Here is a 217581-nt window from a genome sequence, read left to right as displayed (position 1 = left end):
ATGCTTTTCTTGGAACTTCATATTACCTTTCGTTTACCTTGTTAACTAAGAAATATCCTAGTCATTTTATTTTTAGATTATCATGCTCTTTAATTGTGCTACTTAATACAGGAAACTGACTGTCTTCCTACAGCCTATCACTGGTAGCTCTGTAACTTGCTTTTCTAATTTGAATTTATTGCCTTTTATGTCCGCTGCTGAGCTGTGATTCTGGAATTTAACTTCATTGCTCTATTTGTCAAGTTCACAATTTTTTGCAAGCCAAGTATACCTCTTTCAATAAGAAAGATGTTTTATTGGATTATATTCTCTAGCAATTTGAAGGGGGAAAAAACACATGCAAGAGATAAACTTTCTGAATCTTCACTTGTTTAAAAGATGGATTTATTTCCCCTTTACACTGGACTAGTGCATTTTAATTTAATAAGAAACATCAGATTTCCATAGAGACCATGTATGTTATAAATGCACATCAATATACTTCTGCCCTTTGGAAGTCCACAATACAAGTGAATCGGTTACACAATTAAGAGATAAAAATGAATCCTTGGACGTCTCCCCATTAGAGGATTTGTGGTGAGGCAATCATCCATCCTTGACCTGCTTTGTACTAGTTGGGTAATCAAAAGTTTCCCATGCTCGCATAGATACTTGGAAGAATTATGACAAACTTTAACACATTTAGAAATATCTTTTTTTCCTGCTCACATTTCTCAAAAGCTTGCTTGCATACTGGGTGCCTTTTGGAATTTTAAAACATATTCTATAAATGAGGAGAAGCACAGACATGTTGGCAAAACTTATCATTTTTGTTGTGGATCTCATTCTTGCTTTGGCCATTGTTGTCACCTTATATGCTGTTTTCTTAATGGCAGCCATAGGTGTTTTTGTCTCAGTCATTTTCTATATGGTCAAAGGAGAGATGGAAGAAAACTATGACTTCAACAAGGGCAGAAACAGGGTGTTGGATTCTAGTAATGCTACTGGGAAGCCACTTGTAGGCAACACAGAAAGTCAGCCCCAGGACGCTTCCTGTCCACTTTCCAGCTGTGAGTGAAGGGGACCTGCTGCCCAAGGACAGCAATTCTGTCTTCTAAAGATGAAGGTACTCTGTACAGTGGAACAGCTACTTGAGAAAGCTTGCCAGAACACTGTCCACACCAAAGAAGCATTTTTTAAGGTGAGCTTGTCAGGTGTTCAGTTAAATTCTCCTTTCTTTTCTCTTTTCTCTCTCTCTCTCTCGTTCTCTCTCTCTCTTGTGGCAATACTAGAGCTTGAACTCTGGGCCTTATACTTGCTGGCAGAGCTCTACCATTTGAGCCCTTTTTGCTTTTAGTTATTTCTCAGAAAGGGTTAGCCTCAAATCATGATCTTCCATCCCTATCTCTACCACCTGAGTGGCTGGGATTACAGGTCTGACCTAGCCCACTCAGACCCTAAATTTTCCTTTTATGAGTGAGATTATATAAGTGAATGCATTCTTGAGGTAAGAGAAGAAAAACCTACCGTCCATTTTCCAAAAACAGAATGGGCAGGTTCTATTTTATCTGCCTTCCACTTTCAAAACATGGAGTGGGCAAGTTCTATAGGTACTACTCACAGTTTCTGTTTCCAGCTGGGAGTTTCATTTATCTAGGAAACTAGAGCCTACCCATGTTATTTTCTCCCCCAAGTATTGATCGAAAGAGTAAAAGATGGGAACTTTCATTTCAATCTTTTCTAGCAGTTTGGCTAAAAAGGTTTGATAGAAGAGAAAGTTTGAGAAAATGAATGCTTTGGCCATCTATGGGTTTTTTTTCCTTGACTCCACATGGCAAAGGTAATCAATATTTGTCCTCAAACAGCCAGTGTATTTTCAGAATTATCCTTGGGGCAAAGATAAGGTTTGAGCACATGAACATGAGGAAAGGAGCCCTACTATTTTAGGTTTGGTGTCTGAAAACACAGGACATTGTAAAGAGAACATTTTAGTATGATCTAATGACACCTTAAACACTGAAACTGGACTTATCTGGAATTACCTGATTCCTTGTTCTTGTGTCACAACTTTGGTGCAGTGGAAGCAAATAGATGTTGTTTTGGTTTGGTTTTTTATTTTTTATTTTTGTCAGATATAGGGCTACCCTAGATGCCTTGGATTTGGGTTTTTGTGATATAAATTCATAGATTTTTATGACATATACATATGCTTCTGTTACAAATGACTCTGGTTAATTGATTCAGTTTTATCAGTGTCGTTACAACTTCTTAAATTCAATCTGTGGTCCTCATATGTCAGCTCCATTGGCATATTTGGGACTTTTTGACATCTTAACCTTTTCAGGTGTTTCTTCTCAACAAACTGAAAAATCATTTAGGATCTATGCAAATTACCACTTAAATAAACTTCTTACAAAAATAGTAAAATCATTCTTGGTACGGAAAAATAATAGTTTAGTCTCGCAGACAACAACTGTTTAAACTTTTAGAATACAATGAGTTAGGGTTAATACAATGTTATCTATGTTTTGGTCAGGATGTTTACTGAAAAATGTAATAGCCCCTCCACAGAAAAAAGCTGGTTAAATTTTGTTAAATGAGTACAGATTGTAGTAATGGACTTAAAATCATTTGAATATGTAGTTTCCAAGTTTATGTACAGATCTAGAAGTCAATGACCTATTTGGTGGATATGAGGGACACAACCAGACCATTAAGCTATTGCTCTTAATTGCTGATCACTTGCATGGAATGTACAATTATAGAAGTATTATTTTATGAAATGGTTTTCCAATTCTAAGAAAATTTGACTGCATGAAAATATCATGAAAGAGATATTTAGTTTTTATTTGTCTTTAAATCTTGCCATTAATTCACTCCACAAGCTCACAGGGATGACAGACAGATCAGGTTGATTCAGAGGTGACAGAGAAACAAGTCCTGAATATGAGGGACTGTCTAAGGTCAGGTTACCCTAGAGAAGAACTAGGGGCAGGGATAAGGAAGAGGAACATGGCAAAGGGGAGTAGGGATGTGATGTGTGAGCAATGAGTACAAAAAAACAAAAGGGTATCAAGACAAACATTCAAATTGGTCTTGTATGAGCTTTTTGGATACCTAAGAAATGTCTACAGTCAACTGTGCTAATATTTAATGGTCCATGGGTGTAACTTAACAAATGAGTTTTGGGTGGTCTTTACTATTTTATCTGAGTTCTCTCATATACATTCTTAATATAAATGATTAATGATGACAATAATCTGATAAGAAGGGATATTTTACATTATGAATAGCTCTTGAAGTTAGTCTTCAAGATGTATCCATCTTTAGTGTGCCTGGTGTGCTACTCAGGGCATCTGAGTCTGTATAACCTTCTGGGTTTCTCTAGCTCCTTTTTGCATCCAAATCTGTTACTATCTCTCTTTACAGGTTCTAGAAACATAGCTTTATTTCTGCTAAATTACAAATTCAGTTAGGTGAGGATGCATTTCTAAAACATTGTTTATCAATGATTCAACTAGGGATACTTCTGGTTCTATTTTACAGACTACAGCAGCACAGTCCTAAGATTCAAAAGAACCTTGGAAGTCATTCAGTAAACTTTTCATCCAATTAAGAATTATACTCTACAATATTTCTGAAAGATAGCCATCTAATTTCTGTCCAAGCATTTGCATGGGACACAGTTCTTACCTCACAAGACAACCCACTGTTAGGAAGTTCTTTACAATATCCAATAGAAATGAGTCCCCACAACTCTACTTTTGCTCTGTTAAGCAATCCAGAAACCAATCGTATAAGTACAATGACTTCACTGTAATAACAAAATATAAGAAGAAAGAAAAACTTCTCTTCTTATGAATTTTCTACTTGCTACTCTAAGAATTGAACAATATTGGCTTTTTCAGTATGAATAGGGCACATTATAATCATAATAGTAAAATAAATCTTAAGTTTATTGTATATTAATAGAAGATTCTTGGGTTTTTTTTCTGACATCTTGTACATATATGTTAATTAGAAATTTTGAAATTCATCTCTTCAAAGTTTCCTAACACTGCCATTTCCACTAAAGAACAACATTTTATTAGTACAATCATAACTACTAAAAAGTAATTCTAATGCACTGACCCAATTTCATAACACATGAAAAGTTTAGTCCAACCCCAAATGACTTCACAGATGTCCAATAACTTTCCAGTGAATGCTGTTACATGGAAGACCATATGAATCTGAACATTTTGGAAAATCATCAATCTTGTCAGTAGAATTTTTGTGAACACAGTAGCAATACTTGGAATAGCAAGATATGCTACCAGTACAGAAGGGAGCACCTTTCGTCAAAGGTAGTTGAGAGTGGAGAAAATTTGGATCCAGCCATTCCATTTCTGTTGGCTGATATGGTTAGACCAGCTAAAGGGGAGCTAGGCCTGAAGAGGGCAGTTCCCATGGCCAGTATCAGCATGGCTTTGCTACTAGGTTTGGGGAAGTTAGTGCTAAAAGCCAAATATTTTCTGGCTTTGGGAATGGCTGACAGAGAGAAAGCTCCAGAAGACAAGGGAAAGACCTGCAATGAATACCTACAATACTTGTTTGTTTGTTTCTGCTTCCGATGACATTATCAACAATATATAAGCTTTTAAAACGGGAGTCCCATAGGTACTTTGACCATATCACTTACTGGCAGCTTATTTGTGTGCCAATTTATTGCCTTCCTAGGCCTTCATTTCCCCAGCTGAAAAGAAGGGCATAAGAAGCTAGTGACTTGCATCTCCTGAAGGTCTAAAATGCTGTACATTTTAGAAAATAAAATGAGTTTTAAAATGTAAAGTTGGGTCAGCCAACATGGCAATTTCCAGAGGGTCTCTTAGCATCCCCCAACACACTTTGCTAATTCCTAGGGGATTCATGAGATGTGGGAGCACCACATTTATTTCTATGTTCCCCTTGCACCACCTGCTCACAAATAAAGTGTGACATAGCCACACTAGCATCCCAAAGGTGGCCATTGTCCTATTAGTTCAGACAGGCTTTCCAAACTTCAAGCCCATGCATTTTTGTTGTATGCACAACTAAGGCATCATTTTGTATTCCATATTGATCACTTAAATTACTTTGCCTTTAGGTTCTCAATTCGCTCATTCATAATATGAATACACAGTGTAAATAATGTCATTAACCACTCCTAAGCTACTATTTTATTATTTTAAAGGTATATTGAGATATTCTTTGCTACTCCCTGAACTAGGCAGTCTGACAAAACAAAGACAAATTAGACTTTATCTTCAAAAAGTTCCCCATTATATTTCAATTTGAAAGGATCCATATATGAATTAGAAACCTAGTTAAACAAATAAAATGCAATACTTTTTCAAAAATTACAATTTCAATAAAACCCCAGAACTTGCCAGTTTTAATTTTATTCATTATTAATATCCTGGGTTTTGAACGAGAAAACTAATCCATGCTATTCAATTGATTTGCATTGCAAATCATCATTTGTGCCTTAGAAGACAGATTTTGCTAAAAGCAACTGGATGATTTGGCAATGATTTCCTAGATATGACACCAAATGCATAGGCAAAAAAAAGATAAATTTGACTATCTCAAATTAAAAACTTCTGTGCATCAAAAGACATAATCAATAGAGTGAGAAGACAATCCATAAATGGGAGAAAATATCTGCAAATCGTGTATCTGGCACTCAAAATATGTAAAGAACTCTTAAACTCAACAACAACAAAAACAAAAAACCTGACTAAAGAATGAGCAAAGATCTTGAATAGGCATTCCTCCAAATATATATATATATATATATATATATATATATATATATATATAGCCAGTATGAGCATAAAAAGATGTTCAATATTATTAATCATTAGGGAAATGTGAATCAAACCCATAATGAACTATCACCTAATAGCCATTAAAGTGGCTAAATTGTTTTTAAAAGACAGAAAATAACAAGTATTGGCAAGGATGTGGAGAAACCCAATGGTTTGAGTGGGAATTCAAAATGATGCCACCTCTGTGGAAAACAGTATAATGGTTCTTAAAAAATTAAACATAGAATGATATGATCCAGAAATTCTGGGTATACACCCAAAATAATTTAAAGCAAGTTTTTGAATAGCTATTTGTTTACCCATGTTCATAGCAGCATTAGTCACAAAAGTCAAAGGGTGGAAGAAACTGAATAGATGTATGGATAAACAAAATGTGGTATTTACATTCAATGGATTATTATCCAGCTTCTAAAATGAATCTCACTCATAGTAAAGCATGGATGAACCTCAAGGACATTATAAAAATCTTGTTACATGAACTGGGCTTGAAAAGAAAACTACTTTCATGTGATTCCAATTATATGAGATGCCTAAGCATTGTCAAGTTCATAGAGACCAAAAATAGAATGATGAGTCCCTGGAGTTAGGGAAAAGGGGGAATGAAGAATTGTTGTTTAATGAGTATAGGGTTTCAAATTTATGTTATGTACAATTGAATACAATTAAAAATATCAAAAAGTAAGTGAGAAAAAAGAAAGTAACAAAATTTGATTTAGTTCTTTAATCAATATGCAGACTAATGTACAAATTAAAGTAGAACATTTTTTGCCTGACTATATTAAAACTAAGCTGTAGAGAATTATGCTTTTCATCTATTTTGTATAGAAAAAGTTCCTGGATTATTTGACTTAAAAATTGCATAAAATGTATATGCCCAAACTCAACCTTGCCTACATCAGTAGGGAGCTTTTAAGAAGCAAGTACTCTTTTGTTTGGGGTAAAACCCTGACAGACAGATTTTTTAAAACATCTCCAGGTGGTTGTAATGTGCAAGCAGAACTGAAAACCACTATCTTAGGTTTTTCACTTGTTTTTGTTAAGTCATTTGGCTTGTTCTTGGTACTAATAACCCTGAGGTATTGGTTATATTATATTGGTAGGTGCCTCCAGGAAAATCCTATAAATTAGTGCTATAAATTCTTAAGGAGATCGAAAACATTTGTAATAGGACTCAAAAGTTCATTTGTTAGATTTGCTTTCAGTATTGGAAAAAAATGAGTCAATAATTCACTTGATGTTCCAATACAATTAATTCTTAAGAACGTCATTAAGTACTTTTAAGAAAACATAGTAAAATGAAGGTATTAACAGAAAACTCTTATTAAGGGAGACCAAAGTAAAGAAAACAGAAAACAACTGCAGACTATTGTGGAGAGCAGAGTAGGAGAAGCCTATGAGGACATAAGGTGAGAAGCAGCTCAGGGGCTTTTCCTAAGTTGTTTACATTCAGAGAAGCAGGAATGCTGGTTCGTCTTGTGATGTCACGCCCTTCCCTGAGAAATGTTGCTCCACGTCCTTGTTTACCACTGGGTATAAAACACTTGCTGAAGGAGGACATGAGGCTTTTTGATAGAGGGAGCTTTTTGGCTGAGGGAGAATTGCTGAAGGGAGGATTGCTGAAGAGAGGTTTGCTGAAGGGAAATAAATTGCTGAAGGGGAATTGCTAAAGAGGGATTGATAGAATTGGTTGGCAGCTTGCAAGGACAGTGCACGTCTGCACTGAGAACTTTATACATAGGCTTTAGAAAAGCTAAGCTAAAGAAAAGCTAAAGAGAACATGGGACAGTGCAAGTGTGAGGGCAAAGACTTTCAGAGAGAGTATGCTAAAGAAAGGCTAAGAGAAAACATGGGAGAGAGCAAGTCTAAGGAAAGTTTTAAAGAATAGTGAAGCAAGGTTTTAAAGAAGACTTTAGAAGCAAGGTTTTAAAGAACTGTAAAGGAGTAAGTCCTTAAAGAATAAAAATAGAGAAAAGAAGCAGAGTAAAGAGAAGAGATTGAGATAAAAGCAATGAGGCTGTTTTGTGTGTCTCCACCTGAGCACCCAACACACCTGGCCCTAACTTTCTGTGTGTTTATCCTGTGTCGTTTCTGCTTCTCCTGTCGCTCTCAGTTAGGCCCAGTTAGGTTCAGTAGTAACAAGAGAGTGGGAGAAAGCTCACTCCAGAATATTACTGCGTGATTGTTCTGAGAGATTCTCCAACTAGGTGACAACCATATTCCCTGGAGGTTTGGGTTCATTATTTCCTTTGAGCATTAAGCCATCGTGCTCTAAATTTCCAACCCTGATTTCTTCACACAGTCTTATTTATTCCTCATGCATGTTCAAAGTCTTAGTGCCAAACTGAAATGGTTTTCCTCTTCTGTGAGAGCTATGGAAATAGATTCTACTTGGAGTCTTTGGCCTCTGCTCTATATATTGTTGCCTGAATGATCTTCAGGCAACAGGCATAATGTGTATGCCTGTTTTTATGTTCAGAAACTTGTAGCTCAGTTTCCACTGAAAAATAATGAATACCTTAATCTGGTATTCGTAGCCTTTTACACACTGTCCTGCCTGCTTTATCACCAGTAATTCCACTATTGGTTGCTGAGATTCAGCTGTTTAAGGCTAGGCATGGTAAGTCTGGGGTCTAAGCTGCAGGTTGGATCCATGTCTGGCTCACAGATCCATCATCTTTCTTGGACCAGGGAGTACTTATCATGGTGATATGACTGGGGAAGGACAGAGGGATATTCATGTTGACTTTTAAAGTGTAGGCTTGGAGGTGGCACTTTATCACTTTGGGTCACGTTCCATTTGGCCAAAGAAAGTCACATGACTGAATCTAACATCAGCGGGGCAAAGACGTACACTTTTCCCATGGGGTCCTGAAGTGTGTGGTATTGCAAAATAATAATATAAGATATAATGAGAGAATAAATTGTTGCAATCATTAGCATTGCCAGTATTATTCATTATTCCTTATTTGACATGAAATAAAATGTAGGTTAAATGTTGCTAGGATAATTTTAATACAGGATTTGAAATCTACATGCTTTGGTTTTTGAGATTTTCCATGACTCCAATTAAAGAGATTAGGTTCATTGTCTAAAAAGAAGTGTTTTTAAGCTAAGTGACCTTTCTGCAGCCATTTTTCAAGACTAGAAATTGTTCCATCACGTTCTTTGAATTTCTTCCTCTACCTTCATCATCCCTAGTAGTAGCTAAGCACTTCCAGAAGGGTATACATATAGGGCCAAATGTTAGTGCTATCTTGTGAGGGAACAAGGTCTTTGAGGCAGGTAACATGCTGTACACACTACAGACAGGCTCTGAACTTAAGTTCAGAGCAAGTTGTATAAACTCACAAGTGTACAATTGATTTAGTAGAACTTGCCTGAATGACTAATACGTTGTATTGATCAAATGTGATAATATATGAAAACATAAAATATTGATCAAAAAGTAGGTGGCCTTATTTATAGTTTATCTATACTACATCCTCTATAGTTTCTAGTTCTCTTCCACTTGTTTACTTTCTTTAATTTGTCTCTAGTTACTAGACTGGCCCCATTAAGAGTAGAGCAAAGTTTTCGTCTATGGACAAATTGCTAATAGTATTCCTATATTAGTTAATTGTCCTTAGAGACCACCAACTGAAATAATATAAGTATGATCAATTAGCTAGTTATTTAAATTCAGTTTCAGTAATTTGGGATACTGTAACTGTTCCGAATTTTCTATTTGATAACATCACTTAATACATATCAACTACAGAGGATATAATTTATGGAACATGTAATTTTACCTCACTTTTATTATAATGTGGTGATATTCTCAATAAATATCTCAAGGCTTACTAATTTGCAGTCAAATAGCACTGTCAAAATAAGAATTACTTAAGTTCTCCATTTCATTTTTTATGTGTGTGAATGGTTTTACTCAATAAGAAAAAAGACTTATGTATATATCCTAGATTTTTTTCATTTTAAGTTTTGATCCCTGGTAATTTTACTTAATAACATCTTTATGAAACACTATGATTTCATGTCACTGTTTGTCTTGACAATTTCAAAAGGAGAAAACCACAGATTCCTTCTCAAGTGAGATTCATGTTTCTGAAATTGGCCTGCCAAATTTAGACAAATATACTGAAAAACACTTTATTCCTTGAGGTTGTGTGCTTTACAGCTAGATTTATTTTACTGGAGAGTGCTTATAGTATGATTGAGAAAGATAATGTAAACATAACTCTTGTGAAATGATGGGACTGTGTTTCTATGCTCACAAATCTAAGATATGTGAATTAATCATTCAGAAAAATGAACAATTCCTGAAAATGGACATGACAATAATAAAACCTATCAGCAGCTGTATAAATTCTATCTTTCTTAAATTATACTAGTGTTTTATACATACAAATATAAAATGCAAGTATGAATATGTATGAATTTTCTCCAAAAATTTTTGCTTAAGCCTGAAAAATATAGTCTCTTGCAAAGTTTATAAATTGCTGTGTAAATATTTTCAATAATTCCAGAATATAAAAGAAACCAAAATTTCAGCATCAGGTCATAGAACAATACATTATAAAAGCCCCAAATGAACTGCTGCACAATAGACTTCATTCTGTATTTTTAAAGTGATGAGGTATATGGTTTTTCTTTTAAAGAAAAATGCTGGAGTTTAAAAACTCCTTAAAGTGCATGAAACTAAAGATCTGTTGACTAAAAAAAAAATGTGCAAGGCAAAGGACCTGAATACAAAGGACTGAAATTAAATGCTTGAGACTGAAGTGTTTTGGTATTCAGTTTTTTTTTTTGGGGGGGGTTCCAAAAAATTTTATTTACTAAAACAAAAAGTGAGCAGGATTTGGCTCATGGGCTCTAGTTTTTCGGTGTTTTGTTTTTGATTTTGTAATATTTGCACATACATAGTGATATATATATATATATATATATATATATATATATATATACACACACACACACATATATATATAGAGAGAGAGACCCAAGTCTAAGTAAGAAATTTATTTGTGTTTTCTATACACATTATACATATAGCATAAAGGTAATTTTATACAAACAACTTTAGTTTTATGCATTAAGTAAAGTTTCATGGTACAGAATTTTCCACTTTGCTGTCATGTTTGTGCTCCCAAATTTTTGGACTTGGGAACATTTATGATTTCAAATTTTCAGATTAGGGATGTTCAATCTATAGTAACAAATGGAATACCCATTGCCAAAGTGTTTCAGATTTTCTGCTGTCCATGGTTTTGCAATGTGACTCAGGTGTTTCCTCATCTCTTACATTTCAACTAGACTTTGGACTTGGCTGGGCCAATAAAACATATCAGAAGTGAGGGTAAAAGTTGGTTCCCAGGCTGAGTCTGAGTCTTGGGGTTCCTTGTATTTCCACTTTGTTTTTAGATTCCTGTCAGAACCTTGGAAATGTGCCCCAGCCAGTCTGCTAGAGGATGAGAACACATGTAGAACAGCTAAGACAAGTCTATAGTCATCTGCCTCCCAAACATGTTGAGAACACCCACCAAGGTTATGAGAGCTGCTCACTTGACCCATGGATGACCACAAGCACATGAAGGAGCCCAGCTGAGACCAGAAGAACCATCTAGGTGAACCCATAAACTTATCAGCAGTATTACCTACTTATTATTCTTAGCCACTGCTTTTGGGTTGTGCCTACTCATGTTGGCAATGCTGACTTTTAAACAACCTCAATATTTTATTGCATCTTAATTTACTTTTTCCCACAGAATTGCTATTTTCATGCTAGGTTTGCTCAAATTTACATTGATCTTATTGTTTCAAGGAGAACTAATTGATAGAAACTCCTGTGGAATTAAGCAAGCAAATTGATTTCTAGTCTTTTCGTTCTGTTCCTTAGTCTAGATAGCTAGTAAAAAAGTAAACAATAAAAAGAAAAGAGAAAAATGGCAAAAGTCAAAAATGTAAATAAAAAATAAAAGTAGTCAAATAATTTATCCAAATAGTACTAACAGTACCAGAAACTAAAGAGTCCAAATCTGAAAAACTTGAATAAGATAAATAGCTTGAAGATTTAAAAAAGCTGGTTCAATTGAACTCAGAATGTTGAAAGATACCAAGATGACAGATATGGCCACATGCAAGTGGCTCTTGCCTGTAATCCTAGCTACACAGGAAGTAAAGATCAGAAGGATCACAGTTCAAAGCAAGCCTGGGGGTATAGTTCATGAGACCCTTCTCAAAAATAACCAACATGAAAAAGGGCTGGAGGCATGGTTCAAGTGGTAGAGTGCATGCCTAACAAGTATGAAGCCAGGAGTTCAAACCTCAGAACCAGCAAAAAAAAAAAAAAAAGGAGTAAGTCCAAATGAAACTATCAAAAATATCAATTTATTTTGAGCATATGTTTGGATCTATCATCCATGTATGAGAGAAAACATGTGGCCTTTGTTTTTCTGAGTTTGGCTTACTTCACTTAACTGATGTTCTCCAATTGCATCCATTTATCTTCAAACCACATGTCATTATTCCTTATGGCTGAGTAAAACTCCATTGTATATACATACATCTATCTATCTATATCTATCTATCTATCTATATATATCTATATATCACATTTCCTTGAACCATTCATCAGTTGTAGGGCACCTGGGTTGTTTCCAAAGCTTGGTTATTGTGATTAGTGTTGCAATGAACCTTGTTGTACAGATATCTCTATTGTATCCTGATTTACATTCCTTTGGGTAGATACCCAGGAGTGGTATCACTGGATCATATAATAGTTCTATCTTTAGCTTTTTGAGGAATCTCCATACTGCTTTCTACAGTGGTTGTACTAATTTGCTTTCCCACCAACAGTGCATAAGGATCCCTGTTTTACCACATCCTCGCCAGCATTTGTTGTTGTTATTACCCTTGATTATGGCCATTCTAACTGGGGTGAGATGAAATCTAAGTGTTTTGATTTGCCTCTCTTTTATAACCAGGGAAGTTGAACACTTCTTCATGTATTTACTGGCCATTTGTACTTTTTGCTTTGAGTATTCCCTGTTTAATTCATGTGCCCATTTTTTTTCATTAAGATGTTGATGCTTTGGGGGTTGAGTTTTTTGAGTTCCCTGTAGATTCTGGATATTAGTCCCTTACTGGATGAGTTTCTGGCAAAGATTTTCTTCCATTCTGTGAGCTGTCTCTTGAATCTAGTGACTGTTTTTTTTGTTGTTGTTGTGCAAGCAAAAATAAGCATAATCATATACAAACTTATATGTAGAACATGTTTGCAATAGTGGAACTACTCTATGGAACTCAGGGGGAAAAGGAAAAAGGAAAGAAAATGATACAGCATCAGTAATATCACAAAGCATAATATGTGATGGTAGAGAATATGAGGACATGTATCAAAAGCTGCTGAAAAATGGAGGGTGGAAGGTAAAGGGGTAAGGGAAAGTAATGGAAGAGGTTTAATGGACCAAAGTAAAAGTACACCCACAGTGGGCATACATTGAGAAAACCCTCTGAACATCAACTCAAACATTAACAATGAAAAACAGGACTGTAAAATAGGTACAGTGTGTGGGGGATACAAATGGGAGGGGAAGGGTGAATGAAGGAGATTGGGGTGAGGGTATATGGTTGATAGACTTCATATACTTTTAGGAAATAGAATAAAGAAGACTCTTGCAATGTTTTAAGTGGGACAGAGAGAGGGTTGAGGGGACAGAAGTTGGGGCAATATAACTAATGTACAACATAAGCCTAATCATAACTGTCATTATGAATCCCCTTCTGTATAATGAATATATCATAGTAAAAATTTTTAAACATATAAATTAAAATGAATAAAACATTATCACAGGTTTTGTAAAACAGCAACAAATGCATGTTATATAAAACAAATAATATAAAGGAATTCTGAAAGGGTAAGCTTTTAAAGCATGAACAATCCAGATCAGAGAAATATGAATAAAATTTGGAGTGATATTAATGTCAGAGAAGCTTGAATTCAAGGAAATGATGCTTAAAAAAGACAAAACACATGAAGATGACAAATTTAATGTACAACAAAAATTTACCTTAATTGCAAGAAATGCTAGGGAAAATTAAATGTGGATATGCAAGAATTTGAAGTTCTGAATCAAATAAGAAGCTAAAATAATAAAAATATATTAAACACCATGTTCCCATAAGAAAGATACACTTTTTTTCTTTTTCTTCTTTCTTCTTCTGATGGTACTGGAGTTTGAACTTAGGGCCCTGTACTTACCCGACAGGCACTCTACCATTTGAGCCATGCCTCCAGCCATTTTGCTTTAGCTATTTTTTCAATAGGGACTTGTATTTATGCCTGATTAACCTGGACAGTGATTTTCCTATTTATGCTTCCCATGTAGTTTGGATGTCAGGTACATACAACAAAGCCCAGCTTTTTATTGATTCAGATAGGGTCTTGTGAACATTTTTTGACAGAGTGGTCCTCCCAGTCTCCATCTCCCAAGTAGCTAGGGTTATAGGCATGAGTCACGGAACCTGACTTGCCCCAAGTTTTGAGATAGGGTCTCAGTAACTTTTTCCACAGGGTTGGCCTCAAACCTCAATCCTCCTATCTCTGCTTCCTGAGTACATGGGATAAACATGAACCTCCATAACTGGTGCCAGAATATGCTTAATTTTGATCACTCATATTTACAAAGAAATTGGTCATGTATTAGAACAAGTCATGAATAGCAGAGATTATAGTCTCGATGTACACACCTGTACATGCATAACTCAAAAGGCAATAACCAAAATCGGGGAGAAAAACTGCGTCCACCTAAATAATTTAAATTTTCTATAAAAATACCCAGGATCAAAGTAATAAATAGTAATTACAGATTATTATATTTAAAACTATAAAGATTAAGACTTACAAATAGTATAAAATACATATCTTTGCATATCTATATAACAAGCATGAAAGAATGAAAACGAAAGTGTTTACTCAAGATCAGAAGTGAGAAAATAATAACAAAATAAGTCTAGGGAAAGGAAGAAAGCAACAAAGCTAAAACCAAAACCACTGGAGCAGGGAATGGAAAAATAAATCTAAACACAAATAACTAGGGGCAAGTAGTAATTTCAACAGGTAATTTACTGTGAACCTAATTAACAACAGGAGAAGACAAAACATCAAAGTCTGAAAGTGAAGAATGACCTGAAACAGAGAAGAACCCAAAATGACTCAAAAAGAAGCAGTTTTCAAACTGCAAGCTATTTTGAACGTTTTGGTAATATTAACAATGTCTTGAAAAATACAATTCACAAGATTGAGCCCAGAGAATGTAGCATATTTACCCATGAGTCTTCCTGGAAACTCATCACAAGAAATTAATAACACTTGAAGTTGAAAACAAGAATGTCACTTTTAATTTCATCCCTTTCTGAACCATTTGAGTTTTCTAGTCATACATGCTATTATATTTTATTTTTTAATGTTACAGTTCTGAAGGGAAATGAGATGGTGTATTGCTTTGTGTTTTACGTTGGATGTGGTTTGAGTGCACTTCTCAAGGGTTCTTGTGCTGGCAGCTTAGTCCCCAATGTGGTAAAGTTGAGAGGCAGTGGAACCCTTAACAGTTGGGGCCTATCATTGAGTACTGTATTTTTACCAAAATTATAGTGAAATCAGATATAAAATTGATGAGTTTTTTTTTTAAGATTTGGCATTATGACATGCATGTGTTCTTATTAAGGGCACAGGATTTGGAGTCAAACTGTTCAACCTGCCTTCAAACCCCTAGCTCCACCTTTCCTAGCTGTGTGACCTGGAGTTAATTGTATAAATTCCCTACAGTCTAGGTTTCCTCAAGTTAAAGAAGGGATGATAAACAGACCTGCATCCAAGCACTGTCATGGAGAGTAAAGAAGATGGTGCATATTAAATGTACAGAACACAGTAGGTACTCAAAATAGGATATTTCTTAGCCAGATGATTTTAAGACTATGATAGGCCCATTCCATGCTTGCTTTTGAAGTCTCAAACTGTGACAGGGACCCAACATCCAATGTTAGAATCATACTTGGCAAACAACTAAATTATTTTAAAACTTTGTTTTTGAAATTATTAGCAGTTCTTCTCAACAGAGGTTACATATAATCAGGAATTCTTAAAATCTCATATAATTCAACCAACAATTTTTTCAATGTATTCAAGCTTTCTGAATTTAAAATGTAATAATCTATAAAACTGATGTATCAAATTTTTGACATTTATTTGGCATTTATTGGCTTTGATTTTTACAGTTATCTTCGTATCTTGAAGCCAGTACCTTTAGTCAATCTTCAAACCCTTTATGGATCCTTGAAAAAGTTCACAGGCCTTAGTCATTGTGCCTATGGTCCTTAATGGCTTAAAATAAAAGCCTCTGGCTAACATTATTATCATTTCTCTTATATTTTTTTGGTGATACTGGAGCTTGAACTCAAGGCCTTATACTTGCTAGGCAGGCACTCTACCACTCAACCACTCCACCAGCCCTCTCTTATACATTATTTTTATGGCTGTTGGCTGTTTATTTTTGTGTGTGTGTTTCAAAATGTACTTAACCATTTGTCTAATAATATATATTTAGATTGTGTCCATTTTCCCCTATTATAAATGATGCCACAGTATAATATCTTTATAGTATATTAGGATTATGACTTAGGATACATTCCCTGAATGGAATTCAGTGGGACAGTGGGAGTGGAGTTACTGAAATGGGGTTACTGACATGTGATTGCTGCATCAGAATGTATGAATATCAGTAATGGTTCTTAACATATGTGGTGTAATTATTTTCCAAGATATTTGGACCAATTATGCTTTCACTAATAGTGAACGAAATAAAAGTGTCCATTTTACTTCCTTATCACTGAAAAAAAAAAGAGATGGAGCCTATGTAAGGTAACTAGACCATTGAGGATACCACCCTTGGAAGGGATCAATGCTGTTATCCTGATTTAGTTCCTGTGAGAATGGGTGATTATAAAGTAAGAACAAACCACACACATGGCCCCTTATGCACACGGTTCCCTTTTCATTTCTTCACCATGTTGTTACCCACAAAAGGGGCTCTTACCAGAGGCAGAGGAGATATTAACTTTGAATCTTAGACTTTCAATTTCCAAAACTGTAAGCTCAATAAACCACTTTTCTTTATAAGTATCGAGCTTTAGGTATTTTGTTTTGCCAACAAACAATGGACTCATACTCTTTGTATTAAAGCAAATGACAATAAAGAACGAAGATATAACCTTAGGTAGCGTGCTCGGGGTGGAGATCAAGGAGTCAGCTCTGTGGTAGGTAGAGATTGGAAGAAAAGGAACTAGAGATCAGGTCTGGATAACGTTGATCTGGAAGCAAGCAATGGGCCAATAGGTCCAGTCTAAAGGAAAAAGTGACTAGAAAAGGGTCAGTAGTCAAATGGATTAAGAAAATGTGGTATTTATACACAATGGAATTTTATGCAGCCATGAAGAAGAATGAAATGTTATCATTCGCAAGTAAATGGATGGAATTGGAGAATATCATTCTGAGTGAGGTTAGCCAGGCCCAAAAGACCAAAAATTGTATGTTCTCCCTCATATGCGGACATTAGATTAAGGGCAAACACAAGGGGATTGGACTTTGATCACATGATAAAGCGAGAGCACACAAGGGAGGTATGAGGATAGGTAAGACACCCAAAAAACTAGATAGCATGTGTTGCCCTCAACAAATGCAAACTAATGCAGATACTTTAAAGCAACTGAGGCCAATAGGAGAAGGGGACCAGGAACTAGAGAAAAGGTTAGATCGAGAAGAATTAACCTAGAAGGTAACACACACGCACAGGAAATCAATGTGAGTCAATGCCCTGTATAGCTATCCTTATCTCAACTAGCAAAAACCCTTGTTCCTTCCTATTATTGTTTATACTCTCTCTTCAACAAAATTAGAGATGAGGGCAAAATAGTTTCTGCCTGGTAGGGAGGGGGTGGGGAGGAGAGGGAGGGATTGAGGGGGGAATGGGGGAGAAATGACCCAAACATTGTATGCACATATGAATAAAATAAAAAAAAATTTTAAAAAGGGTCAGTAGTAAGGCTGAGGTAAGTAAAGGACTGATCTCTCAGGAAAATGTACCTGCATAAAAATGAGAACACCTTCAAGCTTGCAAGCTGAACCACATCAGGGTTATCGTTCCAGCCTTATCCTTGTTATACCGCCCTGGGTACCCCATTATATCACTACTCTCTTGCAATTCTAAAAGTGTACCATGTTTGGTTTTGAATATATAAGTAAATATTATTGAAATAAAATGAATGTAATATATAGTCAATAAATAGCCAAATAAGACCTTTTAAACCTAATCAAGGATTAGCGTTACTTGATTTGGTACTTACCATTTTGGGACATGCTATTTCCCCAACAGAACAGTTACTGATGTAAACCTGATTTCTCCCTCTGCAACAAGGGGTTTGAAAGGGCAGGTTACTCATCCAGAAAAAACCAAGTCAATTAAAATACAATTTTCTCTGCTCTTCTATTTGAAAACACATTTTATTGGACCTCTTTTTTTTTTTTTTGGTGGTATTGGGTTTTGAACTCAGGACCTCATGCTTGGTAGGCAGGCACTTTACCACTTGAGCCACTTTACCAGCCAAGAGATACTTTGTTTTTGGTGGGACTGGGGTTTGAAGTCAAGGCTTTGCACTTGCAAAGTAGGTGCTTAACTGCTTGAGCCACACCTTCAGTTCACTGAAAACAGATTTCAAACAAGCCAAATCAATACCATATGGCTTGCCAGTAATTTCACATTGAGGAAAAATACATGATTTGTATTTTATTTCCAACTATCTTGTGTTCTTCCTCACCTTTGCCCTTGCTATTTCTCATGGGTGAAAAAATCATTTAGTCATTTCCTCTCTTCTTAATAAACCCCCCAAAAAGAAAAATATGAAGTCTAACCTAAAATATCTCCTTTTTCTTTTTGGCTATATTGGGTTTGAACTCAAGATCTCACACTTGGTAGGCAGGTGTTCCACCAGTGAGCCACAACCTAACTGTGTTAGATTTTTTAGTTATTTCAGATAGAGTCTCATGTTTTTGCTTCAGGCTGGCCTTGGTCAGCAAACCTCCTGTCCATCCTTCCATGGCTAGGATTATAGACGTTAACAACTACACCCAGTCCCTTCTTAGTGAAGGTCTTCCCAATTACCCCAAACAAAATGAATCCCCTCACAAGTTCATATTGCTTTGTTCTTATCCCTGAGCATAGGTACTAGTTTTGTACTGTGATTGTGTACAAACCCTGTCTCCTCCCATTAAAGCCCAGGCTCCTCAAGGGTCAGACCCACATTCATTGTGTTTGGAATCTGCAGCACCTAGATTTTTTTTTAATGTTAAAAAAAATACATTAGAAATTAAGCACTTAACTACTTTAGATGGAAATGGGATGAATTCATGATACATTACAGAGTTTGATTCATAGATTTCACTTTAGATTGCAAAAATGATGATCATAACACCTAAGTTTTGTTAGATGTAACCCAAATTTTAATTGATTGGAATTCTTTTACTACCTCAAGATTGGTATCTTTGATATCAAGGGAGTAATTTTGCATGTTAATCTAGGTCTTCCCATTGATGAAAGAGAGCCACAGCTTCAAAATGCCACAGTTCACCCCTCATTTTATTCAGTGTGTGCATATATATATGACCAAATTTGGGTTCTAGGTAAGTAATGAGAAAAATAGAAGAGTTTTAAGTTGAAAAAGATGGAATCCTACCAGCCTCCTACTGACCTGTTTGTTTACCATGCTAACTAAAGCAGCGCTTTCCTTGATATCCAACAGAAACAAGACATCCCCACAAGTAAGTTACTGTATTTAAAATATCACCTCAGACACCTGCTCCAACATTAATTTTCACTCCTCTTGGATACACAATCAAATGACATTTTCATGTCCAAATTTCACCACATATTCACTCACTTATCCTTTTAATCAGTGGCCATTTATTAGGTGCATGTCAGCTTAATAGGCACTATGGTAGACACACATAAAGAACATAGCCAAGTGTTTTTAAAAGTGCTGTATTTAGTGATGCGTCACTTCTTCATCACCCTGCCTTAACCTGCCCTTGACCCCAAGAAGGCTTATCTGTGAAAGAGAAGTAGGTTCTCTCTACTTCATATCATCTCTTAATTTATTAATACTTCTGGAAAGGAAGCTGAAATTTCCCAGCCCTGGATATTTCCTAAGTGTGAACATGCGTGGTGTACTGAGCTCACAGCTTCCACTTGGGCTAACGTTTCTTAGGGGTGGGTGTAATGAGGTCCATCCATCAGGGGCTTAGTTACTACAGACCTCATATTCAGATTTCTGATGTGACCTCAATAGAAGTTACATGTACAGTCATGGCAGGAAACTGAAAGGTTGAAGGATAACACCACTTCAATCCTTGAATGTGAACACTGAAAGGATACCAGATGTTTAACCCAGGCTGGTCATTTCTTCATTCGCTTTTTAATATACTAGGAGACTTGAAAGGTAAAAATGGCCTAGGCCTCTTGCAATCTTTAAGATAACCTACTCTCTAATTAAATCATTTGAATCATGACCCTGGCTTAGCATTCTTGTCTCCCCATTTTTTGTGGTTCCTGATCTAAGTACTTTGTTTCTTAAAATTTTCTGAAAATTCAATGATCAGAGAGAGAGAGAGAGAGAGAGAGAGAGAGACAGACAGACAGACAGAACCAATCTGAGAGAAAGAACCAATCTATAGAATTTTCAAATCTGTTTCAAAAAAGTGTGATAAAAAACTTCTATACCTCTCAAATCAAAGAAAATTCGGTATTATATCCTTTCCTTCAATAGTTGTTAATCCCTCTTCCAAATGGCATTAATTTGAAATGAGAACACAAGATAGAATACCATCCCTCATTTATTCCCAACTTGGTAAGCAGCCTACATATATGCCCCTCCCTTACAGAGTCACTTCTTATGTTATGTCACAAGCCTAATAATAAGGCAAAATTTTCGGATTTGTTTTTGTTATTCTGTTCTAGAAAGTAGACTGAAAGGAGTTATAAGAATAATTTACAAGTTGTGAAGTATGTTTTCAGCTAAATGAATTTCACCAGTTCTCTTCAAACTTTTTTTAAAAATTGAAAATAGTAAAAAATATAAAAATAAAAAAAAACCCTTGAAAAATATTCTACAAAGGGAAGAGTCAAAAATTTGCTTTCCAACCTCCTACTTTGAGGTTAGTATGGCTAAGAGCTTGATATCTGTTCTTCTCAATCACTTCTTATACTTGTCCTAGAATATGCATATGTTTTTTAAAAAAAGGACCGGCATTAGTAGCTGTATGCTAACTGGCCCTGGGGAGATTAGGGCAGGTGGATAGTGGCCTGGAGTATAAGATTTCTAGGACAGAAGTGGGGATGAAGAATCTTGGTGAGTTGGATAGCATTTGAAAGGGGCACTAACAAGAGAGATGTTTCTATATCTCTAGGAATGAGTTAACTGTGTTGGACTGGGTCAGTCCCTCTGGAGTCAGAAAGGCCCCAGATATCAAAGCATGAGATTTCAGGTGATATACCCCTCTGATTTCAGCACTCAGAAGGTAGAAACTGAAGGATATGAGTTTAAGTTCAAGGCCATCCTGGTCTACATAGAGAGATGCTATCTCAAAACACAAAATCAAAACCAAAAAAAGCAAAGCAAAACAAAAAAGAATGCAGAAAAACAGACACTCAGTTAATATACCCTGATCCTGGCTTTTTTAATTTAAAGAAACACAGGATTTGTTCTAAGTGTTTCAAACTAACAAACATCCTATTTGCATGACACAAATAATATGTGAGCAGGCTGTTAGGAGTAATAGAACATCTGTAGCTTTTAGAAAAATAAAATACAGTTTAATTAGAGATGGCATAGATTATGTAATCATTATTTTTTTGTTTAGCTCTTTCTAGGTCATTCAAATTGCCATCCACACATGAATAACAATGGAATTCTCATAAACAGAAACACCCAGCAGACATAAAGAGTCATAATGCTTAAAAATGCATATTTTAGGACATTGCAACCACAGGAAAAATAGATCTCATAAGTCTAAAAGCTCAGCCTTGAGAGAATAAACATCTTATCCAATGCCATAGTACCAAAACTTGTTGAAACATCTTTGGCATTTGAAATATCTGGAGTCATCAAAATGTTCCCAAGAATTAAATGGAAAAATAAGTCTTCAAAATGACTTAACAAACCCAACACAAGCATCTTTGCTATTGTGGCAAAAATTGGCCATGGCCTTTGCTGCTCTCAGCAAAGGTACATCCTTCACTTTTCAACTGAAGAACAATGTGAAATATGTGCTTCTGACTAGATGTGATTTCTCTGTCCACCATAACACCTTGCAAAGTATTTTACTTGTCACATTTCTCACATTCTGTATTTCACTTGCTTTGGCTATTTGTAAAGCTTTTCATATATCCTCATTACACTATCCTTAAATTTTAAGAATTGCATTTTAATCACCCTGGATTCTTAATGGCACCAACCTACATGCTGTGAATATTAAGAAGCATTTTCCAGACTCAATAAATTTTCACAAAAATATATAGCTACAGGTGTAAAGACTGTACATTTCAAAGCAAAGTGGAAAATAATGAGTTGAGACCTGGGAAAGGTCATTAGAATTCTCAAAAATTCAACAAGAATAAGAAGTTAGATTTACAAACATGTGTTTATAACTTTACTAACAGTTAACAATTTAAGAGCAGTTAGTTGACAGCAAATTTTCATTTTTAAGCTTTCACCCCTTTGTTTACTTTAAGCCAAGATGTTGGCATCAGAGCAACTGGTCTTGGGGGGGGTATATGAGGAGTCACTGGAAAAAGGGAAACTAGGGAAATGTGGACGAGCTTCCCAGAAAATCAAGCTGGACACAAGGAAGTTTACTTTGAACAGTTTCATCCCCAGGACCCACAATGGGGATCTAGAAAGAACAAAACAAAGGTGTGTGATTGAGCTCAATAACACCATGGGCAAGTGGCACTCAATCCTCCTGGGGGCACTCTGAGAAGCTACACAGAACACACCTCAAGTGTCCACCAGAAGGGCATGAAAAGAGAAATGGCCCTCCAACTTCCTTATTACAGGGGTGTTCATGACCTTGCACTTTGAGGATTGCCCACACTTCAGAATGGCTGCGTGGTCTGTGGAAAGTAACTTAAAAGATGGTAACAGAGAAGTCTCAGGAAAAAGAGAGGTAGCTGCTGCAGGTGCTATTTGTGACACCTTCACAAAACTGGTTGTTGTAAAATGGTATTCAAGAACACACCAGCTGGGGTAGAAGAGGGGCTGACAGCAATTTTTATGAGAATGTGAGTCCGATGTAAGTCTGTGTGCTCTGGAAATCATAAGCACAGAACTACTCATACCCCTCGAGACAACAGTCATAGAAAGAGTCCCCTAGATCAGGGAAGAGCCATGAAGAAAAAGGGTCAGGTGAAACTAGCTGGAGAGTAGAAGCCAGAGCATCAGGACATTGTCCTTGCCCAGGATGAAACTCCATTTCTCTGTGCTTCAAATCCAGACCAACATGGGGGGGGGGAGGGAAAGGTGTTTTTTCTATGTATGTGTATGGTATTCAGCTGCTGCTTATTTTAACTTGTGAGTTCTTACAGAGTCATACCATCTGCCAGCCATTTTATCAATACATAAATTACTTTATTGCCTTAGGAGCTCAGAGTTCTGTGCACTTTAGGAAGAGCTGTGTTTTTTCTGCTTACCACCTGCCTTATTTTGGGTTCCTCTAAAAGCCAGCCTTAAGACAAGGATGTGGGTACAGGTAGTTTATTTGAGATATGATCCCAGGACCTACTACAAGGAAGTGAGGAGTAGGAGTGGGGAGAAGGCATCAATCACAGGTGTGTGCATAAGCAGGTTGCTGCAGCCTCAGTCTTTCTAAGAGTGTGCCCCACTAAGCAACAAGGAGGCTGAGCTGTTTATGGACTGGATCCAGTTTCTCACTGGTTGAAGGTTGCTACTGGGGGGGGGGGCATTAAACTCATTGCACTTCTAAGCAGTAATTCTCCTAGTGCCAACAAAGTCCCCAAGTAGAAACACAAGCAGAGAGATGTGAATAGTTGAGGTGAAGGGATGGGTGTACCCCTTCTAGCTGCAGTGAATCCAATAATTGGCATCAATGAAGGAACCATTAGGGCATCAATAGATTCTACTATACACTCTGAGATAGTTCTGCAAAGGTCAAAGTCTTCCAACATGAACAAAACAGCAGCAACTTTCTTCTGTTATTTAAAAGGAAGGGAGAGAAGTTAATTACTAAAGGGGTAGAGGCAATTAAAATTAACTATGAAACAGATTGTTTCTTAATCTTTATGGACAAAAACTTCATATTAGCATTAGATCTTCCTAATGAAAATTCTCTTTACTGTTGCTGGAGAACAAATATAGATAAAAGCCAACATGTTCTTTCCTCTGGCAATTGAACTATGCTAAATAACTGTTAGTTCTGATTCTACAATGAACATATGGGATCCACTGGGAAAAATTTATTTTCCTATACTAAGTGTCGCTGTGGTCCATTAGCAAAATGAAGACACTCAATGACAAGTGCTTTCTGATGGAAAAGCCAGATGGCAAGGTATGAAAACTTGGCTTGAATGCAGTGGATTTGACCAAGGATAGAAACCTGGACAGAGCACAGAAAGACTACAAAGGACATAATCTCAATGGTATCACAGATTTTACCACAATTCTTCATTTCCTTTCAATAAAATTATAAACATCTCTTCCATGCCTCACAAGACTGAGTGAACTGTCTCACCCCATGATACCAAGTACCTTGCTTTGAACAGATGACAATAATCTGCCTGCCTGTTGGGTTTAGCCTTGGCAGTTGTGATCATCCATGGGAACATGTGCCAGGTGGTTGCTGCTCCTTCTTCTTCAGCATAAGCTCTGGGTGAAATAAGGAAGAGACTTCCTCCTCACAGCATTGGAGGTCAATTTGTAATTATTTTCCCAAGTTTAACTATTAGCCTACAAAAATACAAAAGATGTAAAAATGCTTGCCATTTTCTAAAAGTGACCCATAAAAATAATGTCAACCAATAACATGGAATAGTATGTAGCCACAAAATTAAATAAATATTGACCTGGAAAGACATTAGTTTCAGTTTATTAATTTTTTAAAAGAATGTGGAAGAAAAATACTTACCTTCTTTTTGTATTTTATGTGTGTGGGTGCACAGTATACACTTCTAAATATACTGTAGGAGTTCTTAATAAATAACAAAGTATCACTATACCACCCATTAATTTTTATTTATATATACAAAGTGTTTAATATAACAAAGTATTTCTTGTCCAGAGGAGAGAGATTGAAAAGTATAAGGGTGGATAATGAAGATGAACTTTCACCTTACTTCATACATTTCTATAATTATTGAATTTTTATAATTATTTATTGCTACTGGAGTTTATAAAAGGAAAATAAATCTAATTAAAACTGTTTCCAAAAGCAAGAAAACTTCATGAAATAAAAATATTGTATTTGGTCAGCATTTATCTCCTAAATTGACATTTATATTTTCTGGCAACTACTTTATAATGAATTAAAGTTTTGCTACTCAAAGTGAGGTTATTGGACCAACAGAAAAGGCATAGTCTGGGAACTAATTAGAAATGCAAAATATCAGGCCCCAATCTCACACCAGCAGAATTTATTCTGTAATTTAACAAGATCCCCAGGTGATTCTTAGGCATACTACTATTTCAGAAATATTCCTCTGAAAAATGAAGCATTTTGTTTTCTGCTTCAATCACTAATAAAATCAAGATTTTATTTAAATTTTTTCCTAATACATGAAAAATACTTGAGAATTTCTTCAGATACCAAACGTAATATGTAAAGATAAGCTTTTCAAAATATTTTTCTTTTTTGGTGGTAGTGGTGGTTACTAGAGCTTGAACTCAGGGTCTCATGCTTGCTAGACAGGTATTCTACCACTTGAGCAACTTCGCCTGCCTTAAATTTTTTAATGTTAACACAAAACTATAGTTTTTTGTGGTACATAAGGAATCAGAACAACCGAGTAAAAAAGAAAATGGCATTTACATATTTTAAGAAGGGCAGAGCTATCTTTATAAATTGCAGTGTTTTCTTCCTGCACCTAAAGTTAGTTTCCACTTCCTGAGTGGAGAACCCACCAAGCACTAGCTGTCTGTGTCCTCATTCCCTGGTGAACTTAATCTGTGCATCAAGAAACCACATGAAGAAGTAGTCACATAACCTATTACCACTCTACAGAAGGCTCAACTTCCTGCGTTTCACATCCTCTTCATACCTTCACAACCTCTCAGAAATCTCACCTAAGTTCCTACCTAACATTCCTTAAAGGAAGCTCTCTAGAATAGGTGTGACTCCACCTCTTAATTATTCTTTACTGCATGAGTATAGCATGTGGTTTATCTCGTTATACTATCATTAGCATAAGGAAAGAGCTCCTGTTGCCTGGGCAACCACAAGTTGCACATTGGCTCTGCCTATTGATTGCAATCCTGCTTCTTGTTTTTCTCTTATGCTCTGAATCCTCTCACTTTTATGGTCAAGAGAATACAATCCTTCCCCTCCTGCCTCTTGTTTTGTGCTAATTTGGCTAATTTCTCTTGAATGTATTACCTTAACTTCTTTTATTTCCATAAGCAAACAGGGATACTATCCCTTCCTCTGATCAGACTCTTCCTTTAAATTGCCCCTTCTGCTCAACACTGCCAGCTCAATATTCTACTCATCTTTTAGATGTCTTTCCAAATATTATATTCACCACAAAAAATGATCCTGTTTGTGAAGTTTCCCTATTCCCTTCCTTTCTTTTGCTCCAAGACTAATAAAAAAATAATGCCCTCTATAATTCTAATAGTAAACTACATAAAGTATTACCTGCCCAACCCCTTTCCCTAATGTAGTGATTTGGTTTTTTTTTTTTTTTTTTCTTGACTGCATGCTGTAGTCTTCTGGGTAGTTCTAACGAATACCAATGCTCGGGTGCCACCCCCAGAGACCCTGATGTGATTAACTTGGGGTGCATTTGGGCAGGGGATTTTTAAAAACTACATGGTGATTCCAAAATGCAGCCAAAGTTGGAAAGCATGCAGGGTAACAGCTTCTCAACTAGGCCTTCCCATTTTTCCTCCTCGCATTTATGATATAAATTGCAAGTTTACCATCTTATCCCTTAAGTATCTTATGCCAGTCTTGCCCAGTTGACTTCCTAATTCCTTACTCTCCTTCCCCTTCTCTGGGCTGTGCATTTCAGAGGCACGTATCTTATCATTCTGTATCTCAGATTATGAGACAACTGGTTTCCAAAAAGATTCAACTAATGGGACAAAAAAGATACAACCAATGGGACACCTTTCCAGGTACCTGGAGGATAGGAGAAAGGGAGAAGACCTGGTGTATCTACCCCTCTACTTTTGACTGCATAGTGCCTCCGGTTGTGTACCTCTGTGTCCCAAGTTTCTGCCACACAGACTCACTATGCTTTCAGTTTCCTAGGTATGACTTGAACCTTTATTAATATGTTCTCTTCCCTTTGACTATCCAGTCGAGGATAGTTAGTAGTTTGCTACTGTAACAACTCTGTTCTGTCTCATCACCTTGCTTAGCATCTCAGTTCATTTGCCTCTGTGTGAGCAATTTCCAGTATAATTTCCTTTGTGTTAAGTAACTTCTGTGTCTCTGGTAAGGGTGTACTTGATGCAGTTCTTAACAAACATACATACCATAGCATAATTTTCCAGGTGCAGATTCCTTCCCCTGGAGCCTACTGTGACTGACCTTCAGGAAGAAGGGGAGGCACTAAGATATGAGGCATATGTCAACCTAAAGAAGTTCATGTCCTGTTGTGAGATATGTACATCACACGTTGACCCAAGATCAATTGACTCAAGATCTGTTGTTTGGAGTTACCACTTTAACAGTAGAGACAGAGGAGGGACTTCCCCTTTTCAACAATATACAAGTACACACCAGTTAGATGTTCAGAAGTGGAAAGCTGTATGCCCCACCCAGACCTTGGGATGAGTTTCTAAACCCTTGTTTTCTCAAGCATAGTTTGTAGACAAGAAGGATCATAGCACCTGAAAACTTGCATTAAATAAGAATTCTGGGCCACAGTCCAGAAATTTTTAAAAAATCAAGGTATGTCATATTCCATAAAATCCATTCAAAGTATGCAACTCAGTGGGGTTTTCACATATTCACAACATTGTACAAATATGGAATATCACTCCAAAAAAGAAATCCAGGATCCAAAGGAGTTACTCCTTCCTTTCTCCCTTCCCTAACCCCTAGATAATCACCAACCTACTGTCAGTATGATTTGCCTATTCTGGACATTTAAAATAAATTCATACAAATGAAATTATATTTGACTTTTAGGTCTGATTTTTTTTAATTTAAAGTATTTTCAGTGTTTTATCTATGTGATGGCATGTTATCAGTACTTTATTCTTTTTTGTAGCTGAATAATATTCTATTTTGTGAATATACTACATTTTATTTATATACTTCTCAGTTAATGAGGATTGAATAATTATACAGTGTTGTATCATTTTAATTTTGATTTACATTTCTCAACTAATGATATTGAGCTTCTTCTCATGTATTTACTGCTTATTTTTATATCTTCTTTGAAAAAATGTCTAAAATCCTTTGTCCATTTTTAAATTGAGGACCTTGTCTTTTAATTGTTGGGGCTGTGAGTTCTTTAAATATTCTGAGTACTATAACCTTACCAGATATATGATTTGCAAATGTTTTCTACCATGTTTGGGTTGTCTTTTATTTTCTTGATAGTACTTTTTGTAGCATAAAATTTTCATTTTTATAATGTCCTGTTTCTTTTTTCTTTGGTTGTTTATACATTAACTGTCATATCTACAAAACCATTAAGGCCACAAAAATTTACTTCTGGTCTTTTGCTAAGAGTTTCATAATTTTATCTCATATTTAGATCTTTGTTACACTTTGAGTCTTATTTTAATAAGGTGTGAGGTAGATGTTCAACTCCATTCTTAGGCTTCTGGAATCTCATTTCAACTAAATTCAAGGAATTCTGCATTTGTTTGTTTCATTAACTATTGTTTCCTAAAACTACAAATGAGGAGACTATATTGTTATATATATATTTATAGATCTTGCTTAGTGGCTTACTGAGGGAGTGGCCTCAAAGGAAACCTGTAAGTAGTCTAGGAAAGCAGGAGAAGACAGGAGAAGAGAACCAAAGAGTGATGGGGATGCAACTGAAGTCTAATCACAGGAGGCGCTTGTGTGTGTGTGTGTGTGTGTGTGTGTGTGTGTGTGGAACACAGAGTTGTTCCACCTTGAGGCAAGGAGCTAGCCATTTGTTCATTTGATGGGTGAGTAAGTGGGTTGTCACCTCCTGGTGACAGTGTCCCACTGCTGTGAGAGTGCTAAAGACAGTAGGCAGTCAAAAAAAATCAAATACCTAGGTGTAAACTTAACAAAGGATGTGAACGACCTCTACAAGGAAAACTATACACTTCTGAAGAAAGAGATTCAGGAAGACTATAGAAAGTGGAGAGATCTCCCATGCTCATGGATTGGTAGACTCAACATAGTAAAAATGTCTATACTCCCAAAAGCAATCTACATGTTTAATGCAATTCCCATCAAAATTCCAATGACATTCATCAAAGAGATTGAAAAATCTACCGTGAAATTTATATGGAAACACAAGAGATCACAAATAGCCAAGGCAATACTCAGTAAAAAGATCAATGCTGGAGGTATCACGATACCTGACTTCAAACTATATTACAAAGCAATAACAATAAAAACAGCATGGTACTGGCACAAAAACAGACATGAAGACACAGTGGAACAGAATAGAGGACCCAGATATGAAGCAATACAACTATAACCAACTTATCTTTGGCAAAGGCGCTAAAAATACACGATGGAGAAAAGACAGCTTCTTCAACAAAAACTGCTGGGAAAACTGGTTAGCAGTCTGCAAAAAACTGAAACTAGATCCATGTATATCACCCTACATCAAGGTTAACTCAAAATGGATCAAGGATCTTAATATCAGACCCCAAACTCCAAAGTTGGTACAGGAAAGAGTAGGAAATACTTTGGAACTAATAGGTATAGGCAAGGACTTTCTCAATGGAACCCCAGCATCTCAGCAACTAAGAGATAGCATAGATAAATGGGACTTCATAAAACTAAAAAGCTTCTGCTCAACAAAAGAAATGGTCTCTAAACTGAAGAGACCACTCACAGAGTGGGAGAAAATATTTGCCAGCTACACATCAGACAAAGGACTGATAACCAGAATATACAGGGAACTCAAAAAACTAAATTCTCCCAAAATTAATGAACCAATAAAGAAATGGGCAAGTGAACTAAACAGAACTTTCTCAAAGGAAGAAATTCAAATGGCCAAAAAACACATGAAAAAATGCTCACCATCTCTAGCAATAAAGGAAATGCAAATTAAACCCACGCTAAGATTCCACCTCACCCCTGTTAGAATAGCCATCATTAGCAACACCACTAACAAGTGTTGGCAAGAATGTGGGGGGAAAAGGAACCCTCTTACACTGCTGGTAGGAATGCAAACTAGTATAACCACTCTGGAAAAAAATTTGGAGGCTACTTAAAAATCTAAACATTGATCCAGCAATAACACTCTTGGGGATATACCCAAAAGAATGTGACACAGATTACTCCAGAGGCACCTGCATACCAAGCAGCACTATTCACAATAGCCAAGATATGAAAACAGCCTAGATGCCCCACTACTGATGAATGGATTAAGAAAATGTGGTATTTATACACAATGGAATTTTATGCAGCCATGAAGAAGAATGAGATGTTTCATTCACACATGAATGGATAGAACTGGAGAACATCATTCTGAGTGAGGTTAGCCTGGCCCAAAAGACCAAAAATCGTATGTTCTCCCTCATATGTGGACATTAGATCAAGGGCAAACACAACAAGGAGATTGGACTTCAATCACATGATAAAGCAAGAGCACACTTGGGAGGTATGAGGATAGGTAAGACACCCAAAAACCTAGATAGCATTTGTTGCCCTCAATGCAGAGAAACTAATGCAGATACTTTAAAGTGACAGAGGCCAATAGGAGAAGGGAACCAGGAACTAGAGAAAAGTTTAGTTTGAGAAGAATTAATTTAGAAGGTAACACACATGCACAGGAAAGCAATGCAAGTCAACTCCCTGTATAGCTATCCTTATCTCAACTAGCAAAAACCCTTGGTCCTTCTTATTATTGCTTATACTCTCTCTTCAACAAAATTAGAGATAAGGGCAAAATAGTTTCTGCCTGGTAGTGAGGGGATGGGCGGGGGGAGGGAGGAGGTGGGGGGGTGTAAGGGAGGGGGAAAGGGGGAAGAAATGACACATTGTATGCACATATAAATAAAATAAAAAAAGACAGTAGGTAGCTGTGAGCCATTTGCAATAGCACTTGCAGCAGTTGGGAAAAATGCGCTGGTCAGATAAAGCACCAGCATCTCCTAGAGCCCAGGGCCACAGCTGATAGGGAAACATGTAATGAAATTAAGAAAGTATTGAACTGCCAGGTACATGGTGATACTCACCCATAATCTTGGTTACTCAGGAGGCTGAGACAAGAGGATCATTTGAACCCAGGAGTTCATGGCTAGTCTGGTCACTATAAAGAGAACTGTGTCTCAAAATTAATAATAATAATAATAATAATAATAATAGTTGAGCTGTATGATTTTGATGCATTTCCCCTAGCAGAGCGGTAAAGAGAAGATGGTTTTTAACGTAGTTTTTGCTGTTCAGGTCTATAGCAAAAGCATTGCTGATGCTTGATTTTTCCTTCATAAAGAGAGCTACTTTATAAAACTGTATACATTTGGAGAAAAATCTTTACTTAATGATTTTCATTTGAGTGAGCCACTAAAGATAGGCTAAAGATTCATTTTAGATTCAAAACTCATCTTTATCATCCATATTCATTCTTCTATTTGCTGACTCTTCCCCATTTTCATGATTGCTATCTTTATCATTCAATATGATACTTACAATGTGTACAATTAAAAAGTAATTCTAAGCCAGGTGCAATGGTTCATCTCTGTTATCCCAGCTACTTGGAAGGTAGAGAGAGATCAGGAGAATTGGGGTTCAAGGCCATCTCAGGCAAAAAGTTAGCAAGACCCCATCTGAAGCAATAAAGGTGGGCATGGTGGCATGAGCCTTTTACCCCAGCTACATGGGTAGCTTAAGAAGGAGGACCACAGTACAGACCAGCCCAGGCAGAAATGTAAAACCCCACTCCAAAAATAACTAAAGCAAAAAGGGCTGAGGGCTTGGCTCAAGGGGTAGCGTGCTAGGCAAGCATAAGGCCCTGAGTTCAAAACCCCATACTGCAAAAAATAATAATTCTGTGTTACAACTACCCCTAAACTAAAGTTAATGGACTGAGGTTCTACTGCTCTTGGCTGAGTTCAGCTGGTCAGCTTTTCTAGTCTTTGCTAGGGTTCAATCACCTGTTGACCAGAAGCTCCTTGGCTGATCTAGGTCAGCCTCAGCTGAGATACCAAACTCTGTTTCACATGGTCTCTTATCTGGAGGCCATTAATTTGAGCTCATCAAACAAATTCAATCTGCCACATCAAACATTAGCCCTCACCTCATTTGCAGCTAAGTAATTACTTTCCACCTTTGCTGGTTTACAAATCCAATTTCCATAGATTTGTCAGAGTGAACCTTTTAAATCCTAAGTAAACTATTATCCTCCTTCTGCTCAGATGCCTCCAGTGATGTCCCATCTCAAAGGAGAGGCCAGAGTCTTTTCAAGTTTTGGATCTTTGAGACCCTTCTCTTCCCACCTAACTTCCTATCACTGTCCCAGTCTGCACACTGAGTTCTAGACACTGAACCCCCTTCTATTTTATTGACCTCACAATAAGGGCAGGAATACCACAGAATCTTGGATTTACTCATCTCTGATAAACCACTGTGCCTCTTCCTCAATTCCTTTCAAATGTCACCTCCTCAGAGAGGTACTCTCTGGCCAACCAACAATACAAACTGATAACTACATCCAGTATCTCTGTAATCCTCACCATGCTTTGTTTTTCTTCATATATCATATCAATTCCTGAACTGTCATATACATTTTGTTTGTATGTACCACTTTCCTCCCACTGGCTTATGAATTCCATAGGATAGAGAATTAGGGCTTTTTTTGTTCACTGCTATAAACCTAATGTCTAGAACAGGGCCTACCACATAGTAGGTAGTTAATAATGATTTGTTAAACTACTGTGTCAACGGACAATGTTTTGTCCAGGAGATGGTGTTCAAAACTATGCAGCTATTCAAACCTCCCTTAAAAGAATGAATCACTGTGATGACAGTGAAAATTAAATGATGAAAAAATAAAGACAAAGATCTCATCAATGTGCACCATGCCCTTATTTGTTGTCTTGGCTTTGTGTCATTGTTGGCTCCTTTCTATATATCATTCAAAATTAACAGGAACTAGGGGGAGGGGGCAGAGGGAGAATAATGGAGGGAATGAACCAAACTCTGATATTGTATGCATACATGGGAATGCCACGATGAAACGCCCTGTACATGATTATGTGCTAGTAAGAACATAAGAAAAACTAATGGGAACTAGAGCACAAATTCATACAATCATTTAAAAAATAATTTAAGTGAAAAAATGTTCACTAGTGTGGTGGTACATGTCTGTAATCCCAGCACTCAGAAGGTTAGTCTAGGCTACTTAGCAAGACCCTGTCTCAAAAAAAAGTTCACAGTTTAACACACTAAAAATTTATTGTCCTTTTCCTAAATGATTGTCCTAAACTATCTGACAGACAACTCAAAATAATTAAAATATGTGAGAATAGCAGGATTTTTCTTTTTTTTTTTTTTAAAGTAATAGTTACCTTTCCAAAGAATCCTGCCTTGGCTTGAACATGAATTATTTTCAACTTGGCACAGAAAAATAAATTCCCAGTGCAATAATCATTTTATTGCTTCATCATATGAAATGGAAACAATGTCATGGGTCTTACTGGCAAAGTTGGACAGGGTAGTGGGAAAAATGACTAAAAGTATGTGAAACTAATCAACTGTATCTCTAAAGTATCTCCCATCTTGAGCTTATTTACTTGTTAATTTGACAACATTTGGCATATTTTTACTTTTGAGAAAAGAAACAAGCGTAAATTCCCAATCCATGGTTATAAGCCAGATGCAGCCTCTATCCCAAATGTATTTCCTGAAATAGCATAAATTATAATCTTGCTATAATATAAGAAATGGCAGTCATTAAGGTGGGGCAAGTGTCATGGAGTATGAAAGTATGGTGCTTGAATTTTATTTATTCAAGTCTTCACTAAGCTGAGCATGTTGGTTTAACAAATACAATTACTGATTTAAATATTTATTATATTTTAATTATTGTAGCCACAAGAAGTAACAATGGTGCTAAAGATGCATTTAATAAAAACAGCTAATCAGTTTGAAGTTAGTCAACCATTTAATTTGTCTTTTTATGAAGACCTAAGTTTTTAACAATTTTGTTCATAATTTTTATATATATATTCCTATATTCTGGTCTATGTAGTATACAAATCGGTTTAGAATTACACCAGTTTGTCTCAATTGCTTTTCCAGAGAATTCTAAGTAAGAGAGAACAGTTTTGGCTTTCCTATAATTGCAATAAATGTATAATGACCATTAACTTCCAGGTTTCACAGACCAGTCTTATCTAATTAACATGATATATATTTATTCTGCATATATATTTAATATGTAGATGTTATTAAATATATAATTATATGTTTTATAAATATACTTATATTAAAAGAAGGTAGGGAAGGAATAGCTGTCACTTAACATTGTTCTTTTGTAATTATATATTGCAGTACAATATAATATCTGGATGGATATTCAGACCATATTTACATTATATGGAAGAGATAGACATCAAAAGATTTACTTAAGTAAATATGCTAAATGTTGATGAATATTCAGTAGGTACCAAAAGGATATTGTAACAGGATGCTTTTGACTGTAATAGACTCATCTCAAAATGTCTTAAAATATTTAAGTCAATTCAAGTTCACTAAAGCCCAAATTCTTGGAATTTGATCTGCTAGTCTTAGCTGGTTGTCTTTTGTCCCAATACTTGTCCTCTCTTGGCCAGAAAATAGTTGCATACTTTCTGATTATGTAGCCCAAATATAAGATGTAAACTAGGTTATCCCGGTCACACCATTGACTCATGATCAACTTTCCCATAACCAATCTTAGCATTCTTTGCAGTTCCCCATTATTCTTTGGGATGTGATGAAATGTTTCTCTATTCAGTAATCTAATCCAATCTAGGATTTTCTCTCTAATCCTATTATTAAAATAGCAGTTATACAAAATTAGTCAATGGAATTCAAGTATTACCAGTATTAGCATGTTATCCATCACTTGGTAAATGTCTTCCCTAGGAGAAAGCAAGGAAGAAAAGGAGAAAAAGAAATTCTGCATAGATGAGGGGTAAGGAATGGGTCCTTGATGGAACAGCTGGACCATGCTGGCTTCTCTAGATAGTCAATAGTTCATGGTACCTAGGTGCTAGGCAGGTAGGAAAAGCCAAATATTTTAATAATTACTGATTGCTGGTTTCAACATAGCTGGTACACATGCTCTTCTAGACTGTTTAACCTTAGCAGCTACAAATCATAGACTTTTTTTTTAGGGAATCCCATTGTTCCATTACTCATTGCCAAAACAGCTCACAGCTTCTACCCACTCAGCTAATTCTGAATTTCCCCTCTTGGAGTCCTGTTTGTTTCTCTCTGAGAGCTTAGGAAATGAAGAGGGGTGGGTAACTCTGATTATCTACCACGCATTGCTGGTTCAGATCTTGCATGGGAGCATCTTATTGTCAGAAATCTCCAGATGAGAAAACACCTTCTATGTGGTCTAGAATAGACACCAACTTCAAAAGTTTTATGTGTAGCATCACTTGGATTTTAGGAAGAGTTCAGAAGCCAAACTCTAACTTCCTTAAACCCTACCTTGTCTAGAATATGATTCTCTCCCCAGCATCCCATGTTTATACTTGCTGTGTCATGATTGGGGTAGAATAGGGACAAATCAAGCATTGTATGGCAAAGTCTCTACTGAGCTTACCACATGGCTCATCTAGGTTGGGGGATTATCATGACAGAGATCCACAGTATCATAAGTAATTATGCACATATATTTTATTATTAACTTATCTTGTTGCAACAGGATTCCCTTCTCTGCTAGGGCTCCAGCTATACCCTGTTGATAGGTTCTTGCCTTCCAGGTTCTTGGAATCAGACTGCATTTTAAGCATAGTTTGGAAGTAATTTCCATACACTTTAAAGTTTTAAAATCACCTCCTTACCAGCTTTTCAGGATTCAGTGCCCAGAGAAACAAATTAAAATTTAAATCCTAAACAAATGATAAAACCAAATGTATTCTGAGCTGAAAATCAAGTCTGTAAATTGAAAGAGGTTCCTGGCCTAGAGACAGAATTGATAAAATACCTAACACATCTTGCTTATATTTCAAAATTGAAAGAATGAAGGGGAAAATGTCACAAGCTTTCAGGAAGGAACAACAACTTCCATACAAGGCAGGAAAGAAAAACTATCGGTGACAGACTTACCATGTGCTAGATAAAGCAGAGTACCCACACACTGAAGGAAAGCGGGAGAAGCTAGAAGGAAACATTCACAGCACTAAAGAAAAGGAACTGACTGCAGAAATTCAATGCACAAGTGAGATACCATTTACTTATCAGGGTGAAATAAAAGTATTTACAGATTTTCAAGGATTCAAAGAATCTAGCCTTTAGAGAATCTAGCTGTACACAGCTGAGCCAAATCTTGGAAAAAATTCTAGCCAAAACAAATGATCCAGGTAGAAATGTCAAGGTAGGGAGATGACAGCATGATGGCACAAAACCTGGAATCCCTGATACTCAGGAGACTAAGACTTGAGTGCAGGAATTTAAGAACCTGGCAGCATCACGAGACATCATGAGGTCCTCATGATATGGCAGCGACTTCTACCAGAGTAAAGATTTCAAGAGATTTAGAATCCACAGTGTCTTTTATGACCTCATCTCAGATGTCACACACTGTCCTTTCCCCTGTGTTCTGTTTATTAGAAACAAGAGAGTAAATCCAGAGTACATGAAAGGGGAGGGGAATTAACTGCAGGGTTTTTTTGAAGTGAGAGTCAAGGGATATGTAGACATTTTTAATCATCACAATATTGTTATTCTTTTCATATAGGCACAAAAATGTTACTTAATTTATTCAAGTTTAGATGATCAGCAGGCAATAAGACAAAAGCCCAGGGACCTGGCTTGAACACCCAAGCACATAACCATGGATTCCTTAAGAAGAGAAGAGATATTATATAACAATAACGAGTAAAGGTCAGGACTCAAGTGTGTCATAAATCCACATATAAACAGCAAGGCAGTTAAGAAAGTACAAATTACTAGAAATACAAGAAGAGCTTGGCAAAAAAATATACTTATTATAAAAGATATGTTATACTCTATGAGTTAGCCTGATGTAATAAATTTAAACAATAAAGTACATAGAAAAATGGAACAATACAATAAAGTTGATGGGATACAACAATTTCCCAGTGACAATGCTTCTTATGTTCATCAACTAATATTACTAATTCTCTAGGAAGAAATTCAAAAAAACACTCAAAAGCAAATTTATGAGACATAGTTGAAACTGGTTGATAGAGTGAAAAATTTATACCCTTCAAGGACTACTTTAATAAAGTAGGTCACAGAAAAAAAGAAACCTACTTTTTGTCCTAAGAAATTACAAAAAGAGCAAATGAAATGCTGCTGAGATAATTAGTAAGGGAAAAATGGCTGAATTTAATGAAATAACAAAATATGTTCGAAAGGATACAATAACAGCTGCTTCTTTGAAAGGATCTATAAAACAGAAAATCCTTCATTGTTCAGATAAAAGAAAAAAGAATCTGAGTGTCTCTGTGTTTATACAATTCGGAAAAAGAAAGGAGATAGAGCTTCACCACCTGAGAAGTTTCAAAGATTTATAAGTAAACTACATGAAGTTTATAATAAATTTGAAAACTTAGAGGAAACAGAAGTTCACATAACAAAAAATGATCAAAATCAATCTTTTTCTAAAGTAGAAATCGTGAATAGATCAATACCTATGCAAGAGTTGGGAATTGTGATCAAAAGTGTATCACTAAAAACGAAGACCAGGAAATTTCATAGTTAGTATATTCTGTCCATCCTTAAAGAATAAATGATCTCACTCTTGCTCTACATATTCCAGAACACAGAAAAAAAGGAGAAAAATTCTTAGGAATAAATAAAAATTCAGAAAGAACTAGACTTTAAGTGTGAAAATATGCACAGCAACAAAAGAACTGAGGTATTTATTTCAGATTCACAAAAATCCATCTCAGAGCTTTAAGATAGACAGAAGAGCAGATCCTGAGCTGAATATAATTATCTACAAATTGCTCACATTCTAAAGAAATAGCTATTCAACATTCACTCATTCAAGAAGTATTTTTGTAATTGCTGCAATATAAGAGTCTATGTAAGTTCCCAGTGGAAGTATTAGTAGTGTTCTTTGTTGTCAAATTAGTTCCCATTTTGAAATTATTGGACTTGTCTTCATTTCTCTTTTAAGAAACAATAAAATATCTGTTATCAACTTACCATTTACTTATACAATAAATAAAGTTTTAAATCACTCTTCAAAGTAAAACAATAAACAGCTTTCCCCATAACATAAAGGCACCCTTATATATTTCATTTGGGGAAGGAAAATATTAATATATAGATGGGCTTTATAAGAGATTGATTTTATAAATGGTTGTGAAAGGAAAACAACAGTAACACACTTTACTAACCTCACCTCAGTCTTAAGAAAATACTCATTAAAAACTCAACATGTCTTATTTCCATTTAAATACGCCATCACCCACTGGCATACCATACCACTTACTAATTCACGGTATAATTTTCTTTTAATTTAAATTAATTTATATACTTCTTGTTATGGAACAGTTTGTATTCCAGTCCACTAAATAAGAATTTAAAAGCTTCTAATAGCTAATGCTGTTTATTTCTGAATTTTAATGACAATTTTTATACAGATGTGTGAGGAAATTCAATAGAACCATTTTTATCTACAGAATCACTTTTATTTTGAAGAATGTCTGGGCCTATGTAAGAAGTATTAAATTTACAACTCTAATTTAAAGATGAAATCTTTATTTAATAGCTGATAAAGACAGAAGGACGAGTCAGTTCAGTAATAGAAAATTTAGCAAATGCATCACTTGGTATCATGCTTTATGTTAGTAGGTATTGTGTATACTTCTCTGCCACCTCCCAGTTAGATTTGTTTTGAACAGGAGGAATATTTAATATCCTTTTCTCCCACTTTTCCTTTGTGCTGTCCTAGTTCTGACAGCTCTATTGTCAAAAGGCTTAGGGAAAACAGTAAATTTCAAGTTAAGAAGGCTTTCTCTTTCAGTGAAAAAATTTCTCTCAAACCAAGTTAAGAGAGTGAATCAGACTACTTTGTTTATCACAAAGGCCCACTGACCACCGAGTTTACCCATCTTCCATTCAAAATATTTGCACCAGTAGTTTTGATATAACCCAAGTATATTTGTTACTAATCTATTCCCTTTAGTCTTCTAAATATGCTTCCTCTAAAATCTACCAGATTCTCAAGTAGCTTTAGGAACTTTCTCTAGAATTAAACAAGGCTAATTGTGACAACAACCTTGTCCCAAAAATGAAGAACAATTACACTGGAAAATTATCAGTGTAAAAATTAATTGATGACCTGTAATGCAGAGTTGGAATTTTTCATTCTTAGAAGAATTTCTCAAGAATCAACCATATTTGTCCACCAGAGCCAAGATGGAGCTCATTCCGTTGTTATGCCTACTTTCCTTATGGTTTTTAAGGGGAGGTAATATTCTTTTGATTTACAAACTGAGACCCAAGAAACTGAGTAATTTGTTCATCATTGGTGAACCCCACTAGGTCAATAAACCAAACTCAAATGTGAGATCCTGTCTAACCTGAGAAGAAATGTTGTGCCCTGGTTCTCTTAAAATAATTAGACTTACTTGTAATCCCTGGAGAGTGAATAGTATAGCTTGACAATAAATTTACACTCGAATATCTCCAATGAACCAAGCTTTAAGAATAGTAATTAGTAAACAGAGCGTGCAAAGTAAAATCGTGTAGTGGGTTAGACCCACTACATTGGCAAAAAGTTTAATGCATCACAAAAATGAATTTTAATTAAGACACACACTGTTAATGGGAGTCTAAATTGTTTCACATACTTGCAAAACAACTTATTATTATCTTGTTATTGTAAATAACCTATGCACCAGAAGTTTTTCCCTAGGGAAGCTTATGAACCTATGCTCCTGAAGAAAATGTACAAACATGATCCTAGCAGCATTGCTTTTAATAGCAAATGCTGAAACTAAACTAAACATCCATCAGTAGCAGAACTGATTTAAAATGGATATGGAATGGTAATATAATGGAATAGCATATAGCTGTTAAGATAATTAGACATCAACAGAGTTATACTCCAAAAATAAAATGTTGAAAGGAATAAAGCCACAAAAAACAACACACATTTTTATAAATTCTCAAACCACCCAATACTAAATACACATTCTTTTAGGGAAAAATTCCTATGAAGTCACATATTTTTGAAATCCCCTGGGATGTGTATTTGTATTTGTTAAATACAAAATTCAGAATAGAGGGTACCTCTGGAGAGAGGAAGGGAGGATACAATATTGGGAAGAAATGCACAGGGGTCAAGCAGTTTTAAACAGTTTTCTCTCTCCTTCTTCTTCTTCTTCTTCTTCTTCTTCTTCTTCTTCTTCTTCTTCTTCTTCTTCTTCTTCTTCTTCTTCTTCTTCTTCATTTTCAGCCTTCTTTTTCTTCAGCCATAGTATGCTATGTGTTCTTTTGTACTTTTCATACAGTATATAGTATTTTTTGTGTGATATATAATCCTTAAAATATTTTTAAACAACCTCTGAGTGGCAGACAAGAGAGGTGGGTTTGAGGAGCTATTGCTTTTAATTAGAAGTTCTTCCATACTATTTTTAAATTGTATGTGTTTTTATATTCACATAAGTAAACAAAAGTTTCAGAATTTGCCTCCAAAAAAGAGTATAGAGGAAGAAGGAGGGGCGTTATGGTGAATTTGTAGATTCTTTAATTATATCCGTGATATATGCTCCTATTTGTGGATCCAATCTCTCTGTGTGGTTCCCCCAGGGAGCATGCTGGCTGCTGGCGGGGCCTGGTCACCCGGGCAACGGGCGGTGGGCGGGGCCTAGGCGAGTCCCGCCGGGCGCGCTCGGGGGAGGTTGCCCTGGAGCCAAGACTTACGTGACTGCCGCTCACAATCCTCCAGGTCTGCTGTCCCACTCCGCCCCCTGAGCTCATCTGGCCTGGCGCTTGCCCTCCGCGGGCCCGGGGCCCATGGACACACACACCCTTCCCTGCTGCCTGCGTGCCAGCTCGCCTGCTCTGCCTAAAGGGACCCCATTCAATTCTGGGCGCCCAAACTGGGCTCCCAAAGCCCAAGGTCGCAGCTGGGGCCCGTGCTGGGTGACCGGGGACAAGAGCCCGGGCTTCCCCGGGCGTCCTCGAGGGCCCAGGGGCGTCTGTGATTGGAGATCCGCGACTCCTGATCGCCCCAACGACTAAGAGGTGAGGTTGGCACCTTGGACCTTGCCGCCCAACCTTTCCTATGAAATAAATCTTTACCTACCCTTATCTCTTCCGGATTTTTCTGAGAATTAAAATGAAAGACAGGGCTAGAGAACCCCCAAAATGTAAACTGTGGCTTATGGGTGGAACTGAAACTCACAGACGTTTTCTTTATTCATGTCTTTTGTACTGAGGGATATTGCTGAATATTATTTCCTTTCCTTTGCATCTGGCCCCATGAAGTGGGTTCATAGATGAAAAAAAAGGAAGTACAGACTAGGTAAGTCCAGGTTATGCAACCAGTTGGGGTAAATGATTCAAGGGAGGGAGAAACACAACCGATTTCCACCTCTGATCCTACACTGAACAAGTTCGTCTTCCTCCATTTCTCTTTCTAATGAATCGCCTCTGTCTTACACACCCTTTTCAGAATTTGAGGAGCCCTATGAGTCCTCATAGAGGAAAAATACACACTTAGCCACAGGATTTCATGTAATTTCAGAGTGTTCAGAACCCAAACATTCAAAGACATTCTATTCTATTCCATTGTCTTTTGAGACTGGCAATGTAGATGGTTAGTTGGGATATGCCAAGGTGAACCTTGAACGTGTGTATATATCTGGGAACCCTCCTGAGACTCATATATACTATATCATTTACAGGAACTCAGGCTAGAGGGCAGGACTTGTGTATTTCCTTCAGGAGGAGTGAGCTTTTGGTCAAGTCCTAGCAGCTGATATGAAGGACACTGGAGAGGGCCCCGCTCTCTCTCCAGTGGGGCTTTAGCTGGTTGGGATACAATCCATAAGTACCGCTGGATTCAGCATTGTAGCTTGCCTGGACAGTGCAACATGCTGTCAACTTTTGGTTTGGAATAAATGGTATCAGAGAAAATATTGAAGAGTCTGATTCGCACAAATGAGATGGCATTGATTCAGTACCGTCAGTAAGCTAATTAGGAGCATTGTATCCCACATATGATATACGTAGTTTGTAGTATGCCACTGCACCTAAAATACCATAAATAACAGCTGAGATAAATGTCACACTACCATGCAACAAAGGCCAAGTGAATGACTCTGAGGCAGCCCCAGGGCTTTACTTGGAGCCTGTTTATACAAAGGTGCTAAGGTGCTATATTCTCTACTTTCCTAGTCCACCGCACATTATAAAGTGACAAGAAGGGGAGAAAGGGTGGACGGCAAGCAGGACACTGAAGTCACAGCCATGTGATGACTAATGTTCCTGCAGCAAAGGGAGAAGAACAAAGAAAAAGCAGGCAGAAGAGTGAGGTGAAAAGAGAAAAACGACAGCATGTGTTTGACATGGGTGGTTGTTCTCCTTGACTTCTCCATCTCTGCTGCCTTGCAACCACTAAAGATCTCATAATTCCCAACAGACCAGGCTCAGATTGCTCTCCTGACTTCCCAGGTTATATATTGCCTTGCGAATTTTAACCCAGTATGGCCAAAGATTAGTTATCTACACTATCTGACCAATCTGGAACCCATCATGAGCATCCCATTTCAGATGAGTTGCTCAAACCAGAAACCTTGGAGTTTTCTTTGATTCCTTCTTTTCAATTCATTTAACTTTCATTATATATTGAGAAAGCATTTATTGAATGCTTTATTTGAGTCAGGTTCTAGGTGATGGAGAAGTTTGGTAATTATAATATAAAGCTTGTGTTCTCTGAAGACTATATTCTCATGTGAGAGACACAATGGACAAAGTAAATAAGTGTTTCCAGACAATAAATGCATTGGAAAAAATAACACGGTAGCTGTGATTCGAATGGTGAGAAGCAAAATACAATGGCTAAGGAGCATGCCCATGAAAAAGCAGCAAGAAGTTCTAACTTCCAGGGGCAGGAACCAACTTTTGTTCATAAATGGAAAGAAAGCCAATGTGGCCAAAGGTCATTAAGTCAGGGGAGGCTGGAGTAAAGTGAGGTCAGGAGAGTAGGGAAAGTGTTTTAGGAAACCATAGTGATCAGTTTGATTTATTCTAACTGCAATGGAAAACTATTGAAGTGCTTTTAGAGAACTTTCTGGATTAAAAGTAATGTTCCATATCTTGATAGGAGTTTGGATTACACACGTGTATCCATTTATCAAAACAAAAAGTGAGTATGCATTTATCCATCTAGAGATGGACAGATATGTGATAAAGCAAGTAAAGAATTTTGGTAGGAATTTTATTTATGTTCTTAGATTACTTACATCTATGCTATCTGTATGATGAAAATGACTCCCCTTGTCAGGTCACTGTTAAATTGGACCCATAGGTTGAGTATGGAGATAAGCATTCAGCAAAAACTCAATAAAAGCATATATATATGGTAGTTGTCTAAAGAGTGGGCTACAGGACGTTGTTGTGGAAGCAGTGAGACAAATTGGAATACTGTGGTGATTTGACCTCAGACAGTAGCATTGGGGTTTATGTTAGGACACATACTAGAGGCAGAGCTGATAGGATTTACTGGTGAATTTTAAGAGTGAGGTGTTTATGAAGGAAAGAAAGAATGAAGGATAACTCCAGTGTGTTCATCTCAGTAGGTGGATGGATGGTGATGCCATTATCAGAAATGGGGAGAAATGGAGAAAGTCAAGGTGATTTAAGAAATCTGATCTGGTGATTGTTTCCTTTGTTCTACAAAAGCTTTTTGATTTGAAACAACTCCACTTGTCAACACTTGCTCTTATTTGCTGGGAAATTGAAGTTCTATTCAGAAAGCTGTTGCTTATACCCATATCTTCAAGTGTTTTCCCTATGTTTTCTTTTTTGGTGATACTGAGTTTTGAACTCAGGCCCTTGGCACTTGCTAGACAAGTGTTCTCCCACTTGAGTCATACTCCCAGCCTTTCACAATCCCACCTACTCAGGAGGAGTCAGATCCGAGGCTGGTTGGCCTTGGGCAAAAACTCAAACTCAGAACCCTATCTGAAAAATAAAATAAAGAGGACTTTAGGCATAGTTCAAGGGGCAGAATGCTTACCTACCAAGTTTGAGTTCCTGAATTCAAACCCTAATACCACCAAGAAGGAAAAATAAAAAAGTCCTGAACAGGAGACTGAGGAAGAGTGGGTAGTTGGGTAGAGGTAGTGCTGTAGAATAGAAAAGGCCACAGGGAAATTTTGGTTTACTAGAGAGATACATTTGAAGGAGCAAGTTGGTCAACAGTGCACCTCATTGCCATAGAGAATGCAGGCAAGGGAACCAGTTTATGGTGGTTAAAGGTGTGGCAAGGAGAAGAGGCTAAATGAAATAACAAGAAAATCATCTCACAAACTAGTGTCCGTTATGATGGGAGATTTTTTAGAAATACTTTAACTTTCTGCAACCATAATATTTTTTAAATTCACATGTAACTCTTATTTTCTGAAGTCAATTATATTACATAAAAACATTTCATTAAAAATAGCCTCTCTTCTTAGATGTTTAAAATTTTGTTATTTAATAAAAAAGTAACGATGATAAAATTAACCTTGTGTTGTTTTCCTTTTTGTAGTTTTCATTTCAGTCCAGAAAACATTTTTAAGAATCTGGTCAAACATGGCTTTAGCAAACAGGAGACTTGAGAACTTACAGATCTACAAAGTTCTTCAATGTGTTCGCAACAAAGACAAGAAGCAGATAGAGAAGCTGACCAAACTTGGCTACCCAGAACTAATCAACTTCACAGAACCCGTGGATGGACTTACTGCTCTGCACTTAGCCTCAGTTTCCAATGACATTGACATGGTCAGCTTTCTCCTTGCGCTTGGTGCTCACCCTGATGTGCAAGACCAAATGGGCTGTACTCCAACAATGAGGGCTGCGGAACTGGGCCATGAATTGTCAATGGAAATACTAGCCAAAGCAAAGGCTGATATGACCATAGTTGACAATGAAGGAAAAGGTAAAAATCCCGACACTCTGTCCAGCAGAATGCAATTTACTCTGTAGCCAGAAATCAATAAAAAGCACTTTTCTTTTAATTTTAGTAGAGAATTACTCACGGTTTTATGTAAAAGCTGGATGCTGCCTCATAATTTGAAAATAGTTTAGGTATATTTTAGGGAAACCAGTTCTAAAAGTTCATTCATTTAAAAAGAAAATTAGAATTAGATTCATTTGTGTTTGGTGGTTCCATTTAAATTCGGAGAATTTTTCAACACAACACACATTGATATCACTATAGTCATCCATTATAAAATATAAACTCTTGTTTAGAACAGGAGATTCTGTGCATTTTAGAACCTTGAGTAATATCAGACTTAGGAATCCAGATGGATTTTGTACCTTGTCAGTAGCAGGCTGATGTAGAAAGACTTGAGTTTGGGAACTTGAGAGAACTAAGGTGGATTCTGGTGTTAACTCCAAATTTCTAAAGTCAATTTTTAACACGTTTGGACATACAACTTGTAACATTTAGAGATGGGGTTTCCGGGATTATTTCAAGTGAAATAGTTATGCTCCCATGTCCTCTGGCCCTCCCTAATTCCATCTCAAGATCATGGTCTGGGGGCATTTTGTCTAAATAACTTGAAGTTCAGGCAGGGGTTGACCCAGTCTCGTGAAAATCACCAAAATATTTACTACCAGGCTGACTATAAATTGATAGATGTAGTCAGTTGTCCAGAGAACTGCTACAAGTGCAAAGCCATTAACACCATCCCATCCTGGAGAAATGAATCCCATTTTACAGTGTTAATGTTTTCTGGCACGAGTGAAATCTACTTTTGTAACTCTCTCCAGAGTTGATATTTGATTGATGACTTGCTTAAAACAAGAGTAGAGGGCAAAAAATAAAGATATTTAATAGAGCCATATAACAATGTAAACTTCAGATGTGTAAACTTTGACTGGGTTTTACAATGTTAAATCCTGAAAAAAACAGAAGGCTCTTAAAGCTTTGTAGAATGCCATTTCTCCAAGTATATTCCATGGACCATGGAATCACTGGGATCTTAAGAAGTGCTACATGCAAAATTGGTTCTATTGTTGAATTCATTAGGTAACCATCAAATAACTTTAGACATGTTCCTTTCACATTGTTAGACCAAAGACAGTAACATTTTTATACTTATTTGCCCATAAAAGTTTTTTCATATGGCATCAAATATACTTGGAATTTTGAAGAATCAACTTTGAGAAGTACTGTAACGGAGAAAAGTTTTCTTCCTTGAATTTGAAGCAGAGATATGTCATATACATGCACACATAGAAAGTGGAATTTTACAGCATACATAACTAAGACTGTAAAAGTTTTTAAAAATCAAGGTAAAATTGGAAAGATGAAGTAAACATTTGTAGAAATGCAACAGCTATATAGTTAATATTTATGCTCATTCAAATTAATATTAAAACTTTCAAGATGCTAGAAAATGAATGTATGAGAAAACCATCAGACAAATCACATGGAAAGAAACTGAAAGTATAAAGTAAAACTTGAAACAAATGTAAACTTGTTTCACACATAACCTTGTTAGTTGATTGAGCATAACCCATGACTTGCCTATGACACCTGGTCTCTTCCTCTCATCAGTTGGGCTGCCTCTTGCCAGAGTGCTTTGCTTACTGTCATTAGCATCCTATTTCTTGGTGACTGATGTGACTCACTTAATGTTGTTTCTAAAGGATAAGCCAACATTTAAATAATTACCTGGATCTTTAGAATAACCACTTCATTAGTGCCTTAGGACCTTTGTAATTAAATTTAGCTTTATCTATTTTTTTTTATTACTGTCATATTGTTTGGGTCAGCTCTTGCTTTCTATGTCTTGCCATTTAATTTTTTTTCAACTCCATCCTTCATCTTTTTTCTTCTCTCTCCCTCTCTTTCTCTTTCTCTCTCATATCTTTCTGGATATTGAACTCACAGCCTTGTACGTGCTAGACAAGCACTCTATCAACAGTGCTACCTCCCCAGCCCTATCTTTCCTTTTTTAAGTGTTCTGAGTAACCTTATTTTATGTGTATCTTTTTATATGAAATGTATTTAGGCTTTTATTTTGATATAAATTGTGCTTTTATTTTAACTATAGAATAGAATTTATCCACAGTGTATTTATCTAGACGTGCAATAGGTTTGGCTTCAGAACTGTCGTTTATTTTATATTATGAAGATACAATAATATCTAATATATGTAATTATGTATAAAAGTATTTTCCTACATGTTCTGTATATTCTTTGTTTTATTTTGCTTGATCTGTGTATTTTCCTTCTAGTTGTAGTTTCTAAAATTAATAGCTTGTTTTTACTTGTCTTAATGGTTAACTTCATAGCTTTCTATACTCTTAAGCCTGTTGAGTTAGCACCTTCAGCTGTATTTGTTGATTCTTTACTATGAAATATAGGATTAGTACAGTAACCCTCCTCTTACCTTATGTATCTCCCTTTTACCATGTGATTTTATGCTCATTTATAACCATTTAGTTCTTTCAATGACTCTTTTTATACTTTTAAATAATAAATAAGTATCCCTTGATTTATCTCCTCATATTCTTTAAATACTCCAGTCTCCAAATGTAAAAGGTGAAAAAAAATCAGGTACTTACATTATCTATTCTTCCCTTGCTTCCCTCCAAATTTTGGTTAAGTTATGCTGTTCCTACATTTTAATGAACGCCAGTGTTCTGTATCTAGAACTCCTAAGGTGATTTAGCTTTAGTTCTGTTTAGCTTTAGATTCTGTTAATCCACATCCTCTATTGATTTCTTAGTAGATTCATTTTTGCCATCCAATATTTTAGCTCACTCCTTTGGGCAAAATGATTTGCCATAATGGCAGTGCTACTTGCCCTCTCATTTGTCTCATTTGCTGTTACACCAAGAGTTTGCTCCAGACATGTATATGTGTTTAGAGGGAACCCAGGGACCCACCAGAAACCCTCCAGCACACACATCCCTGCAGATTCCAAGAAGGAACACTTGGGGTATAAACTGTAAACCCCATGGTTGACAAGAACTCACATATCAGCACTCCAATTCTTCCCTACACCAACTCAGATAACATTTAGTTGTAACTTTGATATGTTAGCAGAGAAATTAAATACTAACATATAGGTAGTTTCTAGCTCTATCAAAGATTTTTTTTTTCTTTTTCCTTACTTTTCTGTCTTGGTGTTTTAGTTTATTTCAGAAGGGACACGAAGGCAGATGTGCCTTTGCTCTGCCATTGTTAGTTAAAATGGATTTTTAAAATTACCTTTTTTTCCTTCTCATCAGATTCAAATATGCGTAGGCTACAAATGAAATACTTTATGAGAATTCTATTTTTCTGCAGGTGTTTTGTTTTACTGCATTTTACCCACTAAGCGGCATTATCGTTGTGCTCTGATTGCCTTGGAACATGGTGCAGATGTCAACAATTCTTCCTATGAAGGAAAACCAGTATTCCTTAGAGCTTGTGAAGAAGCACATGATATCAAAGATATGTGCCTGACATTTTTGGAAAAAGGAGCCAATCCAAATGCTATCAACTCAGTATGACTATTCCTGTGATTATAAATATTTCTTTATTCTATTACCATCATATTAGTATAACTTTTGCATTTAAATATGGTAAAATTATCCTGTTAGCTCATAGACCGCTCATTTCATTTTTATTCAAAATGACTGAAAATAAGACTTTCATTATATTGTCACGATTCTTCAGTCTATTTCCAAATTGTGTTTAGAAAACTGGTATTAGGCATAATACCAAAATATCATTATAGGAAATAGTAGAAAAGGTATCACTGATGCCTAATAAAATTTTATCTTCTTGGAAAGAAAATACATAGTTCTGCTATCTCTTATATACATAAGAAAATGGAATTGGAGAACATCATTCTGAGTGAGGTTAGCCTGGTCCAAAAGACCAAAAATCGTATGTTCTCCCTCATATGTGGACATTAGATCAAGGGCAAACACAACAAGGGGATTGGACTATGAGCACATGATAAAAGCGAGAGCACACAGGAAGGGGTGAGGATAGGTAAGACACCTAAAAACTAGCTAGCATTTGTTGCCCTTAACGCAGAGAAACTAAAGCAGATACCTTAAAAGCAACTGAGGCCAATAGGAAAAGGGGAACAGGTACTAGAGAAAAGGTTAGATCAAAAAGAATTAACCTAGAAGGTAACACACACACACAGGAAATCAATGTGAGTCAATGCCCTGTATAGCTATCCTTATCTCAACCAGCAAAAACCCTTGTCCCTTTCTGTTATTGCTTATACTCTCTCTACAACAAAATTAGGAATAAGGGCAAAATAGTTTCTGCTGGGTATTGGTGGGGGGGAGAAAGAGGGGGTGGAGTGGGTGGTAAGGAAGGGGGTGGGGACAGGGGGGAGAAATCAACCAAGCCTTGTATGCACATATGAATAATAAAAGAAAAAAAAAGAAAATACATAGTTCTGCTATCTCTTATATACATTTTGTCCCCTCTCCTCAACTGTTTTTTTTTCTTTTCTTGTCATAGATTTTCTTCTCATTAGAAAAAAAAAGACCTAATTTTAGCATATATTATGCCTCTGTTTTTCCCTTTTTGCTCTGCTTTTTTTTTTGCAAGAAATATACTTGTTTAGAACAATGTTCCCACAGGAGCATACAGAGTGATCTTGACTCTGATTTTAAAATTCTACATTTTAGACATTGACTCATATACTTACTTAATGTTTCCTCTTTGTTATATGAAACTAATGAAAATGAAGAACTAAACTTGTAAAGTTAACGTCGACGGATTCAAACCATAATTATACTGAATACATTATTTGACATGGCAAGTGTAAACAGTGTTGAATTTCTTTGATGTCCAGTCCACAGGTCGCACTGCCTTAATGGAGGCAGCAAGAGAAGGAGTGCTGGAAATAGTTCGGGGAATATTGGAAAGAGGAGGCAAAGTGAATGTATTTGACAATGACAGACACCATGCTGCCCATTTTGCTGCCAAAGGAGGCTTTTTCGATGTAATTATTTGCTCTTTGCTTTAAATTTTGTTGCTACACTTTCTCCATTTTCTCAAAAATTTTATGTATCATGTAGACAGGTGATTTTTCTGATTTACTCATGTTGTTTTCATCTTAATTTCCACAAATAATTCTAAAAGCTTAACAACATATTCCAACTCTTTATTCGGTTTTATCTATTTACTAATTTATTTGCTGACTATTGCTAATACTGGTTTCCCTATTTTTTTTGCCTCCATTATATATTGGAATCTTGAGTGTGATATAATCCAACTGTGGGGAGAACAATGTCATCACACTCTTCCCTCACCGATGTTTGTGTGCCCTTTATGATACACCTGAATTTTAAATTATTCTGAAATTTTAGCAACTCATAAATTCAGTGATATTGCAGAAATAAGAATTAATGCTATCTTATTTTTTTGATTCTGAATTTCATCTAAAATTTCAATTTTCTTTGAGTTTTAACATAGTTATCTGTGTTTTTGTCATGGAGTCTCTTCACTATAGTAAAAAATACATCTAACAATTGGAGTTGAATTGGGTAAAGAATTTGTTCCCTGATATTGTTTGCCATACTCTGATGCTTTCTTAAATTGCCTACACTTAGCAAAATGACAGTGCCCCAGCTGAGTGTAGAATTTTCTACACTGTAGGTCAATTCTGTTTAATAGAACTTTTGGTGGTGATAGAACTATTCAGTGTCTGAGCTGCGATTACACAGTAACCATGGGACTTTTGAGCACTTTAAATGTGGCTAGTAAAACTAAGGGATCAAAGTTTTATTTATAAAATTTAATTACATTTCCTTTTGAAGCTTAGTAGTTATATGTGGCTGATAGCATACTGGCTAGCACAGGTCCAGGTGTCAATTTTCCTCCAGTAAACATGCATACCTATTCCTCTACAGTATCTACTATTTATTTTGCAGATATTGAAGCTTCTTTTTGCCTATGATGGAGACATGGGACTGATTGCAATGAATGGGAACACACCACTTCATTATGCTGCCATGGGTGGTTTTGCAGATTGCTGTAAATATATAGCTCAGCGAGGTAAAATTGTAGGCAGTTTTGTGCTTAAAATGTTCATGGCTTACCTATGTCATGCATGAGCAGAGAATTTGGGTCTGTCACTTCTCAGTTGCTTATCTTTTTCGATAGCAAAACCTCACTTATATGTAGAAGGAAAACTGAAATGATTTCCTTATACTATCTTCCATTGAATCATAATCTAGTCACTAAAATAATGAAAAACCACCTTATTCATTTTTAAGGTTATTAGTAAAAATCTAAGAGGAACTGCTCATCAATTGACCAACTATGGAAATGTTTATGCTTGATTAAAATCCTTACTTTAAAAGTATACTTCAATCTAAAGGGAGACAAACATTGAAAATCATTTCTTTTAGTCTGAATTTTTAATTATTTTACTTAAAAATATTCTATTGTGCCAAACACAAAGAAAACCTTTCTGGGTATCTTGAAGTTATAGGGGAAAATAATTTGGGGGAAACATGAAATAAAATGAAAGTTATGGGAAATTTGAAATGTAAGTAATATTTATTGTTGTAGATTTTCCTGTAGCTCTTAAGTAATTATTAACTTAGAAATATGTTAATAATTATATTATGAATAGTATGCTTAATGAGTTCCTTTAAATGAAAATATTAACTAGTTAAGTTTAAAAATAGATTTATTTGACTTTGGTTATCTTCTAATTTGATGTACATCAAAAGTCTATCTCTTTATTAGAGATGGAGTTGCATTTTACTAACTTTTATGTTTTGTTCCAGTTCATGAGAAATAGGCAAAATGTTAAAGCCCAAGAACCCTATAATAGAGCACAGCGTTTGCTTTTCTGTCCTCCACACAGGCAGACAAATTTAGAAGTCACTAGGACCTAAATATGCTCTACTGTAACCATTAATATAAATAAGACTAACAGATTCATGTAACTAAGAGTATAATAATTGATCCGTTTTTACTTTTATAAACCCATATCCCCCTCACTAAGAAACTCTTTAACAAAAGTATATCAAATGCAATATTTTGCCCTCTCAAACTATCTTATTGGTCTTGTTTTTAAATCTATCACTATGGGCAATTTATTTTGACATTTTACTTTTAACATTGTCTCTTTCTAAAAAAAAAATCTTCCCAGGTTGAGTCAAGCTTCAACTTTAACATGTTGACTTATTTCTTATTGGGAGAAATACTACCACACATACACTCCCATTATTTATGTATTCCAAGGATAACTCATAGAAAGCACATTGAGAAGCAAAGGGCCCCACAAAAAGGCCTTGCCTAGTGAGGCAGAAAAAAATCCATCTTTCTAGAAGAATCGTAAGACTGTATGTATTGTAAGCAAATCTCTGAAAACATTCCAAGTTTTGTAGCATGTTTGGAAGTATAAACATGTCACCAGATCCTACATGGGTGACCCAATTCCACAGCAGAAGTATTATAAGCTACATTTTCATCTTTAGAATCTCAGATCTAAGGAGATCAGAGCATCCAGAAGTCACTAGCAATGAAATACTCACCTTTGAATAAATTCCTTGGGTTTAATCTCCTCATAAAAGAGGAGACAAATGTAGAGCATTTGTATTGGATGGATTCTTTTCCCACATTGAAGTATCTCCAATTCGTTCCTCTTTCAGTTCCTGGTTTTGCTGCTGGAGCAATTTATAACCTCCTTTAAGCAGTGGGAGTCACATCTAAATGCAGAGAAGGGGGTTGGGAGAGTCTCTTGGGATGTCTCATGAGAGTTATCCTTTTCCAGGGCTTTTGGTTCCCTGTGTTCTACAGCATCATCCAGCAGAAAGTTGAGCATCTTTATCATTGAAGAACATAAACCACAAAGGGAATGAGTGGAATTGTATTTACTACCATCATCCCTTAGTTTGGGGGGTCAGGGAACTGTCTCTAGGACCCTGGAAAATATGAAAATCTGAGTATGCTGAAGTTCCTTCAGGAACACATCCTTTCATATACTTTAAGTCATCTCTAGATTACTTATAGTACCTGATACAATGCTCATGATGTGGAAATAGTTGTTACTCTCTATCATCTAGAGAATAATGAATGACAAGGGAAAAATGTATAGTTCAGAACAGATGTCATTTTTTTTCAACTATTTTCTGTCCTTGATTGATTGGATCCATGAATGTAGAACCTTCAGGTAAGGAGGTTAACTGTTATCATACAGGAGGAGACAAAAACTCCCAAGCCAAAAAGAGAGAAAAGTAGATGTCTTCAGATCTTACAGATCAGCTGGGATGTTGGAGTCTTTTATCCATGAAAAGGTTTCTAACTGGGGGAATTGGCAGCAGAAAAGGGCAAGATAAAGGAAGTCTGAATCTTTTGACTCTTACTGCTGGGTGAACATAAAAGTAGTGGCTTGAGAGGATGTAGATTTAAAACCTCAGACATCTGGAATAAGCAAAATAGTTAAGTAAAACCAGTAAACTTGGAATTATTACACAGTTATGCTATGGCATTACTCTGCTGTGGAATTCTACTATTGAGACCATTGTCAGAGTCCCTTTCCCAATAAGTCACTGTTCTTAAAACTTATCCAGTATAGAGCTTTTAGAATCATTATTGTCACAATGCATTTCTTAAGTTTTTCTACCACTAGTACAAGTATCAGCCTTTGAACATAGATGTAATCTTTGACAATACCAAATACCAATAAAATATTAATATTGAAAAACATTGTTATTCTTCTACACAAGTAGAATAATATCATGAATTCTACTGTTACATCAAGGCAATCATGTTTTTGACAAGGAATAAAATATTGGAGGGACATATTTATTTTTGCATATACCTACGCCTTGATTGCTAAAGATACAGATTGAGTACCAATTATTTTTGATCATGTGATGTTGGCAAAACAACAATAAAGGTTTCTTCAAGATTGACAACACCAAAAAGCATCATCATGGTGTGACTTCTTTATATCCATAATGGATTTTTAATGTTTCAAGACACACTATAGTTAACACAGCCTCCTTTGGTAGAATGAAATATTCTCTGATGAATTCAGAAAATTTTAGATCTTTGAAGAATATTTACAAATAAGTTGGTCTAAGGAAGAGGCCAAAAGGAAAATTAATTTAAATGTCTAACTTACACACAAATATAAGGCTGAAATCCTAGGATTTAATTAACAAATTCATTTTTCCTCTGCTAAGGTTGTTCACATGACCTTGCTACAAAACAGCAGATTAGTATGAATTAACTTAATTTAGTGGAGAAAACAAACAAAATATATTTAAGATTGTGCACAGACTTCCAGTCTAAATCATTTAAAAAGAAGCAGGCATCCATTCTGAGCTGATGAGGTCCTATGAAGCTATTTGAATCCAGATTCTTTTTCCAAATTCCACTGTGCCCTCATTATTTTTCCTGTTGGCAAAAAATTTCCTCACCACATATTCCACTTGATATTTGTTTGAAATATCTATATTTTATCGAAAATATCTGTTTACCCACCTGTGGGGATAAATGTGAGCAGATATAAATTGATTTATCAAAGTAAATCCCACAGGAAAAACTTACAGTCTAACTTTCTATTTATGATAGCTAAATGTGCTCTTTGCTATATACAAATAATTTTAAGACAAACTTGAAAAATTACTTAAAATTTAAAAAGCAACCAGATAAGTGTCAATTTCAGGGCAATGAAGATGCCATGGCACCATTCCTAATGCCAATTCTTCTTGTCTTAGGATGTGACCTGAAATGGAAAAATTTAGAACATAAAACACCCAGAGCTGTGGCAAAAGAAGGCGGCTTCAAAGCAGCAAGCAAAGAAATCCGACGAGCAGAGCGAATTGCTAATAAACTGGCCAAGCCAGGAGCCAAAAATCCTAACCCACCCTGGGCCCTCAGACTACATGACTGGTCCATAGAAAATGAGGCTTTCCTTCGGGAAGCCTTTTCATTTGTGGACAGGGGTGATGGCTCGGTCACCAAGGATGACTTCGTGATGACTCTGGAGGAGAGGCAAAGTTTTGCAAACTCAGACCAGCTGGCTTACATAGCTCAACTTCATGAGAGACTCCGGGGAAGCGGGGTCAACATTAATGATTTCTTTAAAGGAACCAAATACTTAAGCAAGTCTTTTGTCTTGGGATCCTATGGGCCTAAGAAAAAGAAAAGAGGGATGGGCAAAAAGGGAAAGAAAGTCAAGTTTGTTTTACCCATGCCAATCTGTGTTATTCCAGAGCATGTGTTTCCACGCAGGCCGGATGGTGGGCCACCCTATTACATGATTGAAACCTATCAGAATGTGACGGATTGCAGCAGGTTTAGTCGGGACCACCCTCCAGAACATCCCCTTCAGGATGACTCTGCTTGGTACATTGATGATCCAGGGAAGGCATTTTCAAATATTAATTTTATCACTAAGGCTGGAGACCTGGCATCTCTGAAAAAGGCTTTTGAGTCAGGAATACCTGTGGATATAAAGGATAATTATTATAAGACACCACTGATGACAGCATGTACAAGTGGAAACATAGACGTGGTCAAGTTTCTTCTTGAAAAAGGGTACGTGTTTTGGTTGAGTGAAGTTTAAATTTTTACTAGTCTTCACATTTTAGGGAAGTGAACGAAGGCCATAAGAAACGTTCAGCTCCAGAATTTTAGTGGTATAGGACAGTGCTTCATCACGAAGTCTGCAATAAATTATCTTATATGAGAATCCAGGCTAATGGGAACACAGGCATGTGTGCTCAAAGAGACAGTGATGCAAAATGAAGGCCAAGTTTTCACTCTGGGGCAGAGGAAAGTCTTCTGATTGGGTATTGATGGCTTCCTGTCAGGGACAGGAGGACTCAGTTTGGCCTAGAGTCTTGTCTGGATGGTATAGAATCACTTTTAAATCTGCCTTTTGTTTTGGGGGAATCCTAACAAATCCAAACAAGTGTGATTCTGGCCTTAATGACTAAGGACATGCTTCAGTCCCTCTGTGGCCCACTGTTCTCCTCTAGAAAGGGCAGTCTTTGCCTTGGTTCACTTGTAAATGTCTTTAAAATATCAAAACATGACATTTTAATTTAGCTTTTAAAACTAAAATATTTGGTCAGGTTTAATTCCTTCTTCTGTTATGGTTGTTTAACCTGGGATAAGTATCTTAATAGTTCTTGTGTGTGTAATGGGCTCTAGTGGGACTCAGCACTGAATTTACTAGAGATTCAATGAGCTAAAATATATAAAGTACTTACTGGCCCAGGCATTGCATACTTGACAAGAGATATGTTTAATGTCAAAAACTCAGATTCATATATTATCAAAGAAATATGAAGTGATGAAAGAGAATTTGAATTTTTAGATAGTGAAATTCTAATACAGACTAAAATTTTAAATATCATAATGCTTAGATTTGTAATAATGAAGTTTTTTTAAGAAAAGAATATGCAGAGAAAGACACAAAGTAGAATAACTTTTTTTTTCTCAGCTTCTATCTTCATTGGATTCAGTTTTATAATTTTCTTTGATTTTTACCTTTGCAAAAATTGTGATCTCACATGAATGTGGCCAACATGGGCTGGAATGGCCCCACTCTCACCTGAAGGTTGCACTGGATTGACTGGCCAGCATGGTCCTGCCCCAGGCACTTCCACATGCAGTGTTCTGTGCTGGTCCACCCCCCAGGTCCTCCACCCTCCTGATCAGGAGAAATAAATGGGTTAGCAACAAAAAAAAAAAAAAAGAAAGAAAGAAAATGTGATTGCTAGGATCAAAGCACCTTTTAAAGCTAAACAAAATGGATATATCCACAGAGAAAGTTAAATCTCAAAGAGATTATAAGAAAAAGCATGGTCAGAGATTATTTTAGCGCTCTTCTGGGTTACAGTTTGACAGCTTCATTAAAGTATATGAAATTGTACCTTGCCTTTTTAGCTTCCTGTGCTTGAAACAACTGAAATTTTTAGTTTGTGTGTCTTTCTTATTTTACAGGGCAAATGCTAATGCAACAGATAATCTTCTGTGGACTCCGCTTCATTTTGCTTGCCATGCAGGCCAGCAAGACATTGTGGAGCTTCTTGTTAAATCTGGAGCTGTAATAGATGCACTTTCAATCAACAACTCAACTCCTTTAAGTAGAGCCATTGAAAGTTGCAGGCTAGATACTGTAAAATACCTACTTGATAATGGTGCTAAATTCCAGCTGGAAAATAGAAAAGGTGTGTGTTCATATCATTGATAGTTGGGGTTCGAAAGGATGAATTCATGTTAAATTCCGAACTCCTTTAACTCTGTTCTTATAGGACCACGTTTTCCCCTGAGTTACTGGTGAAACACAAGCCTTAGTTAAATGTTATGGAAGTTTGTCTTATATCCAGTGCTTCTCAAATCATTGGTGTTAAAGGACCAGTTCTTTATTTGCAATCTCACATAGGCTGGTGGTTTTATAGAATATAATGAAAGTGTTTTATTGAGAAGATGAAATGGAAAGAAACATAAAATACAAACTCAGACTTCTTTTTATTAGATTCAAATGACAGAAAATTCTATTAAATTGTTATAAAAATGTCTAAATGCCTAGTAACTATAGTTATTCCAAGGTGGATCAGTACTTACAGTTATTTGGTTTGGTCTCCCACCAATTTGTAGATGACACCTCAAGTTATCACTGTTATAACTTTTGTAATTCTTACTAATTGTCTGTCTAGAGACTCTTTAGACTTTAGGATCTTCTTAAAGATGGACAAAGCAATTCCTGAATTGAGACTTCCCTTGCCTCTAGGAAGTAAATATTCTGCACTGTCATAAGTACCATACCAGAATAAAAATCGTTAGAATAAATATTTGAACGATTTATTTGGAGGTGTCATTTTCTTAATTGGAAGCTATTGCTTCCTTTGGTTCTGAGGCAACATTCATACCTCTGGCTGCCTCCAGGTGCCCCTGAGTCACTAGTAGCATTATACCAGACCTGCCTGATGATATTACAGGTAACATAATACCCAATCACCCGCTTAGATTACTTGTGGGCACAGGCTTCCAGAGGCCTTTTGGAATTTACTTCCTTACCTCACAGAAAGGGGAACATAAGGTGCACAAGGTGGGTAGAGAACCATCAGCTGGATATTCAAAATGTAATCTAGTATATTCCATTTTTTAAGAAATGTGACTAAAACAATTTTTGAAAGAATTTTTATGGCAATAAATGGCACTTTAAATTATAGAGTTAGGCCCACCATTGAAAAATCTGATCTAGCTCTATGAACTTACACATTATCATTGGCTTTAATAATCACCTTGCTTATAGATAATCATTAAGTTTATTTATTATAACTCTGAGCTTGTGTTTATATTTTTACATAGGGCATAGTGCCATGGATGTTGCAAAGGCATATGCTGACTATAGAATAATTGATATGATTAAAGAAAAGCTAGATAACATGCCAAAACCAGCAGACAGCCAAAAAATGAAAAGCAAGCCTACTAAAACGAAGACTGAAGGCCCTGAAATTAAGAAAGAAGAGGTAACAAAAAATAATGAGGTTGACTACCCATTAGTAACTGTGACTCCTTAAAAATGGGGGGGGGGGCAGGAGCATTATTTCATCTCATTATATAATGTTGGCAAAATAACATACAATGTATACTTTATTCTGCACTTTTAAAGAAATACCTAGCAAGAAAGTTCCTATTACTGAAGATGCTAAAAAGTGCTCATTGAAAATAGAATTCACACAGAACCCAGGTTGGTTCAGCTAAATAACATTAGAATGTTGAAAAAAAAGAACTGGTATTGGACATGTATATATTTGCTCTTAAATTACATAGATTTAATGAGATGGCCAAAACAGGAAGGAGAGGACAATCCAATGAGGACATAAAGCATGATTTCCCTTTATTTTGGTCCCATATTCTTTCATTGCCCATCTTGTTTCCTTCAACACCAAGGGAATTTTAATGAATTACACTGAACTCTTGTAACTTTGATATTCTACAAAATGACTCTAGAAGGTTTTAAATGTACCAAGTTGACTGTTCTTGATAATCTAGAGTGGTTTAGATACCTCTGAACCACCAGCAGAAAGTTGAGGTTGTTGCCCGTGGGAATTTGAGACATCAAGATATTGGCATTAGCAGGTAGCCCCTAAGAGCATTTCTAGGCTGGAAGTTTCTTTCAGGGAAGCAGAAGGTTTACTGGAAATCCTTGCAAGACAGAGAACAAGGGGTAAAAGTCAAAAAGGAAAAGCTCAAATGTCATCCAATTGGTAAGAGTTGGGGAAATGTAGGTGGTAGGAAGTAGTTTGATAAAGGGATTGTAAGCAAATAGAGAGTTATAAGCATGGGAGGGGTGATAGTCAGAACAGCAAGAGGTAAAGAAGGAAAAAATCATCTGAAGCTTATACTAGAGGCACCATAGGAGTCCATCCTCTGGCTAATGAATTGCCACGGGTCAACAACGGATATTTGAAGGCTTACATGATCTGTCACTGCTACCACTAACTAGAGTTAAACAAGGCAAACTACCTTTCCACACCCAAAGTTATAATAATACTATGTTTTATTTCAAAGTAAAGCTTTCATAATGACATTTTTTTTTTCTGGTTTCAGAGTAAGATGCAGAACAAATAATATTAGAAAGTGAATGCTGGCTTTAGCAACTTTTTTTTTATCTTGTTTCCAGGAACTACTTTCATCAATTTATGCTGTACCACCTATATCAGAAGAAAAGGAAGTACACAAGGATAATGTGGTTTATCTCAATTCATTGATTACCAGTGGTTACACCAAGAAAGTGGATATCACATTTGTACCACGAAGGGTAAGTATTTTGGGAAGATCTGCATAGCATGGAAGAGCTCATAATGTCATTTTTCAAATGTCTTCTAGGCAGATCATCCAAATGCATGTCCAAAGGTAATCTTTCATAGTTACTACTTGTGCGAGTACTTTTGCCAGTTCTGCCACTCTGATTCCCTTTATACCAATATTTAACTTTTCCTTAAAAGACTGAAGTCTTCTTTGATCAATTACTTCCCTTATAGCCATTTAGTTATCAATTTCTATAGATACTTTATTTTGATAGTTCTCAGAGCCAACCCTTCTTCCTCCTGCTTATTACTACCACCTCACTTTGCAATTTCATACTAATCAAGATTGTATATATAAATTCAATAGTCATCTAAAAATCTACAGCTAAAGAAGTGGAGACACTTTGGAAAGAAAAGAGTTTCTTTACAATGTTCATCAACCCATTCTGAATAAGCTCCTCCTGCCTTATGTTATGAAAATAATTTTGACTTCCACATTAAGACAAAGGTAACAGTTACAGACAATCTTCCAAATCCTTTGCTTCCCTGTTTTAATACCCTAAAAATGAATAGCAGCTGACCTGAGGGTCACTGGCTGGAAAAGCAACTAAAGAACATTTCTGAGCTCAGGTCCCAGATAGCCGCGTCAGAAGTAGTGATGCTCACATAACCACTGATGTAGACAAAGGAAAAAACAGTAAAATACATTTAGAAGTAAGTTGGATTATTGCAAGTTTAAGTTTCTTAGGCCAGAGGTATAAGTCAGTGGTAGAATGCTTGCCTAGCATTACTTAATTAAAATTATATATTGAAAATTGTCCTGATACCAGAATATTCACTGGTAATCATACTCAACATTGCTCCCTGTTTGGCTGTTTATTTAAGAGTTGGAGTCCTGAAGCCACAACAGCAGAGCTCATCAGGAAGAGAGAATTGCGACGGGAGAGGTTTACTTATGAGGTGGACTTTGAGGATTTCATGATGCCATTTCAGAAGAACATCATGGAGAAGGCTCAAGCATTGGAGGCTTCCTTCAAGAGCTAAATCACAGCAGTTGCTTTTTAGGGTAAATGCCTTGAGGCCCAGGTTCCAAACTTTGCATAAAGAAGATATCTCCATCCAAGAAATTTGTTACCAAATATCTGTTTTTGCCTTAACAATTATAAATATTCTGATCTGTAGAGTAAAGATATATTTCATTTTGCAATGAATGACACATGAGTAGGGATAAAAACTCCATCCCTTATTAAGAATGTGGTAGAATACCTGGCATTTGGGTATAAGCATTGTCAAAAAATTTACTAGATATAAAACAAATAATATTAGAAAGTCAATGTCAGTTTTAGCAATTCATAGTATAGAAGGTTTGTTTGGTTTTGCTGGTTCAATCCCTAGCACCACCAAAAATTAATTAAAAATATTAAAAAAGAACAAAAACATCAGTTGTCATGATGCATGCCTATAATAGCACTGGGAGGCTGAGGCAAGAGGATCAGAAGTTTGAGACCAACATGAACTACATAGTGAGTTCAAGGCCAGCTTGAGATACATAGCAAGAGATCTTGTCTCAAAAAACCAAGCTCAGTGCTAGAGTGTTTCCCTACCATGCACAAAGCCTTGGGTTCAATCCCAGACAATAAAACAATTTGAGTGGAAACTGATGAAAAACCAATTTAATATTAGGAAAAAGAATTGGTATGTAGTGTTTTAAGGAAGTCATTTGTCTCTCATGGGCCATTATAAATGTGTCTAAGATACCTTGGATCAAGTAAACTGGAGAGATTGAGTGCATGCTAGCCATTTTATCTCTACCCTAGGATTATAGGTACAACTTCCAGGTGCCAGAGGACTCAAACTTGCACAGCAGGAAGCATCCCTTGGAAGCAATTCTCAGTCAGTAGCTGAAGAGACCCAGCTCCCTGTGAAGTGTACATTCTTACTGGTCCCTAGAGCTCTCCTGTGAAGTGAAGGTTAAAGTGTGCCCACCATAGCAAAATGTGTTTGATAACACACCCTTCATTGCATCTTTCCTTACCCTGTCTCACTTCTCCTTTCTCTTTACGGTCTTTATTGAGATTAGCTCCCAAATACACCTAAATCCTCGTCTCCAGGTTGCTTTTGGAAGGGCTGAAATTGCTGTAGGACAAAAACCTATGGTAATACCATCCGCTATGATTCCCAGTCCTCTAGAAATAATTCCCTCTAGCTAGTAAATTCCTTTATCTTCTGTTTACTACAAAGTAAATATTTTCTTGTCTGGAGAATTTATTTTCCCTCACAGTCTTTGAAATTGAGAGGCAGTTCAAATGGTATTCACATAAAGCTGATAATTTTGATGAAATTTTCAGATGTCAAAAAAACCAACCAAACAAACATGAGAATGACTAGAGATAATCTATGTGACTTTTCCTTAAAGCAAGTGTGGCATTGGGCAAGGGAGAAAGGAGAATTTAAGAAAGCCAACTTCATCATTTTTAAAGTGGGAATAAAAATTATATACCCCTAATACACCTGTAAGAATCTAATGAATCAGCATCTCTAGGGCAACTAGTTCTGTGTCTCTGCATATTCAAGAAGTGGTTTGTTTGAAACTATCTTTCAGTCTCAAGCAAAAGGCAAAAGGGTAAGGACTCAGACCTGGAAAATCAGAACAATAAAGGTTTGCTGAAACAGATTCACTTCTAGAGTGTTAGTTTAAGTGATTTAAGGATATAGACATTTTATCTATATATTTATCTGATTTGTTAATCCAAGAAAGATGAACAAAACCTATTTGCTATGAGAAATAGTTTTTAATTGTAATAGTGGTAATTCTGGTGGATAGTGGTCCAAAAGTTTATTTATGTGTTTGGTCTCTAGAACCTAACTTCCTCTAGAGTCTAAATAGGTAATTAAAATAGTTCCCTGAAAATAGAGACTGAGACAGGGTCTCTAGTGCAAGTAACTTATGGAGAGAAGGTTCCCAGGAGAAATTTGTGTGTGAGTGTGGAAAACAGGATCAAGCAGGGGAAAAAATTAAGGGAAAGTGTGATCTCAAGAAAGTGTTAGCTTTGGTCTTGTTGCATGGGGTGCTTTGGAGGCTAAATTGTACCAAGAGCTTGTCCTGTCCAGAGGGAAGGAGGCTGGGCTATTGCCTCCTGCATTGGTCACTAGCGAGCTCCTGATACTGAAAGAAACCTCACAAGTTTCACCTGGCTAAGAGGCAAGATGGCTCTAAGAAAGGGAAGGGTAGCCTGTGAACCACTGACCACAGAGCTGAGCAGGGGAGGGCTAGCTGGCAAAGGGAATCTGAGTAAGGCACCAAGAGCACCTGATGCAAATGACACACTTTTGGGTGCAAAGTTTGAGTGAAAATTTTAGGTGATACTTTATCATTTTGCATAGCATGCTTTCTCTTTAAAAACAAAATGACTTTTTCAAACTTCCAGACTAAAGATGAAGAACAAGAAAGAAGAGCAATGAGAACTGATTCGGCAGCCATTTAGATGGAGAAAGCAATTCACAAATCTCACTGGCCCTTTCTGTTCCTTCAAACTTGACTTGAGCATTCATTACTAATCATTGAAAATTTTAAGCATGAGAGACAGAAAAAGGCATTCTGCCCCATGCTCAGGATTAGATCATGTCTAATTGGTACAAATGAATCAACCCAACAAAGTTAGTTTAGCAACTTTTACTGAATTTTCAATTTAGAAATTCACTATGTAGCCTTGAAGGCGCCCAAGGTAACTACTCAGCCTGTCGTGTGTGCTTAAGGAGAGTGGAATAAAAAGAGGGAAAGAAAAAAATTCAGATGCCTTTTATGCAAAGACATAAATCTGAAATAAACAGCCATCTGAACTGTGTTATTATTTTTTAACTATTTGAACAGAATATATATTTTTATGGATTTATTTCTTTTAACAACAGATTCTGGGAAAACTTACAAATGAAGGGAGATGGGAGATAAGGGGTCCTTGTGCGGATCAAATAGCTCCTGCTAACATTCTTGGACCCTTAGGGCAGTTATTACTGCATCATGACTTTTATCTGGGTAACAAGGAAGGGCTGACTGTCCTGTTCACATTCTGTAACTCACTGGAGATTTCTTTCATCCTAGATAAATAGTTGAGTTTTGGGTGATGTGTGATGTGTGTGTATGTGAGTGTTTATTCAGAATTAGTAATGATATTTCCTTTTGATCTTTAGTAAGTAAGGCTTTGAAGAGAAAGAAATACACAAAAGCTGTTTTGTTTTCCATAGGGTTGGTGATCTTTTATAAGATGATTTGAAATATCCATGTTTCTCTAAACCTGGAAGAACAGTATGGTCTTTGTTATTGAGGCTCCACTAAGGGAGTGGGAAGTAAGAGAAACAACTATTCTCTCTTAAAAATTAAATAATGAAATCAACATAGAAAGAATAAAATGAGCAGGAGACAAAGTACTATTGATATGTTTGAATGGATCCCAAGCTAAAGCAACACTTTATTTTTTTTTTTTGGTTTTATTTAATTTTTGGTGGTATAGGGATTTTGATCTCAGGACCTCAAGATTGCTGGGCAGGTGCTCTTATCACTTGAGCCATACTCCCAGCACATTTTGCCTTGGTTATGTTTTTGGCAGGGTCTTACACTTTTTGTCCAGGGCCAGTCTCAGATTGCTCTCCTCCTACTTTCCTCCTGCATGACTGAGATTACAGATATGTAGCACCCTGTTCCACTTGTTTGTTGAGATATGGAGGGTCTTGCAAGCTTTTTGCTTAGGCTGAGCTTGAACTGATCCTGCAGATCTCTGCCACCTAAGTTTCTGGGATTATAGGCATGAATCACCATGCCCAGCTAAAGTCACACTTTGCATAACTAAAGAAAGAAAGCTTCAGCCAGAAGGGGGACTAATCAAGCAACAGAGCCATTATAAAAGGCTGATGGTATATGTTTAGATTCTGTCCCAGGTAGGGACCTTTCTTCTATGTGATTTCTGGTATAGATCTAGACCTAGAATGCTGAATCAATCATCAGCCTGTATTATTTCTGCACACAGGTTGGTTTTACTCAGAGTTTTCAGCACTGGTAGTGAAAGTCTCAGTCTTCTCCTTGCTCTTTTCACCACAGGGCAGTGATAGATCCAGGTTATACTTGCCAGATTTCTCGTCATCTGGCTTCCAGCTGGGTCCAGAACGCAGAGGCACTGTGAGAAACAGAAAAGTAGAGGAAGGAGAGGAGAAGCCAGGCTAGTTCTCCTGTTTCCTTTTTCCCTTCATCAGCATCCTGGGCAATAGCTGTGTCTGTCTTCCTGTCCCACTCTCTGCTCCCACCTGACAGTCCTGCCAGGGTTTCAGCTTCTAGCTGGGGCCCAGGTCTCTGAGTTCTGTTAGCACCACCCATTCTCTCATCTATCCTTCCTGTGGATGATACCAGCATCCTTTGTTCTTAGTATCTGGGTTTCTTCACAATGCTCTGGTTGCCTCTTAGCCCCTTCTATCACCTGTGTAACCAACTCCCCTTCTGGAAGAACTCATAGTAATTTCTCTTTCTCTGGTGATCCCAATTTACCATGTATCAAATACTGGAGCATCAGGAGAAAATGGAATACAAAACAAGGCTTGGCTCTTGCCCCTGTAATTGAAGATTATCATGAGCCCTAAGAGATTCCACAGTGTGTATTTGTATAAGGTTTAAAATAGGAAAAGGATTTGATACAGCAGGACAGAGAGCACAGATAACCATAGAGGGGTCTGAGATTTCCAGACATAGCCCCCTACAGTCTATCCTTAGTCACTTGGGACAGGGTACATTATCAAGGTAACTCTGAGTCCAGGTAAAAATTCACTGAGGGGTCTTTTATGCCTACTAGCCATATAGCTAAACCCAGGCTGTATAACCTGTATATTAGCCCATTTTTTTATTACTATAAGGAAATACCTGAGGCAGGCTAACTCTATAAAGAGAGGTTGGCATGCTGAAAGTCCAAATAGCAAGATGCAGGCTCTGGTGAAAGACATCCTGGCCTGTGTCGCCTCATGGCAGATGACAGTAATGTGAGCATGTGTGAGAGGAACCAGGCTCAGACTTTTATAACAATGTTCTCACGAGAACTAACCAGAGTGACCATGAGAAATACCTTAATTCCTTCAAAGGCATGCCCAATAACATAAGCACCTCCTGCTTGGCTCAACTTCTTAAAGGGTCTACCTCCTCTCAACACCACTACCCAGGGAACCAAGCTTCCAAAACATGAACCTTTGGAAGACATACTCAAACCGTAGCAACCTGTTAAACCAGGTGCAAGCTATTAATCTACACATTCCTAAACAATGTAAATGTGCTAATGCTGGGGTCTTGCAGTGCAGTTTTGAGTTTTCAACAACACAAAGTGCTAGCTGATAGATTTCATTCTTACATAGAGTAGACATCAGACATCCCAGGGGACAAGCCTAGTGCTGCCCAGTATAGCCGGAAGGTAAACTTTCCTTATGCAACATATAAACTTTCAATGTTTGCTACAGAATGGGGGAATTCACACTGAAGAAATATCGCATTAGCTGAGATTTAAAGGGTAAGTGGAGAGTTAAGTCGGCCCTGATGAAAAAGAATCATGTGGAAGAAAGAGCACTCTGCAGGGCAGATTCATTCCAAAAAGAGAAATAACAGAAAAAAAAAATTGTACCAAGGAAGAGACCAAAACCAGATTCCAAAGAGATTTATAAGGCAACCCTATGGATTTGGAGAGTCTGACTTTTCCATTTGATTCTGCTGATTTCTCCCTCTCCTTAAAAATTTCCTTCATATTAGCAGAACTACAGTTTCTTGGCACTGCGTTTTTTATTTTGTAGGTCATCCTTTTTATTTTTGTATTAGGACACTTAACAATAAACCAATTTAACAAAAAGAATTTTTTTTTTTTTTTTTTTTTGCGGTACTGGGGCTTAAACTCAGGGCTTTCACCTTGAGCCACTCCACGAGCCCTATTTTTGTAAAGCATATTTTGAGATAGGGGCTCACAGAACTATTTCCCCAGGCTGCTTCAAACTGCTATCCTCCTGATCTCTGCCTCCTGAGTAACGGGCCCCTGGCAAAAAGAGAATTCTTAAAACTTAGAATTTCAAGGGGTTTATTGAACAAGACTGGGTCCTAAGTGCCTTCACGAGAACAGTGCTTCTCTCCTGGGCTTACCACTCTCCAGCTCCCTGACTCTATTTGTTCTGCTTTCCATTGTGTGAGCTCCAATCTCAGCCAGAATATCCCCCACAGGGTGTTAAAGATGTCCACCAGAAGTTCCAGGAGTATTGGCAGAAATTCGTGTATCCTGAGTACAGCAGACATATCCTGAGTGTGTAATAGGAATGAATATGATCTGAACTCATTGATGAAATGGGATGTCAGCATTTGAAAACTAGGCAGGTCCATCTACTCTAAAAATGACTGAACAATAAATTGCTTCAGGAAATTAAATCCCACAGATCCTCAGATGGGGAATTTTGAAGTTACCATCAATAATTCCAATCTGCAATTCAAGTGGCCCATGTTAAAAAAAGAAGCCCAAATTTTGTGGACAACTGGATTAAGCATCTTTTAAAGAGGGCTATCTTGGAAGAAAAATCAACTTTAAAGGTGACCTTGATGTGCAGTAAACCAATCAAAACATAGCAAATTGTTGGTAAAATTATTAAATAATTTATTGACATTAAATAATTTTGCCTAAGAACACTGTTCAAAAAAAAAAGAAGAAGAAGAAGCAGCTCCAGTATTGCATCCTGTTGGAATCTCAAGAAAGAGGTATTGTTTCCCAATCGGTCCAGTACATACCCTTGTTAGATTCTCAAGATCAGACTTGAGACAAGGCTCTATTTCCATGCCAGTCACTGTTCCCTAAGAATATAGCATTCCAATTGGCCAGACCTAGAGGATGGAGCAGTTTTGTTTTTACAGTACTGAGGATTGAACTCAGGGTCTCATGCTTGCTAGGCAAGCATCCTATCACTTGAGCTACACCCTCAATCCTTTAATGCTTTTTAGTTTGATTTTTGGATAGGGTTTTGTGCTTTTACCCAGGTCAGTCTTAGACCATGATCCTTCTATTTCTGCTTTCTGAATATTGGGATTACAGGCATATCTACCACAGCTGTCTAGGGATAAGACAGTTCTCCCCAAACCATTCAAACTGCTCTTTGAATAGATGTGGTCTCCAAATACAAATAGAGATCTCCCCATCCCCAACAAAGAAGATATACAGATGCTGAAAGGCAGAAAGAATACTTGCCTACTACAAACTCCACCTGACCATTAAACGTCAGAGTTTCTCAAAACTCTGTTGCAAGCCTTCATCTTACTCTTCCTAGTAAGCTCATTTAAACCCTGTGTTTGGAATGTCTTGCCTGTTTATGTCTTAGGCTCAGCTATTGGCCAAGCTCCAGAAACATAGCTCATTACACTTGACATTCATCTTTACAAAGTCACCTCAAACTTAAGAGTTCCCAAATCAGGCTCTTGACCTAACCTAACAGTATTCCCTTGTAACCAAGTAACTGAGTCTCAGCCAATCACAGAAGTTGAATTTCCAGACAATTTAAAAGGTAAAAGTTGCCAAAACTTGAACATATAAGGTGAATGCTAACTGTAGTCCATCAGGTTGTTTCTGTATATCACTTCCTTTTCTGTGCTATTTAGAAAATACAAAAACAAAAACAGAAAAACCCTGCTTATTGGTGGGATTGAGCATCTGAGCCATCTTTGGTCTGTAATGTTATTCAGTTCTTCAAGCTTTGTTAATCTTAACTGGTCTATTTTTTTTCTTTTAATAGATTTAATCCCATATACATATTCTTAGATAACAGTATACTTTACTTTGCAGCATACCACAGTTACTCTTTACCTGTAATATTTACTTAACACAATAACTATCATAACTGAGCATACCAAGATATAGCACATATTTTCTGCCATGTTTATACATCGCATAGTCTGAGCAAATTATTTTAAAAGTAATCATGTGCATAACGATAAGTCACACATGAACTTTCTCCGTTCCTAGTTAGAGAGAAGTTTGCTCTTACATGAATTCATCCTTTGCTCTTGTAATATGGCTTTTGAGAATGGTCCTTGTTTTTTCTGCTGAACTCTTTTAGCTTTTTCTTTTGTTGATAATGATGTAGCTATTTGTAAAAATCCCAAGCCTTTTTCTAAAGAGCCACTCCTCATCATTGCCCCTGAGACAGCGTCTCCCTTATTCCACTGATCTCCTACTTGAATCTCAGCTACACTCAGGCTTCACAAAAATTACAATCATTCAAAGACATGAAGGGATTGCAAATAGGCAAGGGAAAAGTAGTTCTAAACATCCTTTGCAAATGACTTTGTAAGGGTTTTTCAGTCTGGAGAGAGTAATGGAGGCAGAACGGGGTGGGGGAGAATCTCTTATTTCTAAACCATATTATCAGCAGATATCTGGGTTTTACAGCATTAAAATTACCCTTGTGTGCTTATTCCTAAATGTGCTTTGCATTTTGTGATATGCAACACTTACATTTTCCTCTGTATCATGCACCCACAGAACTGCAATACAATAAACTGGCTGACAATTAAATTCTTTCCTGTGCTTCATAAAGCCCTTGGTTTTTCTTCATTTGAGATGTGTGAATAGGAATGTTTAAAAGACAACAAACAATAACATGATATTGTCCAACCCATTTGGTAAGAAATGACTGACAAAAAAAAGAAAGAAAATGCACTTATTGATTCCAGTGCAGAAATTGATTTGGTGGTTTTCTATAGCAACTTTCCTTTAGAGAAAAAAAAAAACATTTGGAATGGAGCAAAATGTACTTCAATCTCTTATACCTCGTTCTAAAACTAATAGATCAAAAAGGTTAATCCTTTTTCAGGCTTTTGAATTAAAAAAAATACCAGAATAGTTGGTAATTTCAGCTAAGCATTTCTTGTTTTTCTGGTCTTTCCATTTCTTACTTTTCAACCCTAGTATTGGAACTATTCTGCAAACTTAAAAGAAGAGAAACATAAATTGAAATTCCAGAAGTTCACCTGAAATCCTCACCTGAAAACTAAACGTCATTCATTCAGTCAGTCATGCCATGCAATAAGTATTAAGGACCTACCATTTTCTAGTCAGCATTCTAGACCTTTAATATAGAATACTGATCATGGTTCTTGCCACCATGATGGGGAGAGAGTAATTAAATAAGCACAAACTTATTGTTATAAATTGTGATAAATGTTATCATGGAAAAGTACTGTGGGGACTTTTATACTGAGAATTAAGGAAGGCCTTTCTAAGGAAATATCTAATATGATACTAAAGAATGAATAGAAACTGCCAGATTGTGGAGAGAGTGGGACAAACAATTCATACAAGATGGAGCAGCACCTACAATGACTCTGAGGTAGGAAAGAGCCTGGGTTGGTGAGGCACAGGAAGAATACCAGAGTGGCTTCAACAAAGATGGTGGCAAGGGGAAGAGAGCAGATGATAAGGTTGGTATGGAGAGGAACAGTGAAGACCTTGCAGACAAGAGTATCAATTTCTAAGTTCAATGTAATGGCATAAAAAAATTTAAACTGACCAATAATAAAATCAAATTTACATTATTAAAACATATTTCTGGTTGCTTTGAGGAAAAGTCTGGAATGAAGACAGAGAACTGAAGCTGTCAGTAAGGGTAGTGTTCCAGGTAAGAAATGATTGTGGCATAGTTTAGGGTGTTGGCTCTTGTGCCAGCCAATCTCCACATTAGTCCCAATTATCCTCTCCTGGGTAGCCAATACAATCGCACAAAATGATGGTGTGTAACTTCCATAGGTAAGCCATTACAGCCTCCTGTTTGCTCTGTCATGGATCACTTACTAGCTGCCATGTTGGGAGAACACTCAGCAGCCCTTTGGAAGTTCCATGTGGAGAAGAACTGAGGCCTCCCACCAACAACCAGCACAAACTCCCCAGCCCTGTGTGAGCCATATTGGAAGTACATCAAGCTTTCAGATGACCACAGCCCTGGCTGGCATCTTGACTCATGAGAGGCCCAAAGCCAGAATCATCCAGCTATGCCATGCCCATACTCTTGATCCATGGAAACTGTTTTCCACACTTGTTTTAAGACACTAAGGCTTAGGGCAAATTATGATGCTGCAAGAAATGGCTAATTTATTTGTGGAAGCACAGAGAAGATAGTACTTGAAGGATGCTTTAAGAGGATGGCTAGATGGTATATGATGAGAGTTGGGTTTGTGGGTAACATCTGAGGAAGGCAATACTGAGAACACCTCCCCAGTTTCTGGCTTGTGTAACAACAGACATTGCACCATGCAATAAGTGGAAAGAAGGCATCAAGAAGGAGCACACCTGAGTTCAAAAGTCAGTTGGAGACATGTTTAGTTAAAGATGCCTGAAGAAACCAAGTGGATATACAAACGAAGAAGGAAACTTTGGGCTAGTGATATAAATAAGAGCTTTTGGCTTAATGATGGTATTTAGCATCATAGGAATATATTATATCAATGAGACCAAGATGATGATTCTGGCTTAGGAGCTGAAGACTGACTATTTCCATAATGCAGAAATCAAAACAAGATACTGGCACATGAGAATAAGAGAAAAATGATTAGAGGAGTTGGGAAGAAAGAGATGGGAAGCCAATAGCAACGTGAAGCCAAATAGCCCTCAAGAAGAGGTCATAATATGCATCCAACCTGCAGCACAAGTATGCATTTTCCACTCAGATGAATTATTAAAAAAAAAAAGGTTGTTGTACTGAAGATATTCAAGGGGCATGCTTCATGTAGTATTCTATGTTAACAGGACCTCCTACAAATGTACAATGTGTTGTTTAAAAAAAAAACAAAAACACTTTTCTCAGCAGGGGCAAATGTCAGTGAGTTTCCATCGCCTCCTCAAAAGTATTTCACTTATGAATAGGTGTTCAGAGGGAACATATTATCAATAAAGTATTGAGGCATGTAGAATCTTTGCAGTTCCATTTAGAATTTCAGACAATGGGAGTTCCTCTCATCATTTCTCTTTTAACACTGGGCACCTTGTTACTTTAGCACTTGCCCATAAGTACTAAAGAATCTCCACTTTTCTTGATACTTCAGCACCAAGTAAACAAGTTAACCCCACTTCTACATAGTATCCAGCAGCTGTTCTGCACTTTGGCTGCCCGTGATGCTTTTTTTTAAATCCCCGTACACTGTCTTCATTCTCTGATACAATTGACCTGGTGTAGAAGGAACAGGCCATAAACATTTTTACAAAGCTCCCCAGAATGGTTCTGGTAGTAACAGCCTGGGTTGAGAACTAGCCCTATGCCTAGAATAAAGCTTCTGAAGACAAAATTATTAACAAGTAGTTCTGTTCAGTAGGTAAGGCATATGGGAGTGCCTTAACATTGTTCTATCACAGATAACAAGGAAGTCATAATATATTGAACAATTTAACCTACCAAATTTAATTTCTGTCTCCAAATAGCTCTTTCCAAGATTTACATATATTCCTCCATTTTCCAAGGTCCACAAGTACTTCCACATCACAAAATCCATTAGATTACTGATTCTCAACTTTGTACATGAGAATCCCATGAAAAGTATGCAAACTCCAGATACCAGGCTATACTCCATTAAGTCAGAATCTGTATGGGGACAGCCCAGATATCTTTGTTTTTAATGTTCTCCAGGCACCAGGTGATGGGCTAGCCCTGACGGGTGAATTGCAAGTGGAAGTGATGTTCATCATTCCCAAGCTAGAGCTTTTAATTGCAGGAGTGAGACACACTGCACTTTCCTCTCTGCTATGAGCTACTCTGTCAGCCTAGCAGATGCAGAGCAGGTTTCAGAGCTGTCCCCAGGGAAATGGACATGGCAGGTTATGAGCAGCTGAGATTTCAGATTGCTGACTACCTTCTCTAATAGACTTACCTCATAGGCTTGTGGTAAGGACATAACGGGATAATATAAGTTGGGAAATTTCTATATTATGTCATACTGTAAAGTGCTAAATAAATAGCATTTTCATATTTCAGGTAATTATCATTGGCCTTCAGTATCCAAATCTTAGCATTTATGTAGCTTTTGAGATTTAATTTTCAAGCCTAGAATTGAGTGATACAAGTTACCTTCAGAAATATCTCCTCTGGCATTTAATTATACATTAAAATTATTGGTCATCAAGTTTGTAAATCACATTTTCAGTTCATAATAATCAATGATATATAAGAACCTATGAAATTACCATACTCACAAAGTTAATTCATAATGGGTAAAAACATACCCAATTTTTCCAACAAATAAGTATATGCAAGTGATCAACTCACTTCTTACCAAATGCAGTTAAGGGAAATCTTAACTGTTTGTAAATATTGAAGAAGTGTTTAGTTTAGCCTTAATTGTAATAAATCCAAAGCATATGTGTTTAAAAGAGAAAATTAAAAAATGATATTCTAAAATAATCCTGGTTTCTTCCTTTCTCTCATTGTCATTTTTTCAAACATGCTTAAACTATAAATATATACCTGTATACATTATGAGTAAATCTATTTTTACTTCTTCACAGAAATTATTTTGCTGAATTTGTGGGATCTTAATCTCCGGTATATTATGTACTAAAGGATAATAGATTTGGCAGCAAAAATAGTTAAGTTCCATTAAAAACCAACTCCATAATTCACAACTGGCCTTAAGTTCTGCTCCCAGATCAATGGTATGCTTAGCTTCCACAAGGTCTGAAACACGCTTTCTAATTTTATAATTCTCAGGGTCATCTTTCTCCATTTTAAAAGATACATTAATATTTGTATTATTTCCATGTGTTCTCAAAATAACAGCTTAAATGGCTTGACAGTAAATGAGATTTGATGAAACTCACTAATCTCTTAATAGGAGTGTTTGGTTATCCCATTCTACAAAGTATTACTCATCATGTTGGGTCTGGGGGCTCAGAAGACAAACAGAGCCGGCCGGTGCCTCCATACCCCACGAGAGCTCTGTGAGCCCTACATCTTGTAAAGGGACGTGCAGCTTCACAAGTCACGGCCCCCTGGGGACACCTCAAAAATGCCACAGGGCTGACAGACAGGAGGCTTTCATGGGACTGTGTACATGTTCCTGCAGAGATTTGTTAAGAGACCACTCCACCCTGACTCCTGATCCCCGCCCCAACAGAAAGGACCAAATCAAACACCGTTCTATGTAAACACAGGGAGCTAGCGATTTTCTGGGCTCCCTGTCTGTCTCTGGGGCAGCTTTTCCTTTCTCTCTAATAAATCCTACTTTGAGTGCCAACCTTGTCGTCCCACGAGCCAATTCTTTGGCCCGTGAAGGAAAGAACTCTTGACACTGGCCTGCAATAATGTTATTGATCTAATTTTTAAATACTTAAATAAAAAATTTCTCATAAAAGGACAATATCATATAGGAAAAATCCTGAAAATTAAAAGGAAGAAGAAAAAAAAATCACCCATGATTCAAATTCTAGAGAAGACCATTACTAACCACTTGAGGACTTTACCCCATTCCTTTGGCTTCATATACATTTTCCATACAGGCATGACACAAATACAAAATAGTTTATACTGATATTTTAACCTTTGTTTCTGATTATAAATGCAATCTACATGGTTCCCTATAGGGAATTTTGAAAACATAAAAAAGTTAAGACATAAAAAACATAACCTAGGGGGAAAACCATCAGAGATTCATATTTTAGTCCTTCCACTAAATGCAACCACTTTTTTGCTGTTTTAGAGTTCACTGAAACGGTACAGTTGGTAGAACTGCCTCTAACTGCACAATTAACATTTTCCAGAGTGCCAAATATTTATTCACTTCTGAATTGGAGCACTTGCATTCGTCATGCATTTGTAATATGGAGCAAACACAATGTGTTACAGCCTGGTTATAAAATACTCAGCCTGTCATCTGCAGGAGGTCTAAGCATGGGAAGGCTATGGACTAGAAAACCATCACAATAAAGAGTCCACTAATCCTAGGGTTTGAGATAAACTCAGGATGCAACTAAACAGCATGTCACAAACCCATCCTGGTGAGGGAAACAGATTCAGGGAGATCAAAAGCTTCCTGGAGGCTATGAAATAGGGTTTAGCCCTCAGGGAGGGGTACAGCTAAAACAGGGGGAGAGCCACCAAGGAGAAAATACAGACCAGAGTCCACATGGATGGAGGATTAAAAAAATAATGACCAGAGGTGAAGTGGGAGATGTTGGGGCAGGCTTTGTATTATTACATAGTAAGTAGCCTGAATTTTATGCAAAAGTCAATGAGGCAATTAAATAGCAGAGCAACATAATCAGATATGCACCCTCACTAGGTTTACGCCTGTAATACCAGTATCAGGAGGCTCTTGAGTTCAAGACAAGCCTGGGCTACATTGTGAGACCGTGTCTCAAAGAAAAGAAAAAAGAAAAAGGAAGAAAGAGCACTGGCTGCAGGAGGAAATGGATGAAACATGTGATAAGGCTGAAGGTAGAGAACAGAGTAAATTACATCCTTATTGAGATTAGAAATGGAAAAGGCCTGAATGAAGGCAGTGGTAAAATGATGAGGATATCAAAGAGATGTTAGAAAACTCTTTATTCCCCCACACGCCATTTGGGGAGTAATCTTGGATGGTGATAACACTTGCAAAATTATTACTAAAACAATATCTTTAAGACTTGTCTTGATATCTCCTCCCAGTTTTTCAATATGAGGTCAAACAAGGCAAGTAAGAAAATATTTTGAGCTGGGAGCCTGTGACTCACATCTGTAATTCTAACTACTTGTGAGAATGAGATTGGTAGTGTCATGGTTTTAGGCCAGCCTAGGCAAATAGTTCACAAGATCCCATCTCTAACATAGAATTGGAGGCATGGTTCAAGTGGTACAGCACCTGCTTTGCAAGCACAAAACCCTGAATTCAAACCACAGTCCCACCAACACGCATACGCACACACACACACACACACACACACACACATGCGCACACACATTTTGGATCCTGTTCCAAAGGGATCACTGGAAGAGACTCAGATAAGATTCTTACACTATAATTGAAGTCAGGGGTGGGGACTCATGTTAGGTCAATAAAGAGAGCAGATGGTGCTGGGTGGTCACTGCTAAGCCATCTCCTTGGACAACTAGAATGTTGCAAATTAGGAAAATATTACTCAAGGCCATGATTATCAGAGCTATAAATTGAAGGCAGAATAAAGAACAATTGAGTCACTAAATCATATTCATAGTGCATCCATGAGAGTTACCCAAATGGATAACTAAGTAGGCAAACTTTTGCAAAGTAAGTGAATGTGTTGGATAGAGATAGGGTTTTACAAATGCCAGGGACCCTGAGGCTCAGTGTTAATGCTTTCATTTGGGTTGCTAACTGTGGTTTATCTGCAGAGGTCCCTTAATCTAGATGACCTGTACAAGACACTACCCAAATTTCAAACTATCCTTAATCCATAATTTAGCTCCTGGTTCTATCTTTTTAAAACAATTAATACTTTCTGAAGCTGATTTGATTGCCTCATGAGGGAATAGTGAGTCTGCTGACACTAGAAATATTCCCAAAAAATGGTTGTAAAATCACAAAATAAAGACTTTCAGCAAGAATCATATCTAGACTAACACACTGGTTTATAACTCTTGAGAGTTTTTCCTTTCCTTTTTTATTTTTGGTATACCGATATGAAGACATGCTTATGTATTATTATTTCTCTAACAACCAGAACAATATAAATAAACTCAACTAAGTTGATAGAAGATTTCAGAGACAAGTTGAGAAATTCCTTTAACACATTTCAAGATTCCTATGGCTTCGCTAGTTAGAGCTTCTTAAAAATTAATGATTTTTTAAGCAAGACAAGCCAAGCTCAGAAAGAAATATCACATTTTTATTCATATGAAGAATCTAGACCTTAAAAAAATAATATGGCATGATTGTAAAAGGGAGACTGTTAGGGGAGGGGAGCCACAAGGTAGGTGAAGAGGTAAAAGGAGAGGGTGATGGAGGTGAATATTATAGAAGTATATTATATATACATTAGGAAAGTAACATAATGAAGTCCACCAAAAAAAAACTGTTAAAAAAGGAGGTAGAAGAGGGAGGGTAGCTAAAAAAGAGTAATATAGATTGGGTTGAGTTTGATCAAAATACATTATATGCATGTTGTAAATATCACAATTCTTTTTGTGCAATTTATGCTAATAAAAAATTTTTAAAAGTATTGTTAAAAAAAAGTAATTATTTAAATATTTTATTCATTCAATCCCTATTAAGAGTCAACATCATGTTACTGTCTATATAAAAATAAATCATATATAAAGGGCTATTGAAACTTATACTGCAAACTGAGTACAGGTGCTTCCATTGTAAAACCTTGGCAAGGAAAAGAAAGTTTATGAAAACAGTACATAACAGTACATAAAAAAAAAGTTTCCATCAGAGGAACAGAAATTGTGAATATATCTGAGACATAGAAAACAATCATGAGCAAAGAACATAACTTAAAACACATGCAAGAGAAAATTATTCTTTCAACAAGTCAGAAATAGCTGGAAAACAAATGAGGGTGGGAGAGGCTATTGAGGGGAATATGGTGGAGGGGACACAAAAATCATACAACAGTAAGAGATACGGCTTCCACCTCTATCATTTCAGGAAATTTTAGAAAAAGGGAGATCTGAGCTAGCTTCATAATTCTTTAGTTTTTAGCATTCTCTCTGCTTTCTGAATTTTCTCATAGTTTAAGCCACATGTCCCTTGAGAATGTGGAAAGGAAAAAATGAGTGAGTCTGGTAATTATGGCAGTGACACCATAGCAAGAAAAAAAATTCTGTGATTTGGGGTCTTTGGGAAAGATATACTTTCAAAAATTCACCTAATTTCTTTTTGGTGCCATGTACTTTCTCAGAGAACATTAAGATTGCAGGAAACTTCAGGATCTGAGAGAATTGCATTTCACCAGAGAGGCTAGAGAAAGTGGAAGAAATTTGTAACTAAGTGGATTTGAATAAGTCCAGTCCCAAGGATTCAAATGGTCTTCTTCATATTTGGAGAGGGACCTAAGAATTTCTAGGCCCTGGAGGAAGTTTCTTTTTTTCTGTGGAACTATAGTTTCCACGTAACTTGGAAGGGGATTTGAGAAACCTAGCATGGAAGATTGGGAGTGCCAAACAATATTTGGTGACAATGGGCTTGGGAAATCTGACTAATGGGTGGGCACAAATAAACTGACTAAAGAGAAGCATGAACATTAAATTCATACCAAATGGAAAATTTGAAAGTTTATCCTGCTAAAGTAATTTTATTCTGAATGAGAATGTGATTACCAAGAATCAGTCTTCAAGCAGTCCAAGATTTAAATTTCCTGGTTTTGACTCAGAATTTAAATGGGTAAAATTATACAGAAGGCATTAAGACCATTCTCCCCTCACTCATATGGCTGCCTTCTTCTCATCATCCAAGTTTCAACTTTAAGATCACATCCTTAAACAAGGTTTTTTTCTAACTCTTAGAAATATGGTCTTATGTAATGTGCTAAAATTCAACACATGGTTTCAATGTCAAGTTATTAGAAAACTAATGGTCCTAAATACTGGTCATAGAAATATGTATCCATACCACATGCTGTCAGAGCATCAGTGTTGTTGCTCAATTGCTGAGAGCTCTCTCTTCTGATTCTTCACCATAACCATCTCTAGCACCAGGGTTTCCCTGGCAGCAAGAGCATTCTCCAATGTACAGCACAAACTGGAAGTGTCTGGGAATTGATGCCTCTAGAAGCAGTGATCAATCAACATCAGAAGAACAATGCTAAATAAATACCCAAACTCCTCATCTGTTATCTGGTGGGATAACTGGAGGCACATTCTGCTCAGTTTCCTCAGAGTTCCCAAAGGCTTGCATTCCAGTTGCCTACAGCAGTAATTTTGCTTTATTGATTTTTCTTCCTTCCTTGTCTTTCATCCCTACTCCCTTCCTATGTTTTGTGGAATCAACTCCCAAATAACTCACACTCCCATCCTTATAAGGGAGACCCAAACTCAAACAGCATTTTTCCACAAGGGAAAACAAATCAAACATAAAAGAAAGTAGATTAAGATGAATATGAACTAACAATGACTAATGATTACAGCAAGAAGAATAGCTGCAATAGAAAACAGCACTAGGGTGGCACTGATGAAACAAAATCTTCCCAAGCCGTGTGGGAATTCATATAGCTGGCCTGTGTGCAGACAGCAGGACTGTGAGCAGCAGCAGTACATGTTTTGTAATGATATGAAATATTTAGTGGAAGGCAGCTTTCATCATCAGACTCCTAACTTACTGTTTTCCATAAATTCTAGTAGTATATCAATTGTATAAATACCAAATTTTACTAGGAGTTAGTTCTTAATATGAGTACTTACTAGAATGTAGCACCTGGTTAGATAATTAAAAATGAAATATACAGCATATCATTTTTCCATGAGAAAGAAAAAGTTCTCATTATTTTATCAATTTGTGCCCATGAGACTCCTAAAAACCTCAAGAAAGTCAGACTACATTCTACTTCTGAACTAAGGAGAGGTTGCAGACATTGGGTAAAAATTCAACTGCCACAGCAAATGCCCACTATTTTCTTGGCGGCATAGTCCTTGAACCAAAAACACTTTAAACAATAAGATCCCAGTGGTTAAAAGAACAAACATGCCTTTAGGGGCAAGAGAAAAAGGAAAATACACATCGGTCTCACCAAATTTGCTCTTCTCTTTCTTGGGCCAAAACTGCTGTGTATAAACTGGGCTCTTGCCAGCTTCTTATCACATTCCTTTAACAGTCATTTCTCAGGAAGTTCTGAGTTCTGGAAAAGATAAGAAAATACTACCTGAGAAGAAATCAGCCATGTTTGTGTTGCTAAATGATTCTGGTAGGAAAGGAGCACATAGATGTTAAATCATTCACTGTTGGTAGCAAATTTCCTTTAGGTAGAAGCCTTATTTCCTCCACTCAGAAGCCTATTTCCAAGTCGCTTAACAGTATTTGCAAGTTTTTCTTCCTCAACTGGACTATAAAAGCATTGAGGAGCAAGAATTTTGCCTAATTTGCCTCCAAATTCCTAGAACATAGCATGTCAATATGCAAGCGTATGAATACTCGGTTCCCTTGCCAGGGGTAAGGAGAAATCAAACCTGAGGCAGGACTCCCATGCAGTGCCCTCTACTTGGCTTCCTTCACTTCCCTGTCCTGCTTCTTCCATTTCTTTAATGTCTTCCTGGGGTCCTTCCTTAATAACCACTTTCACATGATGCTTATCTCATGGTTGGCTTATAAAGATTGCCAGCTTTGACATCAACGCAGAGGACTAAAAATCAGAGCATCGGAAAGAAACTAGGCAACTGCCATGTTGTCTTAGTGAAGGATCCTTGTTTTCCACTCCAGGTAGCTTGAGTGGAAAATTTGCAGAAGACTTTAAATTTTGAGAAGTACATTGTGGCCTTGGGGGAACTTGAAAAACACCTCTCTGATTCTCTCGGTACTTGTACTCACCATTTTTGCTCCAGTTTAACATTCCCTATGATGCTTTATACTAATATGTTTGGATACGACTATTGATTACTAAGGAAAGAAACTCTTTCCCTGGCCTTATAATGAGTCAACTTAATCAATCTCTTAGTACCCTAGGGCCAAATGTTAGAACACAAAACAAAATAAAATCCAATGAATATACGTAAGTTCTGGTGTCTGCCTCATCCCAATCAGATATCCCTGCTTCCAGGACCATCTGCCATGGGATACTCACCTTCTCAGCAGTACTGTGGGCACAAGTGGACTTTTTCAAAATGAATTATAGATTCAAGGTGATGACAGATATCTCTAGGACAATAACAAGCTAAGACTATGTGTTTTGTCTTTGGGTTTCTCAATGTTGATACTGGCCTGCAAGCCACTATGTAAATTCCTGTTCTTGCTTAAGTCCCATCATCTCCATTCTTATGAGTCCTGTCTACCAACCTGCTAGACTAGTCTCTATGACTTCTCTCTTCTGCTTCCTTAAACTATACAGATAGTGGCTTTGATTCTGCTAATGTGATCATTTCCCACATCTACCATAAAACCTTCCCCAAGAATTCCAATCCTCCACTCACAACTGGTTTACCCTTATATTTTGTCTACTTCCCCACTGTTGCATGGTAGAAAGAGGGTTCATTATCTTAGAAAGCTCCTCAAAATCAAGGAGATATCATATCTTCTACTTCAACTGCTTCCCCTATAGCATTAATACTCAGCACATAGCAAAATGTAGCTGCTTTTACCTAATATACTGATTAAAGCATATTAAAAAATTTTTACAACACCTGTTCTAGTACCTTACACATAGGTTGGAATAAGAAACATTTGTATAACTGTCCCTCAAACTTTACCACTGCAGTGTGAGCTTGCTCTGTTTCCAACTGCTCTGAATCTCTTTGCCAGAAGACTTTCTCCCAAGTTTTTCTGACCTCAGACACAGTAGATTGGGCCATCTGGGAAATTAACTACTGGCAGCACTCAACTGGTCCTTAGTTGCTGGTGGATATAATACAGCTCCATCACCACTCCAAGATCAACTCTTAAGTGTTCCCCCATGATCTCCCAGAGCTTCCCAGCAGGACTAAGCTCTGGTTGCACACAGAATAACACAGGCCTCATGGCTACCACTTTTCTTATCTCACTTCCACTCTTCCCTACCTTTGCTTCCTGGAATGATCTCTCAGGTAGATTGCTTACATTTGAATTTTTGTCTTGCAGTCCAATTTTAAGGGAAATGGAAATAAAAAAAGAGTCAATAAAATGCTTATGGAATTAATAAAGGAGATTTTTGCCCTCCCCCTCACAAAGGAGCCAGGCAAGAGACAGAGTTTAAATTCTCAAGACTAGGAGGATAGAAGGCTCCCATGCTGTACCTCCAACATGGAAGCACACATAAATGGGAGGCTGGTGGGAACCAGTTTAAAATATAGACCACTACATCCTTGGGGATAGCTGTGAAGTTCACTGCACCAAAGTAGGCCTGGACAAGGAAGTTGATAAAACAGCTACCCATAATTCCCTGGTTCAATTTGGGATGGGCCATACATATCTTGGCAGCCCAGGACCCACCCCTATTTGTTTCCATTAATCCAAAAAAGAAGAAGAAATGAGGGAAAATAAAGACAACTATAGACTTTTTGCTAAGTTTGCTGAGCAACATTTGACTCGCTATGAAATGAGAAAATTTTCCCTTTTTTACTTCTTAAATTTTGAAATAAATTTTACCTGTTAAAGGAGTTTTTCAAGAATGAAGAAGTAATACAAATATTTGGATAATCATGGGAAAAGAACAGTTATCCTCTGACCAACTGGAAGGGCAGCTTGAGTATTTCTGGTGGTTGGTTGCATAATTCCAGTTTTGAACATTTAATGCACTATGCCTTTAGTTTCTAGAGGAATGCAATTGCTCAATGAAATGTGAAGAGATTTGACATGATTGTTTTTGTGGTTTTGTGCCAAGATCTTGCTTTAACTTGTTTGCTTAATCACATATCTTCTTGTGATCTTTTGGGGAGTTTCTGAACTTCATTAGCTCTTTGCTTAAAGAAAAGTTAATCTACTTGAGAAGGAAGGTTTATTCATCATGGGTCACTAAACATTAGCGCTTTCTAATTAGTAGTTCCAAGGCCCAGTTTCTAGACTACTACCCAGTTCAGCAAAATCGTGGTTCACAAGAAATTGGCCTATTTCAGCAAAAGCACTGGAATCAGTGCAAAAGTAATATCTCTTAGGAAAGCATTCATGTGTGCTTATAGCTAAAATGATTCACTCTAGCAAAGCAATTTAGGGCAAATGATACCTGTCTCTTCGTTGGGGAAATCCAGAAGAAAGCTTTGTCATAACCTTAATTTGAGGTCTGCTTGGTATTCTCATGAAAACCATCTTGATAAGCACGTAAATTTCTCACTGTCTTCTATTATAAAAAATGTATGGCAAATTTCCTGCTCAGCTATGCATAATCAGAAGACGAATTCTCACTGCTATGAACTTGAACTTGAGTAGAAGCTTTGTCTTCTCAGCAAGCTAGCAGGCTAGATGGAGGAGGAGCTTACAAGTTTTTAGTTTATAGATAAAGTATGTCTTCCTACTGTAAACTGTTGTGGTAGGCAGAATAATGGCCCCTCCCCCAAAGAGGTCTAGCTCCTAATCCCTGAAAACTATGGATATGTTATCTTACCTGGCAAAGGGTCTTTGCAGTTGTGATTAAGTTAAAGATATTAATATGGAGATTATCCTGGATTATCTGTCAGCCTAAACTAATCCATGAGTGTACTTAAAACTGAAGGACCTTTCTTAACTATGTTCCTAGGGAAGTATCACTATGGAAAAATGGTCAGAAACATGCAATCTGGCAGGTTTTTAAAAGGGAGAAAAGGTCACAAACCAAGAAATAAGGGTAACTTCTAGAAGCTAGAAAAAGCAAGGACATAGATGTTCTCTAGAGCACCAGAAAAGATGGCTACCTAACTGACATCTTGATATTAGTCCAGTGAAGTGCGTATCCAGACTCCAACTTCCATAACTGATAGATAATAAAATCATGTCATTTTAAGCCACTAAGTCTGTGGTAACTTGTTACAGAAGCAATAGATAACAAATACAGTCATGATGTTTAAATATATCCAGAAAAGATTTTTGTAATAAGAAGTAAAAAGTACTAGGACAATGCTAATTTCTTCTCCCCCAAAATTTCTAGGATTATATTTTTCTTTTTTCTTCTCTTCCCTTCTTCTCCATCATCTAATTTAGCAGCTATTAACACTTTGCCTTAGGGAGAGTAATGGAAAGGCTTGGACAGACCAAAGTAACATATACTCATAGCAGGGATGCCTTGAGGAACCCTTTGAATATTGACTTAAATATTAATAATGAAAGACAGGACTATAAAATAGGTACAGTTTGGGGGAATACTTGTGAGATGGGGGAGGGTAAATGAAGGAGATTAAAGTGAGGGAATATTGTTGATGGACTTCATATACTTATATGAAATAGAACAAAGAAAGCTCTTGCAATTGCTTTAAGCGGGGCAGGGAGGGGATAAAGGGGGAGAGATGTTGGGGATGATCTAACCAATGTACACCATAAGCCTATTTGGAGCTGTCACAATGAATGCCTCCTTACAACAAATATATACTAACTTTAAAAAAAACAGTTTGCCTTATGACTTCTAATCTGTTTTGGAAAAAAATAAAATATTCACTACATATGAGTCTCAAGTCCCCTTTAGGCATAAATCCCCAGTTGCAATCACTAACTCATTCCATCAACCATAATATTTTAGCATGTATTCTCACAATCCATTTAAAATGATGGATTGAATTAAAATAATGAATGATATGCAAATGCACAATGATTTATATATTCTGAAATTTCTATAATTTTTAAATCTAACATCATAGAATCAAGGTTGTTTGACATGAACTGGAAAATAGGACACAAGGCCACCACCGATGAAGATACATTCTAAGAAAGAAACAGGGACAATACCCCCCGCCCCACCCCAGCTGTTTCCTGTCATTGCTTTGTTCTCCTTTCATCTGCCCTTGCTTCCCATAGGTTGAATCCAGCTAGAAGCTAAATGGCTGAGGAGTATGAGAAATGTACATTGAAAGACTGCCCTCTACAACACAGAAGACAGCAGGAAAGAGAAGTGTGGAGACTAGATCCAACAGTAAACAGACAAATGACTGGCACATGCTTCACAGAGTATATTCTGGATTTAGGATGAAGTCATTTTAAAAACCTTCAAACTTTCAACTTTCCAGTGTGATTATATCTTTTTATTTTGTTTTGTTGTTTGGTTGTATCAAAGGACCTTAAATGCTTAAAAGAAAGTTTTAAAGGTGATCCCTAGTATGAGGAAGGGGCCCAGTGGGACTAGACTCCCCCCAGCTTAGCAGGTCCCTTTATACTTGAGTACAAGGGTAGACTCTAGAACTTTACTGCCATGCTGCTGCAACTGTATCTTCAGGCTTCTGAGTGGATAGAAGGATTCTAGTGGATGGACAAATCATGACCTCAGCAAAGTAGGAAACAAAAATGAAGGATTTCTAGGGTTGCCAGATTATTTCAATAAAAATATCAGACATGTATAAATTTAAAAGAAAACTTGACAAAATAGCAGTTAAATTCAAAATAGAAAGATTTCTGGCAACATCTTCTATTTCACATTAAATAAAATGACATTTTCTCATTTATTCTTTAGAAACACATGTTTTGTACCCTTGAGTAAGAAGACCATCATATAGAACAAGATAGCAAGCAAAAGTCTGTGCAAATATAAAATTATGGCTGAAATATAATGAAACTGTTCAATTAGATTGTTTTAGACTTTAATAAGGAAAACTAACAGAAGAAGGCTGCTGCCATTTCTTCAATGCATTTCAAGAACAAAAGTCAAACCTGAATGCTTTCGAAACAAGAGACTATGATCTTAAGGTGGGGTGGACTTCACCCTCCAGAGCATAGGATGGTCTTCAAACCACAGGGTAGACAGAAATTATAGACCAGCATCATTCAACAGGTTTATCACATGAGTCAGTTTCAAAAAGTAAAAAGGAAACAAATGAAATTAATTTTAAAGATATAAGATGAGCATTCCCTAGTCTGAAAATCCAAAATCCAAACTGCTCCAAAATTCAAATATTTTTGAGCATCAACATACCATAAATGGAAAATTCCACACTTTACCTCATGTGAAGGGTCACAGTCAAAATACAGGTATACTAAAAGTGTTGCATAAAATTATCTTATTTATAAATAAGGTATGCATGGAACAAAAATAAATTCATGTTTATATTTGGGTTTCATTTCTAAGATACATTTTATATATGTACAAATATTCCAAAATCTGAACTATGAAGCACTTATGGTCCCAGATATTTTGGGTAACTGATACTTAACCTGTATATTTTATTTAATTCAAAACATCAAAAATAATATGACTTCAATATTTAATCAATATAAAAGTTTAAAAAAATACTTTGCTTTTTTTCAAAGCTAGTCTGTGAAATTTGATGCATATTTTTATGCTGATGTCTCAGTTCAGATACTGAGATTAATTCAAAATATTTTATCTATATATAGATTTCATAAAATTTATAGTTGATAAGATCCATGTGCCTAAGTTCCAAGTAGGTGTAAGAGTTTGCCATAGAATCAAGTATTAGTTTTTTAAATCTGATTTTTAGTTAAATTAAAAATTCAGTTTCTCAACCACAGAAGCCACATTTTATGTGCTCAGTAAATAAATCTACCACATTGAAGACATTACATTCAATCAGAGACCACAAATGTAAGAACATATGAGAATTTTTTTCACCTTTATAAATTTTTCATGCTAATTTTCAATGTGACCTATTTTCTTTTCATGAACACTACTCAGAAGTCTTTAAATGAAAAGTTCTTGTCATTGGTATCCATACATGGAAGTAAAAAGTGTCAGAGAAGGAGAGAGGCTTCATGAAGAAAATGGAGGACATCAGTGGGAATTTCTGAGAAAGAAAATTGTCCTAACATTCCATGATGTATTGAATAGAAAAAATTGAGCGCCCCGCCACCATCCCTGCCACCGGCCAGCAGAATGGGCCTGTTCTCACTCACCTTCAGACAGGACTCTGCTACAAATGACTGAAACTTGATTCAAACTGGCTTTGACAATGAATGTCCTCTACTGGGTCGAGTAACTAACTAGTCTACATGCTCTGTAATGAGAAGCTAAGTCATGGCTAAATACAGGGGCTCAGATAATGTTATTAAGGATTTTTCTTAATCTGTCAACAACAACATTCCCTGTGTTGCATTAAATCTCAGTCAGCATTTCTCCAACAGAGGAAAAATGGCCACCAACTAACCCACCCTTTTACTGTGTCCTTAACATCTCCATAGGAAACAGTATATTTCTTTCTTAAAGGCCCCAGACAAAGTCCTAGGACTGATGGTCACTGACCTCTACTTGAGTCATGCCTTAGTCTGTTTTCCATTACTATAATGAAATACTTGAGGCAGGCTACTTTATAAAGAAAATAGATTCATTTTGATTCCTGACTGTGGGAGTCCACAGTCAAGGAGCCCAATCTAGTCTCTTTCCCGTTAGAGTCCCAAGGCAGTGCAGGGCATTGCAAGGCAAGAGACAAGGAACATGAATGTGTATACAGTCTCTCTTTTCCTTTTAAAGCCAGTAGAATTCAATCATGGAACCTCTATCCTGATGACCTTCAATCCTAATCACTTCTCAAAGACCCCAGCTCTAAACACCATAGTCAGATTAAGTCTTCACTCTCTTAATATCCCACAATGAAAATTAAATTGCAGTTAAATCCCTCGAAGGACACATTAAACTATATCCAAACCATAGTGGGTCACATGTCCATTCCTCAACTGATCCCCAAGCCTAATGGATTTCCCAGTCTCAGAGATAGAGGATTAGGTCTATCCACTCAAATCCCATGAGCAAGAAGCAGTACAGTTATTATTCCTAGGGAAAATGTTACCACAGCTAGGAGGACAACATTGGATGGTGGGCAGCAGAAATCCCTGCATGTCAAATGGAGACACTTGACAATGGGGAGGCTAGTTGGCTCCCCAAAAATGATTATGTTAATTCAGAGTTTATGCATTTCACAAGGAAAATTGTATCGCTTGCCAAGTGTTCCATCTCCTTTCCCCGCTAGTCATGTGGAAAACCATACCACTTTTCAGAAAACTAAACTTCAAAGAAGTTGAAAAACCTCACTGGGCTTCTGATTTTAATCTATAAAATGAGATTAATAGTAGGACCTGCCTCATACATTTACAATAAAGATTAAATAAGCTAATAGTTGTGAAGTGCTAGCAATCAAGTCTGGCAGATGACAAGTGCTTTAAAAAACCTACTAAGTAACTATGCAAAAATGTAGTATTATACATTTTCCTCAATAAAGAAGATTCATTGAATTCTCAAATGATTTCACATAAGTTTCTTCCTGTCAGGTGGCCTCTGAAGAAATGAGAAACTACTGAAAATGTTTATTGAATGAATAAATCTCATTTTAAAAGTAAAGGATACATATACTTTTTTCAGAGACACACTTATGTCCTTAAATATGGCTTTCCTATATTGTAATGTCTCTCTGTGAGTGTGTGCCAGGCTGTAATTAAATTAACATCAATGTAGCCTCCTGTCAAAGAAGGAACAATCTGAGCATTATGACTATCATGAGGAATTATCTCCATCTCCATTCTATTCTTATTGCCACAATATTTGGTCTAATTAAGTTAGCTGAGATAGTAATTATAGCCAATGGGTTTTACCTGGGGAAAGACTCCTTGAGAAATGAAGGTCACATCTCCCAGTGCCTTTGCTGGGAAAGGCAGAAAGCAGGGTACAGAGACTCTCAGACATAGAGAAACTGACTATAAGCATCACCTGCTCCTGGAATTGCCAAATTGATACACTGTGGGAAGCTGAGTCTCAGAATCCCTTTTTTTCTTAAATAGATTCAACCAATAAAAGGAAAGACTTCAGAAAGGAGATTCAAGGTACAATATGCCCTGCTTTCCCAAAAGGACAAGTCTAAAATTACAGCTTTACAGTTCACTTCAGTGCTTAGGCACTGACTCAAGTAGACCCTTGCCTGTTACAGAGACAATTGTTACCTAGAGGGTTAAAAACTAACTTCCTGCCGAGCCCCACCACCAGGTTCACACAGGTAGTGAGCATATTAGTTTACTCTGCTGGGATCTGGAATTCTCCCCATCCTTTACCTCTTCCTATACCTACATTCTGGCTGAGCAATTTTGTCATTTCTTCCTCTAGAAAGCTTGCTTTGGCCCCACATGACTTGCTTTGGCTAGTGGCAGATAAAATGGGCCACTAGCCAAAGCTCTTCACACTGAAGACCCTACTCTGCAGAGACCTCAAGTCCTTTTGCTTGCTCCTCTTGCATTCCTGTTGCTTTATTCTTTTGTTCTACAAGAATGAAGGACATCTTACTTTTGAGTTTAAAAAAGTCAATTTGTGCCCCTTCAAATCAATATGTAATTTGTGATTTTTTTAAAATAATTCTAATATTTTCTGGTACCCTACACATACCTGAATAATATATTAATTAAAAAACTGTAACATTAAAAAAAAAAAAAAAAAGAATGACGGACATCTTGAACCGAGCCACCCTGGCCAGTCGACAAACCTGTGTCGGTAACAATAAATGACATGCCACTGAGATTTGGAGTGGATGTATCATTGTAGTGATGCTGATCAAGATACCAGCCATCAGATAAAAGGGAGAAGACTCAGAGCAGCTTGACCACAGCAGGTGTAGTTTCCTATAAGAGAAAGTGGCATTTGTGATGGAATGGGGCGCCCTTAAAATTAAAATTTATTTTTAAATTGTCTTTTTCAATTCCAGCTCTCTTTAGGAAAGAGGGTGAGCCTCCCCCTCACCCCATACCACTCCACAATGCTGAAGTTCTGGCCCCTTGCTCTAAGAGAAAGACTTAGGTAGTAACCCTACGCACTGTGGCCCACAACAAAACCTACACGTGTGTATTTCCTAGCTTTTGTTCTATCACTTCTATAAATAACACTGCTTTGGGGAGGATAGTAGACAGTTTGAGAATGACTCTCTCTCTGGTTTTGACCAAAACTGTAAATAAATCCATTTTTTCCATTTTGTATATTTTATGTCATTTTTCTCTTGATGCAGGTGAGCGACCAGACCCAGATCCAAGCCTTTTTGGGTGGGGACTCTGATAGCTGTAGGAACTTCACTGCTCCCCATCCCTTCTTCCTTTCTTTCTGTAATTACAGAATTTAAAAAGTGAAATGCTCAAATTCCTAGAATTTTTTACAGTGAGGGGTGGCCCTATGGTTCAGCTCTAGCTAAGGATACATAAAAAGTATAGTCTTGGAGGAGGCTTTGGAAAAAAATTTGGTTGTCTTGATAAGAAAAAAAAGGGATGTCTATCACTGCTCTTCTCCCTTCTTCTTGCCTTGAAGGCAGTTCTGATGCCTAAACCAAAGAAGGTGAGCACCTAGAAGGTAAGCAGTGTGAGGCTGAATAGCCATAGTGTAAGGAGAGCAGAGGAGGAAGACGGAGAAGGCCTGGGTCTTTGATGATGTGGCTGAGAGGCCAAACCAGCAGCCACAAATGCCTACCTCCAGCCTCCTTCCCATTTGCAATACGATGAGTGCATGTTTTGTTTAAGTAAGATGATTGTTCTGATATTGAAAATTAAATAAACCTACCTGGTATGCCTACTTTATAATTTGACTTGGCTGTAGCCCAGGCTGTTTGCATCAGAAAGATGGTATAATTTTTCCATCAGATATTGGAAGAACTGGAATAAAAGGAAACCAAAGGTTTCATAGCCTGCTGGGGCTTGGGAGTGAGGAAGGGGTCATGGAAGCAGCAGTCTTGTCATTTAGCATCAAAAGGAATCTCTCTAGGAACTGAGATGGGGGAGCACATATCACCTCTCCTCTCTGTGCCTTGACCTATTTGACCTATTAAAATCCATTCACCATTCTTAGCTTCTTCCATCAAATTTTTTCAAAATCCAGCCAGAATGAACAAGATGTTCTCTGAGTTCCTAGAATGATGGTTTGTTTTGGTCTATGTGTGCCCCTGAATGAATACATCATCTGTGTCTCTGCATGAGTCCCTGTGTAAGGTGCCTTATCCTCCCTGCAAGGACACTGTGTTAATGGTTCCTGCAAAATGTCCTGCACAAGCTGGTAAGTGCTCTGCATGCATTGGGCCTTCAGTAACTGGTAGTGACAATGAAATGAATGTGAACATGGTTGATACCTGCCTAGCATCTTACCCATGCCTATGGGGGTGTCTGGAAACCTACCCTTACCCAAGGGGTGGCAACAAAAAAATAGCTCTGTTGAGGATGACTTCTACTGCAGAGGAAGGAAATTAAGAGAGAAATGGGAGAGACAACAGAGAGGAGACAGAAAAAAACATTTCAAAGTCACCTCCAAAATCACCAGAGTCTCTGTATAGTGTATTTCCTCTTGGGAGCATTTGTATCAGGAGTTCTGATGAAAAAGCAGTCAGCAATCTGCCATGGTTTTGCATTTTTACCCTTTCTATTCCTTAAAATATATGTTGGATCATTTAGAATTTTCAGTTTCCAATTTAGTTAAAAAAAAAAAAAGGAGGGCAAAGCTAAAGCTAGAGAAGGCTAAAGCTCATAATTAAGAAGGGAAAGTGGAGCAGCATGTATTGACTCACTTCTGTAATCCTACCTATTTGGGAGGTGGAGATTGGAAGGCTTGTGGTTTGAGGCCAGTGAGGAGTGGGTGGGGAAGTTATCAAGAGCCCATCCCAACAAACAAGCTATGCATGGTGGATCACCTCTGTAATCTCAGTTATGCAGGAGACATAGGTAGGAAGATTGCAGTTCAGGCAGACCCATGCAAAAAGCATGAGACTTTATCTGAAAAATAAAGTAACAAATAGATAAACACAGGGCTGGGGGCATGGCTCAAGTGGCAGAGCACCTGACTAGCAAGTGTGAGACCCTAAGTACTGCTAAGCCAAGAGGAAGAGGGAGGAGAAGGAGGAGAGAAAGAGGAGGAAGGAAGGTGGGTTGTGATGTCCTAGAATGATTCCCTGGAAACAGAATCTGAAGCAAGGATTTGGACCCAAATGGCTAATTTGGGAAACAGTGGGAGTGTGTGGAAATGAGATTGTAAGGAAAGAAAGCAGGTGCCGGCTTATGAATGAGTAGGGCATGCCTGTGGTCACTGGAATTCAGTCCCCTGGGGAGCTCTATGTAGAACACACCTCCACTTAGAAGGTGAATAGGAGCTGGGACATTCCCCACCCAACTCCTACTTATCAGTAGTTGAAAGCTGTTCCCAGGGGCTTCTATATTTTAACACCCCCAGACTGCTCCATTCAGAACTGAACATGCTCCTGCAGCCAGAGTCCTCAGGCAGGAAGCCAAGGTGCTTGCACAAGAAGCCGTTGGCACACACGGGAATGCTGAGCACTGAGTGAAAATGGGTAGGGCACCAAAAGTGTCTCCTACACGGGGACAGATAGAGAATAGAGGAACTAAGGGCTGGGGGTGAGGCAGCAAGGAATGAGGAACCCCCCTTGGGTAGGGCTGACATCTGGGTAGCCTGGATGTATATCAGTGAACAGAGGTAGGCCTCCCACTGAAACAGCTGGGAAAATATATAATGTACCCCCTATTCACCTATATTTTCTTTAGATTCTAGAATGTGTTCAAAATCAAGGGTCAGCCAGGAATGGTGGGGCACACTTGTATCCCAGCATTTAGGAGGCTGAGGAAGGAGGATCATGAGTTTGAGCCCAGCCTAAGCTACATAGTGAGATGTATATATATATATATATATATATATATATATATATATATATATATACATGTATGTAACTCTCCTGTTTAGCATTGGTTTTATATATATAACTATGTATAATCATATATGTAGTTATATATAAATATTATATATTGTATATAATTACACATATGTAATTATATAATATATAAATATAAAATTGTATATATATAATCATAAAGGTTAAAACTCATATTTATTAATCTTGTCCTGTGTTGGGAGAATAACAGAGTACACCCAAGCAGGGAAATACTCTGAATATGTTTAATATTATGATTCATAAAGGAATAAAGGGTAAGGAAAAGTAATAGAGGGGGTTAGACTGATTAAAATATAATACATCCATAGGTGAAACACCATGGTAAAACCCTTTCAAACAATGAATATATACATAAACAATGAAAGACAGGAATGTAAAGCAGATCCTGTTAGGGGGAGTACTAGTGGGAGGGCAATGGAGGGTGAATATAGACAATGTACTTTATATACTTGCATGAAAATAGAACATTGAAACCTGTTGAAATTATTTTAAGTAGAGGGAGAAGGATGAGGGAGAATGATAGTGAGAGTGAGCCTAACCAAGGTATATTGTAAGCACATATAGAAATGTCACAATGAAACCCCTATACAATTAATATATGATAATACAATTTTTTAAGTTTTTAAAAAATAAAAGCCAAAATAAAATAATGATTCATAAAGACTTTAGTAAAAGAAAAAAAAAGTTATGCTTTTCATTTAATGTTTAGTGGCTTTATAAAAGAAAAGATCCAGAACTAAATATCCAACAGGATTTTCACATGATAAAAAAATGAATTAAACCAATACTAGAAGAAAATATTAATATTTAAAAGTTTTTGAGTGGTGAGTTTGTAGTTACTTTGTCTGCTTCCTTATACTTTTCTAAAATTTATATATTCTTCAGAATGAACATGTATTACTTTTATAACTTGCTCATAGTATCTTTGAGAAAAAAAAAATATGTCACTCATTGCCACCATCGGCCCTAAAATGACTTTGCTAATTTGGCCCCTCTGAGCCTCTGTTGTTAGATTCTGTTTAGTTCTGTATTCAAGGATACCAGCTTCCCAGGAGAGTAGTATCTTCAACACTTTTGCTTTTATTCTCTAAGAAGCCCATCTTACATTCAAGTTCAACCAATCAACATGTGTTCATTAACTTAACATTTATAGAGTGACCCCTGTGTACTAGTCACTGCTCTAGGTCCTAGCCAAAACTCATAGTTCCAGCCCTCATGGAGGGAACTAATCAATAAAATAAACAAAAATATCTTTCTTTCAGTAGCACTATGCAGGTGAGAGACATGGTTCTGTTAGAATCTACAGTATGAGATTTGGATCTAATGGGGTTGGCTGCCCCCAGGAAGTGAGGTTCAACTTCAGATCCAAAGGATAAATAGGAGTTACCAGGCAAATGTTAATTGGGCTTCTAATGTGTGCATAGGGTTGCCATGCTGGGATCCTGGAACGCAAACCTCTGTCCTAAAGGCTCTCTCCACCTGATTGTCCAGTCATAATTAAGTTTTCTAAAATAAAAGAGAGAAAACAGTACTGGATTAAGGTTCTTAATGTCTGCAGAAAGTTGGAAGAGTTCAAAGGAACAGGCAGTCAATAGGAGCTAAAGTAGTCAGGAAAGACTTCTTAGAGGAAATGCAGTTTGAGTCCACTTTTATACCAGCAAGAAGGAACAGGATGACAAATAAGGTGAATCACATGAGCAAAATCCCAGAGAGATTGATGTCAGTGCTGCTTTTAGGAGACAGAGATGACAGTAGGAAGAAAGCACAGGATGGGTTTTAGGTGAAGGGGGTGGGCTGTCATTAGAAACCAGGTGAGGATGGTTGAATTTGACATGATTAGAACAAAGAGAGACAAGACAAAGGTGGCATCTTATGGCTGACTGTACAACCTGGAAGGAGAGAAGGAAAAGGGACAGGCCACAGTAATCCAGACAGCAACAGGGGTCTTACAAAGAAGACGTGCCTCCTTTTCATCCTTGCAAAACTGGGCTATAGCAGGTTAACTGGGTTTTTGGTCTCTAAAAACTATTCTTATAAGAAAGGGTAGCATCATTGGATTGCTCGACATAACCCATTTTATCTTCAGTATCCTGACGTCTCCAACACCCAAGGAACTACGCTGAAAACCAACCAGTTTCTTTCCTTTTCTAGAAATTCTGCCCACAGAGATCATTATTTCAAGTCAAGTGGGACTCAGCTCTCTAGAACAACTCTTAGACTGGAAGAGCCTTCCTGCTTCAGGGAGTCCCTCTTTCCTACCCAACCTTCCTGACTCAGCAAAAGTTGCTATATGATGTGGGTGTGGGTGTGAGAGTGGGAAGTGTAGGTCACCTTGGGAAGGGGCCTCTGTTTGCTACAATGTCTTGCTGGAAAGAGGCAGAGGTTTGAGAGCATGGAAAGAAATTGCTCCCCAGCAGATTCAGACGGAGGGAATGGAGTACTTCTTGCTCCATGCTCTGTCCTCATGGTTACATGACCAGCACTTCCTCAGGTGGAACATACCTTGGTAGGTCACTCTCTAGCTCATGCCCCTAACGAGATAGCCCCTCCTGTTTTACAGATTACCCTGGAAAGGTAAATTTCCAAACTCTGTCTCATTCTAAACCTTATTAAAATGCCTCTGAGCAACAATAGAGAAGCCAGCATCATCCTAGATTCAATACTCACTGCAAATCTCAAATCCAGACAGCTCTAGAATTTCTATAGACGAGGGATTAAAGTGTGGTAGTCTAGTTATCCAATGAGACTTCACCTGAAGCAGTATTCACATAGCAGACATGTTTTTATTTAAGTATTTATGTCGGTTTAATTTTGTTTATGGGACAGCATAAACAATTAATGAAGCACTAAAGCCCACACCTCCCAAGCCTTGATACCACTCTTGAGCCCTAAAATTAGGTTTCTGTTCAGCTAGAGATGCTCTCATAATTATCCACACCTTCATCTTAACTTTTACCTCCAGGATAGAACAGTACCCTGCAGGCAGAAACAGGTTACCAATGGAAAAACTGGCCAATCAATTATCTGACTCTGCTAGCATACCTGGCTCCTTTGTTCTCATGTGAAGGTAAGCATCTGCTGAGAAGGTTCTCAGGAGTTAGATCCCCCTAAATACCCAACTCAGACCAAACCTGCAAGCTCTTGGGGCCTCTTCCTACAAACACCGTGCTGTTTCCTGGGTCACTGAGGCCCTCTAGTGGCCATCTTGGGCTGAACTCCCTCCTGTACTCAGGGCCCTTCCGTCTCTTTCTAAAAATTCAACCAGCCCCTGGACTTAAATAGCAAAAATAAGTAAATAATACTTTGTTTTGCTTCTTCTGAAATACAAAAAGCAAATTTATGGATACCCAGTTGCAAGTTAAGTTCCAAGAGAGCAAGTTAAGTTTGGTCTCTTAACCTTCTCTTGGTTGGCTTATGTTTTAATGAGCTTTTGAAAGCATCCTGTTTGCCTACATGTACCTTGACGGGTTGCTTTTCACCCCAAATACATCTTTAGACTTGTTTTAGAGTTTCCCTTTTTCTCATAGAAACACACAAAGGGCCTAACTGGGTCCTTTCTGCGCAGGAGGGCAGATTTCCAGGTCTGTGCGCCAAGTTACCTTTCCTCATAAAGCCTTTGCATGATTCCAGTCTCCAGGGGCATCACAGAGAGCCTTAGCTGGACCAGAAACTTTTAGTTTTTTTTTTTAACTTTGGTAAGTGGGTGAGCTCAGGGTGCAGTTTGAAACTGGCTATATTGGTCATTTCTATGAATTGATTTGTACAACCCCAGGGGAAGCTTTCCTAATTTAAGCAGTCTGCATCATGACTGTATCACCTTCATCTGACCCTTGGGGGCTCTAAAGAGAAGCCCATCATATTCATCTGGCTTTTGGCCCAACCAAACATTAGGTCACTGACTAGGAGGATGCTGAAGGAGGGAAGGGAGACTATATCTACACATCTGAGGGCATCAACTATTCCCTTGACTGAAAGGAAGAGCCAGAGAGAACAGCTATTTGCTGGGCGTACCACTGAGTAATAATAGGGAAGGTGTGATCTTTTCCATTGCACACGTCAGGAAATTGAGACTCAGAGTTAAATGTATTTCCCAAGATCACACAACCAAGTAAGCAACAGGATTAGGATTCAAACCCAATTATAACTCTCCCTAAATCTCACTCTTTAACCAGCCTTTGCCTCTTATCTTATTTAGCTTTGAGTTTCAATCTCTTTACTCATAGACGATGTGAATGGTGACTCTTGGAACTGGGCAGTGTGTACCCTGCATATCCATACAGAGAGGCTCAGATCAGTATCTGACTTGAAACCCTCACATGTCCAAGGTCCTCAGTCTAGCCTGAAATCTAGAGACTTTCTACTCAAAGTTTGGTCCCTGAACCTGCAGCTCAAGCAGGACCTGGGAGCTTTTCATATGTAAGTTATTTCCTCACCCCTCACCCCCCCCCATCTAGTAAATCACAGTCTCCAAGGATGCAGCCAATACCCATTAGTTCTCACCCTCATTGTGCACTCAGATCACCTGGGGATCTCATTCCAGGCAGATTGAGACTCAAGAAGTCACAGGAAGGAGTGCTGGCCTCAGGCTTCTCTAGCTGGCTCCCAGATGGTGTGGGTGCCATGAACCACACTTGCAATAACATTGCTTGAGATCAGTAATTCTCAAACTTGAGAAGATCTTTAAATCACCTGGAGGTCTCATTAATCTAGATTGCTGGGCTCTACCCCAAGACATTATGAGTCAGAGGGTTTGGGGTAGGCTGGAAAAATGTGTGCCTCTATCAAGCTCCAGGTGATGCTGATGCAGCAAACAGGGGGCCCTACTCTGAGAATCACTATTTTAGCCCAGCAGAACTTCCTTTAACTAGACAATTAACCCTCCTGTTAATGGAGCTGTTCTTTTGTTTGCAGCCCTACTTGGTCCTTAAATCTTGGCATTTTAGAGCTAAAGGGATGTCTAAGACTAACTGGTCTTAGATAAGGACCTAAAGGTCAAGGGTCTCACCCAAAGCCAGGCAATTAGCCAAGAGGCAAAGCAAGTATTACGCATCCCCAGGATGCTGTGTTGTTTACTCTGCATCCTGCTGGCTGTGAGGCTCCATAAATTTGCTGGCATCAAGCAACTGCAGTATTTTTGGTGAGCTCTCCATCTCAGGCCAGCTTTGCAGGCGCTAGAATTCCTATCAGACACATATGTCATCAGTGCAATCCATGAAAATGCAGCTGCCTCCTAAAGATCCGTGAAAAGAAAGCTTTGGAAAAAACCAGCAGCCATGCTGGCCACTGTGGTAGAGAGGAAATGCAGCAGCCAGCAATCAAACCCAGACCAGTGATTCAGCAGAGAGGCTCTGGAGCTCAGGAATAAGCCAGGACACTGCCAACAACTGGTACCCAGATTCTCCTGGCAATTCTGAGAAGGTCATTTAACCTTTCTATGCCTAAAAAGATGTTTTTGTCTAAGGAAAACAATATTCACATACAGAGGAATAAACACAAAAGGCTTCCAAAATGAATTTGAGGTAAGGATTGTGTCAGTTTCTGTTGCATGACAAATAACTCTGCTTAGAGCCTTAAAAGACAATTATTTATTACTGCTCACAGTCTCTGAGAAGAAGGAGAATTGTGCAATTTCCCTCCCTAGGCTTGGAACTGGTATGCCATCACTTCTACCATATTCTATTTGCCTAATAGAGACACAGAGCCAGCCCACTTCTCAGTGGGAACTGCTGTAACTTCACTATATAAAGATACTCAGAGAGTGATGATATGGGGACATTTCTGTAATCTGCCACAGAAGAGTTTCCTTAGTTTGAGAGACCCTGAGACAAAGATGTGAGAACAAATGGTTTACATAGTTACTCAGGAATTGAAGGAAATATTGATAGGGAAGTGAGAGATTGAGATACTGAGAGGAAGCAGCCAGTAGAGGGAACACAACCAAGTCAGCTTAATGCCATTGGGGAACTCCAGAGCTAGTGTAATACACAGGCCTTATTGTTGTCCTACTGAGGGAGAAAGCTGGGATGTTTCCACATTGATTCATATCAGCCATTTATTGAGGGCTGCTCCCAGAGGACACTAATTCCCCATCATTACAGCTTCCCACAGTAAGCAAAGTGTCTGGAGAGATAGGAACCAGACCTTGGCAAAGAAGTGGCAGGTGCTGGCAACTGGTAGCCAGACCATGGTGCAGGTAAGGGGATGTGAAGAAAGTGCCTTACAGCTGCTCCTGCAGCTGTAGTATAATGATATTAACAATTAAAAAAAAAGAAAAGAAAAGAAAAACTCAAGCTTTGTGTTTTAAGTTTCTTTAGTCTGTTTTTTGTTGTTGTTGTTTTGTTTTTTAAGTCTGCTTTATTTTGGTCAGTGCCTCCATTGTCTTGCTGGTAAATGTTGGGACACCAAATGTCATTATAATGAATTATCCCATGGTTTAGGAAACAAAACGCCAAGTGATGTTCCTAACTGTCCTTGGAACACAGCAATTACCAGCATGAGTTGAGAGCAAACAACTGTCACTGCCATAGTGAGACAGGATCACTTCAGCTCTCCAAGGCCACCTCTCCCTTAAGCAGCCTTGGCAACAACATCACAGACCACAGAGGTGGGGGTGAAGAAGGCACAAAGGCACAGGCAGGGGTAGCTGATGACTTCTAAGGATTAGAATTCATGAAACCCTGGGAGGACAAACAGTTAGGAGAATGGACCCTTCTAGGCTCAGAAAGGTTTTTTAAATGTATTTTTAAAAAATGCACAGAAAGGAAAAACACTGAAGTTATAAAACAGTTATAGTGGGAGTGGAAATGAGATAGATAAGGTTAAAAATGAGGGTCAAAGTAATTTTATTTAAAATATTTTAAACAAATGAGCCAAAATGCCAACAATGATCAATTCTTCACAAGCATATCAGGCAGTTGTCATATTCTTGCCAAATTTCAGCAAAGGAAGGGAGGAAATGATCTCCTGTAATTATCCAGGCGTAATAGGGTGTGAGAGGTGACAACTCTTATCCAGAAAAAGGCCTGGTGCCTGACATGCATAGAAGCCTATACTGGGATTTTGCAAAATGAAAAGGCTTTATTATGCAGCATATGGACAAGAAGGTTAAGAGCTATAAGCTCAAATCTGCCTTCTGACCAGTTGGTAGTGGGGGTCCTTATAGGAAGGGAGGGGAGAAAGCTGCTTATTGATTGGATGAGAAGAAGAGCTATATGTTTCTTTGTGGGGGTTTCTTTGTTGGTGGGTGAGAAGATTTGAGCTTATGATATGATTGATTGGAAGACCTGGCTTCTGCTCATGTCCACTCTTAAAAAGCTAGATTCAAACTGGTAAGAATCCTTAATGAAAGGCCTGGAGGCTTTTTTCTAGAAGAAAACTTAAGCCCTGATGTGTCCAGGTCTCAGCCAATTTCAATACTGATATGAATCTGGAGTAACTTTTGAAATACTTCCTCCCACTGAGATTCCATTTCATTGTTAATAAGATGCCAGGAGATTGTCCTAAGCCTCAAACGAGATGATGCACCTTAATGCCTAACACAGTGCCTGAAGCAAGGTGATCCTTCAATGATGATGATAATGATTATGATGCATTCCTTGCTGCTCTCCCTAATCTCTCACACTGAGTGAAGTCATGGGATGACTGACTGGTGGTCTGGATATGACTAGTAAGGAAGTCTTAATTCTACTCTTTCCCTGTGAAGTTTGGATAATTTTAGTCCGTGAAATAAACTGACAGTAGACAGATGATTGAAAAAGAGCACACAACTAAAAGGGTTGACCCTTATAGCCACTTAAAGGGAGAGGGACTTGGGCTCCTGGGTGGAAAGGAAATGGCACAGGCTATGGAAGGAGGAGAATGTATGATGTACACAATGAGCAAGGGTGGTCTTAGTTTTTGGTTTTTTGTTTGTTTGTTAAATGGGACTGGGATTTGAACTCAGGTTTTTCTGCTTGTAAAGTACCCACTCTACTACTTGAGCCACCCCTCCAGTCCATTTTGCTCTGGTTATTTTAGAGATGGAGGTCTTGTTAACTATTTTCCCAGGCTGGCCTTGAACCTCCATTCACCAGTTATCAGCCTCCCAGGTAGCTAGGATTTCAGGCATGAGTCTCAGGCGCCAGGCACAAGAGTTGTCTTGTAATGCATATGAAGTATCCCAGGTAATAGCCACCTTAGTCATCTCTTGGTTAGCCAGGTGTCAGACCCCAGTGTCTTCTACTTATGGAAAGATCCCTCCAAAACAGAAAGAAAGATAGCAGATAGAAAGATCTCTGCCTGTATTTGGTATTTACCTTACTAAGGCAAGTAGATGTAAACTTCTTTTTACAAACAGACAGCTTTTCAGAGCCATTGACTTGTCTGCAGAGGGCTGCAGTTTCTCTGAATAACCAAATTGAAATGTGCAAAAGAAGCATATTTGGGGTGGGAATATTTTACCCTCCCACAATAGAAACAGAAAAATCTTAAATAAAGCCTTAACTTGACTCCTCAATCCAGGGACAGAATTGGTCTACAGAAAAAAGAAAACTGGTCTAGAAAATATGTCTAGAGAGACCTCCTGCCTTATGTAAAAAGAGATTCTGGAATTTAAAAATAAATACTTCCTAACATTCCACAGGCTTTAAAACCTACCTTGAAGAAGAACAACAACATAATCAATTTCCAGACTTTGGAGAAGGTATGGCTGGCAAAAAGATTAGATAATGCCTTTCTCTTTGAATATGAGTAAGAATGTTTGGTTTCTTATGCAAAAGTAGAGAAAGCCCACAGCCAGCCTTGACAATGCAAAAATGCTACAAGGAAAAGGAGGGAAAATGTGCCTCAAAGGGTAGAAGATTTGAAACCCAAGAGTAGAAACTCTTGGCTCTGCTTTCTCAATCTTTATTTAGGACAATCTCTTTCAGCTTCAAAAAATCCCAGATGAAATGAGACCCTGGGGAATGCCACACTGCCTTTTAAAGGCCATCATCAGCTTCCCTGGAAAGATGGAGAGAGGCCAGAGATGCCTTCTCTTGGGGGAAGGGTGGTGTCAGGCTCTGATTCCTTCACTCAACAGACCTTTCTCCCTGCTCTCCAGTCACTCACCACTTTCCCATTCCTCGTATACATTCCAACCCATTTCCAACCCCTATCTACTTTGTTTCCTCTTTTTAGAGCTCTTCCCAGATCTCTCCATGACTGGCTCATTCTCTTCTTTAAAGCCACAGCTCCAATATACTTTCATTGGCCTCATTCATTTCCTGCAAACCTGGTGATGATTTATATCATCTTGTTTACTTCTTATTTATTACCTTCCCATCCCATTAGATCATAAGCTTTACAGAGGTAGGAAATGTGACTTTCTTGTTCTCTGCTGTACCACCTAGCACTTAGTACTCAATCATTGTCTCTCTTCTTAAAGGAGAACATTAATGCCAAATCCTATGGACTGAAGCACTGAAACTTCTTACCTTGCCTTTCACATGGTTCTCTACCTCTGCTTAGATAATCTTTAGACCATCACATAGGGAAAGGCAGACTTTTGGGATCAAGTTTGAAAGCAATTTGAAGGACTGAAGGACAGACTGCAGGAGGTCATAAAAGGTGATAAGTGGTCAAGGAGACACTTATCCTCCCTAGGAAACGCCTGTTTGCATCTGAAAGGCATCTCCACCCTCAGACAATGCAAAAATAGGCTATAAAACCCACTCCCCACCCTGACCCATGGGATCACTGGTTTCCGGTCCCCCTGCATTCCCCAATATGCAATCTTTTTCTTCTCTTTTCTCTAACTAAAATTCTCTACAGATAAAATCTTTCCAACCTCTACTGTTAGAGTCTGTCTGTGCTTTCATTCTGAGTGGCTCAAGAACCCTGCCATCCGTGCATCATATTTGGCGATGACGAAGGGACCAGCTGTCACCTGAGGTCGGTATAGGTTGTGCCAAACTGGGAAAGGCTGCCTAAGAATGTGACCATGAGCATCCAGCACTCCAGTGGAGTCTGTTTTCCAGGAGAGACCCCCCCCCCCCACCACAGCCTATCTATGGTGGGACTCTCAGGTCAACCTTTTCTCCCTCTCTCTCTGTCTGGTTAAGGAGGGTTTCTTCCTTGGGAAACTGAGGAAAAGCTCCAAGCCCACTACAGCTGTATGACAGGCAATCTAAGGAAACTCAGACACCAAGCAGGGGTTTATACTGCACTGCCAATGCTATGTGGTGGAACTCAACTTCAGTGCACCAAGGCTTTTTCTTTTTTCCTCTCCTTAAATGCTAACTCCCTTTTTCAAGATCTGACCAGCTTAAGGGGAGGTCTGAAAACAGCCTGTGGAAAGGAAAGTTTGTCTTCAAGCCATAAAAGGTGTTCTGGCTGGGGCACTCCCTGGTGTCACCCAAAGGCTGAAGACACAACTTCCTGATCCACCCTGAGGCCCCAAAGGCAGCTAAGTCTCAGACCCCTCCAGCCATGTCTGTGGCAAACAGGCAATCAGATCTCTTACACTTCCTTCATAGTTTCTGTGGCCTGAGAGTAGAGGTCACCTCTTGCTTCCAGTGCTCCAGTATTGCCTTTGGGCAGGATCGACCTGGACAGCAGGAATGGTCAATAATCCCTCATGCGTTGAGGCTGGAAACTCTTTTTCCCCAGTCCTCAGCCTCTCCTTCCCCTTTCCCAAATAGTTCAGGATGAGTGCCCCCTCCCCACTTTGCTCTAAACAACAGTGAGCTTCTTTCTTCAGGGAGTTTGGGAAACCAGAAAGTGATAGTCTCCAATTTAGGCTTAACTGTCTTTGTCAAGCATCAGATTCATTGGTTAAACAGGTTCCACAGCCTGCCCTCGGGGAAAGAAAAAAAAAAACAGTTAAAAGGCAAAAACCACAGGTCTTTGTTTTTTGCCCCTTACTGGACCAAAAGCCTCCAGATGCTCTCTCTCTCTCCTTTCATTGAAAGCATATATGCCTCACAGGATATATAGGGGGACAAAAGTCTTCATCAAGAGTCCCCATCCATGCCTCTAGAGGGGTCGTCCTTCTGGCTGTGCAAGCCCTGTTGGTTACTTTGATAGAGTTACTTTTTAATTACAAGCGTTCAGCTGATAGAGGAAAACTAGGCCTACCTGGGTCGCAGGGCAAACAGGCAAGTCAAAATAGATGAGAGATTGGTCAAAGATCATCTCAGGGCGGTGGGTGCAACTGAGATATCTATCTGTAAATTTTCCACAACTCTACTCATGAGTGGCGGTGGAAGGAGCAAGGGAGAGCAGGACGCCCTCTCCCACTAGAGTTTCTCCTCATCTGGGGACGCTTAGATAAAAGGAGAAACCTCTGTTAAGGTGACCAATTTTCCCTGGTTTCCCTTTTTAGATGGGGAATCAAGCCTCAAGGATCCAGGAAGGATCTCCCCTTGCCTGCTTATTAAAACATTGGAAAGATCTTGATCTAGAAAGTCTTCAGCAAAAGCGACTCAAGTTTTATTGCACTCAGGCTTGGCCACAATATCCTCTGGGAGGTGAGGAAAGATGACCAGAAGGAGGGAGCATTAATTATAATACCATTCTTCAATTAGATATGTTCTGTAAAAAGGAGGGAAAGTGGACCAAAGTTCCATACTTTCAATTGTTCTTTTTCCTTAGAGATCACCCAGAATGGCTAAACAAATGCAGTCTAGATACCCAGACTTGGTAACCCTTTGCAAAAAGCTCCCAAACTCCCTTGAACCAAAAAACCCATCTAATGCTCCATCAGCTCCTCCTCTCCCCCCTTACCCAGCTACCTCACACACCAGACATCGACCCACAGGACTCCACCCCCTCCAGTTAATTCCTGGAGGGGACAGAGCTCATGTTCCTTTTAGAGTGAGTGAACTTAAAGAAATAAAAAAGGATTCAGGAAATTACACAGAAAACCCAGATCAGTACATCCAGGCATTTAGAGAAGTCAGCCAAAACTTTGAACTGAGCTGGAAAGATGTAATGCTATTGCTATCTCAGACCCTCACTTCTCTAAAGAAACAGCAGGTTCTAGATCAGGCAGTCACAGCTGGAGACAATTATCACTTAGATAAAAGCAGCCCTACTCCCTACTACAGTCCTCACAGGAGGAGGAAGGGAATGGAGAAGAAAAAGACATTGGATGCCTAGAAGGGAGCCTCAATTCCCAATTCCAACAGTAGATCAGGAAGTACCTAGGTATGACCCTAAGTGGGACCCTGAAAATGACAAGGATGAATAGAGTCATAATCATTTCATCCACTGCATTCTTGAGGGTCTAAGGAGAGCCAAGGTAAAACCTCTTACTCTCCCAAGTCACAGCTGTACAGCAAGGATCCTTAGAAACTCCAGTAGCTTTCCTACAGAGACTTAAGGATGCTTTACAAAAGCATACCAACATTATACCAGAGTCAAGGAAGAGGAAATCGTCCTAAAAAGATAAATTTCTAACACAGTCAGCACAAGATATCCATAAAAAGCTTCAGAAATTGGTGGCTGAAGGGAGCAGAGATCTAGACCAATTGGTCCATGTAGCCACGTCTGTATACTATAATAGGGACTTAGAAAAAGAAAGGAAGGACCTGGAAAAGGAAAAGAGAAAGGATAAGCAGTAGGAGGCTCTGATCCCAGCGCTCAGAGAGGCTCCCCAGGGGCAAAGTCCAAACCTGAGGACATGCTTTCAATGTGGACAGGCAGGCCATTTTAGGAGGGAGTGCCCCCAGAGAAAGCTACCTCTGGGACCCTGCCCCATTTGTTGGGGAAAACACTGGAAGGCACACTGTCCCCGGTTCTCAGGGGAACCGAGGTCAGAGCCTCCCACCCAAAGATGGGTCCCGGGGCCTCCCATCCAGGCTTTGTAACCACTGTAAAAGCAGAAGAGCCCCAAATTAAGCACAAGTTCAGCCTCCTTATTGATACTGGAGCCAGCATCTCAGTTATTCCTTTCTCTCCTGGACCCAGGCCCTCCAAGAAAATTACTGTTCGAGGCATATCAGGCCAGCCTCTAGAGCATTATTTCGCTCAGCCTTTAGCCTGCTTCTGGGGAGATTTCCATTTCTGTCACTCCTTTTTAATTGTCCCAGAAAACCCTACTCCTCTACTAGGGCAAGACCTTCTATCCAAATTGGAGGTATAGCTACTTTTACCCCCAGGAGTACTTTTGCTTGCCCCTAATAGAGGAACAAGTAGACCCCACAGTGTGGATGAATAGACACACTGTGGGACAGGCATGAACAACTGCCCCAGTCCTAATTCATCTCAAGGACCCCTCCTGGTTTCCCCATCAAAAACAATATCCTTTAAAGCCGGAAGTTAAGGAGGGGCCAATTCCCATAATCATAGACTTAAAGAGAGAGGAGCTGCTAATAGAATGCTCCAGCCCATATAATACTCCTATTCTCAATGTCAGGAAGGGACCTAACAAATGGAGGCTAGTCCAGGATCTCTGTCTGATCAACAAAGCAGTAGTGCCTCTCTACCCTGTAGTTCCAAATTCCTATGTGCTTTTAGCCCAAATACCTCCAGGTACCACTTACTACTCTTTCCCGGATTTAAAAGACACCTTCTTTTGCATTCCCTTACACCCTAAAAGTCAACCTATCTTTGACTTTGAGGACTCCACAAGAAAGTCTGGACAGGTCACCTGGACTGTCCTCCTCAGGGATTCAGAGGCAGCCCCCACCTCTTTGAGTTGGCTCTAACCCAAGACCTGGCAGAATGGCAATATCCACAAGCTACTCTGCTACAATATGTAGATGATCTCCTGCTCTGTGGACCAAATGAGCCCATCATTTCACGAGCCACTGAGTCCCTACTAAACTTCTTAGCAGATAGAAGTTATAAAATCTCGAAAGAAAAAGCCCAATTGTATCAGTCTAGGGTTACATATTTAGGTCTTGTCCTGGAGAAAGAAATAAGGTCTCTAGGAGAAGAAAGAATCAGTCCAATCCTGATGTTCCCTCTACCTAAAAGTCTAAAGCAATTGAGGGCCTTTTTGGAGGTCACAGAATACTGTAGAATTTGGATCCTGGGATATGTAGACCTAGCCAGGCCCTTACATCAAATCCTTAAGGAAGCACAGAAGGATACTCAGCCCTTTATTGAATGGGATGATGAGTCAGAAAATGCATTCCACAGGTTAAAGAAGGCTCTTATGACAGCTCCTGCCCTGGGTCTCCCAGTATAACTCAAGTTTAAATTATACGTCTATGAAAAGGGAGGACTGGCCTTGGGCATGGTGACTCAACTCTGGGGCATCACTCCCAGCCAGTAGGCTACTTAAGCAAAGAGTTAGATCAGATAGCCAAGGGATGGCCAGGATGCCTCAGAGCAATGGCCGCAGTAAGCCTTCTAGTGCTTGAAGCTCAGAAACTTATCCTAAACCGCCCCCTAAAGGTTTATACCCCACACGACCTAGGGAGAATTTTAAACTCAAAAGGAGAACTTTGGCTATCTGACAGCCATCTACTTAAATATCAGGCCTAGCTTCTGGGAGGGACAGAAATAACTTTAAGGACCTGTCAGAGCCTAAATCCTGCATCCCTTCTACCAGAGGCAGAGGGAAATCCTGAACACTCGTGTGAGGAGGTACTTATGGAAAATTATGCTGCCTGACCTGACTTAACTGATCAGCCCTTTAAAAACCCAGATCTAGAATTATACACTGATGGCAGTTCCTTTGTCAAGGATGGTGTCAGACATGCAGGGTTTGCAGTTGTGACAGAATTTGGCACCCTCAAATCAGGTCCTCTGCCTCCTAATACAAGTGCTCAATTGGCAGAATTAGTGGTCCTGACAGAAGCCCTAAGACTGTCAAAAGAACAGATTCTAAGTATTCCTTCCTGATCCTGCATGCTCATGCAGCCATTTGGAAGAAAAGAGAAATGCTAACTACAATAGAAGCAGCTTCCCATAGAAATAAGAGAGGTTACTTTAATAGTTTTAGGGATAACAGCATTAGTTGCAGCCTTGCTGGAATCAGCTATGGGGTGATTGTCAATCATGTAACTGCAAAAAACCTAACCAAAGTGGTAGAGGACACCTCAGACTAGGTAGGCCTTGCTATTAAGGACATGCAAAGGTCTTTGTTGTCCCTTGCCTGTATGGTAATGGGCCACCGCCTGGCTCTAGATTTTCTCTTGGCTAAACAAGGGGGGGTATGTGCCATTGCCAATACCTCCTGTTGCACATATATAAACACTTCAGGCATTGTAGAGGAACGTGCAGATCACATTCTCCAACAGGCTAAATGGCTCCGGGAGCAATCTCTTGAAACTCAGGTTTCTACTCAGGTATGGGAACAAATAAAATCCTGGCTTCCCTCCAGGACTTGGTTCCTACCCTTTCTGGGGCCTATAGTTGCTTTATTCTTTTGCTTGTGTTTGGGCCTTGCATTTTAAACTTACTTGTTAAATTTGTTTCTTCTCTCCTAGAATCCATCAAACTACAAACACCTCTGATGGAGATGAAAACGACCTACTACCAACGGGACCTTGTGGTCAGCCCTGATACTGTGGGCCCCTTCATCACCCCCTGTCAGCAGGAAGCAGTTACTGAACAGACCACGTTGTCCCTATCCCTAACAGCAGTTAGGGCAACCATTGAGTGGGGGAATGAAGGACTGAAGGATGGACTGCAGGAGGTCACAAAAGGTGATAAGTGGTCAAGGAGACACTTCCCCTCCCTAGGAAACACCTGTTTGCATCTGAAAGGCATCATCAGGCAATGCAAAAAGGCTATAAAACCCACTCCCCACCCTGACCCACAGGGATCACTGGTTTCCGGGGATCACCGGTTTCTGGTCCCCCTGTATTCCCCAATATGCTGTCTTTCTCTTCTCTTTTCTGTAACTAAAATTCTCTACAGATAAAATCTTTCTGACCTCTGCTGTTAGAGTCTGTCTGTGCTTTCATTCTCAGAGCAGGCTCAAGAACCCTGAGCATCTGAAATTCCTGTGCGTGTCATCTGTGCATCAAATTATATGATTAAGTTATATTTATTGAGCATTGACTGTGTGTTAGCATGATTCTAAGTTCTTCATGTGCCTATGAAATAGACACTGTTTTTGTTCCCATTTTATACATAAGAAAACAAAAGAGAAGTTAAGTAATTTTCCCAAGGTAGTAATATTATTAACAGTAAATATCAGTCAGCTAATTTGACAACGATGCTACACAGCGAACACTTGATTTAGTTACCGTTTACCTAACAATATTTACACTCGTACTCATGGGTCTATAAGGTATTGCAGCCTAACTACATGTGACTGGAATGAACTGAGTAGCCCTAGAGTGTGTTGTTGACTGGGTTTGTCTCCAGATTGCAGGATGAATTCTGGGTTTAGCACATAGTATTCATTTGGGGTCCAGGCTGAAGGAAAAACGGTAGCCCAGGAAATGCACTTCTCATAATGGATTACTTAGTTCAAGAACAAAGTCTACCTATGCAAGCACACTGAATTAAGGCCCTACTCAATGTCAATAGCATTCCAACTGACAAAGCAAGTCTCATGGCTAAGTCCAACATCAATGGAATGAACAAATGAATTTTGTTCATGGTGGGAGATTAAAGGGGATGAATAGTAACAAAATATCACCCAGACTGTCACATTAACATATAGAAAATTCTTGCTTGCTATATGCCAGGCACTAGTTAAGCATTAGTAACTCATCTAATCCTCATAATAACACAATGAGGTTGGTAATAGGTCATATAAGCAGCTGGTAATGAAGCTGCAATTTGAACCTAATACTTCTTCAGCCACCGTGCTATACAGCCTCTCACAGGAAAAGAAATGAAAGAACCCTGAGCTTTTGATTGTAAGAAACTTAATAGTAGTCCACTCAATATAACCTTAAAAGGAAATGCCACGGATGTTTTGGTAATTTGAAAGCCACCAGTAACTAAAGTCACACTCTCTCTCAGGGACTATGAAACTTCTTTCTCCTCTATCTACTCCATTATCCACTCTCTGCACACACTCTCTTAATTTGTTCCTGTTCATAGTTCATATTAGCATCCATACCTTAAAGCTACAAGAATTTACATATCTGCCCTCCACCACAGACTAGCTGCAAATCACAACTCTTTCACTCTCTCTCTCTCTCTTTGGGGTGTGTGTGTGTGTGTGTGTGTGTATAGTTCACATTCCCAAGAGAATAGATTTCATTAGCTCAGCTAAATCTATGCATGGGCTACCTTGGGTCAGCTGTCCATTCCTGGATTAATCAATCATGGTGAGGAATGATATGGTGGGATGGTATCACACACTGTGTGATACTCTATGAATGTGGCAAGTTTTCTAGAAAGGACTGTACATGAAGTAGGCAATGAAACTTGTCTGGCATACAGCTCTTACTGAAGTATGGCATGCATGCAGTAAAGTTCATCAATCATAAATATGCCATTCTATTAACATTGACAATATCTATACATCCATATAACTAGAACCCAGGTTTAAAAAGAAGCAGAACACACCAGAAGCCTCCTTTGTCTGGTCTTCTTCTTCTCTGAAGGGTAAGCAGCATCCTAGTTCCTTTCATCATTGAGCAGCTGGTTTTATGTTATATTTCATGAATGGGGTCATATAATAAATACTGTTTTGTGCCTGGCTTCTTTCACTCAACATTATGTTTTTGAAACCTATTCATATTATTGTAGGTAGTATAGCTCTTCATTCTCATTGCTTTACTATAACTTATTGGGTAAGCATATAACAATTTATTCATTGTACTATTGATGGGTATTTGGGGTTTTTTTTCCCAGTTTTGACTTTACTTATTGCAAATATCAATGATATAGATACGTCTTTGGAATATACATGTTTGTCTTGTTAGTGAGTATATTTATTTTGGATGCAAAGATGTTGAGATTTTAAAAACTTCACAAAAGTGTAGGAAAAAGATTAACTAAACTTAGACACTTAGACTCAACTTCACAAATGCTAAGTTTGGGGCTTACCCAATCATCCAATATTTTGTGCCCATTATATAACCTCATTGGATGAACCTTATGTAGCTAAAGATTGGAAGTATAAGATGGTAGATAAAAAGGAGGCCTTCCATAGATGTGCGACTAGTATTAAATGGTTTACACAAGGTATAAAAAAATGACAATTTATAGAATGAAAGTGAGTTCTCATTCAAAACTACACAGGTCAGAAGGAAGTACTCCAATATTTTTCAAGTGTTGAAAGAAGACTGTTTACATAGAATCCAAGATACAGTGATGATGTCTCTGGGGAATGAAGGAAAAATCAAGACATCCTCAGAAGGAGGAAAACTAAGAATGATCATCAACAGATCTACTCTAGGAAGAAAGGAAATGATGAAAAACGAAACTTGGAACATCAGGAAGGAAACAATACAGTGATTAAAAATATTAGTAAGTATAACAGACTTTCTTGAGACTTAAATTATATATGATGTTTAAAGCAAAAAAATTTGAACATTGTCTGATATGGCTCTAAATGTATGTAGAAGAAATATTTATTAAAATTATATTATTAATAGGGGATAGTAAATAGACAAAAAGTGAGGTAAGGATTTCTACACTTCATTTAAACTGGTAAAAGCAATAGCACCAAGACTGTGATTGAGATCTATCTATCATCTATCTATCTATCTAATCTATCTATCATCTCAGCCGCTAAAATAGCTATATAAAAAAATATACTCAAAAACACTATAGATAATTCAAGATGTGAGTCTAAACAAATGTTCAAGTTATATACATACAGGCAAGAAAAGGTAAACAGAAATAAAAACAGAATAAACATAAAACAAATAAAATAAAATGGCAGACTTAAGCCCTGAAATACTTACAAATACATTAAATTTAAGGGTTTAAATACCCTTAAAATTAAAAGAAAAATTGTCAGAATGGATTAAACATAACCCAACTATATGTTGACCATAAGAGAAGTAAAATATAACAATACGGAGAGGTTGTAAGTAAACTGATAGAAAAAAAATATATCAATAAAAGTAAAATAGAAGCAACTATATTAATATCAAACAAAATGAACTCCAGACAAAAAAAGATTATGAGAGATAAATTACTTACTAATGAAAGGATCAATCTACCAAGAATACATAGGAATACTAACTGTATCATACAAGCTGAAAAATATGTGAAACAAAAGCTGATAGAATTGAAAGAAGAAATAGATAAATCCATAATTATAATTAGATAGTTCAATACTCCTTTTTAAATATTTGATAGAACAAATAGACAGAAAATCAGAAAAGATATACATCAGAAAAGATATGCCAAAAATATACACTGTCAATCAACAGGCTCTAATAGTCATCTATAGAAGTATCCTCCCAAGAAAAGCAGAATACACATTTTTTTTCAAGAGTCCACAGAAGATACACCAAGACAGACCAGTTCCTGGGTCATAAAATTATCCTCAACAAATTTAAAAGAATTGCATTCATACAGAGTGTGTTCTACCACAACAGAATAATTCTCAAAACCAATAATAGAAAGATAGCAGGAAAATCTCCAGACACTTTAAAACAAAATACACTTCTAAGTAATTTATGTACCAAAGATGAAGTCTGAAGGGAAATAGAAAATACTGTATGTGTGATGGTTAATTTTGATTGTCAACTTGATTGGATTGAGAAACACCTAGGAAACTGGTAAAGCACACCTTCAGGTGTGTCTGTGATGGCATTGCCATCACTGCTTTCATGACTAGATCATGAGAGCTCTGACCTAATGAATGGTTTAATCTATTGGTGGATACATTTAAGCCACTGATGGGTAGTAAAATTTACACAGATTATTGGAAGATGGTGAAACTATGGAAGGTGGGGTATAACTGAAGGAACTGAGTCACTGGGGCATGTCTTTGGAGACTCTGTCTTGCTCTGCCCCTTTCTGTTACTTCTCTGCTTCCTGTCCACTATGAGGTGAACAGCCTCTGCCATATTCTCCTGCTGCAATGATGTACTGCCTCACAAAAAACCCAGAAACACAGAGCCAAGTGATAATGAACTAAACACCCTGAAACTGTGAGCTAAATAAATAATTCCTCCTGCTAAGTTGTTTTTCTCATATGTTTTCAAAGCAACATGAAGTCAGATTAGTACCTCATAAACTGAATAAAAATGAAAATACAGCAAATCAAAATCTGAGTAATGTAGCTAAAGCAGCATTGAGAGCAAAATGCGCTAAAGGCATACACTATAATTGGGGGGAAAGTCTTAAATAAAGAAAGCTAACCTATCTCAAGAACAGAAAAAGAAGAGCGAAATGAACAAAAAAAAAGTGAGAAGAGAAATTAATGAAATGGAAAACAGAATATCAATGAAATAAAAACTGGTCCTTTGAAAACATCAATTAAATTTATAAACTTCAATCAGGAGAGATAAATTAAAATAAGAGTACAATTGGATATCCAGGAACTAAAAAATGACCTTTGATCCCTTGTGCCACAAAAAAAAAAAAAAAGGACATTTTGCACAAAAAAAGGGTCAAAAACTCAAGTGTAAATTTTAATACTATAAAACTTTAGAAAACAAATTGGAATATAAGCACTATCAAAGAATTCTTAAATTTGACACCAAAAACATCCATAAAAGGAAAAGTTGGGAAAATAAACTTTACTGAAGTAAGGAAATTTTTGCTTTGTGAAAGATCTTATCAAAGTATAAAAAGACAAGATCCAGACTGGGAGAAAATATTTGAAAGCCACATACATGACAAAGGACTAGCATCTCAGATATATTTAATAACTTTTAAAATTAAACAGTAAACAATCCAATGAGAAAACTGACAAAAGACAAGAAGAAACATTTCACTCAAGAAGATATACTAATAGAAAGTAAGCACATAAAAAGATGTTCAATATCGTTAGTCATCAGGAAAAAGCAAATTAAAACCACAATGAGCTATCGTTACATACCTATCAGAATAGCTAAAATTAAAAAAGAGTCAATAACAACAAATATTGACAAGGGTGCAGAGACATTGTATCACTTACACATTTCTGATGGGAATATAAAATGCTACATGTCATTCTGGAATGCATTTGGCAGGTTTTTTTTTAATAAACAGACACTCTCGTAAGACCCAGCCATTACATATCTGGCCCATATCCCAGAGAAATGAGAATTTATGTTCACACAAAAACCTATGCATGAATATATACTGTAGATTTATTTGTAATAGTCAAAAACTATAAGCAACCCAGATGTCCTTCAAGGGATGATTGGTTTAACCCCCAATTCCATACCACGAAATACAAGTCAACAATCCAAAAGAATCTCCAGAAAATTATGTAAAGTAGCAAAAAGCAAATACCAAAAGTCTCATACTACAAGGTCTCTCTAGATTTATATAGCATTCTTAAAATGACAAAATTAAAGACACAGAAAACACATTAGTAGTTGCCAGGGGTTAAGGAATGAAAATGGGTGGAAGGGAAAATGGTATGATTATAAAGTATAGCATGAATGATCTTTCTGCTAATGGGAATATTCTACTGGATCAAGATCATATCCTGGTTCTGATATTATACCATAGTCTGGCAAGATGTCACCATTGGAAGGAAACTATACTTAAGATCCCTATCACTTTTTATAACTTCGTGTGAATCTAAAGTTATCTCAAAACGTTTTATGTTTTGAAAGGTTAAGGCAAAAGTGATTTTTTAAGTGAAAGTAATCAAGTGGATAAATTAGCCAGGTATAGTGGCACATGCTTGTAATACTAACACTCAGGAGGCTGAGGCAGGAGGACTGTGAGTTCAAGGCCAGCCTAGACTACATAGGGAGGCACCATCTCAAAAAAGAAAAAAGAAAATAAGTGGAGAAAATTATTGGGAAGCACACTGGACTAGGAGTCAAAAGTCCTAGATTCAAGTATTGATTTGACTAACTGGAGAAAAATCACTCTCCTTGTCCAAACTCATTTGCTGACAATAGGCACAAATTACATCAATTGAAAATAAAACTTAAAAATATATAAAAATCAAAGCTCTGAGCCAGGTACAGAGGTTCATGCCTCTAATCCCAGCTACTTAAAAGGCTGAGATTGGGAGGATTATGGTTAGGGGCCAGTCAGAGCAAAAAAGTCCATGAGACCCCAACTCAACACTTGGGGTGTGGCTGTGCAAGTCTGGGTGTGGCAGTGCAAGTCTGTCATCCCAGCTACAGCAGGAAGTGTGAGTAGGAGGATTGTGGTCCAGGCCCATTGGGGCAAAAAGTAAGGCTCTATCTAAAAAAATAACTAGAGCAAAAAGGGTTCGGCATGGTTCAAGCAGTAAAGCACTTGCCTAGCAAGCATGAAGCCCCAGTACCACCACCAAAATAAGAAAAAAATAAGAATCACTGCTCCATTTAAATGTCACATTTCTGCTGGTGATTCAGGAACGTAAGTATCTAGCTAGACCACCAACAAGTTCCCTTTTCACCATTAGCCAATAAAGCCCTGCAATACAACCAAAGAACAATTTTTTACAAGAGAAGAGATTTCTATGGCTCACTCAAGAGGCTGGGAATATACCAAGTGTTCACTGTCCTGCTGCAAAGAATGCTGTCCAGTCACCTCACTTAATCTGTTTTTTAGAGAATGGAACATCTCAAGGCTGAGCTCTCACTTCCAATATTTTCTATTTTAGGATGGGTTTGGGAGAGGTTGCAAAGATTTCAGCTTATGGTCCTTTACATGAGAGAGAAACCACTTGGCTATTTATAGCCTAAGGAGACAGAGTTAGAAGGAATAAAGCCAAATTTGGCTCTCACTGTTTTGAAGACAGATAGTGGAGATAATTTACTCTATCAGAAGCATTTGAATCTACTGAGTTTTTTTTTTATAGTCATTAATCTTCGGTTACTTCAATAAATTCTAAACTAGCAAAAGAGGAAATAGTGTTTATTTAATGGGAAGTTTAATAGGAGTCAGTGGATTCAGTACCCCGAAGTTGGTATTGAGGGCTCAGACTCTCTCTATTTCTTGTGTAGGTGATTCACATATTTGGCTTCATTTTTAAGACTGGTTTCCACCAAGGAACAAATGTGAATTCATCTACCTTCATTCAAATCTGAATAGCTGAATAGCTTACTCTTAAATGCAAGGCAGAACAGCTCCCCTCCCCCTGCTGAGACTCCAACAAATGTCTCCTCACTATCATTGGGCAAAACTGTGTCACATGACATTTTATGAATCAGTCACAGATGAGAGGTATGAGATAGCCCTTAGTCTACTCAGATTGACTCCTGAAGCTGAGGCAATTCCTCTGAGTCACATGGGCTGAAGGAGAACTGAGTACCTAAACAAAAAGAATCTGCTGTCAGGAAGAAAAATGAGGTAGTAAGTGCTATATAGGCAGGTGATGCTCTCGGACTAAGTGACATATATCTGAAGACTCATACTAAATGGTACACATATAGGGTTAAGGCTTAACTATTCTGGTTTTGAATCTTTCTTTAAACTAGCTATGAAACTTTATGTAAATCAAATTCTTGGGCCCTCATTTCCTTATTTCTGAAAGGAAATAAAACTATATAATCTTTGGTGAGTTACTTACTTTCTTTGTATATCATCTTCCTCATCTGTAAATCTTTCATCTAACATTAATAATACTTTACTCATAAAGTTGTATATTAATTTTCTGAGGATGCTTAACAAAGTACCATAAACTGTGTATCTTAAACAAAAATTTCTTTTCTCACAATTCTGGAGTCTAAAAGTCCAACATCAAGATGTCAGCAGTGTTGGTTTCTTCTGAGAATCTCTCTCTTTAGCTTGTTAAAGGCCCTCTTCTCTCTATATCCTCACAGGATCTTTCTTCTCTGAGTGTCTGTGTCCTAAACTCCTCTTCTTACAAGAACATCACTCATATTGTTTTAGGACCTACCCTAATGACCTCATTTTATTGCTTTAAATAAGCCATCTCCAAATAGGCCACATTCTGAAGTACTGGAGGTTGGGATGTCAACATATGAATCATGGGGTAATGCAATTCAGTTGGTGTGAGGATTAAATGTTTTAATATGTATAACAACCTATATCTATGCAGTAGGTACATGCAACAGAGACTAACATTTTTCCTATTTTCAGTAGTAACAATACTTGAAGTAGTAGTAGCATCAGTAGTAGGAATAGTAGCAGAACCGTTGAAGAAAGGGTGAAAGAATCTTTACGAAAGGAAAGGGGAAGATATATTAAAGGAGAAATGAGACACAAGAGAATAGTATTTTTCATCACACTATTTATAGTTCGTTACTATGTATAACGTATTATATTTAAACTCAGTGTCTTGTGCCTGCAATCCCAGCTATTCAAGAAGTAGAGATCAGAGAGATCAGAGTTCAAGGCCAACCCAGGCCTTGATTGGCCAGGGTTGAGATTCCATCTCAACCAATAAAAGTAGGGCATGGTGGAATGTGCCTGTTACCCCAGCTATGCAGGAAGTATAAATAAGAGGGTCAGGATTGCTGTCCAGGCCAGACTAGGCATAAACACAAGATCCTATTTGAAAAATACCTAGGAGTAGGAGGGAGAATAATGGAGAGGATGAACCAACTTAGAGTATAATACATGTATATATGGAAATGGCACAATGAAACCCCCTGTGTAACTATCACAAACTTAAAAAAAATGTTCTTTTTTAATAAATGAAAGAAAGATAAAACAGCTCCTGTCTGGGGGGTGGTACCAGTGGGAGGGGGCAGGGCATAAGGAAAGGGTGAAGGAGGGAATATGGTGGAGGTATTTTGTAGTAATGTATGAAAATAGAACAATGAAACCTGTTGAAAGTGTTCTTAGAAGTGAGGAGGGGCAAAAAAGGAAAAGGATGGAGAGGGTGGATCTAATTAAGACATATTGTAATCCCTTATGTAGCTGTCACAAGGTATCCCCTGTATAACTATACCATGCTAAGAAAAAAGAATACCTAAAGGCAAAAAGGGCTGGGGGTGTGGCTCAAGTTGTAAAGCACCTGCCTAGCAAGCACAAGGCCCTGAGTTCAAACCCCATTACTACAAAAAATAAAAGTTATTTTCTTCATGAATCCATAATTTCAACAGAGCCCAACAAGGTCAGTTTACTTAGCCTGTACTTATCTCAGCTGGGATCATTCAAAGTCTCACTCACATGTCAATGCCAGCTGTCTATTGGGTCTTTAGCTGAACACCAACATGGCCTCTTCACATGGCCTGGGCCTCTCATGATCTGCTGGCTGGGATCCAAGAGTCAGAATTCTGAAAGAGAGAAAGTAGAAATGTAGTATCTTTTCTGGGCTAGCCTCAAAATTCACCAAAAATCACTAATGCCACATTCTACTCATAGAAGCATTCATAAAGACTGCCAAGGTTCAAGAGAGGAAAAATGGATTCCTTCTTTTGATAGGGAAGGCCAGCGTCTAGAAGGGAATGTACTAGAAATACTGGAAATCAAATGTTCTCTTTATCCCTACATTGCTACAAGAAGGTCTTCTTTCTAGAGTTTCTTCCAAACATGTTGGATTTGCGATCTTGTTCTGGTCAGGACTGGGTCCTTACACTATACCAAGTTCTTAGGAATTCAAAGATAACACAGCACATTTGGTAGAAAACTTTTCAGAAGAACTTTATTAAAGAGAACTCCCTCCATAAAGTGTGCGTTATTATAGTCTCTTCTGACCAGGCACACCCAGAAAAAAAGGTGATTTCCCTGAGAATCTTTCTTTTTGATGACTCTACCAAAATCATGTCTCCATTCTGAACAAGATTTTCATCTATAAAAGGAAGGCTAGAGATTAAAGAGAGCCATAGTGCCCTTATCAGCTTTAATGTTCTACCAAAATAAGAGAAAAAAAAAAGAACGAATTAAGAAAATGTAAAAGCCTCATGTTGGGTCCATCAAAGGGAAAAGCTGGAGTTGTTGCTGGTTTTATATTTGAATGCTGTGCGTGGTTTTCATGATGGCAATAATAATTTCCCGACAAAATGCTTTTATTGAGTTGCCTTTACTGGAGAGGCCCTGCATGCTTTTTCACCAGGCTGATACAATTAAAAGCAACAGTAAACAGAGCCTTTCTATTTAGATTGAAAAGCAACAATTAAGCTTGCCCATCTATAAATAGGAGGCAGCTTCACATCTACGGCCCCAACTGAACACATTAAAGACTTTAGCTTCAAATGTCCCCAATTTATTTCTACAGGACAAACTAATAAATTGTCAAACTCTGACCTTAAAACTGACAACTTCATAGAAAATGAAAGTAGGTAAATTGTGCATAATTCTAGATAATTATTGGGATGTCTAAGAGGCCAGAATCAGTATACTCACTAGAAATCTAAATTTATAGGCTCTTAGTTTTTATCAAGTTATCATTATCAAACCATGCTTTGCCATGGGCAGCTGTCAGGGATGGCTGTCCTTTGCCTGTCATATGGAAGAAAGAAATGATTTATGAAGAAATGGGCAAATGAACTGAACAGAGCTTTTTTAAGGGAAGAGGTCCAAATGGTCAAAAAAAAAACATGAAAAAATGCTCAACATCCCTGGCCACAGAGGAATTGCAAATCAAAACCACTCCAGTTAAAATGGCTATCATCAAGAACACAAACCACAAATGTTGACAAGCATGTGGGGGAAAGGGACCTTCATACACCAGTGGTGGGAATGTAAATTAGTACAACCACTATGGAAAACAGTATGGAGGCTCCTCCAAAAACTAAAACTAGAACTGCCATATTATCCAGCAAAACCACCTAGGGACATACCCAAAGGAATGTAAGTTAGGTTACAACAAAGGCAGCTGCACACCCATGATTATTGCAGCATTATTCACAGAAGCCAAGCTATAGAAACTGCCAAGATGCCCCACAACTGATGAATGGGTTAAGAAAATGTTGTATTTATACAACAAAATTTTATTCTGCCATAAAGGAGAATGTAATTTTGTCATTTTCAGGTAAATGAATGGAACTGAAGAACATCATCTTAAATGAAGTTAGCCAGATCCAGTAAGCCAAAGGCCACATATTTTCTCTCATATGTGCAATATGCCCAAAACAAATACAAGCAATATTATATACACATACAAATATATACAGAACATGTATCCAAAAATGGAAATGGTAGAGGAGACCAAAGGAGGAGGAAAAGATGGAAAGAAAGATAGTGAATAATAATGAAATACATCACATCTCTGTCTGAACAAGACTCAAGGGAACACATTGGAAACTGTTCAGCAACACAGGATAGAGGGAAAAGGGTGTGGAAGTGTAGTGGAAAGGTGTTATATTGACTTAAGCACAATGCGTGTACAGGTATAATACCAAGGCAAAAATCCCACTGACCAACGAACAGACACCTAAACAACATAAAACAAGAATGAAAAACAAGTCACGCTAAAGGGAAGCTTCCAATGGGAAGGGGAGGGTAGAAAAAAAGAAGTAAAGAAGGTATGTATGGGCGATATACTTTCTATACAAGAAGGAATATAGAATTTTTAAAACTGTTAAAATCACCATAAGAAGAGGACTAACATATAAAGGAGAAAAATGGCCGGGCATTGGTGGTTTACACATGTAGTCCTAGCTACTAAGAGGCAAAGATCAGGAGGATTGCAGTTTGAAGAGATCCTCTCTTGAAAAAAACACTTCACAAAAAAAAAAAAAAGATGGGCTGGTGAAGTGGCTCAAGGTGTAGGCCCTTGAGAACCGGTGGTGGTACAATACATTACAATACATACATATATGGAAATGTCATAATGAAACTTTATGTATAGCTATCTTAAACAAACTAAAATGTCTTTTTAAAAAATGGATGACAGGAAAGGAAAGGAAGGTAAAACAGGTCCTGTCTGGGGGTTGGTACCAGTAGGAGGGGAGAGAACATAAGGAAAAGAGTGAAGGAAGGTGAATATGGTAGAAATATTATGTACTCATGTATGAAACTGGAAAAATGAGACCTGCTGAAACTATTCTAAGAATGAGGGGGAAGAAGGATAAAGGAGAATGATGGAGGTGTGAATTTAACTAAGACAAATTATAAGCACTTTTATAAATTTCATAATGCACCCCCAGTTCAACAATAATGTGATAATTTTAAAAAACCTTTTAAATAAGAAGTAAGGAAGGGAAAATGAAAAATAGAAAATTCTTCATCAAGATTCCCATTAGTTCAAGTGATTCAGCAAAGAGACCAGAACAGGGCTCTCAGTGTTAAATATTTTCAGTAAAAATGTTTTAAATGCAAGCCATTCATTGCATGTACAATCCACAGACAAGCTTTCAGGGCTGATTTAACATCTCCTCATTTGCAGGAGCAAACTGGAGGCCCAGGAAACCATACAAATTGTCCAGACACAGAGCTTGACCACAGCAGAGCAGGGACTCAACAGCTTTCCTAACTGCCACACCACTGTCCATTGAATGAAAATATTTGCCCTCTCTTCATTATTCCCAATAAAAAAACTAGATTAATAAGATCTGAGTAATAGAAAGTTCAAATGGGCTCTATATTTCTTTTAATATAAAACAAATTTCCAAAAGTGACAGGGTACCCCATCTGAACAAAGAGTTTCTAATTTCCAAAAGCCCCAAACAAGTGAGTTTCTAAAAATAAGTCTTGGGTGATCACATCTTTTTGAAACTTGTGAGTCATCCTGTCTGGTTTGTTTTTGTTTTTGTTCTGCACATGCCCAGTGACTGTCTCCCAGTGATTTTCTAACTGCTTCTGACTCCCCTTTGATCGTGTGCTGGATATTTTCTTTTGCTTCCTCTCACCTCCACTCAACTTTGTGCTCAAAAGACTGGCCTGCATGTATTCATCAATGGTACCCAAGATCTTTGCTTCAACTTGAGCATGGCTGGATGGGGATACCATAAAACACTGGATAGAAAGAGAATAAAGTAGCTAGGGTTCTAATTCTCCCATTTTCCTTCCTGAAGAATGAAGCAGAATTGCAAGCTCTATCCAGTCCAGATTATCCCAGCCCCAGAAACATGAATGAGAACCAGTGACTGTTGTACTAAACTACTCAGTTTTCAGAAGTGGTTTTATTTTTGATGTGTTCCAGTGGCTAACTATTATAAAATATGACACCTAAGAGGAAGAATTTAAGATATACTAATCCTAAATGGAGATAAACATCTCTGAAGACTAGAAATGAAAGTAAACCAAGAGAAATAACTGGAACTGAGTTTGCAGTTTCACTTAATTCCAGAGGTTACAAAACTTTAAGTATCTAGTAAGAGACTCATTCTTTAAACTCATTGTTTGAAACCAGAAGCAAGTTTGGTTTGAAGTTTGCTCATCTATTACAGGGAGCTCATATAAGCTCCTAAAGCCACCATCTGAACAAACATTCACATAAATCTGGATAGCAGATAAACTGTAAGGAATAAGTCTTTCACCCTGGACTAAGGCTTCCCTGATGACTTGGTAGATGAATATGTGATAACTCCAATATCAGCGTAGGCTGGGAGATGTGAGCTACCGATATAAGACCTGCTTGGCAGTCTGCAAAAAACTGAAACTAGATCCATGTTTATCACCCTATACCAGTATTAACTCAAAATGGATCAAGGATCTTAATATCAGACCCCAAACTCTAAAGTTGAAAAAGGAAAGAGTAGGGAATACTTTGGAACTAATAGGTATAGGCAAAGACTTTCTCAATGGAACCGCAGCAGCACAGCAACTAAGAGATAGCATAGATAAATGGGACTTCATAAAACTAAAAAGCTTCTGCTCATCAAAAGAAATGGTCTCTAAACTGAAGAGAACACACACAGAGTGGGAGAAAATATTTGCCAGCTACACATCAGACAAAGGACTGATAACCAGAATATGCAGAGAACTCAAAAAATTAAACTCTCCCAAAACTAATGAACCAATAAAGAAATGGGCAAGTGAACTAAACAGAACTTTCTCAAAAGAAGAAATTCAAATGGCCAAAAAACACATGAAAAAAATGCTCATGATCTCTAGCAATAAAGGAAATGCAAATTAAAACCACACTAAGATTCCACCTCACCCGTTAGAATAGCCATCATTAGCAACACCACCAACAACAGGTGTTGGCAAGGATGTAGGGAAAAAGGAACCCTCTTACACTGCTGGTGGGAATGTAAACTAGTACAACCACTCTGGAAAAAAATTTGGAGGCTTCTTAAAAATCTAAACATAGATCTGCCATACAATCCAGCAATCTCACTCCTGGGGATATACCCAAATAAATGCGACACAGGTTACTCCAAAGGCACCTGCACACCCATGTTTATTGCAGCACTATTCACAATAGCCAAGTTATGGAAACAGCCAAGATGCCCCACCACTGACAAATGGATTAAGAAAATGTGGTATCTATACACAATGGAATTTTATGCAGCCATGAAGAAGAACGAAATGTTATCATTCGCTGGTAAATGGATGGAATTGGAGAACATCATTCTGAGTGAGGTTAAACTGGCCCAAAAGACCAAAAATCGTATGTTCTCCCTCATATGTGGACATTAGATCAAGGGCAAACACAACAAGGGGATTGGACTATGAGCACATGATAAAAGTGAGAGCACACAAGGAAGGGGTGAGGATAGGTATGACACCTAAAAGATTAGCTAGCATTTGTTGCCCTTAACGCAGAGAAACTAAAGCAGATACCTTAAAGCAACTGAGGCCAATAGGAAAAGGGGAACAGGTACTAGAGAAAAGGTTAGATCAAAAAGAATTAACCTAGAAGGTAACACCCACGCACAGGAAATCAATGTGAGTCAATGCCCTGTATAGCTATCCTTATCTCAACCAGCAAAAACCCTTGTTCCTTCCTATTATTGCTTATACTCTCTCTACAACAAAATTAGAAATAAGGGCAAAATAGTTTCTGCTGGGTATTGAGGTGGGGGAGAGGGAGGGGGCGGAGTGGGTGGTAAGGGAGGGGGTGGGGGCAGTGGGGAGAAATGAACCAAGCCTTGTATGCACATATGAATAATAAAAGAAAAATGAAAAAAAAAAGGAAAATGTGGTATTTATACACAACGGAAAACTACTCAGCCATGAAGATGAATGAAATCTTATCATTTGCAGGTAAATGGATGGAACTGGAGAACATCATCCTGAGCAAGGTTAGCCAGGCCCAGAAGACCAAAAATCATATGTTCTCCCTCATATGCAGACATTAGATCAAGGGCAAACACAACAAGGGGATTGGACTTTGATCACATGATAAGGCGAGAGCACACAAGGAAGGTATGAGGACAGGCAAGAAACCCCCAAAAGACAAGATAGCATTTGATGTCCTCAATGCAAAGGAATTAATGCAGAAACTTTAAAGCGACACAAGGCCAATAGGAGAAGGGGACCAGGAACTAGAGGAAAAGGTTAGTTTGAGAAGAATTAACTTAGAAGGTAACACACATGTACAGGAAAGCAATGTGAATAAACTCCCTGTATAGCTATCCTTATCCCAACTAGCAAAAACCCTTGGTCCTTCCTATTATTGCTTATACTCTCTCTTCAACAAAATTAGAGATAAGGGCAAAATAGTTTCTGCCTGGTAGCAAGGAGGTAGTGGGGGAGAGGGAAGGGGTAGGGGAAAGGGAGGGGATGGAAGGAAGGGGAGAAATGACCCAAACATTGTATGCTCATATGAATAAAAGAAAAAAAAAAGAACTGCTTGGCTTTTGACTACATGTTCTTGTGAAGAAATGGAAGAATAGTGGAACATAAATCTGCAAAATGGAGAAACAAACAGGTGGGGGAAGGAGCTAGAAATATTGAGAGTCCATTCAATAACAAAATTCCAAAACACATGAAGAAATAATGCTAAGAAAGAGGGCAACGAAACAAACAACTGGAAATGAACTCGCTCCAGTTGAAATGGAAATAATGAAAGATAAGAATTTCTAACTTCACTAAAATAACTACTAAAGAATGTATTTCAAGCAAAAGAAAATATCCTGAACAATGGAGAGATGTAATAGAGTGAAGAAACAATAGCTAATCTAGAATTTCATAAAATATGTTGATAAATTTATTGTTGACTATTGAAAAAAATAGTATTTTCTAATAATTAAATATAATCCAAATATCAAGGATGATATAGGTGGGGAAGGTGTTCAGTAAATGTGTGAAAGCATACTGAGTTCATGGGTTACTTGGGAGGAAGCAGAAATACTAAAAACTGTAAAATAATTTTTATAGTTAAGTAAATATGTTAAAATGTTGAAACTATCAATCAGAAAGAAAGGGGGTTAAACATAAAAAGCATGGTAAACATAAAACAGTAATCAAAATAAATGTAAAAGAATTCAACTCATCTATATTAATGTCAGATGACATTTAATTCAGGCCAAAAAGTGTAAGAAGAGACATTCCATAGAGATAAAAGGAACAGTCCTACATTTGGCTAATGCTAAGTCTTGAAATATAAAAGGAAAAAACTGACAAAATCATAAGACAAAAATTAAAAAATTTGCCATTTTATTCGAGATTTTAAAATGCCTATATCAAAAACCAATGGAGCCAGCAGAAAACATCAATTTATATTTTAAAAGCTCAATAATGTTAAACCTATTTTATAGATGTAGGAACTGGGGCCAAGAGGATTGAAGTGATTTCACCCATAGTCACAAAGTTTATGAGTTAGAGCCAGGACTAAAATTCACACCTTCCAGTGCTATACCTTCCCATTTTGTAACACTAGCATACATAGAATAAACTATATTTGCAGAAATAGATAGGTTTTTCCAGGCTCTTCTAATAATCCTAAATGTGGTAGCAACATCTGTCAGTATTCCATTCACATTTCCTTAAATCCCTTTTACATTTTCAGTGTGCCTTTCCTTAACTGCTAAGTATTTTGCTTCTAATTATCCATCTCTATGATTCTACTTGGAGAACCACTCTTGGGCCACTGGGTTGGCTACTCAGAGACAAAAGTTTCTGGAGTTTTATGCCCTTGTTATGGCTTGGTTCTAAAATGTCCCCAAAGGCCATGTGCTAGAGGCTTGGTTGCCAACCTGTGGCACTATCAAGCAGTGCATTCTTTAGTAGATGGGGCCCTGTGGAAGAAAATGAGGTCACTGGGGTGTGCCCTTGAAGGGGATACTGAAACCCTAGCCCTTTCCTCTCTTTTTGCTTCTTGCCCACCATGAGAGAAGCAGTTTGTTCCACTCCACACTCCTCACATGATGTTCTGTGACAGGGCCAAGTGGCCATGGGCAGAAACCTCTGCAACTGTGACCTAAAATAAATCTTTCCTCATTTTAAGTTGATTTTTTCAAGTATTTTGTCACAGTGACGGAAGGTGACTAACACAGTTCTCAAAAGTGGCCTTTATCCAAAGACTAAACTAGTATGGGAAAGTGAAAGCAAGCTGACAAAAATCTAAGGTGCAATCTGTACTCCCAAACCCTGCTTTGGGATCAGGCTGGAATACTGCTTGGCTTCTTTCCCTTTCCTATGTTCCACAACCAGTTTTCTCTGAGAAAATATCCTCAAAAAGTTGAGTTACACATGAATTCCATCTCAATATCTGCTTCTGGGAACCCTTTCCAAGAATAAGAACCATAAAATTCTGTACTAGATATTTTAGAGAGAGTAGAAAGTGATGGTAAGAACAGAATATTTGAATGACTAAAGATTCCTGCTGCCCTTATCTTTGAGAATTTCCAGTTTTATTTGGGCATTGAGAATCTGGCATTGTAAATACAATGTCTGCCAGGCAAGGGAAGGAAATCCTTCTACTGCAATTACAGACTCCAGGTCAATAATATTGACTGGCCAACTTTCTGTCCTCAATGGACCCTTTTGAGTCCAATTCTGGATTAATATTGGCCAAATCTGGAGGATGATTCTTGGCCTACATCTCACTCATGTGCTCATTCTCTCTCTCTCTCTCTGTATGTGTGTGTGTCTCCCCTTCTACTTCCACCTCTCCCTCTGCCTCTGCCTCATGCTCTCTCCCTCTCTCAGTCTCTTTTAGGATGTAGTGGCTTACTTCCTTTAAGGCTGGCTCTAAGGACACCAAAAGGCAACTTTTTCTGGGCATTAAGATATAGGACAATGGGGAGTCACACAAGCAACATGTGCTTTCTAGTTTGTCTAGCCATTATTTCAGTACCTAATTTATATCTTATCACTTTGTATTTCTTTGCTTTCCAAGCCTTGATCTATAGGTGGACTGTTTATAAAGTCCAGGTCCATTCTATAGCAGGCAAAAACTTCCATTACTGTGGCTTAGAATAATATTTATGTAATAAAATAGTTACTAGTTCTTGAATACATGCTTCCTGCTGTTTTATAGATAAAGAGTCTGGGGTTTAGATATGAAGATTAACATTCCCAGATTCTTGTGACTAATTAGTAAGTCTTGCCACAAACAGACCAAGGAACAGTTGAGTCAAACATGAGCTCAGAATCCCCACCCCCATGTATCCAACAAGTCATAGCATATCTTACCCCACCTTTGCTGATCCAGCCTTCACCATTGGATTTGGCTTTGTTTCTCCTCCTGCATGTTCTAGTTGCACTTCTCTGGTTAAGACCCTAAAACCAGTCCTTTGCCTATTCATCTTACCTGGGGGCTGACATGTGCTCCTCAAAAGATGCCTTCAGTCTCTACCTGCCATCTTCCACATAAACAGAGCCAGAAGATCTGCCCTGAATACACATTCCTTGGAGCTTCTAGCTTCAAAGCCCTTCTCACCTCTTGCTAGGCTGGACCATGGCCATAGGGACATAAATCTCTTGATGCTGTGTTAGGTCCTGTTCTCCAGAAGCAGAGCCCAAGTCAAGGAAGCCAGGCACACATGGTTTATCAAGTGAGGACTCAAGAGCAGCGTCTAACAGAAGAAAGCAGACAAGATCCAAAGGGGAAGAAGTTAAGCAAAGATGTGTGCCTGGGTAAACTCTAAACTTGGTCTGATCCATGCGAGGCTCTGGAGCATAAATCACAGTGTTAACCCAGTTGCCCCCACCTAAAGTAAGGTGGCTGGTCTGTTGTGCCTCTGTATTGGTTATTGCTATAGGCTTACTGGATGGGAAGATATAGGGACTGTAGCCTCCTGAGCATTAATTTAGGGAAATTCTTGGGGAGTGGGACCTCTGTGAGCCCTGAGAAGCCAACACTCACAGCAGTTGGGTCTCTGTCCATCCAACACTATCTATTACAAGTACCTAAACCTTGGGCACAAACTCAGGGGCTTCAGCAATCAACTTCCTTTCCTCATCCTATCTCCCTGCTCCTGGTCTCCTCTTACTCCCCACTTTCCCTAATGGCTGGGGACCCCCTTGCCAGCTACAGGCAACTAGATTTTAGTATCTGTACAGTCAACCACATTGGCGCCTGACACTTTATTAGTGTTCTAAACCTTTGTTGACAGTTACCAAGACTCCCCAGGTGCAGCACAAAAGTCAACAAGGAAATAAAACTCCACCAGCTGGTGCATCAGTTGGGGATAAAACTGCCACACAGGTAACAGCTGTGTGTATGACCACAAACCTCAGGGCATTGCTGGACCTGAAATCTCACTTGAATCTTTGTATTTTAATCTCCCTTTTCAAGTCTATCCAGGTAGACACACTCCTGGTTTCTTTGCACCATGCAAGCCTCAGGAAGCTGAGATAGAAATGAGCTTGGAAGCTGTTCTATTGCTTTTGACAGCCCACAGGGCAGGCATATGATTCAATTGCTTGCTACTACCTCCAGCAAGCTCTTGGCAAAATCTATGACATCTCTTCCCATTATTTCCTTATTCTAAAACTCACATCACCTGATGCTAAATCCTAAGGGCTTCCTTTTGTAAAAAAATTAATACTTTAATGTAGCCCTGAAGAAATTTTCCAGCCCATCTTATCTGGAACTAAAGAAACTAGGGCTGTAAAGGGAGTCGTGCAAAGGGTCAAAGAGAAATATTCTACCCATTGACAGTCCTGCTTCATCTTTCCTGGTTTGATTTATAGAACTACATGCATGTGACACACAGACTAGAAACCCCATAATGGTAACAACAAGCTTGGACATTGGCACCTGTGTTTGAAACCTGGTTCCAACAAGTCAGAGCTGGGGGACCTGAGGCAAGTGTCTAAGAATCTTCAAGCACCAAACTTCTCCTCTGTCAAATAATAATAATACATAGTTGCTGTGAGGATGACAACAAGCAACCTCTGTTATTGCAATATCCCAACAATATAAGATTTTATTTCTAAGTCATATAGAGTCCAATGCATATTCTTCCAGTTGGTGAGACCCATATTTCTTTATCTCTGACTTCTCCATTTTAGTTCATTAAAATACTGTCCATTCAGCAGGTACATGGTGGAGCAAATGGAAACTAGTTCATGGGAAATTTTCATGAGCTGCATTCCACTGAATAGAATAAACATAAGGCCACAACAGAATGTAGGGGAGTCTGAGAAATGTAGTCTAGCTATGGACCCACGAAGAAAGGGAAATGTATTTGGTGAGCCAATTTAGTCTCTGCCAAAATAACTTTCCTGGAAGCTTGGCAGAGAGGACCATGGCCTGAAGTTTACCAAAGCCCAATAATGGGCTAAGTACTGTCCAGGAACTAAGAAATGGATAACAGAAGAACCACAAGAGTGAAGAAGAAATCAAGAGAGGCATGTATATGACTCAAAGGACTAGTGATGTCTCTTGTTGAATTTAATTAATGCTACTAAAAGATATACCCCACAAGACTGAGGAAAACCTCTTTCTAGCATGTCGAAGAAGAATAAGGGTTTGCTGAAGACCTGGACTTGACCATGTAGACTAGCTGAAGATAAAGGGTATGGAGTGGTCTTCACTCCTGAGAGGTAGAAAGCATTTTGTGCTCAAAGAGAAGTCCACAGTTTTGAATGATGGACCAGAGTTATCAAAGAGGAGTGGTGAGGCAGAACTCATATTGAAAAAAAGAGTCAAATAATGATCCTTTCCCAGAGTATCCCAGAAAAGAAGAGAAATCTGAAAGCATTCCATGATATTAATAGTTCCCATAATGTAAAGATACACATGAATGTTCTCCAACACAATCACCAAGCCCTAGAGCCATCTCCCCAGTTAACAGTGAAAATATCTTGGTATTGAGGTGCTGATAGGAGTATGAATTAAGTGATGTTGGGATTTCTGTTTATTGTGGGAGCCAAGAGACCATGCAACACTTGAGGATTTAAGATTATTCCCACCAGAATATAAAACAGGAAAACAGTGGATTGTTCTGTATATTTCTCTCTCTCTCTCTCTCTGTAATTTAGTTCCAATTGAACACATTATGAAGAGTCCAGTCTTTCAGTACATTTCCAGGACAGCAGCTTGAGCCAAGATGGAAGCAAACTCCCTCTACTTTCACCTTACAGAGAGAAATCACCTGACCTTGCTTCTGAAAACTGTTGGATCCTAAAGTTAAACTTGTCAGTGCCTTCTTTCATTATGGCACCCACATCTCTTCTTGATAGCTAATGGCTCTCAGCAATCAACTCAGCTTTATTCACATCTCAAGGGTCAATCTTTACCTATGTAGGAAGAGTTTACTTAGTTTTCATGATAGCAGTGTTTCCTCAATGCTGTTTAAATAGCTGGGTTATTTCCTTCTAAATATGGTCCACTATTAGATGGCTTACCACCAACAACTGGGTGAGTGCTATTGCATGTCACTCTGTACCTTGTATCTCTGTGTTTTGGCTGGCCCCCTGGATCACTTACTTCATCCCATATTGTTCCCTCTTCCTAAAACCCTCTTCACATAGATTTTTGCATGGCTCATTCCTGCACACTGTTCAGTTCTGGCTTAAATCTCAGCTCCTCAGAAAAACTCTGCTATGATTAGCCTATCTAAACTTCTACATACTTCTTCTCTACTTTACTGTAATTTATTTCAATTCACATCATTTATCACTGCCTGCAATTTCAGTGTTTGTTGCACTCATTTATTATCTATCTCCCCTATGTAAACATAAAATTCATAAGAGAATCACTTTATTTTATTTACCACAGTAAATCCAAAGCCTATGGAAACTTAACAAATATTTGTTGATTGAGTCTGTAATGTATTCTATCTACCCATTGACTTCTTTCTCAGCAATGACATCCTGGTTTTTGCCTTGAGCATTAGCCCCAAGTTAATAAGTCAAGCTCAGCTCCATCCCCAAACCCAAAATTGTACATTGGTAGAGAACTACACACATGAACTTTGAACAAGTATTTGTGATTTTTGTATTTTGGAGTAATTTAACTAACAAGTCCAGGCTTTCAGAAATATTTGTTATTAAATAGATACCTCTAGGGTTTTCTGTACTTTTTCTAGAGATATGATTAGGTCTGGAGGGAAAGGAGGAACATCATTCAATTGAGCTTCACTTCACAGCATAGATTTCCCCAACACACTGAAACTCTTCTAGAAAGACCTGGTGCTAAACTGCAAGTTCCATACATCAAAGCTACAAGGGTCTTGTTCATTTCTATAAGCCAAGCACTTAGTGCTTGCATGTGGTTGGTGCTCAATAAATGCACATTGAGTACCCAGTGGATGAACCCAGTGACCATACATAAATATTTGCTAGTTAATTAGACAGGTCTTAGAGCCAAGAGTTAGTACTGCCAGAGCTCATACAGGCAGAATCACTAGGAGGAAAATAAATTTCGCAGACCTAAAAGTTTGTACTCTAAAAGTGGCAGGTTAGAGACCATCTTTACTGATTTTATAATTTTACCTAGCGTTCTTTGTTCAGTAAAACCTGGCTTCTAACAACAAGCCAATTCTACAATGTGGAATTTCATTTTTCCATTACTTTGAAGGCATTTAAGATTCAGCAAAAGAGGTTAGGCCTGGGCTTGGTGTCCGAAATTAAAATGAAGACAAAATTTTCATGTTTTGACAATACTTTAACAATTTCACCCATGAAGTCTCTTTTTTTAAATACACTTGCAAATATGTGAGAACCAGAATTTCCTAGTCAACTTCATCTGGAAGACCATGTAAGGTGATTTCTCATTCTGCTTTCTATCTGTCTTCTGATTTTAGTCATATGCTTGGTAATCACCACAGGGATTGGGTGGTTCCAGAGAACATTGTACTGAACCTTGCTTCAATCAGAATTTTGACTATTTTCCTTTTTGTCTGGCATATGAGGCCATATCAAAGCTTGCAATTGATTCTGGAGCTCACCTTGAAAACAGCATCATCTTTTTCCTGAAGACACTTAAACTCCAGGTAATCAAACCAAATTGTATCAGTCTCTTCAAGGTGCCTCACTGCTGTGACTAAATGCATAGTAAAGAGAATGTGTGTTTTGAGTCTAGCTGTATTTTATAACAAAAACATAACCTGCACCACAGTAAGACATTACAATATTGTCACAAGTGTTAAAAGGGATCACAGCTATTCAAAATAGGTCAGTTTGCCCAGATGGAGACTATTTTATTTGTATGTGAGCCTCTTTTCCAGCATATGGTCATTGAAGAAAACATCTTCTTGCTATGCCCTGATAATCTCACCTCCTGAATACTCATTTCCATCACAGAATCAGAGCAGTGTGACCAAGAATAATCTCTAAAATGTGGTTCCAAGTGGAGAAGTGTGACATAGTTTATAAGAGACCTGAAAGGTGCACATTGTTTAGTAGGTTGACCCAAAGCCATCCCAGAAGGTATGATGTGAAGGGGGCTACTTGACATTCCTCCCCCTGAGAGTAGGGGCTGTGTTCCCATTCTATTTATCTGGGAGGACTTTGTTATTGCCTTAAGCAGCACAGTTCAGCAGTTTGACCTGTTGCAACCCTAGCCATTTGAGTCTTCCCAACCCGAGCATCATACATGTGAGTAATGAAGCCTTCAAGATGACACTAGCCCTTACTACTGTACAACTGTAATCACAGTTACAGATAGATGTGATCAGAAGAGCTCAGAACTGTAAGAGATATGAATAAACTGCTATTGTTTTAAGCCACTATGTTTTAAGAACATTGGTTTTGCTGCTATAAATAATCACAACAGGAGGTAATTATACCTAGTATGAAGTAGAACTCAACTCAGATGATTCTCTTCCCCACTACTGGGTATGTGTCCATGACAGGCAGCACCGCTGAGGGTGTAGTGAGCCAAGGCAGTGCCTCACAGGACAGCTGAGTTGGTTGATCGCTGCATGCCGTGCATTGAGGAAGACTCAATATAACTTTCCTCTAAAGACTACTCAGGCCCCAGACCTCTACTATAGTATTGCTTTGATAAGATCTGCATCCTTAGAAACTTGCTGAATGTTAGAGATCCTCATATACAGTGGGTTTCAGGCTAGGAACACTCAGAGATTGGGGAAGGGATTTCCAAGGTGGTAGGGTGGAAAGCAAGCCTAGTAGATACACCTTATTCCTTTTCTCTGGTCTCAAGGGCAGGGCTTCTTCCCAGCCTCAGGGGTAGAACATGTGACTGAAGGTGCCAAACAGTGAAGCACATTTCACTGGTCTTTCTATTTAGAGTAGATCTTGCAAGCCAATCAAAGTGAATAAGAAGATATCTGCCGGGAATTATGAGGGGAAGATGCTCAATCTTTCTTACTGCTTTGAAATTTAAAAAGATGTTGCTCTGAAAACTGCTGGCAGACATCCTGTGATGAAGAGGAAGATCAAAGCATCCTGGGAATGGAGTAGAAAGAGAGGAAGCAGAGCTGATAGGATACCAAAAAAAAAAATTGATTCTAATAGCTTTGAACCTAGTAGCCATCTGTTCTTGAAGCTGCATCTTCCCTGGACTCTTCTGAAAGTGAGCTTACAAATTTATTTTGTTTTTTGACTTAAGCAACTAAAATTTTAACACTTGATAAGCATGTGTTTGTTTAACTTCTCTTAAGTTTATGTTTGAAAAATTATTGATGCTGCTAAAAACATGTTCAGAAACAGCTGATCTTTATCTAATTGATCTAGTCCTGTTTGTTTTTCAAAAATAAATGAGAAAAAAAGAAGTGAGAATTAGAAAACTGGTCACCTGACATAGTCCCATATGATGATGGTCATGATGAATTTACCCAATACTAACCTGGGTAAGACACTGTTCTAAGTGCTATGAATGTATTAGCTCATTTAATAATCTCTATAATATTATAGGGTATTCTGTTATTATCCCCATTTACAATGATAGAATTGACATGCAGAGAGAATAAATAACACCCCTCAGCTCACACAGCTATTAAGACCTAGAATTTAATCCACTTGTTTTCTTCCATAGCCTACACCATCCCTGAGAAGACAGAGTGCCATTAGATCAACCTCTGAATTCCAAACACTGTCTTTTCACAGCGCCTTCATTGTAAAGCATGCAACCCAGAATGTCCTTATTAGATGTAAATGGGAGAATTTTCACCACTGTGGACTTGCATTTATCGTCTGTTCTCAAGGCAGCCAATAAGTATACAACTTACTTGTGTCTGCTTGATTCTAACATCTTTACTGAGAATGCAGAGATCAAAGAGAAGGAAGATTTTTTTAACTTAAGTTGTCAGCTTGCTTCTGCTTCCAAAATTCTCATGCTTAAAAAATATGGCACAGTGCTTTAATCTTCAAAAAAAAAGAAAAATCAAATTGTAGCTGACTCCAATTCCCTGTTTCACTTGGGTCAATCAAGATTCAATCTAAGTGAGCATGAGTTCTTGCCCAACCTGAGCTCCAGAAGTGGCTCCGGAAGGCATTTTGAGGAGTCTCCTCTGTTATTTGGTTATGCTCTGTGCTCATTGTTTAGATTTGTATAGTCCCTGGGAGGAAATTGTCAGGCCATACATTCTTACTAATCTTGGGTATAGGGCACCTTGTCTTGGATACATTCAGAGAGCCTGGTGTTAAGCTTCCTTTCATAGGCCTCACATCCATTCTAATCTAAGAAGCTGGTAGGGTACAGGATCATAAGCCACCATCCCTCTTTTTGTCTCCATTAATCTTCACTCTCTTCTTTTATTATTTCCACTTATCCCTTCCTTTTGGTGAACAATAAACATCCAACTGCTTGACTCCATTCTTTGCAACACTTTCCATATTGCATGGGCTTTTACCCCTCAATTAAAGTAGTCCTTTAAAAGAATTGTGAAGACTTAAACATTCAAGCACCATTTATTTTAATATACCCTTAAATACTTTTTGAAAAATTTCTTAGAAGTCCAGTCAATTTAAGGGATAGTTAGTGTATATTTTCATTGACCATTCAATTTCAAATAAATGTGAAGGAAATTATGTCTCTTCAATAGCTCAATGACAATTTAAGGAGAATGAGACCTTGATTGAAACTATCAGGAACTTAGAAACAAGACTCTGAGGTGGTCAAAGAAAACAGCTCAGGAATTTGTAAATCCTGTCGTATTTTGCTTTTTAGAAAAACTTTCTTAAAAACCCAATCTTTTGAAGACTTTTACTAAACACATTAATGCAGTTGCTTTAGATTAGCAGTAAGAAATTTTGAAAACTGGCTTTTTTTTTCATGATGGATCTCACCTAGCCTGTAGGCTTGATGCATAGAAAGAAAACATTTCAAAATCCTGTCATCTATTAACATATGTTGTTCAGCTCACAAAATCAGACAAATTCCTGATCAGATGGACCATCTGCAAACTTCTGAGAACACCCTTTCCTATCAGTCTCATTTGATTTACTCACTTTTTGTATCTGTGGATACAGTAAGGATGTCCCAAATGTTCCTGAGGAAGGGTCTGAAATTAGGTTGAGGGTTTGAAGACTACCCTAGCAAGCAGTTAGTTGAATTACAAATAAGAATGAAGAAACAAGAAAGAAGAAACCCGGTAAGTATCAGATACTATAGAATGGCTTTCCTCATAAATCCTCACATTTGCTCCTGCTGACCTTTGAGGAGGGATCAGTAGAATCACAAGACATAAAAAAGCTATGTAACTTGTGAGCATGACACAATTATATAATTATTATATAGGTAGGATGTAGGCATTTATTCATTCACTGACCATCTATCAGTAGTTATGCACCTTGCAGGATCTCCTGCAGGATGTGTGAACCACATTCCTACCTTCAGAGAGTCTAATACAGTAGGTCTGAAGTGAGGCGCTGGAGTTTCCATTTCTAACAAATTCCCAGATCATGTTGCTGCTGCTAAGGAGAGAACCCCCTTTGGAGTTGTATAGCCATTCCATGAGTGAATGACAAACGTTGCCACTGCCCTTCAATGGCTCACGGCCTCTGTAGGAAACAGACCCATCAACAGGCAATAATCTAACTCACATGTGATAGAGGTGGGGAGACTTGGTGAACATGGGTCTAGGGCACATGTGGAAGGGGCTTCTATCTGGAAGCCTGGGAATCAGTTTTCCTAGGGGAACATATTAGGCTAAGCTGAGAACTTCGGATTGAGGAGAAATTCATTCCATGGCAAGTACTTAGGAGGTAAGAAAGGGGGAAAAGGACGGGAGTTCCAAAAAAAGGGAATGTTTGCAAAGACTCAGTGAGGAGGCTGGGTACCAGTGGCTCTGAGCTTCTAGAGGCATTTAGGCTGACTCAGGTCTGCAATCCTAGCTTCTCAGGAGGTAGGGAGCAGGAAGATTGCAGTTTGAAGCCAGCCCAAGCAAATAATTCAGAAAGCCCTATTTCAAAAATAACCCAACAAAAAAAAGGTTAGCAAAGTGGCTCAAGTGGTAGAGCACCTGCCTAGCAAGCATGAGTTCCAACCCTGGTACTGCAAAATGAAAAAACACAACAAAAAAAGACAGTGATAATGAGGGATATTCCAGAAGCAAGAATTATTAATAATACAGAGGGGCAAGCAGAGAGATCAAGTAGAAAAAAGGACATCATAAATTATTCTATGGAGTTTGGGATTCAGACAGGCAACAAGAGAAATCCTTGCCGGCCTTTAAGCAGAATACTGTCAAAATCAGATCTTTGTTTACAAGAATAATTCTAACTGTAGCGCCAAGAAAGAATAGCAGTGCTCAAAACTTCAGGTGAAGAGAATGCTTAAGGGACTACTGAACTTATCCCACCTTTAATTTCAGATTTGCCAAGTCTTTACATCATAGAGGCCGAAACCAGTTCTATAGCCCTTTCTCCTTTCCCCAGAGATGACATTCTGTCCATAGAGAAGATGTCCCTCTGATCTAGAGGAAGTCCTCTCACCAGTCCTACCAGCTCCTTGCTAAACTCCCATCTATATCCAGTTGCTCACCATGGCCCTGTGTTGGCATCAATGGCTGTGCTCAAAGCCTAGGTTTAATGCAGGCTCTAAGCTGATGTGTCCCTTCAAACTTCCTGCTTCCTTCTCATCCCCCAGGATACCTTCTTTCCTGCTCCAGGAGCATGGATTACCTATCCTCTCAGCTTCTGATCCTACATCACAAGTGACTGTTATTTGCCTTTTGCAATATATATGTTTAACCCCTTATGATATAACTTTCAAAATCACTTAGAACAAAGTAAGACCCCCACAGATGGATGCTCAACAAATAATTACTGAATAGAAATAAATTTTAATAAAGAGAGGCTACAACTCCACTAGCAATGCCCAGTTAGTTGCTAGAGAATTAGTCATAATGTTTTATTAAAGTAATTATCATAATGATACCATGTATTGAGTAGTAGTCAACATCATGAGCCAGTATGTGGATATAAATCAAAGCCACAATGAGATACCACTTTATACCCCTTAGGGTGACTAAAATAAAAGAGATGGACACTAACAAATGTTGGTAAATGTAGAGAATTGGAGCCGTCATGCATTTCTAAGTGATTGTAAAGTGGTACAGTCATTTCTGAAAACAGTCTGATAGTTCTTTAAAAGTTAAACGTATAAGATGGGCACTGATGGCTCACACTCATAATCTTAGTTACTTGGGAGACTGAGATGGGGAAGATTGCAGTTGCAGGCCAGGTGGGGCCTACTACCAGTGGAAAGGACTGGGTGTGGTGGCATGCCTGTCATTCCATCTATGGTGGGAACTATAAAACAGTAGGGTCACAGTCCAGGCCCACTTGGGCAAAAAGAGAGAGACCCTATCTCCAAAACAACCAGAACAAAAAAGGCTAGAGGTATGGCTCTAGTGGTAGAGTGCCTGCCTAACAAGCATGAAGCCCAGCGTTCAAACCCCAGCCTGCCAAAAAAATAAATAAATGAAGTTAAACATACAGATGCTTTTGACTTCCATTTCTAGGGATATAACCAAAGGAATTAAAAACATGTTTATACAGAAACTTGTACGCTAAGGCTAATAGCATTATTAATTACCATCAAAAAGTAGAAACAACCCAAATGTCATTAACTGATTAATAAGCAAAATGGCATATATTCTATACAATGGATTATTTGTCTGTAAAAGGAATGAAGTACATTTGAAAACAAGGAGGAAACTTGAAAACATTTTGTCAAGTAAAAGAAGCCCTCACAAAAGATTAAGTATTGTATGATTTCACTTACACATAACATCCAGAATCAGCAGCTCCATAGAGACAGAAAGTTAGCTGAAGAGATGGGAAGAGAGAGGCGAGAGATGGTAACTATTAATGGGTTAGGAGGTTTATTGGGAGGTGATGGAAATGTTCCGGAATTAGATAATAGTGATGGTTACACAACTCTATGACTATACTAAACACTATTGAGTTGTCCACTTTAATTTAGTATATTTTATGGTATATGAATTATATTGTGGTAAAGATATAATTGCCCTCTGCAGTAACATATTCAATCCTAAATAGGTAACTTCCCAAATCACTGAAGCCAGAGGAAGACCTCCACAGACACTCAACAAATAATGACTGAATAGAAATAAGTTTTAATAACAATGTAATTCACATACTATAGCTGCAAATATTAAATGCTAGATATATAATTTAACACATTATGACCACTATACTATATTGCGTTTGTCAGCTTCCTATCACTATGAAAATACCTGAGAAATTAATTTATAAAGAGAAAAGGTTTGTTTTGGTTCACATGTTTGAAGCTGCCAGACCATGATCTATTAGTCCCATTGTTTTGGGTCTGTGTCAAGGCAGCACATGACGGCAGGGGCATGTAGTAGAGTAAAACTGCTTCTATCACAAGCCAGGGAGCAAGAGCAGAAGAGAAGAGAGGGCATATCTCTAAAAACCTAAGGACATCCCACTAGGTCTGACCTCCTAAATGCTCCACCACCTACTAAAGCAGCACCATCATGAGGATCAAGCCTTGAACACATGGACCTTTGGGGAACACATACGCAAATCACAACATATCTATTATATATATGTACATAACATAATATCTCATATATCATATGTTAATATTATATATTATAAATGCATATATAGTTTTATGGAATAAAATAGTAATAAAAATTGGACATGTAATAATTGTAAATAAGCCCAGTACTTCTCCTGGCCCATTTTAAAAGCTAAAGATACCTGGATTTGTTCTACCCACAGGTTACCTCCTCTTATTGCCTCAACTTCCATCACAGTTCTGAGAATTAAACAAAACAAAGGAAAAACTTCCCTGAGGTTAGTGCATCCCTAGGTCAAGTTGTTTTGTGTTTGTTTAGGTTTTTGTTTGGCTTGATTTGGTTTGATTAAGAATTCCTGCTGGGTTTCTAATACTGGCTTCACCACTAGTAGCTATGGCACAAAGCAAGTTAGCCAATTATGAAATGGGAGAAATATTTAAGTCCATCACACAAAGTTATTAGAAGAACTAAAACCTTTAACATCCTAAAATTCAGGATTCAGTGATTTAAAACAGTGGTGTGCTCACTAAATTTGATTGTTGTTATTATATCAACATCATTATCACCTTATTTTATGAATTCTCAAAAACAACTTAAATGTTAACTTTCTTAGGCTTTACAGTTAAAAAGCAGTAATCCTCATCCCTAAGTGGAAGAACACAGGGAATGTGAAAGGCAAAGGGTCAATAAGGTCTCAGGCCTTAACCTGAGACAGTCTGAAAACCCAAATTGAGGCATCCCTTTTTCCTGCTGTTAATAGCCTATATTTGCTTTTTCTTATCTAGCCTCAAGATTGTTAAGCTTTGGAGGAGGACCTTGGAGGTTGTCCAGAAGGTTTCTGTGTTTAAAAGGAAGATTTTTATCATTGAATATTCTGGAGTGAGGATGAGTCAGAGAATGAGTGACTCAGGCAGGCCATCTTCTCAGGAGTGGCTGTTTATAAATCAGCTTTTACAGAATATTAATCTCTCCTGCCTTCTTTGGAAAGTTACCAATTATTAGTAGAAGCTATAAAAGAGAATCTTCAAAAGAGGAATGGTAAGACAACGTCACCTTGAGTTTCTTCCAAACTCATCAATAATTAGGCAAGAGAAAAACCATCCCCTCAAGCAAACTTCTGAGCAGGTGTTCTTGGCAAGCAGATGCAGCAAAAGGAAGTCATTGGTGTCTGAAACTTACTACATGTGTGAACAGGAGCCCAAGAAATATCATGGTATCTTCAGGGGAAGGTAAGATTCCATGAAGCTGTTTAACCCAACACTGGATTGTTTCTATCCACTACTGGAGGGCCTAGGATGCCTTAAAAATATTTACCCAATCATTTTGAGAATTTGAATATCTGGTACCCAATAGGTGAGTATGGGTAAAATCAAGGTCTTTGGACCTAGGTAAACAGAGTTATAAAGCTTGGGGGTTCAAGAAATGGACATTGCGGTGTCATCCATTCCAAGTTCTCACTTGGAACTATCTCAGACAGATTTTTGTATTGCTTTCTGTATATCTAAATCAGTGGGTTCTTACAACATGGCTCCTAAACCAGCAGCATCCACACTACCCAGGACATTGTTAAAAATGCAAATGCTACTCAGATATGCCTAAAAGGCTGAGGTAGGAGAACCACAAATTTGAGGCCAATCTGGGCTAAGTAGTGAGACATTGTCTCCAAAGAAAACAAACAACAAAAAAAAGCAAATGCTTGGATCTTTCCCTTGGTTAAATGAAACAAAATCTCTGCGGTTGGGACTCACAAATCTGTGTTTCAAGAAGACAATTCTGATTGCCTCCAGATGAGTCTGCTTACTAAAGTCAGAATTACTGCTCTAACTGCGGCCAGCCACACAGCTAGTTTTAAGGAGAAAGCTGATAGGACTGGGGGTGTGGTTCAGTGGCAAAGCATGTGCTTAGCATGTGCCAGGGCCTGGACTCAATTCCCACCACCAAAATTAACCAGATATAACAGTTGGGTTGTTTTGGCCTGTAAGAAATTGAACCACAGCAGTCTGATTAAATAAGGATTTATTTGTTGTCACAAAGAGATTGGAACTCAATAACCCTAGGCCGCTGCTGCAAAACCATGGCCGCTATCATTGTCCCAGGTTTCTTCTCCCTTTGCACTCTGCCAACCTTGACTGGTAGCTTTTGTTCTCAGCTTCCACACTTTAAGGCCCCCAGATGGCTGCTAACCCTCTGCCTCATCCATTTTCAAGGCAGGAAGCAGAATGAAGAGTAAGAGCTAAAATATTCATGAAATCTAGCTCTTTACTTCCAAAAGATTTCTGAAAGCTTCAGCTAGAACTTCCACTCACATTTCACTGGGCAGGTCTGGCTAGAAGGGTAGGGTGAAGATCATTTTAGCTGGATGCTGTGCTGCTTAAAAAAAAAGCCACAGTGTAGTTAGTAAACATGGAGAGGGATATGAGTAGGCAATGAGCAGAGCTGCAAAGTGGGCTTGGTAAAGAAAGATGATGCTTTAGGTCAATATAAACATTAGTTTATAATATTAATATAATACATAGTAGTAAGTTATAGTATTTATAATTAGATATAATTGATCATATTGATATAAACAGTAATATTAATATCAGGACTGGAAGGGACAATGAGAAAACACAAAGGGTTTAAAAAGAGTGATTGATAACTTTCATTGTACAAAGTCTAATACTGCTAAATTTTTTATAAAATGTTTCATTTTACTTTGGAAATTACTCCTCTTAAGATCAGAAAATAATACATTCATAATTGTTTTTGAGTATTATTTCTTCATCACTGGATGATTTTCATTCTTGATAAAGGTTCAGGGCACTTTTCACAATAGAAAAGTTATGGAATCAGCCTAGGTGCACATCAACAGAAAAGAACACACACAATGGAGTATTATTCATTCATAAGGAAGAATGAAATCATGTCATTTCAGGAAAATGGATGCCATCATGTTAAGTGAAATAAGCCAGACTCAGAAAGATGAATAATCATGCTTCTCTCACATATGCAGAATCTAGATTAAAAAAAACCAAACAGACATGAAAGTAGAAGTGGGGCTATTTGGGAAGAGAAAGAGGACCAGTGGGAAGGGGAGGGGAGAAGAGAGGGTGATAGAAGGGCGAATATGATCAAAGTATGTTATATACATGTATGAAAATATCATAATAAAACCCAATATTTTATACAATTAATGTATGCTTATAAAAACAGGGAAAAGTCAGGAGATGTATGACTAGTACCGACTGTAATATTTGTCTTCAATGCTGAGCCACGATAGTTGAATAATGCTATAATTCGGACCAGGAATATCACATAATGCTCCTTGTCCTCAGCTTGGTGTTTTTAGAAGGTGGTGGAACTTATAAGAAGTGGGGCCTTCTGGGAGATTTTAGGTCACTGGCAGTGTGCCTGCAAAGGGGATTGTGGGATGCCCGTTTCTTTATGTCTATGTATTTATCTATCAATCTATTAAATGAGGTGAATGAACTTCTTCCACCATGAACTCCTGCAATGAGGTACGAAGATGCTTCAGGCCCAAAGCAATAGGACCAATTGATCGTGGACTGAAACCCTCAAAACTGAGCCAAAATAAACTTCCTGCCCAGAAATTTTTACATTTCAGCCAAGTCAAACAGCAATATCTTGCCAGGCACCAGTGACTCTCAGCTGTAATCCTAGCTACCTGGGAGGCTGAGATGAAAAGGATTGTGGTTGGAAGCCAGCTCCAGCAAATAGTTCGTGAAGACTCCATCTCCAGAGCAACCAGAGCAAAATGGACTGGAGGTGTGGCTCAAGTAGTAGACCACCTGATTTGCAAGTGCAAAGCCCTGAGTTCAAATCCTAGTCTCACAAAAAAAAAGAAAGAAAAAGAAAAAAAGAAAGAAACCCAGCAATATCTTTATCACGGAGAAGTACTCTTAAACCTACTTATATTGGAATACACAGTTTTCATCAGCTACTTTTCTCTTCTTGGCAGCAAAGGTTTAAATTTAATTGAAAAAAAAATCTCACATGCTTATGGTAGCCACTCTCTAGCCAGCTTCAAGCTCCCAAATGAAGCCATTTGATACTCCCCACTGCCTCTGCACCAACTCCTAACTCTAGATGTAGCCAATAGAAGGCTAAAATACCAATCAGAATAGGTGTCATCTAAAAACTTATTACTAAAAGCATGGTCTTCAGGCCAGTAGCACCAGCATCATATAACAGCTTGTTAGAAATGCAGTTGTCATCCTAAATCTACTGAATCAGAATGCATATGCTGAAAGATTGCCAGTGATTGGTGTGCATGTTACTTTGAATAGCAACAGTGATGCTTAAAGTGTGGATCCAGCTCTGCTGCATAAGCATCTCCTGGGACATTCACAGAAATGCAAAACTCTCAGGCCCATGCCAAACCCTTTCAATTTGACACTCTGGGAGTGGAGCTCTGTAATCTGTGGTTCAGTGAGCCCTCCAGGTGCTTCTGATGCTAGGTAAAGTCTGAGAACTCCCAGTAAAACAATAGAACTCAACCTTAATTACACAATGAAATCACTGGTGGGGTTTAAAATATAAGTTATTTATCCTCTGCCCCTAGAAATTCTGGAAGAGACAATAGGATTTGTAAAGGTCTTTAGGTGACTTTATTTTATAACCATACTAAAGACATGAGAAAATCCCACCATTCCCTCTACCAAATAAAAGACCCACGTATTTGAGATATCTCACTAATAAGACTCAGGACTATGGAAAAGAAAAAGGCTTGTAACCAGAGAACACAGCACCTAAGCAAAGCAGGCTTAGAGTCCAGAGAGGGACCCTGTAAGCTGCAAACAAGACAGCCTGAGCCTACTGTGAAGTCACAGGGGGAGGAAGTGATGAGAAGGCAGTTTCTATTTTTGTTATGTGGTCCAGAAAAAGTATCTGGGAAGCTAGCAGGGAGCAAAATCAGGGAAGTTGACTGATAGGTCCAACACAGTTTCCGTTTTATGAAAGATGTGGAAAGAAAGAGAGATGGGTCCAAAAATGCGAAGTTAGAGGGTAAAATTAGAACCAAACTGCTCTTTTCGTAGCTTTAAGATTTTTCTTTATTAAAAAAAATAGTAAATTGTACAAATCTCAAGCATCCAGCCCAGGAAATTGATGATATAAGCTCCCATGTCAACAAGAAGGAAATTTTCAGCACCCAGAAGGCTCCCTTATCCCTTCCTGGTCAACAGTACACTCTTCCAGAGGCAGCTTTCTGACTTTTTCCACTGTAGAGTAGTTTCATTTGGCTTCGAACTTCATGTAAATGAAATCATGCAGTATGTATTCAAACATCTGGATTTTTCTGCTCATCATTTTGTTTAGAAGATTCATGTATAAGGGGTACATGTTACAGTAATTTGTTCCTTTTGGTTACTGTATATATTCCATCATATGAATTCATCACATCTGATTCTATTCTGCTACTATTAGACATGTGAGCTATTTCCCAGTTTTGGCTTTATGAAAAATGCTACTATGAAGATTCTTGTGCCTTTTGATGCACACACACTCTTTTTCTTAATCAACCCCTTTTTCGTTCATCCTCTAGCCTGGGAAATGACCTGTTGTAGTCACTGTTCCCTCCAGGAGAAGGGGAAGGAGAAGGGAGCAGCCAGCTTCAGAAGCAACAGAAGTGATCATCAATTCTTTCTGGCCTCACATCTTCTTCCGAGCTGCCATAAATAATGACATTAATTTGAAATAAAGACATTACGGTTCCTTTTAAGATGCAAATATACTTTTAAGAAGGGCAAATCCATAAAATAATTAAAATGCTACATCTGCCTGGTGCTTCATAATGTTCAAATCGTCTTCTTATTAGCTCCTCACTACTCAGCATGGTCTCCAGACCAGCAGCATCCATTAACCTTGGAATTTGTTAGAAATGCAGGATCGCAGGGCCAACTAAGGATCTGTGGAATCAGGGTTTATAATATTTAAATAAGATCCCGGGGTAATTCCTGGGCACATTAAAGTTTATGAAACCCCAGATTCCCCCACTTGATACTTTATACAAAACGGAAAAGGGAGGAATCATTGTTCTAATTTTATACATGGGGAAACCAAGGCAGAAAGGTAAATTTGATGTGCCAAGGGCCTCTCAAAGGCTCTGTGCCACAGGAAGGCCTCTAGAAGGAAGCTCTGTTACTTTTCTGAGTATAGCTATTTCCTTTATTTCATCTTGATAACCATTGAAACGCCTACACTTCATCAGGCCAACCAACCTGTCCTCCCCAGAGAGCAATGTTCTAAGAGCATGGACTATGGTATAAAGAGCCACCATGAAGAATATAGATGCTGCAGTGTGGTAAGTGGGGGTGGGGTGAGGGAGGAACACAAAGAGGCTGAGGAACCTGACTATTTTATGGAAGAAGAGAGAGGGGCATGGAAAGAGGGATTAAGTGATAGCAGAGTGATGTTACAAGTCCCTACCTTTGTGGTCTGTTCCCCCCTTGCCTGCAGTCAAGAGGTCTGTACTGTGACGCAGTCTGCGAGAGGCTGTTGGCAGCCAGCCCAGAGCTGGCCCAGGTTTTCACTGCAGAGCTTTCGGATCTGCAGGGAGACTGGAAGCTGCTTGGTACACCTTTGCTGGGGCCTACAGAGCAACAAAGCCACCTGGACTGGAGGGCACACAGCTCTGCAGTAGAAGCAATGAGAGTGCAAAGCTGCCTGGAAAGCTGGGTGTGCTAACCTGAAACAGGTGTGGCTCAGGGCATGTCCTCTGTATACTTGCAGGGTCTGGGGACACTAGGGTTTCACCATCCCTTTCTGCTCGTCCAGAAAGCAGCTCCAGACTGCAGACTTGCTCAACCTGTCCTGGATGTCCAGAAGGGATGTCCTTGACCCTGAGCCTTGTGGTGGTCCCACAGCCAGCAGGGTTCAGGCCTCAGATCACAGAACCCTACTTACACATAAATTCAGCTGACGAGAGCTGGAAAATATATGCGGGCAGCAGCCTTCCATGTAGAGTCATAGGAAAACTCCAAGTAAACATGCAGTTTTCCCCATGCCAACCCCACAATGTCAGACACCAAAAGTATAAGTAACAGCTAGTGTCTGATTACTTTCCTAACCCAGAAGGATGGCTCTAACAGGACAAAGGTAGCAGGTTCCCACAGGCTAGTGAGAGAGCTACATAGGGCAGGCAGAGAAGCTAGTGGAGCTGTAAAACCACAATACGCAGTGAGATCCCCAATGGAGTGTGACCTATCAGCTCCATAAGTCAAAAGAGCAGGACTCTGTTACTGCCCACACCTCCCTGGTCTTCTCAGTTGTCCAGTTGCTTCCACACATTTAGCTTTCCTCCCATCAATAGCTTTCCTTCCCCAGTGTGGGAAGATGCTTACTCCTTTCTATGAATAACTGTGGCCTATGTGTTCAGTTAAGGTCAGTTTATACAGCAAGGTACTGAATCCAACCTCTAAGGAAGAAGAAGGACAGTCAAGTTTCTAGGTCATGCTAAAAAAGTTGTCTATGTGTGGGAATGTGCATTAGTGGGTGGCCAGCAGTGAGGAGTCACTAAAAAGAATCAGTCAAAACCACTGTCCAAGGATGAACCACGTCTCACACAGCCCAGGGCTTCCTTTCCACTGAGCTTTGTAGGAAAGCTCCTCACTTCCTACCCCCTGCTGTGCTTCTTTATGCAACACCCGAAGCAGGAAACACCAGTGAACCCCTTTGAAACTCTATCGTGACAGTGGGAATTTCACATTCTTAATGACAGAAAATGTCCAGCATTATGTTAGATGCTACATGATGAAAATATAGACTTCATTCCAGAAATCTTTTTTTCTACTTGTCCATCTGTCTTTTTCCCATCTGTGTGACGGAGCAGCCAGAGCTTGAAAATGCCACTTAGATTTTGTCATTTTAGTCCTCTCTTACTAGTCACCTAGATACTGGCAGCTTCTTCCTCTATTCATTTGGATAATAATTATTGAGCATACATCCTGCATTAGTCATAGTACCAGTGAAGAAATCAACACTCTACCATATAGTAGTTGACTTATCCTACAAATATTTTATTGAACACCATCTATTTACATAGCATTGTGGGAGGTACTGGGGAAGATACAAAGGAAGAGAACATTCAAACCCTTGAAAAGTTTCAGAGACATTTGGAGAAACATGCAAAGTCACAAGACAGCCCTTTTCCACTGTCAAAGAAACTGGACCCCTGCTATAAAAGTGTGCTGTCCCTGAAAGCCTTTTAGGGACCCCAGGCCTTCTGAATCAAAGCTGCATTTTAAGGCGATCCGCAGGAGATTCCAGGCACATTAGAGTTTGAGATTGCACTGATCTGGACAAGGGAAGTTCTAGGAGTTCAGGGAAGAGAGACACTGTCGTGCACTTTGATTATCATCAAAAGCATTATGCAGGATTTTTGCCTTTGAAGAATGTTTGAGCTTTGGCTGAGTACAGAGGGCTCAAGGAATAATAATTCCCCACCTCCACTGAGTTAAAAAAAAAATCATGTCTACAAACTGCAGAAGGCAGTAACATTTTACAGACACATTTTCCACAACAGCAAAAGCTCTGATTTAGGTAGGATGAGTCTGCAAATTCTTGTGACTGATGGTGTCAGGATCCCCAAATGGCAACTTGCCAGGGTTTGGACAGCTTCAAGGTCAGATCATCAGATGTCCTGGAATGGACCAGCCAACACAAGATTCCTGGCCTTGCCCAACCTACATGTCAGTCAAGTAGATCAACCAATAAGAAATTAGCTTAGTATTTTCCCTGCAGTCACTCAGCCAATTGGCAATTCCCAGCATATTAGTCTTGGAATGGCATCCTGTGAAGGTTGGTGCGGTGGCTGCTTTATCAAGACACACAGCACAGCAGTTAAATCACTGTAAATTTGTGATTAGAGGCTGTCTGCACCATGGCTATTGTTTTATATTGGATAAGCTCGAGGAGGTGCCTCAATTATTTGTGCATTCACCCTTTCTGCATTCAAGAATTAAGAATTAAGAGTTTTGTTTTCAATTTGAAAACTGAAACAAAGGAATAAGCATCAAAGCACAAACTCTCTTCACTGTTATCTCCAGTGTGTACTTACCATCCATAATATCTATGCTTGTTCCATAACTGAATCAGAAAAAGATTATACAGAAGTTAATGTTCTCTGATGAATTGTATTTCTTTAAATTTGGGCCTATGACCCATACTGATAAATCCTGTCTATGTTTCAAAAGTTAAGCCAAGGAGGAACTATTAAATGTGGTCCAAACTGTCTGCCATCGGGAATATTTCTCCCTGGAATTTTCTAGCAGCAGGGATAGGTTTGTACTGACCTATTCCTAAAGTTGCTGGCCGGGAACAGAGGTAGTCCAAAGCTGAGTGGCAGAACCCTGCAGGTTGGCTCACATGAAATGGATTTTGACTCTTTCACTGATCCTGTTGAGGCTTCGTTAGTACCAGCACAACAACATCTGTCATGAACTTACCCATGGACCACCACTGCACCATTCCTGCCCTCTTTCTCTTCACCTTGGTCTTCAGGAAGCTGAAGCACTGGTCATCCAATGTATTCTCTAAACCATTAAGACAGATGCATTTTTAAATTGGTACAGGCTGGGGGTTATGTCTGAACAAGATGGCAGGAAGAGGCAGGCACTCACCAAGAAGTGTACATATCCTCCCCTTTTTAGGAAAGGACTTTTGAATGAGAAGGTTCAAGCATCTGAGGTTCATCTCACCATTTTTTTCCCATGTCTTTCAGAGACAGAACACATTATGCTAGGTTTTTGAAATGATCAAATGAAACTGAGAAATACAGAAACCATACAGATAAGGAAAGGTTGAAAGAACTAATGGAACAGAGATGAACCATTATTTCAAATGTCAGAGGCATTGTTTTGAAAAAAGGGATGTTCTCTGTGGTTCCCACAAGTAGGATATAAGCTCAATGGAAGGTGGTACTTCTTCACTAAGTAAAGTCACTCAACAATCAGAGGCTTGTTAAGTCCCTGCCTCCGTGATGACAGGCACTGAGGCGCAATCACTATTTTAGGAGACATCTGCCTTATAGGGGAAAGGTTAAAGTACACTTTTATCATGATTTTGACTTGCGATACATGCAAAGTTAACATTCATAGAGTAGCTCTGTTGATCTAATTTTATATGTATTTTCTCATTTGACTCCCACAGCTGTCCTTATAGGTACAGCTGTTATGTTATGTTTTGGGTCATTCCCAGGCCCTCTGCTTGAAATGCTCTTGCCTCAAAAAGCTGACTATCTCCTTCCATTCTCAGTTTTTCTTTTCAGTGTGTTACCTTCTCAAGGGCCTTCCTTCTTTGCTTCTTGTAATATAGCAAATCCCCTCCCTCAGCTTTCTGTCCCTTCCCTGCTTTATTTGTCTGTATGGCCTTTAGTATTACCTAAAATTATGTTACAATTATGTCTGTTTGGAATCTGCCTCTGTTATGGTTTGGATCCTAGATGTCCCCTCAAGGCCATGTGTTGGTGGACAGTCTGTGGTGCTGTTGGGAAGTGATGGAACCCTTAGGAAGTAGGGTTTAATGCAAGGAAGTTAGGGCATTGTGGCATGCCATTGAGGGGGATACTGGAACCCTGGCCCCTTCCTTCTTCTCTTTGCTTTCTGTCTGCTATTAGATGAGCAGCTTTGCTTCATCATGAGCAACTTGTCATCATGTTCTACCTAACCATAGCCCCAAAACAACAGATCCAACTGGCCATGAACTGGAACCTCTGAACCATCAGCCCAAATAAATCTTTCCTCTTTTTAATTTATCTCAAGTATTTTGTCACAGTGACAGAAAGCTAATTAACTGACTTCTCTGTGAAAAGAGAGGGACTGGTTTTGCTCAGTGTTCTGAGGTCCATTTACAGAATCAAGAACTAGCATATCCAGATGCTCAGAAATATGTGTGGAATGAATAAATGAGTTCACTTCATAGATGAAGAAACTGAGGCACTGAAGAGATGAAGTAACATCCGTAGGGTTCTGTAGTGAGTAAATAGAAGAGCCAGGATTTGAGCAACATGGCTTGAGAATCCATGCACATAACTACTACTAATTACTACATTACATTTGACCTTTTGAAGAAACCACATTTTCTCAAAGAAAAGTTAAAAGGTCTTTGAAAATCCCATGGCTAGCATAGGCTCTTGTTTTATCATTTCAAATGACTTGTGTCTATGAGCAGGTGGCAACTAGGAACCACCAATATTTGTCAAAAATCTCAGGGAGAAAGAAGACAAAAAGCAGGAAGCACAAAGCTACCTTTTGCCTTGCTGGTCTTCTGGCTGCACAGTGATTTGGTAAGTGGAGAAGGTGGGTCAGAGAGGGACAGAAAACAGCTTGGCAGTCACCTGGTCCTAATCTGTCCCTTGGCGAATAGATTGACATAATTCCCATGCTTGGAGTCTTCAAAATCAAAATTTCAAACTCAGAACAGATTTTTTTGCCTCTCCAAGTGATTTGAAACCATATGCAATGTCACCTTTTCAGCAAAGGAGCTGAATTTATGTTCCTGCTTCCTCCTTCTGCATAGGACTGGGATTTTTCCATGACAAATTTATTTGCATATTCACAGGTCATTAGAGGGAGTCCACATTGACTGTTTTAGTTAGCAAAAAAGGTATGGACCTGAAAATCAGACTAACCTGAGTTAGAATTCAGGTTACTTCTCTGATCTTCAAATTTTTTATCTGAAAAATAGGAGTTAAACCTTTCACATGTTTTTTACAAGAATTATGTGAGAAACTACTAAAGGGAACATACGCTGTTGATTTTCTCTTTAACTGTCAAACCATTGTTCTCTTTCTAGCCACCTTCTAATCATTTTGTAGTTGGCTGAGATCAGAAAGGAACATTATCTGAAGGAGACATTAGGATTGAATTTTAAAAAATCGAATTAGCACAAAGACATGGACATTTCAGTCTCTTGTGGCTATGGAAGTATTACATTGGCACAGAACTGCCTGTACTCCTCAGATATACAGGTCATCTTCCTGTCCCACACCCTGGCTCACTGGGAGGCCACCCTCCTGGCTGCAAAAGGGAAAAACCATGAGAATGGTTTTTTTTGTTTGTTTGTTTGTTTGTTTTTAACAACGTAGGCCTTCCCTGGTCAAGCCACTCTCTCTTGGAATACATGATTGGATGTGGGGACAATTTTGCTTGGTAAGACATTTTTAAGCACTCAATAGGGCCTATGAATCTGAAAAACAAAAAAAAGTTCTTTCTGTTTCAAGGAATAAAATGCCTGTTGCTCAGTATTTTCAAGTTCATCTAAAAAGTTCTCTCTTGGATCACCATGGTTCTAAACTTAGTATCATCATTTACCTAGTGGTACCAAATTCTGCTGGCATCCCTCTTCTTAACAAAACCTCTAGAATATTTATTGATAAAATTTGTACCCGGGGTGAGGCTGTAACTCAGTAGTAGAGTATAAGGGCATGTGCAAGACCCTGTATTTATTTCCGGCACTGTCAAAAAAAAAAAAGAAAGAAAGAAACTAGCTCATAAAATACATTGAGAAATATGCTTGTAAAGTGAATGTGTGTGCTTATATTAGACACAATCTATATCTCTTCCAAGGCTCATTTCAAAGGAAGAGGTGTTCTAAGGTACATGGTGAACAGGAAGATTGTGTTCACTGTTGGAGTGCCTCAAAATCAATGTGAACATACTTGCACTCTTATCTACTTGATAGGAAATAAAACCTGACATCTGGGGAATGAGAGAGCACATGACCAGTGCTTATAAATAAACTGAATGGATAGGAAAGTACAATAATTTAAATGAATGGCCAAATCATAGCTCCTCTGTTATCTGAGTGATAAGAGAATTTTCCTGAAGTGCTGGTGAAATACGAAATGTCTCAGTGAAACATTTAAGTTTGGCAAAAGATTTTTAAGTCTCAAAGAAGAAGGAGATCATCACCTTTACTTTATGTTTTCAATGGGTTAATAAATAATAGAGGAATTCTGGGCTTTTGTCTGAAGACCATCATTTCCTTGGCCACGTTTTTCTGATTATCCCTAATGAATGATACCAGTTTTGATGCTGGGCTTCCCAAAGATAATACCAAAAATAATAATACCAAATAATAATACCAAAGATACTGCCCTCAGAGTCAGTTTTACAAAGAAATATAGTTCTAGGCCAGGTTTCTCAATCTTGAAAGCAGGATGTTTGGACTATGTAGTTCTTCCCTGAGAAGAGCTGTGTATTGTAGGATGGGTAACAGCATACCTCGGCTTTAAGCACTGTCATACTAAACAGTGGTGTTTCCTGCATAACCTCACTCTCCTCACTCTACATGCTGTCAACAGAGGCTGGAATGGCAGCTCTCAAAGCTTTTTTTTTTTTTTTTTTTTTTTGTGGTACTGGGGCTTGAACTCAGGGCCTACACCTTGAGCTACTCCACCAGCCCTCTTTTGTGATGGAGTTTTTCGAGATAGGGTCTTGTGAACTATTTGCCAGGGCTGGCTTCCAACCACAATCCTGATCTCTGCCTCCTGAGTAGCTAGGATTACAGACATGAGCCAGCCTAAATGCCTCTTCTAGAAGCTCAGAGCCACATTCATGCAAGGTGAAAGTAACACCCCACCCTGGGTTGTAACAGTCAAAAGTGTCTCCAGAGTTGTCAAATATCCCTGGGAGACACAATTGTCTCTGGTTGAGTATCATTGACTTAGGCCTTAAAAAGATGGTGAACTGTGAGACAAATTTAATATGCAAGCTCTGAAAAATTATAGGCTAATTTCTCTCTACATACTGCTACAACACTGCAACAAAAAAAAAGGAAGGAAGGAAGGAAGGAAGGCACTGTCTTCTGAAGTCTAAGAAGGCACCTAATATACTCACTTCTACCCACATACCATACCACTAGCCTAAGCAAGACCCACGGTTAAGTCAACACCAGCTAGACAGGAAGACCTACATATCCCTTGCAGTTTGGAAAAAAGGAATGGAAATATGCTGGAAAATAATCTACCTCAGTTAGGTGCATGAACTTCAAAGATCACGTTTTCAAAACTACCACTGAAAAGGAGCCATGGATCATCAGTTTTCACTTGTTCCATTTCTTTAAAAAACAAAGATAAAGAGGTATCACTGGCATTAGAGTCTTGACTGGGAAACATATTAAGACCTTAGTGGGAAAATATGCAACACAAAAACACATATATTTAGCTACATTTAATAAATTTTACTACTGGATTGGTAGCCTGGATGTTTTACTGGTTTGTTTTATTTTGTTTTCAGGACCCTTGGTGAATAGTGTCTTAATTTGGGTTAGTTATTTTTAAAATGGACCCTAAGTACCCATGCAAATGCTTTTGTCTTTGTTTAGTATCCTGCTTTTTTGAAGTAAGGATATTAAATAAACCACTAGCACCTTGACAACAGCCAGCAGCTTATGACAGATGTACAGAGTCTGTGTTTTGTTCTGCCTTCTTATGTACTGTGCATTAGTCATCGCCATATTAGAGAACTCTGTGCACTGTTTAGGCTTCTGTAGTCTCTAAAAGGTAATACAGAGGAATTGGATGCTTCCAACAGTAAAATTAGTATTTGAACAGAATAGATGGTACCTACTGATATACTCTTCAATAAATATCAACCTTTGGTTTCATTAATTCATAATTGATAGAGCTAAAGATTACTCAAAATACTCCCCATACATCTTCCCAGGGGACTGAGGTCAACAGAGGAGGAAAACTGAATTCAAAGATCTGTGTGTTGTACAAACTCTCCCTTTAGCAACATCTGACCCTGAGTTAGATCAGCCCAGGTTTTCTGGCTTCCAATCCCAGAAATTTCCTGCACACTACTTGTTTTACAAAATAAAAGAATTGTGAATATTTGGCCTGAAGAAGACAATAGTCCTTTTGGATTTAAGTAAATGAGAGTCTCTTCCACCAACCATGGTGTAGAACTCTGGGGTTTCAAATAGAACAAAGGGCTTATTTCTAACAACCTGGGATACTCTCAAAAACATGTGCAAAGTCCTAGATTCAAGCTCCAACACTGAAAAGGAAGGAAGGAAGGAAGTCCCATTCATGGATAAGTGGGATGAGAATGCAAGTGAGGATCTTTGGTCTTCCTGATAGGATGTCCATCCTGTCACCTGGACCTCCATAGGCCATATCCAATGGAAACTTCTCATTTTTAAGCTGCCTTATGTTCCTTTATCTTGATTTTTCTGACTTATGACACTATTAACCTCCTCTGAGAAATTTCCCAACTTATTCCTACTTCTCTGATAGCTGTTTGTAGTTCTCTTTGCAGGGTCTCTTTCGGCACTTATCCTAAATAACAAGACTTATTATTGTCCTTGGGGCTCAGGGTTATGGTTCTCAAGTTTTTATCTTCAGCCTGACTGTCGTTGTAAGCCCCAGAGCTACATTCTCAACCTCCTGGTAAACATGTTTTGGTCCTTCCGCTCCTGCCATCTCATTTCTCTCTCTTCATGCTTGTCTCTCAACCTTCTCCTCTGCAGTGTCCCCACCTCAGTAAGTGGCAGCATCATCTACCCAGCTGCCCAACCCAGAAACTAGAAATTTGGTACAAATTCTACCTTTGCATCTAAGCAATGACAAGCCCTGTGATCTATACTCTCAATATTGTCCAATTATCCTCTTCTCTCACATTCTCAGAGTTTAGTCACTTTCTGTCATTTCTTTTCTGAATCATACTCTGCCCTCCTCATTCTTCTTTCAGCCCAATTCCAGCCCTGCCCATCCTCTATCCCCAAACCATCCTGCACACGACTGCAAGCCATCTCATAGAACACAAACCCTCTAAAGAGTTTTCGCTAATAAAAGAATCAATTCAAATTTTATATAGTAGCCTGCTTTATATCAGCACTTGTACTGTGAGCATGAGATATTTGTTTATTCACTATAGGCCTGGCATGACAATAGCAAACAAATTAAAAAAAAAAAAGTCACTCCTTCTATGGAGCTTAAACCTTTATGGGGAGGCACATAATGCAAAATTAAGTTTATACCCATGAGAAATAATATGACTCAATATAGTATTAGATTAGATTAAAAGTGAAACTAACTTTCAAAAAATAAAGCAGAAAAGGCATATTGGGAATGTGGTGAGGGTTGAAATGTAGGATGTTTATGGAGCGACAATGCTAAGATGATATTTAGAGACCACAAGTAGTAAAAGAAAAGAAGGAAGGCATGTATGCACACATTTCTGTGATAACTACCTAAAAACCTCGTAAGTGGCAGGCATTGCTTTTTGAATAATGAAATTCAGAGGTGAATGCCTTATTGCATAAGACCTATTAAACAACTGATGAATTAAATTTTTTCAAAAATCATCCTTATTTTACAGGGGAGTAAACAGACTCAAGAATGAAAGTAGCTTGTCATTCAGAAGGTGGCTTGGCTGTACCAGGCCATTCTCAAAAAGAAGCCTAAACCCAGCTCTGATGTGCTGTAGATAATACTGTGTTTCACAGAAGGGCAGATTAACCAAAATTACTTATAACTGAATGAACTTCAAATTTCAGATCACTCAAATCAAATACAGGCCTCATGTTGCTGTAAACTCAATTTAGAAATAATGTTGGTATTTTCCTCTTTTATTCTAGAGAATGAAGAATTGGGCTTGAGCATTTGGTTCTCACAAAAAAAGAGAATCTTTGGGAAATTTAAGGCAAAAGATTTCCTTTGGCAAGTACCTAGTGTTAATGGCAAATGATCTCAGATTTTCATTTACAGTATAAATAGAAGGTCTCCTTTTAAAATAATTTTAGTTTGTAAGGTGAGTGTGAGTACAGGTGGTATATTTTTGGATTAGTTCCCTCAGTCTCCTCTTCTCTTCCTAAGAGATTGTATATCTTAAAATTACACTTTCCAGTACCCTTGCAGTTAGGGTTCTGTATACAAATCCTGTTGTGCCCACTAGGTACAGCTATGTGAGTTTTGTAAGGCAAAAATGAAGGGGAGGCAGACTGGCCACAGTTGAGGCTTTGGTTAGTAATCTTTGAGAGATGTGAGCACACACAGGAATCAGACTCAGGGCTCTACTCTCTGATCAACAGTCTCATGAAGTGGTTATGGAGACAGCAAGAGTGAAAAATGTGATACTCTCAGTTTCTTGACTTTGGCACTGGAACCCAAATTCCACAGGTGCCTCTAACTTCCATTCTCCTCCACCTCCATTTTGAAGCACTTATTTCCCTACAGTAAATTGCTTTGTACTTGAAATACCTACAGTGGTTTCTCTTTCCTTCCCTGAACTCTTTTGCTAATATGGTACCTGTGAAGGTGGTATACACCCATCTTGTGGAATAATAACTCAAAGCACACATTCTTAGAATTTACACACAAGGGGGAAATGAGTGAATTTCAGAAATGTTACTATTTGGAAGCAAAATAAAGCTGAAAATGCTGAGGCAAGTGTTCAATAGCTAATGCTCTGTGGCCTCAATTAATCTATTCAATTCCTTTTATGAAATGTGTTTTCAATTCATCTAATTATTTTGCAGTCCTTTTGCTGATTGCTTTTTCAACTGGCAGGGAGGATATTTTGAGACAGTTTGGTACAGTGTAGGAGGTAGAGTTCATCTCTTTGGTTAACTTCATCACAGAGTAAAAACTACACACTTACCTATAACACTACTCCATGTGTCTTACTTACCATTCCAGTGACCTTGCACTTGAACATCTAAGGAAATTAGATGTTTGACTTGGTGAAGAGGACCTTCAAAGAAAGGCCATAGACTCACTGTGAGTGTTTGGGACTACATACCAATAACCAGGAAGTGTGTGTGAGGAGAAGAGAAACATGGCAGTGGTCTCTGGTCCTATGGGCTCTTATGCAACAAAGATGTCCATTTAACTTCTCAGGAGCTTTGGAAAGGTCTAGCTGTTCAGGAAGCCTGAAAGAAAACAGATAGCACAATTTAAAACATCTACAAATATTTACACTGTGAGTACTGGAAGCAGAGGAGCCTTTTGAGTCCTGTGCTGACAAGTGTTGCTATATGGTTTAGCTGTCTTAGTTTTTAGGGAGAGTTCACAAGCAGAAATTGCCTTTTTGGCTACAAGATTTCCTTTTTGCCTTTGGTAGAGCATCTTTGTTATTTTTCCCTACCAGTGCCTACTGTCTTATAATGGTTTGCCATGAACTGTCTCTCAAAAGGCCAGCTCATAAACTTCTGGCAAGTGATTGGATCCTGAGGGCTCTGACCTAATTAATTCTTGTTGAATTCATAATATGATGGCATTACTGGGAGATGGTGAAAACCTAGGAAGTAGGACCTAGATGGAGGAAGTGGGTCACTGGGGGTGTGCTCTGGAAAGATATACATTGTCCCCAGCCCCTTCTCTTTCTGCTTCCTGGCCACCATGAAGGTAGGAAGCCCTCCACCACTTGCTGCTGCCACCATGATATTTTGCCTCATCTCAGGTTCAAAGCTGTAGAACCAGCTAAACGTGGACTGAAACAGCTGAAACTGTGTGCCAAAATATATCTTTCCTCCTTTTAAATTGTTTTCATCAGATATTTGTCACAGTGATGACACCAACTTTGGCTAATCATTCTTTACTCTTCCTTTGGGATATACTCCCTCTCAACCCCCAGTCCATGCTTACATCAGCTGACTGTCCTCACTTAAGTCAGCTGAGTGTATGACCCAGGCCTAGTGAACTAGGTAACTCCATCATCTGCACTAATTTGATTGGATCAAATATGGTCCCATGATGCAAACTTGGACAAACATAGAAAATGGGCATGAGCCTGAGGACTTTCTATAGAACCTTTTGGGAAAAGAAACTCGAGGTTTTTTTGGTGTTAACAAACTAGAGGATGCAACTTTATAACTGTAGAGGGACCTCTGTGTAAACTAAATCTGCCCAAGAGTGAAGTCAACATGAAGGAAAGATGAACAATAAGTGGAAAGAGAGAGATGAAAACAGAGACAAAGAAAAACACTTAGATGTCATATTAGCCCTGGATCCAGCCACACCTGAAATTAGAACAGCCTCCCTCGACAATGAATGTTCTTTAACTCTGAAATCAGTTGAACTGAGTATTTGACACTCATAATTCAAAGCATCCTGATTAATGCTTCAGTTGGTCTTTCTCAATATTAGTGCAATGTTAAATACAGAGCCGATATATTTTCTCTCTCCCTTTTTGTAAGCTTCCAAAACTTTTCTGACTCCCAATAATCATATATTCACTCATTAAACATTTATAAAGTGCCTATCATATGCCAGGCACTATTCACAACAGTTTTAGAAAAATTAATAAGGCATGGACTTCAACTGATCAAAGAATAAAGAAAATATGGTATACATACACAGTGGAATACTATACAGCTATAAAAAGATAGAACCCTGTCACTGTGACAGCATGGATGAGACTGCAGGACATTTTGTTAATTGCCTTTTAGAATTTTTGATTAACATGTAGTTAATCATATATATATATGTATGAATAAAAGTGTCACGTTATAACCACTAAATGTGTATAATTACCACGTGTTAATCAAAAATAATAACAAAGAATGGATCTGGTCATTGAAAAGTTCAGAGCGAAAATATTTATTCAGAATCAATTTATATAGCATAAATAAAGATCATAAGCTGGCAATTTTTTTATCCAAAATTTCAGCTTTCAAAATGCTTGTAACTTATGCATAATTATACTTTACTGCTTATGAATAGTTTAAGATTAGAAATTAATTTTCAAATTTCTTTGTGATTTTAATGTAGTTATCACATCTTCACCTTAAGAAAGTTACTTAAACTCTGTAAGCCTTGGTTTTTCTTATCTATGAAATAAGTGTATGAGATGCTGAGCCCCGTTAATATATACAATTAATACTCGTTAATTTAAAAATTAAGAAATAAGACGTATCTTCCCAACTTGAAATTCTGACAGTGTGCTCACTATGTTGACCCTTTTCTTCCTTGGAAATGATTTCTTACTGTGTTTAGAAGAGCTCCCATAACACATATCTTCTCCAACCTCTGGTCCCAGGAATCAACTATGCTTCTCAGAATTAAGGGAGAGCACCCTGCTTCCATTTTAACGCCTATAATCCATTCTCTGTGCAGCAGCCAAACTATGTATCAAGTCAAGCTACACACTCCCATCCTCAACGTATGGCTCAAGGCATCCTATACTACTGGAGTAAAATCTAAACCCCTTACATGTCTTCCTCTTCTCCTCACCCTGGCTCACTGTACTCTAGCCACATTACCCTTTTGCTCCTCCTCAAGCCTTCCAGTCTTGTTTTCACTCGAAGTCTTGGTCTTACAATTTTCTTTTTCCAGAACACTTCTCCCAGATCTTGGCAAGATTTACTCCATTACTTCACCCTGGTCAGCCACTCAAAGAAATTTCTTGATATACAGCCTCCAATCTAAAATTACATCCTGCTTTCAATCTTATTCCTACCTTGATTTATTTTCTCCGGAGCTTTTATCATTCACTGAGATTATAGTACATCTTGTTATGACATTACTATGTTATATAATTAGAATTTAATTTAATACAGCTTAATGTAAATTACATTAGCATAGAGAGTAGCATATAGTAGAGGCTCCGTTGCCTTTGTGGAATGAATGAGTAATTCCACTCTAATTCCCATAATAGCCATCTGTTTAGCTTTGAGGCATATATGGTAATAACCCAAATTGGTTATAATGTCCTGTTTTAAGCATTTTTGCTTGAATGTATGGACAGGTTTTCTATCCAAGTGGATTTTAAGCAACCTGAAGATCCCACAAACAGACATCCCTTCTTTTGTGAATTCTCACAGACTGTCACTAGCTAGTAGAATTGTAAGAATATTCTCAGAAGGAATTATATATTCTATAGATAAACAAGCTTTTCACACGTTCTTAAAAGCTTCAAATTATTGAATCTTTTGGCAGAATTAATTTCTAAGACAATCTGTAATGAGTAGCACCAAAATCAGTGCTCAGAATCATGACAGAGATTCAGATTTTAAACCAAAAGGAGGTGCTCTTTCTGTCATTTTATCAAACTCACCTTATTTGACCACTACTACTAGAGATTTGGTCCAAGCAAAACCCCACAGTCAGCTAGAGAAAGTACCCTCCAGCTCATTCAGAAACCAGCTCATAGAAATCATCTGAGAGTCCTCATCTGTTTGTGGCCCAAATGAAGAGCTCAAGGGCAGGAATATGGATCAAAGTCCTGGAAAATAGGATAAAACATAGAAAGTGAAAGGCCAAGAATCTTCCTGATCGCCATGTTATTAAAAGATAGCAAGAATGTCTGAGAACTTTTGTAACAGCCCAGTTTATACTTGCCAAAAATGGTGAGAATCCCTTCTTTTAGTTTGAGTGTATTAACCAAAAGGTCATGTGTTGGAAGAGTAATTCCTCAGTGTGGCTATGTCAGAAGGTGGAGCTTAATGAGAGGTATTTGGGTCATAGGGAAAAGCCCTCACGAGTGTACTAATGTCTTTCTCCATGGAATGTATGTGCCTCTCTCTTCTGCCAACTCTTTTCATGAAGCAGCACGAGGACTTCAACAGATAGGATGGCCATCTGATCTTGGACTTCTCTGCACCCAGAATAGTGCATCTAAATAAACCTACTTTTATAAATTACCCAACCCCAAGTATCCTGTTATAGCCCAAAGAAATGGACTAAAACAATCCCCAGGTTCTCAACAGTAGAATGGATAAATAAATTACATTGCAATTCATGCAATGGAGTTTACCAAAAAAAAAAATAATAATAATAAGAAGAAGAATGCATGATTTAAAACTGAATTAATATGTGGTAATATTGATATATACTAAAATATACAGTTAAGAGAAAGAAAACAGACAACCAAACAGAAAAGATCACTTACAAAATAATTCTATATGTAAATTTTAAAAACCTGTGATAGGATACATGCTATAGGAGACAGGGTAGTACTTACTCTGGATGATTAGTGACTGGAAGGGGACACGGAGAGGCTTCTGTAATGAGCTATTTCTGCATTTAGGTCCTGTCTGCCTGGATGTGCTAATTTGACCAAAATTAATTAAATTGCACACTTGTGATATATGCATATTCCTATATTTGATTTATATTTCAATAAGAAGCTTACTAAAAGAATACTTCTTCATATGTTTAAGGAATTTTTAGCCAAGAAAATTAAGAAAGTTTTCTTACAAGTACTCACAGACTGATCTGCCAAATATCAAACCCATCAAAAGCATGTGTTGAAAAGAAGTTGAATTTTTAGCTGAACCTCATAAAAAGAACTCATTTGATTCTGAAGATGTCACACATCCTGAGTTTGTCAAGAGAAAATGACTTGGTTTCCAAGTTATTTTCCCGAACCTCATACCTTCTCCTCCTGGTCATTCGTTAGCATCTATCCTATATCTACATTTATATCTATATCTATTATAACTAAATAACTGTATCTTCAGGGGAAGACTGGTAATGATTAGACATCTTTTTTTTCCTCTTCCAGTTCAGGTCATGTAATGCTATGAAGTTTTGTGTCATGAGTGTAGTTCTGTGACTTGAAGGCATACAAGAGTAAAAACAGCAGTGAATAATTATGAAGCAAACATCCAGACAAAGCTGGAAAACTAGTGAGATGAATCATTATTTTGGTGCCACGTTTTGCCCACATGAAGTGCATCTGAGAGTTGAAAATGTATTTTTTCAGCCTCACTGAGTTAGGAGGACAAAAGTTGGAACCAGAGTCCCCAAGCTCTCACACAGCCTAGCTTTGAGTTGTCTGAATTACCTAGACAATATAAAACCCTAAATTTGATTAAAGTAACCACAAGTTACTAGTCTCTCAGGCACATAATGAAAAAAAATGAAACTTATCTTTAGAGACTTCACCATAAGCTACAATAACTCCCACAAATGTTTTTTAAAACACAATATCTTACATAAGAAGAAATCAGGTGAAAATAGCAGCAGGCAAAATTGTGAAAAAAATAGTATAAAAATCAGACAGAAAGAAAATTATAGAGTCCCCTTTAATATAAACCCAAAAACATATTTTAAAATAACTTTTTCCATATTAAAATAGGTAAAAATTAATATGGAAAAATCTGACAAAAAACTGTGAGGATTTTTAAAAGAATAACATGAAGTTTTAGAACTGAAAGATACATTGGCCAAAGAAAAAATTAATAGATGGCCATAACAGCAGAATAGACAGAGCTGAAGAGAGGATTTGTGGACTGGAAAGAAATTTGAAGAGAAAAAAAAACATTAAATCAAGCATGGAGAAATAAAAATGGTAGATGACACTAGTTTGACCAAAAGACACTCTGCCTCATATCAAAGTCTTCCATATCTCCCCAACTATCTTCCACCATCATCACCAACACAACCCTGAATACACGTCATAACTTTTTTTTTTCCTCACCAACACTGCATATTTTGTCAAAGTTGATTTGATAAGTATGAAAAGATTTAGAGATGACAAACTTGGATGCAGGTGGCTATGGTTTCATTCCACCTGTAGAGGAATTTCATTTGGTCCTCACAGGTATTTTTTAAATTTTTTAAGGTAAATGTCTTTAGACTGAACAAATGATCTCTAGTTCATCATGGCTCCCAACTGTTTGATGTTTAACTCCCAACACTCTATACTTACATTTTTCCCTGAAATAGAAGACATTTTGAGTTTCCTACTTTTAAACTAGTTCTTAGGAATCAAAAAATGTTGTCCCTACTTGACAATTGAAAGTCAAGAAAGTCTGCTGTGGAGAAGATAAATTTACATGGAGGTATATAGATGTTTGCCTAACCATGTCCCCATCTTTCGGTGCTTTGAGGGTATAGACTTGATTCACTGAAGTGTGTGTTTATGTGTGTGTGTGTTTATGTGTGTGTGTGTGTGTGTGTGTGTGTGTGTGTGTGTTGTGTGAATGCGTGTGTTTGTGAGAGAGAGAGAGAACACTAATGACACAGAATCACCAAGCCCAAAATCTCAACACTACTGGGAAAAAGTTTCATATGCTTACAAATGCCCCACTCCTCTAACTAAAACTGTCTTTGTATTGAAACACAACTAAGGTAGAACTCCAGAATGTTTCTGAATCAATTACTAACAGGTTTTCTTCATCAGAGTTTTATGATATTTAGGGAACACTACCACTAAACTTGAGCCAAGTTGGTGATGAAAAATAAAGGAACTATATGACAAAAGTTCAAAATGTGAGATTAGCAAGCACCTTCAGAATTGACCACCAGTTTTGCCTGAAACAACAGTCACTTTATGTGATGAATCAACTCCTTTATTCAATTCCACCTGACAATATTCATGTGGCCACCAAACAACCTGGTCTGAGAAATTAAACCCTTGATCTCTGTGAGGTCTGCTAGTTTAGAGTTCATGACTCCCTGTTAGCTCCATCAGTAATCATTACATGACTTATATGAAACCACTTGTTAATTCTGAGCCTTTCATCTGTAAAAGGCATGCACACCAGGTGATTTTTGTTTCTAAAAATTACTATTTCTTTCAGTTCTAAAATCCCACATTCTAAAATGCAACATTCTATTTCTTAACCTGGGTAGTGGTTACACAACTATTTGGTGTATTTGCTTTATGATTATTTTAAAAATTGAACATAGATGTTTTGTACAACCTCTTAAACACATAATGTTTGACAGTGTGTTGGAAGAGAAAAAAAATCCTATCAGAGGAAGCCAGTCTAGTATCATTCTTGAATTCATGAAAGTAGGTGTGAAAATTGAATGTCAGAGGCAAAAAACCAAGAGCAAATTGAAACTTATAAAACTCCTGAAAGCTATATCCATTTTAGTGATGAGATGGAATCGAAGAAAGTAGAATGAATGGGAACTTGCAGTGTAAGTAGGATTGTTTTAAGTCCATAAAAGTCCCCACAATTGTCCTTAGAAGAAATTGAAATCCAAAGGTTGTTATCTAATGGCTAAATTTCCTCTTAGCAAATGTGACCGTGGATATGTACTATATAATTTAGGAAACACTTTCTGACATACAATATGGAGCAACTTAAAATTCTTAAAATAAGTTTTAGGAATGTACAACTTTTTTCATTGCAACATGTATTTTCTTTTGCTAAGCATTGCTTTGGGCCTCAATACCAAAATAACTAAGGTATATCTGCTTTTGAGAAGCTTGCAGACTTAGAAGTCTGTGTCATTTAGAAAAAATTCTAATTCTTTATTCCTACTGAAATCTCTGACTTCATTAAAAAATATTCTTCTTCCTTCCTCCACTCCTCATTGGTCTTCTTGTGTTCTCCAGAAAGTTCTGACCTCAGGACCTTTGCATATGCTATTCCCTCTGACAGATATTCTCTTCCTCATCTTTGCCTAGCAAGCTCCTTTTTTTTTTTTTTTTTTTTTGCCACTCTGGGGCTTGAATTCAGCACCTACACCTTGAGCCACTCCAGCATCCCTTTTCTTTCTGTAATGGGTTTTTTTCAAGATAGTGTCTCACAAACTATTTGCCCAGGCTGGCTTCGGATTGCAATCCTCGTGATCTCTGCCTCCTGAGTAACCATCAACACCTGGCTAAGCCCCTTCTTATAATTCAGATCATAATTCCAATATCAGAAATGCTGTTCTTGACATCCGAATAAAAAAAAAAAATCTTCCTCAACTCCAGATATCTTTATCTCATTTCTCAATGTAACATTTCCCCAATACTCTATATTTGAAAGTATTTATCATTGCTGTTTTCTTTAAAAATGTGTTTCTAATCTTTATTTTTCCAATATGAAGGAAGTTCCATGAGAGCAAGAGGCCCTGTTACCTCATCCTTACCACACCCTAGAGTCCAGGTCAGTTTCTGACACACAGCAGTGGTACATTATTTTTAAATTTTATTATTATTTATAAGTGATTGGATAACATGAGGTAAAGTTTTAATAACAGCTTTCCAAATGATTTTTAAGATTCTGTTTAAGCCGGGCACTGGTGGCTTACACCTATAAACCTAGCTACTCAAGAGGCAGAGACCAGGAGGACTGTGGTTCAAAGACAGCCTGGGCAAAAAGTTCATGAAACCCTATCTTGAAAAAACCCATTACAAAAAAAAGAGGGGGTGGGACTGGAGGAGTGGCTCAAGGTATAGGCTCTGAGTTCAAGCCCTAGTACCAAAAAAAAAAAGATTTTATGTAGTCTTAAGATTTGTATGGTCCTAAGTATTATAACAGAGATAAAAAGCTTCAGGAAGTTGGAAGGTAAAGAAAGGAACAGTGAGTCCTGATTGTGTCTGTTCCTTGTCTGTTACTCAGAGTTACAGGGGGATTCACAGATGGTTTCATTAGTGGGATTTGGGGAAGGTTCGTAAGATTCTTCAAGGTAGAGAGCAAGAGAAGGCATTCCAGGTCAAGTGAGCAGCATGACCACAGGCATGAAGAGGTAGGAATACTCAAAAAGTTGCTAGAACAGAGGATGAATGGAAGAGTAATTTACCCAATGGTCATAAAAGGCTTTAGACTTTATTCCGGAGATGACAAGGATTAGAACATAAAATGACTTCACCCATTTTATAGAACTATTAGTCTGACAACAGTGTGAGGAATGATGTTTGTAAATATGTGTGTGTGTAAGTATGTGTGTGTGTATATATGTGTGTGTGTGTATGTGTATGTATGTGTGTGTATGTGTGTATGTGTGTGTGTGTCTGTGTAATAACTAATCATTTTACTGGGGAGAGAGAGAACCCATAGCTTTCATTAAGACTCAACTTAAAAGAAATTTAAAAATGTAAAATAATAAATTAAAATATAAACATGTAGACAGAAGGTAAAGAGATCTAACAGAAGAAATATTTGCCTTTTTGAAGATACCTTAATAGCAGTATAAATTCCATCAATTTTCACTTTTGGGAATTGCTCAATTACATATCACAAATATTCAAGTGATTTAAATTTTCTGGAGGACGATTTTTTTTTACTGGTGTAGGAAGAGCTTGGACTATAACATACAATATATTAATCTCTTTTTTCTTTCTTTTTTCCTTCGGTGGTCATGGGTCTCAAATTCTTGACCACCGGATCTGATCGTTATGCTGGCACTGGAGGACCTGAGCCACCTTGCCAGCCCAGTAATCTCTTAAAGATAGAAACAATAGCAAATTCAGGTCCTAATGATCTAAGAAGAGAGGAAAAAAAAGAGAATGTCCAAACCATACTCAAGTACTTTCTAAGTGATTCTCATAACTCATTCTTTGTAGGGTATTCTTCCATGCCAAGCAGTTCCTCCCTTACTTCTCACCCCAAAAGATGAACAGTTAAATTCTTTGGTCATCCTGAACCAGCTTTCTGATGATAAAATTGTCAAAACAGCTTGCAGTTTAAAACATGAGAGTTAATCCATCTGCCCTAAGTTACAATAGTGTTGGAAACAGAAACAGATTCCAACCAAAGAGTAAAATATTAGTGGTGAAAATTTTTTTTTTTTTGCAGTGCTGGGGCTTGAACTCAGGGCCTTCACCTTGAACCACTCCACCAGCCCTATTTTTGTGAAGGGTTTTTCAAGATAGGGTCTCCAGAACTATTTGCCCCAGCTGGATTGGAACCTTGATCCTCCTGATCTCTGCCTCCTGAGTAGCTAGGATTACAGGCATGAACCATGGGGACCTGGCTACTACTGGTGAAATGGAGGAAAGCAGAATTAAGATGAGACAGTGGCCAATGGGAAAACTTTATGAAAGTCAAACCAGTGGTCATCTCTCCACTGGGCCCAATTACAGAAAAACTGGAGCCAAACAAGGACATTGGCAGAGAAGGCAACAGGCAGTGAAGTCAGATGGCCTGGTCCTTGTAGAAGCTATGCACACCCATTTGAAGAGGAGGAAGTTGGATTATAGGAATTGGCTCCCATTCTGTAGAAAGAAGTTGCAGAAGCCAGGAGGTGGAAAGATGTCTGCCATCTGGAGAAACTGTAGAAAGGAGAATTGGAAGTCATGTAGATCGGGGGTGGGGAAATGGGAAAGAAGCGAGGCTATTTGGCAAGGATTCTTTGGGTGGGGTCAGACTCCCTGACAATGCTCTAATTCTGACATGCAACTTGCACGGTGTCCACAGCTAGTAATGTCAGCAAGAAGAGAAAATAATTTCATTTCCAAATCCTGATAAATCTATATTTTGAACTGACATTTAGGAAAGCTATCTTTTGAGTATGTAAATATGTGTCACATGTGAGCCTCTTTAAAAAAAAACCCAAATCTTCAAAATCTTTTAACAGTAATTCTACAAAATACAATCATAGGGGTAAAGGAAGTCATGCCTGATTTCTCTATACATAGAATCTCTGAATGGAGAAGCAGAATGCAGTGGACACCCTGGGTGTACTGGCAAGGCTGAGAAGGAGAAGTCAGGGTGAGTAGTGGTTACAGGTGCAGGCTCTTGAGTGAGATCATGTTGAAATCAGATTCTTCCTCCACCAGTTACTAAGTTTGTGATCTGTAAACTTAACTTCCCATAAACTATACAATGGGAATAGTTCTCACATCAAATAGTTACTAGGATGATTAAAATTAAAAATAAAAAATGCTTGTAAATTATCTAACTCAGTGCTTGGTATATTTTGAAAGCTGGATAATTATTAAATAAGTATATATGTAGTATCTTCCTTATTAGTGTTATTGGTTACCTAGAGAGGGCTTCTAGAATTATTTGTGGACCCCAGGACTGATTTGTATTCAAATCTTCTTTTACTGACTTATTTATGAATAACACTGAATAATTCAGCTACAAAAGAGGAACAAGATCCATGTCCACACTGGATCTCAAGAATTGAGATCATAGACATTTTTGTTATTAACACTGAACTGGAAAATACGAGTGTTGGATTGTTGTGTCACCTCTATAGTAAAGTCACTATGAGACTGGACATGCCACACATCTGTTCTAGGTCTCTGTTTCTTCATCAATAAAGATTTTTGAATTACACAATTTCTGTGGTTCATTGGAATTCTAACATTCCATCACTCTGCAACAACTGTTTCAAATGTGACACTTGTGAGCTATAAGCAATATAATTATCCTGCCCCTGTATTAGACTGCATTATGAGTACTGAAAATGGAAAATATGTGAGGATATAATCTTCCCCAGGCAAGAGATGGGTTGCCCTCTTCAAGCTGCGTACTCAGAACAGCCATTTTGTTCTTCCCTTGGATGGCTGCCTTTCCAGTAATTTTCTGCAGCAGCTCCATCCTTATCCCAGCCAGCAAGAGGAAAATGAATTCACTCAGCATTCCCAAGCATCCCTTCAGATATAGCAGGGAGAGAGCACGCCAGGCAGTTCATGTTAATTATCAGCAGCCTGGCTGCTATGGCCCCTTGCTGTGCCAGTTTGAGAGATGAGACTCTTTACACTGTTTATTAGGCTTAGCTAAATAAATATTACCCAGCATTAGTGTTGTCAAAGATACAGTCAGAATTCAGTTCCCTGGGGTGGCTATTGGTACCCAAGCTTTTCACCATCAATTTTCCTTCCTGTACTCTTCCCTTCCCTTAGCATGGCACAGGGAATCTCTTTCTCTCCTCTTTGAACATGCAGCTGGATTCTCACATCAGGGACTGAAATAATATCACTGATTTAGCTCCTTTTGCCTAATACCAAATACCAATGCTATTAGATTAAAGGGAACCAGTATTGATTACTTCCTATTTGTGCTCTAACAGACTTCAAATTTCTTGGCTATGTATGTTGAGTTAGAGTCATTTCCCCCTGCCTACAAAAGGGAATTTTGAAACACTTAAGCCCCCTGGCTACAGCAACTGGCTTAAAGATAGCAACACGACCCTCATCAAGCCAATTATAGCCAAAAAGAATTAATTTCAGGACTTGTTTAAGTTATTTGAAAAAATAGACATTTTTCTTTGTGGTTGAATGTTGAGCCTAGAAAATACAGTCCCAGAAGCTACTATTAACTGTTTTGTATCCAAGAAGACCAAAACTACCAAGAGTAGAACCAACACATAGTAAATGGTGGAAAGAATTACAAAAGAGAAACTCTTGCCTGGTCAAAGCACTTGAGAGAACAGATTTTACCAGAAGCCACCCCAATCTTTGGACATTTCAGTTTTGAATCATTATGCTTCCTTCATTATCTAATCTTGAATTAGGAATGCTAACACTTTCATCTACATATATGCATTCATTACATGTGGCCTCTTTTGTGGGTCTATTTGTAGTAAGTGCAGAGGAGCCTTGCATATATTCCCTCAGATCATGCCATTTGCTCTCCTACCTGAATTCCAATGCCTGACACCTTACTCTGATTCTGCCTCAGCATCAACAGTCCAGAAAAGCTGGGTAATAAACAGCCCTCTGAGGCAACTCTCAACCAAAGACTGCAACCAAGAAGACCAAAATCACCAAGAATGAAGCTATTAAGTGGTAGAAAGAATTAGAGAAAAGTCAAAGCACTTAAGAGTCTAGACCAAGTTTTACCAGAAGCCATTCCAATCTGACCAGTAGGATGTTGGTAGATGACTGGCAGGAGTTTATCCAAACATTGCAGTTTCCTTGCTCCCTTTGGATAAATCTGAGATACATGTTCTACATGGGCTCTTAGAATTTTCCAGTGGGATCAAGCCTAATTTATTTGATTATGCATTCTTCATTGACTGACTTCCTTTTTCTGTTTCACCTCCCCACTTCTCTATTGGTATGTTGATATCATCTTCTAACTAAATTACTAGAGCAGATGTTCCTCAACTTATTATGGGGTTACATCCTGATAGAACAATTATCATTAGTTGAAAATATAATGAGTCAAAATGCATTTAATACACCTAACCTACTGAATTTCCTAGCTTGGCAACACTGTACACTATAGATTATCAGTTGTTTCTGCTTGTGATCCTACAACTAACAGGAATTGGGGCTCACTGCTGCTGTCCAGCATCACAAGAGAGTCAGAGTATGTATCCTTAGCCCAGGAAAATGCCAAAACCAACGAATAATTTCTATTGAATGCAGTTTGCTTTTATGTCATATAGTCAAAGAATTGTAAGTAAATCATGGTAAGTTGGAGACCATTTGTACTTGGGTCTAAAAGGAGTTTATTAAAGCATAACATCTACTTAAACTTTTAAAATACACCCCATGTTTGGCTTACATGATTTTTTACCTTTCCACCCCAAAATAAACTGATGTATACACCAATCACTTAGATACAGACTCAGCCTAGAAGGGAGCTATGAATTCAAAACCCAGTAAGTCAAAGAGTTCTTTCCTATCCCTCTAGTGATGTTCTGCGTGGAAGATTTTAGGGAAGAAATAAAAGTGAAAGCATGGGGTACTGAAGTGTGTGATAAATGCTTGTTAATCGATCCTCAGGCTTCAACAGTGGCAATGAGCTGTCTGGATTCTTCCACTGAAAGAATTTCTATGTCACTGAGGTTATTAATTTAGTAGTTGTGAAAGATGAGCAACACAGACAGGTCTGATCTCTGAATATATTTCCTCCCCTGTGAAGTCTCCCTCCTGGTTCCTAAACCCTCCCACTAGGAAAAACATCACCAAGCATGAGCTCTGCCAGAAACACTCACTCTAAATGCTATCTGTCAGATGAAAAGCTTGCTTTTAAAGAATGCACTCCCTAACTAATCTCCCTGATGGGATGTTGTCTGCTATTTATGCAAAAAATCTTAAAATGCAGATTCCTTTATTTTATTTTTACTTGGGTAACTTTAAGCAATTCATTTATTTTGATATTGATGGGGAAAAGCCCATTTCTCTTCTGTATTCCTTTCTGTCTTCCAATAATAAATCCTGGCCCAAGAACACATGTGGTTAACATGGCAATTCCATTGTACTCCATGGGATAAAGAAAGTACATCCATGGGATAAAGAATGCAGTACCTTCCAGACAAAATGGTCCTACCACCTCAGCTTCCTAATAAAGATAGAGAAGGCATAGAAGTCTTAGATGACAAAGCTGGACAGGACATTAAGGGTGTTTTCTCCAATTCACTCCTCTCACAGATGAGAAAACAGAGACACAAATTAATGAAATGGTTTGCTCAAGACCTCACAGCTAGTGAAGAACAAAATTGGAGCTATACCTAAGGATTAGTTTTGTTTTTTTTTTTTTTTTTTGAAGAAGTGGAGATCAAGTCTGGGGCCTCGTTCATGTGAGCCAAGAGCTTTACCACCGAGCTACATCCCCAGTCCAGGACCTAAGGACTCTGCATAGCATATCTCCTTCTTATACCCACATTAATTTTGATTTAAGTTTTTTCTTAACTCACATGTTTGCTTTATTTTAAACTCAGTTTTCAACCAATCTTGGATAAGATATGGGATATTTATTCTTAGAAAATCTAGCATTATGCCACTGTATTTACCTAAACAATTGAATTAGGATAAACCCTCCCACATAATGAGTTCTGTCAGCCAAACGTTGTAAGAAATATCCGTATCCTTTTCTTCTCCTTTCCGCCTTAAAAAAAAAAGTCATATTATACTGAAGATCCAACCTTAGTCCATTTGGTTTGATGCTCACTCCTATTCCCAGACCATGTTTTGGGCCTAAGCCCAGGTTCTGGTTTGGTCAGAAAAATGCCAGAAGCCATATGGACTCCCTAGGCTACCTCCTGAATGAGATTGGATGGTGCTCACCTAAGAACAACTCTCTCCAAGAGATAGGAACAGAGGGCATTCCAGGTATGAATATGCATAATATAGACTGCTAAGATTGTTAAATAAGTATATATTTTTAGGGGGATTCATGAAAATCAAGATTTTTATGTGTGAAATGAAAATCAAGCCAAGGAAAACACAAGACACTGTTGAAAGCTGTGCATTATTATTCTGCACTTGTTAGCATTGACCTCCTCAGTATGCTCCAACCTCTAGAGAAACCACTGGAAAATAACCAGGAAGAAATAAATGAAAACTACAACAAAGAATGCTGACTTCAGATTCTATGCTGTGAGACTCTAGAAAGGCCACTGGTGAACAAATTAGCATCCAGAACAAGAAGTAGGCTAAATAGTTCCTTGGTTTCTCCATCTCTTTCCCGGCCCCTTACTGATAATTCCACCCTAACTATGCGACCCGTAATTCATACTATTTATGCTTCAATCTGGCTTCTCCAGGAACAAGGTCAAAGAGTCATAGAGTAATGCAAGTCATTGAATCACTGGAATCTGTTAAGCCGATGGAATTCTACAAGTCTCTAACACAAACAGTACCCATCAGAAGATTTTGAGCTCTTTGACCAATGATTCTACCTTATATCAAGTTTACAGAACACTTTCATACTTAAAATCTCATTTGATTTGACTTTCATAACAACCCCATGAGATAGAGAATGAATTTTTAATCCCATTTTAAAGGTGAGTAAATGGAGGTTCAGAGGTTAAATTATCACTCAAGGAACCACAGATGGTGAGTAGTGTCACTGGGACTTGAACCCAAGACCCTTTGATTCTGTCCAGCAGTGCATCTGATGGCATTTACCAGTAAAGTAACAGCCTAAAGAGCCTCCACTGGGAAAGAATGTCAATAGCTGCTAGAACAGCTGCATGGATTAATTAAGGTAGAACATCTGAGGGTAGAATAAGGCTATATTCCCATATTCTGAAAACATTCCAAATATAAACTGGAATCTTACTTATGTATTATTGATGCTAGTCCATAACCCCTCCCTGTATCCATGACCTTTTGTAACTATTTCCAGTAGAGGCAGAATACATTCCTCTGCTTAATTGATGATGGGTGTGGCAAAGTAATCTACTTCATTCAATAAAATGTTAGCAAAATGCAAGCAAAGATTGTAAATGGACCTACTTGAGTTTTTCCTCTTGTGCTCCCATTAATAATGCTCATTGTCGTTCAATGGACCAAGGAAAACAAGAAACATGTACACAGATGTAAATCTAATCCAATACTTTGAGCCAAAGCCATCTGAGCTCAGCCTAGATCATCTAACTCTAGTGGGTTATTGATGAAACAGACAATATAAAGGCAGGGAAAGTGAAAGAAAATGTTGACTAGGTGTTGGATAGATTGGTCATAAAATGTTATGGTTCAATGTTTGTTTGGTCTGATTTTGCCATTTCAACTTTGCTGAATGCATCATAATTTCCAATGCTCCAGGAAAGCAAATTCTTTTGCCTCCCTAGAACTCTTCAGCAGCCTTCCATCTATAGAGAAATAGATGCCTTTCCAGGTGTTTCAGAGGTTCAAATCCCTTAGTTCTTTGAGCAACTGCTCCAAGCTGGAGTGGGAGGAGAATTCTAAATACCATCCCTTTTATTAGAAGAAGGACTGTTCTCTGGAAATAACTTCTTAGAGATGATGGAAAGAATATTATACCTGGCTGCTAAGGCTCGATAATATTTGCTAAAGAAATCAGGGAGGAACATAAGAACCAGCCCTGCTCTACCTATCCTTCCATCCTTCTGCTCTATTTCACCTCAGTTTGTCTGAGCTCCATTTGTCTGGTTCATCCAACTCTCCCTGACTCCAGACCTATGATTCAGCCACTACAAATCCCCCAATGTGTTCTCTGATCCTATTTCATTTTTAGTCTCCGCACTGTGCTCCTTTCAGACTCCTGATACATGTAGATTTTCCATTTTGGCTTTCTTAATGTGCCCCAGTGAGCTGTACTTTATACATAACATAACCCCCACCCTGAGTGTAGCCCCAGAAAGGTACATATAAAATCATGCTGAGCACGGGGGCACTCAGTCCTGATGTGCTTACCAAGCACTTTATTCTGTACTAATTCATCTGACCCTCACAAGAGGCAACAGAAGGAGTACAACCCTAACTGTTCAAATGAGGACTCAGAATACAAATATCCAGTTGGTATAAAAAGCAACCAAGACATAAACTCAGTTTTCCTGTCTTTAACTCTGGGAATCATTTCTTTGCGTCATGCTATTTTTAAAAGTACTAGCACTGCTAAAATTCTTGGACATTCTTTATAAGATTCAACCTTAGAAGGGAAAATAAGTCATTGCTAAGAAAAGGAACTAGTTAGTATGGCTAAAAACTGGCTGCATGAGGATTGAACCACTTAAGATGCTCTTTTTTGCCCAAATGACTGTCAGCCACATTCCAACACATCAATACAGGTCTTATGATTCTACACTCAACTGCCAGGACTCACTCTCCACAAAATAATTCTAGTCTTAATGGATAGCATGAGCTACAGTACAAAGTTCTTAAACTTCAGAAACTTTAGTGTCCAGCCAAACCCTCAAATGTACCTAAAGAAGAAATTTCAAAAAAGATCAGGGTTTAGCACTGCATTGTGAACCTTTCAACATCTATTGGAACTCACCATTTTTATAAATCTATACATCCCAGAGGAATGGGGCAGTTGGGCTTGAAGAGAGATTGTAGGATGCTAAAACTATATCTTATCCAAAAGGTGTTCAGACTGTCCAGTGGCCATAATGCACTCCAATTTCATTTTGAGATCATTTCCAGATAACCAGTTTGAGCATGAGACAATAAAGTTGTAGGTAAGGAGGAGGAGATAAGAATTCAGTTCCTGGCTGTGCCACTGACTCAACAAAGTTAGCAAATTCTGTGGCCTGGCCCAGCCTCATGCATTTATTGAGCTCCTATGACCCAGGCACAGGGACTAGAACAGCTCACAGACAAAATCCTTGCTCTCGGGGAATTCACATTCTATGAGATATATATGATAAACAAATACATAAGTGTATAATGATGACATGAAAATAAGGAGGCTTAGGGAGAAAAAGAACAAAGCTGCTGTGACAGGGTGCTATTTTGGACAGGATGGTCTTTTGAGCAGTGAAATGAAATAAATACCTGGGTGGAGAGAGAGTTCCAGGTGAAAGAGGCAGCATTTAGGAAGGCTCAGAGGAAGAGATGTATCTGGTATGCTCAAGGTACTGAAAGAAGGCAAGTATTGCTGGAGAGGAGAGAAGGAGAGGGAGTGATAATAGGGACCCAATCATGGAAGGTCTAGTAATGACTGGATGGGAAGGCACTGGAGGATTCTAAGCAGGTGAGAGTGTGATCTGACTTAGGTTCCAGTAGTGACTTTGACTGCTGTGTGAAGGCAGGACAGCCATTTTTTCACCTGGAAACAAACTGACATGGACTAGAGAAACAAAGAGACTTCCCACTCTCCCTCTATGAGTTGAGCTCTCAAGCCATATGCTTTGCTGAACAAACCACCACTCATCTGGGTTGAAACACATGGAGGCCTGAGGTGGTTCCTTCCTTCCACTGACCCAAGGTAGCACCATACCCTTGCCGTTAGGACAATGAACTGAAAGGGGCAAAGTCTCTCTGGCTCTGGCTTAATTCTGGCTACAGAAAGAGCTACTTATGGTACACAGTGGCCCTTTGCACTCTGGAGCTCATGGTGGCTTTGCTGAGATGTGTGCTCTGGTTGGTTTCAGACTGAAATAACTAGTTGCTGGTCTTCATTTCCACAGATCAACTTGGAAAGGCCAGTGTGGTTAAAGAACTTGGCCTTTGTCCAACAGAGTGGTTATTTTGTGGATCCTGAAAGCTCTGAGACTTTGCTTCCTTTTTCTGGGTCACCTGCTTAGTGTGAATTCAACCAAATACATCAGTTCGATATTTTTAGAACCATAAATTATATCTGCAGTTCTAGTCTCCTGCAGAAATTGAAGCTATGAGTCTGGACAGGGGCCTGTGTTTGAGACACAGACACTTGCAAGGAGTCTTGCTTCCCACCTCTCCTTCTGGAATAAGGCCTCTCTAAAGCAGCTTCAAAAATCCTGAGTCATCTTACGGTTTCCATTTCTCCTCTTTCCCAATGCACCATTCCTGGTGCAAAAGCAATACTGGAGCCAGGCGATCGCCTTCTGTCAGCTGGGCCCCTGGGCAGTGGCCTCTGGCTTAGGGCTGCGGGACGGAAGGTCTGGGAGCCAGAGGCCCCGCGAGCAGAAGGGGAGGGCGCAGGGGACGCGGCTCCGGCAGCGGCCCAGGAGCAGCCGGGGACGCGGGGGCGTGGGCGGAGGGAATCTGTCCCGCAGTGCCGCAGTGAGCTGGGTGGCGGTGATTCGTTCGTGGGCACAGGCTGGAAGGAGGGGTTCCTGACTCACTGCGCCACTGGCTCGGCGGCGAAGGAGCTGTGCCTCCCCCGCCCCATGCAATCTGCTCCGGAGCCGAGGGGCGCCCGCTAGGTATCCCCTGGGTCAGGGGTCCTGTGGGCTTTCCAAGCAGCCTGTGCTCATTTCCGCGGGGAGCCCTTGGGGAGCTGTACTGTCACTGTTTGTTTATTTCTACATCTGCCCCCATCCCCCAGGCTCCGTTAGAGCAGAGACTTCTAATCCTGATGAATTTGGGGCCTCGCATTTGGCACGGTGCCTGACACGTCATCACAACTTGGGTGATCAGTAACAGCAGTGGATGGAAAGAGGGAGGGAGAAGGGGAGGGACGGGGGGTGGGGGGAGAAGAAGAGAGGCCGGGGCGGGAGAAGAGTGAGGAAAGGAAGGGAACTTGCACTTTCACTTCTGCAGAATTGCAGAACACCTCCTAAGTAACTAGAAACTAAAGCCCCAGGTACATATGGGGGCTTGGCTGAGCAGCCCTTCATATTCTCTGGGCGACATCCCAAAGTCTATGTTCCTGACATAACAGTGAAGGTGATCAGGAACAAAGATAAATTCAGGACAAAAAGGGGGCGTCTTAGGCTCTTTAAAAATGCAGGGAATCATAAACAAGCCACCAGTGGCCCCTAAAGCAAAGCTGGGTAGTGGCCCTTACCTACTTCATCATAACCTCAGAATCTGAAGAGCCTCGAAGATTCTCAGAGGGAATCTAGTACTCATTTTACAGGTTAGGAAACTGAGGTTCACAGAGGAATACAGAGAGGAATCAAAGTGTAAGAGTTGGGGTTTCCGATCCATTATTTTCTGCACCCTACTGCCTTTCTTTGCCTTTCCCTCTTAGTCTCTTCATTTCCCACATTTAAAATTGTGGCAGAAGCCCCTGGAATGTGGTTTGCCCAGGGCCTTGACCCTGTTAGTTGAAGATACAAAATTCTGGGTGCCAAACCTCAGGCAGCCACAGCCTCCAAACCCCCCCCCACACTCCAGGGCTATGCGCAGCTATCAGTGCTCCCCTGAAAAGTTTCTGTGACATCTCTGTGCACTGAGAGGTGTGTCTCTTGCAGCAACAAAAACAGATTTTGCCATCTCATCCCCACATTTGCAGTCTCCAGTTGGCTTCCTGTGATTGGCCAGACCTTTTCCTCACTGGAGAGATGAGGAGAATCCAGTCCTCCAACAAGCTGGGAGCAACATTCCACAGCAGCAATGATAGGAATGTTTCACCCTGCACAGATGGGGTCCTAGGGACTCAGGCATGAGCTCAGCAGGCAGCATGGTCCAGGGACCCTCAGGTCCATACACTTGACCATGGGAAAAGCAGCCTCTGACAGAGGAGCTAACCTTGTGTACTTTTTTATTCTGTAATGACGGGTATCATGGTATATCTTTTTGCTTTCTGGAACAAAAGGTCCCTCAAAATTTAATTTAAAAAGTTGCCATCAAGGCTGGCAGTTTGAGTCCACAGAAGGTAGTTACTAATATACTTCAGAACAAAGGAACTTAGAGCTTCCTACCTGCCTACACCAGTCCACTGCCAGACTTCCCGCCCCACACTGACACTTGGCCTCCTCCAGAGAGGGACCCCCATCTCATGCACTCTTTTAGACTAGTTATCACATTTCAAGGCACCCCAGGATTAAGGCTTAATTAGCTAGTAATGTCAGTTCTCTGCCTTGACTCTTCATTATAATCGTCTGAGACAGAGTTAATGGCTATTTGTGCAGGTGTTTCCCCCAGGTAACTATCCTCCACCAAGACTGAAAGTTTGTGCTCTAATGTAACTGCTCGTATTGCCTTGTCTGCCTGTTGGCACTGTCTTCCTTCTGATAACAACACTTGATGTTCCTTTGGAAACCCCATTCTCTCTTCATCCATGTGACCAAGCAATGCTAAACCCTTCCAAGATACCCTTTGGTAATGGACACTAATAGGTTACCAGTTTAAAGCAATTCTCATTTTTCCATTCACCTGAAGAAAGTAATTGGTTCAGGCACAACATGTGATACAAGGGGGTCCTTTTGAGGATGGCTCTGATGACATGCTGAAACTGTTGGGAAGGGAAAGATCTCCTTTTGCTGCAATTGCTCAGCAGAAAACATGGGCTCCAAGCAGCCATTTTGTCACCACCTGGAGAAATTCTGCCTGTAAATTAAGGCAACATAGAAGAAGAGATTGTTGATGGAGTGAAAAAAAAAAAAAAGAAAGAAATGAAACCTAATTAAAACTATGTCTACAGCCAGGTAACCCCCAGTACAGAAACAAATAGGTTTTCCCTTTTCACTGAAGCCCAGTTTGAGCTGCTCTCTATGATATAGTACCTTGTAGTGGAGGAAATTGTTGCAAAACTAGATGCTACCTCAAAATGGAGAAAAATGAGTTCTGATCTAATGGAACATCAAACAAGTGAGCTTACATGTTCAAGGTCAAAGATACCAGGATTCTAATAGCAGCAAAAGGTGCTTTCTACCTTCAAGGATGGTAGACTTCAGAGAAGAGAGTGAGGCAACTAAAGCATATTCCATTCTATTATTTTCTTCAACAAACATCAGAGCCATGGGTAGCTTAGTTTTAGCTAAATATAAAAGAACTTAAGGAAGAAATAAACAGGTTCCAGAACTAAATTTTAACCAAGTCTGTTAGAGCTTTTATAATAAGAGTCATGGTATAGGAAGTATATAAAAGCACACAACAGACCATCAAGACAATACACTGACAGGCTGTTTTAGATTCCCTTCTTGGTAGGACAATTCCCTAGAAAATGTGCTCTTTGTCGAAGGCACAAGTGAAGCAAGAATAACTTACTGACTAAATTTTAGATTCGAAAGTTCTTATCAGTGAGCAGTTGCTACAAAATAAACCACTCCTAAGCTTAGTGGCTTAAATGATTTATTTGGCTCATCCTTGTGTAGATTGGCAGTTTGATTTGAGTTAGCTAGATGGTTCTTCTGTCCTCCTGGGCTTACTCATGCATTTGGAGTCAATCTCTGCTCAGTTAAGCAGCAATGTCTCTGGACTTGACTGGCTATTGGCTAGAGTGACAGTGGTGACTAAGCCAGGTATCTCTCAGCCTTCAGCACCCTACCCTGAGCTTGGTGGAGGCAGGGTTCCAAGAGTGAGAGGAGCAATGCACAAGATCTCTTGAGATCTGGGTAAGAACTCACTCACTGTCATTCCATCACCTTCTATTTGTCAAAGCAAATCACAGCTACATTTCTTGATAGGAGTTGCAAAATTACATTGCAGAGAGCCAATGAGAACTCAAGAGATTAGACCAACCCTCCCCATTTAACAGAAAAGAACATAAAGCCAAAAATCCTACCCAGTCTTCCTCAGTGAAGGATTATCCTGACTTCCTCTGTTACTCTGTCCACACTGATGCTCTATTCACTGTACAGTCCCCCCACACACTTTTATAAAGTTATTTCCCATCGAATGTAGGTCATGAGGATCCTTAAAAACTATGACGTAGTCAAGGCAGACATTGCCTGAATTTGCTACTTTACAATGGAAAAAACTGACACCTTATTCTCAAGGTCATTCATCAAATTTATTGTGTTTCTTTCTCTGGCAGAGCAGTGGGGACAGAATAGAAAGAAGGGCATACATGAGCCCTATCTGCATAGAACAAAGGTCTTACCATTTGGATGGTATGACTGGGACTTGAATCAAGATCATTCAGTTGTTCCTCTGGATGTACTTATCATCCCCAGACACTGTTATCATTCTTCTAGTTGTTAGTGTATGCAGTGGAAGCAATCAGGTTGGTTAATAGAGTTCCCAGTGTTCCCCACTCCCCTCTCTACTCCCTGCTAATGAAAATGTTCTCTTTGGTCACTAAGCCTTTGCTGATTCCCCAGCCTTTGCTGGGTGAGGACCCAGGCTTTTGTGGTGACTGAATCTGAATAATGGGTGGAGAAAGTTTAGAAAAAACAGGAGGAAAGAAGTGAAAGAATGATGATACAGGAGATCTGTATATAACTGGATTGTAGAAAAGGTTGAGGTGGGGAATAGAAAAGAAGAGATTTGGAGAATAAGAAAAACTATTTGGCTGTATGAAACTAGAGAGAAGAAAGAATGGTCTTTTTTAAATGTTGTACTGAATTATGAAAGGGATCTCTTCTTTTTCATCCAGATGTAAAAGTAAAGTTTATCTACCTTTTATTTTTATTGCTTTTTGATACTAACTTTGCTGGATTTTTTTTAAAATGTAGTGCTCTAGCAGGCCTACCCCACATTGGAACTGGAACTTATCTGGAGCAAGTTTAATTAAAAATCATTATGTTTCCTGGCAAGACAACCAAAATTTGTGCCTTCACAAGATGCTTGATCTATATCAAAACATCAACTGCTCTTTTCTTAAGGAAAGAAAAAGAAAAAAACTAACCTAAACTCTACATGTCATTCTGTTTCCATTGTTTTTTTTTTCCCCCTAATAACTTTTTTTCTGCTCCAAGATCCTAATTATAATACCTCATCATGTTTAGTTGTCATATCTGCTTTAGGCTCTCTTGGGATGTGACAGTTTTTCAGACTGTCCTTTTTGGAGTGACCTCAACAGTTTTGAAAGTAGGTAGTCAGGTATCTTGTAGACTACATTTCAATTTTAGTTTTTCTAAATGTTTTCATGGTTAGACTTGGGTTATTAGTTCAAAAAAGGTCACAGAGGCAAAATGGCATTTTTAGCATATCATATCTAGTATATCTGCCATCAACATGACTTATACCTAATGACGTTATCCTTGATCATTTGAGTAAGGTAGGATTTGCCAGGTTTCTCCAAAATAAAGTTACTTCTTTCTGTACTATACTTTTTGGAACCATGTTCCTAATTGTAGCCTATACTTAAGGGGTGAAGAGTTCTGTCTCTTGCCACAGTAAATAATTTTATTTACTGGAATTTCATTTAACGCTAAGGTGAGAATGGAGATGAATTTCAAAGGACAATAGTACAGGCAAAGCAAAACGGGTCAGGAAGTTTCCATGTCATAAGTACAGTGGGCAGGAATATTGGAGGTTTGGAAATGAGGAAATGGGAAGCCATGTGACGGTAAAAGAGATCTGTGGAAAAAGAAGAAAATTTAGCTATTGTCCTTCCTTGGAAATTTAGAGAGTGATACCTAGAGAAGTTCTTGTAGATGTTTTCTGGGTGTTCCACTGTGAAAAGTCTATGTGCTACATCTTTGAAGAAAGTTATAGTAAAGATTTACATTTGCCTTCACAGCATCTGAAGCTACCCTGCTATCTCTTCCAAGCAAAGACTGATCCACAAAACATTCCTGTTATATTTGGGTTGCATCAACAAACAACAAGCTGGTCTAGCTGTGGAATGGGAAATCTGTAATTCAAAGGCCAGATTGACCATACTGTTCAATTTCTTCAACTTCATGGAACTGTAATAATAGTCTTATGATAATACATTTTTGCAATGGTATTTATTATTCCATAGTAACTCCTTATTGTTTGTCTAAGCATACAAAGAAAGCATAGAGTGATTTGTTGGTGACATTATTGTATTATTTTGAAGACTGAAATTTTATATTCCTTGATTATTGCTGTATATTTATATTGGGCTCCATTGTGCTCCTCATATTTTTATTATTGCTTTTTACTTATATATCAACCCTAATTGTTTCTACCATGGAGAAAAAAGTTGTTCCCCACTCAATGCCTGTTAACTCGCTGACTGGTTTATAGCTGCTATTTCTAGCAGGTACATTTGTGTCAAAAGACAAAGCCTCAATAACTTAAAAGTTAACAAGTTGAAAGAAACGAAATGTTGGATCCATGTGTTTCCACAAAAGAAATGCAGGTTTCCATTTGAGAGATGATTTAAATATTTGGAGAAAAATAAACAGGTTCTAACAATAAATCTTCAGTCAACTAAACAAGGTGCATAGTAAATAGGTCCTGTTTTGAGAATTGCTAGGGCCCAGGGCATGTACTATTGCTCTATCCAAGGATACCAGTGAAATTAAAAGTCTGGCAGGTATCCATAGATGGTTGGCTGGAAGGCAGAAGCTGGACACAGAACAGGTGTACCTTTCCACTATTCCTGGGCACACAGTCTTAATTTCTAGCACAAGCTGTGGCAGTAGGAGATGCAGATGATCAACCAAGCTTCATTTTGTTTCAGAAATCCTCGGTGTACTAATAATGCAGGTAAACTAAGCTCATGAAGGAAAGGAAAGGAAACACTGATAGTTTTTAAAGAGCTAGTCCTAGTGATAAGCTTGGGACATGCAAATATTCCCAGTGATTCAGACAATTACTGTTAAACAATGGCCCATTTCCAGGTGCCATTTTGGTGCCAAATGTAACATTTTTCTCTTTCTGCTGAGTTATTAGAAGACATTTTTCAGCTGATTGTTGTCTACCAATACCACTGTTAATGAAAGTGAAAAAATGACTATATAACGTTTGCCACCTGTGAACAAGAAGATGGTCCTTCTTTCTTTCTTTTCTTTTTTTCTTTTTCTTTTTGGTGTTTGTTCTCACTAGCTTCTCAAGCCATCTCTGCTTTGAGAAGGAACAAGTTTTTGTCAAACTCAACCTTCATTTGAGTTTTTGTCTCAAACACGTTGGTCTCCAAAGTCCATACTTCACAAAGGCCTCCAACTTGGTAATTCTTTGGTGCCCAACATTCCAGAGCTTGCTTTTCAATACTGCTGGGAAAGGATAGCACTCAGTAAACTATTTCCCTTGCATTAGAAAAATAAAGTGGAGTATTCCATCAAAAATATAAAATTCTCTGTTTCAATGCCAAAATCTTTAGGGGGTGGGAAGTGAGCCATGAAAGAAGACCATCCCTGGGCAGCAAGGGTGGAAGGGGAATGACCCATTCCAAAGCCAGAGCCATTGGGTGCTTAGCCAAGTGGAGGATTCTTGGGCCAAATGCAGTGGTCTCAATGGCATGAATGACTATTCTCTGAGACCAACAGCTTCCAGTCTTAGCAAGAATACAAATTGCCAATGAATAAAAAATGTCTATACAGCGCTGCCTTGGTGGTGGGCTTGGGTGAGATGTGGATTGCTCATGCCACATTTCGTTTGATCACCTATCTTAATCTGCCTATTTATCTGGTTCTATCCTGTATCTGCAGCTAATGTGCGTTAAGTGGGAAGGACAGGCAGATGATAACTAAATACAATTATAATGCACTGACATAACACTTCTCACTTACTTTTAAAAAAGACAAACAATATTTTTTAAACTGCATAATTTCTATCAACTTATATGATTATAATGAAGCTAGTATCATTTAATTAACAATATTTTAATTGTAAAGCTCATTGTAGAAAATAGAGTTCAAACTTGTAATACCAGCAGCCACTGAGCAGATCAATTTCACATGCATATATTTAAATATATGAATATGGTAAGTATATATAATTTGGTGTCCTGATTAACTAACATATTATCATGAACATTATACCATGTCATGAAATATTTTTAAGAATATGAATTTAGCAGCTATTTAATATTGACCACAGAGATAGATATTAATTTTATTATTTCCAGGCATTCAGGGTTTTCCCCAATTTTTTTCTATAGTAAACAATGCTCTAAATATTAGTCTGCAGGTTTCTGAGCACAACGATTTTTTTCTTCTTTTCTCTATATATTATGTATGATAGTAGTATTAGAATTTTGTTGCTGAAAGAGGTCTTAAAGAAAATAGCCTTTGATCAATTTCTAGGATGTACACTTTGTTTTTTAGTTTTTGTTTAAGGATTGAACCTAGAACCTTGCACATGCTAGGTAGGCACTCTACCACTTAAGCCATGCTCCTAGCCCAGGAAATATACTTTAAAATGTCTTTTAAAGTACAGAGAATAGCACAGAATGATGAAACAAACATCAGTTAACTATATCTCATTCAGAATTTTTAATTAAAATAGTCAGAATGTCATAGATAAAGTTAGTCACATTTGTCCTAATCTTTTCCTCTTGCAAACTGACTGACATTCATAAACTTGGTATGTACCACTCAGTCCAGATGTTTAGAATTTCACTACCTACAAATGGGAAATACAGAGTTTTTTTTTTTATATGTAGCTGAATGTTAACAGACTGGATGTAAAATTTTGTCCTTTCTTTTCCCATTCAATATGCCTTTTATCTATCTGTGCTGATTCACATGGCTCTAGTTCATTCATTGCAGCTGCAATATAGCTTTCCATCATGTGAACATATCATCTATTTATCTTTTCCATATAGATGTTTAGGGTATTTTTTAATTTTCTCTAGTATAACCAGTCCTGCAGTTTGTCTAGGAATTTGTTCATATTTTAGTGACTTTCATGATGCCAGCCTTCTTTTAGTTAGCATTTGTCTAATAAAGCAAATGCCTTTGTCATTCCTTAATTTCTAACCTTCCTGAGTCTTCTTATTTTAAGCATTTCCTTGGAAAGTACCAAATAGATTAATTTTTTTGTTTGATTGGTTGTAGCTGGAAATTGAACCCAAGGTTTTGCTTATGCCCTACCACTGAGCCACACTTTCAGGCCCGAGTTTTAACAAATCTCTACCTTTTATAAAATTTATTTGTATTTATTATGATTACTGATACATTTGGATTATTCTCTGTCATCTTGTTTTGTGCATTTCTTTTGTGAGATTTTTCTGGGTTTTTTTTTTTTCTTCTTTCTGCCCCATTTCTTTCTGACTTCCTCTGTTGATTTAGATATCATATTTTATTTCCACTATTTTAGTAGTTTCTGTTAAACATTTTTTTTTATTTGCAGTACTAGTGTTTGAACTCAGGGCCTATAGCTTGAGCCACTCCACTAGCCTTTTTTGTGAAGGGTTTTTTCAAGATAGGGTCTCCTGAACTATTTGTCTGGGCTGTGTTTGAACCATGATCCTCCTTATCTCTGGTTCCTGTGTAGCTAGGATTACAGGTATGAGCCATTGGTACCTAGCTCTTAAACATTTAAATATGTACTTAAGAAATCTCAAGTTTATCTGCATCCCTTTCCTTCTTCCAAATGGTACAAGAATTTAGAATGTACTAACTTGGTCTTCCTTTCTCTCGTTATTACAATCCAATATGTCCTAGCATTTCTATGCATTTGTGATGGAAGAAGAGATATCCTGGATCGGTACAGCCTTTGATCATAAATCCCAAAATAGAATTTCCAAGAGTTCAATATTTAAAATTTTTTGAATGGATATGCAGTCAAATATGGATAATAATTATCTCAGAGTAGTATACTTGGACTAATTTTTTTCATTGTTTTTTATGTTTTTGTTTTTTCTATATTTTTCCATAATGAAAAAGTAGAAAGATAGAAGTAAAGAAAAGAAGAAAGAAAGAATGGAAAGTAGCTTTCATTACAGTTTTGTTTTCATCTTGCTCTATAGTTTTCATTTCCATAAATGTCACTATTTAATTTTAGACTTCTGATTTAAAAGTATTTTAATCTCTATCATGTATCAGTTATCAGTTGGCGTAGTAACGCCACATAACAAATAATCTAAAAACCCCAGAAGCATGCAATGATGAGCATTTTTTGCTCACATATCTGTGTCTGTGATAGAAAATGGCAACAAAGATATCCTTGTCCTAATTCTTAGAATGTGTGAATTATGTCACCTTATATGATATACAGGACTTTACAACTGTGATTAACCTAAGAATCTTGAGATGGGGAAAATTGTTTTTGATTATCTCTGTGGACCTGGCATAATCACGAAGGACCGTAAAAGGGATTAGCAGAAGATTGTACAGGAGAAGATATTATGCTGCTGGCTTTGAAGACGAAAGAGGGAAGGGGCCAAAGTCCAAAGAATGCAAGAGGCCTCTAAAAGCTGGTGAAAACAAGGAAATAGATTCTCCTCTATAGCTTCCAGGAGGACTGTAAATCTGCAGACTTTTGACCTCCAGATCTGTAACTTTAAATTTGTGTTGTTTTAAACTACTGAAATGTTGGCAATCTGATACAGTGACAATACAAAAGGAATATGTGTGGGGATGCCTGGATGTCAGCTGATCTAAGGTCTCAGCTGGAATGAGAGGTGATTCAGCTCTCCTCCACAAAGCCCTTAATCCTGGACATGTTCTCATGATGATGACAGACACAAAAGTGTGAGTAAAAATACACAAGACTTTTTGAGAGCTATTCTTAGACTTGGACTATAGCCCTTCAGCATGATAATACTCATTAAATAAAACATGCAGCCAACGCTAGATCCAAAAAGTATGGAAACAAATTCTACCCGAGGCTCTACATCATTAGAAAGAGAAATTATGAGGTCATGTGACAGTCACTTTAACCCATCTTTTTCATATTAACTCACTCTCATTTGGGTAAAGGATTAATTGCTCCCAATTCAAATGTTCTATCATGATCATATCTCTTTGTTCTTAATGGCTCTGATACCTCATCTTCCCTTATAATCCGGTATTTAAGCTTATACAGAAGTTTACATTCTTGCCTACATGTTGTTCTCTGCTAGTTCCCAATGACCTCCTTCACCTTGCCTGTCTACTGCTGAAGGGTCTTAGTCTGCCCTTGCTGAATTCTTCTTCTTTGAGTCTTGGTGGTGAAATTCCTCCCTGGGATAATGAGTCCCATTCAACCTTTAGCCTGAGTGGCAATATACTACTGCAAAATCACCATACCCTTTACAATGAGGAGTTCCCTGATGGGGGTCACAAGTCAGCTCCCTCAGCTGTCTCCTAACCCCTGGGGCATGCAGGAAATTCTGAATTCACTATAAAGGATATAGACCAATGCAGGTGGCACAGGCTTCCTTTCTGCTGAACCATATCATGCCATGGGTTCATTTCTAGTCTGCCTTGTGTTCCCTTTCTCCTAGGATCTTCTGGTAAAAGTGAGGAATAATTTTCCCTATTCTGGGAAAGTTTCCCTAAAACTGTCTAGTTATTTCTCATACTATATCACTGTGACTGTTTTTGGCTCTATTAACTTTGACCCAAATTGGATTAAACTAGAAAGAGAATTATTAAGTCACAAAATAAGAAGTCTGGGATTAAGGTTGGCTGATTCAAAGTCTTGGTAATGTCAAGTCGGACATGGTTTCCTTCTGTCTCTTGACTCTAAAAGCCACACTGCTGGCTTCAATCCAGACCTGTATCCCCTTGTGGTCAGAAGTTGGCTGCAAATAGTACTGGGACCCTGCTTTCTCCATTGCTAGTGGAGAGGGGAGAAAACTCTGTGACCTTCTATTAAAAAGCTTTCCCTTCATTAATTGAGTCAACTTAGCACAAATTAGTGAACAGAGGAATGCTATGTGCTGATTGGCTACAGGCTGGGTTTCTGAACCAATTGCCATCAAAGGGGATGGAATTACCATCATTTGTTTAGACTTAGCCCCTCCCCTGTAATGAGAGGTAAATTGAGTTCTCTCTAGTCCCATAGACTAGATGGATACCTGGTGAAGTATTCATTCTACCATAAGAAGGTAGGAAATTAGGGAAGCCTGTTCAACAATAATGCCCACAAAACCATCTTTCCAAAAGTTTGTTATATCTACTGGAAAGAACCATTACACTCGTATCTGACCTACTCATCCTTCAATTTCTCTTTCTCTTTTTCTACTCCTTTCTGACTCAATGAAACTTCCCTTTAAATATAAGTTAAGTTCTTTCTACTCTGGTTTATACTGAAATCCTGTGTTCAGATACCACATATTGCTCCTAATGTATAATAGAAGGTTTATAATTTTTAAAACCAGCAGGTGTAGTGATTCAACCTGTAATCCCAGTTACTTGAGTGGCATTGATAGAAGGATTGTGGTCCCAGGCCAGCACTGTACAAAAAATGAGACTGTATCTAAAAATAACCTAAACCAAAAAGGAACTGGTGGTGTGGCTTAAGTGGCAGAAGGCTTGCTAATGAAGTGCTAGGCCAGGCCCTGACTCAAGCACTCATCCAAAAAAAAAGAAATCAAATATATTTTTCTTTGTGACCAAAAGCTAGCTTTCTAAACTTTTCTTCACTAGACGTAAACAAAGCCCCCTTTGTATTTAGTGATGCTCAGTATTTGTTTAGGGAGCATCCACCATCCCCAGGAAGCTATACATGAGCAGAGTAGTGAGGCAGCAAAACAAACAGACTGACAGGAAATTCAGAAAACACTGAAAAAATAAAGCAAAACAAAAACAAAAAACAAAAAAACTTTATCCCCATTCCATCTCACTTCTACCTGACTGGTTTTACTCCAGACTTAGAGGATTAGGGTCTTCAAACTTAGATGATAACTTCTCTGTCTGTGTTGTTTAATGGCCAATGTAGTCATTTTTCATAGTTACTTTCCATCTTATTATTGACCTCCTTTCTAGCAATTATTATAAATAATAACCATCTGTTTATTTGCAATTATGCCTGCTTATTTGTTTGCTCGTTTATTGCCTATTTTCTGCACTAGAATGCAAAATTGATGAGGGTAGAGACTTCAAATATATTGTTCATTATTTTATTGTCAGCATCTAGCAAAGGACTTGACACAAAGTAGGCCTCTGATAGCTATTACTTAAATGAGTGAATGAGTGAATTTTCTCTTTCCAAATCGAATAACCTTTACATAGGTAAGCACTTTCAGATACATTATATTAGCTGATTCTCAGAATGAGGTTACTACCTCTACTAGGCAGCAATGATAGCAATATTAGGCTACAAAGATGTCAAAAATTTGCTTAAGGACACACACTAAGTATAAATATGAATTTCAAACTCTAGTCATAAGTCTCAAGTTCTATGCTCTCTCCTATGTGTTAAAAGTTCTGGAAGTTTAAGAACCACTTCAACAGGCTGAGATGCTAAAAAGATTTTTCTATTCAAAGAGAAGAGAGCAAGCAAAATTAGGGAGGTGGGAAGCAACAAGGAACATTCTGGAAAAAATCTGGTAGTGCATTCTGGGAACCTTTCAGGTACCTAGCCCCATAAAATGCCCAGGGAGATATGAGTTCCCACAGGGCAAGCCTTTCTTTCCTGTGTTTGGCAGCAAAAACAACTACTATTGCCTTTGGCAATGCCCAGAACCACATTCCCTGCATAATAAGACAGTCTGGCTGGAGGACACAGTTTTGAAAATCACAAGGTAACAGAGATTATATTTAGCTTCTGTCTTCCTGGAACTTTCCCATAGCTAGGGCTACATGGGAGCAAGGCCAGTGATCAGAGCATGGGACATCTCCTGCAGCAAAGGGAAAAATCCCAGGCCCTGCAGTCCTGCTCTGCTCCAAGCTCAGGGATTGGTGAAGGAAGGTTTCTATCAGGAGCCTGGCTAGCTGACCACAAACCAGACAAAAAGACAAGTGATGCTGGCATTTTTTTTCACCTTGGAAATCCCAGAGCATTCTAATGCCAGGGATCTGAGGCAACACTGATGCTCTATTACTGTACATCCTCAACCCTGTTTTAAAAGCTTCTCCCCAGTGTGAAATAGGTTCATCATTATCTCAAAATAACCATTTGTAGGACTAGAGGTTACCCAAGAGCAGTCAACATTATCATTTATCCTGTATAATTTCTCAGGGCTGCCATAACAAGGTACTACAAACTAGGTGGCTCAAAACTATAGAAATGTAGTACCTCATGGTTCTGGAGCCTAGAAGACTGAAACTCTCTTTAGAATTATTCCTTTCTCCTACATGGATTTATAGCCATGTCATAGCAACCTCTGCCTCAATCATCACATAGCATTCTCCATGGGTTTCTCTTTCTTCCTATGGTGTTTTCTTGTTTTTAAAAGTTACACTAGTCATATTGGATTAGGGCCCATTCTAATGACCTCATCTTAACCTGTTTACGTCTGCAAATGTTCTATATCCAAATAAGGTCACATTCATAAGCACCAAAGGTTAGAACTTCTATATCTTTTGAGGGGACACAACTCAGCCCCTAACAGGATAGTATTATTATGTCTAGTTTGTGAAGGAGAAAACTGAGTTTCATTGAAACCAAGGGATTTGTGTAACATCACTGTGGTGGGCCAATTGTCATAGTGGTCCTAATTGTTTCATGCTTCTCTGTACCCACCTTTTGAAAGTGCCTTTCCAGGCTGACTCTGAATTTGACTATCTCACTGGCTTCAGCCAGTGAGATAAAGCAAACATGCTACAAACAGAGACGTGGAAGTTCTTGTGCACAGGGCTTGCCACTTTTGCACATTTTGGAGCTCCATGACAGTGTGAATAAACTCAAGCCAGCCTGCTGGATGATAAGTAACTATATAGAAGGAGATCCCAATCATCTCAGTGTCACTGTAATAAATCAACTAGCACCACACAAACTTCCAGATGCCTACAGATGTCTGAAGTAGACCTAACAAGATCAGACAAGTCCACCCCAAATCAGCAGAACTCATAGCTGACTCATTGATTCATTAATGATCCTGAGTAAATGATTTTTTCTTTGAAAACACAGAATTTGGGAGAGGTTTGTTACACAGAGCAAATGGATATAGTCACATTGATGTGAAATGACAGAGTGGAAACTCAAATTCCCTGAGTGAGAATGGTTTATATCAGAAAGCTCTGGATCAATAGGATGGGGATTTATAATATTCCTGGACACAATTCCATGAGCTCCCCCTGTGCCCACCAGCATTGAACTAACATAAAAGAGTTTCTAATGTCATTAACCTAAATATTGTGTTTCTGTTGTTCTTTTTTTTTTTTTGTCTTCTTCATTTATTATTGTTGTTTTTTGAAACATTTCTATCCTTGAACCGTAACAACTGTAATTGTGTCACTTCTTGCCTTGGTGAGGTAGTATTGATGGGGGAAGCTGGTGAGAAAAAAGAGAGAATGAAGTCTCTGGAGGTGAAAGCACAATCACTGAAGAAGCAAGCCAGTTGGCTCACTATGATATGGCATTTGCCTGCCTATATTGTATCCCACAATGGATGGGAATTGAATCTTTGCCCTTGCCTCTTGGCCCCGGATAGGAAAAGAGACCACTGCTAAGAGTTTCAATATATGCCTTGTCCTCTCCACTCCTGCAGGATTATGGATAGAATGTCAGCTCTTGGGAATATTTGAAGATGTGATGAAGGAAATTGTGAGAATGAAAAAGGTTGCTGTTAAGATAGGCTGACCTGGTTGTGGCATGGTAGAAGGAGGCAGATGAGGAAAAGAATGTGAAACTGAGTCAATGAACTATTATTCTCTAACAAACCATCCTAAACTTAGTGCATAAGACAACCACCATTTATTATTTCTCGTGAGACTGTGGTTCCACTAGGAAGTTCTGCAAATCTAGATCAGTCTTGGCTGATCTTGGCAAGGCTTTCTCAGACATGCACTGTCAGCTGCCAGATTGGCTCTCATCTAGCTGACAAGGTGGACTCAACTGGGACAGCTTGGCAATAATCCATGGATCACTCACATCCCTCTAGCAGGCTAGATCATGCCTGTTCTCTTAATGGTCACAAGGATCCAAGAAAGAAAGCCAAAATATACATGCACTGTTTAAATCTCTTCTTTCACTAAGTTAGTTTCTGTCTCGTTACTCAAATGCCTCTCACGGCAAAGACAAGAATCAATGTGAAAGGTCACTACCTAAAGCTTTGGATTAATGGAGGTATGGAAATCTGTTCCCACTAATGACATAAATCTTCAATAACAAGTCAATGTCAATAAAACTGGACAGAGAAATGAAGTGTTGGAAGGAAGAATAGTAAAGTGCTTAGAGTAAGAGGATTTATGGTATTTCAGGGAATTCAGCAAAGAGTGTGACAGCAAAATGAAAGCATATTCTTGCATAAGTACCTGGATAAGCACTTGGTTTGGAGTCTGTAGTGATCAGTCTGCAAGTGACCCCCCCCACCCCAAGCATTTCTCTGCCCTCCTATTGCTTGCCAGCAACTACTTCTATACTGGCTAAACAGGAAAAGGAAAAGATCCTAGAAGACACAAAGTGCTAAGGATTTCCAGAGTGTAGTCTTGGGCCTGTGAATGGCTTTGGATAGAGGCCCAGCTGAATACTTCATGAAGTATTCATGGCTTCTGTTACCTTATAATCATTACCACCTCTTCACTATGCATGTGTTACTATTTCCATTTCTCATATTACAGAATAATATGTGACATTCTAAGGCAAAAAAACCCCAGAAAATAATCCAAAAATATATAAGATGAAAAATTATGGTGTGGCTTCTTTCTCCTTTCCCAGGAGTGACCACTGCCTTCAATTTGAGCACTTCCTTCCAGTCTTGTTCTTATACATGCACGTTTTACATGTGTCTCCTGTACATTATCAGCCACTTGAGAAATGACACCAACATTCTAAGCATCACTTTGAAATCTGACCTGGTAATCTTCCTTGTTCAACATATGCATTCTTAACAAGAAAAACACCCCACTTAGTAGAGTCCCATTCTACATTTTTTAATGACTAACATTGGAAAGTCTAATGTAGAAATGTTGAACCAAAGAAGATAGGTGAAAATTAAACAAAAGGAAAGAAAAAAATCAACAAATATCAGTAGACAAAAATAAAAAAAAACATCTGGAAAGTGCTGTAGAGCTCATCTGATCTAATATTTAATCTAAGAACTCAATGGAAGTATCCTACATCCTAAATAGGGAGATGAGCGTAGAGATGCACTCGGTGAGACAGAATATATTACTCTATTCTAATTCTAATTCCATTCTAGTCTGTCCTACTCTATAATATATATTGGGTAAATTAGAAAGCATTATAAAATTTACTTCTGGGTTTTTAAACATTTTTGATGCAGTCACTAGAACACTAGAATTATATAAAAAGCTTGTATTACATTTCTATTGAACAGTGCTAAGCAGAGGACTGACTGGTGATTTTGGCCTCACATAGACATTTTATTAATTAATCACCTATCTGACGTAGAGATAATGTAGCAGTTGAATCATAGATAAGCAATGAGTAATGAGAAAACATTGTAAATAAGACTATTACAAATAATTATGAGTATAAAGAAGGAAGTAATGAACAGAATAATTGGTTTCTTCATATGGGAGAGCAAGCAGAGAAGACCATTCCAAGGAAGGTCAGTAGTGTTAAAACTTGAATGATAAAAATATAGATGATAGAAATATTTTTGAAAATAGTAAATTATTTCACTCAAGGTCAGAAAGCTAGCTACTGAATGATACCAAGATTATGAGATACTCAGATTGGTCAGTCCCCAGAGTCTGTGATATTAACCATTTATTTGAGATGTTACTTTCCTTTCCAATAAAATTATTGACCCTGACTACTTTCCTCTTGTCCCATTCTATACAGGACCTATCTCAGAACATTACTAATAACTATTTTTTTAGTTAGAAAAGGGCAAGAATCCAGAAAAATAGCTGTATGCATGCAGATGTGTGGCATATTTGGGGAATCCTCTTTCTTACTCTTTTCACCATCTTGATTGCCTGTGACAAGAGCCAATTGTAAATCGCTGGTGGTGTACTCAATGATAGAGCACTTGGCTGGCATGCAAAAGGCTCTGGTTCAGTCTCCAGCACCACACACAAAAAAAGAACCAATTACAAAGATTACAGAGCAAAAATCAGTGGAATAAGGAAATGGTGAGAGTCAGGTTAATAAGCTTGAGGGATAGAAATGACCTAGTGGGAGAAGAATGGTGATCGTGAGAGAGGAATAGTGGGAATTTTGAAACAAAGAAACAACCAGCACCATAATCCTATGGGAAGTTGCTAGATCTGGAAGGGATACCATCCCTTGAGACTTCTATAGACTGCCACACTGAATTTCAGAATTATACAGGCAGAACTGATGAGGGGCACCACTTTTTCTCCGACTTTGAGTCTCCACTACTTCTCCTGACTTCTAGGGGCTGTTGTAAAATTACAAATGTGTGATGTGGAGCTATTTAAGCTACAGATCTTGATCCTCCCATCCCCCCAGTGCTGTGACTAAAAGCAGAAGGGACTGGGAAGCCCAAAGGACATTGAGATTCACAGGTTTGGATAAAGGCCTACAGAGCTATGTCGAAAGAATAATTCAAGTTTTAAAAATTCATTTTTTTTAAAAATAGGAAAAATGGCATGTCTGGTTCAGAGCTCTTTCTTTAACTCTAGGCTTGTAGATCCAATTGCCCACTTGACATGCAACCACCAATAGAAATCATAGTATCTCATGATCATCCCAAAAGGAACATGACTAAAACCAAACTTTTGGGTTTTATGCCTAGTTTTATTTTATGTAGGGAAATTAGCACTACTTAATTACTCAAGCTACACTCTCCCATATTCCATCTTCAAGTTAAATTAGTTCTACCTTCCAAATATATTTAGAACCTCTTATCATCTCTTCATCTCTAGATTCCTTACCCCAGTACAAGCTGCCATCATCCTGTATGGCAGCAACAGCCCTTGGACTGGGATCCTGGCCTTCGTCCTTGACCCCAAAGTCCCAAGGCATTCTTCCAGTGGCAGTTCACAAGTTCCCCAAATCCAGAGCAGGAGGTATAGAACCACAGATTCTCACTGAATAGAGTGTCAAAGAATTTTTTTTTTAATGCCACATTCTTACAGAAGTTAGTAACTCCTGTAAATCCCTTCCTTTGGCATTCACACTACTTCTTGTCATGGCCTTAACCAATATGAAAAAAACATCTACATCAGTTTACCTTTCACAAAGTCAATTTTTGCATGTTTTTTCTACAAAACCAGAGCAGTCCTCTGTTTAGACTAAAGGTAATTAACTTAGTCTAGTTTTATATCTCTTGACTGTTAGCACTAGTTTTTTCAGGTACTTATTAGGCAGATGGCCTACATGGAATTATTTTATCACTCTGGGCCTCAGTTTCTTCATCTGAATTAAACATCCCTGCATGCCCAAGTGTGTAGAAGTCAGTCACTGACCATGCTCACTGACCATGGGTATATGGTTAGTAATCATTTTTAATTGAATTTTTTATTTGAGCTCTCATTTTAGCTCAACTTTTTATAGAACATGGTATCTACCCTCTAAGGATCTGAGCTGTCTTGTCATCTTTCCTCCCCAGCATCCCTAAATTATTTAAACCAACTTTATTTATTTATTTTTTTTGTTAGGTCAATTTTGTGCTATTATTATGGCTGTTCTTGGGTTTTTTTTTTCTTTTATTCATATATGCATACAATGTTTGGGTCATTTCTCCCTTCCTTCCCTCTACCCCCTCCATTAACACCCTGGCCCCCTCCCTCTCTCCCCCTACCCCTTCGCTACCAGGCAGAAACTATTTTGCCCTTATCTCTAATTTTGTTGAAGAGAGAGTATAAGCAATAATAGGAAGGACCAAGGGTTTTGTTAGTTGAGATAAGGATAGCTGTACAGGGAGTTGATTCGCATTGCTTTCCTGTACATGTGTGTTACCTTCTAAATTAATTCTTCTTGAACTAACCTTTTCTCTAGTTCCTGGTTGAACCAACTTCTTCTTTTCTTTCTAATTGATAAGGTTTTTTTCCTCAGTTGTTTCATTCAAGTGAGGCTTGTCTACCTTTGTTACCAAAAGTTTATAACAAAAGCAATTTCTCTCGTTTGAATTTTCTTTTGCTCTGTATTAAAATTACAATGCATACTGAGGCAGATAACTACATTCCTTTTACATATTAAGGATTCATTTAAGCTGGGGTAGAGGACAAAGGTGATGTGTTCTTCAAAGCTATTAAAAGTTTTCAAAATCCATCATGATTAATTTGCTTGTAGGGAAAAGGAATATATTATTTATTCCAAAGCCTCTTTTTTCCAAATTTTCAGCCTGAATTATGTGTATGAATATATCATGATATGAGAATGAAAGTAATAGAAGTAAGATATTTAGTATTTTTAATCAAAATAAACCACTCTCAGGTATCAATAACCTAGAGGACTAAGGTGTGCTTTTTTCCCCCTCACTTTTTATTTCAGTATATAATATATACATGGGAGAGTATACAAAGAAAAAGTAATTCGATGAATTTATAGAAGCTTAAGAATCAATGTTACTAGTCAGAGAGTTGAGTTTCAGTCTTATTAAAGAATTCTCAAGATGGGCTCTTGAAAAAACTATATATTTGTCTTACATTATTATTAACTTTAAGTAGGCATAAGGATGTTTTTCCAACTAAATTATGCATTCTATGGTCTGTCAGTAGGACCATAGTTTATACCATCACAGAGCTGGCTACGTGTGCTGAAATGAAAATACTTTCAATAAGTGAATATGAATCATATTCAGGTTGAATTTATTAAACATTAATGCCAGGCTCTGCATGCTTCTATTTCCTTCAACATCACTGACCTTTCCTTCTAAATCTTCTTGATGGTTCCAACTTCATTAGCAAAGTTCTTGAGTTTCTTAGAACTCTTCATTATTCTCTCTCTCTCTCTCTCTTTCATTGAACTAAATTATTCCCAGGGCTTTAAGTAACATCTATAAGCTAAAGACTTTCAAATTTAACTCATACTACAATGAATTAATTGCACTGTTGGCCCAATTAATGGCCTACCTCTACCATACCACTTTTGCAATGTGACTGCAAAGGCCCCCATTGAGAGGTGGGATCTATTTCCCCACCCACTGAGTCTAGTCTAACTTTACAACTGTCTGTGGCCAACTGAAAGCTGGAGAAGTGATGTTGTATCAATTGTGAACGTAAGCTTTTACTTGCTCTCGGAACATAATATGTCCCATAAAAACAAACTCAAAGCAGCCCATTAGAGAATGAAAACCCATGTGAACCATGACACTAGCTGACAATTGACCATCTCTCAGAAGCAAAGCCCTGTAGTCAACTTGCAACTGACTACTGACGGGTGAAGGAACACAAAAGAGACCAAATGAGTCTCCCAGATTAACCAAAGCTAAATAATCAACCTATAGAATCATAAGGCTGTGAGTAGATATTGTTTTAAGCTTCTAACTTTGGTGTGCTTTGTTATACAGAAATGGTTAAATAATACACCAACTTAGACTTAAATATAGACATACACTCAATCTCCATGCCAACTTACATCTCCATGCCATTTAAAAAATAAATTTACCCCAACCTATTGATTTTTACTTCATGTTCAAAGCCTCCCTTCTCCATCATTCTCCTCTCAAAAAGCAACCCTGTCAACTATCCAATTCTTCAAACTAAAAATCTGGAAGAAATCATCTAATTCTTTCTTTCCCTCACTCCTTATCACCACATACAATCCATCAGAAAGTGCTTTCTAATTTTTTTCCTTAAATCTATTCACTTTTTTCACAACCATAAGTTCTTCCAGTCAAAGATGTGACTATCTCTGGCCTCTGAGTGATATCAGCACCTTCTTCCAAACATCTATACCCTTGCCACATGAAAAGCTAGAATTTAAGCTTAAAAATTCTATAAGATTGTATTAATCCCAGCTTAGAACTTTTCAAAAGCTTCCCATTGCAACTAGAATCAAATCCAAATTCCTTTACTGCCAATGAGGTTCTCCATAACCTAATCTCTGCCATTCTCTCCAAATTTACCTTAAAATTCGTTCACATTCATCCTAAACCTTAAAACTCCAGTCACATTAGTCCTCTCAATTCTGCAGGCTCTTCCTGTCTAAAGGCTTTTGTTCTTGCTTTTTCGTCTGCTGCAGTCTCTTGCCTTCTCCTTTGCTCTTTGCTTGATGGACTCTATCATATCATTCTTGTTGCAGATTAAAGTCCATCATTCCTTAGAGGTCTTTTATGTCCACCCTGTCCTAAAGGGTTTTCCTGTTCCACCATTTTTCTCTTTATCTCACCCTGTTTAGTTCATTGAAAGAATTATAGTTGATGAGTCTTGGCATATTTGTTTAACAATTTGCTTTTCTTCACCATATCAGAGGTTCCATGTGGGCAGGAGACTGTGTTTACTTTGTATCACATAATTTTTGACCCATAGTAGTCATCACTAAATACTAGTTAAATAAATGAATTTAATATAGTACTTCCAATAACGCTATCAAGTAGATTTTTTAATGCCCCTGTTTTATAAATAAGAACTGTGTGAGCAGGCAATTTTTGGTATCACTTATACTCAGAGCAGATAGAAGACATGGAAGTATATACAATGACCAAGTCAATTTGTCAGAGAAGGGGTAGAGACAGAACTTTATATTGCCCATAAAGGTCCTAATCCCCAATCCCTCACTTTCAGTGACTTGAAAAACAGTAACTATGCACTTGTGGGGAGGGAATGTTGCAAAGGGATTTGGATGTTTCTCACCCTCCTCTGACTGCTGATGGTGATCCCAGAGTGACATCCTAACATGACTGAATCTAGATGCAGGAAGCAAGGAACAGACAATAATGGCTTCTACTCACACTTTCCTCTCAGCAGAGAGGAAAATATTTCCCAGAAGACTCTAGCCAATTTCTAGTTACATTTCATTATAACCAGAATTTGGACCTGCTTCTACTACTAGATAAATTGTGAAGGAAGCCAAGGTTGCCATATCTGATTTACACACATCATCATTCAACATCACCAAGGTCAAGGCTCACAGCCACTCAAGTGCCCCAAGGTTCTGATATATACAACAGAGATTGTATATATCTCTGATTGATCATGCAGGTAATGGCATTTTCTATAGACATTCAGTTATTCTGTGTTCCTTTTGTCTCATTTTATCCTAGAAACTAAGGATGCTTTGGGTTAAGTAAATGGACTAAGAAACTTGTAGTTCAATCTGATGGCATCAAGTCTCAACAAATTTAGTCTACTATTTTTAGTAATTGATTAACCTATGTGTTATATCCAAAGAATTTCAACCTTCCGCCTCCTAGAAATGGAAAACTTACATACCAGGCCTAGCATTAAAACAAAACAAAACATAATAAGACACTATCCTAATGATAAACCTAAAATTGTCCTGATAAATAAATCCAGCCATGTTGTAAATTTAATACTTAACAATCTAAATATGCTAATATCAAAACAAATCACTTTTGCTAAGCCCTAATGTGCCCCATCTCATAAAGACAATTTTTATTTCCCATAAAGCTTAGTCTATATGCTTGTTTCTCTGACAGTCTCATGAGAGTTACTTAAAATCATGTATAGACAAAAAGAGGTGAATTTGGCCTTGTAGAGCTGACCTTTGACAGTAAATTGGGAGACTGATTTTTAGACCTGGTGATTTCCAAGAACTGACTCTGTGAAGTTGGGCAACTCACTTCATTTCTTCTTCTATTAAATGAATATATTCAATAGACTGAGTTCTAAAATCCTATGCTTGTATTTGACATCCAAATTGAAGCCAGTTGGACAATATATTAGTAAAGGTAATTGATGCTAGCACTTATAACAAACATCCCACAAATTATAGTGGCTTAACACAATGTAAGTTTATTTTTCATGTAAGAATCTAATTAGATTCATGAGGCTTTGTTGGTATCTCTTCTCTAAGCAGTGTTTCAAGGACCCAGCTCTATTCATCTTTATAAGGCTACCATACTCTGCATTTGGCCTCCATGGTCCTTATAAGAGAATATAGAATATGAAGAAAAATGGAGGATCTATGGGAACCACATCAATTTGAATGGAACCTTGTCATGTGGCCTCAGTCTAAAGAAAGTGGGCCTGGGTAATGTAACCTGTAAGACTGGAAAAAAAGCAACAGGATTGGGTTAGGATTAAGCCAATCTCTGCCATAAACATTTTTGTAAATATTTATTTCTCTGAGTTCAAAGTAAATAGGAATATTCATCTCACTCTGAATATTTCTATTGTATCAAACTCCATCTTGTGTTTCCAAGCATCTCATACTGCTACTGAGTTTTATCATGAATCTGTCTCCACTGTTTTATTCATTTGTCTTCCACTGTTGGCTGAGTGCTCCCTGAAAGAAGGAACCCTGTGTAATTTATGTCTGTTCTTTGACAGCTTAGCAATATTAGATCTGAGAAAGATCAGAGATTCTGGATGAATGAAGTGCTTTGTCCTAGTAGTAGTGATGGTCAGTGTCCACTCCAAATATCTACATTGGGGAAAGTTGGTATACAGGGTGAGCTTTTGGCTTTTGTGCATATATTAACTGCCAACCTTGATTCTCAATCAGTGATAGGGGATGATAATAGTGGAAGTAACTTATGGAATGATTGTATGCTTATGAATCTCAGATTTTTTGCAACACAAGCTGGCAGTCTTCTCTTTGGCCATATTAGGCCAATTGGTCTTACCAAATGAGGGTACCAGGACCATCATCAATTGACATAATAGTTCTGCTCTAGGGCAATCTTCAATTTGCTCTACACCCTATTCCACAATCCAAATCTGTCATCAACACAGCCTACCTTAGAATCTACTCCCAAAGAACTGATTCCATAGGCAGCTAGAATTCTGAGATGATTATTCCTCAGGATTAAAAAACATCCCTATAGTAGCCTCAGGTTCTAGCAAGCAGACCAGGGATACACACATGAGTTTCATTGTTTCAAATTAAGAATGCATTTTTAAGTTTTAAAAAATTCAACAATATTAAACATTATCTGAAAGCCCAACTTTTAGAACTGTGCTATCAGTACAGTAGCCACACATAGCTATAAAATGCAGTTTTCCAGGTATGATAGTTCATGCCTGTAATTCCACACTTGTGAGGCTGAGGCAGGAGGATTGCTAGTTTGAAGCCAGTCTGAGCTACATAGCAAGGCCCTGTCTTAAAACACAAAACAGAAAGAAAACCAAAATTCATTTCCTCAGTCACATTAGTATATGTCGAGTTCTAAATGGTTACACATGATTGAAAAATGAGCATTAAAGAATATTTCCTACCATTACAAAAAGTTGTATTGTACAGCAGCACTGGCACTGTGAAGTTGGTGTTTCTAGCTTTCTAAGTTATCTCAACCTTATTTGGTAGTAAATATAATAAAATTCTAAGAAAATCAAAAGAGTACTTATATTTTACCAAAATTTAGAAGTATGCAAATAGTTTCTTAAACAACTTTACAAATTGGAAGGGTCAGTACCCCTTGGAGAGCTAAATTTTGTATCTCTAATATGAACAAGGTTTTAATTTCCTGGAGCACAGAGATTACTAAGGTTTAAGAAAACAAAACAAAAACTAATGACCTCTGACAAGAGCCCAAACATGAGCCACTTACCAGGTAATAACAGAAGAAAGAAAGAACTGGGAGGGAAAGTTGCCTGCCTCTAAAGGCATTTTCCTATGTGCATATCATTGTAAAGAATAAAATTCTATATTATCTTACTTGATGTGCTGGAATTCTTTGTACATGTTAACCTTCTAAGCTATATAATAAGATACAGTCTCATGTCTTTCCAAGGAAAAAAAATTAGTTCACCCAAGAGGAAAGTGAACTGGCTAGGATCCTATTTCATTTCTAGCCCAGGAGAGGCAAGGACTCTAGTTGACTCTCAGGGATGCCACCTGGGCTAGTTATTAGAGCTGTTTATCAAACCTCTGGCTCCCCTTCCTAAGAATAGAGGAAAACCATATTTTCTCACCATATAAAGTAAGAGGCCATGAGACTTGGTGTGCACAATTACATATAAATAGATGTAATGTTATGTTTCCCTACCCAATCCCCCAGTGGAAGCAGTTTCTTGACTGATTTCTCCTTTTTCCTTACACTGGCAATCATGGAATCCTGGACTGGAGTCCCTAAAAGTGGAAATCATTTGTGATAATGTTGAAGAAAGTCTCAGCTAATCCATATTGGACAAGTACCAAGTAGAGGAATAAACTTTTATTCTGTTAAGCCATTATGAACATGAAGGTATTTGTTACTACAGTCTAACCCAGCCTATTATGACTAATACATCATCCAAATCCAGGTCATATGACACCAAATGGAAATGATGAGCTCTGAGTCTCTTGCTTCCATAAATACAAATAAAAAAGCATTATTTGTACAGACCAAGCTTCACATAGAGGTGAGGAATCAAAATTTACAACAGCGATCCTAGGTCTGATTTCCTACAGACATTAAACACAGAACAAAAAATATGACTCACTTATGTAAGCACAAATGATATGTAGAGGTCTATTTAAACTCTGCTGTGAGTTTGAGCATTTTCCTGCCTACTTGAATTAAAAAAAAAAAAAGCTTTAAAATTATCATTCCTGTCTTTCTAGATATGTTGTTTAGAGAGTTTTGAGGGTTTTTTTGTTTGTTTGTTTGTTTCCTTTAAGAACAAATAAATCACCTCCAGATTGCTGAGTCACTTGTCTTCCACTTGAGTTTTAACCACAGGGATCTGAAGGCAAACTGTGCAAAGGAGAGAGAGATGGGGCAGAGAGAGAACAAAACACAAAACAAAACAAGGAGACAGAGATAAAGACAGAGAAAGAGAGATTTAGAGAGAGGTGGGGAGGGAGACTGATTCTAAAAAGAAACAAGATAAATTTAGGTCAAACAGAAAAAAGAAAAAATAATGTTTTGAAAGGTTTGGTTAAGACATTTGTTTTCTTACTCTGTATTAGGAACTTTGAATAAAAATAATTTATTTAAAAACTATAATGTGCTTTAAGCTAAAATTGGAGGTTACTAGTGGAAAGAGCAAGGTCGACTGAAAGACTTTTCTAACTATCTGACTTTGAGAATGTCAGCTTTCTTTTTGGAGTCCTAATTTTCCTCATCTACAAGAGGATAGTAAAACCTACCATATCAGTCAGTAGAAAGGATACAATGCTATAAAATACAGTAAAGGAGCTAGGAAAGTGTCTGATACCAAGCAGAGATCCATAAATGTTTCTTTCCCTCTTCTGTCTTTCTCACACTGTCTCTTCTTAATTCTACCAGTTTCTTTCTCCATGAGATTTCTTGAAAAGGAGTTGTCTAAGAGCAAAGTCTAACTCTGCCATGTATTGGACTACTGGGTCAAGCTTTTTACCTTTCTTAGTTATTTCATCTTCACCATAGCTCCATATGAGATTTTCCTCCATTTTACAGAGGAAACAGAAACTTTAAAAGGTTTTTTAAATGTCTCAGTTTCTCAGTCTTTTAGCAATCTATTGCCATGGTAATGCAATTTTGCAAACGTCCCCCAAAATCTGTGGCTGATGACAACCAGCACTTGGCCTGACTCACCAACCTGTGGGTCAACACAGCCATTCTGCCAATGTGAGTTGGCTTCAGTGGAGCCCACTCAAGCAATTACAGTCACCTTGACTTTGGCAAAACCCTTTAGTCTGTGACCAAAGAGCAATAAATGAGGGGAATCTCCGGCTCCTCTATTGGATAAAATGCTGATTGTGAGCCAGATAACTAACCTTCCCAGAACCTCGTGCCAGGAATTTTCTTTGGTCCAATGCCTTAAACCCCTAAGTCATGGAGTAGAGAAATAAGGAAGCCCATTATTCTGGCAGAAAAGCTGCCTTCCACCCCAATACTACCTGAAAGCAGGACAGAGTCTACCATGGTCATATAGGTACTTCCAACTCCTTACGCATTCAAAGGGAAGGCAATCAAGGTGCATAATTCACTGTAACTGGAGATCACTGAAGTTGGTACTTCAACCCAGCACCAGAGTAATATGTAGTCCATAAACTAGAGACATCAGCATCACCTGTGAGTTTATTAGGAATATGATCTCTTAAACTATACTCAAAACCTGCTAAATCAGAATCTGAAAAGCAGTACTTTCACAAGAATCCATCCTAGATTCACTGTATTAGATGAGTAAATATTTCAAGCCTATTCACTTTGCTGAGCCTCCGATCTCCCACCCAAACACTCAATGCCTTCAGCTGCTCAAGGGGCTTGCTCCCTGAGATGAGCCTCACTTATTCTTGCCCAACACTCATTCCCGTCTTCCTATTTATCTCACTTTTCTTCGAGAGGACTTTCCTTCCCAATTTCTAGTTCTTATGTTGTGGGTGGGACTTATCATGGTTCCCAGAGATGGATATGCAACCCCGGTGTGACCAATGAAAGAAATAGTCAGGGATTTTACTGGAACTCCTAGGAAAGTGGGCATTTCCTTTTCTGCTGTTGGTCATAGCTGGTGGAGTGAGAATGAAGTCAACAGTGATGATGAGAGACAAGTTCCTTTGAGCATCTGAATCTAGCCTTGCTGGCCCCACACATTTTAGTTATATGAGCTGATGCATTTCCTTTTATGTCTAAGTTATTATGGTCTGGATTTCTATACCTTACAACCAAAAGAGTTCTGCTGTGCAAAGCCATCCTATATCCCAAGCTTGCTTACCTCACAGAGGTTTTCCTGTCAATTTTTTTTTCTTTTCCCCATTTCCTGTAACATAGTCATTCCCCAACTTCCAAATTATAAAATATAAGTAATTGTATCTACTGTCAGGGCCACAAATCTCATGGTATTTTACAAGATAATGCTGGATTTTCACCCAGAGATTTGGGATAAAAATAATTCTTAATGAGCATATAATGAACCTAAAGTGCTGAATTCTGTCTGAACCCTTATTACTCAAAATTTGGACCAGCGTCACTTAGGAGTTTTTTCAAAATTCCAAATCTCATGCCCCATCTGAAAAATGGTGAATCAGAATCTGCATCTTAACAAGATCCCCAGGTAACTCATGTACACAGATTTGAGAAGTGCTACTCTAAAACACATATCATATTGTGGGGAAAAGTTACTGCCTGGGCGTTAGAAGACTGGTGCTGTAGTTTCTTCTTTGCTTCAGTTTCCTCACTTGCTAAATGAATAGATGAGACTATCCCAGTTTTATTACTTCTCTGACTTTCTAGGCCCTCATATTTTCAGGTCCCATGCTCAGAGAGATTGTGATAACCTAGCATATGCAAATTAACAGGAAAAACAGAAGGAAGAAAAATAAAAGGGTACCTCTATCAGAAAGAAATTGGTTGGATATCCAATCAATTTGGATATGGTAGTATATGCATCTTCAAGACATTCTTTATTTCACACATGAGGAAACAATCTCAGATAGGTTAAATGGTTTTCAAGTAGACACATAACATAGACACAGTAGAGAAAGAATGAGAACGTATAGCAGAGCTGAGATGGTACAGGAGAACAGGGCAATGTTTTGTCACTTACACTCTAAGATTAGAAGCCTGGGTTCCAATACTTAGTAGCTGAGTGTTCTTGAGCTGGATACTTGACTACGTTGTACCTCAGTTCACCTGTCTGTTCAATGGGTATTATAGCAACATGAACATCATGAGGTCATAGGGGGTTAAATTTGTGATGTGTTTAAGAACTGTGCTGACAACATACATTACTTTACACATGTGTTTTATAAGTAAGTAAAAATAAGTTCCGACTCCCTGACCAAAATGTTTTCTATAGTACACTGTAACTATGTGTGTGAAATCCCACATTATTCACTTCTGTTTAAAATTAATTGAACTTTGGGCATGGTAAAAGAAGTCACTAAATGCTTAATATAAATTATTTGCCTGATTAATATTTTCTTAGTAAAAGCTATGTATAGCAGCAGGTTAGGTTATAAGGGCTTTTTGAAGGGAGAAAGGAACTGGGAAAAGGATTATGTGGATGGAAAGGACCAAGAAGAAATACTCAAGATAACTCCTTCCCATTAGCTCATCTTTGGGTTACCCACAACAGAAAGCCAAACTCCTAGATGCACTTAGATAATGTTTTTAAATTATCAATGTCCAGGGCTCACTTCAACACAATTAAATTATAGTCTCTAGAAATAGAACCATATCTTAGTGTTTCTTTTAATTGTGGTAAAATCTATATAGATTATACCACCTTAACAATACAGTTCAGTGGCATTATCATGCAACCATCACCAGTATTCACCTCCAGAAATATTCTCATATTGCAAAACAGAAGCATTATGTCCATTTTAAAAATAAGCCTAGACATGGTAGATCATACCTGTAATCCCAGCTAGTCAGAAGGTAGAGGTAGGAGGGTTGTGGTACCAGGCCATTCCAAGCAAAAGCATCAGACCCTATTTGAAAAATTAAAAGAAAAAAGATTGGAGAGTATGGCTCAAGTGGCTGAGCACTCAGAAAGCCTAAATTTAATCCTTAGTACTGCCCCAAAAAGTAAATAAAAAATGAAAAAATAATAACTCTCCATTTTTGCTTTCTCATCCCAGTAACAACCATTCTACTTTCCATTCCTGTGAATTTGACTACTCTAGATAACCTCATATAAGTAGAATCATACAGTACTTGTCCTTAGGTCTCTGGCTTATTTCACTTAGCATTATGTCCTCAAAGTGCATCCACGTTGCATAGTATATCAGAACTTTTTTCCTTTTTAAGGCTGAAAAATAGTTCCTTGTATGTATATACCACATTTTGTTTATCCGTTCCTCTGTTGGTGGATACTTGTGTTACTTCCACCTGTTAGTTATTGTGAACAACACTGTTGTGAACACGGACATATTATTATCTCTTTGACAACCTACTTGCCGTTCTTTTCTGCACATACCTAGAAGTAAAATTCTGGATCATATGGCAATTATTGTTATTATTATTACTTTGTTTTAATTTTTTGGACAGGGTCTTGCTTTGTATTCCAGGCTGGCCTTGAACTCACTATGTAGCCTAGGTTGGCTCAAATTTGTGATCCTTCCCCCCCCCAGTGTCCTGAGTGCTGGGATTATAGTTGTGTGCCATTATGCCTTGCAGCATTCTGTTTTTATTTTTTTAAGGAATCACCATACTGTTTTCAATAGTGGTTTCACCATTTTAAACTCTCACCAACAGTACCCAAGGGTTCCAGTATCTCCATATCCTTGTCAACATTTGTTATTTTCTGTTTTGCATATATTAGCCATCCTAGGGAATTTCCATTGATTTCCTGGTGGTTTTGATTTGTATGTCCTTAATATTAGGGCTATTGAGCATCTTTTCATATGGTGTTGGCTATTTGTTTATCTTTTAGAAAGAATATCTATTCAAGTCCTTTCTGTGCTTTTGAATTGTGTTGTTTTATTGCTTTTCCTTGAATTGTAGTTCTCTTACTATGTATATTATTTACTAATTATTTTCTCTCATTCTGTATGTTGCCTTTTCACTCTGTAGAAAGTTCAATGAAAAGGAATAGCACCTAAATAAAAATATTTGATAAAACACTAAAATAAGAGCAAGGTCATGGAATAAGACTGTCTAGCACTTCATTTGGGAAAAAAAGGGGAGAAGTCAGATATTATTAAATTTAGAATCTTTAAATGAGCTTCTCCTAGATTATTTTCACAGAGCCTAAATATAATCAGGCTACAGGTATCCTTATAAAATAGAGACAAAGATTTGGACATATATACACAGAGAAGTTAAGGTGAAGACAGAAAGCTAGCCTTCAAGATTGGGGTGATGTAGCCACAAGCCAAGGAATGTTAGCAACCACTAGAAGTTGGAAGTGGTAAGGAGCAGAATCTCCCCCTAGAACCCTGAGAGGAATACTGTTCAACATTTTGGCTTCAGCTTATTGCAACTATTTTGGACTTCTGGCCCCCAGAGCTGTAAGAGAATAAATTTCTGCTGTTTCGAGCTGCCAAGTCTGTGGTATTCATTACAACAGCCCTAGAAAACTTATATAGTCTCCATGGAATTCTATTTTATTTTAGCAAAAATTGAAAACCACTGGCCTATACATGTGTAAGTGGGAGTAAAGGATTTAGGGGGAAGTTATGTAAAAATGGAGAGCAGATGCTATCCCTTCTTCTTACTCAGTGTTGCTTCCATTTAAGCTGAACTTTAGATAGGGAGATGACATGAAGATTCTTGTAGGTCTTAGGAATTCCTTAGAGACAATTAAATGTCAGAGAGTGGGAGGCAACAGGGAATTATGATGACAAATTTTAAGAGAGAAGTGACAGGGAAATAGATCCTAAAATGAGCAGAAGATCCTAAAACCCATGGAGACCATGACACTTTGGACAAGATGGGAGAAAATCCAGAATGGGTCGTTTGTCAATTGCACAGAAGCTTTGAGTTCGGGCCAGATGGGAGTGTTGGGGCAGGAGGTAAGGCCAAACGTCTACAAAGAACATTGTGATAGTTTAGATACAAGATGGTTAATGCCTGATTCTGAACTCTTAGCTGAGAAGCTGCTAGAAAAATGAAGTTTTTCAAAGAATCATAAATGAGATACAAGAGTGGCCTGGAAAGAGTGAGTTCCCATAGGGAAACTAAGGGTGAAGAATGGAAAACAACATAGCAGCAATGGAAAACTTCAGGAAAATATGCAAGTTACAGGGAAAGGTGCTCCATATTACATAGATACACAGCTTGCCATAAGCATATTTGTTTAAGTTCATGTTTTGATTTTAAATGTAAATTCATTTGTTTTTAATGTAACCATAGAGTTATATAACAATCACCACTATCTGATTCTGGGACATTTTGATCATCCCCAAAGGGAACCACATAGCCATTTCTTATTGCCTCAACTTCTGGCAATCATTAGTCTATTTTTCTGTCTCTATAGGTTTGCATATTCTGGGCATTTCATATAAATTTAACCATATAATATGTGGCCTTTTATGCCTGGCTTCTTTCACTTAGCATGTTTTCAGAGTTCATCCATGTCATACCATGTATCAGCTCTTCACTCTTTTATAAAAACAAATAATATTCCATTGTCTATACAGATATACCAAACTTTATCAGCATATCGGTTAATGGACATAGAATCACTTTGTGGATTCTAGCATAATGCTGTTAGGAACATTTATGCAGATGTGTTTGGTGGATATATGTTTTCAACTCTCTTGAAATTCTAGAAGTAGAATTGTTGCGATAAGTTTTTGAACAGAAAAAATGGTTTCCAAAGTGACTACACTATGTCTCACCAGCAATAGATGAGTCTTCCATTTTGTCCATATATTTGCCAATACTTGCTATTTTCCATCTTTTGGATTATAGATATCCTGCAATGGGAAGTAGTATCTTGTGCTTTTGAGCTGCATTTACTTAATGAATAATGTCAAGGATATTTTGGTATGCCTATTAGTCACTTGTGTATCTTCCTAGGAGAAATATTCATTTAAATCTTTTTTCTCTTTGTTAGTTGGATTATTCATCTTTTTATTATCGAGTTACGTGTTCTAGATATATCTTTTATATCAGATATATGATTTGCAAATATTTTCTCCCTTTTCATGTTAACTTTTCATTTTCTATGTCTTTAGAAACACATTGAAATGTTTTATTTTGAGGACGTTGACTCTCGTTACCTTTCCCTATCTCTTACGTTTTAGTGTCATAAATAAAAAGCATTGCCTAATCCAGAGTTACGGAGACTCCCATTTGTAATATTTTCCTTCTAAGATTTTTATACTTTCAGCTCTCACATTTGACCCATTTTGAGTGGATTTCTATATATGATACAGGGAAAGAGTCCAACCTCATTCGTTTACATTTGAATGTTCAGTTTTCCCAGCAGCATTTGTTGAAAACTCTGCCCTTGCCCTACTGAACAGTCTTGGCACCTTTCTCAAAAGACACATGACCATAAATGTAAAGATTTATTTCTGGGTTCTCTATTCTTTCCCATTGGTCTCTCTTTATGCCAGTAAAACACTATCTTGATTTTATAGCTTTGTTCTGTTTTGAGAGCAGAATTCTGAAACATTCTATTGTTCTTTATTTTCAAGATTGTTTTGGCTACCTTGAGATTCTATTGGTGCAAAAACTTAAAGTGGAATTTTTACAGAAACTGCATTAGGTATGGGATCACTTTGATGAGTTAGTTTTGTACATGATGTAAGGAAAAGGTCAAATTTCATATTGTTGCGTGTGGAAGCCAGGTTCTTTCAGTACTGTATTTTAAAAATACTATTGTTTTCAACATTGAATTCTGTGGGCCTCCTTGCCAAAAATAAATTAACCATAATGCAAGAGTTTATTTTTGTACATTTAATTTAATCCCACTGATTTATCTTTATGCCAGTATCATAAGATCATGATTATTGAGTCATGTATTAAGTTCTGAAATGAGGAAGTGGAGTGTTCCAACTTTTTTTTCTCTTTCAAGTTTTTTTTGCTATTCTGGGTCATGTATTTCCATGTAAATTTTAGAATAACACTGTACATTTCCTCACAAACATAGCTAGGGCTTCGATAGAGATTGCTTGATCTATACATCATTTTGGGAGAGAATTGCTTTCTTAGTATATTAAGGTTTCCAATCCATGAACATGGAATATATTTCCATTTATTTAGGTATTCTTTTTCAATGATATTTGCAAAGTAAGTCTTGCACTTATTTTGCTAAATGTGTATTTCTAAGTATTTTATTCTTATCAATAGCATTACAAATGAAATAGTTACCCTAATTTCATTTTTTGTAAATTTATTTTATATTATTTAGTGCTACATAATAGAAATACAATTAATTTTTTGTGTATTGGTCTTATATCCTACAAACCTGCTATTAATGACTTCTAATTGTGTGTATGTGTGCTTGTGTGTGTGTGTGTGTGTGTGTGTGTGTGTGTGTGTGTTTCTCAAGATTCCCCACATTCAAGATCATGTCCTTTCTTTTCCAATCTGGACACTTTTTGTTTCTTTTTACTGCCTAATTACTTTGGCTTGAATTTCAAATACAATATTGTGTAACAGTGATACCTTGTCTTTTTCCCCTGATCTTTAGGAGGAAACTTTTACTTTTTTTTTTCATTAAATATGTTAAATGTGGGTTTTTCAGAGATAACCTTTATCAGATTGAGAAAATTCCCTACTATTCCTAATCTGCTGAATGTTTTTATCATGAGACGTTATTGAATTTTATCAAATACTTTTTCTATGTCTATTGGGATGATTATGTGGATCTGCCTTTTATTCTATAAATATGATGTATTACATTCATTAATTTTTGTATGTTGAACCAACCTTGCAATTGGGACAAATCTCACAGGGTCATTACATATAAAACTTTCATATTTTTATAGATTTGGTTTACTAATATTTTGTTGTGAACATATTGTGCCTATATTCATGAGGGATGTTGATATGCAGGATAATATTGACTTCATGAAGTTGGCAAGTCCTATCTGTTCCATTTTTTTTGGAAGACTTTGAAAAAGATTGGTGTTAATTTTAATTGTTTGTTTTGCAGTACTGAGGCAGGAATTCAGGAACTTGCTCTTGCCAGTCAGGTACTCTACCACTTGAGCCATGCCTCCAAGCCCTTTGCCTTTTAGCTATTTTTTCAATAGGGTCTCATGGTTATGCCTGGGCCAGTTTGAACCAGGATCTTCTTGTTTATGGTTTCCCTACAGCTGGGGTGATGCATGTGCCACTACACCCAGCTTATGAACTTTTGCTGGGGCAGACCTCAAACTGCAATACTTCAGATCTCTGCCTCCAGAATAGCTAAGATTATAGGCATGAGTCACTGCACTTTGCTAATTCTTTTTTATAGTGTGGTAAAATTCACTACTGAAGGGCTTGGGAATAAAGGAATGAGAATAGAGTAGGCTAAATTCCACAAACTTTGCTCTTCTTACCAAGCTCTTAGTCATTTTTCTTAAATAAATGCTCCTCAGATTGCTACAAGTCTTTGGTTAATTTCTAGAGCTCTAAAAAATTTAATTTACTTTGGCAATTTTTCCAGTAGTCTTGCTGCCTTCATAGGGGAGTAGCCTTTCAGGGGTTATTACTCCACCATTTCAAAAGTAAGTCTCCCATAATTACCACTTTATTATTAAAATATTGGCTCTACTGGATCTCCTATCCAGGTGTCAGCTCTCACATCTCACTTTTTTATTTTAATCTCATTCTCTCTCCTTAGCTTTGCCCAGAAAAACAAAGAAGTTACAATTCATTGGAGAAGCTTTTATTTTCTCCACTATGAAAGTTGATATCATTTTGGTAGGCCAAATAGGAAAATTTTAGAATGGCCAAGACATTGTGGGACAGGACACTGAAGACAGAACACAGTGACTCACTCAAAGGAGGAGTGCCTGCTCAAAAGCATTTTGAAATAATTTTGCTATCTCCATTCTTTTTAAGGAGAGGAATACATTCACATGAACACAACATTGAAAAAAATTAATAAAATCTTGCACCTTATTCTTTATCCTTCCTCAAAGTAACCAACTTTGAATATTTAAGTTCTTCTTAATTTTAAATGATATACTTTTATTTCTTGAGTTACCAATGCCCTTTATGAAAGGTGAAAGCTTTATATTGTTGGCTTTTTCTTCTTTACTGCAACCACTCAACTTTGGTACCTCTATTACTTTTTATTGGGCAAATTTATAAATATACATATACACATGTATATAAAATTTTATAATATAATCTTATACTTTTACTAAACTTTATTTTTCTTCTACCAACTGAATACTGATTCTCTTAAGATTTTTCCTTATCAGATGAGTAAATTGAGGCTTCAACATTACATGACTCCTCCATAAGTTCTCCCTCCTAGGCCTTCCCTTTTACCTCTCACATTTGGAGAGTTCTACCACCATTACAGGTTAGGCCTCAGAACAGTTAGATTCTGTCAAGAAAACACAATTTGGTCATTCTTTCTTGGTTTGCACCTTGATTTTAATCTTTGAAAATCAATAATAAAGCATTTACAGCATTATGATTATATAAATAGGATTTACCGCCATACCAAGTAGAAGGTGAATATTTAAAGAAGAAATATTATGATTGCACTAATCTTCACACAAAGAAAACAAGGAAAGAGAAAAGATAAATGGAGTATCTTTTCTTAAACCCCATCAAAAATTGATTAAGATAGTGTCATATTATAATTGGCTTTATATTTGGGAAAAAATATATAGTATACTTATGGTTAATTTATAGGGGCATCTTATCTTTATTTTCAATGGTCCCAATAAATTGTAGGAAAAACAAAAACAGTTATCTATGACATTGTCAACTTAATATTAGAATCAGCCACCTTTTAATTGTATGATTTATCAAATTGTCTAATTTGCACTGATTTACTTCTGTACCTGCTTCTTAACCAACACTAAGAAAGAAATTCTACATTGGTTCCAGTGTTTCCTAAATCCCTCATCTTCCTGCACTTTGTGTATTCTTCTGTGAGTTATTGTATTATTGCTATATAATCATCAGACAATATTTTTATTTATAGAGAGAGTGCATGAGAGGTAATCTTTCTGAGTCTAGAACTGTCTTTGGTTTGTCCTTCATTCTTTATTGATATTTTGGATTGGTATAGACTCATAGACTGAAATTTATTTTTCTTGCAGTATTTGTAGATTTGTTCCATTGATCCCCACCATGTGGATTTGCCAATGAGAAATCTGATGTTGGTGTGATTCTTACTCCTCTACAAGCAACCATCTTTTTCTCCTCTATCAAAGTTCCTAAGATCATCATAAGGAAAAGCTGGAAATTATGTAAAAGAAGCATGTCTGCTGTGGGATACTATCTTATCAGTGAACTAAATCTACCTAGTCATATTAATGCCTGAGGGATTATCTCCCCAAAAAACTGTGGTTTTGAGAGGGTGGGGAGAAGAGAGGAGGATGATATATTAGTTTAATTATCATCTGTCATAATATGAACTTAACCAATAATCTATTTTATAAAAATCAATAATTAACGATATTTACATCTTGTTTAGGAACAAAGAAGAATTTACTCAAAGGAAAAGCAAATATTGTTGAAAGTAGTTGCCTCTGGGAAATAGGATATAAGTGTGTATACAAACAATTACATATATGAAGAAAAAATAAGATACCTTTGAAGTCTTAGTATCTGAGAAGATAAGACATAAGGTCTAGAATGAATATTTCAGGTAGATACAATAATAAGTGCAAAGATCCTGAGGCAGAAGTGTGCTTTATTTTTCTATAAACTATAAGAAGGCCAATATGACTGGAATAGAAAGAAGCAGCAGGAAAACATTGGGAAATGAGTTTGGGTTAAGTGGTCAGGAGCATGATGATGTAAGGAATGGGAAAGACTTCTAAGTAGGATGTGAGTCACTGAAAGTTTTAGAGAGGGGAGTAGAATCAGATTTATCTTTCAAAAGTATTGCTGTGTTGTGATGTGGAGAAACAGGAGCTAGGACACAAATTCTGAGCCTGCCATAATAGCCCAAGTGAAAAATGTTGGTAGTTTAACTAAGGTGGTATCTGTGGAAATGTTGAGAAGTAGTGGATTTTGAAACTATTTCCAAAGGACAGAAACATTTGTTTACAGATTAGATGTGCATTAGACGCATGAAAAATATCAATAAAATAGTACAAGATTTTCAGCCCCAAGAGTAAGAGAGGGAGGGAAGTAAAGAACAACATATGAATGAAATAAGAGGATGCTAAGTCTCTTTGTGTACCATGGTCAGAATAGAGGCTTGGAAGACTAATCAGAATTCTGAATTATCTGATATGGGATTTAGGACAAGAACTTTTCTGTTTATTCCAACTCTACTACCAACTACTATGTAGTATAACATCTTTTTGTATCGAATGGGAATTAAAATAACCATAGAATACGTACCTTAAAGTGTTGTTGGAATAAAATGAGGTCTATACATGATAGTGGTTTGCAGCTTGTAAAAGACTATACAAATATAAGCTTTATTCCCTCTCTTTGGCTTAGAGTACAGAGCTTTCATGGTAGAAAGTCAGGACAGGTTCCATGGACATATGGAGCTCCCAGGAGGCTTGTGTGGGACTCAGAGAAATGTCCAGTTTAACCTGCAGGAACTATTATTTTGCTAATTCAACCCATCTGCTACAGAAAATGAGGAGCCAACAAAGAAGGAAGAAACAGAGATGAGGGCACCTGATAAAGAAAACTTTTTACATGGAGGCAGTTAATTCATATTGTCAGATGAACCCAAAAGTTAACAAAGATGAAAAGTCCACTGGACATGACCAAGAGATCACTGGTACAAGCCACTGTGCCTGTTAACTGACAAAACTTCTCTGCCGGTATCAATAGAATGACACTGTATACCATTGCTCCATTCCCTAATATATCCTCAATCATTTACTTCAACCCATTTAACCCTGATTGTAACCCCAGTTTCTAGCCCTTGAAATCAATTCTTATTTAAGACCTGATATTATCCCTTTCAACCAATGGTCCAGGGCTGGGGATAGAGCTCAATAGTAAAGTACTTGCCCATTAAGGCCCTGAATATAACTTCACTCCCCAACCCCCCAGAAACACACATACACACACAAAACACACTGGTTCACATTGTTAGTCTGCTTTGACCTCTGGATGACCCTACCAAGTGTATTTTGAGTTCATCTTCTGTCTTGATTGTTATTTAAGCTGCTTATTAGGTATCAATCTCTGAATTTCCTCCTTGATTATATTTTGCACTCCTTTCCTTTGAATATGTTGCTTCAATTTACTCAGGGTTAACAGCCTAGAGCCCACCCTTGTAATTGCCCCAGCTGAACTTGCTATTCACCCAGTCAAACCAGTGATCCATAGACTCATCCCTTATCAAATGAAGTCCTGAATCCACTAATGAGAAGAGGCATACACAAACCACAGTATGTTGAAGCAGAGAGGTTAGCTATAGAGGGAGGAAATGAGTCTGTTGGAGCTGGACGTATGCAGTAACACACGGTGACTATGAGCTTGGACCCTGGGGTTCAAATCCCACCTGTACCATTTATTAGCCACATCCTTGGTTATTTAACCTCTCTAACTCCCAAGTTCCTCCTTTATTTTATCTGGGTCCCAATATATTCTAATGCCAAGCACATGGCAGATATTAGATGTTGAGAAAAAAATGGACAAATGAAGAAACCAAAGTGTAGGGCAATTAAGTGACACATATCTATTTAGTGGCTAGTGAAGAAATCAACCCTTCAAATTAAAGCCAATTAACATGTGATTTCTGGGAGAAATAAAGCCTCAACAAAATGTTGGAGATTTATTTTATTTAATCAATACATAACAGCAACAGACATGATTCCAAATGCTTCATAATTTCCTTGTGAATTGGGCATACGTTGCCTTCATTGTACCTATGAAATAACTGAGGTACAGAGAGGTTACAGATATAATAAGATTCTTGCAAGACTTACTGAAGGATCACTGTGGTCCTTTTCAAATAGTCTTGTTGAATTAGACTACCATTTTCTCATTCCCTCTGTCCCACATTGTCACAAAATTCTTCTTCCCCCAGCCCCCACTTGACCATAAGTATGTCTAAGCATTGGGGAGGGTCCAAGATGCATTTCGGTATAAAAGAAAATCTGTAATTTTGATGTGTTAAGTAACAGGAATATGGAAGTATTCAACCTCCAGCTGCTGAGCAATCTTCTCCTTCTTTCCCACAATGCCTAATAAAGAACAAAATGTCATTTAAAATTCTGGTTATATAATCTTATTTTTTTTCTCAATATGGCAGGCCAAAAACAACAACTAACATTCCTGTTTCTTTTTCTACCTCTCAAAAGATATGTCCTTACTTCAGAGGCTCCATGGAACAAGGACAGCATTGGAATTTAGATCCAGAGCATTTAAGCTTCTCCAAGATCCTACCATCCTAATCATTATGGAGTGATTGGGGTAGGGCTTGGGGCAAAGGCTGGAAGAACATATAAAGAGAAAGTGGCAAACAAACTATGTGGGAAACTATGTGGGAAACAAATCCAAACAACTGATCTATAAACTTTATATTCTTTTAGCCAAGTCTTGCATCCTCAGAGTTTTCCCACACTGTCAGAGGGTGCCAGGCATGTCCTAAAGGAGGACTTCAGAGACAGTGCTTCCGACCTGGGATAGTTCTAAACTACTTCCAAGTTGACTTAGCAAAGATCATATGGTATTTTATACAAGCTTTTATTATTATTCCTTATGAAATTGTAATCATTGAACCAACTATAAATCTTCAAATTTACTTCAGAGACAAGCTATTGCAAACTAGAATACTTTGGGACACAGCATATAAGAAAAAGTTTTCAGAGATTTGAATTATCATATTATAAATATCCATCCAGTTAAGGCAGGTAATTTTCTCCTTACTTATCAAATGAGTTCCTAAGCATTAGTTACTCTATGTATTGTTAACTTGTAGAAATAACTCACAAGCAAATTTTGAAGCAAATTTTCTATCATCTTACTTCCCTATATGGTTCAAGCCAGTGTAAACTCTGAGCAAAATAAGTCTGCTAGTTCCCTACAGGCAAGGATGATTATGAAGTTGTTTGTTTTATTTTGTTTTAATCAAATTATGAGAACATCCTAGGGGAAAAACTCATTATTATATTCAAAATACATTAAGTGCTACCTGGTCATAGTTAGCAGACATATATATTCAGTGTTTCTCAAGTTAGCCTCTGTTAGGTTTCCCAAAGCAGGAAGGAACTCTCAAACAGCATCATTTTCCAAAAGAAGCACACAACTATGGAAAATGCTGTCACCTTATCCTGTAGGGCCAATGGTATTTTCTGGATGCCTTGAATCAATCTCTCTTATGTGTATTTTTTACAGATGTCAGTGTGGCGCATTGGAGGTTGGAAACACAGACTACTTAGACCATCTTCCCCTGTGATGGCCAGACTGCCACATAGCTTTTGCCTGCAGGATGAGGCTACATTGCTGACCTAGTTACTTTTTTTCTTTTTTTAATCTGGAAAATCCCCCGCCTTCTCCATTCTTTCACAAAACTTTCTGCCTGAATGATTTCTAGTATGAGGGTCATACACATATTTTATTTCTCCCCTTTGTAGGTTTTTTTTTCTCTCCAAACTTCCGTATGCTGCCTTAT

The 217581-nt window shown here is 38.0% G+C and overlaps 1 protein-coding gene and 2 long non-coding RNA genes across 4 annotated transcripts; 2 read left to right on the top strand and 1 right to left on the bottom strand.

The window, feature by feature from the left end:
* Positions 1 to 1053: 1053 nt before the first annotated feature.
* Positions 1054 to 67251, top strand: Ankef1 (ankyrin repeat and EF-hand domain containing 1). 2 transcript variants are annotated; one of them, XM_074074348.1, is made up of 11 exons: positions 1060 to 1180; positions 41420 to 41718; positions 45230 to 45619; positions 48989 to 49188; positions 50505 to 50654; positions 51586 to 51709; positions 55396 to 56218; positions 57632 to 57858; positions 59003 to 59163; positions 60321 to 60458; positions 61333 to 67251. In XM_074074348.1, the coding sequence occupies exons 3-11, from the start codon at positions 45274 to 45276 to the stop codon at positions 61489 to 61491; spliced, it is 2328 nt and encodes a 775-aa protein (XP_073930449.1). In that variant the 5' UTR covers positions 1060 to 1180; positions 41420 to 41718; positions 45230 to 45273; the 3' UTR covers positions 61492 to 67251. The 2 variants fall into 2 exon arrangements, with proteins under 2 accessions (XP_073930450.1, XP_073930449.1); XM_074074349.1 differs by lacking the exon at positions 41420 to 41718 and having other exon boundaries at positions 1054 to 1180.
* A 12913-nt stretch (positions 67252 to 80164) lies between these two features.
* LOC141423122 (uncharacterized) lies at positions 80165 to 160150 on the bottom strand. The gene is made up of 4 exons (XR_012447775.1): positions 159989 to 160150; positions 156734 to 156863; positions 117952 to 118058; positions 80165 to 80273 (listed from the first exon to the last, which is right to left on the bottom strand). It is a non-coding gene; the product is annotated as an uncharacterized lncRNA (long non-coding RNA).
* Positions 98124 to 108730, top strand: LOC141423121 (uncharacterized). Its single transcript, XR_012447774.1, has 2 exons — positions 98124 to 98396; positions 108276 to 108730. It is a non-coding gene; the product is annotated as an uncharacterized lncRNA (long non-coding RNA).
* Positions 160151 to 217581: the final 57431 nt, after the last annotated feature.

The sequence above is a fragment of the Castor canadensis genome, chromosome 5, assembly GCF_047511655.1.
Source record: "Castor canadensis chromosome 5, mCasCan1.hap1v2, whole genome shotgun sequence".
Taxonomy (NCBI): Eukaryota; Metazoa; Chordata; class Mammalia; order Rodentia; family Castoridae; genus Castor; species Castor canadensis.
Note: the sequence above shows the minus strand (reverse complement) of the source record. Positions and strands in the feature narration are given on the sequence as shown.

Excerpts from the sequence above, each read along its gene's own strand:
- Ankef1 (XM_074074349.1), top strand. The coding sequence starts at position 45,274 with ATGGCTTTAGCAAACAGGAGACTTGAGAACTTACAGATCTACAAAGTT. Across the intron at positions 49,189-50,504 it reads ATCCAAATGCTATCAACTCA|TCCACAGGTCGCACTGCCTT; the intron begins GTATGACTATTC and ends TTTGATGTCCAG. Across the intron at positions 56,219-57,631 it reads AAGTTTCTTCTTGAAAAAGG|GGCAAATGCTAATGCAACAG; the intron begins GTACGTGTTTTG and ends CTTATTTTACAG.